The sequence below is a fragment of the Tenebrio molitor genome, chromosome X, assembly GCF_963966145.1.
Source record: "Tenebrio molitor chromosome X, icTenMoli1.1, whole genome shotgun sequence".
NCBI classification, from domain to species: Eukaryota; Metazoa; Arthropoda; class Insecta; order Coleoptera; family Tenebrionidae; genus Tenebrio; species Tenebrio molitor.
The window spans coordinates 3413077-3695022 of NC_091055.1; the positions used below are offsets into that span (position 1 = coordinate 3413077).

The window sequence follows — 281946 nt, forward strand, 5'->3', positions numbered from 1 at the left end:
TACTTTATTTTTATTACCGTCACTACGAAGTACTTGTTCTATGATGTTTTCATTGGTAATAAATGGAAATATTTTTGTGTAATTTTGATTGTGGCTGTAGTACTAATAGGATAAGATAACTGATTTGAATGTACACATGTATATATGCAAAAATAAAAAACGCTGTCATCGTGGCCAAACTTGTCTCAATGTAACGTTTAAAATTCCGATAAATTTCCCGTTAGAGTGACTTTCTGAATTAATGCGGCGAACCTTTTCCAACAAATTACTCCTTTCTTCAGATATTTGGTTACGTATCCGATTTCATAAATCATTGTCCTGAAATAAAAGTATCGTGTTCGTCATTTCAGACGTGAGGCGGCTCATTAAAAATTTTCTGCCTTAATTAAACAGCCAAGTCAACAACTTGTTGTTGTTGATGCGCAAAATTTTTTCATTTTCCCTAAATTCGAAATGTTTGCAGTGCTGAGTACACTTAAGAAGCTTGAATTCTAATTAGATAACATTTTTTATTGTGTGCAATAAACACCCCCAAAATGGCGACTTGTTTGATTTCGAGGAAATTTTTAATATGGAGGACTCGCACCTGTTTACTAGACTTACTAATTGCTCCCGAGATTAAAACTTCTTTTGTCTTATTTCGCCAATTTTAAATATCTTTTCCGATGAGACGATGACGAGGGGCACCTTGACTCGTTAATATGATCTAACCGGAGGTAGCTTCGGCATGATGTCTCAAGGCAAAATACCACAAATTGTACGTACCTCTATTATGAAAAATATTAAAATGACTAAACAACTAATTTACAAAAGGTAATTGTTAACAAAATGCCGACAGAAATTTTCAGGAAATTTCCACCGCCCCCATCTTGTTCACCCAAGTGATTCGCCCTCCATTTTGACAATCACAATTCGCGGGAAATTTTTTCAATAAATACGTCGACATTCAAATGAGAGAATTGCAATAATTATCTTTCTATAATTAGCGATGGCCAGTACTAATTCTACATAAATTGCCAATAAACACGATGAACAAATTGCGATTTACAATAATTGAAAAAAGTCATCTCCGCGAGAAGGAAGTATTTTTAGATTTTATTCTTAACGGTGATAGGACGGAATCACTGGAGTGAAGTAAATTCAGCAAGATAGACTATTTTATAGAATAAGAAAAGGTTGCCTATCTACATGGCCACGATTTTATAAAAACTCAATCGCAAATGCGTTATTTTATCGATCGGGTGATTGAGAGTAGACTCATAATTGGTGTCAGAAAAAACAAATTTAGCTCGCTCCGCGATTGATTTGACTAATTAGTCGATTAGTTCAGTCGTTCGCAACAGATAATTTGAGACGACAAAAATGACTCTTTGTTGTGAATTTTTGCACCTTAAATTTCAATGGCGAAACGAGTCTCTCGAACTGTCGATACAACAAAACAAGAATTCTTTACGATCTTGCTGAGGCGGGTGAGGACGTCGACTCCCCTCGAGTCCTGCACATTTACGCGGCGAGATTTATTAAATAAAATATCACCGAATACGAAAAGGATTTAATATAATAATACTGCGTGATGTAAGAGTGTAGATAATCGGTGAATGATTCGGTCAGACATGTGGCTTCCTTGAACCGGAAGAAAATTTTCAACGAAATGTTGAAGGATCTGTTGGGGGACCTTTAGGAGTCTATTGAAAGTGCAGAGAACTCAGCGTCGACTTAAGTGCTCGGGGACTTTGTGTGTATCCCACGCATATGCAATTTGTTCCCACTGTATTTTGTTCTATCAATTTTGCTGTGAATAAAATATATTAAAAAGAGAACGCCAACTTCCAGCGACGTAGTTCTCGCAAACAACAACCGCTAGGAACCAAAATAGTGATTTTTTGAAGATCCTCCGAACAGGTTTATCTGATTTATTACGATCATTATAATAATTATTTTAAGCACAGTTCCGCGCATTGTTACAACAGTGGAGATGTACAAATCATTGTGCACAAACACACTCACTGTACTGTCAGTGTTGCTCATTTACTCCATCGGTAAGTAATCACGATACGATTATTAAATTTTCATCATCCTTCCAAATACCTCCTGGAATCCGTCATTTTGACGACGTAAACATTTTCCCCGCTATTGAAATTTCTTTTCTCTCGACAAGTACAATCGCATAATGCAAAAATTTAAATTAAATTGTAGGGTAGCATCCCACCGCTTTAAATAAAAAAAATAAAAAAGAAATATCAGCTGCTTGATTTTTTTCAATAATTTTGAAGTCGTGACGGTAGGTTGATCATGACCACCAAACAATACTTATCTTCATGTAAATTTCGGTATTCCCAGTTTTTTATGTTGTTACATAATTAACACAGCCATTAATCCATTTTATAAAATAAATCCACAACATCTTATATTTGTGAATAATTAATTATGCACAAGAATTCTAAACAAGAAGAGTTATGTATTTTCATTGTGAAGGACGAGTGTTTTGTGAAATAAATTACATAGTGACACAATTACGAGGTAATGCGAAGGAAAAAACTGATCTCGAGTTTAACAACAAATTTTCTTGTTTTAATAAATTCGGGAGAACGGAACAGATGTTCTGCTTTCACTTTCTGTGTGGGGAGAAAATTCCTTTCAGAAATTTTAAGGTCACGTGTGCCACAAAAAAAGCGCGTTTGGTGCCCTCCATAATCCACAAAAAACTGTAATCTTGATGGCGATTAATTATTCTTGAGACTTCAAACATCTTCAGATTTTGTTGCGTAATCCCGTTAAAGAAATTCAATTGATTTTTTATTTTCTGCGTATGACAACTGAGGCAAGTTGATCTAAATTTAGCATTATTTAATCAGAAACTTTACGAGTAATTCAATTTTAATTTGTAAAACGTGCTTTACATTTTCTCACCATTTATTAAATTTTATCTTTACGACGACAAGAAAATGCCAGTTTAGGTTACTCTGCTCCACAAAGAAAAACGCGGAAAGTGCGAATTTGATTTGCCCCGATTTGAGGAAAATTAGAGAATTTAAAAATTAATCTCCACCGAGAAAATTGCTCCAGAGTTCAAAGAAAAAATTCAGTGCTCTTAGGTTCTTTATGTTTTAGTTGTGCCGAACAGATCTATAAAACTGTTATTTTAATGAATAAATTATTTGAAAGCGCTATTTTGTTGCACAAACGCGATTTTGACTTTTTTGTGATTATAAAATTAAATTGGAAAATTTGATCGATCAAGAATTTTGTTTGTCACACAGTTTCAAAAAATACTGTTCTTGTGTTTATGTTTTTGTTGTGACGTAATAATGGATAAAAAATTGTTTATGTTCGTGCAATATTCTATTCTAAAAAATTGAATTATTGCGGAAAAATGTGTTGTTTTCGTCGGCAAAGAAATGAAAAAAAAAATGTGTAGAATTTGTTTTGGCCAACAAAGTGGTGATGATTCGAGAGTATTACCAATTTAAAACGGTGTAAAAATATTGCATTAAATAATTTATCAAAAAGTTTAATGCAAAGTTGCTTTGTGCTAATGAGCCCTTTGAGTTTGGTGAAAAAACATTTTCTGTTTTCCCGCAGTATTGATTTTCAGTGTGGTCCTGTTTCTACGCACTCGAAATCATTTGTTCGAAAGTCAGAAGGACTCCTTAAAATTTATAATAGTTAAGGTGAGCGTTAAAACAATTCATCTGTTAGTAAAAATTTTAAATTACAATAGGTCCTTACAATGAAAGATAATGAAATTGTCAATGTAACTCTACTTTATCAGAATTAAGAGCACCAGCGGTGCTCATAAATGAATTCACTCTTAACGAGAAAATATCTACTTTTCTTTTGCTAAATTATTCGGATCATTAAAATTTATTTCTTAAGTGTCACTGCTTTCCTGATGCGTTGTTTTTGCTCATTTCACGCGAAAAATGTATTTACTTTAAGATACTCTCGAATGTGAAAAAGAAACATTCTGTTGTACACCTTCAGAATTTTTTTATTGTTTATGTACGTCGTTGAATCTCAAATAATGTAATTTTTTTAAGTCTCATTCCGGACTTAATTGCCGACATACCTCAGAGACAGAGATAAAGAAACGTGTGGACTTAAATTAAACATGAAAAATACATCTGGAACAAATCGGTACAAAATAGGTTTTTCTTACTTCGGTGGAAACCAGGATGACAGAACCGAATCAGCGAGTTAGTTCTGGTCGCATTCACGACCAAATGAAATTAATTACCGATAAATCTGCATTTGTCGACAAATGTTACACCTCTTAAACAATTTTAATCAATGTAAATCTGAATTCCCTGCCGTTTCAAATAAACAGCTTTGAGATCAGTTAATTAAAATTGTAGTAGATAAAGCGAACTACAGCAAAGGCTGTCATCATAGACATGCAAGCGCACATCAAAGGATGCCTTCTCTTTTCATTAACATAACATTGTCTCATAAAATTAAGGCTCTAACTAAACTAATTGTCACTAATTTTAATCGATCCGCGTACACCGATAGATAAATTATTATCGTGCCAACAACAAACAGATATTTTCAGGAATACTTGTTGCATCAAAAATTGATGACAGATAACGCGCACAAAAATTCGACTGAAACTCAAAAAGTCAACGTGCGTGCAATTTGCTGATGTTAACGCATTTCGTGTGTTCTGCGGAGATTCAGCCGTTTTAACACACCTGAGCTTAAATATATGTAGATCAATACATCAGAGGCGGACTATTGGCGAGCTGCTTCCCGAACATCCTTTGAGTCCTTTAATTAAAAAATCTGGCCTCGAGTGTGTCGTCCGTGGTCAGCAAACGTCCCTCGTCGATCCCGAACCGCTTCCAGAGGAGAAGATTTTTACAGATTTTGACGCTCGACCGTGCGAGCTTTCGTTTATTAATATGTCGCGTTCTGGTGTGAAGAGAGCTTAAGCGCGCCCCTGGATACGTTATAAATTTTGCAGTTGAAATTAAATTTAGATGTTTCAATACAATTAAAATCACCCGAGGAAAAGTTCTTTGGAGCTGTATTTAATAATTAACAGAGTCTAATTAGAGAATTTCACTTACACTAACTCTGTGATGAAATTCGACTTGAAAATAGTGTAATTATTTTGATGCTGGCCTTGGAATTTTTCGGTCCTTTTGAAGTGAGGAGATAAGGGAAAGGGAAAGTGTCGTTTTTAACCGTAAGATTAACTTACCATTTCATTAGCGTGGAGTGTAGTGTACAAACAATTGAACGGGTATAGTGCTTGTATTTTCCTAAGGAATTCTGACTTAAGCCCTAAATAAACCGAACAAAGACCCTACTTATTGTCATATTGTGCCTGTCAATCACTAGGTGGTCTCCGACAAATATTTTGAGTACTACCCCAGGTAATTTTTTTCTCCGAGACCGCCTAGTGATTGACAGGTACAATATCACAATAAATTTCTTTAAGTAGGGTCTTTGTTTGGTTTATTTATGACTTAAGCCAAAATTCCTTAGGAAGATAAAAATACTATACGGTGTCGGTAAACAAAAATTTTGTGTTCGTCTTTTTATTATCTTTATTTTTGCAGTGGGGAGGGTTATTTCGGTGGTTCGGCACCCGTATGTAAATACTCCTGGTTAACAACAGGCGTGCGTTTCATTTAAACACACCTTTGAAGTCTCCCACCGGTTTGATGAAATCTGCTGTTTTAGGACGGCAGGTGGGACGGGGGTAGTGCAAGGGCGCCCTCATTAATAACGAATTTAGGGATGATAAAGCGTTTATTAAGAATTTTTCATTGAAAACATTCAAGTGCTCACTTTATTCGTGGCGATGTCGAACTGGATAAACATAACTAGGTACACCGTGACCGCTCCCACAATCTGAAAGCGAAATGTTAAAAACGTTAATGGTCGACACAAGAGAATCAAATAAACAGTCGAATGAGCTTTCCGTTTATCTTTCAGCTGAAAATGGTTTTTTATTAGCAGAACTCGGTCCACTCATTCGGTTACACACACATATCACGTTATAATTATCAACGTCGAAAACAGTCTTGGCAAATAATTTTCATTTTTTGAACGGAATGAATTATTCGCAAAAATCAAACCAACCGTAATCGACTTACTGTATGCAACAGAGAACCATTTATTGCGAAGAAACCACTCGCGGTGAATTCGATTTTTTTATGCGTGAGTTGCAACGAAAACAAATTCACCTAAAAGCAAAATGAAGTACAGGGAAGTTTACAACTGTTGACGTACTCTTTTTATCAGCAATGCATCACCCTTTGCGACTGGAATCCTGTACAATAATTTTTTCGTGCGTTTGTATTCCAAACTGACATATTCGCAAGCCGCGACGGTTGTCGCGATCTCCACGGAGCTGACCAATACTGACAGGAGGGGAAGCAAAACGTCGTGGAAGTTCTGAGGGTCCACGAATCGGTCGTCACTGATGTAGCCGAAGATGCAAAAGTACAAAGAACAAAAAATCCCGATGAATTGACTTGCGATTTTCATCAGAAGCGGCACCGAAAATATCGATTGAATTTCGCCATAAACGACCAGGATTTTGTTGTGTAAGATCTCCATCTTGTTCAAAGTTTCTTTGTAAAGTACGTGGGTAATTATCGCCGACTGGTTCCCATCTTTAGAAATTTCTTTCAAATTTTCATTAATTACGTAAAGTTTTTGCTTCAAAACAACAACAAAAGCGCAAAACTCTATCAGCATGACCTGCGACATCTTAGTGGACGTGTACAAAATTACCCATCGATAAAAACATCTCCAAGAGGGGCAGTGCCACATGAAATTCACCAAAAATGACAACCACAAACCCACGACAAAGAGGAGTTGGGTCGTGATGAAAATCTGTGTGTTTTTGTACGATTTCCACTTGAAAGATTGTTTCAGCTTGGTGTCGATGTCGTCCAGCCTTTGAACCACTCTAGTGAGAGTCTTTTGGTGAACCAGGCAAAAAAATACTGTCACTACTGCCGAAATGTTGTTACTGACGTTGAAAATCAAGTCAGCTAGTTGAGTTACCACGTTAAATTCGTCGGAAATTTTTAAAGTACTGCTCGCGTATACCATATAGGTTGTGACAAAAATCGCGAACACGTTGTAAACGACGATGTAGATTTTTTGGAAAAGAGACTGTTTGGAAGTCATTTTCTCATCGATCGGTCTAGGACACAAAAAAAACAACCTCGACAAAAACCAAACGTGTTTCAAAACACCCACAATATTGTCGCTCCACATCGCACACTACTATTAACGTGTAGACTGGTGTTGATGAATTTTCCTGGTCACATTTACGGATATAATTGATTTTGAATAATTTATTGCAACGGCGCGGCCAGGTCTAGTTCCAATTCTTACAAGTGTTGTTTTGTTTCAGGTGTTGGAGTTCGAGGGGGACGTTATGAACGCGGCGGAGGTTTGTTGGGGGGGTTTGGTTCGCTCGGGGGATCTATCCGCGTGCCAGGGCTCTCGTCGGGTCTGGAGACCATCGCGGGGGGCGTCAAAGACATCCTATCGACGGCCAAAGACACCGTGGAGAAGCTAACACCGGCGATATCGGTTGAGTTCAACGCGCAAGTAGGCCACGAAGACGTAGCTTCTGGACACAATGGCGACAATCCCAACAACGCGAATTTCCCACAGATCAACGGGGGCGGAAATGTCGATTCTGGATACAATCAGAATCCGAACTTGAACGCAAATTTCCAACATACAACGAACAGTTATCCGCATTACGAAGTACCGAGTCAAAGTGCCACTGATGGATTTAATGAAGCTCAAACTAACAGCGCCAATTCCCAAAAGGAGGCCGACGGGGAGGTTATCACATACGTCGATAATAATTTCCCGGTGATTTTGCTGAAAGAAAACGAAATCAGGCGATGAAGTAATTATGAAAGAATCGCAATAAAAATCTTGCCCACATGTTTTTGTTTTATTTTAAAGTTGTTGTTACCAAAATTGTAAAGCGGCAATTTAGTAATTATTGTATCGACTAAGCTGACTAAATTTAGAACAAAAACCTTAGCCGAGTCTAATTATGATCCCTTAGCAGCGTCTCAGCTTTCAAGACTAAGTAGATAATATAAAAATCTCGTCTCATATTTCACTACCCACCAACGTTGTAACACCATTGATGATACGTTCAATACATCCATATTCAGCAGCAAATGTAATACTTTCCCTTTTCTTGGGATTTCTGTGAAAATGAAAGTCGCAACAGAAATTATTTCGGCGCGTTTAATACTACATTTTTAACGCGCCGTGCAAGATGGAGCGCCTCCCCACACCCCATTTCGACAGATTTGATTTGACTCAATGGGAGCGAGTATATTAGCGATATGAAATTTTCACGAGAATAAATACAATCCCTCACGAATGACTCCAGACTGATCGCGTTACGAGATTATAAAGCAATATTTTTGTTTCGGCATTTTTGGGATAAATTGGATTTAACCTCAAGTGGAGCGAAAACATTACTACTATTGGATATTGCTTTACAAACCCTAATCGTCGATAATTTCCATTCGATTTTATTTTGTTTGCCAAGAAAATGTTTGCGGCGTATGGATTTAATGAGTGGATACATTTTTTATTACCTTACATGAGTGCGTATTTGTTGTGGGCGTTTTAAAATTCGTTGTCGTAATTTAAAATGTGACTTACTGTGTGGAGCAGACTAGCGTTGATTTTGAAAAATCCGCTAGCGTGAAATTCCCAGTTGCCGTGCAGAAGACGCAAACAAAACAAATTAATCTAGAATGCAGATGCGTTAAAGGGTGAATAATATTCAAGTGCGACAGACTTTTGTCATGAGAGGGGTGTCGTGTTTGGTGAGCGATATCCTGTAGATTAATTTCCCCGTGCGTTTGTATTCCAAAATCGTCAACTCGCAAACCAGCACAGTTGCCGCCACCTGGACTGTGCAGATAAAAACTGTGCAAACTGGAATGACGACGTCGTTAAACGAGTGAGGTTTGACCACGTGGCCGTCGTACAAGTACCCAAAAACACAAAAATACAAAGCACTGCAAATTCCCACGAATTGACTCGCAATTTTCATCAACAACGGAGTCGAAAATATTGATTGGACGTCGGTACAAGCAATAGTAATTTCGTCATAGACTCTTGTAATTTCGTCGAGGGATTTTTTGTAAAACAAGCCGCTGTTTTTTGGTGTGGTGATTAACTGGTTGTGCTCTTTGAACAGCGTTTTGATATTTTCGTTAATTAGATTAAGCTGTTCTCATAAAACTACGACGAAAGTACAGAACTCCATCACCAGGACTTGGGATATTTTCGTCGACGTGTAGATCACGAGCCAGTTGTAAAATCGCATCCAGAAGGTGCCGCTGGCTTGCACCAACACGTATGTCACGAAGAACGGTATCCAGATGGACAGGGTGAACAACAATTCGCACACCACGAATATTTTCACGCTCTTGTACGACTTCCATTTGAACGAGCGCTTTAATTTTATCTCAATTTTGTGTAATCGGCTTATCAGCTTAGTAAGTTTGTTCTGGTACAGCAAGCAGAAAAAAGTCGTCGACAACATCGAAATGTTATTACTGGCGTTGAACAATAAATGAGCAAGCTGGGTGACCGTGTTAATATTTGGTAAAATCTTGAAATTACTAGTTGCGTATGTTATGTACACTGTCGACAAAATTGCAACGGTGCTGTAGACAAACTCGTATATTTGCGACGTCCTACGACGTTTCTTCTTTTTGATTTCTTCATGTATCGCCTTGGGACACATCAAGAACAATTGCGACAGAATCCAGATGGGTCTTACTATACTCACTACGTCGTCACTCCACATCACTTATCTCTGTGAAAACAAAAACAATTTATTTTATCACTGACTTATTTTTGTGGCGTATTTATGAATGTAATTGACTCTTGAATTATTTATAGGACGTAGCGTACAGCTTGACGTGCGCATCTAATAACCTCGTAATTTGCTTTTGGTCACTCCCTATAAATTACATTATGTATACCGGGTGTTATGGAAGTCCACGTAATAAATTTAACCACCAATAGGACTCGTTAAAAGAAACATTTTTTTTATTTATCATTTTTACCGCAAATTCTTCCAAACGCAGTTAAAATTAAATATAATTTGAACCCTAAAATTCATACACGCTCATGTGTTTACACATCCATTAATAATGAAGCACGAAAAAAAATTACTCAATTAAAATACTCAAATGAAAAACAATAAAAACTGTTAGTACCTATTGAAACGGCGATCGCTCTTTTTTCAAAAAACTGTATCTAAAGTTTTTACCGCACAAAAACATTTTCACTCACTCTTTCATTTCAATTGAAGCGAAGTGTCAAATTACGGGTTAGAAAATGTAAAAATAAAAAGATCCATATATAAAAAATGTTTATTTTAAAGTGTTCTATTGATGATTAAATTTATTAAGTGGACTTCCATAACACCCTGTATATATATATTTTTTTATTTCGGACGGTCAAAATTCCAACAATGTTTTATTGATTTATTAATAACGATAAGAAAGTGCACATCAAATTCAACACATAAAAAATCTAAATATTTACTTATCTATTGACATTATTATCATATGAATGACTTGAGTCACACTCAAGTATTTAAAAAAAAATTGAAACTTACATAAGTACAAAGGAACTAGCTTGAATGTCAGCGTGTAACAAACATTCTCGTTTCCGTCGTGCTGAAATGATGTTTACCTCCTTTTTAAATAAAAGGTGTCTCGTTATATATTTTTGCACAAATGGAAAGTCGCATTAGTTTAGTTATGATAGTGCAAAATATGTCGCTTGATGCATTGAAATTTTCCCTGGCTTTTTTAATAGAATTTGGTGAAATAAAGAGACGACAAAAAAATAAACCTACAGCGTACAAAGAAAGAAAGCACAAAAGTCAAATTTCTGTTGTTGAAAACTCAAAATTTTATAAATCTGGTGACCACAACTGTGTCCCTGTGGTTAAATTATCTGGTGCAGTATAACAAGTACAAAGTTACATTTAAAGTGTTATCACAATACATACAATTAAAATTTTTGTACCAATTAGCACATTGAGATTTGGATAACGAGGTAAATTTTTGTATGCTAATTTGTCGTCCAATTTACATTCAGTTCTAAATCTTTAAAATTCCATTTAGCAGAACTTTCTCAACACACAATATACCGTACGTTTTAAAAAGCGACTGTGAAAAACGAAACCATCCAAAACATTTTGTTATACATAACCACAAACTAAGCTTCACATAACCTAACATTCCGTTGCTATTGCAGCGCTCTGTCAAATATTGGTCGAGGTGTTTGGTTTTCTCGTGGGTTGTGACCTTGGAAATATTGGCGCGAAGGCGGAGCGAACAAGTGAAAACTCTGTTAACGAAAATTGAAAACGTCCACTATTTTATCGACGTGGTAAAAAAAAGCCGCTTTTGGTAAAACTACAAATGGAACAAAAAGTCGCCGAACACGTGATAAAGAAGCAAACTCGATAACACGTGGAGGAACACAATCTACTCTTAGAGACGTCTCTACATGACGATGTTTTCCGGTCGGTTTGTAGCGCCTGCTTGAGCCGTTTGCGCAGATATGACTCATAACCTATGAGAGAATCAAAGACCTCTAACGATGACTCGTTCGTCTAGGAACCGTTCCCAAACCAAGACAATTTTTGATTTTCACTCGTGACAGTGTTATTTACGGTGGATCGTTGAAGTTAAGCTATATATTTTCAAATCTTTTGTTTCTCAGAGTCGTTCTTGCTCATGAATTTTGAAACATCAGTACTTTACCTGCATATTTTTCTCGGTGTTTTTCGATTACGTGTTTTCAAAATTGCTTGTAAATTATTAGATTTTCCACCATTCCACGTACAACAACGACTAAAATGCGAACAATTGTACAGATTTGAAGAAAGAATTTTGGACAAGGCGGATGTACACAGGTTGTTAAAAAATCACAACACATTCAGTGATGTAAAAAAAAACTGAATAATTATCTCACTATTTGAACTTGTGTTGCGATAAATTAAACTGCATAAGAAAATTGTTCCTTTTTATGTCTTGATTATTAACAAACCAGATTTTTATGGTAATAATTGTTATTGCGATGTGGCGTAACTAATGAGTTGTGAAAACACGATATTCAATATTTGATGATCGAACGAACGCAATTAATATATGTATTTCAGCGAAACTGTCCGGCTTTAAAGAATTTTGTGAGATCATTTCAATATAATTCGTTGTGGTAACTTTACCTCCAGATAATGAATTTTTTATATGAAAACGTGCAAAACTCGGATCAGATGTGTTATTTTCTGTTTGAACAACACTATTTTTAGGATTCGATTTAGGATCTTGTACAGTCGTGTAAAAGATCGGCTTTTAACAAGAGAATCTTTGTGATGCGCAGGTTTAATCTCCATGGGAAATACACTGAGATCATTTCACCTTGACTTTCAAAGTCGCATTGTTAATACAACATTGTACTAATAACGAAGAGAAACAATCAGATCTCTTTGACTAAACACACAAACGTCGAGGAATTATATTTTGCAAGGAAATACAGCACTCAAATAAATCATTTTTGTTTCTCTTGGGGTCAGTCTTCAGGAGGTGGGGTTGTCATTTTGACAAAAAATTTCTTGGCGGCGTTGACACATTTCGATGTATCTGTGGCGTTGTTTTTCGCCAAGCAGTCGATGGCTTTGTACAAGGACTTCAATTTGTCTTCGGTCTTGTCTGGTGAGGAACCGAACCAGTTGACCGGGTTCCAGTTAGACTCCCGAAAACCGCTGAACGTTCGTCCGGTGGCGGCCACATCCACTTCGGCCGCCTCCAAAAAGGGATTTCCTGCAAGGATTAATAACAATGAGTTGCACAACTGATTAAAACACCTGTTACGCTAGAGTTGATTCGTTACAATACCACTAATTATACGTTATGCTACGTGGAAAAATCTCACCAAGTATCCCTTGGGCCAAAACTGCACAAGTTAGCGCTAAGATGAACATGTCGTTTGAAATAACTCCACCGAAAGGTTTCGGGTTTTATACACCTTTAAATGCGATTTTAACGATTCTTTAATGAAATTGATAAAAATGTCGTTGACTTGGAAAATGTTCAAAGATTGTGTAAGTGGTGAATTTTGAAGCCGGAGATTAAACTGTGAAGATAATTAATGTTTGGGTCTAAGACATGACGATAAAGTCTCTTTAGGAGTTTTACTCAAAACACACAAAACTAAACCAGCTACCCTACTTTGGAATGCAGAACCAAGATAATACACCTTTTAGTTGTGGGGACGCCACGCTGCATACGATTAAGATATATTGTCAACAATAAAAATCAGGTGCAACTAAGAGTCTTGACATTTCAACCTTTCAAGGCGACGTTTCGAAAAATATCTATTTTATTTATTGATTCCACACAAAATAACTATTGCAACCTTCAATTAGACTTGACTCGATGATAACCCTTGCATCAATAACCATTATCAATTGCAATATACACATTTTTCTCTTTAAGTACAGTACAGGTTTTGATTTGTTGTACATATTGCAGCTGACGGATGCTGCTTCATTAGCATAATTGCAAAATTGGTCAAATCGTGCAAGTTCGGATTCACTCGTTCTCTGAATTCACCTGTTATAAGGTAAATAAAAACCGCGAACTCTACTGAAGATTTTAAACCTTGTTAAGTTAATCATCTTCTCATGTGTACCATCATGTTTGCGACATTAATACTGATCACGACCCTGGGAACATCTCTAGCAGGATATGCAGGTAAATACTTTGTTTTTAAGTGTTCAATGTTGCTTTACTCGATGACACTGGATAATGATAATTACTGTCTCATCCATGTACGTGTCTAATAACTGCTATTTTCACGAATAAATCCGACAATTTTAGTAAAAAACCGGACGGGAATTAGTCTTTCGTCACCTCTAATAGAAAAGAACAATAAGTACGAAAGCGACGTTTCGTGACTCGTACATTTAATTGTTCGAAACAACACACTCAACCAATGTTGTTTTCTCGGTACATAGTCAATTCCATACAATATTAATATTGACCTGATTGACCTAATTTCACCAAACGACCCAAAATCTGCGAATGTCGAACATTTCCCAATTGTCATAATCGATGTCAACCATGAGTATTGGTGAAAGCAGCAGAGCGCAACAAAATCGCCAAACAAACACCATTTGACACATTTCTGAAAATAGTTTTGGTTCGGAACTGTACTAGTAGGATATATTTTGGGCAAAAAGACAGCGTCACGTTTATTCAGCAGATTTTAATTAATTTTCGATTATCTCTGTGTAACGTGGCGAGTTAGCGGTGTGTGCTTAAGATACAGGTAACTTATTTTTAATTGTATAAATATTTGATTGGCGAGAGAGCAAATATTCTGGAAATTAGCAAATAAAGTGACACGGTGTACCTCACGTACACTCTTGGCCCAGAACGTTTTTGTTCCAAAGCGATTTTTAAATTTCTTGAATAAACAGAAAGAAGGTGAACACAACCTTGTGGAAGTTACATTGTAATTAATAATTCATCATCGGTAAAAATTAATTAAACATATTTAATAAATTTCGAGGCGCTTATTGTCTTCACCTTGGCACCCATTGATGCACACAGGCTTTCACACTTCGGGGAAGTAAACAGTAAAAAATCTCTTCAATATTAATGTAGTTGAGTTGAGATTAACTCCAAGTTATCCACTACTAGTCCCTCCATTACGGCGTAGGATATTAAAAGTTTAATTTTATGCATCCGGAAAACCGTAACTAGTCAGATAATCAGTCAATCTTGGTAAAACTTCTTTTAAAAAATAATCCTATTAGAGTTTTTATTGTGGTAAGTGCGGTAGCGCAAAATTATTTTTCTAATTTGCATTCAAAATCATAACATCCGAAAACTGGAGACTTTTTTCAGTTGGTAACACACATTGCGAGCACCAAATTTACTGTGATATTCTTTGCTATTTGCTGTATTTTTGGATAATTGATTTTTAATTACAATTTCACTTGCGAAAAATGACAATTATGTTTAGTCTAGGTTTAAAATTTTACTTTAAATGTTAACTTTGAAATAAAAGTGTCACCAACTGTCACAAAATTCCCTAAATTACCAAAATTGGTTTTATTTGTAAAAAACATGTATTTAATACGCAAATTAGAAAAATTAGCAGCCTGTGACAGTCGTGACTCGTGTCATAATATTAAGTTTTATAAAACTCATGTTTTAATATACTTTTTTACAACGGTGTTGGAAAATATCAATTTTTCTATGCTTTAATGGTGAGTGGATGGAAGAAAACCTTGGAAGGTCGAGAATTTCTAAAGAAATAAATCATTGAAAATTGTGATTTGTGGAAGTAGACGTTAAAATGTCGGATGGTGGTTGTTTGTAATGTTTGTATAAAATTTGTCTGTAGATGCAAATTAGGTGAAAATCTGTTAAAATGTTGAAAATCACAATTCGGGTATTTCGTCGAACAAAATGATTAAAGGTGAGGTTGAAAAAGGTTTTTATAGAAAATAATCTTTACATAAATGTTCGAATTATAAACTTGTCTTCCTTAAATGTAATAACGTTTACAATTTACATCTAAATATCGTCATTTCCAGCGGAATATCCGCTTCTCGGTCGATTCCTCTTTGGTTTTAAATATTTACATAATTCCTAAACGATCATTTTCTTCGAACCGAGTCGGGCTAAATTAATAAAAATAATATTAAAACGGGTTTGCATTTATATTGGATTGATTTGATTAACGGTCCCGTTTCGGTGGTGAAATTTTCATGAAAACAAGCTTTATCTCGTATTTTGTCGGAATAGGTGTGAATCAGGAGAGTAAGCTGAAATAAGTAGGTTACGGTAAAGAAAGAGCTTCCAAATCCTCCGGAAAGGTCAAAGAAAATGACGCAGAAAGCCTACACCGCATTCGTATTTTACTACGTGTAAAATATTAGCGATTCTTATAAAAAATGTAGTATTAAGGGGTGTTGTCGCGTCGTAGTGTAAATTAAATGGGTGAATATTCGGGGAGGATTGCACGGTGGTGGTGGCGGCGGCAAGATCGCCATTCTTTATCTCGTTAGTGGGATGTAAAATTAAACGCGTGTAGGGACTTACCTTAAATAAAATTTGCTGCGCACCTAGAAAAACCGAAGCAAAATAAACAAAGATCAACTTTACAAATTAAGTTTCCGAGTTTCAACTTTATTTGCAATAAATTCTCTTGCACCGAAATGTCCAGTACTTACCTACTTTATCTTACTTTACTTTTCAGGAAGTTCCTCAAACGACGTTAGTAGTGGATACGGTTATGGATACTCCGGCAGTTACTCTGGAAATGGAGGGAATATCCCACCTCCATCTATCCCCAATATACCAAATTTCGATTTCGGCGGCCTTCTAAACGGGTACTTCGATTCATTCAAGAAATATCACGAACATTTCATTAATACGTACGTAACGCACTAATAGTTTTATGCAATATTTCGCAGCCCAGGTCCATATTCTTACGCTATTACATCTTCTACCTCTAACGCTAAAGTCCAAGCTCAATCATCAATAACATTTGTTGATAACCGTCGGTAGGTGATGGTCTATGTGCTTCAAACGAATTCTCAAAAACTAGCAAACATTTTTACACAGCCTCCAGCAACAAGCGGCGCAGGCCGCTGCCCAAAATCCTGGATACGCCGCAGGGTTCTCCTCGTATGGAGCGCCGCAAGGTGGGTCGTACAGCGGTGGAGCCGGGGACGGCGGTGGCGCCGTAGCGTCCGCCTCTCTGGGACCTCAAGGCGGGTACCAAACCGCCGCGGTCTACCCCGAGAACCCGGTACGTCCCCCCAACTCCTCGTTCCTCCTTTTCATCGAGATTTTTGCAGAACGCGCCCAATATTTTTTCGAGATTTGGCGAAACCTCAGGCGGAGACGGCACCTACGGAGTGTTCACTTCGAGCGTGAGCTCGTCGAGCAACGTGGACGGGAAGCCCCAAAACTTCCACAGGGCCTCCACCACCATCAACGACAACGGGAAGATTTCCACATACACAGTGAAAAACCCGTAATATGTTAATTATTCTCCTTAATATATTTAAATATATCTAATCTCCAGTTAAGAAAAAATTTATTTATCCAAAAATACAGTACAAAATATGTTGCGCGTTCAATTCAAAGGCGCTAATTTATCGTTGATCTGGCTTCCAGCGTCGGTGTAGGTTCGACGAGCTGGGTACCATTGCAACCCTCTAGAAGCTTCATTCTTGCAAGAGCAGGTACTCCCCGAGCCCTGGTGTTTGTGGCTGGGTGTTGTCAAAGCCCCTACCGAGAAAAACGCCGGTTTTGAGACACCTTTGCTCTTGTAGTCGAAACTAGAAAGACCTGACCTCTTCGGGTACCACACCAGTTGCGGTGGTGGATTTTCTCCGAAGTAGTGACTGTGGTAAGACTGCTCGAAACGCGGTACCGACAGTTCTATCCCATTGGTTCTTTGCCAAGCATTCGTGAGACTTCGTCCATCATCTGCTAACGTCACCGGCGTCAACGTCTTGATGTTGACACGTAAGTCACCTGTTGGGAGGTCCGAATTTTCCAAGTAGACATTTTTGGAGTGCAAGGCTTGGGTATCAAAAGCTGGACGCGAATTAATCGAACTGGTGGGAGACGACAAAGACAAACCATCCGACAAAATAGAGTCGTCCAGAGATGTCACTACTAGAGGCCGGGTTTGGGGCACTCTACTGTTATCTGCACCGCTGTCTGTGCCCACAACTATTGGGACATCCGGGGTGTCATCCACAAAATTCGTCTTGTTCCTCTGATTGACGTTAACGTTGGTTTTGACGTGGACCACAACGTCAGTCTGGATCGAATCTTCAGATTTATTTATCTTGGTGGTCGCGTTGCAACCCTCACCGGACACGCAAACAACACCGATGTCTTCAAAATCATCCGATTTCGGTTCTTCTTTCTTCTGTGCTCGATAAGGTACAGAAATAGATCTGTATTGTGTTGATGTTCCTACCAATTTGGGAGATTGTGATTCGCCGAAATCTAATTTTGAAGATATACCCAAACCATCGCCTACAAACGGAAGATTTCTTAGTCACAATCAAGACACTAATCACTTAATGCGACAAACTCAATAGAAAAACAATTTTTTACTCGATTTCCGGTGGCCATGACATTTGCAAAAGTCTCAACGGACAAAGAGAATTCAAAAACACATTTGTTTTTCAGGGCACCCTTAACACAACGAAAACGTCAACAAACCAGTTGAAATAATGGAAAGGTAAACTGCTACGAATTTGGGTTAATTAAAGAAATGTAACTCACATGTAATGATGAGGATGGAAGCGAGCGCGATAAACACTGACACTTTGTAACGCATGATCACGTCTGTAGCACTTTATTTCTTCTCTGAAACTGAAAGTTACAATTTGCGTGAAGACACCTAGCGTGACAATTCCGGAGCAAATAATTAAGAATATTTCATAACGCTTTGAGATGTTGGTCTCCTTCATCCAGTTTCAAGGTGAAAAAAGGTGTTTCTTGTCTTATAATTGCATAATTAAGTTCCCCATTTTGCCTGGGGTGATACATCACATAAAAGCGGTCCAGTAATAATAAAAAAAATTTAATTGCGGGGCTATCATCTCACCACAAGATGAATAGCAGCACACATGAACCTGCACAAAAAGTTTAAGTATTATAAGAATTGTGTGCGTGTGTTTAATTCTTGTTTATCACACAACCGTTCCATTTTGAATTTGTGCTACGGTTGTCGAGACCTAAGCTACGTAACTACATTAAAACAAAGATGTTACAAAATTTCTTTTAATACTCATATATAAAAATACATTTAGATGTGTTCACACAAACACTAAAGTTCCAATATTTCATTCTGTCATATACTCTCTGTAATGAAATATGAAAAGAATATCTACTTTGAGTAACTCATTTCACAATATCTTCTTAAACATTTTACAAAAAAAAAGACGGATTGAAAAATAAAATTTAAAGTACGATTTACTCTGACGCGAACGCTTTTGTTACTGTACAAAAAATCATAAAACATTTAAAGCATAAGTACAATAATTACTGATGTAATTATCAGGAGATCACAAATACTGAATATAGATACTGCCGCCCTAAGCGAAAAGGTAGCACCTGGCTTAATATAATTTCAGGCGTTTGACATTTCAAAAATATCTACTAAAACTAAATCTGCAGAGAAACTAAGTTTCAACCCTTTAAGCGCTCATTTTGGTGATTTTCCACCATGTTTGACAGTTTCATGTGAAAAACATTACGAACAAAAAGTCACTTTCAAATTAAAATGGTCAAAGTGTTTGATTCGCCTGTTCAAACACTCAAAGGGTTTTGCAGTTTTTTAACAACATAATTATGTTCTAATTAGAATACGTTTGAAAATAATTTTAATTCGTTTGCTTTCAAGCTAGTAGTTTTAGTACCAACAATGTTCAGTACATGTCACTATTTTGACAGTAGCGTCAGTTCAAATTAGAACATGACAGATACGACCTTGCTGGTTAGAATGGCAGAATATTCAAAGATAAATTTTCTAAGATAACTTACATACAATTTTAATCACGCCCATTGAAAATAGGTTGTTCTCTAGTCGCGACAAAATGTTCAAGTGACAATTGGAATTTTGTGCGTGAATACTATTTTCAAGTGGCGTCGGTAAATTTATAAAAATTGAAATAAACGATCATTTGGCACCTTCAGCTGTAAGGAACAATATATTGGTGTTCGAGTAAACCTAGACGTATCTAGTCAACTGCGTGTAAAAATCTTGGAGGCATATTTGCAGCTGTGTAAATGTGGGTCTTTCTTCGGCACTCATCGCCCAACAGTACGCCATCACTGCGAACCTGTGGGTCTTGTTAATAAAGATTTTCGTTCGGATCGCAGACTACTTACAATTCGTCGGGACAGTTGATCGGTTGTGCCAATCTGTATCCGTCTTTGAGATACGCAGCCATTTCGAAAGGATCTATTTCGACGTACGGTTGTTGGGCGAGGGTCGTCAACTCCCACAAAAGCACTCCGAACGACCACACGTCCGAACTTACGGAAAATGTCTTGTGGAGCAGACTCTCTATGGCCAACCATTTGATCGGTCGGTTCTCGTTATCCCCCAAACAATGATAGTCCGATGGGAATAGATCTCTCGAAAGAGCATTGTCAGCTACTTGTACTCTTAATTTGTCGTCGACACTACAATCAAGTGTTTACAAGACGACTGGTCTTTGCATATTACTTACACGCAGTTCCTCGCTGCCAAATCTTTGTGAAGAAGATGCTTCTTGTGAAGATACTGCATCGCCTCGATTATTTGTAACGCCATGTCGACGACTTCCTGAGTTGTGAGAGTATGAGAAACTCCTTCGGACGATAGTTTACACTTCTGCAGAAATATCTTCAAGTTATTGTAATTATTGTACGGATAAAGAAGAAAGGGTGCTGTGTGATCTTCGATAGATACCCGCAATATGCTAAGTATATTTTTATGACTTAGAGAATACATCGACATTCCTTCTTGGAGCAGGAGGGATATCTGAATTTGGCTTGCATGATCTGTCACCGTCTTCACGATGATTGCTTCATCGACTCCATCTTCGTTGGTGTACGATCCTTGATACACACGTGCGAATGTTCCTTCCAGAATGACACTGCTCAAACAAACTCTACACCTACAAATATACTATCATGACATTTTCCCCATTTTTTGAACGCTACCTTTGCACTGTAAGTTCTGCTATTCTCTCCTGCAAGTCTTTCGATCGCTCATCTATCAGAGAGTAGCTCGGCATCCTTCGAAAACTCCCGTACGAGGTATTAACCGTACTCCTCGGCATCGCCGTCAGAAAAGTCGTACTGGGCCCACTACTCCCTTCCGTCGTCCGTCTGGTCTTCTTATTCTTGATATAATAAGTCGTAATCACGGACGCAAGAATGACTATTAAAATCAGGGCCAAAAAGACCGCCACGTAGAAGATGTTAACAGAATTAGAATACGGCGGGGCAGTATCTACAACAAACACGTGACTGTTCGATTGATTTTCGAGCTTCGCACATATTTTCTTTCGGCGAAAAGGGAGTGTCGTCACGTTCGTGTGCGATATGGTGATGTTGATGGTGATGGTTACATCCACCTCGCCAGCTAGCACACCCGAACATGGTAGTGTTACGCTAAAAGTTTGCACTGAAGTCGGTACTGAACCAGTTGAGGTAATATTAAGTTTGGGAGGTAGCAACACCGAAGGGGAGTTGGATGCGTCGACGTTTATCGCATACAAGAGCTGCAACAAAATCATTTCAAGTTTGAGGGATACCTAACAGTCGCGAGTCTACTCACTGGTCGATCTGCTACACTTTTCCAAGTAAATTGCAAAGAATCCAGTTTTGATGGGACAGGGACGACGAAATTCAGGGCATAATTATTAATGACACCTTCTCTCACATAATAGAGCTCTGCATCTAAACCTACAAAAGACGTCAACTTCGTTTTATTCGCTGAAACTGACAACAAATAGAAATGCATGATTGGAAACTTGAATCACTAAATTTAAAAGTACTAGATCTAGTGCTAGAATGTAAGTAGAGTGACATAAAAGTTTTGTACTATACCGAGTGTTATGGAAGTCCACGTAATAAATTTAACCACCAATAGGACTCGTTAAAAAAAAAACTATTTATCACTTTTTCCGCAAATTCTTCCCAACAGAGTTAAAATTAAATACAATTTGAACCGTAAAATTCATATCCGCTCATGTCTTTACACATCCATTGATAAAGAAGCACGAAAAAAGAACTAGTCGATTAAAATACTTGAATGAGAAACAGTAAAAACTGTTAGTATTAAAACAGCGATCGTTCTTTCTTCAAAAAACTACCGCACAAAAACATTTTCACTCACTCTTTCGTTTCAATTCATGATTATCCCATGAGCGGAGTGTCAAATTAGGGGTTAGAAAAATGTAAAAAAGATCAATATGTAAAAAATGTGTATTTTAAAGAGTTCTGTTGGTGATTAAATTTATTACGTGGACTTCCGTAACACCCGTGTATGCTAATGTATGGTATAATATAATATGGTGTTCTTAAAGCACGTACATAATTTAGAGGTGGTAGTAGAAATAGTTGTGCAATGTAATAACCTTTGAAGAATGTCTTTTATCGTACCGGCAATGATAAGGCACGGATAAAACTAACCTCAATTTATTGTTAAACAAACAATTCGTTTGTTTACAACATACTAGATTTCGGTGAGATAAAATGGACCAGAAAGTGTTGTTTGAAAATGTGGCTATAAAACACAAACAAAGATTGCATGATTTTCAAGAGGTGTCTTCTGAAAGGACCACAGAGATCTTTTGACAGATAAAATATAATTCAGTTTAGTTATTAGTAGCCAACTGTCAGAGTGAAAATGAAAGAAAATGCATTCCTCTGGTGTAACTGAGATTAGGAAGGTGCATATAATTTGCATATTTTATTAGGTACATCATGAAAACGTACAGTAGAAACGAGTTTGCAGTGCAATTAAAAGGCAATAAGTGAGGAGAGCCTGATGGTTTTAATCTTTTGAGGAGTTTAAAGCTGAATTAAAGAGACAAATAAAAAATGACTGTGTTGACAGATGGTGTCAGATTTAATTGTGTTGCCAAAACAAAGATATTTTCGATTTTTGGCAGGAAAACACTGGGTCGATCAGGACCCGACATGCGCAACACAACAATTCCAACAACATACCGGAGGAAATTTTAAACAAATACTCACCTAACAGTCTTTGTACTTCGAGTAAACTCAGGTATAAATTTAAGTAACCGCAAGTGAACCGAACCCAACATGATAAAAAAAAAATGAAAATTAAATTTTGATTCATGTTGCGACAGATGTCGACTCACATTTTGCGAATATTTAACGGAAAGCGTCTTTAGGTTATGTTTATGACAAAAAATCTTCACATCGCTCACACTATACACTTTTACGTTGTGACCTCTCTGGTTACCACCAATAGCCAACAACACCCAAAACCGTGCAAGAGTCGAGGCGGAAACACGCGAAGGCTTTGTTGCAGAGGCGAACGAGCCCGAACTTTAACAAGAAGAACGAACAGATGAACGGCGCTGAGCGCGATTAGGGGTCCATAAATCAGCAGTGGTGGCGCGGTTTGACGCAAGGTGGCGTACCGGTGTGACAGTGTCAAATTTGAAACACAGATCAATGGGAACACGTTTTAATGAAAACTTTTATCACAAAATGGTTATACGTTCAGAACAACGGTCCGAACTGGACAATTACAATGTAATAAATAAATAAATAAATAAATAAATAAATAAATAGTTGAATAAATAGAATTTGCAGACTTGCTTGATCACATTTAGTAACGCCGGGGGCAATTCTTCTGGTCAGTTCTGATGAAGTAAGCGCGACTTATTGAGAACTTGTCGAGGATGCTGTAGGCCTTTTCCATCGTTTTTAACGAGGGGGTTCTCGATCTTGTCAGTATCCAAGCGTTGCCTAAAAACCAGGACAATAGCGACGAGAAAATGTCAAGATAATTTGTCTTACGTGTGCTAAAAATACCGAAATTAGAGCACGACCACACGACCGAATAATTATCATAATCTGTGTCCAGGACCCAGTAGGGGGCGTCGAAATTGACTGAAATTTGCAAATCAGACAGCAATTGGCTTTCACGGTTTATTACCTGGCAACGAAGGAAAACTGACGGATAATCTGGCCTCGTCGGATCGCCCCACATGATTGCCCAACCCCTCGATTGTCGAACGGATTCCAGTTCTGTAAAATACTAACGAGTACAATTTTATGGCCATCGGGGTTAGCTTACAAGGCGCTGATCTGTTGATTTATGATGTTGACAGCACCGTTGTTGTCGTAGTTGTAGTCCGCCGTCACACATTTACCTCCGAATTCGAAAACGGCGAAGTACCGTTCAGCTTCAAACCATTTACCTAAATACTGAGACAGATTTATCGGGAGCGATGATGATCAAGAAATACCTTGTTCAAGTCGAAATTTTGAACTGTTTTGTACTCCGGGCAGGGGCCTAGGAAGGGCACTTGGCCTGTGATTGTTTTGATCACAGGGAAAAGAAACACTAGCGACTTTAGGAACATGTTGCTCGGTAATCTAAGTAAATAAAGTAAGTGATCTTGTGAGGATGGCCACCACGGAACGTTTGATAAAGCCGTAACAGCTCCAGTAAGTAAGGTCAAGGCGGATGTGGGGAGGGGACCGGAGGGAGTCGCAAAACGTCAATTATTTATTACTATATCCTTTAAAGTACACACAATTACACAATTTTTCGTATGATGCAAGTTGGTGTGCTGAAGAATCAAAATAAGAAAAATCAAGCATCCACTGTGCAATCTACCCTTTGGGGGAAGACAATTTTTACCGGCGACCTCAAAATCAAACCCCCACGAGCTACTGTTGCTCGTACCACTCTTCGCTTGATGACCAGGTTAAATAACGGTCGCCCAAGAAGTGTTCAGCATTATTTAATTTACGACGCATCCAGGCGAGCAATTTCTTATTTACGGAAACAATAAAACACAGCCTTCCTTTAATTATTTATTAAGAACAATAATATACAATTAATAAATAGACTGACATGTTGTTTGTACAAACTAATTTGACACAATTAAAAAAACAAGTTTCTATTGGTTTCTTGTGTTATTTTCGCATCACGCTTCTTTCGCTTCTTCAGGACTTTTCTCTTCTTTGGGAGCACTTGGTGCATTTTTCTGTTCGGTCCCTGAAGCTTCGACGACCGTGGAAGTCGAGGCAATTCCGTTGGCGGCGTTGATATCGGAGGCGGCGATAGCGCACCCTTCTTGGTCTGTTTTGACGAAGAAGGTCCTGCTGATCTTGAACTTGTCTAGGACTCCGTAGGCGCGCTGCAAGACAGTACCTGGTGGAAGTCTCTCGCGAGTCATCACCCAAGCACTCTCTGGAAGACGTTATAGTTCAGATCACGTTTGCGAAGAAAAATGCAAGAATTACGGGCGTGCAGAGGTCCGAAGCCGTTGCAGCTCCAGATGACCGCGTAGGAGTCGTAGTCTGTGTCCAAGACGGTCAAAGCGGTGTCACTCGCGAGCGGCGTCGTTGTGTACTTCACGTTGAGTTTTCCTTCACCGGCTTTTCCGGCTAGTTCCAAGCTTCCATCGATGACGCGTTTCACTCCAGTTCTGCAGAAACGAGTCTAGATTGTGTAGATAATAGTACTTACCACGTACAATCTGTTGGTGACTTCGTTGGACACGTAAATTCTACCACTGGGAGCTTTGGCGTAATCGGTAACGACACAACGGGTGGCGACTTCCGAAAACTGAAAATATCGTTCAGCTTCGTACCATTTTCCCAAGAACTTGTCCATGTCGAAATCTGGCATGGGCAGATACTCGGGACAAAATCCCAGATTAGGGATTTGCGCTTTAGCGGCACAAATAATCGCCAAAATGATGTAGACGCTCTTCATGATTACGGACTTTTGAAACGTGACGTCTTTGCGACCGGTTTATATAGCACGAAACCGCTATGCGATTGCGACATTGCTGTCTTCTTGTTGTCTTTCGTGGATCATTAACCAGATGCTGTATCTAACGCTGGACTCATTAGTGTGTACATTGACGATGCAATATATCTGCTTATAAGTCAATTGTGAATGTTTAATTCAGTTAATATGAACGAATTATTTTAAAACTGAATAAATAAACGGTGCTTTTATTCGCGAGAAGCCAATGGCCTAAGTTGGCCTTCTGAACTTTTATAACCAACGGGTTCGACCATCGCACTTATCTTAACAAACAGCACAAGTATTTCACCTAATCAACCACCTTAAGAGAAATTTTTCTGCCAATTGTATCATTGCGATCGTACAGAAATACATGAAAATGTGTTCTTAACACACGTTACAATCATGTTCTTCCATTCAATAATACTTTTGATTGTAATAAAAAAAATATATATTAAAAAATATCAGGACGTAACAGTTTTTTTAGAGGCCTACTTGTGACTTCTAGGTAGTCGGTAATACCTGTTCGTGACTTCTATAATTAATTAAGTGATTTTAAAACTGTTCACACATCATTTTTAGTATTTACGGTTAAAAATATCGATTTGATTTTTATATTTTGACTAAAAATCTTGGAAAAAAAAAATCTTTCGGATTGTGAGGGTCAGTTTGCTGCATTACTTATGGACCACATAAATATAGTGCGTTGGAGTAATAGTAATACACTGCAGTAGGGCAACACATAATACAAGGTTAAAGATAAAAAGATAAGGCTTCGTTGTTTGAATATTATATAATATTAAAGAAGACAACATTTTGGAGTATGTACTCCCAAGTACATATTTTCTTTTAAATGCAAAAAAATGAAAAATATATTTTTTGCTCATAAATAATAGGGTAATACAGGGTGATTCTGAAATAAGTTTGGAAAAAAAACCCGGTAATTGGTGATGATGAGAAGAAATCATGGACAAAAAATTTTTCCTACAAAAGTTTTTTCGTTTTCGAGATACAAATGATTGAAAATTTGGTCAAAATTGCTAGTACGCTGCTGAGTTAAAGGTGATTACCTGATTATCTTGGTAGTTTAGCAACAATAATAATCAAAGGTGCCCGGCAGTCACAAACGTAACCTTACTCCTCTCGATCATTTCCATAGAAACATTTATAAAGCAGTGTGATTGTACCTACGACTTTATTGTGGAGTTGATGTAATAATGGTTGCTAATGAAGTGAACAAATTCGGACAAATTTTCCCTATTCATAGGTGTTGAAAATACAAGGATATAGGGTAATTTCCATCCTTTAGATTTCACCTCCAAAAGTCATTTACGCAGAATTATTTTGTGTCAAGGATATTTTCTTTCCAAACTTATTTCAGAATCACCTGTATTTAAAATATTTAAATGAATAATTTGAATGAAAAATGTACACAAATTAATTAAAAATCGTAATTCTATGTAAAGTATTTGTCTAGAATTATCAAGTATTTGTGCTTCCAATAAAATACATTTTTCAATTTAACTCTTATAAGAAATTGGAAATTGCCTATTACCTATTTGATTTTGTAACTGCGCAAGTTTATTTTAAAATATATAATTTGTTATTTGTTAGATAGCATATGTATGTATTTAAATCGTAAAAAATAAACTATAAAACTATAACCTGATTGAATAAAAAAGTGGTATATAAATACTTCAGATCGGACAAGGATAAAACAATTTTGAACAGTGAAGCAGTAAGTTTCTTAACAAAACATAAGTTTCAGAGTTTTTGGAATTCACGTATGAATGCAAAAATGTACATTTAAATAAATATTCGACAGTTGTACTATTATTGTATTATTGATTAAAATTACAAATTTGGTGCCCATTACATGTGATTTTAAAAATTTGTTATGAAAATATAGTCTACATAAAAATGTGTTATTTAAAAAAAAATTTAAAAAATATTTTCACTTCATGGCGTATTGTTGGTTACATACTCAAGCTACTTTATCAAACTATAACACTAGTATTATCTTTTATATATTTAAGTAAAAAATAATAATTTTTCCCATTTCTTGTAATCTTACAAACACGTTTTTAAGTCCACATAAACATACGGTTATTTAAAATGTTTCACTCGATATGGTATTGTTGGATTGTTGGTTGCATACCCAAACTGATTCTATTTACTTTTTAATAGTTACCAATGTATTATTTATTCAACGAAAACATTACTATTATGTTTTGGATATTTAAGTTATTAATAATTTCTATTAATATTATTAAAAAAAAAAACGAAAACTTGGAAAATGTGATCACAAATATGTAGTAAATTTTCTGAGGAATTCAAACTGTGATTCAATTACAAATTTCAACTTTCGTACGTGATCATCACATTTTCCTGTCTTGTTGTAACAAGGAGACAAGTTTTGAGTTTGTTTCGAGAAATAGATATAAACAATAAACCAAAAAACCTTGACGATGCGTTTGGTCAAATGGACATTGTTGCCATTTACACGTTTTTTTTAAAGGACTTTGCTTCAAAAATTGAAGTTGATACCTACACTGATATAACCACGAAACTGTTGAAGAATGGCAACGGAAGAACCTGCGAACAGAACAATGTAATCATAAAATCCCGTAGTGTGGCCTCAAGTGGATCGGTACATGCACAAAACGCAAAACCTGATTTTTATTTACGACTGTTGTAACTAGTTTATTAGGTGGATAGCCTGGCCGCCACTATTGTTGCCAGTTATAGCGCACATAAAGCCAAGTTGTAAAATTTAAATAATGTAAATGGTAATGCGAAACAAAATTTTTCGATAATATAAGTTTCAAATCTGAGAATGCAAATCAAAGCGTAATAAACAGTAAACGTGATATTTTTACTAACTGCTTGAAATTGTTGCTAAGCCTTCTGAACGTAAGTTATCTATTGCGATTTTTCATTGACCGTTGACATCCCTTTGGAGATTTTGTTGGAATACAAATGACACTTGGTAAGGTGCCATGGCAACAATTCTTTGACAATTTACAAAAGTATTTAACAAAGATTACATTGGATCAAATCAAATGAAATAAAATGTAGAACAGGTCCAATTGGATTGTATGTAAAATAAAATTGTACAATTTCTGGCACAATAAAGAAATTTTGGGGACTGTACGAAACGGGCAAAAATTTTGTTCAAAAAAACAAACAAAAAACGTATCACTTGTAAAGGAAAAAGTGACCGAGACTGGTCCAATGTCGCTAAATAACAGGAAGATATAGCAAATGTGTCAGAGAGAGAAGCACATTAAAAAAGAGAAAAGATAATGGGTAGGTGGATAAAGTAATGAGGCAGACGGCTGTCTACAAAGTTGTCAAAGAGAACGTAACAAATGCCGGTGACATAGTCAAACAGAGAAACGTTCTATAAAAGTAATTGAAAAGCATGTGGAGAAATATCACACTAAATATAACCCTTAACTGCATAATCGATGTGATCATTTAACAAACTAAAAACAAATAATAATTTTTCCCTGTTATACATGCAGTCAAAGATACTAGACGAGCGTATCAATAAATATGTATAAAATGAGCGCTATCGATTTGTATAGTCACCATGTCATCATTATTAATTTGTCACATCTCATATTACTGGAAAGACCTTCGACATTTAAATTTTAAATGGGCAACTCTGTATATTTTTGCATGAACTCATAAATTTTCGTGTTATACGACGATCGCGTAATACAAAACTATTGATAAAGTTTTAAAAATATATGCAATGTTGTGGTTAAATAAGATGTCAATACGGCAGTTTTCTGTAATTTCAACGAGATCTTGCCGTTCGCAAAATATTGGTCGAACAGGTTTTCCGATATCACTTTGATTCTTAAATATAAATATTAACAGGACTTCTGATATTTAAAAGTCACATTCTGAGACTGTTTAATTTGTTTTCCTTGCGCTTCATTAAGACAATTAGTCATAATTACGTGATCAAGACCATTATTACTTTTTAAATGGCACGACTTTTGGAGCGTGTGTTATACACACATATTGTCAACGCACACTGTTTATTTTGTTCTGTCACATGTTACGCAACCATTTTCTCCCGACCATCCAAAATTGAAAACAAACTTATTTTTGACCATTTTTTGTCGGCAAAAATGACTTTAAAAATCGAAACCGGAAATTGTACAGCGGGGAGCAAATTCGGTGTTCGAAAGACGTGACGTGTCCTGCGTGTTGATGAATGTATCTGTAAAAAAATTATCGACAACCTACCTGTCACTTGTCGGCGAAACTGTGCGATTTTCGCTATCGAGGCCGGTCAGCGTGTAAAAAAATTACATAAAAAAATTGTTTTATTTTCGTAAATACACTATTTACAAACTATATGTACATTTCACAAACCTAACAAAATTACTACTTTACCACATTTGTACCACGTCGTTTTGTATGAAAACAATCATGCCAATATACTTTTTCATTTCTTGTATTGGTTTGGATTTTAAATCTAACGTTGAAATAAAAAATACAACCTGCGAAGCAAGTCTGGAATTTAGTGTTTACCTCTTTTTACTACCGCAACTAAGCTAAGGAAACTACGTATGATGGCCTTTACTCCATTCACGGAAGTATTAAAATGAGAGCGATTTAAAAAAAAAAAAAAGATGAATAAGTTAATTGTAGAGTCATATCCATTTAAAGTGAACCTAATTTTTACTTCTTTGGTGTGTATATAAAAAATATACGTTCGATTTTTCCAGTTTTGTAGTAAAAACTATATAGATCAGCAAAAATATACAAATTTCACGTACAAAAACTAAAAATGCTTTGGGAGAGACGATTTACGACTTAAACGCAAGGTTATTGTGATCGGTATCGAAAATGCGCAGCATTTTTGGTTGATGTACCTACTGTATAGTATATGCATCCACTTGTGATGTATATAACAGTGGGCGATTTGTCCATCGCAATAATTTACATGAACAATGTACAACTCGATTAAAATTGGACCAGCCAAAATGACGACACGGATCACTTGTCATACACACCACGCATAGCATTAGGTACGCAAAGTCATTGAACACAACGTCGGTCGAGATTATGTCTAATAATACAACTATAACACAATAAGGAAGGCGTCGATCGTGTTAGAGGCACAACTGGTCCCGTCGCTTCCGTGCCTAACCGCATCAAGACTAAAACTACAGACTACATCCCTGAGGGTTGCCGACTACTACACCTAGGTCCACGCGAGATGCAGAAAGGCACTGTTGGGATCGATCTATATCACATTGCGACGCTTCAACGTCAAAATCGATGTGGTCGTTCTCTAGAATCGTATACGACCTCACCAAGAACGGAATGTAATGCTACTTGAGCTCGTGCATGTTTTTGCTGAGGAGCAGATTATTGTGTGGTCCTGACAAGTGCCTGATCAGCTCCGGCAAGGACTCGAACGAGAGCGGGCAAAAGCAGCAATTGAATCGTCCCGAGTTGCCGTCGTTCGACGAGATAACGTTCCTGTGCACGGAACACAAGTGCTTCAAGAGGTGAGCCTTCTGCTTGAACATCGCCACGCACAGTCGACACGCGAACGGCTTCTCCCCCGTGTGCACCCTCAGGTGCGTCTTCAGGTTCCACGACATCCCGAATTGTTTGCCACAGTATTCACACCGATACTCCCGAACTTGCACTGTCGGTAGTACTTGTTTCGTGCCGATCTGACCGTGCGACGAACTCTCGGCCGTATCACCACCACCACTACCACCGCCACCACCACCACCACTTGCGGAGAACGACGCCGGCGGCTCCCTCGACTCCTCGTTGCTCGGCGACGGATTCACTTGCGTCTGGCACAGCGACCAGGCGCCCCAGGTGTGCTCGAAGCTCTGGTACGTGTCGGACGACGTCAACCCCTGATCGGCGCTGGGGGGTCGGTATTTCACCACCACGTTGTCCGGGGGTCCCCCGGTGTCGGGGTGCTGCCCCGGGGTAGGAGTATGCGTCCGGTCGACCAGGAACGGCGGGGCGGACAGCGACAAGGGGTGGTGGGCCGCGATCAGCGGCGGCAAGTTCTTGTATCTGTGATGCTGGTGGTGCAATGCGTCGTCAATATACGACGGCGAAAATGGAACGAAGGGAGGGTTCTGAGCCGGGGAGTTGTGGAAACCGGGTCTGCGTTTTCTGTGGGGCGTGACGACGTAATTGTCGGGGCTTTGCACCAAAGATATCAACTTTTGGTCAGCGATCGGCGGCTTCAGCTGCGACAACTCTTCTTGGTGCTTCAAGTCTATCGGTTCTATGTACATGTTTTTGCGTTTCATCCTGTGATGATGAAACTGCGACAGTTCGTGCACCTTCGGGGCGATCTTCACCGTGGTCTGTCCGATCTTGAGCACTTCCGAATTCTTCTTCTCGGGTTGCTGACAAATCAAAAACTGTCACTCGATATGGAATGACGCGATCGACTCACCTCTGAACTGTTGTTGTCGTCGTCGTTGTCCTTGTCTTCGTCCACGTTTTTCGTGTTCAAAGACAGATTGACAGGATTGGGCGAGACACCCTCTTCGTCCGACGTGTTGTTATCTTCCAGCGCGTCGTCTTCGTCGTCTTTGATCTCGCCTTCTTCTTTTTCGTCGTCGTCAGTTTCTCGTTTGACCAGTACCAGATCTGGATTGTCGCTTTCTTGGGGTGGCGCCCAACTGTTGCCATCATCGGACTGACATTTGGCCTCTTCGGTGGTGGAAGACTGCCACATGTCCGATTTGATTTGCAACAGTTCGAACAATTCCTGTATGCTGTCCAATTCGCTAGACTGGAAAATAAGTTTGCAATTACGGTCGAAGAGACGAACGTCGAGGATCGTCGTCTCACCTTAACGCAAGCTTGACCGTTGTAGAGGAAGTCAAGCAGATGTCGGAGGTGGCAACTTTTTATTCCAGGAATGAGCACTACGCTGGGCCCGTGAGCGTGGACGCTCTCCCCGAGAATTCGACGTACAAGAGGACTTGCTGCGGCCATTATCAACTTGTGGGCGCTCAAAGTTGTTTTATCGTCACATATGAATGTCATATCGGCGAAGTTCTCTGATGCAAAGCAAGTTTTAATCTCGTCCACTATAGTTGCATGATGTTTGCCATAATGCAAGGTTAATAAGCCGTGGGAATCCTGTTCCTCCGAGTACATGGCGAATTTAGTAATTTTGTCAAGGACAACCTAGGAGCATTTCCAATTTCAGTAGTTGCGAGGATCGTGCAATTCGAAAAAATAAGATAACAAGAGACTTTGAAAGGTAAACATGATTTGCGGAGACACGCCTCACGGGTACAGGTGTTCGTTCGAATTAGCAAATACATCGCTCTCTCGCGTTTGTGACTTTCATTTTCGTTTGACGATTGTTCGTTGATTCGCGGTAGGCGGGCGATATCGAACGGAGAAATGTGTCGAAGTAGGGTGAAGAAGAAAAGAGTTGATTTTTCGATTTGCGTTAAAAAAGAACGAAGAATGCGGAGTTGCGGGAATGGTGCAACACAAAAGAAAAGAACGGATAGAAATGTCAATTACATAATAACGTGTGAATCGAAAGCGGTTAGCGCACGAGGCGCGCCGAAACAATGCGCGGGTAAATGTTCGCGTTCGGTACCGGAGCCGTCGTCAACAGGTTGCAGGGGTGGCGCTCGGTGGTGGTACTCACCCGGAGATAATAGAGTCCTAGAGGGCACCCGCGACTGTGGTATCCGTGGGGCAGCCGCGAGCACCAGAGGATGCACCACCACACCGAGCCATCATAGCTCTCCACTCAGCACTCCAACGACACTACCATCGACAGTCGCACCGCGTTCTTGGTTGGCAGCCTCGCGTCGAGTGGATTATATTTTTGGGGCACGACTCTCGACACCGTGTTGCGCCACAAATGAAAGTAAAAGTGAGCGAACGCGAGCCTTCACAACACGACGGTGCTCGCCGTTCGAGCAAGTTTCCTCGACTCCTGAAAATAGCTTTCGGTGACTCGATCGCTCGATCACTGCCACCCCCGAAGTGCCACCACGACCGGTGCAAAAATATTCGCATCAGGTTTGCTGCTCACGGGATCAAACATAATACTACTAACTCTTAATTTCTCCCTTTACTTTCCCCTCTTTTCTCTTCGATCCCCACTACACGCAAGTTTTTTTCCTATTGCTGGCTCGCTTGCGACTCCTCTTTCTCTATTTTCAAGGTCGGAAGGAGCGACTGCGCGCGGTGGCGGCTTTTTGCCTCTCGTCGTACTATTTGGCAAAGCGTGGCGGCATTTCGCCACGAATTCTATTTTAGTCGGGTACGCGAGTGGTGTAATTTTGCATTCGTCACTTCGCCGGTTGCAGCAGCAGCCGGTGCTAGCAGCAGCATTCCGACCGTTTCGATTGCTTTCACCGGCTTCGCCAAGGAGACTCGTCGCAAGCGGGGCCCAAACAGGGGCCACCACAACCGGACTTTCACAATACCCACTAGAGGGGGAACGGTTGTATAATACCGATGCAATAGCGGCGCTGGGAATAGAAAGATCTAATAATGGTTTTTTCAGCCTTTCGTTATATTCTAATTCGCAACTCGCTCCTGACTCGGTGGTACCACTTCGAACCCGACAGATTCTTCCTTTTTCTTTTTACCTGCGAACATCTCCTCGATATCTCACCGTGCACAACACACGCACACGCTACTCCACCACCTCGCACCAACTATCATCATCTATATCAACTATCAACTACCAACTACGGAGAAATTAGCGCAGCGTAAGCGCCGTAATAGCTATTGTTATGTTAGTATTACGTTATGCGAGGGAAAGTAGCCATAGCGTAGCACTTTCACTATCGCGTAATGTTTGTCTGGTGGACCCCAAATCTCGACCTCCAAAACAGGACAATTCGGTACAAATTCGGTTCGATTCGTCCATCGAACGATTCTCAAAATCGTCAGCCCTTGATGGCCTCTTTCTTGACAATAAGTGAGGACGGAGTGGCGCAACAAGACCAGCCGTTGCCGTTGTATTAAGTAATGGATCGTTTTGTGTTGGTTCGACTGTCCTCGAGACTGATTTTACCTGTTTAAAACCTTCAAGGTCCCCGCTTTGTAGGGAAGTGAAAGTGGTCTTGGTTGAACTGACACGGCAACAACAACGCGACTCCGCAACACATCTTTAGGGACCGTTCTCCACACCCCGGTTGCCCCCTTTCTCGCTCCATCTCGAATTATTTCGAATTTGGCTTAATGAGTCATGATCGGTGATGCTCAACAAGTGGAAGCCACTCGGCCAACTCGGAGACCTTACATAATCGGATATGGGTCGATAGTCACATGGCAATTATTGTTAACGAGTACAGCGAACACAAGTCGAGACTGCAGGATCGAAGCATCCTTGAAACTTTGAACATCCGCTCTCCCCGCCGCGAATCACTTTGCACTTCTTGATCCTCACAGGTAAAAATTATAATAATATAACCGAGGCGCATTACAATGTCTGAACAACAATTCATTTGCGACCTCGACGCAACGTACCTACTTATCTGACTCATTTTTTTCGACGACTTACAACAACAATGTCGCCTTAATCTTCCAGATGACACTTAATTTGACACACGTCAAATGTTTGACGTTTCCAAAGACACAAGATTATGCAGATTGCCAACCAACTCCAACCACACACACGTACGCTCCATTCAAAACTTTTCAATTTCATTACTTTCCAAAATACTAAAACGTAAATCGAAATAACACATTTCAGCGGTTTCCAATTCGAAAATTGTCCTTCGCCGGTACAGTAGATATCGCAGATTTCTCAGTTGTCGACATTTCGATCAAATTTATTCTCAATCTGGCATCACTATCGTAACCAAAACTGTCCAAATTAACACCCTCTGAAAGTGTGTCAAATATCGAAAACGTCAAATGAGATCATGCGTACGCACGAAATCAGAAGTATTTTTTACATAAACCGCAACTACAACTAATTAAAACGTGTAAACGTGATCGCTGCTAACTCCCAAACATACAAATTTAAATAAAATCTGCCGAGCATATCAAGCAGAAAAGTACTAGGAAGTGACTCTGCCAACCTTACTTGCTATCTGGTGGACGAATATTAACGACCCTGTTGTCGAACTGAAAACCGTCCTGTAGAAACTGTCGAGTTCCCACAGACGGTGCCCTATTTCCTTCTTCTAGTTACGCCACTGTGCCTCAATTCCCTTAAGCCACGAAAACCTATTTGCAATTAGTTATCAAACACTTGTGTGACGAGTTTTTTGTAAGATACGATCGAACACGAATCTCGGAAGCGGCGGAAGCTTATTTTGTACGAAAAAATGCAAGTACTACTGGTGGTGGTTAGTTTTTCTTCCGATGACTACTGTGAGGTAAAAAGGGATGCAAACAAATTCTCTGTTTCTGTTCGACACAAGCGAAACCCTCGAGCCCCGCCCTCGCCACCCTCAGCTAAACACAATTTTATTGCCACTATTACCTACTCTCCATTCCGTCTGAAATTTTCTTTTTCTACTTATTCACAACTTACGATTTCATTTTCAAATGACAAGTATCATTTTTCTGTCTGCCCTGATCGAGTAACAGTAAGGAAACAGTCAGTGGCGTAACTAGGAAATTGACTGGCGGGGGTAAAACTACTTTTACGCGGTCCTCCAACAGTTAACAAGTACACATTTTATAAGTTGTCGCCGATCACTTATTTCGCGATGTTTAAAAATTTTCAGATCAGTTTTTACGTCAAGACCAGAGAAAAATGCAATAAAAAGCATAAGTGTACTTTTTATTGTTTACGTTATAATTTACAAAATACTGTTGTCAGTCGTTCTAATAAATAATGTAACTGTTGACGTCAATAAACTAAACAACAAATAGGTATATTCGGCACTTGGAGGAGAACAATCGAGTTTGGGGAAAAACAAACACGACTGGCTCTTCTTGATTGAAATTTATATTTGATACTGGGACACTTAATTGGCAAGTCACTTCCGACGAATATCCATAGATTGACTTTTAATGAAGAATAAGTAGGAACAAATTATTTATAACAATCTAATTTGGCTAAAATAGGACGACTCCATTGCTTTGCATATGTCAATTTAAATTCATCAGCCGGCTAGTTATTTTTTAGGTCATTGTCAAATGGAGTAATGAAGATAAATATTTGTAATACAAAAGATATTATCTAATTCTTATTAAAAAAACAATAATTGTTTTTTGTAATGTTAATAGTACACCAGATTGCGTTATCAGCTGTGCCAACCCTGGAAAAATAATTAATAGCTGGTGTATAAGTTTTTCGAAATTTTAATTGTCCGTTCGAAGGTATTTGTTGCTAATTTTGCAAATGCAAGTTACACTTGCACTAGTACCCAAACAATGACTAATGAAAATTGTTTCGAGGGTTCTGAGCTGTCACAACTCACAAACAAATTAAGACAACAAAACTAGATGAACAGAAATGAAAGAGAATAGGTAAAAAAAAAACTTTTTGTTTGGAGAGACAGGAAAATAGCCTGGAAGTATCAAAATTGATTATGGTGTTTATATTAATTACAACTGTAACAGTGTCTAATGATTCAGCAGCTGAATATATTTATGCTATTTAGATCACATGTGCAAGACACGTTGACGTTCTCGTGGAAAAGAAATGAAGTAAAATAGTTATCAATGAGTTTTCTTAATCGCTCGCTTAGCATTTCCATTACGATCGTCAGAGCAAACGGTCGTGGAGGTATTGTTATTCAGATTGCTTTCACCTGATGTGTTAATATTATTGTTGACATTTTAGAAGATCAGAGAAATATGTTTCTCTCGCAGACTCACCGTTTCGTTTTAAGCAAATGAGATTAAGTTAATCTCGGTCCATTAATAAAGTTTTTTGCAATTTCGAAATCGCCAAACAGGAAATTGCTTACTTTTGGAAGTTTTTTCCGTGAAGTAATTAAATTAAACACAATATGAACATTTGTGCTTTATTCCGTTGTTAAACCGTTCTATTTTATTGCCGAATATGACATTGAAAGTAAAAGTCACAAGTGTCAAAAGAATTTATTGTGCGGAGGTACACAATAGAGGCGGCACAAACGCTCAAATCTTATTAAAAATGGCGGAACCGATCCAGACGCGATGACAACATGGCGTGCACCCGAAATGGAGCAGAATTACGAATAATGAGACGTCGGCTTCGTGATCAAAACTATTTTCTATGTGTGCACACACCTATTGCATAATACTGGAACGTCTTTGGTTTGGGTGAAAGTATCCGTGAGCAGGTATTATGTATACGTTCATACAGTGTATTTCATTGCGAGGTTATAAAAATTCAGCCAATTCGCAAAATTATGTCATAATTTAATTTCACTATTACCATTACTTTCTTACAATAACCGGCGCTACATCGATAACGCCAAAAATCGCCGACTTTTCAAGTAATTGTTCACTTTCTCGCGAACACTAGGTCTACCTGCGCAATTACGTAATGCGTTACTTTAATTCTTAATTCGATCATACTCGCAATCCTGACAACTTTTCAAAACTGCCAACGAAAGTGCACGCGCGTGGGCTCCAGGACGAAATTTTTTCGACCGCCTCGACGCTCCCCCAAAAAGGAAATTGTCTAATTGTCGATCCTTCTGCACGAGGAATTGCAGATAATGAAATGGTAGCAGGCCGCACATGTGTTATTATTACGTGACTAATAAAATAACTCTGTCATTGAGTTAGTAAATATGTTTACTGAATGTGTAATTAATGTAAGATTTTCATTGAATTACTCTTATCCCGCGTAGTCAAACAACACCTATTTAGCTTAGCACCATAACACAATTTGTAATAAATGTAAATATTTTTTTAACCCACTTCCGCTCGTTATTGAGTCGTTTAATAGTCACAGTTCTGCAACGAGTCAAATTTTTTACATTTTCCAAAAACATAAATCATTGTGACCGTACCCACGTCCATACTTTTAGAAAGATATTGTAACTTGTAACACGTAAAATTCAACTTTCCCTCATGGATGAACGGATAGAAATATGTTACAGATATGGCCAAAACGTTGCGTAAACAACTGTACGACCATTTCTTATATCACACTTGTATTTTAAAATTCTTTTACCGTCCGCTCGCCTCAGGATCTTGTCGTTGTTGTGACAATTCATCAACAACAATAACAAATGACCAAATTTTGTGGTGAGATGTAATAATAGTTAATTCGACGGTTGCGTTAACTCCAGAGCGAGCGCGACAATGTGTCGCGCTCTCTTGCGCCTACAGGATGTTAAAAAAAAACACCAGTTTTGCAAATTTTCGGCAATTACCATAAAGTTTTTTGTCGAACGAGTCGATTTAAGACAAGAATAAATAATAATCAAATTATCTTACGACAATTCGAGAATTATGTTGTGGGATGAACAAGACTGGAATAGGTTGTGAAGAGTAAGAATTGGTTGCTGGTCGATTGTTTTTTTTTTTATTTGAAGATAATTGCTAAGAGTTTTTTGCAACTCTTTAAATACCCCGAGGTTCGGCAAATGTTTTGGAATAGGAGACCTTCTGACCGCGAAATATACATTTTTTTAAATTTGATTTGTTGATCAATAAATAAGCGAAGGAACTCACTACATAAGTCACAAAGTAGTAGGAGCGGCTTATCGCAATATAAAGGTCCACAAAAGTCAAGGATGGAACTTTTTGTACCACTAATTACAATAATTAGCAAATTATTACATTCTTACGGTGGGAATAGTTTTTCAACACTTTGAAATGTCTTGATTGCAAGTTCTTTTAAGATTTTTTAACGATTCAACAGTCAGACAATTTTTTAATAGTTTTTCACCTTGTGGTACTAGCTCGTTTAAATTTCTCTCTGAAAGAATTGACACTCTTCTTAATCTCCAAAACATGACGTGTTAATTACTGCTTAAAATGAAAAAGTCGATGACATTTAGTTATAACAAGTTCGTAATATATTTATGTATTTAATATTCTCAAATCGAGTGTTTTCTTGGCCATTCCAGTAGTCGGTACCATTTAGATTACACTCTTGTGTCCACTTTAATAACTAGTTCAAATAAAACTTAAAATAAATTCTTGTTTTATTTTTTTTGAGTTGCCTTCTGAGCCACTTTATTCAAAAATTATGGATTAGACATGATTACAAAACCAAGAATACAAAAGAATAAAAGTCTTGACTCGATAAACTCCAGTTGAAATGATTAATCTATTATCCGAAGTACAGTCAGTGGTTTCCGGTTAATCGGAATCGAGTAAATTATCAAAACTTTTTGAAAAAAGGCAATCTTGTTTTGATAATTTAAATTTTGTTCAAGTTTCAGTTGACTTGTCTGATTCGCGCATTCACGTGGTGACCGTAACACATAAAAGTGTGAAAAAAATTAACACGGTCCAAGATCAAGTGTTAATTTTTTCCGCCTCCACTGGCGTTAACAACGACGCCAAATTAGGAATTTTGGTTCCTATTGAAGATCTTTTGTCTGTCAGAATAAATTTGTGATGTATTTTTGAGAATTTGGTAGAAATAAACGCTTCTCGTAATTATCCGAAGTCGCGGTTAACCGGACTCGGCCGAATCATGCGGTGGAATTTGTCTTGACAGATACATAATTTCCATCGATTTGGACAGTTCTCGGAAAGCAAAATGATCGTGTAAAAATATTTGTCTGGCTTCTGATGGAAGTTTTTCAAAAAATAGTCAGATTTTGAGGAGTGTTCTCAACCCATGACGAGGCTTCTCGTGTGGAAAAATTGGTCAAAGCGGATTGTTTTGTATGAAGTGATTCGCCGGAAGAATCTTCTGAGAGTTTTTTCCAATTAAAGGAAACCTTCAGCAGCAAGTCGGTGATTAGTGGTAAGTCCATAAAGCTGTGTGGAGATAATGATGGTGACTTCGATCATTAATCGCGTTAGATAATGGACGACATGTAAATAGATTCAAGGAGAAATATTAAATTAAAACTGAAAATTAGGAATCACAGCCCGACCAGAAATTAATTACGACTCGACAATATTATTTCCGGCGACATCATTGAAATTTGTTAAATTTGTCAAACAAGTATGAAAAGCCTCTAATGAGACAGGAAAACATCACGTATTTCTGTCTCTTAGTAATCTGTATTATAATTTCATCAAGGTAGTAAGTGAATGTTTCGTTTACACTTTTGTTTAGAAAGAACCTTGAGCTGTGTTTCGATTCCGTTCCACCAAAAAAAGTTGAAGTTATTTTTACTGAATCTTGTCAGCATTCTCTTTTATTTAAATATTTATTAGTAACAAATTTGAATATTGGAACCTTCTGAGCTTATACCCTTCCACATGAAACAATAACGCGCTTACGTATTGCATTACTAATCTTTTATTCTAAGTGTTATTTAATAACAATCAAGGTTACAGTGAGTTTTGGTGTCATAGTAGTGCAAGTAGTTAATACACATATCTGTATTTCTAAATATGCATGAATAGTACATACTTACATTCTCTTTTAACGATACATAACAACCACTTGTTGATGCAAATTTCCAACCAAACGATAATGTCAAAATCCCTTTAATGTTTTTCAAATTCTAACGCTTTTAATAAATAAACAATGTATCTGATTGAACGTTCATTGATCAACTCACCCAATATGTATGTACATGTTTTATGTTAACACAAAACAGTAGTCCATAAATGCAAATTTCGCCGACAAGCTACTTCGCTGTTTGCAGCCTTGAACCATAGAAAAATTGCCAATTGGTAGAATTTTTCAAAAATAAATACATCACACAGTTTATTCTTAACTCAGAAAAATTACAATTGCACTTTTTGCCTAATTGCCAAAAACTTGAAAAATAGACGAATATTATGTAAAAAATCTACATTTATCTACAGGCTTCTGTAATAGGCAGTGGCGTCTCGTATTGCACTAAAAAAATGTGTGCAATTTCTAACAGAATTTTGAATTAATTTTAAAATCGTGAAGATCTCTATACGCTATTTTATTATAGAGGTAAAGGTCTGAATTAAGAAATATACAGTCTGAAAACTACTTATTGAATAAATTCAGTAATTTCAAAACGAATGATATTTTTGTAAAGCGCTAAAACAGGTCAACTTTTATTTTAAAGTGGTCTTAAATTATTGCACCTATTTGTGACGTCATCTCCTTCAGAATTCTGACGTCATACGCATTTTTTTTAAATGTAAATACATACATACATGTATAAAAAGATATCATGTAGGATTTGTTACAAAGGGCATTAACCCCTTCACCTCCATGTTACCACAGGTGGCAACCTTCTTAGTACGTTCCCATATTCCATGTTGCCACCTGTGGCAACAAAATTCTTTGTTCTCTTACAAACGCGAAGAATATGGTATCTCATTATTTGAGGCTGGATTATGTCCGTTTCGTTTTTACTGTATCTATCGTTTATTTTTTTTAGAAATTTTAGAAAAATTTTCACCTGCTTATAACAAACATGAAGAAAAAATATGAAAGCAAAGAAATAGAAAATAAGAACAAAAGAAAACGTAACATGGAATCGAGGAAATAACTCTACACCGCAGCAGTAAAAAATGACGGCGAATGGAGGAAAAGGAAAACATGCATTATATGTTACAACATTTCAAAGAAACGAGTGTACACAACAAACTTTTGTGCTACTTGGCCCAAAAAACCCGCTTTTGCAGCGAGGAACTTTTCAATGTTTTCCATGAGAAAAATTTGATTTGAAGGAAAATTTATATCACTGTTATCTCGTATTCACATTTTATAAACATAATTTTCTTTTTTTTTTACTTTACCAAACTACCCCCAACAACCCCCCTCCCCACCCCCGTTATTTTTCATAATTTCATTTTTTGCATTTTTAATGTCACTAAATTTGCAATAGATGTAATTGACAAAATTGAATTAACAAAAAAAATATATTTGTCAACATCGACAAAACCCCCTCCCACATGCAACGCCTCTGACTTTTCCTGAGTTTTTTTTTCAAATTTGTATGAGGACTAACATGATTAATAAGAATATGTATAACAAAAAAAATCGATTTGAAAAAGTTGATTTTTAAGCGAAAGCTCGCGATTTTGAAGTGACCTAGCGTAATCGGTCTGGGTACTATCCAAAACTAAAACAAAAATTATTGCATTACATTAAAAAAAAGAGTGTGACGTCATAGCTCAAAAATGGATGACGGCATGAACAAGTGAAGCAACTTAAAATAAGCATTATTAAAAACAAAAATTGACCTGTTTCAGCGTTTTCATTAGTTTTGAAATTACTGAATTTATTCCATAACTAGCTACCACACTGTATATTTCGTGCGATCCATTGAATTTGTTATTAGAGTTGGCGCTGGAACTGTTAACGCATGTCTAATTTTGAACTATCGCGGCAAACGTCACATTTAATGACAATTGTAAAACAGAAAATAGCGAATTAAGGATTCGAGAGATTAAGAGAAAAATTACAAGGTTAATGTTTATTTTATTAAACAATGCTACAACAGATGCTGAAAGTGTTCACCATTTTGTTCTAAGCACAAACGGGCCCTTCGTTTGACTCCACTGATAGCATTTTGTAACATTAATTTATACACAAATAAGTGTATCGATTCAAAAAGACCTACGGCTTCAGTTCCAGCGCCAACTTTAATAACAAATTCATTGGATCGCTCGATAGAAACTGTCTCTAAAAGAACGTATATCAAGAGTCTTGTGGAATTGTGCGGCTCTATAATTTTATTGTGTCGAACTAAGTCGAGCCGTTGAAGCCGTCAAATCAGCCAAATGTCAAATTATTAAATCTTAGCGTCAGCTGTGAGTTCGACGTCTTAGTCGTTTTGCTTGTGATTTTCTTCAGGTTTTCTATATTCTTTTATCTTAGAACAGTCTATTAAAAACCTGTCATTAATGGACTTACATAACCTCTGTTTTTCTATTTGATACTATGCATAATATGCAACAGAACGGCAAAAATCATATATATTGCAGTTCCACAGGACTCCTTGATATACGTTCTTTTAGAGACACTTTGTGCATCGAGAAGTAGAGATCAAGACTTAAATATGTAGATTTAAATGGAGAGTAATTCTGATTGGATGTTTGTTAGTGAAACTGGTTTATGCAGGGTTAGATCGTCTCGATCCTTGACGAGCCGCCACTGGTAAAAAGTAATAAATATGTTCAATTTTGTTGTGATGTATAAACAGAGTGACGTGTTGTTATAAATAACAACCGTTCCTCTCTTAATAATAAATACAAGAAAAAGAATTTTCAATGTCACATTTGAGATTAATTTCTCGAAATTTAAATTTCAACCTTGAATGGAGAATTGTGCCTGTTCTTTTTTGCCTGATAAATAAATTACAGAAACAATACATTTTGAAACTCCAATTAAGCGGTTTACAACAAATAACTTTCGATTCGTTGCATTTTTTATCCGTTGCTCAACGACATGTAGCTCGAGAGGATTTTTTCAATTAGCGCAGAAATCAAGTGACCGAGTTTTTGTCGCAAATTTCCGAAAGTGTCACATCGCCGGCCATAAAGTGTATCTCTGTATGGCCGGTCGTTTTATGGTCGCGGGTCATAAAGTGTCCGGACAAAAACGATTTTATTGGTTCCGAACGCGTAAGTTCAGTTTTTGTGTTGTAAAATTTCGAGACATTTGCTCTGAGAGTCATTGTTACAGTTCTGACGCAACAACCAAACGAAAATTTCAGCTTCCGCTGTTTTCAAATTTATGTAAATATAGAGCAAGGATACGGTTGGGTAATGTGGAGATATATTTTCATGGCGAGATTTAGAACCTTTGGGAAAAAAGACGCTTGTATGTTATCTAAAATATATTGCACATATATGTACATACATGGGTATTATAAAAACATTTGGTTGAAACAAAAACGTACATTGCGGACTTAAGTTAGGTTTCGTTCATGAACACAGCACACGTATCCAGTTAACAGTAAGAACACTTAAAGTAATAACAAGTCATTGTTTCGTTCAATGTCATTTAATTTCACCAATAAAAATTTATTTCAATTTCGACATCACTTAGTAAAACGTTGAAAATTGTCGTAATTGTTAGAAAGAACGTAATAACAATAACGCAACAACTTGTTATTAGGTTACAAATTATTTTGACATATAAACATATTCCCATAGAAACATTTATTTGGATAGATCTATATTGTTCCCGTTTTCGTACCACTACCTCGCCTATTTCGGACATCCATCTAAACCCTGTACACCATTTACGAATTTTATTTCGATGAATAAAGAACAAATGAGGAAATTTCTGTTACCGACCTTCAGAACTGAGTCTAACAGTTGCGCCGAAAATTATGTAAATTACATGCAATTATAATGTAAAGTAGAAAAATATGTTTACTTTTGTTATCTCTTTAATTTACCAAATTTACTTGTGAAAATGATATCATATTTTATTTTAGTACTCTTTCAAACAGAGAAAATCTTTTACACTTACCATGTAAACTCTAATTTTACTACTTTTCTACGCTATTAAATGACACCCGTATTACACATACACCGGCTGTTCCAACAAAATGAGGACACAGGGAAGCCAATTTAATCTGATCGTATTCGAACACTGTACCTATTTATTGGAAAAATTCCTGATTTTTTTTCTACCAAAACTTTTACCTATTACTGTTGGCAATATTATGAAAACCATTTTTATACCGCTTCCCTGCACACTTATTCTAGTAGATTATCCGGTAATTATAATGAATAATTAGAGCAACACATATTTGACACATCGGAGAACACTGAACTCGATTGACAATTTTTTTGTGAACAAGTTGTCAAATTGAAAATAATACTTGTTAAATCCTATTCGATGAATTTGTTTATTTTTTGGACAATTATCTTAACAGTCGATATATAGTTAATTTATAGACAGGTAAGAATACAGGGTGTTCTTGTCAAACCGTTGGGTTCTTACATATTATTTCAACAATTGTTGTACATCGACTACTTCTAGAAACACCGCGTTGTAAACTAAAGAAACTTTTGTTAATTGATTATACATAAAGGAACAATGAATTTGCTTATGCTACTCTTTGTGGTCTGTTCGCAGTACTCAGTAATAGCCAACAGCTGGAAATTCTTAGTTGACGTAATATGAGCCACGCAATTTAAATTAAAATGAACGATTATTGATTCCAAAACGATTAAAAATTAGGCCAAAAGCTGGAATAAACTATGTATGGATATGAAATTATTTTAACAGGATGGCAACTCCTGTTGAAAGAATAGAAATGTTAGAGGTATTGGATCCCTTCATAGGCTGTGACCTTGGAAATATCTGCGCGAAAGCGGAGCGATAAACCAGTGAAAACGATGTTTTCCGATTTGTAGCGCTTACTACTTGATACCGATATTCGTCGTTTGCGCAGATATGACTCATAGCCCATGAGAAAATCCAACACTTCTAAGAGCATCGCATAAATACTGATGCGACCCGCTGTATGTTTTGCACTTTGAAACTTTGAAATAAAAATAGATTAACGACTTAACATTTAGCTTAATGATTTTGCAATAATGAAAAGCTCTAAATTCATATCCTCTAAATTTAAATTTTAACTTGTGGGGGCAAGGAAGAAATGAGTGCTTTAAAATAGAAGAAACGGGTCTAGGTCTATAGATGAAAATACCAACAATTACAAAATTTTAAATTTAGACTGATGGTAAAATCTGGGGCGAATGGCATAATTGTGTAAAAATATACAGATTCATTGTCGCATCCCAATTCTGTGCTAAACTTTCAATATTTACAATTATGAAAGTAAAGTTGCGCTGGGAAATTATGCAGTGAAAGGTCGCATGGGTCCCTTTTACCTACTTTAGCCAGATTAAGTTTACCAGCGATAAGGTGAGTGAAAATTAGTTGATTAATTTTTGAGAAATCGATCGTCGAAAGATGAAGATGGAAATTTGTTTGCAAATGATTTTACGCATCGGTGGTCTATTTTTCTGACGAACTTGTAACGTTCAAATTAATTTGTCTTCAACTGTGAGGTAACGAACCGTACGACTCTAAATTCTACCCAATTATTACGAATCTGACACGTTGACCAGGCATGTGTGCTAGGAGAATAACTGATTATTGATTTCAAAAAACGATTCGAATTTTTTTGATCGAATTTTGCAATCAATCACCTAAAATAAAATCGGGTCCAGCAGGCGATTGATGGTTGTGTGCATACATCAAAAGTAATATTTTTGGAAAATTTTCAAGACCACTAGAGTTTCACTTCTAATAATAGTTTTCTTTAACTTACACACCAGTATTTACGAAACAAAAATACGCAAATATAAACTATTACTAAACATCTGCGTCGAAGGTTCTCAATAACTAGAACAATATTTCTTTCTTACAAAAATTATATTTACATTCATCTGTTTTCCCGTCAGTCGGAAACCGCGCTTCATATAAATCTGCAAAGTGCAGTGTAAAACTCTTGCAGGAACAAAAGAAGCCGAGCCAGTTGCGGTCGTTCGTTGGGATTTGATAACCAACAATGCGCCATGACGGCGAAACTGCAACAACTGAATTTTTCGAAAATGCGAAGGGGTATTTTATGACTTACAGTTCGTCGGGGCAGCCGACAGGTTGAGAAAGGCGGTAGCCGTTCACGAGATACGAACCCATTTCAAAGGGATCAATTTCAGGGTAGGGTTGCTGCGCAAGGGTTGTTAGTTCCCATATAACCACTCCAAAAGACCACTGAAAAGCAAACAATAACGTTTTAATTGGGTTTAGAGTGCCCATAATTGTGATTAGAGGATTTGCAGAATTATGCGCGGCACGGAAGGGAAGATCGACCAGGACATGATAACGAGGGTGTAATCTTCCCTTAGAGTCCTTAGACAAAACTAGGCCAAATCGATCCTTTATCAATCATTTTTTGAACAATAGACAACATAATTCAAAAATCTGAATTCTGTCAACTTTTGGTTTTTTTTTCTTCCAACTACTCCTAAGATATTTGCGAATCAATTCGTTGTCCTCAAGTGCATAATTATTCTACTCCGCTTTGTAACATCATTCTTACGAGTGCAGTTATTTTTGTTCTGATATTGTTTATTGGTTAGTTTTTGCCCGATTATTCGTTAAAAATATTTTTTTTGCAGTTGTAATTATTTGAAAACAAACTTCGAATGTTGTAGATTTGTGTTAGCGAGTTTCCAAATACAATTTTAAAACATCTCGTTTTATTTACTCGAATTATACATTCACATAATTTTCAAACTGACGTAAACAGTGATAAAAATGAAATAAAATTTATTCGAAGATTCTAATTAATCTGTCACCGTGTATTTGCACATTTTTCAAAACAAAGTGAGCAACGAGAAGACATTTTGTAGAAAATACATGGTTAATTCATCCTCTCTTCCTGTAATTAATGCGATAAAAATACACCTCATAATGGTTGTTACAAGGTCAGACTCTTTTTAATGGAGAGATTTACATAAATAGGAAAGTGTATATCTTCGCCAATGTTGATTACAGGTTTCATTTTTATCATTATCGTGTTTCGAACGTAACGTTCTGGTAAAGGTCACACACAACTCTATATTCTGATTTCAATTTGAGAAATAAATGTAACACTAACTCTGCACAATTGTGTAATGATGAGTAATTTTGAGACCAACCAGGAATTTTTTTCTTCGACGAGCTTTCAGGAGCTTTTATTTTAGATCAAAATGTTGCGAAGCAAAGAGGACACCATGTTTCATGTTTCGAGCGGTAGGAATGGCTCCGAAAATTGCCAAAATAATTTATGACCGTTCTGGGAAACTGGTCCACCCCAAGATCATCCTAAACAAATTATTCCACCAATGGGCGGTTACTTTGGGGCGTCGGGACTGACCCGCTTGAGACATTAGTCTCTTTTGAGTCCGGTGAAGGAGCAACAAAGTTTTAAATACGTTCGTCGTTTTTTACTTGATCGGAATAAATCAAAGCTTGTTGTCAAAGGCGCTAATAACACTTTTTAAATTATTATCATTTACATTGTTTTTTATACATTTTAATAACTGAATCTTTTTTTACTATTCTAAATTGTTGTAGCACATGCAATCCTGCCATCACGTAGTGATTAATTTATGTTAGATTGAAGTATAAATTTGTAACAATTTAATTTTTTGGTCTTTTCTGCATCGATACAAAAATACCATTTAGCAACCTAGCGTGATACTAATAATTTACCACCTCCGACTGGCGTCACTTGGTAGCAGTAGGCTCGAAAAATTTTTTGGTATCTATAAATACTTGAATTCTAGTTTAAATTTTGTACTAAAAACATTCCCTAAGTTGCTGTTACGAGGAATTTACGAATCACGCAGACGGACCGAATGATTGAAAAAAAAAGTGATATATTTTACGTTTTATTGGATGTTAATGCATCATTAATGCACCACTTATCCGATAGCAAATGATTGTTATTCAACGTTGGTAACAACAAAAATCCCAGGTAATGATATGAGCAACTTATCTATGTAAAAATACAACATTAAAATAATTATGTCATTTTATAGAACAGTATAGATAAGTACTGTTTCAATTAAAAGTTAAAAGACAAGGTGTAAATTTAATGCACAATATAACGGGTGTTTTTTTAAATTTGGCCTCGAAGTTGGCGTCGAAGAGTCGATTGTGAACGCATCACCGTATTAAATCTCTGAACAGCTGTTTAAATGTAACCTCGCTTTTTGCATGTTTTTAATATGCATTTTTTTAAACTGCAGTTTAAAAAATCAGTCTTTTTTAAGAGGAGTGGTTCATCAACTGTTTAAATCTAACCTCACTTTTTGCGTTGTTTGTGTTTTTAATCTACAGTTTGAAAAATCAGTGTTTTTAAGACGAGTGATTCATTCACAATCGACTCTTCAACGCCAACTTCGAGGCCAAAAAAAAAACACCTTTATATTATGGATACTGGGTGTTCCACCAGAACCAATCTATAGGAAAAATTATTTTCAGTAAAAATTAAATTTGGGTTTATCATTAGTGCATTTTACAAATAAAAGAAAATCATTTGTGTAAGAAAACCACAAAGCACTACGAATTAGCCGATTTTTTTAATTAGCTACTTTTAAAAGGTTTAAAGTTTACAAGAATAAGAAAACTCAAAAAGTTTCATAACCTTTCTAATGGGACATGTGGAGTGGGATTCTAGGGCAGTTTTAATTGATTTAAAAATAGAAGTTTTCGTCTGAGATTAACTGAGAATCTTGGTTGTTTTTAAATTAATTGGTTTTGAAGTGAAATCGATAAAATATTAAAAGTTTGTTCGTTTTCGGTAGCAAATTTGTAAGTCTGATCTCACTTTTGACGAATCAGGGATCCGAAAACTTACAATAGAAGATCTAACCAGAAAGGAATTCGCTCGCAATAATTATCCTTTATTAATTACTGAAGCGCGACTCGAATTCACCTTCAGCGTTATTGACATCATCTTTCTTTCTTTCAAATAAAAAGAAAACATAAATAATAAAATGGTTTTTCAAGGTGTACAACTATCTCTGTATTACAAGAACTTTCAAAAACCAGAATGGGGAAATTTATATTTCGGTTGATGACGATTTTGCATTATCCTTGATTAAATATTTTAAATAAAGGTGAATTTGTAATCAAGGTTGTTAACCTTGACAGTTTTAATGTTTCGTTTCTGTAGGGTTATAGTCGTGTATTTGTATGCCGATCTCAATTATTCACGTTACATAATCAACCGAGTGAATATTTTATTTAATCGCAATTGTTCTAATCGTCAAAGAGACAGGAGAGCCAACGTTATTGAAATACCGCACCTGCATGCAGAACAATTTTATTGTATGAAAAATTCGATCAAATTAATCAGTTCTAGTTGCCGACACATGAATAAAGCAAACCACTACAAACATCTGCATTTCGCGACGCTTTTTTTCTACACAGCTACGACTAAAAATGAAAAATTCGACGTAACTCACTTTGTGCACATCACACCAGTAACATGTAACTTACTACATCGGATGCTCCCGTGTACTGTTTATACAAAAGACTTTCAGGTGGTAACCACTTAACTGGCACATTTTCGTTGTCGCCCAAACAGAAATAATCGTTAGGGAACAAATCTCTGGACAAGCTGTTGTCAGTTATCTTAACTTGAAAGTTGCTATCGAGTCTGTGAAAAAAATCTTGCAAAAATAATCAGCTTCTGGACGAGTGGTCGGTTTCCTTACACGCAGTTTCTGACGGCTAAATCCTTGTAGCAGATGCACTGGCTGTGCAAGTACATCACACCTAGTAGAATTTGTATGGATATGTCGACCAAGCTTTGCGTCGACAGCGAATACTGGTCGTCTTCCTTATGGCGACATTTTATTAAAAACCTGAAAAATTCCAGAGATACGGTTTTATTGGGCAAATAGTCGCAACGCTGTTACCTCTTCAGGTTACCTCTGTTGACATACGGGTACACCAACAGCGGCTGCTTTGGGTTATCTACGTTTACACCCCAAACGGGTAAAATGTTTTTGTGCTCTATTCCGAACATCATCGTCCCTTCGGTCAAGAATAAGGATATTTGCCTTTTCGACGCCGCCTCTGAAACATCGTATTTATGGCACCCAGATTTTGTGGGAACGTGCACAAATTATACTATTCTACGAAGGACTGGCTTTTACGACAGTCGCGCCTTCGCTAAAAGAATTTTTTTCTATCGACTTGTAAAAATAAAAACAGGACGAGAATTCCGCATTTTCTAGTCAAAACCCTTCAGGTGTTATCTTAGCTCGGTCGCTGAAAATGAAGCAACATATTTTAAATTCAGAATACATTATGGCCCTACATCTCAATATTCCTGTTGAACGAAAGTTTTATTGGGTTTGTGGTAAATCCACCCCTATGAACTTTCATGATTTGTGTACTTATTTAAATTTGGTTACATCAGTACCCGTCCCGGTTGAATTAGAATATCCTTGGTCGATGTTGCTACGACAAACTGTTAAAAAATCTAAAAGCTAATTTATAATTTTGCTTTCTAATAATCACATTTTAATCTTGCTCGAAACCTTGACGCGCTGTTTAAATGCAAGATTATTCCTCATTATACCCATTAACTACGTGAAAAAATATATATCGGAAAGTCCAACAGCTCCAACAATATCTGTTTAAGCGATATCAAATTATGTAACACTGTAATAAACATACCTTTCGTGGTTTTTATAAACACAGTTTTTTGAGTTTTGAAGACGCCTCGCAGAATTTGACTGTAAGTGCCCTCTTCCGTGACTTCTTCCAAGGCGATGGTTGACCTTTGCACCGACAGAGCGCGCAAGCGTTCCGACACATCTACTTTTCTCGCATCCTGACGAACCGCCTGTACATTGTCAAAAATGTTACAACTATAAAATTTGCATATGCAACCAGTAATACATCGCTGTATCTCCTAGTCTAACTTGTTCTTTGTTCTGAACGAGACGCAACCGAACCAAATTCGGGCGAGCAATTGATTTTCGATAAGTGGAGCAATGTTGGAGTAATAAATCTTAGCGGATCTCATAGTGACACCTTAAAGGGTGACGACTTACGGAAGCGCCCACAAGGTGCACAAAATTGGTCGTAAAAAATAAAAAAAAACCTCCTAGTTATTTTTATTAGTTGTGTTCACATGTTCAAAATTTCAATTCGAAATTAAACTTTCCGACTCGTTTGTGTGCAACGCCCATTGTGTCGAAATCCCTTTTACATTTGTCACGTCTCATTACACAAGTCCGCAAATTTAAATCAAATTAATTGAGGTTTTGAATGCGCTTGACAGCTGGAAAACTCCGATAAATAAAATACAGTGTCTCCCAAAGAACACAAATACAAGGAACATTTTTATTAGATAATAATTATGTACTTCGAAACTATAACTTTACTGAAAATACTTTATTTTTTAGAATTGCTACAAAGAGAATTGTTTAGGTTTGCAAGAATGACTAAAAAAAACGTCAAAATGGCAGTCAAGGTTGACGTTTGTCGATAACCATGTTTGTACTTTGTAAAAATTTGAATATCCTAATTTCAAGAAGGCGCTATCAGCAAAACTAAGAATTTATGACTTTTGAAAGAAACTCTGTTGGAATTTTATTTCTTATAGGACTTGAGTATATTTTTTTTAAATCAACCTATTGTACTGCATTGGGACACTCTGGGTAATTTTTATATCTACTGTATTGTCTGCTTTACATTACAATAGTACGTATCTGACAAATGTAAATGATTATCTACGCTTCTGCGAGTTGGTTTGTTTAAAAAAAAATAGTTCTTTCATTTTATTAGGCACGACATTCACCGGAATGACAATATATTTTTTTTTAATAGAAAGGGCAAAAAACTTGCCTGAGGTGAGGGTATGACTTTAGAAGACGCATAATAGGAGACCTGACAAGCATCGCTAGTAGCATAGGGTGAAGGAGACGACCCTGACTTCTGAACGCTAGCAATTGTTGCATAGCTTCCACTACCCACACTCGAAGTCCTTCCCAAAGCTGACCCAAGTCGCACAAAAACGTGTTGATTGTTATCGTATATTGCCGTCATGTAGCTAAAAGATACAAACTTTATTACCTCGTGAATATCGAAACACTTGCCGTTGTAAAAACACATTTTCTCTGATTGACTTATTTTGTTCGATGCCCAGCCAATTTGAATGATTTAGTTTCACTTTTTGCTACCCTATGTACCGAGGGTCAATTTAACAGCAAATTGAACAGAATGCGGAAGCGCGGATCCCACTGCTGATGCTTGCCCCTCCAAGTTATCCACTCAATCTCTGCAAAATATGAGTTGCAGCGGGTCTAATCCAAACATAAACTTTATTTAAAAGTAATTTGATTTCATGGTGCACCCTTGCTAATCACCCTCGAGATACTTCCGGTGGCAACAAATTTTAATAAAGTGATAACTTGGAAAGAGTTGCTTCAGTTGAAACCCACCAACTGTACATTTTTTTGTTGTTAATAAAATAGGAATTTTATTTGTCGTTTGGATATCTCCGACCGAAGAGGAATAGAAGAACACGGAATAAATGAAAGCAGGGCGAGTCCCTCTGGAATATCCTGAAACAATCAAACGAGTTTGGAGTACCCAAGGGGATGTTGTCTGCTGTGGCTAGTGGTTTGTAATTGTTAATAGTCGTTGTATTTATATTTAAATAAACTGTTGATTTAAGTTTGAATTCTCAAAGCTCGTCGTATCTGTTGTAATCGAAAACGGATTGCCCTCTTGGTCTAAAAATGTAAATCTGCAGCTGTTGGATCCGCATCGCACTCCACATTCTCATTATTGGGGCAACGTTTTGCCGAGTCAAGAAATAATTACTTAAGGGTTTCGGTTTTAATCTCCGTCAGCGTGAAAAGCAACTTTACGCGATAAATAAATGTATCAGTTCGGCAGGAATGAAATTATGCCGTTAAACTATACCATAAACATTGAACATTCGCTGCTAATATACGGACTAGCTGTTTACGCTTCTTACTTAGATGCAGTGATAAAATAAATTATCCTTCAAACCAGACTGGCCGTTCTCATCGAAAACCCCAGTTTACACTAGTTAGCTTGTGCTACTTTACCGTTCTGGTTTTTTACCGCTCGGGAAAAGCTATACTTTCTCGCAAAATCCATAAAAATACCTCGACTGAAAATCCATAGTTTTGTGTACTTACTGAACATCTTGCGATCGAACTTTCTTGTTCTGGATGCAAACAGCCGACGTGATTATCACGATTAAACTTATCATGGCTACTGCACAGGCCACGGCGACGTACATGGGTCCAGTTGCGTTTTCCAGAGATGTTGGGTCCAGGTGTATGGAATCGTTTTTATATGTTCCCCCAACACCTGGAAATTTTCTGGAACTGTTTACACTGTAGGCTATACTACACTGCGTATGTTATCAAACTCTGATCCCTTATCCCTCATTTAAAACACAAGGAAAATCTCCGATTTAAATTTTCAAATAAAACAAGTTTTGTTATTTCATTTTTTTAATAGACAAACTAGTCTAAGAGTTGGTCATATGTGAGTCAAATTAACGTTTATTATTTTATAAAGCATCCTGTAACATTTTCAAATCGATTTCTTTTCAAAAGAAGTTTTATTCATTTTTTTACGTATTTGGAAAATATGTTTGTCTATTTGTCGCCTTGAAAGTGTAAGATTAATGGAAATCTATTATTTGGTGTTTGGGTTTTAAATATGGAATTAAAACGTGGGTGGAATTAATAATTTGTATTTGTGAAGTAAATTTATGTAGAAGCTTGTGAATTGAGAAGCAAGTAATATTTAGACGCTCGCAAGAAAAGCTTTGTAAGAAAAATGATTTCACAATGGACTTTTTCAGAATGGATTTCCCGAGGTATATTATCGTGTGTTATGACGCATCGAAAGAAAAATACCAATCAAATGTAGCCAATAAACAAACAACAAATGGAAATACAGCGAGTTTCTCTGAAAGGTTTCTGAACAAATAGTCTAGACTATCTAAAAACGTTCGGTCAGAAATCAAGACCATGCCAAAGATCAATAAATTGCAAATATATAACAACGCGTGAGTGTTTCTGTTATTATCAAAAAGGACTATTAAGTTGTCGTTAAGTTGCGCGACGTATGCGGAAAACTTTCCACAAAGCACGCTTTTAAAGCGCTCGAAAATTGAAAAAGCATTATGGGAAATCTACGAGTGAAGAAAGTTGTGACTGCGACCGTGGACATTCCCTTTTAGATTTAAGAGATCGTTTTTCTTCGACGTGTGCTAGTTTGTATTTTCCCCACAAATCCACTGTCACCTCTGTCAAATTTTTCATCAACTTTTTCGTGACATTCTCTTTGTGGAATGTCTGTGTGTCCCTAACAATAGATTCCATTTTAAACGTTGCTACAGCAACCGCGTAATACCTTTCCTCTTGCTTAGCTTCCACCTTTTGTTGCCCCATAAAAGACAAGTTAAATTTATTTATTTCTCACTTTTTCCGTTACGTTGAAGACAATTTGAATTGCCCTCGGTTCCATTACCAGACTGGCTTCGAAGACGCTTTATATAAGCGCCCAAAAATACTACAATTACTTAGGGCTATTGCAGCGTACCTAAACAATTTACCGAGGATTTAGAGAAAGAGGGAAATCAAATATCGCCCCCGAACGCAAACCAACAATAATCCTGAAACGCTTTGTAAATTTCCTGTGTTTGCATAACCGATCCTGCATTTTAGGATTATTCAGAAATGTGATACTTTCCAATCGAGGTGTATTAATGAAAACTGATTGATCAACGAACAAATAGATGAAATATTATTAAATTAAAACGTGATCAAAATCATCCGCATGCACCCATTTTTAATTCATCTGTATAAATGGTTGCCTACCATTTATTGTTAATCGTTGACTTAAAAATCGTAGATTTATTTATTATTTTACATGAATATTTGATTCTTGTATAAATAAAAACATAAAAATGTGTTATGTATTTAGATAATGTATTCTAAAAATGTGTTCGGAGATTTAAAAAATTAGATTACAACTTGTGAAGAACCATAGAATATAAAATGTCATCAAAAATATTTTTCAATGGGAACAAGTTTGAAAAAATAATTATTCTTAATTACTGAAATGGACAAAACCAGATTTATCTAATAAAAAACACACTGAAAACGTCCATTAGGTTGGTTATACAACGTAAAAAATATTGTTAATTATCTTTGCTTTATTTTTTTTTTCCAGTACATTATATTTTCTGCAGCCTCTTTGACCACATCGTTGATAATGAGAAATTTTCTAATATCTGCCATCTAATTTGTAATTTTTGGTGTTATTTATGGCAAAATAAATCAAATTAGTGTAGTTATTTTGTCAGTGAAATGGTGGATGCGCCGGTTTGTTATGTAACAATGTAGATTAAGTTCAGGTGAAAATTGTCCACCAGATGCGAATCCTATTGAACCTACGTGGAATGTGGAACTTATCTGAGTCTACTAAACAGCGAAGAAACCTTATTTTTGTAAAATTATTCGTCGTTTTATAAATGGCGGTCGTTAGTCAGTGTTAAAAGACATGCAACCTTGCAATTTGTGTTAACACGTAATTCCCTAATAATATTAAATTTTTCCCATTATGAGCTACTCTCCAAACAAGAGTTCTTAACAATAACGGAACGGTTTGTTTGTAGTGGAATTATTTTTGTTTACTCGCGTTGTAAAAAGAAATAATTCTAATTGTCTGAAAACAGAAACCGGAGGTAAATGTCTGAGAGGATAATTTCAAAGAGCACAACGGCACAACCGCATCCGAAATGAATCGCCTGAAACGCTTTTTCTTAATATCGGTTTTTCGCCATCGACAATCTTTATCCTAAAACATACCTTTAAGACAGATTTTGTTCCTTCGAAAATTGAGCGAGGTGACATTGTGTTGTTGATCGTAGAGTGTGATATTAAGTTGGACGAATATTTCGGTTTCAGCACTTTTCAGTCCTGTGCACAGCAGTGTAACCCTGAAATATAATCGCAATAAAACGCACCTCCAAGTTTTTGCAAATTGACAAACCTGAACGTTTGTACCGACGTCGGAATCAAACCCGTTGATGAAATATTCATCCGGGGAGGTAACAAAGCACCGTTGTCATCGTACTTCACAGCTAACACATACGGTAGCTGAAATTCGAGTTCTTGTAAATGAGGCGAAATTGCAATCGCGAAGGATTTCACAAGTGATAATTTTCCCCGAAGATCAGGAGTATGTTTCTCAAGTGTTAGAAATCTCTGTAGTTTTAGGTAGAAATGCGGTAACAATGTGTATCGGTGGAGGAAATGCGAGCTTGAGGATCCGACGAAAAGAGGAAAACGACGAGGATGGGAATACAATCCCTGAGATAAAAGTAAATCGTTTTAATTCCACCCTCTAGTGACCGCATCGGTAGATCTTGTTCCGCAAGAAAAACAGAAATTGAAGTCAAATCTCGACACTTACATGACATCGAACAAATTTAATTGAATACCGGACATTCCAGTGGGATTGATTTTCTGTTTTTATTGACTGCACAGGACCCTTTAACCGTTTGCTTCTTATCAAACCCTCTTCACTTCTTTTGATATGTAAACACCGCCCTTGCAAAAATTTTAAATAATTTAAACTCGATCACAGATCGACATTGGGATCCAGATCCCATTAAAAATTTTAATTAAACGGGACAACACCGCTCGACGGAAAAATTATTTTGTGTTCTTGGTTTTACTCAATCAACAAATATACTACATTCAGAGATACAAAAAGCCAATTACTGTGTTAAATACGTATTCGTGAAATTCACAAAAAATAAATCACGACTCCGACGCCTAATTTTAACGAGTTTTACACGTCAAGTGATAATTTTTCAAACTTACAGAAGCTCATTTGCTTTCTCGTATTTACTCATTACACCGCAACTCACTACGTGAACTTTAAAGTAGATTAATTAAACTTCAGGATTTCATTTGTAAAGTTTTATTGTCACATCTTGACACCAAATGCCTGCGACACACACTTTTATACCGAAAAGTAAATTAGATTGGATGGATTTTTTACTCAAAAATTTCAAAAAATACATCAATTAGAGTTCAGACGGGATCAGATTGAAAGTTTTTCCCATCTCATCTTGCGACAGCGATCTCCTTGCAAATAACACGTTTTAAGGAAATGCAGTCTCTCTTGTCATCAAAAAATGCATCGCACACAGTTCTCTAGCGACAACGGACAATAACTGAGTTATAAAGTTTTCGAGTTTAATTGTGAGATGCAAATTCTTCCATTTTTACTCCCGCGGTGTGTGAAGTTGACACAACAGCATCCGTACTGTCAAACACGTTATTTCTGTCAAGTCCCTTGCGATTAAAGACGTTAAAACCTGAAAAATCTAAATCGAAGCTGTCTTCGCTTATTGACATTCGTAAAGCGCCAAACCAGTTTAACGACTTATCCCCCCACTTTTACAACAAACGAGCTTTAGCACTTTTTAAAGTTGATTGCGACTCTGCGCAAATACAATTTGCCTCCCGTTAATTATCTCTTTACGATCGTTAACTACAATGAAACTTTTCATTAGTTTGCACTGTCGGGTGCATTTATAATTGGAAACAGCTGTTTGTGTGGATTATAAAAGTAATCGCAAGAGCTGGGTTTAGGGTCTCAATAAAGGTCTCTGCAGATAGCGCTATCAAGTTGGCAACACCACTGTGCGATTTGGGAAACGCAACTTCAATAACTGGTTACCCCGGGTAACCAATATTATATAATTGGAACTGAATGCGCTCAACCGAATCTAGAAATTTTCATTTTGCATTCCCTGCAAGAGCCATTCATTGTTGCTTACTAAATATTTGATAATCGTCCGCCGCCAGATTAAAATTGAATTTTTTCGTTTTCTTTTTGCTCCGAATTAATTAAAAACCTCAAAGGTGTGCCTTTACGTAAAAACATTTTTTGACGTGAGCGTTATTATTACCGAAAGTTTAAATTGACTCTAGCACAAAGAAAAATACATATAAACGTCAAAAACAGTCGTTTTATTCCCTTCGGGTTTTATATATATTCTATCTATTATTATTGAAAGTTGAAATTGTCGCTAACACAAAGACGAATACGTATTAATATCAAAAACAGTTCATACTTTATAGTTGAAAAATCAAGAAAGATAAACACATTTATGGTTCGCTTATTCGCACAGGTTTTCGTGTTTCGAAGCTTAAAACGTGAAGTGAAGAGGGTCTAGTCTTTTAGGTAATTCAATTATTGTCTAAACTGCTCCCTCAAATAACCGGAAATGAGGCATTTAAATTTTTTCGTTTTTGCTTTTAAAAATGTAAACTCAGTTTCAGGTCAAAGCAACGTTTTACTCAAATTGTGAAAGTTTATAGAAAGCACATTTCGGTAACCGGAAATGAGAAAATTTTCGTTTAGCTCAAATTTTACTTAAAATACATTTATAATTGAAAATCCAATTTAAAGCTTTGCCGTCATCTGCGCTTTCAAAGTGCATTTTATCAAATTATAAATTTTATTCTTTGTTGACACAAGGTCTCTTCAAAGACACTCCGGCGCATATTCATAAAAATCTAAACCATTTCGTTTGAAACTAGTTATTTAAATATTCAAATAAAAACGTTTTTTGACGTCTGCATTGCATTAATATCTAACGGTGAATGTATTTTACTTACAGAATGATTTGTTAAACTTTGCCAAGAAAATTGAATATCGGAAATGTGAGCTGGAATCATAACTACAAAGTTCAGGGCGTAGGTATTTACTACTCCTTTTTGTACGTAAAACAGTTCAGCATTTATACCTGGAACAGAGAGAAATGAATAAAACAGGGAAAAATCAAACATTTAGGTATTATTAAAAATGTACCTACGTCAGTACTCAGGGAGAGCTATGTCCTGTTATTAAATGAAAATTTGTCAAATAAATAATTAATTTGATTAAATATGTAATTAAAAGTGCAAATACGTAGGTCAAACGAAAAAATAAACAAAAACAACTCCCTCGGATTCCCCTTATGTTTGAATATAATTTTAACGTGGAGTGAAGCTTTTTGCTTTGCGACCGTAAAGAAATCCTGCTACCTCGGAAAATTATCTCGTCACAAAAATTCAGTAAAAATTATTTTTTTGTGCAACCGTACGAGAAACGAGCCTAAAACAGGCCGCGAAATCAAATTTCGCGGCCGGTGCTTTTAACGACGGCCATTAAAGTAAACGTCATTTTAATATTTGATAGAAATAAGAGTTTCCATATAAGACTGGCGTTTAGATTTTTCGGTTATGAAATTCGAAACCGCAGAATTTATATTAGGAGGAGTTACTTCCACAAAAAATGTTGCCGCGAAATCCTTTAACATCCTCGAGATTGTCCTGTCTCGGCCGAAAACGGCCTTGGAGACAATTTTCCTCTCGGTACGTTAAAGAACGATTTCGCGGCCTTAATATACAAATAATTATTTTTTAAAAAATATGAAGACATTGATTTCAGAAATAAACGAAGTGTAAATTTGGTCGTGGGAATTAAATAAAGCATCAACAAATATCGTAGATTTTTCGCTCCGATTAACTCTCCTCGATACCTTTAGAATATCGAAGAGCAATTGAAGTTTTTTAGTATTTCGGCAACTGTCAAAGCTGCGATTTTCAGATTTTGCACGTTGAATGAATTTATAAGGGGCTTCCTTTTTAATAGGATTTGGTGGTTTTCTCTAAACAAGAAGGGCGGGAGTAGGAAGGGGGTCGACTTATTCGGATAAAGTATTTCAAAGTGAAAGTTTTTTACTCTTGAGGTTTTTTCATGAAAGAACCCGATCTGAAAAAATGATAATTTCCTTCTCTCGCGATTTGTTTACCTCGTTGAAGCAAAATCAATGCCTTTTACTTAGCACAAATGAATTAGGTTTAAATTATTTAACAACTACGAGGAACTAGTTTATGGTGGAGTCGAGAAATTCCCGAATGGCTCTGCAAAAAGAAACCACATGGAACACGCGAGAGAAAATAAATTGTCTTTAAAAAAGTAATTAACTATTTATTATCATTTTATGGGTATTTGAGATGTTTCAAGAAAACAACGATTAATTCTCATTTGTGGAGGCACTCATTAGCTCTCAAACGATTGATTTTCAAGATAATTTATCACAACGGTTCGATCTATCCAAGCTCAACTTCGTAAAAATCTCTCCACAGGAATTTTAAAACTCTTTTGATAATCAACCTACTATTACAAACGTTTTAGACAAATAAAAGGTGTTTAAGCTATTGTTAGTAAATAAATCAGTAGTACACTTAAGTCAATTTAGATAAGGATTACTGAGTAAGTGTACTGTTGGTTTAAACCAGTTTAGATAGCGACTGCTTAATAAATAGACAGTAGCAGGTAAGGAGTAGTCACAGCTGTAGGGTAGATAAGAAAGTTGTAACTAGTAGGTAATCGTTGAACTAGGTTAGTTTTCTTCAGATCTAATCATCTTCACGAGGACAACTTGGATATCAGTAGGCTTGGTTTTCATTGACGTTTCCTTAACGAGTGTTTTTCTCTCGCTTCATTAATTTCTTCATTAAATAATTTGACTGGATCAGTACGTGAGACATAATGAACTCATGAAATATTTTTTCTGACTTTATACCGTGTGTACAATTTATCTAATAATAGTTACCGGACGTGAATGACAAAAGTGGACTTCACTACAATAGGATCAAATATATGCGGAATTTTCCAAGAATAAACAAGCGTGGATGTAGAAATGTATGATATTCCATTTCGTATAATAAAGTTGGTGTCACGCGTCGGACACCAAATAAACGTAATGGAGAACTACATATTTTGTATCCAAAAAACATCAAAAACATAAAAAGCAAGCACACAGTCATTCTGGACAAATTATTTTTCGGACAAATATTGACAATAATCGAAAATAAAATTGTCAAATTAAAGTTGTTTGTTGACGATGTATATTAAATGTGAATTGTACTGCGTCGTCTTCCTTGCGTCCAAAACAAACTGTTAAAAGTGTTTATAGAGTCATCGAAGTGACAATAATTGACAGCGAATTTTAAATTAACTCGAATAGAAGGAATTTGAGCGATATTGATACCGACAAGGCTTTGAAATGTGCTTTTAACATACTTTTAACTTTTAAATTTCTACTTTGAACAATAAAATATGATAATTGTGCGTCAATAGCGCTTGAAATGTATCTTTTGTGTTTGCATAATTATTGCCTGAGTAAAATATGATTTGCGTCTAATTTTTGTACGAATTGGTGTGTGATGTAAACAGGAAAGATGTAAAGAAATAATCGATTGTTGTCAATTATTACTAGCTTCGGTTTCTAGGAAATGAAAATCAATGGAAAGATATTTAAGGGTTTACGATGTTGTCTATAGGTAATAAAAGAATCGCAATAAATTACGGTAGACACTCATAACGGTCAATAAAAGTATAGTTTTCTTGACAGAATAATGTCTTATCTTTTTGGGTGCCGGCGCGGAGTAATAAATTGATCATTAAAAAACAAAGTATTTGTTTTAGAGACGCAAACAAACGCGGGAAGAGGATAGAAACATGTCATTAAATAGGCGAGTGGCAATCTCCATCAACTGGTCTGTTGGGGGTTAAATCAGTACGAATTGCTTTCCATTAGAATATCTTATAAGCCTTATAAGCTAGAATGCGGACAACACAACAAGTCTAAATAAAAAACAAACACGTTTCGGACAAGCGATTTTGGTCTTACCTAAAAGTTTCATGACTTCTTCTTGTGTTATAAAAAAATTGAGGTGCGTGTAAGCTCTCGCCGTCAAAAACGTTAACAAGAGTAACGTCCACATTATTGACACGTCCTTTTCAGGCGCGGCTTCAGCCGCCACTGAAAAGCTTCCGGCGCCCGTTTACAATTCGTTAGAACATTGCCAAATGACAGCGACGGCGGACGACGTTTACCGTTCGTTACCGATTCACCAAACTGGCGTTACTCAAAAGCAAATTGTTTTACGATATTTCATGTCGATACAAATGGTCGCTAATAAACAATCAAGGCGGTTTAACTCCACTTTCAGCGACCAACTGAAAATATAGCTAAGCGTGATTTATTGACCGCGATATAAAGTTACACTTAGCTGTTATTAAGTTACTCGAAAAGCTTTGACAGCTATGTATCTTACTTAATACTAGCGTGCTCTGGTGACATCTGTTGTTTATCGCTGCCCGTTTCGGTTTTTTCTAACCAACGATGACACTAATTTCAAAATGTATACTTAAATACGATCAAAGTTCGTTTGAGTTAAGTACAGAATTATTTCAAATTAACCAAACACAATTCTATGGGAGTAAGTTGTCCGCGCAATTGTGACCCAGCGCATCCACCATAATTGTATCGCAAATAATTCTCTCTCATAACATTTTGATTTTGTGATAAATATTGTAATAAAATTATTTTTTAAAACAAATGTCAATAAAAGATATATATTATGACCGTCATGGAAATTGTTGACAGCTGCGTTTTATAGAAAAATAACTCCAACTATAATTTTTTAGAACTGTTTCTATAGTTACGTATTTTTAAAATTCAAATAACACAATTGACATTTTAATTTTTGAATTAAATTGGTTGATAGGGTTACCATAAATTTTCTATGATTTTTCAATAAGTCTGGAAATAAATTTATTTCTGTCATAAAATAAAACAAAACAGAATGACACTTGTTTCATTCATTCTGATTATATTGGGTGTTCATTTAAATTTCTCCTCATAGTTTATGTTAAAGAGTCGATCGTGAACGGACCACGGATTACAGATCACGGATCAGCTGTCTAAAATATAACCTCACTGTTTGCGTTGTTTGTTTTTACTCTGCAGAGTGACAAGTGGAGAAACTTAAATGAACACTCGATATGTATTGTGATCGTTATGGATATTGTGAGCAGTGTAGCTAGAAAGAGAAACAATAATCTGGACGATTCTTTTTGAGAAAAGTTGTTTGTACATTGATTTGTTTTAGAAGAAGCGAAAAGAAAACCAAATAAATATAAACAGGGAAACCAAAAAAAATGGGAACCATTTGCATTGCAATTATTATGAACATTATAAGCAAGTATTATTTTACGAAAACTGTTATTTTTCAGAGAGGTAACTTCTGCATTTGTGTTTTTAATAAATTCTAGGTAAGATATTAAATATTACATTTCAAATAAAATATATTAGGATGTATCCTGTCGGGCAACAAAGTTTATAATTATTAACTCCCAGATATAGCAGCATCTGAAAAACACTTCTATTAAATTAATTTAAAATTTCATTCTCCAGTGTATTTTTAAGCTTCCGAATTTTTTCAGGTGCTCCAAAACATATAAATTGGAAATTAGATACTTCCCTTGTTTACCTTATTTATCACAACATTGAATTTTGTGGAGTCGACGTAAACAAGTAGGTCGGCATCACCTCACCTTTTGGTTTCATCAGAATTGACCCCAACTCGCCTTCTATATCCGTCACACATTTTTGTACGTTTAAGCGTAAAACATCAATTATTCACTTGACGTTTGAAACCTTTTAGCTCACCGTGTTCGGTAAATGAGCAAAAATATTTACCTGTCTCTTAAATAATTTTCTCGCAAATCACATCAAAATATTTGTAATGAGACGCATCTCTCTCTGCTCGATTGTGATGGCGTTTTTATGTCTCTCTTGTCTAACGAAGCGACGGGATTAAGTCGTCTTAAAAGTTTATCACTTACGAAATGGTTTTTCTAATTTATATAGACTACGTGAAAGCGTTACGAGATTTTATCATCTCTGAGACAAAATAGTTCTTGAGAATTTTCACCTCAAACGTGGATTAATATTTTACGCACGAAACACTACAAACATTTACATTGTTGCAACCATTTAAAACGTTACAGTTTCGAAGATCTTTAACGAGGAAGCCGTCTAGACTAATGTCAGCCGTAACTTTTACAGTTTTCACTATAATTCAAATGGATCGTAAAGGATAAATTCTTTAAAAATCATATTTTCACCTAGATTTGCACACGATAACTTCCATTACGTGTCCCTGTTTGTAATTTAGTTGTTGCGGAAAATGTAACCCTCTCTTCTTTGTGTTTACGCCAGAACGATTCGGTTAGTAAATGCACTAAATCAAGATATTGTTCCTTGTAAGTCTAGGAAGCTTAAGCAATCTTTGAAACACCTATCTGTAAGCTCATTAAAGCTCCAACATCAACAATATCATATTCTAATGACACGGATCGGCTATTCTGGTGTTACTAGCGACTGTTACCATAGTAACGGCTCGCACAACCGACGCCTCTACCACCATCTATTATGATGCCTCTACAGCCACCACATTTTATCAACAGGTGCATTTTTGTATGGGTGTGTATAACCGTAAGTACGATACTGGAAAATCGAAGGAATGAACTTTTCCGCGGAAAAATTCTAACTCGAAAACGTGATGAGGTCAGAATAGTAGAAAGCTAAGTGTCGTGGTATGTAGTTAACGGCTCAGCGAGCTCTATTAAATTATTAAGAGACCATCACTCAATTTATTACATGTCTGTAATTTCACTCTCTCAAACTACTCGGCTTTAACATACTTTCTGAAGAAATAAAGGCTAATGGTAAAATCCGACCGTATCCGGCTCTGCAGATTATCAGTTAGCCGACACCTTTTATCCAGATTCACGAGAGCTAGAAGATTAATTAATTCAAGCAGCTTCATAGCTAGCATTACGTCAGAGTGGTTTTTCTACACGTTCTATAAAAGCGTAGCATCAATTTCCAATTTCGCCGTCGGATTCTGGTCGACACTCTTCTACACAATATTTTAAACACATTTTATATTTAGTGCAGAGGAATATCACATTTTTATATTTGTCATTCGTCACATATTTGATACGTTCAGAATTATGCACAACGTCACAAATTCTGTAAATATTCATTAACAGAAAATTATAATCGAAACGCTTCATTACTAGTGCCCCCTACGTGTGCTTTCTACAATTACACACAATTCCCAAGATTATCAAAGACTACTCGATACTTTTAACACATAGAGTTGACTCAAGTTGCAAAAAACCAATTTGTTTTTGCAACAGCACTTTTATGGCATTAGTAATTTGAAATTACTTTAAAACTGTACTTATATGAGAAATATTCAATCCAAACTATGACTTTCTGGTCCCTTTGTGCCTTTATTTGGTTCAAAAATATTGAAAAAATGCTGTTGCAAATGACAAGTGGTTTTTTGCAACTTGAGTCAACTATAGAGTCTATTTTTTAATCAAAGAACCACAACATCGCAATTTACACCCAAAATAGAGCTGACAACATTGTACACTTGTGACATAGGGTGAAAAATCTCATGATATGAAAATTGAGGTTATTAGAGATATTAGTAGCGCAGCATGTTTAATAAAGTTAATAGCAACTAATAACAACTAATTTGAGAGTTTAATAAATGTCTTACTTTGCGAGACATTTTTAATAACATGTTTAAATTTTAGCTGCGAGTTTGCGTACTTTCAAGGACATTAAAAATGACAGATGTTGGCTGGTATAGCCAATAGATATCATTAAATTCCCTAAATTTAGTAAAATTTTATATTGACAAACCTAAATCAACAGGTCGTGGTTCTTTGATTAAAAAGTAGACTATACATACATAATGTCTCCCAAAAAATGCCACAAGTCATAAGTCCCTTATTTATTCTTCAATTTCAGTCAAACAAATCTTTTTTAAATTTAATCTTGAATTACACTTGACCGTCATTCTAAAAAAGTTATCTGCGGAAAAATTAGTTTTTTTAGATTTTTGGGATTCTGTCGCAAACTAAAAAAGTCGTCGAGTCTTAAGTTTTTTACACAGAAAAAATATGTTGCAAAGGGGAGTCCAGTGGTGTAGGATGCATCGCCACGTGGGGCTTAATAAGGGAGGACTTCATTTTTTCTTTAAAACAATTGTCAAAAATGTTGCCACTAGTTATTTGATGGTTATTATGTTGGCAACGTAAAATGTCAGCCATTTTGATGTAAAGGCGCTACTGAATATGTTCAGTTGTATTTTTCAGTGTCATTATCGTCTTTATTTCTTGTCTTTTGGTATAAAATTTGCTTAGATATGACACTTTTTTGACCTTTGAAAATTATTAACATAACCTCAAACCTGATCTAGGGAGATGATTTTATGATACAGGTGTTCCGAAACAAAATGTTTAGGGTGATAGAATTTTGACATTATTGACAATTGTTTAAAAAAATTGACTATACAGGGTGTATCCGAATTCGACCGACAAACTTTCAGAGCAGATTCTACGATCAAAAATAAGCATAAAACTCTTAATACATATGGGGTCAAACACGCTTAGTTTGCGAGATAATCAACAAAAACGTAAAAACAATTACGAATTCCTTAGATTTTATGGGGTTATCTGTGCATTGAACAGGGGGGCGAAATTTTGACAATTTTTGTAAATTGTACACGACTCCTTCTTATTTTTGTACGTTTCATCAAAAAATTCCTTTTGTTGCTGGTAGAATTTTTTAGTCGATTATCTCACAAACTAAGCATTTTCGACCCCATATGTATTAAGAGTTTTATGCTTATTTTTGATCATAGAATCCACCCTGAAAGTTTGTCGGTCGAATTCGGATACACCCTGTACATTCAAACATTTCATTGTTTTCCACGGCACAGTTAAAAATTTCATGAGAAACCCAATTTAATGTTGACAAATATTTTTAGAATATTTTCTGTTGAATATTGCTCCAAACCAAACTTCCTGGACATCATACTATTCAGAAAAAATCTCTTCTTTACACTTTTATAGAACAATTTATTTGACTTTCGTGTTTAGTTGTTAGAGCTTGCTGCGTTTTTGAGAAACAAACTGTATTACATTTAGAGAATTACAGTTTTTAAATCTATTTTCGTATATTTAGATTCCACTTCTGAATTTATTAACGACGTGAAAGTTGAGAGCTCATTTATCTAACCGTTATAATTTTCTTAGTGCTTTCTTTGATACGTGTAATATATTTATCAGACGAATAAATATTGACAAGATAATTAATTCACTTTCTAACGGTTATTTAAGGCAATTGTGCGTTTAACGAAAATAGTTGAGAATTACGAACAAGGTCAAACATAATAGTCATTTTAAAAACATAATTAAAATAATAAGATACTTAAAATTTAGATTGTAAGAAAGTATAAAAGTTTAACGGTAAATTTGAAATTAATAAAGTGACCCAAATATGAAATGATACAAGTGGCTGTAGAATAATTTAATTATTTTAGACGTGCGTATACAGACAAAATAATTTTTATTCATAAAACAACGTTAGCTTTTTTCGTGAATAATTTACAATAAAATTTGAGTGAATGTGGTAATAGATATTTTCAGTTTATTTTACAAAATAGACAGACACATAGAAGGTAATACTGCAGGTTAACGAATAAAATAAAATTGCGTAAGAGATTCGCTTAGATTAAACGAAGTGACCTATTTTGCGTATAAGAATGTAAACACTCCGTGTTCGAATGACTTTTGTTTGATTTTATTTTGAGTATTTTCATACAAATTTATTTACATGTAGACTACACCCTAACTACAAGACTAGTTTCTGCTCCTAGAGATGATAAGTTGGGGCAGTGGAAGTTGCTCTAAATAAGAGCAAATAACTTGCACAGTTCTTAATAAATAACCAATAATGTTTTTCAAACAAATATCTTACAATCATACTCTCGAGTAGTACATGTACAGTGTGAAATTACACTTGATCTGATTTATAAATAACAAAAACTAAGTAGTAAAAAATAACTTAATATAAATAGAGTTAGTCATGCTGATAACGGCGTCGGGCGCCGATTACAAGCACAAGTGATCGATGAGATGATGAGTTATTGTTTAAATAAGAATGATTTGCGTGAACGATAGGGATTGGGTGGGTGGAATTGGGGTGAGGGTGAAAACAAAGCGACCGCGTTGACCGGCAGATTCACTCGCACAATCACTTGATTGACCTGAACATCTTTGGAACCTTCGGAATGTACCTATAGTTTTGAAATAGTCAATTAGCCACTTTCACGAACTCTGCGTTGTCGTATCCTCGACCTCCTGATGCGAAGGCCGTTGCGATTCCTTTGCGGTCTATGGCCCGCACTCGAACGAACAAGAACGCAGCTACCAGACTAGCCACGATGAGGACCAAAAGGAGCATCACCAACCCAGCCACGAAGCTCGGAACCGACATGCAGATCGTCTCGGGATCCGACGACGACGCCGACTGGATCACGACAGTCTCATTGCTCTGTGCTGAATTCAGTGCGAAATTGACGTCACCTGGAGCGACCACTTGGATCGTTCGACTGGTGTTGACGTCGGTCATTTCTTGGGCTTCGCGTTTGTAGACGTGGCTGACCACCACGTTCATTACTTCGGGGCTGCGCCTCCTTCTGGCGCCTTGCAACTCCGCAGGGAGGTTCTCGACGGATCGAGGTCTTCCTCCTAGCGTGGCCAAGTTGCCTTCGAACTCTTCGGCGATGTTGCTTTTTCGCTTGACGGTGTTGTACGCTCCGTGGTGTCCCGGTGGTGGTGGAGGCGGCAAGTGGATGTCGTTGCTGGTTTGCGCGGAGATTTGTGGAGCTGGCGAAGACAAGTTGGGCGGGTTCGACGTCGAAGATGAGGACGTTTGGGCTTGCGGGGCCGGTACTATGTCGGGATTGTTGTCGGAATAGGCGCCGGTGGGACCTGAGGGGTGTCTAGGGTCAGGGAACGCCGGAGGGACGCCGTATTCGGCGAGAGATGGCGCACCGTATTCACTGCCGAGACCGTTATGACCGCCACCAAAATCTCCACTACCAAGAGAATTTCCTAGTGGGGGAGGTCCGTATTCACCGGCAAGGCTCAAGCCGTGACCTCCACATTTTGGTTCGGGGCAGTTATATCTACATACTTGAATTACACATTGGAAATGGACGTTCATGGAATCTGGGAATTTGAACGCTTGGAAGTAGGCGAAAGACACGACAGAAGCCGAAGGTCCGAAGTTCTTGATCTTCTGGAACTTGCTCATTATCTTTGGTCTCACTACACATCCATATTGGTCGACCAATTGGATTGGAGCGCGTTTTCCATCGTGAGCCACGCAGTTTCGTACCAACATGTCGAATTTGTTTTCGTCGTCTTTGATCGCCAAAACCATGGTCATGGTCTGTCCGATTTTGACGATTCCCGACACTTCTGATGCCCAAGGACCTTTGCCGACTTGAATCTGCATCCAGCATTGCAAGTTGTCTCCCAAGAAGTTGGCAGTGACGGCGTGCAGCATGTCTACTTGGAAAGGTCTGAAAGTGACCGCTTTCTCGTAGAAGTCGTACCACGTGCAGCGCAATTTCCTGGCTTGATCCCAGACTTCTTGCACGTAAGGGTCGTACTGGATGATGATGGTGTTCTCGACGTAACTACCACTCGGAGTGGGTCCTCCGTAACTGGCGGCGTTGTGATTGGCAGACGAAGACATGCCGCAGCTGTTGAGGAAGATCTCGAAGGTCGCACTCAAATGTCCGGTTCCTGGTTTCAAATGGACGCAGTGGGGGTCGCTGTAGAACCCTTTGGAGAAGATCATGCCGTAGAAGGGTCGGTCGAATTCGATGTTGACACGCATGTGTGTCTTCTCGCACTGCACTTGTAAGTGTTTGATTTGAGGCATGTCAGGGGTGGCGAGAGGCCAAGGATCATCCGAGGATCCGCCTCCACCTCCTTGAAGTATCGTCGGTGGTGCGTACCCCGGACCTGACAAAGGGGGTCCGTAGACGGCTCGATGCTCCAGAGGGAGAGACGCAGAATCGGAAAGTGGGGCGTCACATCGTATTTCCTAAAGTACACAACCGTCCCATCACGTCTTGTAAACAAGTGAAATTGTCACTCACCGTCAAAAACAGCACCGTGAATATTCCGAGGGTGGCAAGCTTCAATGACTTCGTCATCGTTGTGGTTGTGCCAGTGCTTAGCCGTTGTCGATTCTGAAATGAAAATTATATAGAGACATTGACAAGCGAGCAGCTGTGTACGAAGAGGAGCGCGTTTGAACGTCGGTTCTTCAACGGCCTCAACGTGGTACCGCTCCTCTCCGCACCTGACGGACTCTGACCCACTAACACACTCCGCAAGCACAGTTCAGCGTCCTGCATGGCGAATGCATCGTCGATCCATTACCATCATACTGGTACTACCACCAAATACTCCCCGCAATCAAAAACTCGATTTTTCGATCGACTCGTGTATTTCTAGTACCACTTGAGCCACTAACCGCGCGACCTTGTCTTATTAACGTTTGCAGTTGCTCTAATAACAGGAGAAATGCAGATGCCGACCGCTGGAGCGAAGAGTTATCTATTTCTCATCATCACCGACCACCGACCGACATTCTTCCTATACTCTTAGAAAGTGGAACACGCGTTCGGCCTGTTGTGATCTAACATTTATTAATTCTTACGATAATGTAATTTGTTCAACAAACGCTAAATTGTAGTGTTGGTCCGACACGCAACATCACATGTTGCGACGAACCATCACCCAACAGTCTGCGACCATTGCTGGTACCACCACTGTGTCAAGTCTCACATTTTAGATTTTACGCGACACGAAACAAAATCATTTTGATAAATTTGATGCCATTGTTCTCCACAACAAAATTGTTGTTTTCTCTTTTTGATTGTTTTTCTGTAGAGAGTAGAACTGCTCAACAAACCTTAAAATTACACCGTTTACGTAACTTTCAGCTGAGACACAAATATGACTGTCTGAAAATGAATTGCCGTCGACGTAAGAATTCAAAAATCTATCTTAATACTTTTTTTACATAATAATGGTGCAGTTGGATTAGTTTTTAAATCTAAACCGTGACAGAATTTGGTGTAAATATTTGGATGTAAACAAGAAATGGGTTTTTGTATCGAATAACAAGTTTACATTTTAGCTCTAGGTTAATGATTTTAGAATATTCGCAAGAACATCACTAAGCGCGTTGAAAAAAATTTCGTCCCGTTATAATTTATACTGCATATTAATAAAATAAAAACTAAATAATCGTGATTACACGTACGACTCGGCTAGGATGACTTAAGGCAAATAATAAGTGAGGTGTGTGTCGATAATTAGCACCTGTATGATTTTATTTATGTCGACGGCGGTGCGCATGCGCCTCTTAAATCCATTGACACACTGCCTTGCTTTCATTTCCACTGTGTGCCCAATATAGCATCTTTTACACAGAGAGACGGTAGCAATCCATCACTACGATGTGTTTTTAAATTTGTATTCCAAATCGATACGAAGATATTGTGAACATGTTGAGGATTTGTCAACACTTGTTGTAACGTTTGTCGGCGACTCAACCTCGACCTTCTCGATCTATTCAGACAAAAGCGACAACGGTTTTTGGTTTTGCGTGTTTTGACAAATTTTGACATTGGGTTCGTTTAAATGACAGGTTTTGAGTCACTGCACTGTGCGCGGCGTCGTTTTCAGCAGAATGCACCTTGTACTTACTTACTAATCCCAAAAACGTACACAATAACACAAAATTGGATAAATCCCTGCACTGTCACTGAACACTGGCACTGCAATCCTCGAAACTTATACAGTTTTTTCTTAACACATTAACTGGTGCAGTTGAACGAAAAGTAATACACTTTAAAATCTCCCGTTGGTTTTATATTGGCGTGAAAGTTAGTCCCCCTCTCTTGACTGAACCACTAGTGGAACAGTGTTAAAGCTTTCTGAAGAGCTTAGCTGCCCGGATCCTACGCTTATAGGCACCCATTGTAAACGGATTCCGGATTTTTACCTTAATGACGACGCATTCAAATCACTTTCTTTTTGGTTGACGCACCGTTCCGTGTTGCACAATCGATTCATTACTTGTCACCCCAAAAGACACTTTCGATTATTGGGTTTTTCTACATCGTTCGTCATATTTTTCCAGCTTGTGTCATCTTTTCAATTCAATTAAAACTTTCTGTCACAACCGAACAAACACGATTTAAATTTTTTAATTAAATTCACCTTTAAATATTAGCACTAACGCTGCAAAATAACAATCTAACGGGTGAAACAAATACAAATGGAATAATGTAAATTCGTGTCGGTAACATAATGGTCTCCACAATTTTTGCTCTTCGCTAATAAAATGCATTTACATGTTTTGAAGCTGACAAACGTGTCCCATCGACGTTTCGATTTTAAATCATTTTGTAAAGATGTAAATAAAAATTTTTAACAATTCCCGGTTCGGCCAAAAAAAATATTATTTGGCAACTTACACTGAAAGACGAACATCTTCGACATTTTTGAAAATTCGAGAACATTTAAAATCGAATACCTACATACAGGGTGCGTCCTAAAAAACGTCGCAAACCATATCTCCGTTATTTATGGCTCGATTTAAATAAAACAAAAACTGGAATAAATCACTTTAAAAACACTATAGATTTATTTTGTTTTCAAAAAGTCATTCAAGGTCAAATGATAGTCAACTTTGTTTTTTCAAATACTTAATAGCTTGGTTATTTTTTTATTCCGATTTTGAAAGAAATTATTTTTCTGAATCCAACGATATGCCACATGTTAGAAATTAGAAGTGACCGCGAAAGTAAATAAATAAAATAGCATTATTGGAAATTTTTTCTTAGAAAAAAATTAGGTACATATACAATGGAAAACAATCCTAAACGCAATATTTATTACACGTTCTGTCATATTATTTTTTTTTAATCTTCAAAAAGTATTGTTATTGCGTTTAGGATTGTTTTCCATAGTATACCTGATTTTTTTCGAAGAAAAAATTTCCAATAATGCTATTTTATTTATTTATTTTCGCGATTACTGTTAAATGCATTCTAACATGTGGCACATCGTTGGATTCAGAAAAATAATTTCTTTCGAAATCGGTATAAAAAATATACCAAGCTATTTGAAAAAACAAATTTGAATATCATCTGACCTTGAATGACTTTTTGAAAAAAAATCTATGTTGTGCTTATAGTGTCTTTAAAGATAACATTTTTGTTTTATAATACAAAAATTTCCGATAATATTGCGGAATCTGGAAAAGTGCCCCGAATGCTTGCAGCGTTTCCACGTTGAATGGCAAGGGAAATCCTCTCGAAGTGGAATTTCTTTGATTTTGAATCGCCTCATTCCGCGATAAGTCGGTTTCCGATGACATTAATGAAGTCGATGGCTTCTTTGCACCAAGGGCCTAAGGTTTCAAATGCTAAAGTGATTTATTCTAGCTTTTGTTTTATTTAAATCGAACCATAAATAACGGAGATATAGCTTGCGGCGTTTTTTAGGTCGCACCCTGTATTTGATATGGGATGGCATAAATACGACACATCTACAGTGTGTATCTGAAATACGTGTGTTAATTTTAACCAGTGAAAAAACTCGCCAACTTACGAAAATTCTCTCTATAACATTTTACAAAATTCGCAAAAGTTTGTCAAATTTTTTACCCCCCAATTTTTACCAAACGAGTTGTTTTGTGTGATTAACTAGTCTTTATTTTTTTGTAACCATGAGAATTTTAATTTTGATTACTATTTTTTATAACAATGTACCTGTACCTTTTTTGACAAGGCTCCGTTTCTATTACAATATAAAATGTTCGCCGTTAGCCATAGGCGGGTACATATTTTAATGGAAAATTTATTCCAAATTTTAAATCAATTTGTGGCGCTTTTACGTAAAAAATGTTTCATTTAACAAGTTCTGCTATATGTTAATATTAACACACCCATTTTAGATACACCCTGTATATTATTATTATTAATTGTTTTGTCAAAAAAAAAAAAATTATTAATAGTATTGGGAGTATTCGATTTTTAAAGTTGCTCCTTACTTTGATATCAATTAAATTCACGTTTATATTCAACGAAAACAAATTATTTTTTAAATCACAAGAAAATGTGATGTCGAATTGTCTAATTTTCAAAAACCTTTAAATTATAGCGACTTGTATTTAAAAAAAACACATGATAAAAAATATACATAAAATTAATTTTTCTGTGGGACGTGCTCTGATAAAATCTCATTGATTTATGTTCACCAATAAAAATTCCTGTAACATTTTAGTCGATGTTTACAATTAAAAAGGAAACGCGTTCAACATAACAATAACAACATTTTTTGCCCTTCCAAGAGATCAATATTTTTTTTTAAACATTTAAACAACAACGGTGAAAGTTAGAATTTACATATTGCAAATACGGAAAATGAGACTTGCAGGACGCAGAGGTGGTGTATTTTCCGCCGCCCACCGTATAACTTTTTATTGCAGAAAACTAGATTTCCAGCAGATAAATAATAAGCTGAGCTAAAATCCCTAACTCTGAGAGCTCACATTTCAGTAGATATGTAAAACTTTCATTTTTATCGAGTTTTGCCAAATACGTAATGGCGTAGGAGCTTGTTGTTAATTTTAAATATGTCAAAGGATGGCATTGAAATGTTAAAAAAAAGATAGATATGTACCTCATTTTCCGTAAATACAATATTTGTTTTTGTAATAACAAAAATGTTAACCCAACTCTTGCAACTTGTTTATTATTTCCTCCATGCAAAAATATAATTTATAATTACACTTAGGACACGTGTTTTAATCCACAAAGCTCGAGCTTCGAGAAAACCGATATTCCCACAAATTAATTATTTATGAGGATGTAAATTGTGTTCTGTTTTGTGGTCCACTGTGCATATTACCCAATTAAATATTTCATGTATTCAATCTGTTCTTTAACGCGGATTTAGAAAATTTAAAAAGTTCTGCTGGAATATAACATCCTAAACTTGTAATCAGATTTGAGACGGAAATTGGCAACTCCGGGGTAGTTTTTACTGGGAGGGTTGTATCACTCGACTAAATCAGACGTTGAAGACAAGAATGAATGTTTGGATGATCTAAGAACAGCTTGTATACTCATCTAAATAATATCATTACCCAGCCGTGGCAAATTCCTTCGTGTTCTGAAAACGTGATTGAGAAGCGCGGTGTGATCGTGGCTTAACCACCCAAGAATATGAAGCACATTCATTAAAATGAAATCCATTACGAAAATTCCAGATTTTGTTTGCTCCTTCGGCGTATTTGCCGGACTGGCTGTTAAGCTCAACAACCCTTGGGTCAACTTGTGCTTATTATCACCACCAAACACATGTTTTATTTAGAGCTTTGGTGCATTACATACAATGTGTTCACCCATAATCCAGCCTAGTCTCTTACACTGCTGATACGAAGTGTTACACCCCAAAAAGCACGAATTTATTACAATAACCAATGAATACGGGAGCAATATAAGCAATTAATGCAGTAACGGCTCTTCACAGATGTTACTCGAATGGAACAACCTTTACTTAAATATTAACTAAAAAGTGACCGATATAATTACCTTTTCGTAAAATATATGAGCAATTACGTCCCAGCGCGAACATTTACTGTTAGTGTTATTTAACAACAGTATTTCTGTATCATTATACCATACTCTTGTTACCAATTCGTACACGAATCTATCTGCAGTAGAAAAAATACCATACATTGATTAATTTCGTACAATTTTGTTCGTCGATACTTTCACTACCTATTTTAAATTTTTGTGCAGTAATTTCAGCGTAAATCACGGGAGTTTTGAAGTTTCACAGGTGCACACGTTTTAAATAATTTACAAAACTTGAAGTATCCAGTCATTATAATTAATCTGTGCAGGTGCATAAATCTTGTTATTTATAACCATGATTACGTTTATTAGCTGGTGGCACCAGCAAATTCACAAAAGTATAAATGTTGCATTACCGAGAGATAAAAAATTGAATTAAAATTAGAGAGTGCATTGCAGACAAACAAATTGTTACGTAAAAATTTGTTTTTTGAATGTACAAGTTATTGCTTACTGAGTAATATTTAGTAAGTATTGTTGCTTGTTTGACGTATGCTCATTGAAGTTTATTTTATGCGAGGTTGTAATGGGAAAGACTAAAGAATCATAAAGTCAGGTGCCCAAGTAGAGCAGGTTATAAAAGAGGTAATAATTTCAGAAGGAGAGCTAGAGCTGCAGTTGTAAGTGTGCTTAATCAGATTTGCTGTGAGCCGTGATGTATTCGTGTAAAGGTCGTTCGTTGTAAATTTGGGGATAAATGACATGTTGCGCATGAGAGATTTTTTTTAGGTTTCTGAGCGAAGAACATGTGTCAGCGAGTACTGCATACCTGTAAAAGGCGGGTTCAGATTTATTTGGACAAAAAACTCATTACAATATAGAGTAGGCTATAAAACTGAGAAGAGTTGTTTAAATAGATATTGAATGGCGACCATAATGATAGGTTCAGATGCCGGAAAAATTGGTTTGAAACGTTGGGTGTCGGCGAAAGTAAAGTAATAGGATGATATACGGTTAAGATTTTGGAATCCTTTTTCGAGAAAAGTAGTACATACTTGGTTACTTTCCACTTAAGCATCTCGCAAATGTGCGTTACACATCGAACAATGCACAGTAAAATGTTTACATTGTGTCCGATGTGTGTAACGCATCGTGCCATGAATATCAAGAGGCCACGTGACACAAATTAAAATCCTTTTGGGACAAGTTGTGTCTTTTTGGGCGTGATCTCGTACAACTCCAACGACAAATCTGACCCAATGGTACAGTTAATCGGTGTTAGAAAACGTATCAGCCGGTATGGCACAAATTTTGCACGAGCGATATCATCCTGTTGCGATAAAGTGGGTTTTTTGGATCATTGTACTCGCAGAGAAAGTTATTAAATTATTAATGCGACCACCTACTAAAGCCGTGTCAGACTTGACGGTTTCCATTTTATGACTAACCACCCCGATTTGGTTCGCTCGACTCGTTATTTTCCGGATGCGCTTCAACAGTTGATACTGATGGTGTTATTCAACGTGATCGGTATTCATCCCGATAAAGCATGGTGGTATTACATATTCCCGGGAATTACAATCTGCATGTGTAAAATTTTGTGACGCAAACTGAGGTGTGCTCACAGCTTTCACTTGCTCAAATCGGGTACCCATATCGTTGCACCCGGATGCGAGAAAGTGGTGGTATCGTGCTACGAAACAATACAATTAAGCACATTAAAAAATGTGGCATTTGTTCCGCATGCTATTACTCTATTGACACTTTTTGCCACGTTCTGGCATCGTTTTCGACAAGTGTAAAAACTATTGTTTTATGTAATTGACAGACATGCACATGTCGGGGATTAAACCGAAAATTAGACAATCACGTGTCTAGACAGATCAAAAAATTCGAGATGGACAGCAAAAAACTTCTAGGTGTAAAACTTGAAATGATAGTGTCGTTAGCACCGCCGTCAGGCGATGAATGCAAATTTATGTAAGAGCTTTCGAGACAAATGCTGACTCTGGTAACGGAAAGATAGTTGGAGAATGATTTAGAAATCACAATTCTTCATTCCTCGGGTCTAACCTACGCACTTTTTAAAATAATAATTTAAGATGTATCCAGATCGTATCCTGGATCGTTTCTTATTAAAAAATTGATTCTTATTGTTCAAAAGAGACGTGTTTAGGCACCCTCAACGAAAAAGGTAATTTTACGTATTCCCAAGCGGACGAAAAGTAACTCTTTTTCGGCCGCACTTTTTCGGGCGCACTTTTCTGACCCTGGACGGTGGCGCTATCTGTTGGTCTGCTTAGTAAGTTAACAACAAAACCAACAAAACCGAGTAAACCGACTGAAAACAAATGAATATTTGACAATTAAATTTAACCAAAGTATTTTATTTGCCAGAAAAAGTGTGGTATCGTTTATTTCTGGTGCTTATTTAGTGCATAATAAGAAAATAAACGTTCATCTAATAATCGATAGCAACAGCGTGATGAAGAAATGTGTAATACAACAGCGAAAGTGATGAATAAATGTTTAATACGCTGCCGGACACCATAAATTATATAAATAAATAATTGTATTGCAAATAGTAAATTTCTCGTTTTGTTGACAAGCTGATAAAAAATACTATACAAAATTATGTATTAATAAAAGTATGTATTTATTTGAAAAAGTAGATACAAAATAAATTTGTAATTTTTCCAATGATGTCTTTTGCTTTGTATCTAGTTCGTGCGGTCGCCTAAATAATGTAATGTGCACCTCGGCCAAAAAGTGCCTTTTGTCCTCGCCTCGACTCGAACGATAAAGATGCATTTTTTGGCCTTGATACACAAATAACTAATATTGAACTATAGGATTTTATCTATGAACACACTTTTTCTTAACTAAGAAATTTTTATTTTTAAACCAATTTTTTTCTATAAGCTCAATTAATAGTAAATTTTCGTAGAAAATTCTTCATCCCACCCAAAAATTTTACTATATACATATTGTGGCTTTATGCTTTATTTCATTAAAAAGAAATTACATATTGACCAAATCTAAATTCTCAGGACAAAAACGCAAAGTTCACCTCAATTATTAAAAATAAATCGCAATATATCAATATATCGGGCGACGTTGGAAACCGTCAATTGTCTTGCTTTATTAAAGTGTAAATTGACAGTTGTAACTACAGCATGTTAACATCTAACCTAAAATTTATAAACAAAAAATCTTTCCGTTTTTTGCTTTATTTGCAGTGTTTTACGTTCAAAATAGAATAACTAATGATTCCTATTCTCGAAGCAAATATCTAAGGGCACCCTTTACTGAAAACATGTTCAATCATGTGCCGATTAAATATTTAAACAAATGTCGTGTCAAACGGCGAGAAATTCAAACTTTACACTGTTCCAAATGGTTTACTTTTTTCAATGCCTGCTCAGCCCAGGTTTTCATTTGAACGCATGATAGCTTAGAGATCTGTCGACAAATTCTCACTATATTTTTAACAACCCAGTATTTTAATTTTTGTCAAGTTTTTTACACCAAGCATACCAAAAAGCTTTTTTAATTCGTGGATTTTTAGTAACAATGTTACTAAGACGATCGTCGCAGCTTGTTTAAAGATTAAGAATACGATTGACAAAAGTTATCACGTGATTTCTGAAGTTGAATTTGAACTTGGGCAAAAAAGAAATGAATGAGCGCGAAAATATGAGCTTTGAACATCTCGCAATAACTTTTTTCTGGGGACTATTTTCAACCAATTTTCGAAATGTTCTAAGCAAAGTGAGAAGTTTGGTGAATTTTCTTTTTTCAATTTCGAAAACTGTCATACTTGATGTGTACCAGAAGTCACGTGATAACACTTGTCAGTCATATTTTCAGTTTTTAGACAAGCGGAGACGATTGCCGTAATAAAATGTTGGGCAAATCAATGAATAAGAAAGTTCCATATTGTGCGAACTTCTTGGTAAACACTGTATCTTATTTCCGGCATATAACTTCCAGAAGAAAATTAACGGAAAATCTATTTCGAACTCCAAAGTGATTACACCCTATTTTTGTATTTAACATATCACATGATCCAAAAAAAGGCTTCAAAGTTACCTGTGAAAAACAAAAGTTAGTGTCTTGCTAAATTATTATTTGAAATGTCATTTTGACATTTGTGAACTTTTTTATTCATAATTTAATGTTATATGTTTTACAAGCTTCACTTTAGAGCATTAAAACTCGTCCTTGAATCGTACTTTGTAAGTAACACTTTAACTTTGTGACAGTCTCTAATAACAGGTGTTTACACAAAAGTACCATGAATTAAGCTAGGAGTTTTGCTTTTCATAATAACTTTGCTAGCGTTTTATTGATCACATAGTATAACAATATTAACTGACTGTTTCATAATATTTGATGAAAATATTGTTTTACTTCTTTTGCATTTTCTCTAAACACCAAAAAAAGTATAATTATCGATATAAAATTAAATCACCTCATCCACTCTTTTACAAATGAGATTCTTAAACAAATTGCATTTTAACATTGAAATATGTTGTCGTTGTTTCATAAATTCATCAATTCATTCACTTTGGTACTTTGGAGATTTTCAAAAATTAAAAAAGTCAAAAACTTATCACCACAATACATATAGCGTTTTCAGATGACTTTGAAATGTCGAGTTGTAAAACTATTTCATTCACGAAATCTACAAAGTGACATTTTGCATTTTTGTACGCCACTATAGTACCCCTAAACTTCAACGCTATTTATGTAAAAGAGTTGTCCCTCGACCCACCACTCCCACCAGAGTCAAATGAAAACACTATACCTCTATTTACGTGTGGTCATTATATATTTTTATTTCCACAATCCACAAACCAAGAAGAAAATTCACAGTGACCTCGTGTGCACAACTTTTTACAAATATGAAAACTCAGACAAACGAAAATATCGTCGTAACACCTAAAAATAGGTAAAAGCGTCAAAACTGTGTTTCGTTGCTTATCGTCGCTCAACGTTTTAAAAGAATACGCCTCACATAATACTTCTTTTCTTTACAGCCTGTTGTAAAAATTAATTTCTCTTGAGTCCAAGTTGACACGTATAAATTGAGTTACTGCAGACGACATAAAGACGTAAACATATTTTCCAAGTTTTTCATCCTAAAACGCAAAAGCAAACATTTGGAGTCTCACAAAAAAAAATAAAAAAAAATTTCATTCGGGCATTTGATTGTGGTCTTTGATTAGACCAAGAACATTTCCTCATGAGGTTTCCAAGGGGCTCAAGGCCAACATTTGATATTATACTGTATTCCTGTGCCAAATTTAATGACATTTAACGAATTCTTTGGATCGTTCTAGCAATACCTTTCTTTTATTTTCTGTATTGTTCAATGAGTAAAATTCTTGATTGCGTTGTGTACTTTTGGACTCGTTATTTAAAAATAAAAAATATCTTTCCTGAACCCAGGTTAATCAAAATTTTTTGTCACTCGTTAGAAAACCCAATTTTCTTAGTTAAAATGAAAGTTGTAGATCCAGATAAGGGTGACACAATTAACGTTATGGTATTTCGGTGTCGGTCGTACTTTTGTATGTTTTGGAGCGTCAAATTATGAAGAGAAAAAATTGCGACGTGAGCAGAAATAAACCACAATCCGCTATAATAGCGTGTCATAAATAATGGAATAAAGCAAGAGAATTCCTGCTGTCTTAAATAATGCACTTTAAATTACTAACTGTGCAACAACCCTACAGGAAATTTGGGGTATCAAAGACCATGTCACAAACACCTGTCTCGTGTTTCGGACGAGTTTTCAAGCATTCACCAGTGTGTTGAATTATTTGGACCATAACGGTTTGGAAATTACTTCCATAATAAGTACTGAGAAGTTCTCAAAGACAAAGCCACCACAATTTTAATTAAGAAAACTGAGTCTAATTTGTTTTTCAACAATAACAATGTTTATCTCGCAAACGTTACCTACTTTTTATTTCGACGGGTATTTTTTTCTCGATACAATTACACAGTATCTTCCATTTCCTGCTCTAGTTAATAATAAAGCACTAATTAGTCGGAATTAAAATGTTATAGTTATTGGCCATTTAATATTGCTTTCGTTGTGCATCGCACTTACCGACTAAATTGCGTGCAAATTTTCTCTAATGGGGAATTTTTACACGACATGCGTGCCACTGTTAAGACTCATTTTTAGAATACAGATCAAATTTACCGATTTACAAACTATTTACAACAATTTTTTCTCTTAATGCAACATTTGACGTTTATTATGCTGCACGAATCATCATCCAAAGCATTTATTTCCTGATAAATGTCAATATTAATAATGTTCAAAGCGTAGCAAAAAATCTTACATTTTAAAATTTTGAGATTTATTTGAACCTGGAGCAAACAAAAATTGAACATAGCTGAATTTTTTAAAAGTTGTATTAAAATTTTTCAGAAATTTGGACAGTTCGGTGGCGCAAATAGTTCCGATGAAATAATAATTTGCCACATAGCTGTAAACAAATAGACTATGAAGAATGATTCATTTAATTCGTTAATATATAGTACAATAAGCACAGTTTTGTATTACTTTATCCAATTATGAGAACCATCAATCCATAAAATTGTGAATAAACACAAGCCATCAGACAATTTGTGTTGTTTGTTTGTGCGACTCGATCGAAAATATGAATGGAATGAAGGACAATTTCGTGCGAATCGCTACGACGCAGAGGGCGCCACTCGCGGTACCGCCAACTCAAATTGCTACTCGCGTTCTGTTTAAAAGGCGGTAGAAAGTTGATAAAAATCCGTCAAAAATCGATCTAGCAAGTGATGTCAAGGTCGGTGGACAGTGCATAGAATCCGGATGCGGACATGACCCAGATTTCTCTAAGACTGTGTATTAGTTGTTCCAGTGCCGTGACTTGACACTATAGAAAAAAGAAGGCTAATACTAACAAGTCCATCAAGAGTCTGTTAGATAGCTTCTTCGGTTTGGTCGCGCCAATTGCACCACACAAATTTCAAATTACATCTATGGATTACACAAAGACATGCTTCGGAGGGAACTGTGGGTCAACGTCTGTAGCTCCGAGCGTCGCGTTTTCGTCTCTCAGAGCTGCTAATTCCTTCGTTTTTCACATTTCTTTTGTGTTTTTATTATGTTACGTTGATGACGCTTAATACCTTGCTTGTGCTTATACAATCGTGTCACAAACAGTGAATTTAGTGTTTTTTCTTGATGAAAGTAGAAGATAAAATTGTCAACTCTTACTACCTTAAATATTTTCATATCTTTAACAATTAACAACTATAATAGTCACGATTCTTATCATTACTATCACTATTATTATTATTCGAGAAGAAATTTAATTTATCTCATTACAAAAGAATCAGTTGAGTTGAGCCAACCATCAAAAAATTGTACACAGTATTGACACGCTTTCGTTAAAAAATTTTCCTTATTGGGACGCTCCGTAGATATGTTGAAGGTCCCCCATATGTCACCATATTATGTGCAAAATTTTCTCAGTGCAGAACTAGTGGTTTTGTGTCACTAGTTCTCACTGTCGATTGTCAATCATATCCGAACCAAATTTCACGGTCGATGCAGAAGTTGTACTCTGTTAATTAGAGCTTTTGGGCATTAAATATTCTTCGAAACATAATTCAAACCGGATGGAAAACCGGATGAATGGAAGGTGCATCACACACCACTGACTCCACTGAAATTCAAGAAGAGTTCAAGCGATTTACTTCAATGTCACAGTGAGGGTTTTAAAACTTTCTCCTCCCACGTTTAAGTCAAACAATAAAGTTTCCCATACACGCTCCTGATAAATTAGGCATGATTCATATGTACACTCCTCGAAAAATGTAAATTATCCCGGATCGAATTTACATGAGGTGGTAGTGAAAAGACGAGCTTGTGAAATCTGTTTTGTTCCGGAGATTTTTGGAGCAAATGTCTGATTGGTGTTTGAGCCAACAATATTGATAACTGGGTGGCGCAACATGTTAGGAAAAAATTGGATGCGACTCATTTCCTAATTGGAGAGACAGAAATGTAAACGTCAGGTTGTTAACGTCGGTTGGTGTAACAATGTTGGAATAAATTTGCGGATATGGCAGATGTTTACGTGAAAATAACATACCCCGAGACACGATAATTGTGCCACATTAATTCAGTTATTCGAGTCGATTTTGAGCAAAGCGTCCGCACCGATGCTGTCACAATTGTTTATTTGTTGTTACGTAAATGGTAAATATTGTGAAGTGTGTCGATATTTTTTAGTGGACGTTCAGTTTCAGTCTGCAGAAAAATAGATAAATAAGTTATTTCCTGTTTTTTTGGAGCAGGTTCGCGATGGGCAGAGATGAAAGAGTAACCGCCAAAAACAAGAGGTAGGTTCGTGTTTGTGGACCACATTTTGACAACCGCTATTGGTGTTTCTGGTGCGTTGGCTACGTTCAGTGTCAAGGTATGACCCACATCTAGCTTCCTCTTAGGAGAAAGTTTCACCAGTCGTACGAGCATAATGGGGCATTCTTTTTCCCTTTTATCGTATATAAATTCACTTATGCGCACATTGTGGTTGCACATTGTCCATTTTTTGGGACGCGTTCTGTACAAGTCGCTTCCGACTCGAATTGTTTTTATTTATGCTAGTCGCTTTTTTAATCGAGCGTCCCAGTTGCAATTTAGCACATTTATAAATGCTGTAAAAGGAGTCGTAAATTATCAAATGCAAATATCAATTTAACGAGTGGAGTGCTCGTCAAACCTAAATAGCATAGGGCGGGGCTTCATCGGCTCTGCTCCGGTAGGGGGGTCACTCTGTAATTAGAAAAACGGACACAAATAATAACAAACAACCGACAAACTTCCTGTTTTCTTTAACGTGTAAACAAAAACAAACGGCTCAGTGATTTCATCGATCCTGTAAGACATAGTTTTGTCCTTCCCAACGTCAACTCCCGACACAACTTATTTATTATTACAATTCGTAAGGATCACTCGGCTAATTCGAATATCATAAAATTTCTAATTTTCGGTTTTGCCCTGAAAATTTGTCCGACAGTTCTGGTCCGCTATGCACTCAAGTGTTCTACTCTTTTCGTAGAGCGATTCGTTAATTAAAGGTAATTATACCGTTTATAAGATTTCATTTGCAATTAAATCCAAATCTCCAGTTTTAGACAAATTCTTTGGAAAATTGTTGGTAAGTAGACTGCAAGAGAAAGTGATACATGATCGAAGGAAACAGGAAATCATCCGATTGCTTTCATCACTTTGTACCTTTTAAAACAGGTGACTGCTCCATTTTCTGTTGCTTATTAAAATGCACGAGTTCTAAATCTTTGTCATTGGTGCTACACAAATAAGTCTTTGTACAATGTCAAGTGCACCAAGGTCGTCTCTGTAATAACCCAAATACACAACGAACATCAATTTTGGGCGTAAATTTTGAAATATCTACTGAATTTTTATATTTACGGTTAGAAAATAAGGTAACAAAGACTTGCCGTAACATTTTTGCTTAACACGACTGGTTTGTAGCAATTTGTGCTTATTAGACACTACAATCAAAATTTGCAAAATACATACACATTCAGAGTTATACTTTTGGGAGTAGCTTTTAATACAGACCGACATTTGGGTTACATTTTCATATTTCCACGTACAATTTATTTTTTGGCTGGTAGCAACATAATAAAAATTCTTTCTTTATGGACACATTCTCGAGACTCAGGAGACGCCTCTGCCGTACAAAAGCGAACAGAAAATAAGAGACAGCATATTTAGATGGACGTAAAACAAGACTTCGTCCATGAAGCTCAATAAGCTTCAATAAAACGTTTATTAGGTACATAAGCATTTATCAGTCGTAAACTACTGCTGTGTAGTTTATTTTTGTAACGAATGTATTTTAACGGATCAATAAAAGTTTGCAAAAAATGAAATGTTTGTTAAATGTATCGTATGAAGTCAAAGCAATACGTAATCTACGTAGAATTTTGTCATGTAATTGTGACAATGCTCTCTGTATTATGAGGTTGACGGTGGCGCCATCTCGTAGAGAGGCGAAGTATAAAAATAATAACAACACGATAAGCATAAATTGTACGAAATTGAAGAATAAACCAAATAAACTTCTTTATTTGAGAACAGATCGGTGTTGCTCTTCAATTAGCCGAAGCTTGTGAATCTTATGTGAAAATTTATATTGTTTCGTACACCTAATTCCAGTTACTGTTAGGCGCGAATTAAATTTATTTCGGAGCGAGATAGAATAAATTGTTGCATCCGTTGGCACCAAGTTGTGAAATGCTAAATCCCCTTCCCCTAAGTTGTAGTTCTATTTTTACTTCCTTTAACAATATAGAAACATCGGACGCGGTGCATATATTATTAAAAATAACGGATAATTTATTTATGACACATGTAGCTACATTTATTTTTGGTTATCAGAATTGTTTGGTAATTATTTTATTATCAGGAATCAGTCTCGATTCAGTTTATTAATTTATGCACGTGGTCACGTACATATTTAATGTAAACACGAAATCGACACTATTTTTTTTGTGGTTTACTTCAATTAAAAACTTTGTTACTGAGCGTACAGAGAAATTCCAATAAATTTCTGTTGAACGCGGTGCCGCTTTCAAAAGTACATCCGTAACTGCAAAAGGTAAAAAAGTGCTTTCACTGTGAGAATCCAGGTTCCAGTAATTACTTGTTACGCCAACTGGACCGTTTTCAGATACGTACGACTGTGAACAACATTTTTACTCTAAAAAACTAACACGACAGGTGTAGCTTACGCTCCTAGAATTTACAAATTAAAAGAAAAATAGTCGCCGTACAATGTTTCTTCTTTCACGTAATATTTGTCACGAAAATTGAGTTATTAATTTTTTCGAGATTTACATTTTTCTCAAGCTTTACATCACGTACTTATTTAAAACGCAAACGATCTTTTTAGGCGGGTTTTTACAATTCATGATGTATTCATTAGACGTATTGACGTGTGCTGGTCACGGGACAAGATCTATTACGTTATAAAATTGCAAGTGTGTAGTTACCTTAATGCAAGAACATTTGTGACAACTTAGACATATGTCAAATGTCATTTAAATTGAAATAATTATTTACAAATATTTTGTATTTCCAGATAAACGGGGCTACTTTTAACGGTTCTGTGCAATAAATAATTGACTTCGTACGGATGCCTTGTAAAAACTACCAATTCTGCCCACAAATTTGAAACTCGAGTGCCCCCCAGTTTCCTTTATCCTCAGTCCTTGGTAAAGACACCAGATTGTTAGATTTTGCGACTTACTATTAACACAATTTCTGACTAATTACGACAGTCTGCCGGCTTTCTCCGGCGTTAGCTATCTCGTAATTGCTGTCAGCAGTTGGTACACAACTCGAAAGAATCAAAGAAAAAATTGGTCTTAATTATCCCGTGTTGTTAATTTTTGACGAAATTGGCACGAAACAGGATCCGACGATGATTCCGGATGAGACTGGTCGTTTCTTGGCGGCTTTGACTTTGATCGCACCTTGATGTATATCGTCAAACCTGAAATAGATCAACCGAAATGATAAAAATGGGACGCGGTGCGCAAACCCCAAGTTTATCCAGCCCCGGTTGCAACCGTCACGTGCTTCACATGCGTGTGTGTGGCCAACAGCGCGAGGAACATCGTTATGTTACTATGCAAAATTATTAACAATTATACAAGTTTACAAACGAGCTGTCGATTTTTTGCCAAACAAAAATGGATCAAGTCGAAAAAAAACAGAAGATTTCATTCAACACAACGTTTGGAAGAGGCGTACAAGAAAATTAAAGCGAAATGTCAATGTAAGTAGGTAATCACCTTGTTGACTAACAACTCGTTTAATTATAACACGGAGGGACATTTTCGATAAATTACCGTCGCGTTTTTAGCGAAGAAGCTGCCAAAGGATGTTAATCCAAAAGCTGTGTTTGCCTGCAATGAATTGGATCTGAAAGAGGTTAAAGTGTATGGTTTCGACTATGACTACACTCTGGCATGTTACAAACCTTCAATGGACTATATATTGTACAACCTAGGTAGACAAACTCTCATAGAACAATACAAGGTAAATCTATTGAGTGATTGAGCCAAGTTGCATATTGTGTTTTCAGTATCCAGCTGAAATAGCTCAGTTAGAGTACAAACCAGGATTTGCAGTGAGAGGATTGCATTATGACATAGAAAAAGGAGTATTACTAAAACTGGACTCTTTTTTGCAAATACAATTTGGCTCGGTATACAAGGGACTGACACCACTCTCAACTGAAGAAGTTTTGAAACACTACAAAAACAGAATAATCCCAATAGCTTATGTAGAAGGACACACAAAAAATGCCTCGGTAAGATGGTTACTTTTCAGTTCAAGCAAATACAATAACCTCTTGTAGTCTCTAATCATTAGTGACTTGACTTGACAGGTGTCTGTTAAACCTAAATCCCCCTTTTTTTACTCGAAGTAGGTATTGTTAACACTGTTAATAACATTGGGTCCCCAAATGCACTACTTCATGATGTTAATTCATTTGTTTGCTTTTTATAGTTGATATTACAGGACAGTCACTCAAAAATGGTACAATTAGCAGATCTGTTCTCTGTACCAGAGATGGGTTTACTCTGTAACGTGGCTGACTATTTTGAAAGAAATCATATAGATTACCACCCTGAGATTTTGTTTAGAGATGTGAAGGTAAAAATGATTGGAGTGTCCGAAGCAGTTGTGATATTTTCTTCTAATTGTAGAGTTCAGTCAAGAGTTCGCATCCGTTGATGCACAAAATTGTCTCAGAAAATGTACCAGAATATATTGAGTCAAACGATAAGCTTAGGCCGTTTTTCGATCGGTTAAAGAACGCTAACAAAAAATTATTTTTAGTTACTAATAGCCCCTACAAATTTGTGTCAGTTGTTCGTACAATTTTTACTGTTCGTTATTAACGTTCACCTCCTTTTAGCAACAAGGGTATGGAGATGTTGGTGGGAAGCGATTGGAAAGAGTATTTTGATCTTCTCATTGTTCAAGCGAGAAAACCCAGATTTTTCACAGACGTGTCAAGACCAATCCGAGTGTTCGACGAACAGAGCGGCAGTCACATCTGGGATCGCGTCACAAAACTCGAAAAAGGAGTTATTTACTATGAAGTAAAATCCAAAAGCGACTTCTTCACGTTTAAACATTTTTTTATCGTTTTAGGGAACTGTAAAACAGTTGCAAGATCTAACCGGATGGCGTGGACATCAAGTCTTATACTTTGGGGATCATCCTTATAGCGATTTAGCCGACGTCACTTTAGAACACGGATGGAGAACCGGTGCCATAATAAACGAGTTGACCGTAAGTGTACTGTCCGGGCCGAGTAAAAACTAATTTTCGTAAATTTAGCACGAGATCGCCACTTTGAATAACGTAGATTTCAAGAAAAATGCGAACTGGCTGCAGATGTTGACTCAACTGATTGAAGATCATCAAGATTGTGAAGATCCAGAAGAACAGAAAGTTTTGCACAAGTGGATGACAGAGCGAGACAAGTTGAGAAATGATATTAAAATTGTATTCAATCCGCAATTCGGCAGCGTTTTTCGAACGTACCACAATCCGACGTATTTTTCAAGAAGGTTGTTCAGGTTTGCCGACATTTACACTTCAAACATAACAAATCTATTAAACTACTCAGTGAAACATACTTTTTATCCTCGCAGGGGTGTGATGCCTCACGAATATATCTCCTATTTTGTATAATAATTAATAACTGTACTGAGTCTGATACGTATTAGGTAGAAAATCTCGTAGTGTTAAGTAAATCAATTATACAAATGTGTTTTTGAACAAATTTATTATTTATTTGTATTATTTTACGATTCACCAATTTACACAACGGTATTATTATTGTTGAATGTATTTATTTGTAACATCGCTCAAGTTTATTTTAAAAGCAATTTTTTTCAAATTATGTCATGCAAATACTATTTTTGTCAAGTATACAGATGTTGATTAAACGTAATTATTGTTACAGTCGGTTTTATTGTACCCTCATTAAAGAATAAAATATCGGGTGTTTTTTTTAAATTCACCTCAAAGTTGGCGTTGAAGAGTCGATTGTGAACGCACCACTGGTGTAAAAACAGCTAATCCGTAATCTGCAGTGCGTTCACAAACGACTCTTCAACGCCAACTTTGAAATTGAAAAAAACACCCGAATAATGAAATGAAATAATTTCCCTTCCCTGCTAATAATTTTTATTATTTTATTACATCCAAACCAGTCAAGTAAAATATGTAAAAAATATTAGATATTAACGTAGGCAACCCGTTTAGCACCTCAGTGTTCCTGTTTTTTATTAATTTATATTATATAAATATATTTTTTCTACTTATTAATTTAGTTTTCAAGCAAACGTGGTCTTGAGATAATTATTATGTATTATTCATAGAGAGACTGAAATATAAATCTCGTTCACATTTATCTGTGATAACTTTTTGAAGTAAAAATATGAATTAGATTGTTATTTATTTATGTTAACGATAACGTCAAGATGCATTTTTAGCGAAAAAAATGTTTTCGTATTTAGATGGTTTTCGGTTGGCAATAGGTCGTGAAAGCGCAGCTGTGTTTTGTGTTGGTACAACCCGAAGACATAAACAATGGCGTCGACATATTTTTTAATAATGGTGGCCTGTCTGTTAATATTGTAGGCCACCAGGTTTTGTTATGGTTATATATTAATTTTGTAGTTCAATAACAGAATGAAGAAAGAGAACTGTGACAATATTAATCTATCAAAATGATGCTTTACATATCATACAACTAGTGTTGAATTATGTTAAAAAATGGCTTCTAATTCTTACAGGTATTCAATCAATATATAATCGACACGCCCCAAACAGATGAAATTTTAATTTTAGGGTGGAATGGGTGGAAATAATAGAACCAAAAACTGGAGAGCACATGTATGCCAATTTGGCAACTGGAGAATGCGTGTGGGACCCTCCCGAAGGTGTTCCAGTAAAGAGGACTGATTCAAACCAGTGGTGGGAGCTATTCGATCAAAACACGGCTCGATTTTATTATTATAACGCTACATCTCAACGCACGGTGTGGCACAAACCAACGAATTGCGATATAATTCCGCTGGCCAAATTGCAAACTTTGAAACACAACACAGACTGCAGTCCTGCAGCAACCAGCAATCAGTCGACTCAGACGGGCGAGCTGACGGGCCGTGGCCAAGTCCTCAGCCTGTCGGCGAGCACTCCACAATTGCGGCGAAAATCGAGCGATCTCTGTCGAAGCAGCAGTTTCAGCCAAAGAGGCGCTGAAGCCCCTCTCTACTCCAACTGGCACGACTCGCACCTGCTGCCGTTGGAGCACTTCCTCCTGACGAACAGCCGCGACTCCGACAGCGACCATTCGGACAGCGGAAGCGAATCTCTAACCGGTCATGAGCCCGACAACGAGGACTCGGACCAGTCGGAAGGCAGTTATTTACCTCACCGCTTGACTCACAGGCCCGTCGAGTACCTCAACCTACCCACCGCAGCTATCGAGCCACGAGAACTGAAGGATCGCCCCCCGGCGCCGATGCTCAAGCCGCTCGCGGAGCCCCCGTTCCAGCCGGAACGCGAGGCCGACATGGAGAAATTCGCGGCGGATAATTTGAATCTGGGGGGCAGAGGTCTGTTCAGGAGGAAGGCGAGCGTGCGCGACTTGCTCAGCTGGTCGGCTCGGAGTTTGCAGCGACCTCTGTTGGCGTCAAGCAAACCCGTGGCTCGCCAGGCTTTGGACATGTTCAGACAAGTACAAATGTATATGGGGGACAGGAAAGCAAGGCCGGGGGTCTCGCTGAATTCGCTTCTGATGGAAATACTCGGGACCGCACACGCTCAGCCTCTTCTCAGGGATGAGCTCTTCGTGCAGCTGTGCAGACAAACCACCGAGAATCCGAGACGCGACTCACTCCTGCGTGGGTGGGAGTTGCTCACTATTGCTTTGGCTTTCGTTCCTCCTAGTCCTGTTTTTCAACCTGCTCTCTTAGGATATCTTAATCGTCACAGAGACCCCGGGTTCTCAAAAGTCTTCCCAGACGTCAGTCGATGGCCGATACATGTTCAAGTAAGTCCTTTTGCTTCTCCAGATTATCAATAACAATCACATATTTTTGAAAATTTTCTCGTTCGGTCCAGAATAAAAAAAGAAATGTTTGTTTAGGTGAACCATTACGCGACCGTAGCTTGCCAGCGTTTGGAACGGATCGGGGCCGGCGGTAAAAGGTCAGCTCGGAGACCGCAAATGGACGACATAGATTCCGCACGAAAACAAATCTTTCAAGCTAGTCTTTTCGGCAACACCTTGCGCGAGGTGATGCAACTCCAAGCGAGTCGCTGGCCCAACAGGCGACTCCCTTGGCCTCAAGTAGAGCTATCCGAACAAGTATTGCGTTTGCAAGGGCTGAGCACCGAAGGCATCTTCCGAGTGTCGGCGGACGTGGACGAAGTGAACAGATTGAAGGGCCAGATGGACCGATGGGAGTTCAGCGAGCCTAGTGACGCGCATGTACCAGCAAACCTGCTTAAGTTATGGCTGCGCGAACTGTACGAACCTCTAATACCTGACTCTCTATACCCTGAATGTGTGGCTGAACCTATGACTCCACGCCGTGCATGTGATCTAGTTCTTCGTTTACCTACCCTGCATAGACTCGTTTTATGTTATTTAATTCGATTTCTACAAATATTTAATAAACCAGACGTTATACAACACACTAAAATGGATGCTTCCAATTTGGCAATGGTCTTTGCGCCTAATTGTTTACGTTGCATGGCTAGTGATCCCCGTACCATGTTTGACAATGCCCGTAAGGAAATGGCCTTCATGCGATGCCTCATTCAAGAACTTGATACTGAATGTGTTCGGGATATGATCTGACCTCAATCTGAATTGTATATAACATATTTATACAAACGTACCAGTTATTGTACCATTTTATATTACAACCATAGATATTCATTGTGACTTCATTTCTATTATCTTTGCATTGAAAATTGTGATTTAAATTATATTATAGAAATAAATCTGTTTTCTTAACAAGACTCTTCTTATTTTCTCAACCACAAACTAAAACTAAACCCACAAATTGATCGATTAACTTCATTTTTACGTAACCTCTGCATACTTACAAAACGTAAACGTCACCTTAAATTTGAAAATATTTTGAAAAAAAAAATCATGACATGGTAAATCTTATTATTCCTGACAACACGAAGACTAGGAAGACTGAATAATTTACTTTTTTATGTTCACAAAAGACATTAATCACTACTTGCTGAAATGCTTCCATATTCCATCAAAAAATGACAAATGACAACTCAAATTATAACGAATAAATGTCACTAAAATGAAAATGTTTCTAAAATACGTTAAATTATTCTGTGTCCGCTCATAGAAACCGTAGGAAAATCAATTCTAATTCAACAAAATATCTAAAAACTTATTACGAGTGTTCTAAAGAAAAAGACACTTTTTTAAAACAGCAAAATCATTTGTCGTCATCAGTATTATTTACATGACTTTTTTTAAATTTCCTTTAATAAACGATAGTTTATTTTGAACGGACAAATAGATTGCCCTGAAGTGAAAAATACAAATAACAATAATACCAAATATTTACCAAAAATACAATTGATATTGAAAAACTCCATAAATTATGACTAGGTACAATGTTTGCGCTTAGATACCCTACAAAGATAAAACAATCAAGAACACTCTATAGGAGATATTCTTTTCAGATCGAAGTGAAATTTACTTTTACTCTCAAATAAATCGATACGACTATTAATTCTACGTAATGGAGAAAATTTATGTTTGTTTGTTTTAGAAGGGTGATATGCGAAAGTCAAATTGTTTTTAAGTTCTGACCTTGGAAGATAAATTTGTATTTGTTCTAATAACATTCTAAGTAGTAAACATTATACGTTAAATAATTAGAAATAATTTCTCATTTGCATTGGATCAAAAAATGTCCATAAATCACTTCCAGTCGTTTTCGAGTAATCAAACAATTTATTTTAGAATTGTTTAAATATCTTGGAAACTGTTGAATTCACGATTATCAAATTTCATACTTTCTATCTCCTCAAACCACTTTAATAAAACGACTCTAAAAAATTGATTCTTTTTGGTTTTAATTTTTTTACTAGTTTATGTAATCCTTCCTCTTCTCTGAATTTGTTCATGTTTGCTGTCATTTTTATTTAAAGAAAGTGATAAGATGCACTTGACTTTGAAAAGGTTAGACACTTTAATATTTTTTTCAATCTGTCGTAAATTCATTCAAGGGACAAAATCTTGGAAAAGTTCAGCCAGCTTTTGACAGCCTGAAGATGATTGGTTGATTAGTTTCCAAAATCGTTAGTAGACTTTTTAAAGCTTGGGTGTGTTAATTAAGGAACGCCTGGATATAACTGCACCACCTGTGCCTACAAGTATCCAAAGATATGTATATCTTCCTGAACAAATATAATAGATATGACTATCTCTTATTTATTTATCTTATCGCTACAGTTTCATACAAAAATTACAATCCAAGTTTCTCCACCCAACTAGCAGCAACGAGTGACAATGCGTGAAATAGTACACCTTCAAGTGGGCCAATGTGGCAACCAAATTGGCTCTAGGGTGCGTAATAGTCCATAGTCCATATCCTGCCCGAATAGCAGTAAAAAAGTTTCCTTCTAGTTTTGGCAAACAATATCCCAGGAACATGGTGTGGATTCCACCGGCAGATACATCGGCAACAACCCCCTCCAATTGGAAAGGATCGAGGTGTATTTTACCGAATCCGACAGCAACAACTACGTCCCGAGAGCCGTGTTGGTAGACCTAGAGCCCGGCACCATGGACACCATCCGCGGCGGACCCCTCGGCACTCTCTTCAAACCCGACAATTTCGTGTTCGCCCAAAATGGCGCCGGCAACAACTGGGCAAAAGGTCACTACACGGAAGGTGCCGAAATCTGCGAGAACGTCCTCGACGTGATCCGACAGGAGGTCGAGCGGTGCGATTGCTTCCAAGGGTTCCAGTTCACTCACTCCCTTGGAGGCGGCACCGGTTCAGGTTTCGGCACTTTGCTGACGTCCAAGGTTCGCGAGGAGTACCCGGATCGCATGGTGACGAGTTTCAGCGTAGTGCCGTCGCCTAAAGTATCCGAAGTTGTTTTGGAGCCGTACAATGCCACGCTGTCAGTCCAACAATTGATCGAGAACACCGATCAGACCCAATGCATCGATAATGAGGCGTTGTACGAGATTTGCTTCCAAACCTTGAAGAAGCCTACGCCGACTTACGATGACTTAAACCATCTGATCTCGCTGACGATGTCGGGGGTTACGACTTGTTTCCGCTTTCCCGGACAGTTGAACGCCGACTTGAGGAAGCTGTCGGTGAATATGGTACCGTTCCCGCGACTGCACTTCTTCGTTCCCGGGTTTGCACCTTTGACAGCTTCCGGGAGCGTCGCCTACAGAAAACTGAGCGTCAAGGATTTGACAGAACAAATGTTCAACCCTCGCAACATGATGGCGGCTTGCAACCCTACAACTGGTCGGTATTTGACAGTTGCCACTATATTCAGAGGACCAGTCTCGATGAAAGAAGTAGACTATGTTATGTATGACACCCAGACCAAGAACTCGTCGTATTTCGTCGAGTGGATCCCCCATAACGTACAAACTGCAGTATGTGACATCCCTTCACCGCACGCCCCCATTTCTTCGACTTTCATTGCCAACACTACATCTATTCAAGAACTGTTCAAGCGCATACAAGAACAGTTTTCTGTCATGTTTAAACGCAAGGCTTTCCTCCACTGGTACCTAGGGGAAGGCATGGACGAGCAGGAATTTACCGAAGCCGAGAGCAATCTGATCGATCTAATTTCGGAGTATCAGCAATATCAGGTGGGTTTAACGCTTTCAAATTCATTTAAAAAAGACTTTTGGACTTTTTCAAAACAGAGATTATTGATTATTTCGAAACCTTGATTTATTAGATAATTTACCGAGAATTTAACGATAATGATATTAAATCAACACTCAGTAAAGATATTAATACTTCGAAATAATAAACGAATTACGTAACAACAATTGATTAAATATTTTCTCATATTTAGGAAGCTGAAGTTGATGACTATGCACCAGACACCGACGAAGAAGAGGAAATAATAGAAGAAGAGTAAAAAATTATAACGCTTCACTTACAAAATATGTTTCACGTCATTCACATGCTTTTTCTGTTTAATAAATAATATCGCAATTTTTTGACTTGAAACAAAGATGACTGAAAAGAAACTTAGTTTTATTAAATCCATTTCAGTGGCTGTAAAATATCTATTAAAAATACTGAGATGTAAAGTAGGTAGAAAATCTACACTCGGATAAATTGAAAGATCAAAATGTGAAAGAGGGATGACCAAAAGATATACATATCATAAAATAAAACAAATAAATAAAATCTGGAGCGCTAAAATGAGGCGTCGAGGTGAGAATTTTATAAAATCCACTTTTATCACCATTCTACGACATAAATTGTAAGGACATCTACGTTTCAGCGTAAAGCAGGGGTGACCAAAATTAGACTCTATAAAAATCTGCAGATCTGTATATACAGAGTGTCTCAGCTTAGACTTTCGAGCCTAATAACTCGGTTATTTTCCAAAGGATTTTTGTGAAATTTAAAATGCAGATATTTTAGACGGTGAAGAATAAAATCCCATTAATGCAATTACCCAAGTCTTAAAAACGTAATTTTTACATGCCTTTTTAAAATGTTGAATCATTTAAGATTTACATCAAAAAATTGATCGTCAATAAAAAATGCTCTAGTGAGAAACTCGTTCTCGAAAGACGTCTGGTTTGCAAGAAAAAAGCAAAAAACTGTGTTAAACGTGGCTGCAGAAGCAAAAACGTAGACGCCTTATGAAACAAACGCGCACCCTCGTCGAATTTTGGTCATCCCTTTTCGCACAAACGCAGGTGACATATTTGACGTTTATTTTGCTAACCTTAAAAACAATTACAAAGTTAAAGACAAAATTTGGACGTAATTTATTATACTGGATGCTTTAATTCTTCCATAAAGGACTAAAACACGATCGGGATATTTTAGCAAGGTAATTTAGTTCACGTACGCTTCCTGTGTCTTCAGATAAATTGACGACTCTCTTAACCTTACATTTTGTAAAGCCTACATTTGGATAGTGTTCCACGAGAAAACGAACTGTGTCATTGAAGTTCTTAGGACACTCTCCATAGGCAAAAATTGTTTCCTTTTTCAACAATATTGAAATTTCTGCCATTGTAGTCTATTTTTAGAGTATTTTCAATACATTTACACAATTTGACGTTTCTAATAACGCGCGCCCAATTTTGACAGATTTTAAAGAGTGTACAAAATGTTGCTTGACAATCTTTCATCAATTGTTTCAAAAGATAACTGCTCAAATACCTTCAAATTTTACATTAAATTTTTAACAACAAAATCTAATTTTTTCGTTGAATCAGACGAGTGATTTAGTTAATTGTTTGTGTAGACCCCTATTTTTTAATGTTTAACAATCTAATAATAATCGCGCCTAATTTTCAATAAAGGAAGCATGTGTTAAAATTACATTTTTTAACTTGAGGTTATTTTATTATTACTAATTGAATCTTCGCCGTCTAAAATATTTGTATTTTAAATTTCATAAAAATCCGTTGGCAAATAACCGAGATATTAGGCTCGAAAGTCTTAGCTGAGACACCCTGTATATACATATTTCACTATAAACCAATGTTTTACAATTTTGTATATAATACATATATGTATAACTAGATGGTTTTGCAAAATGTCTCTTCTTCTTCTTTTCATAAGTTGTGAAAATTTCAAAACTGTATTTTGTATGCTTACAAAATTGATTTTGTGTTTATTTTATCGTTTTATCATCAAAGAGATAATAATGTTTAACCAATTGTTCACGATGTTAAAAATAAGTCAGTTTCTCTTATATTACCTACATTGAATGAACGTTTTGATACTTTTTGTAAACGATTTTAATTTTTTATTTAAATCATAACCACCTTAGTACCTACCTGGTAATGGTAAAGATTTATTAAGTGTGATCTAATAGCATTCTCGAGAACACATCGAAAACAATCTCAAAATGACTCAGAAAATCTTTACAACTCGTGTCACACATTTGTTTAGGATTTATTTATGATTAATGACACATTTCGTCTGAAATTACAAATAAAATCAAGATAAGGTGATCATAATAGCTTCTACATGTTTAATTATTTGCGTCTTGAGTCAATTTTTACTCTGAGGTATACGATTTAAAACCGAAAATTCCTAATTTATTAATTACCCAATCAAATAGGCCAAGGGCCAAGTTGCAGGATTGGGAAAACAAAAATTACGATGTTCACCAGCTATAAACGTTATTGTTTGCTTTTTAAAAACACAACAGGTTAATGTACAGGGTGTATCTGAAATACGTGTTAATTTTAACCAGTGGAAGAATTCGCCAATTAATGAAAATTCGCAAAAATTTTCCAAGACTTTTTGACCTCAATTTTTACCAAACGAGTCGTTTTGTGTGATTAACTAGTTAACAATGTAACATTTTCGACAAAACCGTTTCTATCACAACAGAAAATTTTCGCCCTTACATACAGGCATGTACAGTCGCGGAATCAAAATTTCGGGCAGCATTTTTCTGTCACTTCAACAAAATCTCTGTAAACCACCTTTTACTGTCATCATGACTGACATTCAAAAATTAAACTTTTCTGTGTCGGTCGCCCAGTCAGTTTTTGAGTCTTGAGTTAATTGCACTGACCGTAAATAATCGCTTTTACCTGCTGCCTACCCGTTATTATGCCACAAATGACTATTTTTTAATGTAAATAAATAAAAACGACAAAAACATGACAAGAGTAAAAACTGAGATTATATTAACGTAAAGGTTGTTTTAGAGTTCACAGTATGAAAATGACAATACTGCCCGAAATTTTAATTCCGCAACTGTACCTATACATTTTGAAGGCAAATTTATTCCAAATTTTAAATCAATTTCTAACGCTTTTTGCAAAAAGTTCAAATTGAAAAAACGTTTCATTTAACAAGCTCTACTACGTATTAAAATTAACACACGCATTTTAGACACAGCCTGTATAGTCCGACCAATTGAATGTGGGAGGCTTAGTTAGGAACTTCGAAGTTGAAAACGAACTAAACTTGGAACTTGGAGGATGAGATGTTCTACAATGCGAGCGTAAAGCAAGGAATAAAATTCCTTAAATTTATGACCTTGATTTCTGGCAAAGATCCGCGGACAGCTCACTTCGTATTTTGAAATCGTCATCCTTTGACACAAGTTGCTTATACCTTTTTTGTTTCACCGAGTAGAGGTCCAAAGGGCAACCCAAACATTTTAAATACCAACAGGGGCCAAATATACCCCGTGACCAAGAATGACTGAATCTGTTGGTAACAATGATATTTGGCAAATTTGAAATTTACCATCAAACGTTCATTTTTGTAATTTCGTAAACATAACCTATTTTTTTTTCAATGTCAGTGCCAACTACGAGACAAAAAACACTAATGTTTTTCAATTGTTTCATTGCCAACAGACTCAGTCATTGTTGATCACGCTGTATTTCTTGGAAGGTCTTATGATTTTTTATCCAACAATGAAAGCGTTTTTAAAGGGTCGATTAAAACAAAAATGGATAACAATGACAACACTGACAGTGATCGTCACTACTGTAGAAATGAAGAGAAATGATGTTTAAAGAGTTTATGGGGACTTAAAGGGAATCCAAAAGAACTTGTCAGATTGGTCGGAACCCTTTCTTCCTCCAAAGTTTCAAAAAGGAGTTGCGAGTTGCTCGCATTAGCTATGGGGGAGCGTTTCTTGGGTCTTGTCAAGCGCTCGCAACTAGATATGAAATAACTCGTCCTAAATTGCAAATAAAAATCCATGGGTTTCACGAAAAAAAAAACATTTATTTTTTTTTGGTTTACGTACTTATCCATACAGATTATTATCAATCCTCTTAAATTAATTTAAAATAATGAGTATACAATAATGACAGGGAATATTTTTTTAAACAGTACTTACTATTCTTTGGACACGTCTAAAATAATAAGTAAAATATACAAAAAAGTATAAAATATCAATCACCAACAAAAATATATCGCTTTGCCTTAATATTGCGAATTGGGTGAATGTTGGGGTAAGTTGTGATGATAGGAACTTGAACTGGAGCTCCCCGTCGTACCTAACAACTGACTCGACTGTGACGGTTGTCTTCCTTCCGACCCTCCCCCATTTCGGTTGTACCCAACTCCGGCAGTCGCACTTTTCGATGTAAAATTCGCAGTACTGGAGTGGTACCCCACATTGGTGGCGTTGTTTCTGGGCGAAGGTCCATGATAAGAACCGTAACTCGAATCGTCAGACTGCGCAGACTGTCCTCGGCGCGAACCCAGCATCCCGTACATGGACTCAGGTCTGCTGCTCTTGCTCGATTTGGCACTTTCCTCGTACTTAGTGTCGCTGCTCAAGGGATTGTTCTTAGTGGTGTAGTGAGTTCGCTCCGTCGTATTACTATAAGTGTCTGATCTGGACGCAATCCCTGGCGTGACCCCTCTCACCCCGTAAATACTCTCCGAGCGCTGTTGGAGCTGGTTCTGCAAGTTCTGGTTCTGCACGTGGGTCTGTTGGTTCAGCTTGATGGGGTAGAGCGATTGTGCAGGGACGAGCGGTCCAGGCTTCGGGAGAATGTCTCTGTTGACGCCACTGTTGGACTTGGTGTAGACCGACTGGGACCTGTTCAGATTGGCTCTGGTCAGAGGCGGCGATTTGCAATAGAGCGACTTGGTTCCTGCGTACAACGACTCCACACGTTCTAGTTTCGTCGCAGGAGCCGAATACAAACTTGCAGATGTTAAACTGGGACAATATCCAGGTGGACCACTGGTCGTACCAGCAGGTCTGTAGGTATTGTAAGTAGACCCGTGATATTTTGGAGCCGCTGGTTTGTCCAAATCATCGTAAGTATCTTCGTCTGAGTGGATACTCGAAGTTTCTCCGTCAGCTGAACCACTCTTTCTTTTGTGACGCTTCGCGTTGAAAACGTACTCGTAGATCAGACCTGCAGCGGTACCACCAACTACAGGACCCACCCAATACACCCAATGATTCTCCCATTTGCTGAGCACAAATGAGGGACCTAGAGAACGTGCAGGGTTCAGGCAAGGCATCTGCAAAACAATTGTTAGAAAGAGTTGTTGGTAGAAGGGAGGGACAGTACCGAGACGAAGGAGCAAGCCGAGTAAGTACTCCCAACTGTCAATGCTGACATTCCTATCAATCTTCTATGGGTGTTCATAGAAATAAAATAGGAGAAGACCACCACGAATGTTAGGATGAATTCGATGCCGAAATTTTCCCATGGTGTGTCGGTCAAGATGACGGTGAAGGTCGGTGGGTCACCAGGGCTTCTGGGCATGGTCACCCTAGAAATGGAGAAGGTTTGTTGAACGATGTCGTTGTGGTAAGTTGGTGAAAAAGTGCATCACAAAGAAGTGAACTTCGAGCTTCAATTAATAGTAATAGATAGGAACAATTGGTTTTAATTCGATAGTAGCGTGTGACCCCTCGCGTCATCCTTCTCAGATACACAACAATCTTAATTGAGTCAGAGCAAATTGGGAATGTCAACGTATCGGGAGAGAATCGTGGAGTGTCACACCTGACAGCTTTATAAGCAAACAAGTAAATATCGCGGTCGGTGAATATTGAAAAATATCCAATATCTCCGCTCATTTCGCAGGATTTGCGGCGATTTTTCCAATTTTCCGGGGTGGAGAAACATCGATCGAAGGATAAACAAAGTTATTGACGTCCCGACACGAAATTATACAAAGTCTCGTCGAAATAAAGCGAAATAAAAAGCCCAGACGAAAAAACGAAACCACCAAGAAGCCTCATCTGTTGAACACATGAGGAAGAAGTTGCCTCACGATGAACTCTCCGTTTTTGCTCTGCGCAAGTAGTGCGTGTGAAATCAGTAATTGATCGAAAGTGGTCCGGTCTTATTTGTTAAAGCGCCGAAATTTGGAACAGCTGCAAGTAGCAATTTCGACAATAAATTCGAGACTAGCGGAGCGCACCGTATGGTTCTCATAAAAGGAAAAGAGATAGAGCGGGGCGGCATAGAACACTGCCATCCCTAACTTAGGTAGCCGAGGCGCACAGAAAGGAAATGCAGAGTTGTAGTGGTGAAAAAAACGCCAGGTGGTTGGGACAGGGACACACGTGCTGCTGCAAACTTACAGAAACCTTGATTTTCGATGAATACGAAGGGCGAAAGGAATGTGGGTCTTGTTGAATTAAAAGTGTTCACAATCGTGGGTTTCGTCCAAACGGAGCTTTACATTTCGCCGACTCTCCGAAATTAATTAGATGTATTACTAAAATATTTAGGAATATTTAGCGGATTCCGCGATTTTAATTAAAATACCTGCATTTTGTGAGACAGTCAAGTTTTCACAAGACAAAGCACAAAAACTAATGGTTTGCATAAAAAGAAGATACCAAACGTGTCTTATTTCTGCACACAAAGTACGATACGTTGTCGTAAGCTCGGTGGAAGTTGTGTCTCAAATTCGTCTACTTTTGACTGACACAATTAGAATTACAAATTTAGTTAAACAGTAAATGAATTAGTACCGTTACACAGGTGGCAATGCTAATTTCAGAATAAGTGAGATATAACGAACTAGTTCAAATTACAACTTGACTTTGATAACGTCAAATTTGATTCGCGCTTTCGCGTTTTTAACAAAGAGGGGTCGTGGGATGTTCTAATCAATGTTTTACATCCGAACGACGCCGAAATTAGAGAAGGAAAGACATTTTAGAAAAAAGTATTTGAGGATTGTTCGCAGACTTGAATTTTTACGACTTTTGGATAAAAAAATCTGGTTCCAGTGGACAAACTGGAACAAAAACTTGTTCATTGTAATAATATACGTGATCAAAATTGAATCGGAGCGAAAACACTCAGAAGCGACCAAAACAAGAACAAAAGTTAATTAATAGTTGGAAGGGTTTATAAATCTAATTTGCAATGTTGCAAATTGTTGAAAAATAATGAAAAAATGTTTGTTGTTTTTGTTTGAAATAGTTTGGTACAACTGAGTATTTATAGCGTCATAAAAGAGAACACCGAGAAACCACAAAAATACACAGTTTTCGGTACTCAAATACTAACACCAAACAAACACCGATCCATCTTAATAGACTTGTGTTGAATGTTTCACTACGTTCAGAAAATTTTTCTTTCCCATGCTGACCCCTACATACTCCCTTCAACGAGACTCTAGAGATGTTGAATTACGAACAAATACATTTTAATGAAGACCACATTTCTCTTTAAACTTCCCCCAAGCTATATTAGTAAATTGTTGAAATATTATATGGTCAACGTGCACACTAGTATATCATCGTTGGTTTTTCCCACCCCGGATTGGGAATAGACACGTGTCCCACGGCTCTACTCTCAGGAGATCATTTCAGTTAAATGTGATCAAAGCTCCGTGCGAAAATCTTTCGTCTCTCTTCACCCATCCTACATAATCCACAAATTATCCATTTAGCCAACAAATCCTGGATTTGAAGCTATCGGAAAACTTATTTGACTCCAAGTTTCAAAAACATTACCGACAAAAGAAAAACCGACTGTTTGAACAGGTCTAGCGTCTAGCATTTGCTTTTTTACACTTAACAGACATATCTGTGCAGAATTCTTCGAAAAGAAAATCTTTAGTAAATCGAACTTTTTGATTTTAATTAACGACAGACATGCTGAGATATTGAATTATAAAAATAAAACAATTCAAAAACTATTGGCTCAAAAACAAGAATTCGTCGTTTAGTTAAAAAAATAAAAATACATAAACGGAACTTACAGCATCGTTTTTAGTGATTATTGAATATGGGGTTGGTACTGATGTCAGTGTTAAATGTGATGTCATCTGAATCTGAATCCATGTTGTAGAATTAAAACAAACTATTAAGGGGGTAGATTATTATTGTAACAAAATTTGGGAGACAATTTGAAATTTAATTTTTAATCAAATGACATTGCTTCATCAATACCAACCCAATGCCATTAAAATAAAAGTCACTAGATTAAAATGATTAAAAATATTAAATTAATGAAGCCGTAATAAAATAGCATGTACACTCGTTTCACAAGACATGTTGTCGGACACGTTCATTTAGACCCTCTTGTTGGACAATAGACTGTCTTGTGCAACTCGTATAACAATACATCATTATTTAATCATTTTTTAATGATCGGCATGTGATAATAAAAATAGCAAGCTATTTGATAGTTTTAATATTATTTTCGTGTGTACGTTGTACGTTCTGCGTAAAGCGCCATCAGAAACCGTGTAAGACATTTCAAAAATGAAACAAAGGACTGCGGGTTGATATGTAGAGATTGAAAAAGTGCGTGTGTGCGTCACTGGTGTGTGTAGTTTTTTGTGATATCGATTGAAATAGGCACGAGTCATTGAGCGTGGTCTACCCCCGAAAAAAATAGATACAACAATGACCGAACCCCCTGAGACTTAGGAACAAGTGCGGACTTATTTATAATATACGATTGGGGTTAACGAACAATAATCACGCCGTTGTATGCGAATTAAAGTATATTGTCACACTTCACCTAACCGAATGCGGTTTTAGAAAGGGTCACATTGAGCCTCCTCTGTAATTGTTACCGCATGTTAGCCTATGATCCCTGATCAATAAAAAACGCTTTTCGAGTTGGTCCGACGAGAAGGTTTATTCCGCCCCGAGGATTAGATTTGACGAAGATGCGTTACAATCAGTCTAAAATAACTGACTTATTTTTGGCCGGCGTTTAACACGAGACAAAGTATTTTCACTCGGCGATTATATTTTATTTGGACTTTTGGATGTGTCGGTTCAATTATCGAGGTATCTGGAGCGAGGGGGCACAAAGAAAGACGATTTTACCTGAAGATAATAATTTACCTGAGTATTAGGTAGGATGTGGGGGAACAACAGCTGCAGGCTTACAAATTACGCCCCGACATACGAGTTACAAGATGAAAGTAAGGAGATCTAAGTTGAATTCGTTAATTAAGTGGTTAATTAAGAGACTTTGTTACAATATCTGATTTTGCCTTATTCTGGGAGTGAAAAGGTCGACGTTGTGTGTCTACATCATCTGAGGCATCGGTTGTCTGCGGCATAATTGGGAGTCGGCGTAGAAAGGAATGCTTTAAGGCAACAGCTGAAAAAGGCAGGTGATACCCGACTGTCTTGACAGATGGTTATATTCAGCTATAAACCTCAAAGCGACATCATCCGCTAGATCGTCGCTTCAATAAACATTAAAACTGCAACCACTGGACCCACCACAATGGAAACGGAAGGAACTTGTCCCCGCATAAAGGAACACGTGCATTCAATTTGAGCAAAATCTTGCCACGTTATTTGATACGATTTAGCTCGTGACCCTTATGCACACCTCTCTTAAGACCGACTCACCCGTAGAGAAAAGCAGCCCCCGCGATCGCACCCCCGCATTGGGCCACGACGAACATGTTCGTCCTCAAGAAAGAGATATTCTTGGTGAGACCCATCGCTATGGTCACTGCTGGATTGACGTGAGCCCCTGAAACAAAAATTTCATTCGTTGTTTCTTGTTGCGAGATGAAAGATCCCGTGTCAAGAAAAAACATGACGGTTCGAGTCGTCTTTTTTAAATTGAGACTTTATTGAACGCACATGGCGCTGCTGGATGTCGCTAATTACCAGATATGTGTCCGAAGCATTGTGTCAGCGATGTCATCGCGAAGCCAGCTGCTAAAGCAGTCGAGAGAAGAACTAGAGGAGTGGAAGGAACTGAAAGTCCAGCAGTAGCACCTGCCGTTGCACCGCACACAACAAATACATAAATGAAAGACGCTAAACACTCGGAGATCACCGCTCTCCAGAACTCCAGAGTGCGTATTTCTACTTTAATTGAAAGTTTTGAAGTACACTGCGAACTTTGCTTTTCACTCCTTAAAGCTTCCAATTTTTCGAACAATGTCACTAAATGATAGTCGATGTTTTGGTCACTGGGTAGATTAATAGGTTCTTCGGCCATTTTACGCCGATCAAAAGAAGTATTTATTGCACTAAACTTGCATTGCTGATTGTAAAAAGTCGACGACCACTTGCAAAACGATCTGCTTGTGCGGCACTTCTGAAGATACTTCCAACATTACTGCGAACCACATGGTCGCTTCCCCCTCCTGGGTGCATTACCAATGGCAAACAGGACAGCCCTTCCTACCTCGCGCATGTTTAAATAAATACCCAGACATCACACATAATTTAAATAAATTAATAGTAAACAGACATCACATGTAGTAAACAAATAAATGATCGCTCTTTTAACGCACACAACTTCGCACTGCTAATTTGTAAAAATTTCGTTTTCCTTCGTTTGGCAAATAAACGAAAACAAAACGGACCAATCTACGTTTATTGTTATTGTTTTCACAGCAGTTTTCGTGCGTACTCGATGGATTTTAATTTTGTTTTGTCCCTAACAATCAAAATTAAATACAGCAAGTTCAAGGATGGTTTTGATTATTACTGACTGCTATTATTATCGGTTACAGCGACTGCAGCGAAGATGTTTGAAATATTGTTTTGGGTGTGTTTAGCTTCCTCAAAATTTAAATTTCAGACAAATTTGGTAAACGTGCGAATTATAAAATTCGCTTTAAATATTTGAATAATGTTTTCTGGATTTGGCGTAATGAGGACGGAACAACTTCTACTTATCTGGCTTTCATCTCTCAGTGTTATGCAGCTAAACCATTTAGGTTGTCGTTAAAAAATATATTTGTTTGTTCATCTGCCGTTATTCAACGATAATAAACACATTAAATAATACACTGGGTGTCTCAATACAATCACTGGGAGAATCAGTATGAGAAGATCGTTTTACAGTAGTCATACAAAAAATAAACAATGAAAAGCATTAATTTTGATTAAAGAAATCCACCCCGTTATAATCAGATAAATAATTGAACCAAAATGAATTAATGAAATGGAATGACAATAGTCCGGCAATTCGGTTTGTTTTTGAAAAGACTTGCGGTATTAAACAAACAATTTTTGTTTTGTTTTTGTTCATTGTGTTTCAGAGTATTCGCATTAAAAAAAATGTCAGTTAAAAAGTATGCCAACCAGAGTTAAAATATTTTTTTATTACTTCCATTGTGTGTACAGGGTGTTTCTGAAATTAATTAATTTTAACTGGTAATAGAACTCGTCAAAAGGAACAACTTCTCTATCTACCATTTTGTCGAAAAACGATGTTTAATTCCAAAAAAAAATTGGAGAGATTTTTCACTAAAATAGCCCTACGCCATTAAATACTGCAATGGCTAATTGAGATCAGCGCTAATATGAAAAAAACATCCATTTTCATCCAGAAAACGTGTTTTAACGCAGAAATCGAAATTCAAATAAATCTACCCGTATAGCAAAAAATCCACTTCGTAAGAATCTGGTTGTTTCATGTTTTTAGGTAGCTTGGTTTTGGAGATATGAACGGTTTTAGGAAAATCTTTCCTATTTTTTCAAGCCATTACGCAACGTTTTTCACCAAAATGGCAGAGAGAAAAGTTGTTCCTTTTGATGAGTTCTATTACCAGTTAAAATTAATGCACTTATTTCAGAAACACCCTGTATATCTAATTTTTACTCTTAAAAATGTGTTTCTTTCAAATATTTATACAATAGCTCTACTTTCATTTACGAACACATACATCAAGATTTTAAAAATAGCAAAACACAGGTCTTTTAGACTACTTTCATGAACCACTCGGTATAACTACGTAATATTTAATTAACGGTAAACTTGCTTATAATGCGTAACGCATAACATTTAAAAAAATAAAATCTCTGTTTCACCACTCTCAAATGTTAATAATTCAGATAAACCAGTTTTAATTAACGTTTTTAGTTTATGTTAATCTAAAAATACTTCGTCACTGGATCGGCCCACATCTAGAATAACAAACGTCTCCGATTGTTTTGTGGTTACTACTGAAGATTTTAGCAACGTTATTATCTCTTGCAAGTCAAATTTATCACAAAGAACTCATTCAAACATCGTAACAAATAGGAGCTGAATTAACATAATAGTAATAGATTAATTTCTGTTTGATTCTCTTTCGGAATATTCGAGAATTTGGAGCAATTTGTAAGTAAATATACATTTTTCGAACTGTTTGTTTACTTTAACCCTAACAACATGAAATTTAGTAATTATGCGGCATTCAACGATAAAATTAGATGACGCACCTAATAGCAGGCAACCAACAATACACCGTAAATTATAATACTTGTACGAAGGGACGGTGAATCACCGTTTGTGTGATTCAATTAATTATAATGAACCTTCATTGATTCAAGCATGGAGTTGGTATAGTATATTTACTGTCTGGCCCAGGAAAATATAAATATGGTTCGCAATTTCCGTAATGGACAGAGGGTGACTAGCGTGGGCGATAAGATTTAAATGATATCTTTCTTAATCTCGTTTATCTGCATTGATAACGTTATATCAGGTGTTGTTTACTCGACCCACAATGTGTTTTGAATTTTATCGGATTTAGAAGCAAGGATGACACAGAGCTCGAGTAAAGTAGTTCAATGGTTTAAGATGAAATAATTATAATAATTAAGAGTGCGGCTTCTGTACGTTTAATTAATAACACACCCACACCGTCTCGAGTTAAACTTTAAGCAGGCTTAAGTTTCCGTTGACTTGAGCAACAGTTCCGACAATGGATTTGGTACAGTGAGATAAGAGTTTATTTGTCGAAATGATTATCGAGATAACACAGTGATGAATAATTGGTAAAAAGGATAAAGGATAAAGTTCTTGTAATCGGGCGTGTCTGACGTTTCGCCATTAGAATAAGTCACTTCGCGTGAATCGCTCTAAAGTTGAGTCAGTTGGACTGTTGTGCGGTTCCCATTCCACACCGCAGTGACGTCACGCAGGTATTCCGCGTCCACTTACACCTGTGTTATTGTTGGGCGGTAATATGGCGGTTGTAAACGAGCTTAAGTTCAAATTAATCGTACTGTTGTGTAGTGAATTTGTTTGTTACGTGTTGGGACAATATCAACCGTACGGGAACGTCCCGTACGACCAACAAAATCCGTACGATCAATACAACAATCCGTACAACATACCAAACCCTGGTGACAGAGACTACAGGACTTATGTTTACAAGGGTAGGCGGTACGGACAACAGAGTAATTACTACAACAACAGGTGGCGTCCCGGAGATCCCCGAATCCAAGGGCAGGATGAGCACTTCTTCTATGATCCAGTATGGGAACAACGAAAAAGAGGTCATTCACTCTATGTTTACTTTTAGCTAGGTAACGAGGAGCCGATACTTCCCGGCATATTGGGGTCTTGGAGACCCGACTTGCAAGGGAAGTTGCGGTCGCAGACGAAAGACAGAAAACGGGATATTTTCGTGACAACCAGTCACGGCCAAGTCCAGGGATTTTTGGTGTACTTGTTTGACAACCCTGATCCCGAGTCTCTGTACAGGCCGGGGAGCGAATTCATTGAGAGGGAGTATGGAACGACTGAAGTATATCTGGGGATCCCGTACGCCGAACCCCCCATCCTGGAGGGCAGATTTAAGGTATGTTTGCACTAGTTGACACAGATGCGCCCATAACTCGCCAAAAGCCCCCTAGATGGCACAAAGGTTGGCAGCTCTTGCAAGCGGTAGATTTCGGACCTGCTTGTCCCCAACCCGCGAGGTACACCGGGGCCACCAAAGGCATAAGAGACATGGATGAAGACTGCCTCTACCTCAACATATACAAACCACCGGTAAGTCAACCGAAACAAGTGAAACTCTTTTGACGCGACCTTTCAGACGAAAGAAGCGGAAGTTGGGCAGCGCTTTCCCATCATGATTTACATCCACGGGGGAGATTTTATCAGAGGGACCTCCAACACTTTCCCAGGGCACATAATGGCGACTTTTTACAATGTTATAGTCGTGACGATCAACTACCGCCTGGGTGCTCTAGGTTTCATAAGCACTGGCGACGTCAACTCGCCTGGGAACTACGGGATTCTGGATCAGGCCATGGCCTTGAAATGGGTCTACGAAAACGCGGAGTATTTCAACGGCGACAAAGACAGCATCACTTTGTTCGGCCCCGGAGCTGGAGCAGCTTCCGCGGGTCTCCTGATGGTGGCGCCACAAACGAAACACATGGTCTCCAAAGTGATTGCGCAGAGTGGGTCAGCTCTAGCCGACTGGACCTTCATCGGGGACAAATACCGCGCCCAGAACACCAGTAGAGTGTTCGGTAAATTAATCGGATGCAGTATAGAGTCGTCGTGGAAGCTGATGAATTGTCTGAAGCAAGGACGCAGCTTTTACGAAATCGGAAACTCCGAGTTTTCTCCGGAGGTGGGGTTGTTTCCTTGGGCCCCAGTGATGGAGATGAACATCACGATGCCGCACTACGAAGGGTGGTACGAGCAAAACTGGCACTTTTTGCCAGAAACTCCGGAAGAGCTGATCAAAAAGGGACATTTCAACAGAGGACTGAAGTATATGTCCAGCGTGACTCTACAAGAAGCGGCCGCTTTTATCAGTGAGTACTAGAGAACTCGTGGACGCGCGGTAACGAGTATTTTTCAGCTTCAAACAAATCGCTCGAGCCTAACTTCATCATAACCCAGGAGTTTTTCGATCAAAAAGTCAAAGAACTGGTCCTGCGCTACAACTACACTCTCAACCCCAACGGGACTTACGACGCTATAAAATACATGTACACGTATTGGCCTGATCCCACCAACAGAACGCACATCCGCGAGAAATACATTCAAGTAATTTTCTCCTCTCCAATCGGTCTGTCATATTTCACGATTGTTTTGTAGTTGCTCTCTGACTTCTTGTACACGGCACCCAATGACAAAATCGTAAAACTACTAGTAGAACAAGGCGTCGAAGCTTACATGTACGTTTTGAACACTACCGTCGAGTCCTTCAAACTGGAGGAGTGGAGGAAAGTGCCCCACGACATCGAACACTATTTGCTCTGTGGGGCGCCTTTTATGGACGTCGAGTTCTTCCCGGAAGGTTTCACCCGCACGCAGTGGACTCCCAGCGACAGAAACATGAGTCACTTCTTCATGAAGGCGTACACGAACTTCGCCAGATACGGCAATCCCACCTACACGCGAATCTTGGGGATGCATTTCGACATGGCCAAACATGGCGAACTGAAGTATCTCAATCTGAACACAACTTATAATTCGACCACCATGTGGAACTTTAGACAGACCGAGTCTGCCTTTTGGTCGATGTATATACCGACGGTTGTTGGCCGCTTGGTCCCCACTTATCCTCCAACCACCGAGGTAAGAAAAACTAAAAGGGGTGACGTTTTGTAAGTGGCAGTTTTAGTACTGGTGGGAGCCGCGAGCGCCGTTGCAAATTGCCTTCTGGAGCATGTCCGCGGCGTGTCTTCTGCTCGTCGTGCTTTTGGTTGTTTGCTGCATACTGTGGAGAAATGCAAAGAGGTAAGAAAGGTAAAGGAAACAGTTTTTACAAATGTGGGATTTGTAGATGGTTTCCTTAACAACAAATAGCATTAACAAAAACTAGACGAGTATTTTTGAAATAAAGACAAAGCGAAATGTATTAACAAGAGAAATTATTTCAAAAATACTTGAAGGGTGTGGTCTAAACTAATACCTAATAACTAATGGGTGTCCAGAATTCAAGAAAATTTATATAAAACGTTTAAACCTAATTAATTTTACATAAAAGTTGTTAATTTTATAAAACACGTGAGTACATACCACGACCTGGTGTATTATAACCGGCCTGTCCTTTTCATTAATGCGTTATGAAGATGTTTCACACTAAACAACACTAAACACAAAAACAACGAATAATAAGCAAAACATTCACGAATATCATTTCAAAGCAGCAAAAAACAAGGAGTTTTTTGACTTCAAATTCAAAATGTCATTTGAACAAGAAAAATTCTCGGTGACAAAAACTTAAGATGAATAAAATCCCCAAAAAGCGCGCGTTTATTAGCGCTCTGCGGGGATCACTCAAACTACACTTTTGAACAAGCCGGTTGTTTTACATCACGGCTTCCTAGATTAATAAGAGTCGAAGCCTCTAATACGGCTGGTCGAGTTCCTTGAACTGTCTGTTCCTTCAAAAGCCAAAAGTATAGTAGCGCCCTCTACCAAAAAACGAATATTTTTTTAATTAAATGAATGAAAAATCGTATTAATGTTTTTTTTTTCTATCAATAATCTACTTTTTGAAGTAGTGTATGTAACATACAAATTACGATTCTTTTTAAAATGAGATTTGTACGCGGTTAAGCAGCCAAATACACAAATGTATAGTGGCGCCCTCTCAGGAACAGAAAAAATGCCTGCAACTGATGAACTCGACCAGCCGTATTAGAGGCTTCGACTCTTATTAATCTAGGAAGCCGTGTTTTACATGTACCGGCTGATCAAGAAGGACTGTTTAAGTTGTTGTTTTGTGGGTTTATTTGACAGGTATCTGACGTAACATTAATAACGACAAAATGGTAGGTTATTAGAGTAAAAATTTACGGCAAAAAGAAGTCAAAGTTGGAATTCGGAATAATAATCTAAAAATTAACTAAAGAAAATTCTTGAAGTGCTCCCCATTTTGCTCTAAACATAAATTAACTCTTCTCTCGAACGATTCATCGGAATGTTTAATTTAATTTGAAATGTCAAATTTGACTTGTCACTGATGCGGCTGTCAGTGTGAAGCCGTCAACAACCGGAAGTTAAGCTTGTTTGACACGATGCTAAATTTTGTAGAAAATTTGTTAGAAAATGAGAGAGACCCTCGATCAGGACCAATGAACGATCAGGATCATAGTCTGTCTTTGTCAGATCCTGATCGTTCATTGGTCCTCTCTCATTTTCTAACAAATTTTCTACAAAAGTTAGCATCGTGTCATACAGCCTTTACTCAGTTGTACCATTTAAACATAAAATTCAGCATTACCAACTTAAACAGTCCTTCTTGATCATCCCGTATAATACAGCAGGTTGTGGTACATACTTAATATATTTATAGAGCACACCTTTCCAAACATGCAACTACGAAAAACATTTTTCTCTACCTTCCTAATTACATCATTCATTCCGATGTCTCATTATTCGTTAAAAAGCTTACGATTACGCAAATTAATTTGCATCAGTTTATTAAAAAAATGCCATGATCGATAAAGCATCAAAGTGCGTGTTCACACCACTTGGTGGCGCTGTCTCTTAGCTTGTCACCAATAATTTGTAAACTGGCTTAACTAAATGATTTTATTCATGCAGAAAAGCAGATATACGGAAGATGTACTTGTGAGTACATTGTTTTTACTCATAACTGAAAAAACTTTCGACTGAATTGTTTTATTTGTTAGGCAATCTGACCGCTACTACAACGACGGAATCATGGTTCCCGACACTGACACCGAAGAAGGTATTGATAACGCTCGCGTTACCAACGCTTACGAATACACTGAAAAAATAAGAACACCAGTAAGTATGCCTGCAAGGACAAACAGTGCTTCTTCGTTCCGGACTGAAAGTGGCGTTTCTTTAAAGGAAATGCAAGGTTTCATGAGTAGTAGTCCTAGTGAGGACTACCCAAGGAAGGGCACGCCTGTTTTTTCGCACAGACAAAAGAAAGAAACACAGTTCATGCACGGTGTACCACAGACTGATGTTTGATTTGATGGGGTGAATGTTACACCGTGTAGCCACTCGCTCTGTTTTTGCCATATTGTTTCAATTTATGAACATTTAAAGCGGCGTTCTTGATCACGTGAAGTATTTTTATATGTTATAGATTTAGACATTTTTAATAAGTTTAAGTATGACGCTCTAAGTGCTATAACACCAGCTGTGTTCGTTGAGAGATTAAAGCGAAACATTCCAAGTTGTCCGTCCACGACGTTAACATGTTAATAACTAAAGTATTATGTTAAACGTGAACTATTTTATAATGTACCTATACAGTTTTACATGTTGCTAATGTTAAACCTACTTACTTAAGATGTTAGAATTATATTAAATGAACAAACATGCAATTTTTCATATCATCTAATGGCTTTACCAAAGAAAATTCAACAATTTTACACCATGACTACACAAAAAGAGTTTTCAAATTATATCATATCCATTAAAATATAACTGTACAGATCTCATAGACTTTTTAATAAAATTTTTGTACTTGTGTTAAATTTTTTTTTTTGTTTGATTCATTAATTTTCCGACAATCCTTTCCCTCTTAATATTACTTCCACTTGGCTTTAATTTAATTTCCAAATATAGAAATTATCGATTTGTTTTATAGTAGATAAACTTTCAGCTAAATTATGATTTTATGAAAATGAAAAAGACACGACGCTGCCTTGAGCAGTGAGCCTCAAGGGTTATGAAACTTGACTTGTTTTATCAGTGGCGCCCTTTTAGTAACGGAGCTCTTGCCTCCAATCCCAAAACATTCCTTCGCTACTTAGCACATTTCAGTTTTGTTCTGAAGTGTCACGTAGAACTCTAGCAAAAGGTTAAAAAAACGTTTGTCTTATTAATTACTACTCAAAAATATACCTCTGCTTTGACTCATGCTGATATACAAGAATGTTTACGTTATTTTGGTTAAATGTTACTCATCTTTGGGTAAAACAGGTCTGTTGTAAGATGACATCACTCGACTTCTATATTAGCATTAGAAGATTGCGAGATAAACAGAGATGGGAAGATACAATAAATAAGAAAAGTGAATGTGAGCGGATTTGTACCGTCGAAGAGAACAAATAAATAAATAAATTTTATTTTTAGCAAATATAACCTGTATCATAACAGGACAAATAATATCGGGGGAAATAACCTGAGAATTTGTTTTTATCTTTATGGTCGTCAAAAAGCTATTTGTGTTGTTACAAACTGATTGTCATCAAATATTAACAGGCTGTGTTTACACTCATGAGATAAATCACTAATTAAAAAATATTTCTTAAACACTTGAGGGCGTCAAAAGTTCGAATGGAGATGCGATTTCAGATTATTTTCTGAAAACACATTCAGTACATACTCACCAAGTAATCCAGTAAAAATATTTTTTATAGTGTCGAATATGTATTTTCCTTCTGCATTTTTTGACATCCATAAGAAAATAAAATTTTAGTTTATATAATTACATATTTCTTATAATTACTTACATTTTTCTCAGCACATTCTCTTCTCTTTAAATAAAACAATAAAAAAAAAACAATTGGACACCGCCATTTACAATACATACCTACTTAAATTCTTCTCTTTTTTGATTTGTTTACAAAAATCAAAATATTCAGTTTATATACGGCTTATAAAGTAAAGTAAAAAGCTAGAAACACCCACGTAATTTTTCTAATACATAATAGGGCGTATTCTGTACCTAAGCAATACGTTAATTTTTAGCGGGTGTTAAATTTTGGCGGCACGTTAAAGCCACTGGCGAATTACACTTTAACGTGCCGTCAAAATTTAACACCCGCTAAAAATTAACATATCGCTTACAGAATACGCCCTAATAACTGTTATTTATAACGTTAAGTCTCTTAGGTCAGGTCAGGTCAAAATTTAACACCCGCTAAAAATTAACATATCGCTTACAGAATACGCCCTAATAACTGTTATTTATAACGTTAAGTGTCTTAGGTCGTTTTGAATGATATTGAAAACAAGTTAGGTACATATTAAGTATAGTGAAAAAATTTTAATAAACAATTTTCAATGTCAAAATTAAGTAAAAAACCACTCTGTACCACCCTAGAATGTGCACATATGGACCAGCTGTATAACAATTTGACACCCAATCATAGTTAAGGTTATGTTTACTTCACTTCCCGTACCTTTCTTCCGCGAATTCATTTTCAAAACAAATTGAATGAGAAATTAGCAGAAATCTTTTTCGAATTTGAAATAAATTCTCGCTCATCAGGGCGCAGGCTCAGTTACATAAAAAAAATGTTGACACTCAGTGTAACTAACCGTATTCTCATGAAAATCACTGTTTGGCTCATACCAACATGACAACGTTTTGACAATTGTTTATTAAAAAATTTCAATTATAGATAAGAACTTCTTTTAAAAATACTCAAAAACAAATTTGATTTATTATTCATTTTTATAGTTGCATTTCTTGCTTCCTGGTATCGTTTTTGTGGTCAAACATACTAATCAAACAAACTGTTAAAAGGAATTATTAAAATGTTAGCGGTATTCTCAAAATACACATTATATGGGGTGATTTTTCATAAGTATGTACATATTTCAAATCTAGCCGGATAGAGTATAATGTAGTAATTCATATCCGGCGAGACGTCAAATATATATAAAAAATCACCCGGTACAATATGATCAGCAAAAATAAAGAGATAAAGACGGTTAGGGAAAACAAAACTTCTGAAAACGTACGACGTAGCTTCACTGATACTAACGTTCTTGACGAAAGAGGTTTGCGTAAAGTCCAACGAACAAAGTTGCGTATGGCAAATCCAGTCACAATTTTCTTCGTATCTATTTCGAAAATAGGGTTTTATTATGATTAATTCCCATATACATCAAACGTGCGTGTTCAGCCAATCACAGCACTTGCTTTCATCCAATCAAAAATGTTTATCGCGGTTAAAACGTCCTGCTACTCTGTCATTTGTCGAAAGTGATTAAAATTGCATGCTACTCCTGTCAGATTTTCAAATTGTTTTTAATAATTGTGTTTTTAATTACTATAAGTTTTATAAATAAATAATTAACGTTAAAGTTTGTATTGTGGAATTAATCTTGCCAAAAATAACACGACCTGATTTTTTATATAGTCTGATAAATTTCCCAATTTTCACTTAAACATTTTTGCTTTAGACAATTTTACTCGTTGAATTTGGGCATTTTTTTTAAACCCTCGAGCTAAAGCTCTCGGGTCCAACTAGAATAAAAATGTCCAAATTCAACTCGTAAAATTGTCAAAGCAAAAAGTTTTCGTAAAAAATTAGGTCTTGTTATTTTACCTTCGAATAATTTGTGTTCTCCAGTGAAAATTAATTTTTAAATAAAATTCTCATAAATGTCAAAATTGACAAGTGACAGTTTATTAAGTTACGCCGCACGTTTTCAGAAATTTTGTTTTCCATAGCCGCTCTCTTGTTCGTCGATCACGTGTTTTTAAAATGTTTTAATCTGCCAAACAAAAATGAAACAAGAATTGTACCTTATAAATCTAAAAATCTTATAATATTTACTACGCTGAATGCCTTTCTTCTAATTACGTTTCTTAAAGCTTTTGATACATGTAATTAACACTTTAATAGAAAATCAAAAATTCTAATTTATAAACAACTTAGATAATAATTCGCCTAACACCATAGTGATTAACTTTTATAATAAACATTACCTATGTGAATTCAATACATAAATTTAAAAGTATCACTCTTCGTTAATTTTCGTAATTTTCAACAATTAAACCAATATTGATAAAAAATGAAGTTTCGGTGAGCGTCTATCACAAGTTCTAACTTTATTGATTTACTACTTGGAAACTAGATTTCAGATAAACGCCATTTGTTTAAGGTATTGAATATTACTGTGTAACATATTCAAAATTCAGATTTCAATCTTAATCGATCCGTCTAAAGTTATAATACCATGCCTTAAAATAAATTCGGAATTAGAGTAGGCTATGATTTTACATATTATGAAGTTGGCAACACGCAGTTTTTAAAAACAGCACAGCAGTGACATTTGACAGCATAGTACATGTGTTTATTCTGATTGTGACATAAAACTATTGATAACTGTCAGTGCTAAAAAGTCTACCAACCGTTAATAGATAAAATATATAAATCACAGCCTACTCTAACTCCGAATTTATTTGAAGGTACGGTATTATTTCTGTCATATCATTAAGACATAGATAAAAGTAAATTTGTTACTGTTCCTGGGTGTACATATTATACTACATATACTCTTTCTGGTCGAGTACTCGATATGTCCTCATTAATCAAGAAATTTATTACAAATTAAAAAAAAATCTGGTGATTTATGAAATAGAAATTTTTCAACTCAAAAAATGCGTCTTTTGTTCTTTGTGAGCATCTAATGTCCACCAAAAAAGCGTTCAATCACAAAAATAATGTTCAACCTATCACACAGCCCTTATCTCACCAGTTTCTAATGTTTTCGTTTTCGTATTGATTCTCGACGTGCCCGCAAAGATTGAATATTGTAATTTCGCCCGGTCAACTAGCTGATGAAAGGGTTCCGCATGAACACGTTATCAAATACTTCCCATTCTTCGGAGTTGGAGCTGGCACAATTGTACAGGGCGGGGCGTTGAAATTGTGAGTAGACATAAAGGTAGTATCGCTTGCGAATTTACGAGATGAACGCTGCTATTTTGACACGTTACGATAATATATTACACATCAACCGCAGTCCGAGTATAAAGAAAATTTACTTGGAAACTATTCACGGGTTTATTTCCACTACACGGGTGTAAAGTTTAATAATGTTCGCGTGGGCGCGGGATGAATGCAAATACATATATTTAATATCATAGTTGTAGGACATCCACCGGCGATTGCACCCAGCGCGGTTGCCCCTTTCTTAGCTATTATGAAACGCATCGCAAATCGCAACATACCCATTAGGTTGTTCAGTGTAAAACTACTCGCGCAAGCATGCGGTGGTACTCTTTGATGGTCAGTACCACACGCGTCTCTCGACATTTCCAAACCGCGACCTTCGCTCGCTGATCACCAAAACGCGATCGACCACGAAAAAATCATTTGGAACTGTGACCGAAGTGATCGTGATAGTGCCCCAAGATGATTACTCTGTACAAGACCATCAAGGGTACCGCCAAACACAAGAGGAAACGCGAGACCAAAGGGTAACGCACACCAATTTTTTTTCACTTGTCGAACCACCAATCGTTAATTTAATCTAACGTTATCTGTTTTCGATAGATGTGACGCAAACGTTGTGCAATTATTCAAAAATGTAATAAAAAATGAAAGTGTGAAACGTGGAGTGAAGCAATCGATTAATTCAACAAAACAAAAATTTTTATTCGCCCTAATTCACATTTGTATGTGATTAGCTGAGCGTGGCTGTTCACATGTTTGTGCAGGTACTGCCATTTAGAACCGTACCTCAGCTATTATTAAAATTCCATATCCGCGACATTTAAATGTGAAGGTAGACCCATCAAGTCGAGTTGCAGGAGAATTGCAAATAGAATAATCGTTGCCGGCGGAATCACAAAATTTTCGTACTAATAATTGCGGATAACAGTAAGAACGCAGTTAGAAATTACAGGAGATTCGCGACCTAGAAATGGATATTAGCAACAATTAAAAATTCTGGCGAACTGTATAAAAGTGCTAATTATTACCATTATCATTTCAATAACCCACATGCGAGCCAACTCAATGGTACGGTATAAAAATTATGTAAAATTACAACACCGAATCGTCTTAATCATAAATTCATTTTCAGAATTCTGTAATACGGGAATAAATAAATAAATACATTTTTGTACTTATTCGTTCTGGGCAGGTTTTTTTTTTATTTCACGCAGATTCTGATTGATCGTTGCCGACAGAGAAAAATAGAAATTCATATTAATTACGGTGAAACACGGCACAACTGGTAATAAATAAATTTGAAAGCTATTTGTCATAGACTGTTGCTCAAGTAGTATGAAGCCGCACACTAACAATTTCTAGGTGGTTTAGATAATTTATTGGACCAACATAATAAGCGGAGGTATAATTATCTGTTTTCGTTTATATGGGTCGAGTTTATGATAATGGAGGTTTTTAGTTGAATACGATTTCAATCGAGCGAGACTTTTTGTTCAGAGTTGCAAATAAAGATCTAAAATGTGTTCAGTTCTTTTCATGTGAAAAGGTGTTAATTGTGCCGACATAGTTTCCTCAATCGTTTTAGATGAAATTAGATTTTACACTCTGCCGAGGAGAAAAATTTCTTCGTTGTACATATTTGCTTAATCACAAAGTCGTCCAACATCGCATCTGTGAGATAGTAATACAACAATCGATCTAATTATTTCCACGTGTTCTAGCATTAATTTTCGTGTGAATAAACAAAAACGACTTTAAATATTCAAATTGTAGAAAGAAATGACCAAATTTAAATATATACACATATTTTTAAAAAATTAAAAACTGTCTCGTCTCAATAATGTCAAAAAACAGACGATAATAAAAAAAATTAAGAACTTAAATTAAATTTTAAGAACCAAATACATAATTAATGTCATCGGAAACCGACTTATCGCGGAATCAGGCGATTCAAAATCAAAGAAATATCTTTTCGAGAGGATTTCCCTTGCCATTCAACGTGGAAACGCTGCAAGCATTCGGGGCATTTTTCCAGATTCCGCAATATTATCGGAAATTTTTGTATTATAAAACAAAAATGTTTATGTAATTATGTTATTAATATAGATATTTCATATTTTAAATACATACTTTGTATTTGTTATAATAAGATTTTGTTTTACTCTTTGTATCCAGAAACACACTGGAAATACCTCAGAATAATTAAAACGAAAATGACCTGCAGATATTTTAGAAATAATATAAATATTTTGAATTTTTGGACATTGCTTAATAATAATTAACAAACCAAAATAATATTATTTTAAAATTACAATACCGGGTGTCTGCGTTAAAAGTTTGAAGGAGTTTATCTTTGGTGTCTAGAACACGATAGATTATGATCAAACTTCTTAAGTACCTTTCTGCAAAAAAACGACAGATTACAAAGGAAAGTGAGATATTTGATTTTAAAATTTAAAAAATGGAATATGTAGGTACATATTTTTATCGAAGGTAAAATAACAAGACCTAATTTTTGATCGGATAAATGTTTCAATTTTACGAAAACTTTTTGTTTTGACAATTTTACGACTTCAATTTGGGCATTTTTATTCTGGTTAGGCCCGAGAGCTTTAGCTCGAGGGTTTAACCTTTGAATAAAAATGTCCAAATATCAACGAGTAAAATTGTATAAATCAAAAGCGTTTAAGTGAAAATTGGAAAATTTGTTTTACAAAAAAATGTTTTAATGTGTTGAACTAATTGGATTAAAATTATGAAAAACCCTAAGAATAAATCTTATACATATTTAAATTTATAATAGGAGTATGTAATATTTTTGATAAACCCATATTTTTATATTCATTTCTCCAATAATAAATAATAAATTGATGCTTTTTTGGTTAGATGTTTGTGCCATTAACTCTATTAGACGACCTTGAAGAAAAATAAAAATATATTTTTTTACCTTTCTGCAAAAAAACGACAGATTACAAAGGAAAGTGAGATATTTGATTTTAAAATTTAAAAAATGGATTACGTATTTTAATCAAAGGTAAAATAACAAGACATAATTTTTTATCGGATACATTTTTCAATTTTACGAAAACTTTTTGTTTTGACAATTTTACGACTTGAATTTGGGCATTTTTATTCTGGTTAGGCCCGAGAGTTTTAGCTCGAGGGATTAACCTTTGAATAAAAATGCCCAAATATCAACGAGTAAAATTGTCTAAAGCAAAAATGTTGAAGTGAAAATTGGGAAATTTATTAGATACAAAAAATTAGGTCGTGTTATTTTGACAGGATTAATTTCAGAATACAAACTTTAACGTTAATTATTTATTTATAATACAGTTATTAAAAACACAATTATTAACTGTACACTTATTAAAAACAATTTGAGAATCTGACAGGAGTAGCATGCAATTTTAATCACTTTTGACAGATGACAGAGTAGCAGGACATTTTAACCGCGATAAACATTTTTGATTGTATGAAAGCAAGCGCTCTGATTGGCTGAACACGCATGTTTGATGTATGTGGGAATTAATCGATTAGAAAAATCGATTTGATTAATTTAATACCAGCAAAATTTCAAAATGTCAAAATGGGTTTGAGAATCGGCTGTAATAGTGTTTTAATGTGTTAATAAATGGTGACCGTATTGAACATTTAATTTTATTAAAATTAGGGCATTTAATACCCAATTATTTTGAAATTGCAATAAAATTCTTGTTTTTTTTTTTGTTACTTGTTATTGTTAATCTCATAATTAAACATATTTCTGCTTTATTTAGACTTTGAGTGCTCTATTTGTTTGTTTTCATTATCTAATTAAACAAACATGATTTTTTTAAATCGATATTTGATTAAAATTTCCAATTTTTAAACATCAAAGTCAGATACATATCTCAAAAACTTTTTTTATACAGACAGTAAAAAAGATATTCTCCATAACAATTTGGCATTAAAAAACAATCCTTTCATGTTATCTTATTTTAAAAATGTACGTTATATTAGTTATTTTGTTATTTACAACACAAGTCCTATTTCGTAAAAAAAATATTATTTTTTTGTAACAGTCCAGTTTACTCCTTTGAAATAGTTAAAAACATCAGCACAGCAATATAAAGGGTGTATTAAAAATGGCGCATAATATTTATGTCACGAGAATCTACGTTGAATACCAAACAAAAAATTCTAATTCGAATTTGGTCTTAGATGGATACTTTTTAAATTATTATGAGTATCAAAAATGATATTAATGACAATCCTATTATTTTCTGACTTTAATCAAGTTCGAAAAATAACTCTAGCTTAGTAAAATTTATAAACATTTAAAAAAATTAAATTACAACTACACCAATAATAAAAATGGTGAAATTAGTGCTGGAATTTATATTTTACTTGTTGAGTTATGTGTTATTGATGCTATTTAACTGTATTTCTTCATTAGAATCGAAGCAAATTTCCAAGATTGGTAATAACTCCATGAGCAGAGGGTTAATAGTAAATTGGTACTAAAGTTTTTTGATTCTATTTCATCATAGAATCATGTGATGTAAATGTATCCGCCATTTTAAATACACCCTGTAGAAGTTATTATTTAATTTTTTCTATTTTTGTTCAATATTCATACAAAACATGTGTTATTTGTGTAACCATAAAATAAATAATACATTTATAGAATATTTTTATTACATATTAACAACACTACTATGCTTTATTAGAATATTTTGCAAAAAAGTCTTTTACGTAAAATTATGAAAAACCCTAACAATGAATCTTATACATATTTTTTAATTTTTGATGAACCCATAATTTTTAAATTCATTTAGCACATTTAGCACACGAATGACTGATATTATTGAATTTGTTTCATGGCTATTAGATTATTTTCAAATTTAAATACAAATCGTCAATGTCTATTACCAACCCACGCAAAAGTCCCTAGTCTAATATGAAAACTGGAGTAGCCAAAATTTCAGGAATTAGTAAAGCAAGTAGATAAAATACTATATTACACTCGTTTAATAAGACGTATTATCACACTCATTCCATTAAAGCTCCTCGCTACGCTCGTCGTGCTTTAAACACATTAGTGTGATAATAAAGCGTCTTATTAAACTCGTATATGTACTACTATTAAATTTTCTTTTTCATACACCTGTGAGAAGAAAAAATTCTAGTAGTACATATATTTTTTATTAGGTACTCAAATAGAAAAACATTTTGAATTCAGCGTTTGATAAGTAAATTGCGAAAATGATGATCCGTTGATAGATTAAAATCAATAAAATAATTCACTTTCTAGACCGTAGGAATGCGTACATTTGCATATCTAATTACCAGTTAAAGCAATAATTTTTGGACTGATGGTTTCCAATTTTATTGCAACTTAAGTACAACATACACATTTTACACCATTACAGTTTTGAAAGTTTTTGGCGAGTACTTGTTAAAGATTCAGAAACATTTCAGCTATGGCCATAAATTTAATATTATTTTTTAACTGTAGAAAGCTTCCGGAAAATATAAATTAAAGTTTTCACCTTAATAAATTGTATAACCTATAAACATTTCAACCGCGAAATAATTGCAAAACTCAAATGAAGAAAAATTACTGTCTTCTGGCTCTTTATTTTAGATCATCCAAACAGATAAACAATCTTGTAGAATTCTATTAGACGAAAACCCGCCAGCCAAAAATACATCTACATAAACTACCTAGTTATACTCTCATGTTTATTCATATTCTTGTTCCGTAACGTGGGGACAATAATTTATTTTGATATCTCACCCATGGGAACGTGCTACCTCATATTTCGTAAACAATTTCGTCCTATTCCCTTGTTCCCGTCTAATTTATGAATTTGTTGTAAGCTTTTACACGTCGTAAATTTCATCTGCATCCTGTACCATCTCGAGATTTTTTCTTAATTTGGAGGCGTCCAATTCCCCCAAACCGCGAACTATTTCGACAAACTCGTTTTTTGTTTACAAAATGATTCAGAAACGATTTGAATAATCCGACCGGTGGGAATTATTTTTAAACAAAACCAGAATGTCTTTGTGAAACACGAGCCCCAAGCTCTTGTATACACAACTTGGAACTTAACTTTTTTCAACCAAAAAAAAAAAAAACCCAATCACGAAATAAATTCGTTGTATCAATTCACCACGAAGTGCTCCCGCAAACACATTATTTTTTCAGTGACCGTTATTAATCGGAGGCGGTGGTTGAAATATAGAGGCCCAGTAAGAACTCAATTTAGAGAGGCCACCAGGTTTTTTTGCAACTGGAATCATTCTCGCTGTATTAAGAACGGTGAATTTGAAAATTTATTGTGCGGGACGCGAAGGGCGTACAAGCATCAGTTATGACTTGTTCTTTCGAACACAATTTTAGACCCGGAGGTGAGAATATACCTGACGTATGCACATATCGAACCCTCTCAAGAATTCGATGGTCAACAGCCGCAATCATGCCCCAAGAATTTAATTGCATCTCTGTCTCGATAATGACGAAAGTGATTGAATCATTGACAATGTTGCAATTTAAGCAGAGTACCGGGATACATGATGTTATAAAAATAAATAGAATCCTTTCTGTCGTCTCCACTTTTATTTTTGTAACCTCTAAAACCTGTCCAATTTCTATAATGGTGACCATTAAGTCGACGTTATTTTGTGCAAGAAAAACAAGTAAAGTCGTGTTTAAAAAATGCCGAATCTCATTCCAAGCAAAAGTCTTGCAGAGCGCTAATTTATAATATTTGCGCGTTCATTTTATACTTATGTAAATCTGGAAGGCGACATACCAGATGAATTCCTGCACCGCAGTATTTTTCACCGGTGCCAAAAAAATATTTTGTGGTAGGTGGAGTATACAAAATCTATAATGCAGCACAGTGAAGCAATGTACGGCGCATACAATACACATGAATAAATAAAAAGGGCATTGACGTGTCACATACCTTCAAAAAATTTGAACGTGTGCCATTAGAATGCTTATCTATCCATCCCGATTCTGTTAGTATTCCGTCGGTCAAGCTGATGCAAATCGCGCAAATTTGGAAGATTAAAGAACTTATTGTTTGCACACGGACAACATAAACTCCAAATGTAAACGATCTGCAGTAGATGTCGCATATTTTCGAGATGAAATCACCAGAGTGCAATGCACGTTTTCCGATACATTTTCGAACAAATCTGTGATTTACTCGTGGATGATTTTGTCGTGGGCGTCGAGCGTCATCGTTCAACTTCCATCATCCAGAAATTCTAAAAATACCGGATTCGAGGATTCTTCTACGTCTTAATCATCGGTGGTAATGTAAAGGTCGCGGGCAGAACTGTTCATTGTGGAAGGACGGTCAACGGTTTCCCACTCTAATAATAACAATGTTCACACCGGCATTTTTCACAACGTGAATAATATTTTCAACCGACTGACCTTTCGATGCGAACACAATACTGATAACGATGATCCGCAGAAATATTTTCGATCATCACTCCAGCAGCGACCAACAAATAAAGCTTTAAGGACCTCGAGAAATTTTACAATAAAAAATATTGGTGTGTCCATCAGGATATGTAATTCCTTTCGATGCGACTGCGCTTAACGCTTTGATCATAATGTTTAATACATAATTATAAAGCTCTTTGCACATGTTTTATGTGCGGCAGTTAATTCGCCCCGCCAAGAGCTTTCAACGTCCCTATTCAGTCCGCACTCACCTCCGTAATTAGGAATCTCTTCGTATCTGGAGTTACACGCATTAGTCCTTGAGAAATGGTTGTTTATTAGAAATGATTGCCACTATTTACATGTAATACAAACAGGCTTCTATTGTAGAACGGCAATATCAAAATTAGTTCCACTACATATCCTTCGTAACTAGCCTTGTTCAGAAAGCGAATCACTTCTCCAGATTGCATTCTTTATACGCCGCAATTATAGCAGAATTAACGCAACTGAAGGATCCCCAAGAAGTGTCACTCACTGGTTTAAGATGCTCCACGAATCTGTCACGCCACCGATCAAATACACTGTCCGCAATTAAAACTTTTACATTTGTTGTACAATTTAGCACAATATTTTTTGCGAGGGATTAAAAAGATACAGCGCTTTTGATACCGGTCACGTAATGCCAAATCAGGTGAGTATGGGAGTCACATGATTTGACAGAGCGACAGCATCTCTTGTCTTGTTTTCTACAATTGTGGAAACTGGCAGAGTGCGAGTTGCCAAAAAGTTTGTAAAAATGAAACGAGTTGACAGTAGTAAATGTATGGACATTCCTTTGCAGCAGCAGACACGGTGTGCAGTCCACATAAATCATTGGCTGTTCCCACTAAATTTAAAATCCCATAATTGCATAACGACAAATAATTCTGAATCTGTTATGAAGTGATAAAAATAAATTTTGGTTTGGGTTTGGTGCAGCGTTTCAAAATCAACGTTGCACAAGTAGAGGATGACACACTTTGGAATTTTTGTTGCGAGTGTAATTGTTGATAATTGCATTTCAGTGTGTAAATAAAATGTTGATTGGTGGGAGACGATGAAGCGTAAAGGCCCTAGAGCACAAGATAATGATTCTCCTCGTTTTTGGTCGCGTCGGCTCTAAAACCACTTTCACTTAGTCCAGTGACCAACTTGGGCAAAATCCTACCAGTTTTATGTTCATTACCACATACCCTAGAGGGTCCGATTTCTTCAAACGTAGCCCAAAGAAAAATGCACTCGTCGATTGTTTTGATTTTTTTCCAAACGCGCATTCTTGCCTTATAAGCGAAACAATAAATTTAAATTGATACTTTTGATCTGTTTATCTCTGCAAAAACATTTCGCCTTGCTCTCCAATAATATATACCAAAGAATATGTGTCCTAATCGAAAACTCGTTTTGAAGATGTATCATGCAAAAAAGACAAGTACTCGAGTTCTTTATGTAGGTTTGTGCGTTGCGTTGACCCCAGATATTTTTAAGCACGAGCACTTGCACTTTTCAAAAGCGAAGAAAAAAGTCCTTTTTGCAAATTTATTGGATTTAGTCGCGCGTTTCGCACCGTACGATATCAAGTTCTTCGCGACGTGTTGATTTGTGATTCGATCATTTATTTTAACGAAGTGCTAATGTAAGCTTGAAACAATTCCGTTTACCAAATTTATATGCGTTAAGCCCTAAATCAACCAACAGACTGATTTACATAATTCGACCAAAAAGGAAAACTCCGCAAATGCTTGATTTATAAATTGCTTCATTAGTTAAAAGTGGCTACCAGCAGGGCAGAATGTAATTCGGAGATCGTAAATTATAAATTATAACGAAATGTAAGTACCTACCCACTAAATATAAAATACGGGTCCAGTTCAGTCTTCAGTTCTTCCAGGAACATCACGTGAAAATTGCGCTTTCGAAGCTCGCTCATAAAATCAGGTAACAGATTTTAAGAGTACAGAATGTCCAAGATATAGTGCAATTACGGCTTGATTATGTCACAACGCTCTATAAAATATTTCTCAACTGTTGTATAATTCCTAACTCAGTTAGATTAGTCTCTATTGTATATCCTCACTAAAAAAAAAATACGTTTAAAATCCATGTCTGGAACTACACATAAAAATATTTTTTTGTGTTCGTTGTGAAAAGTGGTGTACCTATTACTAAATATATAAATTTTTCAGTTTATATTCCTAACTTGACATTTGTCGTAGATAACCTCAAAATTTACAATTAATTCATGTTTTCAAAAAAAAAACGAACACGAAAAACGTTGTGTGCACCTCCGCCAAAAAGTGCCTTTTGTCCTCGCTCGTTTTCAAGTCTCGGCTCCACCTCGACTAGAAAACCCAGACTTGGACCCACCCGGAGCCGACCCGGAAACCACCCGGAGCCGATCCGGAACCTACACGGAGCCCACCCGGAAATCACCCGGAACTCACCCGGAGCCGACCCGGGCCCTACACGGAGCTTACCCGGAGCCGACCCGGAGCTCACCAAACAGTAACGCTAGTAACGGGAAATACATACATATATACAAAAAAACACAATGTAATTTTATGTTGTAAACAATATACTGATGATAAATTGAAGACACCTAAGGTCTATTTTTTAATCAAAGAACCACAATACCGCAATTTACACCCAAAATAGAGTTGACAACATTGTACACTTTTGACATAGGGTAAAAAATCTCATCATATAAAAATTGAGGTTATCTCTATATTAGTAGCGCAGCAGTTAATAACAACTAATAACAACTAATTTGAGAGTTTAATAAATGTCTTACTTTGCGAGGCATTTTTATTAACACGTTCAAATTTTAGCTGCGAGTTTGCGTACTTTCAAGGACATTAAAAATGACAGACGTTGGCTGGTATAGCCGATAGATATCATTAAAGTCCCTTAATTTAGTAAAATTTTATATTTACAAACCTAAATCAACAGGTCGTGGCAACAAAAATTAATAAAATCGTTTGACGAATTTTTTCCATTATTTAAAACATATGATTAGATCCAGTGATGATTTATTTTTTAATCTATAAAAAAGATTTTTTAGGCATCCTTAATGAAACCGGTAGTTTTACGTACTAACAAGCGGACGAAAAGTAACTCTTTTTCGGACGCTGACCGTGGCGCCATCTGTTGGTCTGTTTAGTAGGTAGTTAGCAACGAAACCGACAAAACCGATCATTGTCCTGTCATCATAAATTATGTAAATAAATAATGCTATTGCAAATTGTAAATTTCTAGTTTTGTTGGCAGGCTGATAACAAATATTATAAACAAAATTGTTAATACATACAATGTATGTATGTATTAATAAAATTATCTATTTGAAAAAGGTAGATACAAAATAAACTTGTAATTTTTCCAATGATGTCTTTTGCTTTGTAGTTCGCGCGGTCGCCTAAGAAATTTAATATGCACCTCTGCCAAAAAGTGCCTTTTGTCCTCGCCTGTTTACAAACCTCGGCTGCGCCTCGGCCAGAAAACTCAGACTTGGAAAAAAAAGATGCACTTTTTGGCCTTGATACACAAATAACTATTTGAGACTAATCAATCATCACAAAATCAATTTGGAATTTTGAGATTATAAAATGTCCAATGATACGAATAGGTATACATAGTGCAATAATTATGGCTTGTATGGTAAGTTTTTGGTAAAATATTTTGTTAATTTACAGAACCTTGTTGAATGCTTCTCGATTTAGTAACACTTGTCCTGAAGTATGTAGTTCAAAAATGTTGTAAAGCACTGAAGACAAGCAAATAATCATGCTGTATCTCTGTGAGTAGTGTAGGTACCAGTGCGCGAGGAGCAGAAATGCGTAAAAAAAGAAAAGGAACAAAAATCCACCGCACAGAAAAACGTGAGTCCTTATCTCGGCCATAATTTCGTGGCGATGTTGAAATTTTTCAGAAATGAAAAACCGCCATGTTCGACGGCAAAACGCCAAAGATCTCATCGACGTGGATATAAGTTTGTGAAATTTTTATTGACTCGCCTTGCGCGAAGAGTACAGCCGAGAAGAGTTGTTTATGACGAGAAACACGAAGGAACAGTACAGTGTTAACAAGGCACGTAATGTTTATAAGTTGTAGTCTGATATCGAAGTGTCGCGACAAGTTCAAAGATTATTCGCGAACTCAAAAAAGACCAAACCAAAACTCTTCACCGTAGAAAAATCATCGCCCTGTAGGAGAAAATGGACATCAGATTAAGCGCAAGAAATACCAAGGAAGATTTGCCAACTGTCAGGACTCCCACACGTACGGTGTGCGTATCACATTCAATTTGGAATTTATTAAGGATTTACTTATAGGTCAAACCACCATCTTAATTATGCACATCACGTCGTAAATGCTGTAAAGAGCGAGTTAATAAGAATTCTTCGCTGAAACTTAATCTGATATGTTTTTTGTGTTAAAAGCCATGCTTAATTTTGCAGTCGCGGTTTGGTAACGTTTTTGTCAGTTAATTTGGTTGGAATTTACATTTTAATGAAATTCGTTTCAGAAAATTACCTATACAGGGTGACACAAAAAACAACGTATTTCATCCTCACAATTAAAAGATTTCAAACGAAATTTGCCAATAATCTAAAATTCAATTGGTGATTTTTTAGTTACACTAGAAATGACCGCAACTAAATTTCAAATGACACACCCGATTTTCTTTCATTCCTTTAAATATATTTTTTCTCACAAAACAAGCTTTTCTTTGATTTTTTCAAGTGGATTGGAAAATCTTGGAAGTATAATTTTTTGTGAGAAATTTGTCTTGTGGCCAGGCTTATATCAGAAATCTGAAAAAAAGTATTGCAGCATTAGCGTCAATTAAAATCTTGTCCGTGACAGTCAATAAATTAGAAATTAATAATTGATCATTATGAATAAATAATTACATAATTACTTGTGCCGAAAAGCGTACCTCTATAAATTAATAAAAAAGGAAGTGAACCAGTTTTGGCTGTCGTGAAACGTATGAAAAATATTACGCCACTTTCGGCCACACCGTCGGAATGATAAAAATTCTTTTTTGCAAAATTGCCATAAAAGAACCACCGAAAAATGGCGCGGCATTGTAAATTGCATTTTGACGCTCTGTAAAAGCTCGCCTTAAAAGGATATGGTGTTTGACCGTTGTATTCTTTAAGCAACTTTTGTTTTTGTTTCTCACTTGTTCACATTTAAAATACAAGTTTCAGCTTCCCATCAGTTACTTTACTTACAAGATTTTTTTCAGCGACCTTTACAAACACTCGTGTAAACACGTCTCTTAAAAATCAGTTGTTTTTCATTCATAAGTGATCCCTCTTTGTTGGCACGTCTATAATTTTTTGCAACTAGGAAATTGTAAAACACAAGTTTGTAATGACGGTGTCTGGTATTTCTTCTCAGTCGAATAAATTTTTTGATCTATCGCGCGAGCTAAAAATATTTGTGAATAGTTTAGCAGTTTTTGTCAAAGTTTCGGTTCCTTTGTGTTAATAAAATGTTTAGCCTTCCCAGAAAGCCACAGTATCTCACTTCTTTATTTCAAACCTTTCTCTGCGAAGGAATTCAAATCGTGCAACACCTTGAACTAATAAATTGAATATTAAGATACAAATCGTGGCGGCAACAGTTCCTGCAGCGCAGCAGCACAATTGAAAACGTACAAATTCGAAGTGGCAGCTTTTTACAGATTTGCGCTTCCCGAGAATCGACCACTTTCGATTTCGCACCGCGTAAATCGAATTTTTGTCGAAGTGGCGTGAAATAGCAACAAACAACAAAATTTCGATTGTTGTCAAATTTGAGCGTGTTCTGGTCAGTCGTGCGCCAGTTTGCGTGAGTCCAACCGTTCCGAGCAGGACCTAGGTGCGACAATTAGTGCTGGCCGTCGGCCGCGAGATGTCGAGACAATTTCGATATAAAGCGGCGAAAAGAAAGTAGCTTGATTGCCACTTACCTTGGGAACAGTTAGAGCAGGGAGAGATAGGGGACTAACCCACTTACTTGCGACGTCATAATGAGCCTGACGTCAGGGAGTTTGCGCGCGCCGCCATCGAAAGTGCGCTCCAAACCGAATGTTTTCTTCGTTCTGTTCTGTGGTAGATGTGTTCCGCAGCGCCGCGACGGTCTGTCGTTCGTTCGTCGCGTGTGATAGAATTTGTGCACGGTATGGATTTTGTTCGGTGTGGCTAGTGCAGTGGTTTCGACCGCCAAAATTGGATTACACCGCGTTTTCAACTCCGGTGAGTTGCGACTCCGACACCGACCCACAGAAAGTACAAAGTATTGTGGCACTTTCTTACACAGATACATATTGTATAAATATTTATTCGTTCGCTCTGTCCACTTCTCGGTACTCGTTTTAAATGCGAAGTGTTACACCGAAGAAATGTTATACTGATGCGCCCGTTGAATTTTAATTATACCCGTGCACGACGACTTTCGAAAGTTCCAACCTGTCACCCGATCGAACCCAAATTAGGCACAAATCAAAATTATTTTTCGCATGTTTGCTCGCCTCACCGCTCGTTGAAGTCTCCGACGAACTCGCCTTTCCTGGCCGTGCGACATGTGCTACACCAAATTTTTTATCAAATCTTGTTCACTCTCGATCGGCGAAATGTCAAACAAAACTTCTCGTTGTGCTTGAAAGGCTGTCCAAGGTCCGGTACTGCATAACTTCCAGTCTGGTACTTCTGGGTGTCACAGCTGGTAATAAAAACGAAAAAGAAATCTAGATAATCCTGCAAACGTATTGTACGGAGATGGTGGTGTATTTATCTGACGGATGTTTCAAAATGATGTTTTGTGTGAATCAGGGACGTAGCGGCATCCTTAATGCTGTGTAATATCCTAGCAATGCAAAAGTGTCAAAATGTATACAGCATTTCGTCAAGTCTGCGTCATGTTACGGAGCATCTCACACAATCGATGTGAGAATCATTTGGTACCCATGCTGTTACCAAATAAGAACTGCAATTCGCCGTTAAATTAACATGACGAAAGAAGTTGTACGAAGCTCTTCTTGGGACAACTGCAGTGTTGACCGCCCACCTTTCGTCGGTCAATTTTTGAGAACAATTTTGACTCGAGGGTAAATGGCGGATGCGCCTCTAGCAACTCTTGAGCCACCAAATTTTTACGTACAGTTGTGCGACCACGCACTATTTTTGTATACAGGGTGTTTAAAAATAATTTCATTAAGGGGGTGTTGTGGTCGATCAGAATTGGAGTCTGAATGAAAATTAGAATCGTGAATCTGTGTCTGTCCCAGAAATGTGTTTGTCTCGAGCGCGACTTGTCTGTGCCACTGTGTATCTAACAAGGCTAGCTTAGGTTTCACTCGTTTCACCAACTCTCTCGTCTAGAAATATACAATATATGATGTCTATCGCACTTTCAAACTTAAATACTTCCAATGTGTTCGAACATGTGGCAGTTCAATCGATAAAACAAATTTTACTTAGCACCAATTATATCGGTGTCGGTGAACTACATATAACTATTTCGGCATCGATCTCAAATGCTCTCCGCAGATGGACTTCGACGTAAAGTGTTAATGCTCCACCACTTTCACTGAAATATAGAGCCGGTCAATTAAAAATTTGACCCAAAGTGTTAATTTCTAATCGCGGAAAAAATGTAATGCTTTCCACTCGATTAAAATATTGAAACAAAGGTTTTTTGTGAACTGTTCAAGCAAGGTCATAGAAACCGATCGAAACGGTCGACATTGATTTCGATCAGGAAATAACACAAACAGTACCGACAAATTCAGTTTATTCAAATCCAACACAATTAACATCTTTGTTGGCAGGTTGCGTCATTTTTCGATGCAGTAGACATGTTCGTAGAGGAAAAATATCTGTTTGAGGTAGTCAATTCGTTTTTTCAAATCTGACAATTTGCGGATGCTGTCGACGAAAATATAATGTTCGTTTTTGAACTGTCTCAGGTTTCCAACAATCGCGACCTAAAACCTCGCCAATTAATCTGGTTCGATTTTTCCAGTTCACTTTGTACATTGTCACCAGGTTTCAGACCATCGGGACACGTTTCCTGAACCAGTCGTTTGCTACTCTGGACTGTTATCAGCGCCATCTGCAAATACTCACAATTCAAATAATTCCAGTAGACTGAAAATTACGCTGCCAACCTGAACTAACATGTCTTCAGGAGCAGCCGCGGCTTCTGCTCGCATCATCTTCAAGTCGTCGTCTATTTGCCGCTGGTCATCACCCGGTTCGTCTATTTCTAGGATGCAATTTATACACCCCGTGCCGTCATCCACTGCAAATTCATTTTTAACGCGGTCAACTCCTACCGGTCAACTCACCTGTATAAGTGACTCTTTTTCGGTGGCTCGATTGTGAGATATGCGAAATGGTCCCGCACAAATACAAACTAGAGAAGTTAACGTCTTTGACGACGAACTTGTTGTCGACTTTTTCAGATTTTAGCAAATCTTTAATCAAAAACGATTTTATACTTGCCATAACAACGTTTCGACCAATTAGGAAGAGGTGTCATCTGTTTTCTCTCCTGATATCCTGCTACCTTGTGAGCCAGTTTCCAACTGCGATTAGAGGTTATACGTATCAGAGAAATTATCAAACCTGCGCCATCTGCTATCACGAAATTACAATGGAGTTGGGTAATGCAGACAATGACTGGACGTTTGAAAGGGTCGATCAATAAAATTGTGGAAATATTGATTTACGAAGCATCGTTGTCACAAATAAAAACAGAATGAACGCCTAATGACCATAAAATCGCAATAGTGTTTGGAGAAGCACAATCATAAAAGATTTTTATACCATAAAGGGTCTGTTATTAGTCACGAGTAAAGGGTACCACAAAGGACAACAATAGACTCATTATTTATCATAATGGAGTGCAATTTTTCCCTACCAGTAAATACACCCTGATTCCAAAAAAGACAAAAAAAGAAAAAAAAATGATATAATAAAATTATTTACAGTTACAGAATTATAGTACAGTTTTATTGTTATATAACACACAATTAAATAGTTTTACAAGTACGCTATCATATTACATAAAATATGTGTGCGCTTTATTTTGTCACGTGTAAAATAAACTTATACCCACACATTTGTATCTATCTACAGAGGAAACAAAAAGTTACAGCGATCAAGTTTATACCGAAGGTAATAAAATATTATAAGCATCAAATACTTTTGCACAATTGAAAGCCATACAAATATTCCCTATTATTTTCTTTAATCGGGCAACAAATCAAATGTAACTAAAACCACGTGTTTATGCATTGTGTCTTCCGAACTCGCCCGATTTGAACCCAGTCGACATTTCTCACTGCAAAAAAGACCTACAGGTCTTAAAAAATTAATACATATTTACAACAGTCGAATAAATTCAGATTAAGCAAACAATAGCGTCTCATGCACTTTTATTATTTTTAAGGCAAGAGACTTGTACACTCGGCTCTGTTAATGCGACGCTGATGATATTCGATGATCACAATAAATTCTTTAAGCTTCTTAGATTTGTCAACGCTGCGGTGCAGCCCAATTGTATTGTAATGAGAAGAACTTTTGAACAGAGCTAGAAAATGTTTGCAATAAACGTTGGGAGTAGGTTATAATTAGCTGTTTTCATGCAGAACATCTTTAAGAGTTGCACAATATAATTATCTGATCCCTGCGTGTATCGCGACCTTCGGTTGAATAAAATTAAGCCACCCACATTTTTGTGTATACGGTAAAAATCCCATGTGTAGACCGTGATGAGTCAGGAAAGTGGGAAATTTGAAAAGTCACGTCAATTAACAGTTATCGACATTCAATAACCCGATTGCATTGTGCGAACAAGTGAATAAACGTCATATGCCAAACCAATCTTTTTGTTGTTAATACCGAAATGTGCTGCTGGCGTAAAATTGTATAAAATTATTTCGTCCTTCTGGTAGGTTGTTATTATTCCGTGGTCACACCCGTTCTCTTGACAGCCAAGGAATTAAGGCATGTTTGTACTTGATGGAAGCGGAATGAAGAATTTATGTACGGTTATCAGTGTAACGATTAAATATAACGAGAATTGAAGCTTCAAGTCATGACACAACACACTCGCCGATGCTTTACATCTCCCGATCGATCGAGGAAGTCATCTGGACGATTTTAGACAAAGTATATTATTACGTAAACCGCTTTCTCTTTTCCATACTCCGAACACGGGATGAGGCTAATCGAACTGATAAAAACGATATTTTTTAACGCGATTCTCGGAGAACAATCCGTTAATAATATTTTTCGACGCGTCACTATCGAAAAAATGTCAACGCGTTTTAAAAAAGATTCACGATTTTTATGGTGGATTACTTCATTATTTTCATACAATACTCCGCTCCAGTGTTTTTATTCGGTTCATGTTGGGAACATTGCGGCGTGCAAAATTACGTTTTTCTAATAATAATTAAATGGATGTTTTTAAATAAGCGATCAGTAGCTAAAAATAATTGTACTTACATCATCGGCGCGTTATTATTTAATATTTTTCTTTTTGCAGAATAGCTCCTCTAGCTTTGCCGTTGCCAGATACACCGTCAGAAATGGTTTCTCGTCGCAGAATTCTGTCAAGATCACGTGACGACCTCCACATGGACTCCACGTTTCAACCACCGGAAGACGAAGAAGACGTTTGGTACCAAAAAGACAAACTGTACAAGGTGAGCAATTGACGTGCGTCACGTCGCGCCAAATTGTGAGAAAAATTCCAAAAAAGTAGGTGCCACCGTTAAGGCTCTCCTCCGAATGCTAATAAATCTGTGGGCACTCGATTGCATAATTTCCAGCGGTCCCCAATTACGCAACGGTTATGTACTGTGAGCATTAGGAACTGAGTGCGCTAGGAGGTACTGATGGTGTGAATGACATTTAAAAGTCAAATTGCGCCACGGCGACTCGATGAAAATCATGATTCCTCGTTCTGGAAAGCTTCAAAGCTCACAAAGCTTTGGTCCAGTTTGTCTCTGAATGGGCACTAATTATCACGCGCAAGTTGGTAGCTTTAAAGGTCGATTTTCACCGCGCTGCGAGTCGTCGAGTCAAAGGCCAGCGTAGAAAGTGTTCAAAACGCGATTGTCTTTCAATTGTCTTTCATAAATGTCAAATAAAATATTTTTGCGATTGTGCTGCACATTAGACAAACAAATAAAGACTGGAATCTAAAAAAGTGAAGATTTTTATGTTTCGGCGGAGTGAAATATTGCCAACTTATCAATTCTGATGTCCCGACTTGTTAAAATTTTATTATCATCGCAGGTTTGTAATGCAAAATCGAAGTTGTTGTTGCTACAAATTTGAATAACAACAACAAAGCGTCCATAAGTTAACTGTAAAATTGAGCAAGTAGGCGATAATTATTTGAAACTTGTCTGTCCAAATTTGATCCTATCGTCGGGCTGTTAACGGGTCTCGATGTGTCAAGTCATCACGTGAATTATTGCAGATTTCAGGGAGTTTGTTTATTTGTGGGTGGTACGACGCGACTATTGTGACGTTTCGCACCAGTCTGGTCGGCAAAATGTCCGAAAGAGAACCGCCGTAAGTAATGCTTCCGTCACATAGTGTACAGTTCCGGTGACCCGGTGTGAATAAAATAATAATTAATTGTTGGAAGAAAACGTTGCCAAAGTACGAGTCGTTAATGCTTTGACCTTTATTTATTCCACTCCTAAACGTATTTTAATTGGCTGGGTGTATAATTTTAAAATAATTACAATATAAACAAATACGAATTTTGATTGTCACTGGTTTTGTGGCAAACCAGCAGAAAATGCGTTAAATCGCTTCTAATACGGCCGCAATTAAATTTTCATTTCGAACAGACCCTCGGAGTTTATTGAACTATTACACACAATAAAGGCGATTTTTTATCAGACAAATTAATAAAATTACTTGCTATAATGTCGACGAAATTAATCGAATTTTTTCGAAGCGGCCCGCTCTTTTTTTGGCGAATATTATTATTCGAAACCACTTAGTGCAATTATAAACGCTCATGAAATCTCGTTATGAGGCAAAATTTGAAAATTTTTTTCACGATCGCTCGTCCCATTTACATGCGGGTCTGTGTAACAAATTTCTCTCGCAACAAATTATCTAGTTTAATTCCTCGTTGGGGAAAAAATGGTCGACGTTAATAGCTCACAGTGTAACGAACCGAGATTGCAGGCCTACAGTTAATTTTTTAGCCATCTCAGTTTACTTATGTGGAGTTCTACAAGCTACCAAATTGAGAACTTACGGAGGATGTCTTAATGACTTTACCTCGAGTCGTGAGTGTAAACTCGAGGGTGATGTAAGAAGAAACCGTTTTACGAGAGAAGAGACGAATGTTTTGTCAAACGGTGACGAATCGAAGACAATCGATTATGATTTGAATATTATTCTGCAGGTTCCATCGGTGGATATTTTATTTGGCCCACCTGGTGGACTGCTTTCTCTCTGCGATAATTAAAAATTAACAAGACGAGAACCTGGATGCTAATTGTCCGCTAATTATCCAGACGTACCTATTGTAACAATTCAGAATATTTTCTCTCAATCAGAATTTCACATATTACATTATTATATAAATTCCAGGTATTCCACACTTATTTATGAGAAACAATTATTATTCTTTGGGCGTACAAGGTTGTGCTAAAAGTGGAAATTCCTTTTGGTGCCCCGATGAAATCAATGCACCCGATCAAATCTTACTTCGACGTGCAGTACAAAAACGCAAAATTAATTCATCCACTTTTTGTTCGTATCTATTTTTATCGACTTTTACAATAATAGACCATAAAAAGGAACACGATTAAAAGGAATAATTAACTACCAAATTGCTTAATCTATCGCGTGTCATGTACCAGTTTCATTTTAGATATCGACTCGTCAGGTCCATTGTCTAGTCTTGTCGTCATCTTGAACTTAAAGCATTTAATTATGTGACAAAAATGCGGTGCATCAGATTGCGAGAGTAGTGCATTAAACATGCATTTTTCCGTGCGATTTCTTATCACGAGGATGATCCACGAGTTGAATGTAAAGACTAACCTGACCTTTAACCTCTTCTTCTGTTTTACCGCCTAAGACTACCGATGGCACCGATAAACCGGAATGTACTCCGGTCTTAACACTACACTCTCTGACATATTATAACAATTGCGTGAAATCGCCTCACACGTGCTCATTTATTGCACAAGTATTTCACTTTTTATGGACACGTGTTCCACCGAGACCACGAAAAATCAAATTCAATTTGGAAAATCTTCACTTGAGTTCAAATCTAGGCTAAACAATTACTAGTGGAAGAGTCAGTTCTTGTACCTGCTACTCCATCTGTTAATTGTTTTGCTGCACCGAATGGTACTCCTTTCTTTTCCCGCGTTCCCGCAATTTAACAGATCTGTTAAGGTAATTTTTATTTGCACGCGAACTGGCAAATGATGCTAATTGTGAAATTTTGGGAACGTCATGGGCAAAGAAATTCATCCAACAAAGCCAAAAGTGGCATCAATGAAATCGTCCAGAGAAAGTCACGTTTTGGTTGCACCAGGTGAGCCCTCTTGTACTCGCTCTCGTTACGAATTTAGTATGTCCATTATTGAGTGGCCGGACAGCGGTCTTGACATTTGCGGAGACCCTGACGACCGGCCAAACAACTTTCACAAGACGTCGTATAATTTAAAACAAATATTTTGATTCCCAATAAGATATTCACCGCTATTGTTTGAGACGTCCCGCTTAATTTCTCTGCGAGTGGTGCTTAAATGTAGCGTCCCAAGACGACCGATCAAAATTAACATAAATTTGAATCTACACCAAAAGCGAATCTGCAAATCTCCATCGGGCGAACTGTGATCGGTTTCTTAATTAAGCAAGGGAAAATTTGCAAATGTCAAAGACAAGTCTTGAGCTTTTGACATTTTAAATGTTGCAAAGGTTTATCTATCTGTTCATCGTCTGTACAAATTACGGTAAATATCATTTATTAAGTTTGAGTTAATTGTGTTCATGCTCTACCTACCAAAGATCGATCAGTCCGAACGGATTTATATAATTCTAGTCGACTTTCTGTTTACTCTGCAATTGGCGTGACCCACATCAGAACCACTCTGTACATTTTATTACCGAAAAACTGACAATGGACCTGAAAGACGTGAAGTCCTATCTGGTGTAGGTAGACTATAAATTTGATGTTAATTAGAATTGCATAATAGACTTCTGTTTTGTCATCGAAGGCAAACAGTGAAGATGGCACAACTTTCTTTTCAAAATGTGAGGGTTATGATGTAATTAAGTATCGGTGTGCAGCTATAGATAAAGAAGTAGAGTGGGAGCCAATATCCGTAATAAGAATGTCAAGGTTGGTATAATGCCATAGTGTAGATTTAACTAAGATTATTAAGCGTTCCAAATTGAATCATCTTCGCTAATAGTTTTTACGCCAGATACAGTTAAGGTAATTGCAGAAGGTCCTTAATGTGCACAGATCACTTAGTGTTGCTATGCTACGTAAGCAACACGATTACGCCTTACGGCATTTTAGCCGTTACAGTAACGTCCTTGTAACAAGCGCTATGCATTCACGTTCGAATATTTTCCAACATACCTTTCTTACTAGGGCAAATCCGCTTGACGATTTCAAATTACTAAATATTCTCCTGAGCATGAGTAGTGCACAAATTGACTGTCCCACGTGAATTTACCCAATTTTCCTAAGTTTCGTAACGATCTGTGAATACACCTTGCAGTGATGCAAGTTTCTGCAACTCCCAGACGTGTTTCGATGAGTCGATGTCTAAATTTTTGACCACCACCCACTGTACATTTTTTAACGCAGCAGGAGTTAAGCTGTTTGCATCTCTGATACTGTTACAAGGTCGAGGTAACGACTAGAACATGTTCGCCGTAGTCACCGAATTGTCTTCCTCTTGATGAGGCAAAAAATCGACAGGTGCTCGAAAGAACTATGTAGTACGTTTGGGTGCTCTTCGTGTATCCGGAGAAATTTTCTTTGCTGATGACGCTTTTTATTGACGATTGAATTTGAATAATTCGGCTCAAGCGCTCCACTTCCAAGCAAAAAGTCGATTCAATGCCGTGAAAGTAAAATTGAGTGTATGGTTCTCTAACGAGTAATTTGTACGCCGATGAAGTTTACGGTTGTCTGATCGGTGGTGGGAACAGAATCGAAACTCATTTTAACATGCGAAACGCACTACTAATTTTCGACATGACAAAAAGTTATTTTAAAGAGGTCGTTCTTGATCTCCTTGCATGTCGCATTTTGACACAGGTTTTTATTATACTTAACGATCATAATTTTTGTAAGATGCGAGACCATATAAAGAACACCGGCTCGAAAGTATTTCGTATGATCTCGTGTACTTTGTCATGAAAATGTAAATTTGATTTATTTATACACGCAGAGTCTATAAGAGTTAATTCTTGCCGAGAGGCTGACTGGTTGCTCTTGTTCGGACCGCTTCAAAAGTACAAAGAGTACCAAGAGTACCGGACCAAAACTGTTGCACACCGACTCTCTCAGTACACTCGATCTAGTACTAGTCGCTAAATTGGAAACTGGAAATATAAAATGTATCACAGTTGTTTCACAAGAACTGTTCCCATGTCTACGAAGGCCGCTTGTCCTTTTAACGTGTGCGTCAAATATTTACTTTCAATTTATAGTGGAACACAATCGGATCATCAAACCACACTGACTAGTCCACGCTGCGTACTAATCACTTTCCATTCATCTCGACTAGTACGTCGTACTAGTCAGTCTGGTGTCAATATCGCAACTTTTGAAAATTTGTTTTTCTACAATTGCGCAACACAAAGGAAATGTCACCTGTTTCACATGAAAATCAAGTGTATTTCGTCAACATTAATTTAATTACTCCTTTCACCAAGCTCCCAAGTCTAATCAAAATTTCAAATGAACGTAATGTTTTTAGTTTCTCTTATTAAAAAGGCGTTTCAATCTGTTTTGTGTCGTTTTTTTCGTTTTATGGTTTGGATATATTTAGTTTCTCTACTTTCGCTAACCTTATTGTTTTGCTGCATTCCTGCGTTAGCAGCACTGTTACTGCAACTGTCCGACAGGTTGCAAATCGCTAAATATCAAATCCCGCGAGATATGTCGAAGGATGTCGTGAAAGTTTCTCGTGACCACGTTACTCATCAATAGACGACTAAAATCTTTCATGAAAAAATATAATAAGAAGCGAGTCCCTATTACGAGCATGGGAGTTTTCTACGTAAGATTTTACATTGTTCGGGAATTGTGCAATAATCATTAAGACGTAGACACACTCTTGTCGTGAAAGTTGCCCAAGTTAACAGAATTTGACGTGAGATTGAACCAATTCAAAGTATTCTTCGTAGGCGATTCAAGAACCGAGAGTCGACGAGACAACCGCAAACCACCTCGGTTATTAAATTACTTCGACCAATTAAGAAATTGGGAAAAAATGGCACGCTTAACAGAGCAAATTGTAGATTTGAAAGAAAGTTGACGGTTTTGAGTTATCACCAGCGTTTAGCATATAATAAAAATTTTTCGTCGCCGTAACAAAACTATTTCGTAACACCTTTCGACATAGCATCTAAAGAAAAGTGTTGCTGCACTCGGTTATGTTATGGGTGGTATTTTATTTTATTTTGGAACAATGCGTCCATAAAATTTTGTAAATAATAATTTATCGCTCACAACCTCAAACTGGAACAAGTGTTGTATAATGCCATTTAAATTGTGCAACGATTTATTGAACTGTATCCCTTTCTATATCGCCCCTGGTCAACACCTATCACTCTACATCTAGTTCAATTCGGAACATGCGTTACTCGAGAGCAAACGCAAAAACGAGGTGTTTTGCTTGACCTCACATGCATTATACACTCGTCTATGACAGACTTGCAACTGCAAGCCGGTTTGGTAATGGTATTAGTAGGTAATGATGGTTAACTGTTAACACGAAGTAGTCTAATATGTGTGATGTTCTAACTCAGATTATTATGCCTAGTTTTCTTAGTCATTTTCATATGTTCTATGCATTTTTTTTCAACAAAAACCCGTATTTCTACCAAAACATCAAAAACAACGTTGAATTTGACTTTTTACCCTTATTTTTAACCCCTAACTTCTAACTCAGATTTTCCAAAGAACATCATTTTTTTAGGAAAATGAATCTATTTTCAAGTGTTAATCGTTGAAGTTTGTTGAGTTTGAAAAACAGCTCATTGAAGTCTGCTCAAAAACACAAAAATTAAAAAAATTACCTGTTTTTAGACCCATTTTATCTATTGAAACATCAAAAAGAATAGATTGTAATATAAGATTCGATTTAACAGAAAGACCTAATAAAACTATTAAATTAAGAGAAAAACAGATTGATGAAATTAAAAAATATAAAAAAGAGAAGAAAAAATATTGTGATATCAAATTTTCTCCAACACAGATAAGTGGATTTTTATCTGCTTTAATTCCTGCAGCATTAGCTGTAACCAAAGCATTGGGATTACGTGCAGCTGGTTATTCAGGTACTAAATTAGCTCAAAAAGCCTTTGGAGATGGTATAAAAAAGAATAAAAAAAAGACAAAGAAGCCAAAGACATATGGACAAGGAATAAAATTGATAGGAAAAAGTCTGGCAACGCCAGCGTAGAGGCAAAGCCGAAGTCAGGCTTAAGTAATATAGAAATATCTGATATTATGAAAAATGAGAAGAATTTTCGAGGTGTTTTTGCAATTAACATGTTACCAAAAAAAATTGGAAAAGATGAATCAGGTATAATTAAGCTTCAACATCTAATTGTTTTTCGTATCCCACCTCCACCCGGCGGCACGGCAATTTTGCCGGAGTACATACACTATTACGGATATTACTATCAAGTAATAGTGCAGTGCTTATCAACATAATTATTATTGTTATTATTATTATTATTATTGAATAAGTCAACTAACAGACTACTGTCCAAATAAAAGTTGACTAAAACAAGAAAAACATGAACAGAATTCAGTAACAGTCAGCTACAATTATTACTACTGTCCCATGTCTAGAGATAATACTGAATGAAGTGTTCATCAAGCAAGCCGATGCAATCGATCTAAATTACACATTATAACAACCAATATACTCGGAAGTGGCATAGTATGAAGATCACAAATGTCGTTAAAACAGTTAAAGATGGAACACATCCTGAACGAAGGACAATTATTAAGAATATTTGTATTAGCTCTAGGAACATAGAAATATCTATGTGATCTTGATGAAATCTGAGGGACACTGATGAACACACCATTCAAAAGAGTGGAGCAGTCTACTTTATTATGGAATAATTTAAAGAGGAAGGTCACCGTATCAAGTACCCGTCTAACTTTGAGGGGGGTAAAATTAAACCTGGAACACAAGAAATCATAATCAACACCAACGGGCGGATAAGTTCCGTCTTCCTTAAAGGAGAGATAAAGGAGAGATTTGTGTTTTATAGAAGGCAACTAGACATAAAAATAAGATTTTGATAAAAGGTATATAAAAAAAATAATTATTAGTAAACTAGTGTTGGCTGTTTGGACGAGCACGACCTTAATGAAGTCAAACAAGGTTTTCAACGCGTATGTATGTATGTCCGAATCATTGAACTGGAAGGTTTGAGAAGTAATGGTCTTCCAGGGTGTATTTGGCGCCTATACTACGAATTAAACCACAATGACACCGAATTACAGCAGAGGAAAGATATTCCGGCGCCTACCCTTCCGAACAATGAGAAAGCATTGAAAAAAATATTTGAGGATATTACGATGATGGCTGGTGTTTTGGGAATGAAAGTTGTACGAAAATTTACAGGAAAAAACGAATGTACTGCCGCTGTGGAATATTCCTCGATAGGTTGTCAATGTGCTAGAAAGGATTTTAAAATGGCCACTGAGGCCCCTCGTAAGTGGCCGAATATTACAGAGGAGATACAGGAAGTACAAGTCACATTATTGCAAATGAGAATGTAAAGGATTTATTATAAATTGTTCATTTATAGTTGTTTATTTATTTTTTATTTAAGCAATAAATTAAAAAAATTTATTAAATAACATTTTTAATTTACAATGCGAAAATTTCCGATAATAATGCGGAATCTGGAAAAGTGCCCCGAATGCTTGCAGCGTTTCCACGTTGAATGGCAAGGGAAATCCTCTCAAAAAGGACTTTTCTTAGATTTTGAATCCCCTGATTCCGCGATAAGTCGGTCTCCGATGACATTAATGAAATCTATTGTTTCTTTGCACCAAGGGCCTAAGGTTTCAAAGGCTAAACCTTTAAATATGTAGTTTGACGAAATAATTGAACTATATTTGTTATGTTTGCAATTGTTTACTTTTATTTGGGTTTGATTAAAGTATTATCTACATATTTGCGTTTTTTTTTGTTTACTTGGAAAACTTTATAACCCTAAATTTAAAGGAGAATGATATCTATAATTCAATTTCAAATAAATAATCAAGTCTTTTAAATTATTCTTGGTAAAGAAGAATTTGAGTTGTTAAAAAAATTATCTCGTGAAGAACAAACAATATCACAAAAACAAGATGTTCCAGATAATTTTTAAAACAACACTGATTTAAGTTATTTCAAATCAAAAGAAATTAGTAGCATTTTGAATTATGTATCTTTCTTTTTCCTCTGACATTGATGGTTTTCTTAACAACTTTAGTAGTCTAATAGTGTAACTTTTTAACTCAGATTATTACGCCTAGTTTTCTAAGTCATTTTCCTATGTTTTATGCATTTTTTTTTTCAACAAAAACCACAGATTCAGTTGTTACGTCTGGCTCACATTTTTAAGAAATCATAAAAAAAACTGGGTAGTTTTCCTTAGTTTTGGCAAAAAAATCTGACTCACATTTTAAAAAAAGGCCATAAAAAATGGTAGTGTGTATAAAAAATTGATGTTTCAATAGATAAAATGGGTCTAAAAACAGGTAATTTTCTTAATTTTTGTGTTTTTGAACAGACTTCTGTTTTTCAAACTCAACAAACTTCAACGATGAAAACTTGAAAATAGACTCATTTTCCTAAAAAAATGATGTTCTTTGGAAAATCTGAGTTAGAAGTTAGGGGTTAAAAATAAGGGTAAAAAGTCAAATTCAACGTTGTTTTTGATGTTTTGGTAGAAATACGGGTTTTTGTTGAAAAAAAAATGCATCGAACATAGGAAAATGACTAAGAAAACTAGGCATAATAATCTGAGTTAGAACATTACACATATTAAACTACTACACGAAGTGTGTTAAGGATGTTTCTATTTTTTCCTTCTGCATCTCGTACACGCTTTGCACGACCACTTATCGCGGATATTTCTGCCGATCCGAGTGAAATTTTGTCTTGGACCGCACCCGAAGGCGTTGGTAATTCCCCGACCCCGCGAATTCTATTAAGATTTTGCCACTCATTCAAGCGACAATTGACTTTTGATCCAATGTGTTAGTCGAGTGGACAACTTGGACGAAATGATGCGGAACAGGTGTTCCTTTCAATGTCAATTCCGTTGAAAGCTGTGACAATATTTTTATTCCAGGACCACATCCAGGAGGTTTTGGACAAGTGGACGCAGATTGACGACGAAATCTGGGCAAAAGTGATCGTTTTAGAACGAAATCGGAGGGTTGCCAAAGCGTACGCGAGAGCTCCAGTTTTGACAGTAAACGGTTCCGACGACGGATTCGACGGTTTCCGGTAAGTCTTCTAGAGATAAGAAACAATGGTCTTAGATTTCGAAGGATCACATCAAACGTCGGACAAGAGAAGATTTCACGCAACTTTTGCTGCAATCCACTATCTGTCCGACAATGCCTTCGAAAAGCCATAACAATAGTTATATTTATATCACGTATGCAGTAGGTTACATTTTACAGCGCGAGGTTTTTAGTTTGAAACACGAACGCGAAGCGGGTTGTATTAATTTTTTTGGCCGACGACCCCCAATAATTTTGCAAAACGTGTCAACAGACTGATATTTGATAAATGAAATGGCAGAAAGTTTTCTACTATACCGATGACCGTCACCTGTGTTGATTATTTTTATTTATTAATTTTTCTTAATAGGACTTGAAAGGATTTGATCATTTATTGGATGGAGTATTTGATCAAAACCCAAAGTAACATGTTTCCTAATTTTGGGAACTGCGGTTTTTTTTAATCTGCACCGTCCCATTGAATCAAAAAAATAATCTTCTCGATCAAAATGCAAAATACATACTTTTGACCTTTCCGATGCAGGTGTAAAATCTTGTTAGGTACATAAAATGGGTATAAATATATTTAATACAATATTATATTAATTAAATCACAATTTATAGTAGATAAATATAAATACCTTTCAAATTTTCGCCTGTAGTAATGCTACTTATCCACAAAAAAAACGCTTATGTTTGTCGCCCGGAAATTCGTGATATGTGACTTTTGGATTGGAATTTAAACAAGAGGGGATACAACGAAACATCTTTCAAATTATTGCTACGCTATTGCTATCAAAAAACAAGAATAAATAACGCACTTCAATTTAAACTGCACGCTATTTAGCTGTCAGTGAAGTGATAACTAGCGCCACGACAAAAATTGGAATTACTCGATATTTTGAAAACTTGCTTATTTGGCAGGCTTTTATAATCAACGCAGGCGACGCCGATGACTGACATACTTACGATTTACACCACAAGATGGCGCTATCAAACTTCGGATAAAGACAATTAAATTATGTCCATTTTTGGAAACTGAACGGATCAATAGTAACGATATCTTGTCTTAGAATAAATGGACTTCATTTATGATAAGCTAGGTTTTTTTGAAGGTCCCTAAAAGCTTAAAATTTTCGGATTAGTGTACACACTCCGATAGTATGGTTATGGTGTAAAAATCAAGATAGCTGTTCAAAATATGTCAATTAGAGTTTAGGAGGCCAAAAATATGTCTTCGAAAATACGGTCAGGGTGTATTAAAATTCCAGGTGTTGTTGGTCGTGACAAAATGCACAGTTGCGTTGTTATTTATGTTGGTCAACACTTTTTAGTCATTCTATTGCCCCGATCTTGTCGCCGGTTTTAACGCCGTAAATTGATGGTAGCTCCGTGTTAAAACATCGGAAAATAAATCAAGAATTATGGTAAGGTCAGTTTCCATTCCTTTGTGGCTGTTGACAATAACGTATGCTTGATATTACCTCTTGAATAAACGAGAGCGCAATGTGGGTGCGAACCTATTGCAAAACACTCGTTCCACCAGCGCTTGCCACCAGATATATAAATAAGCCTTTCTAATCGCTGCAAACTCGTGACAATTTACAAAGATCACAAACGTACACAGAAAAATAATATTTTAGACGAAAACAGCGTTGCCAACAGCCAGGAGTCTTGTTCTTGATTTGGGAGCTCGTTCGATTCAAATCTCGTCTGCAGGTTATTGACAACTGAAGATAATTCTCGCTCCAATTTTACCACAAAATGATGAATGAAACGGATACAGCGATGTTGAAAGCTAAATGGGAACACGACAACGATATTAAGTGGTACTACTGTCCGAAGATGATGAACTCTCATTAGGTGCCTGAAGATATAGAATTCACATAAATATGCACCTCCTGCGAATTTTGCAACACGCAATGCTAATTTAGAACATCTGCTAATACCCTTTTTAAACACCGCCTAAAAAAGACCACACGTTCTTGGAAAAAACTACTTTTCGGCGTTAACAAATCGATTGCAGGAAAACGCTCGTGGACCAACATTAACAATGACAGTGGCTATTCGATTATTGATGCAGCACGAATGTGTGCAGCGATTTATAAAACATTTTTAGCCTGACCCCTCATGTAGAAGTTCTGTTAAAATGACATGCTCATTATTAACAGTAACCATTTAGATGTTCGCTCAACTTTTCATTAATCATATCAAACCAAGCACGGAGAGAAGAATTTGAGTGACAAAAGGCGAAGATGTGAAGTTTTTCGAGTGGTGTCCCAATTAGGCAAGCAAAACAGCGTAAAGATCGCTAATTAAATTTGCAGAATTAATGCGGCGATAGTTATCTTAATTCAGGCGTGTAATATTTGATCAGCCATTAACTTATTACCACCCACCCACAAGATCAGTTTAATAAACCGGCTCCGAGAAATGCGTTATTACTTTTTTATCCTCACCAATCAAACGAATGCCCCATCTTAAATAAAAGGTTTTCGATGTTGTGTCAACGCAAATAACTAATGAATTTGATCCGGCCTTGACACTTTTGTCGGCAAAATCAGTTTTCCCGTGATACTTCGCAACAAATTGTGGTTCAGAGCAGTCTCCTAAAAATTCGAGTGATTCCCGATCATGCGTTATTACGTTATTATTTTTCTATCACGGCATGCAAATCAAATTGCACGATCAATTTAAATTGGGACTGATTTCGTTTAATCACCAATTACGACCTTGCCTCGCGTTCACCTTGCAAAATTGGGAAATTACTTTTCCACCGAGTTACGGAAAACATGAGCGACTCGACTACTTCACACCACAATTTTGAATTTATTCAAAGTGGATTTTTTTATTTTTCGGCGGAACGTCTCGAAAAAAATCCGACGTTGCTCAAGCGTTACCGACAAATGCCAGTTTCACAGATTGATGATCAGCAATATGTGGCAACGATGATTCACCGAACATGCTCCATTTCTAACGAAATTATTTCAACCGATCGAAAACGTCTCAGTCTAATTTCAATTTCTCCATAAATGACTCGCTTCCGACCTTCGTTAGTTTCCATCCACTAAAAAATATATCAGGTAGTGATTGCCGATATTTATGGCAGCACTTCTAATTGCCATCGGTCCGATGGATCGACAAACAAGTTTTTTGTTTTTCTCTTTGGTCCGACACTCGACTGTCTTCGTTAAACAAACTCCTCGCAAAAATTTAATTACGTTTGATTGGTCACTCTTTTTATCGAGATTTGCAATGGTAGAAACCTTCAAGTGGTCGATTTTTTGGCAGTCGGTTTGAAAGTGGCGAGAAAGAATTCAATCAAATTTCCCCGCAATCAACAAAATCTAAAATGAATGTTAAGGAGCGGTTTAATAACATTCAGACATTCCGATGAACGTTTAAATTTCAGGTGTAACGTGATGAAATGATTGGAATTTGAGGTAAATGATATTTTGCTATCTTAACTACGAACTGGGTGACCTTCATTTAATGCAGTTATAATTAGATATTGAAAGTATTGTTTGTCTTCGTACTTTATGTATATTAAATGGATAACGGGACTTGATAGCGGAAAATTCTTTCGTGATTAATGTAGTTGGCAAGCTCGTTTCGCCACCCCCGCTTTCATATTACAGCATCGCCTTAACGGCCGAACCTAAATCAAAATTTCCAATTGCGGCACCGAGTCGCTCATTTTTCATCGCAACCGTAATATTAATCAAAATGTGATTTTCAAAATTCTAGACTCGCACCAACTAGGCCAGTTCTGCAGACTTGTTAGAAGTGAAATACGAGACCTGCCTTATGCGAATTTATTAATGAAAATGAGAGGGGGGCGTGCTTGATTTTTTGAGAAGCTGTTTTGGCTCAGTTTTATTTATGGCCTCACCAGACTCAATATAAGTTTGTTCTCCATTAGGTCGTGATTGTTTTTCTCACAATATGTCAATAGTGACAGTTTAGGACCACAATACGACCAATAAAAATCGTAAGATGTCAGGGCTTGTTATTTAGGATATATACCGAGTTCGCTGGCCAAAGACGCCTTTGCAATTACACAAGGTCGTCTAGTCTGGGCAGATATTTTTACCAAATCCCGTTCCAATAGGAAAGTGTTAAACGGCCTTAATCCATCACGCTATTCACATGCCAGGCAATAACGCGAAGACTTCCGAAATTCCCCATCAAATACGAGACAATCAAAGCGTGCGAGGAGAGTCCTTTTCGGTGTCCCGGTGATCGGGTGCGTGCGAGACATTACTTAGGTGATGTCGCCAACTCGGCAAGGACGCCTAGATTCGCCCGACAAATTTATTCCTGCTCGATATAAAACAGCAAAAAAGGACAGATGCGTGCTAAGAAAGTGTTTAAACGGCTGAATTCACTTTGTCCCAACTGAAACAACAATCCTGGCGTCTCAGGATCATCTCCTACCGTCATAAATCATCCATTCGGTTTTTATTCTGTTCATGAATATGCCACGCAAAAAATTGATATGATCTTGCCACACATCAGATGTGTTCTTCAATCTCGCCAACCATTCGGATCGTGACACCTGCAAACTGGATTGTTGCTGAGGATCGCGAATATTTTTGCAAGCTGATGTGACACCAAGCAAAGATTTTCACCGGGAAATCCGTCACGGTGCTCGCCCAGAAACTCACCACTGTGAGACTCGGTACCTAGGTAAAGCAATTTATATAATCGAACTCTGTAGATCGGCATCCGTTCTAATCACCTCAAGGTTGTCTCTTACTTTGACGCCTACCACGTTGACTTTCTGATGCTGTAATTGAAACACAATGAACTGTAGGGAACGCCAACAAAGGAAAAACTGCAACTGTACTGTTGACACAATTTGTAAAAGGCTCTTTGATCCAAACTTGAATAGCTTAGCTGCGCCGCTTAATATGAGAAACAAGCTACCTCGCTTGAAAAAACGAATTTACGATACCACCATTGCTCAACTGGTCTTACATTACGTCAGTCTGGTGGACTAGATCAACACTATTAAACTTAACGTCCTTTCCTGATTTTGCCACATAATTTATCAACGTGGGCAGACGGCGGCAGATACCAGCACGGGCACACCCAAAACGGTGATCCATTTATAGTTTCGTTGTTCTATTATGTAACAAACACGAGACTTAATTCTACTGTTCTAAGGTTCTTTTGCTGGCGAAGACGCAACGTCATTGCAGGCGCCAATGACTCCGAAGGAGACAATAAAACACACATGGAAAGACACCGCGTGTACACACCAAGATAATGATATGTGAGAATTTACGCGAAATCCTAGAACAATAAAGAAAGTTTTTATCTTGGGGTAATTACATTAGAAAACGAATTTGAGTCAGCTTTTTGATTTATTTTCTAACGCGACGAAAAAAATGTGCGAACGATAAAATAAGTTCACAGATTTGTGCTAGCAACATAATTTATAGGCTACTCGATATTGGAATGACTTTTGAAACAATTGTAATTTATCTTGTACACCTTCACTGTCGATCTACGGTCAGGTACTTGTCTTTTTAGTTCTTTTTCAAAGTGTTGTGCATGTCATCTTCTCCATATGTAGCTCATATAAAATAATTTATAAGAGCGAAGCATTGTTTGATAATGCTGGCTCATCGTAATATGAGACAAATTTATCAATTACCGTAAAACAATGATACAACTTTACAACAATAAGTGTAACAAGAGCGACATCTGTGTAAGTCGCAAAATATCATAAAAACAAGACGAGAGCAAGAACAATGCGATGTCCTGCTGCAGCAGAAGATGCGGATTAATGATTATAATGTTTTGTTTTAGAATTGGTTTGTGTGGCTTCGACAATCCAATGCGAGACCAAAAAACTGAAGAATTCAAAAGGCACATCGGACATGTAAGTATATTGGTTGTTGGAAGTTGTGATGGGAGTTTGTCAGTTGTTGGAGTGGCGTTAACTGTGATGTTTTGCAGGGTGTGAAAATAAAAATGGACGACGCTGGAAACATTCTCATAAAACGAGTATCAAAATGCAACGTTTATATCAAAAACACGGGTCAAGATGACGAAAATGCGATAGGCAATGAAATTTTAAAACTTGCAAATTGCGCGTTAGAACCAGAAAAACCTGTAAAGGTAAACGCTCACGGTAGTTGGTGGAGCGGTCTTAATTTTATCTGATTTGCAGCTCTTTGACATGAAGAAATTTCAATCAAATGTGAATCGTGAATTACGCCGAGCTTATCCCGACCGACGAAGATTAGAATGTCAATGTTTGAGTGCAATAGCTTTCGTCAAATCCGAACCAGAACTGCTGGAATGCCCTATTTGGGTCCTCATTATAAACGTCGTCGCCATGGACATGCTAAAATCGAAACTTCCTCCAGGTACGCCCACGTCCCTCTAAATAATCCGTTCGGTTAGTTGTCATTGCCAAAAAAAACCACCATCTCGTGCGTTCATCCCAACGTATTAAAAGGCCAACGATCTAGCGCTCTCTCGAATTCCGTCATTTTGCAAACAGCATTTTTTCAAAATTTACACTTTCGCTCGTTCGCGACGAGAGCGAAGATTTTGGAGTGGGCTGACGTGCTTTTGGTTCCAGTGCAACGCGTGATGGACATCAAGAACAGACCACGCATCCCGATTCCAGATGAGGATCCCTACAGCGTCGCTGGCAACGGTAGCGGATCATCGGGCAGTTCAGGTTTCGCGGGGGCGGGTAGTGTCGCCGCCACTAGAGAACAGCTCCTTTTGCAGAGCCAACAACACGCACAACGTCGCAGCGAGAAACCACCTAAACTACCACCCCGCGAGAATATGTATCCCCATGACATACCTAAGGTTTGTTTTTGTTGTTTATTTTCTTGCCAGCATAGCAGCCTTTGTACGCCTACAATCATAATAAACACATAAATTTCTAAGCCGTAATAGAATCTACATGACCGTTACTGAATAGATGCTATCAATTTTAATTATTGCCGGCTAACTGTGTACAACCACATACTCCTATTCTATAAACATATCTGGAGAGACGTAGAACGCCAAAAAAATCAACCGGGATTAATTATTTAGCCGTTTACGACAGGACGAATCTAATTAGCCAAAGCACAATCCCAGATAAGACCAAGGGAATTCGTTTCAGTCTTCACTCGAATTGATAGGAACGTCACAGTTGGTGGACGACTGTATCCAAAGACTTTCCACATTGTCTTTTTGTTCAGAAGCAAGCAAATGTGAGGCAATCACCGAAAACATTGACTAAAATGAAGATGTTCTCTGTAACAATGGTTTGTGTTCTAGTCGATCCGATTCTGATTGCGCTCTGCTTCCTCGTTGTAATTATGTAATTCGCTAAATTTTGGAGCGTGGCTCGCTTCCAAAAATATGTGTTCCTCGAATATTTGCACGGTGAACCGTGACTACAAATCGAACTGCAAATTCCCGTATAATTATGCACACTCTAGTAACCCGTTTAATTGCTCTATTATTTATCGAAACGCATTGAGGCACTAAACGGCAACGAAATTTTTACCGGAGAAAGTACCACCTCGTTACAATTTTCCCTTTTACTTTTTTTACAGCCCGATTACGACGACCACGATCACGACAACAGCAGACTCAAACCGTTCCCGTCTTCGCGAGGCAAAGAAAAATCAAAAGACAGCAAAAAATACGGTGAGTAACTTTTTGCCCAGAATTTACATAATAGAGTTCGCAGGATTCGCCGACAATATGCATTACGTTTAATTTGTTACGTCTATACGCCACTTTCTGGTGAGACAAGTCGAACAAAAAAAGTAAACATTCTTCATTCAGAGTCTGGATTAGCAGTGCTGAACGGTCTTTGAGTCGGTGTTTTGATGTTTGCTTGCAGATGACCCCTATTACTGCGGATTGAGGGCTCGCGTTCCGAATTTCGTGGCCAAATCCAAAACGAAAGACCCGGTGGTACCGTCCAAGAGATTTTCCATCAGCCAGCAACAAGCGCCGCCGCCCCTCCCCATGATGCACCAACACCACGTGAACCCGCACCACATGCACCAACACCCGATGTGGCACACCAGAAGCTTCGAGAGCGGGATCGGTAAGTGAATTTTGGTTTTTGGCGCATGTAAACAAACGGAGACGTTTAGATTCCGACGCTGTGGAGTCGCCCTACAACCAAATCTACGGAAGACTACCGATTCCGACGAGGGCGTACATACCCAACCAGACGCGCACCATGTACATCGGAGAGTGGGACTAAAGTGTGTAAATAGATGAACTGATTGACGAATTGTTGTTGGATTCGATGTCCTTGGCATGTGACTGATTTGCCATAATTTGTGTGGGGTCGCAATAACGAGCAAATTGGTCAACATGCCGTCCCAAGACTTTGTATATCTCTATATTTACTGGCACTTTATTCTACTTTGATACTGCCACTACTTTGTTTATAGACTTTTTATAACGAATTATTCTACTATGTAATATTTTATACCTTACACCTTGTAAATAGTTACAAGATACTTAATTTAAGTAAGTAAACTTAGTAATCTATTTAAAATACTCAGCTATATATAGTTAGTCTGTTAAGTGTATAGTATTATAGTAACAGATTTTTGAACGAAAATGTGATTACATTACGTTACAGTCATACATGTTTATACGCAGTACTACATATTTTTGTAAAGTAATTTTACAAGTGTATATGATATTTTTGTAATTTATGCAATAAATGGTGACGGATGTGAATAGTCGAGTCTTTCATTCTTCCAAGTTATTCCTGGAGGGTCAACGACACAAATAACGAAGAATTTTCGCTTGGCGCCCTATCAAATTCATCAGATTGCCTCTAGTTTGAGTCGGTTATTGTGTTGGAGAAAATAAAAAGCAGAAGAAAATAAATACGTCAGAATCGTAAGATATTGATAGTTGTGGTTGTTAGGATGAGGATGTGCATTCAATTCAGCGATCTTTACAAGGACGAACCGGCCGAACCGAAACTCATTTATTCAGCGGCTACACCCTTTGTTAAAAAAACATACGTGATGAAACACGAAATAGTGATGAGAAATTGAAAACTTTATTACAGAACCACAAATTCAATTACTAACCCCAACCCTCGGATGGTTATTCGATAAATTGGACAATTATTAGTCGTCATTAGCGTTGATTTTTACTAGTTACGATTCGATTCCAAACAATATTGCGTCGAACGTGACGTAAGTAAATTTGAAAACTTGCAACAAAGAAACAAGTGTACCGTACCATTGAAAATTTAAAAAAAAAAATAAAAAATTTAATTTACCCGATGGAGAATGGTGAAATGTTTTCTGACACTGCAATGAAAAAGAATTTATTTTGAAAAAAAAGAAAAACAGTTTTTGTGTTTACGGGGACAGCGCATAGTATTTTTTAAATGATAAGAAATGTCGCGTCTAACAGACGGATGGACTATGTTAATGCAAAAAAAATTGCTGTGTTTTGTTTCAAAATGTGTACAGGTACTACGTTACAAAGAAAGGTAAACACCCTTTTATTGATCTTGTTTCTCTTGTTGTCCCGTGTTCACGGCCTTCTGGAGTCCATGCCTGACAGCCTGACAACATCTTAAAATGGTGCCTACAGATCTGCAAATTCTTCTGGCAATTTCTAAAATCCGCCCTCTTTCAAAGTCACTAAGCTGAGGAATCTGACCAAGTGTACGCACTCGCGGCATTGCTCGCCTTACAAAAACACTTTTCCAACAAGTTTTATAAAATTCAAAGGTCAAAATTTTCAATATAAACAAAATTTCCGTACACTTGCAATAACCGAACCAGCAGCACAAAAGGCAGAATAGGTACTGCATAGATAGGGCTGCAAATTTAATCATTTCTTATCTGACCCAAAACACATTTGCCCGCAAAAACTTATTGAAATAAAACTATAAATACTGGGTGTTTACCTTTCTTTGTCACGTAGTACATATATTATATTTTAGAATTTCAAAGTTATCAATTATCATACAATAAATGTGCAGGGAGAAAGTTCGAACACAGAAATAATATTACGGGAAAATGTTGATAAAAAAGAAAATGAGTACATTTACATTTGTACAGATAACGCATAATTATTCAAAAAAAGTGCGTTAAACTAGTGTGACACGATACTAAATTTCACAGAAAATTCTGTAAAAATGACAAAGACAAACTATGATCCTGATCGTTCATTGGTCCTGATCGAGGGTCTCTCTCATTTTGTAACAAATTTTCTACAACATCTAGCATCGTGTCAAACAGCCTTTAGGAGTAAAATTTAAAAAGTGGTAATAAATTAAGGTTAAAGAGAGAGAAAAGTAATGAAAAAGTACAAATGCATTACACGATTGAACAATAAATGGTGAAAGTACTGATGTTAAATTATAGAGAGTAAAGAATAAGAAGTAAAAAAAGTTTTACTGCACAAAAAAGAATAGAACCAACTAAAAAATAATAAAAAAGCAAAATTTAAATTGGAGAAAAAATTTGAAGACAGAAAATTGAGATAATTATTTTTAAAAATGCCTATTTAAGGAAAAAAGAACAGCATTTTGAAAGGAACAAGGAACAAACGTCCAAAATAATAGATAACAGAATGGGAGAATTGACCAAAAGAACATCCAAAGAAGGAATACTATACTCGATAATAAAGTGTCAGATATTTGAAAAAAAAAAAACCTAATGGGTAAAATATAATTTATAGATTTCGGTTGATCAAGATGCTGAGTATAGACAACTTACTTTACACTTAAGACTTCTGTTGCCTACTAATCTTCTAATTGGGCATTGATAGTTCTCAAATATTTAAAAAAAAACGTAAATATCTGGATACTAATGTTACATAACACTTGCAGTTGTATAAACACTTTGGGCACTTAGTTTTAATATTTTACTACTTCTTAAATTTCTAAAAACTCATTTAACTTGGCATTCTTATCGTCCACGTGACATCTAACGAACGCTTCGCGAAACTTGCCAAACAGTTTGACGAAGAGGTTAAGTTAGAAAAATTTTTTTTGGTAACACTAAATCAATTCTAAATTAACGATTAATAAAAAAAATTCAAAATACAATCGTTGTAAATAGAATTTTAGGTATAATTTCAGTCTGTTGGGGTGAAAGTGAGGTTAGGATTTTTGCCGCGATGTTGGTTGGTTTGTCTACTGTGAAATAACGTTGCGTTATTAATTGAAATGTGTTTAGGAACTTCAAGATTTAAAAGATTTCTCAATTCACAAATGGTATGAGAAGTTTAAAGATGTTTCACTTGAAGCCATATTAATTGAGATCCCGTTGGTCCTACTAGAGAAATTTCAATCTGACGCCTCTGATGTGGACATAGAAGAGGTGAAATTCTTCTTGTACAAATCGTTTTTCAATCACGACACTTATAGGTTTGTTCAGGAGAGTATGTAGCTGAATTGAAGAATGCAATCAATAGTTTAAATAATAGCGCCTTTGTTAAAAACAACTGGCATGCTCCAATGGTACATGGTTTGTGAATTTTTGTAAAGAAATTATAGTGTGGAGTTTTCAGGATGCCAAAATGTTTAGTTTTGGAAATCAGTTGAAAGTAACAAATATAAATGAACTGTCTTTGTACTTATCTACTTCCAATATTATTTCTGAAGATTTTTCCTCCCAGCAAAGTAGCATTCCATTTTATATAGTTCTGAAACCTTGGAAAAGTATTCATCCAGCCTCAGAGTTTAGATGTATCATCATTAATAATATTTTAAGAGGTGTAGGTGATTATGATTATGCTGCCAGTCATTACTTTTGGCATTTTTTAGGTATAACACCTCGAGACTGGCCAACATATTATGCACACTTCAAGGAAGAGGGCCCTCTAATTATTGATAAAATTACAAATTTCTATAAAGAGAACATCGCCGGTAAATTCCTAAGAAACCATTGTAAATTAACGATTCACGTAGATGTGTGTTTTTTAGTAAGATTTTTTTAATTCCAGATACTTTTGATGTGATAATGTCATTTCCTGATCAGCCCTACATTATTGATTTTGGACCTCTTAACAGCAAATCAAATTTATATGCCTTCTCTTGGAAAGAAATTTTACCACTTCTCAACAAAGTCCGTATTTTAGTAATTAAGTAATATAATTTAACCTTCTAAATTTATGTGTAACTCAGCGTGGTTCTACTTTTTCTAATTGCGTTTTTATTTTGCAGGAGGTGCCAGAAGAGGTCGCTCCCATATTCCGGTATTTAGACACAGACATCGGTATTACGACACGAACTGACGCAATATATAAAATCGCAAACGCATTTACATAATTAACTGTCACACGTAAAATATTTTAAAATTTGATGTGAATGTTGCTGCGCCTTTTTGAATAGACACGTTGTTATTAGTTTACCCAATGCCAAGGTCATAGACCTTTACAGGAATCTGTATTTGTAACATTTTCAAATATAACACCTGTTGATTTTGTTGAAATTCCTTTATTATGTAAAACAGCTTTGTGTGATCAACATGAAATGTTCCTTTTTTTATTATTTGTAAAATTAACACTATGTCTTAGAATTCTCAGTTCAAGTATTCTTAAATTTTAACTATTACAAGAATATGTGGCTTAAGGTGTTGTCTTAGAAAAACAAATGTAATTTTCTTTATATGTACTTACATTAGTAAATTGATTAAGCACAATTGAAAGAATACTCGTCTATAATCTATGCCAACATAGAGTCCTAGAAGATCTAAATGTGTACTGGTAATTCCATTTTTTAGAAAATGTATTATAAATGAATATAACTATTTTGGATTCGACTTTATAATAAATGTTCAATTTCTTCAATATCTTTTACAGACTGACTTTTCTATACCAGGTATAAATTTATTAGATGTCATTCTTGTTCTTTGTTTCTCTCTTTTTTTTTATGTCTCCAATTACTATTTTATTGTTCATCTACGAAAAATGTTATTTAACAATTATCTCTATGCACAACGTTACAGGGTTTTTTTTTACAAATACTGTTGTAATACTCTACTGAACCCATCAACAGTTTGTACATATATTTTTCCTACCTTTCTTAACAAATATTCGTTCTTGTCACAAATTTATGCAGAATGTAGAGAATAGGACAATAAGGTAAATACTTTGTATTATTCTCATAGCTGGAAATTATATTGACAAAGGAATTGGACTTATTGTAGTACCTCATTTTTTGGAAAATTACAGCACAATAGACATCTTTCATCTTAACTCAAGAATCTAGAGTGGTCGAGATTTTTTCGTCGTTGGGTTGTTCGCTTAGATGTCTATTATTAAACTTGGAATCTTTTACATTAGTTTTTGAAAATTTCATATCAGATATCTGCTTCTTCAATGAAGGAAATTACTGTCGAACTCAGAATCAACAAGAAAGAATGAACGAGTTCCTGCATTTCCCGAATCATCCTTGGTCCCATTAAACATACAACAAAATTTTTAACTTTTATATTGATAATTACACGACTGTGGCATTGTTTATATTTTCTTTTACATAATTGTCTTGTATTCACTGTAATGCAAAACTGAAATGTAAGTCCTTTTATTATTAGTCCTGACCTCGTTCAGGGATTATGTGATGTTATTAAGTTAATTAATCTCCCCTAGTCTGTAATTATACACATTAAAGTCGGAAATTGTACGTCCTTTTTGAATATTTATTTTAATTTGTTATAGAATACCACCAGAAACAGTTCACAAAATGAATAAACACACCGATTCTCTAGGGAAATGTTCCTGTACACGTCGTCGCCCCTTATTCAGGATACAAAAAAAGTACAAAGGAACACTCGGTTATTAAATAATTCCCACAAAAAGAATAAACGTTCAAAGAAAGTCATTTAAAATTTTTTTAAACGTGTACCTATTACATAATTTTGACTTTTTCATGTTTAATTTCAACAAAGGTCGAGTTGCATATATGTAATAACGTTTTCTATTTTTAATCCATATATTCTAATAATTGTTAACAAAATAAACATTATTGAAAAAGATCCCGAAAGTAAAAGTTGGAAATTATATTTGTTGTTATTAAATATATAATTATTACACCAGTTTTATTCAGAAAAGTTGAATTAGTGTATTTTTATTGGTAGAATTTCTCATTATCAAAAATTTACAAGACATGAAAATCAAGAATCGAGTCTTAGATTGGTCCATGTGGTTTTTAACTGTCATCAGTTGTCAAAAGTAGGTCACATCTATCAACGTTCGCATTATTCCAATTATCTTTAATTATCGTAGGTTTTGTTGACTTGGTGATCGTGTAGATGATATACCAAAATCAATTAGATTGATTAACAAGTAAAAACAAAATCAAATGCAAGCGATGAACTTACGTAAGGATGATAATTTTAAAAGTGACGTGTGTAAAAAAGAGCATAAGAGAAATCGTGTATGTATTGGATAATGGATACAATCCAAGGACCAATATAAAATATATTTACGTTACCACTACACTTTTAAGATCAAAAATGATTGCTGAAAAACATAATTACAGTTTCAGTTATGATGGTAGTGGTGTAAGATTAAGAATCTACCAGGGAATATTTTTAATCTCGCTGTTTCCATTCGGGAAACAAGAAGCAATCTACAAAAGGCCAGAAGATTTTTTAAATGACAACAAATGCAATAAAAAATAGTGGCAAATAATCGTTTCGATGTGTTTGAAAAACTATTAATTTGAGTTTGACGTACCCGTGGCCAACCCACCATTAACGAAAACACCAATATCGTGCGAAGTAACAATTCCAAATTTTAAAAAAATTGAAGTTGTAAAAATACAAATATTGTCGACTGATGGGACCTATTTTTATTCTGATAATTAAAACTTGTAAAAGTCAAAGTCTAACAAGTTATTGACAGATTTGACCCACTTTTATTTGACAATTATGACAATGTTCGTACGAGTCAATCTACGACTGGATTTTGGTTTGTCACGCCCAACTGATGGACCTGCAATTTTTTGACGATACTGTTAAAAAAATTTAGAGTTTATTGCGACTCATTATTTTTTTGATAGTTTAACGTTTATAGAAAACAGTTAATTTCGACGAGAAATGGAAAAATAATGGTTTCTGATTATGTTTGTGGGCTATTTTATTTTGGGGTGCAGAATAGGGGACGAGTTTGTTACAAACATATTTTTAATATACGATCTATTTAAATTATCAGCACGATTTGCGTTATATACATATGTGTATCGGCGAGATTAAATATTTATTTAAGCCGAAAAAGGCCCGATAAAGCGTTCAGCACGAATTCTAGCCATGAAATTTTAAATCGAACATCGCTTGATTTAAGCTTAGCGTGACAGTCACCACCGGAGAGGGTAGAAATATATAAATAGGTGTCGTGAATAAATTATGAAAAAGTGTAGGGTGATTTAAAAATTCGAATTTCCCCCCCAGATCCGACGTCGTCCATGCGTAGGGGAGAGAGCGTATGCGTGCAGATAACTGGTGTAAATATGGCGTCACAGGAGGACGATAACAAACTTGAGAGTAAATCAAATGTAAACAAAGATCAAGAAAGAAACTTTATAAATGTGTATAAGGTGAACAATTAAATTTTTGTGCTTTTTGCACATTAGTTTATTTAATTTTCGCATGATTATTGTGAAAGACAGTGTGTAGTTACATTTTCGCATGGCCGCCATGTTCCATTAAGAAATTTTACGAAAATTGAAGAGTTTGGCCAGTTTGAGATGTCGAAAACAAAATTGTTGAGTGCAATATGATCATGTTTCGTGTAGACTGTGTTTTTGTTGGAGTGCCTCGAATAAAATGCCACCTAGTTCCCGACAGTTCTGTTGCTAGAGCTGGAGATTTGTTTGTTTAATTGCTTGTTCCTGTGTTACCATCCAAGATGAGTTCTAAAAGCCAGGGAGTTAACGACTTCACACCGTTTAAAGCACGCATCTTTTTTATACTATTTTATTTTTTAAGGGTGATTTCATAAATCAAACACCTCAACCTGTTCACCCCCCCAACAACATCAACAACATCGCACGGTCCCCAAGCCTCCACCTTCCCCCGCTCATTCAAGTCTCACAATTTTACAACCCCACATGAAATCACTCTTCTTAATTAGTTAGTTCAGTCAATAAATGTAATTTTTTTGACAGTTTACTCAAATTTGCTTTGGTAGAATTGCAATACACGCACTTAGAATTCCCGTCTTAACTAGAATTTTATTTCCAGAAATTTGAATATATTTTGAAGAACAAGCTCGAACCCTTTACCAAGAAAATTGAATCGCTCATAGAAATATGGAAAAGTTTAGGCCAGTGCAATCAACAGAACTCCGATATTGGGTACATCATTCAGATCATGGACTGGGCCAAATTGCACACGCTAAACATCGTTTTGACTGGAAAGTGGAAGATGTTCAAAGGTATGGCATACTTTTTTCTAATTTCAGTCATGACCTTGCATTTCAGCTGATTTCGAGACAAAACTTCTGAGTGAGGTGGAAAAAACCCAAAATGAACTGATGAAAATCAGCGATGTGTTCTCCAAAAAGTTTCAAAAGTTGGCTGACGTTATTAAAAATCCGTGGGACGACCCAGTTTTAGCGAATTTATTACACGATAACAATGCGACTATTGGCCAAGAAGGTAACACTCTCATCTTGACAAATCCCTTTTGTAACAATTTTTTTTCTAGAAATTGAGTTTTTTTGTATCGAGACTGCCTATTTGGTTTCTGTTCGTCTGAAGAAGCTGTGTGAGTCCCAATGTGAAGACTTGGCTTTAAATTTAGTTACGGCGTTTATGAATTGTTATAATTTATCACAGACGCAAAATTTCAGCCTTAATGCAACAAAAACTCACATTCTTTTTTGTTTTGACATTCACGTAGCGTTACTGTATAGATACAACAGGAAATCGGAAATAGTGGCATTGGTATGACGGCACTGGCAACGAGTTGCAAATTTTTAAAAATAATTTTTCAGTTTAAGAAACTCAGTTTGGAAGAAGGTTTACATTTGATTCGACGTTTCGCTAAGAAAAGGGTGAAAATTTCGAAAGTGTGGCGCAACTACCCTGAAATAACGTTTCTTGCGTCTCAAGTTTTCGTTACTGCCGCTGTTACGAAACCGATAGAAGACAGTGGGGAGCTTTTGAAGGAGTTGTTGGAAGCGTGGATTGCCTTCAGTGTAGAACACTCAATGGTTGACAAAGTGGAGATTTCTGTTCGACGGATCATCCAAGCGGCTACCGCGGCACAGCACATCTACATCTGCTGCGAGATCATTCACGAGAAGGTATTAGATCGAGTTTGCGACGATCGATCACTCACGATTTATTTCTAGTTTGGTTTGAAGTTGAGGACGTTCACGGTGGAGTTGTACATACGAGCTTTAACGACCGACATGAACAATCTGGAGTCGCAGAAAACCGAGAATGAGGTGGAGAAAGTCGACGAGACGACGAAACGCTTAGCGAACGGATTTTACAACCTGGCTGATATTCTCAAAGACAACATCCAAGTCAGTCGGGAGTGTGCTTTGACAGCTTTCAGCCTTGAACCGACTCTCGAGCGGCTACAGAAGATCGAAGATTTGGCCAGACTGTCAGGTTTTAACGTGTTAGACACAGGTCAGATTTGGGAATGTAAGCTGCATCCTCCAATTTCTTCAACAGACGAGGTCTGTTGGATATGTAACACTTGCGGGAAGTGGATGTGCAAACCAAATCTAGATCTACGCTTGACAACCAATTTTGCTCTTAACGAGGCCTTGAATTTTGAAACACTGGGAATCTCCTCCCAGTTATGTGATGATCTAGCTGTTGTATTGAATGGTCCGCGATATCATTTGTTAAGTTGGTTATTGAGATGGGAAGATTTACATAGGTTGTGTGAGATGTACTTAAATGATATGGAACGCACTAAGAATCTTGTTACTGAGCTTAAATTCGTGGATATAGATTATTCTATGTTCGCAACCGTTAAACGCGAACCTGTTGACGAACTGGCTGGTATCGAAAGAGGCTACGAGAGTTTTCTGTATGCAGATGAAAAGTTCGTCGACATGATCGAAAACTGTAATCCCGAACCGCCAGAATTACCGCAAGCCAAGTCTGATCCCAACACGTTGAAGACGTTAAGAATGTTCAGGCACAATATTAATAAGAGAAATAAGCCTCAGGTGTCGCAGGCCGTTTTAGAAAGCAATAATCTAGCTAATAGTTCTCAAAATCACAATTGGTTTTCGGATCATAATTTAGATGCCGGCTTGTCTTTCAATCAACCAAGACTTCCCGATTATCCACGTCAGCAGACTGTGAACGGTGTGTTTAACGCGAACGCTTCGAGATCTGTGTTTTTCAATAGTCAAAATTCTCCCAATTCGCAATTGAAGAGGACGTCTGACGGGGCTGTTGATTTCTCAAGTAGTTCAACTCGCAACAAACAATCGAGAGAAGGGAAGAGTTCGGAGGGTCGAGATTTTCGAGTCAATCTCAACAAGAGGAAGCCATCCGACAACGTAGAAAGGTCCATGTTCGATTACGAGAGTTTTCAGAATTTTTCGAATAATTACGTAAGTTCGTCGAACGACAATTTTCTGCATAATATCATCACGTACGAATTTGCGCGGGTCAGTTCGGAGATGAAGAGGAACAAACCGGATTTTTTAATACCAACTCACAACCAGAATCCAACAAAAACATCACACCAAAGATCGAATTTTGCGAGGCCGGGTCAAAGTTCCACGTTAATTAAAGAGGAAAATTCGGGAAGCGAAACTCTCAACTTGGTGAAACACGACAAAGCAATAGTGCAGCAGCGTTTCGTGAAACCAGTCAAATCGGCGTCTTTGATGCAGTGTCTGGAAAGAAAAGTGCCATCACAGAGTGAATCACTCAATTTAGTCACACACGAAAAAGTATTAAGTCAAGTATTCTCCCAAGGAGCGCGAAACGATAATACGAGCTTTACCAGAAGTGATAAGTTGCTACCTCACAGTATCAGTTTGATTAGGAAGGACGCGACGAGCTCGGTGAAGTACGAGAAAGTCCCGTCCCAGTCGAAAAATCTAGTGCGAAGTGATAAAATTCAGAGTATAAATCTGATCCAAGACTTTAAGAGTAAAGAAGACGAAATTATTTCCCCCAGTAAGGGTTTTCCGAGTTTCGATAAAATTCCGCCTCCCCCGCAGAGCCAAAACGAGCAAGCGAGTTCGAGTTCGACGAAAGATAACAAGGTTCATTGTTTTAGTTTAACGAAAAACAGTGACGGGGTACAAATGAAGAACTCGAACGCATCTTTCAGCAGTAGCAATAATGACTTTGTCCTCGAGACAAGGCAAGGTGAATTTTCGACTGTCCCCAGAGCTGTAAATAGTGATACCACCGTTAAATCTGTCACAAAAAACGATAATTTTTTTAAGTGCGCCAGCGAAGACGCGAGTCTTAAGCGAACTAAAGGTCAAGATCAGGAAGTCGTCCCTGAAAAACGAGCAAAAGTCGAGAGCGAAACGTGTCCAAAAAACGGAAACGGAATACCGCCGTCTGTCGAGAAAGAGTTGAGCAAAAATAAAATAATCAAAGCACTGTTGACCAAGAGCGAATCTGTACAGAACGAGAATTCGTCAAAAAACGCCAATTGTTGTCTGCCTACCAGTAACAACAGCGAAAATGCTAGAAGTGATTCTTGCAAAAAGGCAAACGTGATCAATTGTAAAACACCAATTGTACAAAATACACAAACTACTCTTAGTGCAAATAACAATAATCACAAGAATGTTCCTTTAGTAAAATCACCTTGTTGCAAGAGTCAACAGGATTCAGTGCATGCAAGAGATAGCATAGGTAAGGCAGACATTAAAGAGAAGGAGGAGTGCGTGAGGAGCGAGTATGGCAAAGAAATAAACCAAAGCAGAAGTCTGTTGCTCAAAACTCTCTCGGAACAGCATATTCCCATCATCGTCGAGAAGTCGGAGAAGAACGAATCAAAGGCTGACAGAGGTGAGGAGACGGTCGTAAAAATCGACGATTGTGCGGGAGCGAAGATGCTCGATCGGGAGACCGTGAAGTCAGAGAACAAGACTTCGGCGAACGGGGATATCTTCAAGCCGAAGCGGAACAACCACAAAGAGTTGAAGATAATCCTCCACAGATTGTCGGACGAGGTGATCAAGAGTTTCATTCCGAGCTACACCGAACCGGGACCGCAGAATTGCAACTGCGGTTACAACAAGAAGAGGCCGATCGGGAGACCTCGCAAAGTGATGTGTTGTAAATACAGGATGAAGAATTCGAATTGTTCGTTTGACAGAATCGACTACGATAAGTATTCGTTGAGGACGCTTAGGAAACACGATAGTGATAGACTTAAGAAAATTAGTTCTAAAAATCCGAGACGGGATAATAGTGATATACAAAAGAAGACTGGTCCGAATAAAAATTTGAAAAAGTATAACAATAATAATAAACAAAAAAAGATTTTAGCTGTAGCAAAATCGGACGATAGTGATAAGTTGAAAAAACCAAAAAAAGATTTTAGTGATAAAGACAAGAAGATCGTTTCGACAAAAAGGGGCGACATCGATAAGCGCAAGAACATGAACCCTCGCGTGGTACTCGAACGACTGCCTCTAGATTCGAATTATGTTAGGTCGGTGTTGTCGAACGTGCCCGGTCTGAACGACTACGAGATGATGCGACCGACCAACGTCAATCACATCGTAAACGTGGTGCAGATCTCCGGCGGGAGGTCGACTTCGAGCGTTCCGGTGCAGAACACCCAGACTAGCACGCAGATCACACCTCACATACAGAGAATCGGACAGCCGCGGTCGGACAAACCCGAACACAATTCAAATTCGGAGATGGCGACGTCAACCGCGTCGACACCGGCGTCGACATCGTCGGCCATCAAACCCGCTACTTCGCAACCCTCCACTCTGATCAACATACTTTCCCAACAGATCATCAGACCTAGTCAGAGCAACTGCGTCAGGAATCGATCTTCACCTCTCATCAACATATTGTCGCAGCAGATCATAAGACCGGCATCTACGACGATGAACAAGACCGCGATGAATTCGATGCAGACGTCGGAAGCACAGGTACGTCACGTTTTGTTATTTTGCAAAATTTAATGCGTCAAATTTCAGACCAACAACCCCAAAGTTATATCGACAATTGAACAGTCGAGTCAGGACGAAGTCAAGTCCACACCGACAACTGCCAAGACCGCGACAAATGCTCCCTCTAGCGGTCAAGGCACAATACTGCAGTTTATTTGTAAATCGACGTTGCCAAAATTTCAACAGGCGTTTGGTAAATCGGTTTATCAGAACAACACGGAAACCACCGAACCGGCAACCACGTCCACAGAAACCGTAACCAATACCGATGCGAACAAGAAGTCGCAAACTAAAAATTCTTCCGTGAACATTCAACCGATCCAAGGTGGCGTCATCTACACGCGACAAATGCCAGTCGGTCAAACCATCAATTTGATCCCTCCGGGAAGAGGTCAAGTGTTCCGGATCGCGACGTCCAACTCCGATCAAATATCGCTCGTTAAGGATACGGTTATTCACAGCAAAATGAGCGCGTTGTTGGCGGCAGCTCTGCAGGGGAAACAGAAGACATCGGAGACGCAGTCGGATGGTGAGAGTACTAACGAAGACTCGGTCGGTACCAGAGTGACAGTGACTCGACCGACTCTCGTCCAGAACGCTCGCATAGTCAAGCCAGTTTTGCAAATTCCCTCGAACGTGATACGCACAAGTCCCCAATCAAATCTGAGCTCGACCACTCTGGAGCAACTGCGCGAGTTCGACATGGTCTACAAGCAGATCAAAGAGAGGAGCAGCACCAACACCCCGTCGGATCCGAACACGTCCGAATCGAACGAAACTTCGCAGAGAATAAGCGTCACATATCTAAACCAAGGCCAGAAGTACACGCAGCTGTCTCCGGTGGTGGTCGTCAGCAGTTACTGCAACTTGCAACCGGCGGCGTCGCCCGCGTTGAGCGTCACGTCGCAGGGGAGTTCCAGTCCTTGCGTGACGCCGGCGCCGACCCCGTCAGTCCCGAAAGTGTCGTCGAAAAGTTCCAAAGGTAAGACCGTCAAGAATACTACCACGCAAGCGTCAAAAGCGTCGCCCATACCAAAACCGCAACAAAAACCGCAAGAAGACGAACACACCACCCAGAGGATCTTCGACATCCTGGCGGAGTACGCGGAACAGTTGAGGAACTCGCCCGATCTGAACAACAAACCGGCGCCGAGACGCCGATCCAATCCTCCCACGAACCCGAACCAGAATTCCAAACGGAAAAAAAACTCGAGTTCGAAAAAGAGCGGCCAGTGCAGTAGTATGGTTTCGGAGGTGGACATAGAAGATCACAGGACGGCGGGTAGCGAGGACAGTTCTTGCGGTGTTGTTCAGATTTCCGTGCAAGAAGAAGAACAACCTCACATACAGTCGGTCACGACCGAATCGAACGACAGTACCTCCGGATCTAGACAACAGTTGATATTAACAGACGCCAGTAATAATCAAACGCGAAATTTGATAATTGCAGATTCGAGTGTGGGTGAGGCGCTTAAAATGCCGAACACGGCGGTGCTGGTCCCTGGTAATTACATAATGCCGGTCTCGATGGTGAAAGGAGGACAACAGATCGCTGTGGTGTCGGGAGGAAGCAAGATCCTCGCCACCGTACCTGCCAGATCCGGACCGAACATGTTGTTATTTCAGAGTTTTTTAAACCAAAATCGGAACAAATCGGGAGTGCCGACGGTAAAATACTCGACAATTCAGCCAATATCGGGTATATCGTCGCAAAGTCTGGCGGGCGTCAGCGGACAACCTCCGGTCATACTGCCGCCGAACTCGCACAACCTGACCGCCGTCACGCTCGGGCAGCCGCTCACGCTGAAGAAGATCGACGAAAGCGAGAGGGTCAACACCGAATTGCTCCTGACGATCTCGCAACCGAGAGATAACGGGACCGCGTCGACGGAACCGCCGACGACAACGCATCCGGACAGCACCAACACGATCATCACCAGCAGTACCGGCAACGTCGACATGGAAGAGACGATAATACACGCGGACAACTCGTCGGAGAAGGTTTATCACGCGTACCAGAATTCTATGGGGACCGCGCCCATCGCCACGCCTGTCATAGCACAGACTTCGTGCGTCAAAGAGGACATACAGGATGGACAGAGTGCTACCACCACTCAGAACTCGATGACTTTGAACGTGGCGCCGGAAAATAATAAAAGTAAGTAGAAAAGCTTGTGTGACGTTGTAATGTCAAGAGGAGATTGTGAGGTGGTGATTGCAGATGAACAAGGGAAGCCTTTGGAGAGGGTTCAGTCTGTGCTAGTAACAGCGTGCACGTCAAATGGACCTATGCTGTCGCACACACCTCCAAGATACCGCAAACCATCAGAATCAGCAGGTACAAATAATGAACCTTCTAACAAGGAGGAATTTTTACATAATGGGGAGAAGGTAATCAGCATTTTTTCAACGTATTATTGTTGATCATTAGTTGATACAAATTGTAACTAATATAGAGTTATTATCGATTATAAAACCATATATTTCTTTTCGCTTTCAGTCTGGTAGTCATAGCTCTGTGTGATACAACACGACATCCGATAAAATTGTTATTTTGCTTAATTTCTGTAGTTGATGATGGTCGAGCTGTGGTATTGCTTTTTGCCTTGCTTCATAATTTCTTTTTTTCAAGCAACGTACGGGATGCAAGAAGTGTGATAGTGGCAGTATTATTTAAATTTTTTTATGATTACGAAACAAGTAGTAAATCGAATAGGAGCCAGAGTCGTTGATGTTTTGACGTCGATTTGTGCGTTTCAGCAAAACAATAACGAGCAGAAACAGTTCCAAGGAAACGCGACGTACTTCCAGAACAAGAACAAGAAGAATAGCAATCCCCCGAGGTTGGACAGGGAGATGCACCAGTTGTGTTTGCAGCGGAAACAAGCGGCTCTCGAGCGAGAACTGCGCCTGCAGAAGTCCCTATCGGAAGAATGCGAAGACCTGGGCGTGGACGAGCCGAGTACAAGTGATTTATTTCCAGAAGCTGATATTCTTTTCGACTCGAATCACTCGCCGTCGTTCGATCAGTCTTCGCAAGACATGGAAAAGGCCAGGGCGCAAGAGATGAAGGAAGAGAACAAGTCCGGCATGACGTTGTTCAGCGACGACGACAATTCGAGTTCGTTGCGGACGGATTTTTTATTTGAGTCGGTCGAGTACCAACCGGCGGGCGCCACCGAGCTGGAGTACGACCAAAACCAACAGTTGACTAACGGCCAGAGCAGCGCCAGCAACGAGTCCGGTTCTTCGTGCGAGGACCACACGCTCCTCCAGAATTGCGCTTCGATGTCGGACGTGACTTTGAACTCGCCGGTGTCGCCGGACCCGTACCACGAGAACACGCCGCCGTCGTTGAACAAGTACAAATTTAAATACAGCAATCGCCGAAAGGGGGAGCGGCACAAGCAGACGTCCGAGACGTGGACCGTGGAAGTGTCGAGTTCGGAGGACACGACCGGCAGCACGGAGTTGGCGAAGAGCGCGAGCCACAGTCCCGAATCGTGCACCAACAAGCACAGCCACAGTGTCGCCTACGACGACGAACTCAGTGACGGGAGCTACAAAGTGGTGAGGGTGGCGATATCCAAAAGTGATTTGTTAAAAGATGACGAAAGCTGTGAAGAATTACATTGCGAGGACGATCTAGACTGTTCGCCGAGTGGTAGAGGTGCTAGACGCAGTGTTAAAAAAATGTGTTCTTGTTGTAATGGTTCCCAAGATGGCGGCGCTTCGCGTAAGAGGCCAGCATCGAGACCGCACACTCCGGCTCCGCACAAGAAGGCCTTCCTAAACAAGAAAAGATAGTGCACACGTGTATAACATGGTAATTAAGTTAAAATTGTTAGTTGTTTTTGTTGACTAGTCGAGCTATCGAGTGGTTGCACTTTAGTACAAATTATCTGACAGCCGGTGGTGTAGCGTCTAACGAACTACTATAATTACTTGTATAGTAATTGCTACGTTTGCAATCTTTTAGTACCTCTAACTGTAAATTTTCCTTGTATATGTAAAATATTTAAATTACATGTGCAGTTTGTCGTTGTATATAATTAATCTGATAGGTCTATCAATGCAGATGAAATTACTACATCTGTGCAAATAAGGATTACTGCTCTTTTTATTAAATCTGCAATAAGTTCACACGTGTTTGTGTAAACTTTTAACGCAATTAGTGTATATTCTTTTCTACTGATGCAAATTGTTAATTTATGTGTTTCTCTTGGATTTTTGATTATTAGGTAATGTTAGTTCGTTTAGATCAATTGTCACTTTTTTTGCTTTTAGCAATTAGATTTTAGTCTCCAGAAAGTATTGTTTCTCGTTCTATTTTTTTTTTGTTTTGTTAAAAATTTTCTATACTCAGTTAAAATATATGTATATCTTATTCAGAATTCAGTTCATATGTTTATGTAAGGAAAGATTTGTATGTTTTTCATTACCGTATTTTTTTTTTTTTTTCAATAAATGTTCTTATAAAATATTTTTTTATTTTGTTTTTACACATTTTTCAATTGTATTAATGTTGCAGGTGCCAAATTTTTAGCTTGGTATTCCAGTTTTATACCTTTGTAATATTTATAAAACGGTCACTTGGTATACCATGATGTATAATATTATTGACGATCGCAGTTTTCACCGAGCGTGTCAATAATATTTCAGAAAATATTTTATGTATAGAACAATTATAAAATCAAACATTTTTTTAATAGTACATTGCTTTTCATTCAGTGTTAAATTCCCCATATTAATTATTAAATGATTAACGATATTATATTTTTATTCTGCTGTGTTAACGTGTCGAGTGATTCTTTCATGAATCGCCCGCATTTATTTTTTATAATTCAATATTTCTTGTAAAAAAACTAACGACTTGACTATTTTGTTCAGAGTGCACTGTAACGACTTGTAATTGTTATTGTAGAAAAGAACGATTCTTAAAGACGAAAATAAAATCATTAAATTTTAGGAGAATATCATTACAATCTACGTAGGCTCAAGAAAAGCGTGACAATAAACATTTATTTTTTCTTATTTTGCAGGTTTCGGACGGCAGGAACGCAGGTACGTACTCACGTGTAGTGTTTTTATAATTATAAGAAATGTTACATTATAAATTTACTATTATTAATCCGTAACTAAAGAAACTAAGCGTTCTATCGAATTTTCAGATCCATCTTAAAAAAAGTGAATGTAGTTTTATTTGCTAATTTATAAACGTAGTCAACGCCTTATCGAATTTTGAAAACACTATGCCTTGTCGTTCGTAATGGAAATAAATGTGATAGTAAATGATCTGTCTTGTTTAAAATAATAAACCGAAATATTTTCAAATTGTATTTTCTTATAATTCAGTAATACTATCTCTAAAAAATATTGTCTCCTACTGTTTTTGCACTTTTTGGGAAATTTAAACCCTACGTTGGTGACACTGCTTTTTCAAACTCTAACTTCTTGTGAAATGTTGCTTACTACGTTTGATCTGGTAAGTTTTAAATTCTTATTAACTCCTCGCCCATTAGACATTTTAATTACGTAAATAATGAAACGAATTAATTCCGGTTTTTATAAAATTAGAGAAAGTTCGAATGTCGATATAAAATTTAAGACTTTTTTTTTATTGAAATAATATGTATGTACATTGAAATACAGATGAACAATGATAATAGAAGCAGCCTGTCGCTTTAGCAAATTTGTAAAATCGTGATTTATTGTTTTTTTTTAAATTTTTAATCAAATTCATTTGGCTGCCGATGCGCAGTGACACTGACAGATGACATGACAGATAATCAGATAGCGTGGGTTGGTGCAGTGGCGTTCGTCTGTAATTATGTTCTACAGGCAATAATAATTGTAACAACCAGATAAAATAATTAGTAATTAAATAGCATTATTGTCGAAAAACATGATGCAAACTTGTTTTATGAATTATGGGCGTTCTGCATAACTCATCTGTCATACTATGCCTTATGCCATAACCTAACCAACAAATCGTCTGTTGTCAAATGATCGCTTATTAAAATCATTTAAAATTATTTATTTTTATAATCTCGTGCCTGTGATAGTTTATAATACAGTTTATGATTGAAAATGTCTTGCAAGCAACGCAAAATTGCAGTGATGGGATACAGATCTGTAGGTAAGTAAGATGACAAATACTCAAAGAGGCACTGAGGTGAGTGGTGTTTTAGGTAAGTCTTCCCTTAGCATTCAGTTTGTTGACGGACAATTTGTGGATTCGTACGACCCCACAATTGAAAACAGTGAGTAGCGTGTGAAAGTCGGTTCAGGATAAAAAATGAATATTTCGTAGCGTTTACCAAAACAGTTAGAATAAATTCACAAGATTATGAACTCACGTTAGTGGACACTGCCGGTCAGGATGAATTGACGCTGTTCCCGTCGCAATATAGTATAGATGTACACGGATATGTTCTCGTATACAGCATAACTGACATACGATCATTTGAAGTAGTGGGAACAATATTTCATAAACTGCAAGATCTTAACGGGAAAATACAGTGAGTATTCGATGTTTGTTATGATAACAAATCTATTATTATGTAATCGTATTTTTTTTCTATTAAAAATTTAACAATGAGCTTTGTGTTTTGTAATTTAGAGTACCGGTAGTTTTAGTAGGCAATAAAACAGATTTGCACATGGAAAGGATGATTTCTTACGAAGAAGGAAAAAAATTAGCTGAAGATTGGAACGCAATTTTTCTTGAAACGTCAGCAAAACAAACCGCTGTGAGTACTGATGCACCAGCGCAATGTTGTGTGTATTTGTGGAATTGTGTTTTCAGTCTGCTTCTGAAATTTTTCACGCGTTGTTGATGGAAATGGAGAAAATAGACGGTATTTTGGGCGACAGACCGAACTGTATTATATCTTAAGTGACAAATGGGGCGGCTGTTAAGTGCAGTAAATGTATTCATTATTGTTTCAACCTTGTGTATATTTTCGGGCCTCTATTGTGAAAAAGCGGTTTATTTGCTTTTCTCAACTTCACTCATAATTTGTGGCTTTACTGCCCCTCTCTTAGTGATGGTAGCAAGTGATAATGTTGTTAGCAAACATACTTTTTAAATTGTTACTTCTGTGATGATTTCTTAAATTGTTTGTTTCAAAGATTATTTATGATATTAAAAGTACAAATTTTTGTCAGCTTAAATTTGAAATTAGTACTCTTCGAACCACCTTGATTGTGAGTTTCCACCTTATATTTATATAATTCCATTTAATGTTTATGCAATTTTTAAAGAATTTATGTCGTAATATTCGTCATCTTGTTCTTGTAAATTACGTTGACCATTTGAAATTTTAACTATTGTTAAATGCGTCATACAGTTAATAAATTTTTATATTTTACAATCAAGGAATCGTTTTACTGACAATTTCTGTATTAGCGGTTATTCTTGAATGACATATGTATATTTATTATTTCTATTTTTTGTTATTGTGAAAATGTAAATTATCATAATTTGAAGTATTAAATACAATATATTTTGTTAATTTTTTCATTGTTTTCACCAAACCAGCACTATATTACGCATTTTTAGTCGCTAGATGGCTCTAGTAATGGTTGTAAAGTAAAGTCCCTAGATAAAAGGGATTTTATTGTTAACAGTTGTCAACCTAACGGAATACATGGCGCCATTAAAATTTAAATAATGACGAGAAGCCAATAAATCACTTTTGAGATCTTACATCGTGCATCGTCCAAAAGAGAATAAATATTGTATTCTTAAGGTGAATTTATGTTTTTATGCAATATGTACATTTTGTAGTTAATTTCAAACATATTTCATGTTCTCAATGGAAATCTCTACGATTAAGGCCCGGTTTCTGGAACGGTCCGATAATTTAACGGCCGGTTAAATCAAGCGTTGCTATAGAAACGCTAGAAAGTGACCAATCACATTACATGATTTTTGTATTTATCGGCGAGTTAACTAACGGGCCAAATAAAATGTTTCCAGAAACCGGACCTAAATGATTTACTTATTTAATCGAAATATTTTCCGGCGAATCCACCATTTACATTTACAATTGAAACATTTTGAAGTGTACATATTTTTTGCCGAGTTTACTTTTACAAAATCAGTAAATGTTTTATTATTTTTTTTGCAATTCGTAAAAACAAACAAAATTATTTAATCGTATTTGCCCGGCGCATCCACCATTTTGCTGTTGGTTCAGGGGTGGGAACATTTTTTTTTCTTGTAAAGAAATTTGGGATTTATTTTCAGGACAAATCTAGATAAATAAAAGCTAGAGATTTTTCTTCTTGGATTAATGACAACGAGATTTTGTAAAACGTAGAATAAGATTTTAGATTTTATTTGATTGTAACAAAGCTGTTTAAACATTTAATCCAAGCAATTTAGTTTGAATGAAAATGAATTTAATCATCCTAAATTGAACACCAGCACGCATAGTGTCGTTTCATAAAAGAAACAAAACCAAGTAAAATTAAAAATCGACGCCACTGAGCGAAATATTCGTGAAGATTGTACAATGTTAGGCAACCAACTTTACAAGTACAAATGGTAAATTAAATAAATACATATGTCACCAAAAATTCTTTTATACAACTTGTTTCAAAAATAAGTACGTTAACTGGAACTAGAATTAGTAATATATTTTTTTTCCTAAACCTTGAAGTTATCCAATTAAAATTATTGAAAGATTTGGCAAAAATTTCGTTACCTGCCTGTGGGGATTATTTGTTTCGCCGATGCTGACAAGCGAAGAAGAAAAAACAAGTGCAAGAAATCTTTCACTTGTTTTTTTGCTAACTTTTATGCACATCGGCAATTGCTGCGCCCGTTACTGTGACTTATAATGATAAGAGTGGAAGAGAAAAAAGAGAGTCATATGGTAAATATTAAATGAAAACAATTTTAATAATAAATATTTTAAACAGACCCTAATGAATCATCCATATGTAAGATAATGACAAAATGTCTCGTAAAATTAGTGTATTAATCCGGAAAAATTCTCATGAAGTAATCAGAGTAATCACTAATCATTATTCACTACTTAGTAAGGCCCCTTTAGAACACTTTGTTTCTTTAAGCATTTTACCTTCTTTTTAAGGTATATTTAAAGATTAACATTTTTTAAAGATTTTGTCCTAATTTTTAAGGTAGGTATACAGGATGTCTCAGCTAAGACTTTCGAGCCTAATAATAACTCAGTTATTTTCCAACGGATTTTTGTGAAATTTAAAATACAGATATTTTAGACGGTGAAGAATAAAATCCCATTAATGCAATCACCCAAGTCTTAGAAACGTAATTTTTACATGCCTTTTTAAAATGTTGAATCAATTAAGATTTACATAAAAAATTGATCGTCAATAAAAAATGCTGTAGGGAAAAACTCGTCCTTGAAAGACGTCTGGTTTGCAAGAAAAAAGCAAAAAACTGTGTTAAACGTGGCTGCAGATGCCAAAACGTAGACGCGTATGAAACAAACGCGCGCCATCGCCGAATTTTGGTCACCCCTTTTCGCACAAATCCAGGTGACAGATTTGACGTTTATCTCTCTAACCTTACAAACACTTACAACATTTGGACGTAATTTATTATACTGGATGCTTTAACTTCCATAAAGGACTAAAACACGATCGGGATATTTTAGCAAGGTAATTTAGTTCACGTACGCTTCCTGTGTCTTCAAATAAATTGACGATTCTCTTAACCGTACATTTTGTAAAGCCTGCATTTGGATAGTGTTCCACGAGAAAACGAACTGTGTCGTTGAAGTTCTTACGACACTCTCCATAGGCAATTTTTTGTACCTTTTTCAACAATATTGAAATTTCTGCCGCTGTAGTCTATTTTTAAAGTATTTTGAATAAATTTTCACAATTTGACGTTTCTAATAAAGGGCGCCCAATTTTAATAGACTTTAAAGGGTGTACAAAATGTTGCTTGGCAATTAATCATAATTGTTTCGAAAGGTAACTGCTCAAATACCTTCAAATTTTACATTAAATTTTTAACGACAAAGTCTAATCTTTTCGTTGAATCCGACCCGTGATTTACTTAATTGTTTTTGTAGACTCCTATTTTTTAATGTTTAACAATCTAATAATAATCGCGCATAATTTTCGATAAAGGAAACATGTGTTAAAATTACATTTTTTAATTTGAGGTAATTTTATTATTACTAATTGAACCTTCACGGTCTAAAATATTTACATTCTAAATTTCATAAAAATCCGTTGGTTAATAACCGAGATATTAGGCTCGAAAGTCTTAGCTGAGACACCCTGTATTTAAAAAGTAGATATTTCAATGATTCTGTCCTGTTTTTTAAGGTAGAAGGCATGCTATACAAACTTATGTGGATAACGATTTTAAAAGAAAATTGGTAGATTTTTCCGACAGGTAAAACACCCTGTCTGTAAAATTGATGTAAAACTGTATTTATTCTCTTTTGAAGTTTGTACTACTACTATAAATGATTCTCTCATCGCAGTAGGCGTTGGTGACGTAGTTGAATGTGCCGCAAGCTTTATAACATGAGTGAGACTAGCATCGCAGATAGGTAGCGCTGCTGGCGATAGTGTAAATTTGTCTACTAGTTTCTCTAACGTTGCGAAGCTAGCGGCACATCCCAAATCTGTGTGGGTTTTCAACGCCAACTGCGATGGGACAATAATTTATAATGACCCTGTATATGGGCCTGTTTAGCACAACAGTTCAAATTTAATTTTTAAATATACCTTAAAAACAAGGCAAAATGCTTAAAGAAACAAAGTGTTTTGATGGGGCCTTACTAGTAGTTTATTCAAAGTGACCGCCGTTATTGTCAATACAATAATGAAGCCGCCGACGAAATGATTCTTCCACTCTTTCCAGTATACCTCTGTTATTGCGAATTGTGTGGCAGCATTTTCCACCCGTTCTCGTAAAACTTTAATTGTATCAATTGGGATCGAATACACCTACCTTCCTTTATGTACCCCCACAAGAAGAAGCCGCACGGAAATTCTCTGAGCTCGAGGAGCACTCCCGCACGCTCACCATACACCAACAACATCTATGTATCACTATTTGAAAATAAACGCGACATTTTCACAAAATTTTAGCTTAAATCACAGAATCGACACGGAAACACCAGCCTTCTGCAGTCGAATAAAACTAACTAAATAATATGTAATCCTCTTGTCTCTACCTCGGCCGCGGAGCGAAAAAAATTTAATCCAAAAACACAATGTTTTGCGCCGATTTTATAATAGTTTATTAAAAAACGAGTTTCATAAGTGTTTATTTCATGATCATGAGTCCAAGTTTATAAAACGAGTCGCGAAGCGTGAGCTATATAAAGGACGAATCGAATAAACGCCTTATGAAACTGCTTTTTTATACTGTTTTTTCTATTTTGCACCTTTTGAGCCGATTTTATGATGGTTGGCAAAAAACAATTGATTGAAACAGTTGTCGACTTTTTTATAATGTGAAAACGTGAAAAATAAATCAGTTTTGCCCTTCCCATTTAAATAATTTTTTAAAAATTGTGGAAATGCAGCGACTTTTATTTAGACGACAAAAGTTGTGTAACCGTAAAAAGGTGCAGTAAAAAAAATCTATACTTTTTCACTTTATTATGGAGCATATATACAAAAATATAAATAAAGCAAGACAGTTTTTAATAAATTAAATAATAACTTTTATAAATAAATAAATAACGTGTTAGAAACCTACCACCAAAGTTGAGGAGTTGTGCCACAGATATCTGTGTAATACCCCATCTAGCCACGCTTAAAAATATATTAATCCTCGTCAAATTGCGAAACGGACCATACTTCGAAAGTTCGATCAGTTTCAAAATATGGTTCTGAATAAAGAGTAGTGATCAATTTTAACATTGTCCAATTAAAATCGACACTACGTGTGTTTTAAACATGGCTATATTAAAAGTAAACTTACTTTGCTTAATCTAAATTGGCTAAAGAATGTTTCACCTGTCTGCCGAATCGACGCAAACACTTCAAGCTAATAAAAATAATACACTTACGTCTACAATAAATGTTTAAAATTTATCAAAAGCTAATTAGAAAAGTCGCTAGATTACAATTATCCTATCTCGTTTGTTAATCCCAAGTGGTAGTTTTAACCAACTCTTCCGCCTTGTCCCACGGGAACGGAGGGTTTTCAATCGACCGCGATGTCCTCAACGGCCGTCCACGACGTTTACCGTCCACACACATCATACCGTACACTCGGATTCCTGGTACGCTGGCGTACGTGGGTTGGTCGTGGGACATAGGTCCTTCTGCAGCAAACCATCAACGTGGGAAACATAATCTAGCCAGGCGCAAAACTCACCTAAAATACTGGAATCGGGACATCTGCAAATCACAAGATAGTGGGATTTTCCCGTGCGGATGTTCTGGAGAGCCAAGAGAGACCAGTCTCGAGGAGAACGGCAAATCCGCATTTCGGACGTCGGTTCGCAGGTTTTCACCAAAGTGAGAGCACGCTGGAAAATTAAACGATTGCAAATAGCGACTGAAATTTTGGTTCGAATCAAATCTGTTATAATTATTTACTTCTTGTATTATACAGGGTGTGTCAGAATTCCACAGACAAACTGTCAGGACTGATTCTATGATCAAAAATAGGCATAAAACTCTTAATACATATGGGGTAAAAAACGTAAAAACAATTGCGGTCTGAGTACCTTGGATTTTTTAATTTATCTGTGCGTTGAACAGGGGCTTTTTTGACCCCATACGTATTAGTTATTATTAGAATTTTATGCTTATTTATGATTATAAAATCAGCCCCGAAAGTTTGTCGGTAGAATTCTGACACTGTATTTGCAAAAAAAAAAAAATTTGATTGACACATTTTGAATTTTATGCGTGAAGTTTTTTTGCCTCAAACTTATTGTATCACTAATTTAAATTACATTTACGTATTTAGAGACTATAATTGAAAAAAATTAAAACCTAAAATAAAAAAATCTGCTTGACCTAAAAAAAAAATATTTTTTAAATACTTTAAATGAAGAACTGAAACAGTATTGATTGTTCTAGTCAGACTATTTAATTTTGAAGAAAAATGACAAAAATGACATTTTGTCATAACCATTGACAGCTTTCATTCCGATGAAGGACAAAATATGTAACAACCAGAATTATTGGTAAAGATTTTATTAACTCTATTAACACTTGTCTGTAAATATCCCAATTGATATCACAAATTCAGACGTTTTAAAAAATGTTTCATTAAACAATTTTGTAAAAATATCGTCTAAATTCTTCCAGTATGACTGAATGCTGCCTAGACCGTTGGCACCATAAAACCGCTTCAACAATACCAATTTGAGAAAGTAAAACCTTCAACACAATGAACCGTATACCGAGATTTTTGAAATTAATTTTTCCTCGTAGTATTTACGTGAAAGCGATCTCGAACAAGTGCTTTGCACCATCATCGTTATTAATTAAGTGTCTACAATTATGCGATCAATTATGCATTTTTTATCGATTCATCTATGTGTAAAACTTCCTGGTAATAGAACCTCCGCGACCGAGTCCGTTAGCTGCACTATAGGTGCACCGGATGACATGCAGTGGGTGGCGTCTTGACCGATCACCGGATCTCCAATCGATTTCAATTGACTGTGACGTGTCCATTGTTACACGTGTGAAGTGTCGATGCAGTTATATCAATCGCCCTTTCGGAAAAATGGCGGGGAGCGATGGAATTTGTTCCGGTAGTCGTTTTGTTTGAAAATGTCACTTCGCGAGCGTGCCTTACAGCGCTGCTTTCGCTACAACGCTGCATTCCTCTCAAGAAATCGTGCAGGTTTATTTTTACAAATATGATCTATTGTGCTGGTACGTACTTGATGGTCCTGGTTTTTTTATCTTTCGGCTACGCTCACGATGGTGCAGTTCAAAGTTCCGTTCAGGACCACTCTTATCAACGAGATTCTTTGTTCGATCAGATCAAAGTGAACGGAAGTAATCCGCGATTTGCCTTGTTAAAATCAACCGATATAGTTTGTCTTCAGATTACATCTCCGATCTCACAGTTAAGAAGGAGCTGTAATTTTACACAGTTCATTGAATATAATTGCAACTAGAGATTTCACGACTATATCAAGGTGTAGTCTTCGTGAATAGTAAACATCTAGCACCTCCATAGTTCAAAGTAATTAACCCCAAGTCCAATTAACGTTTTATTTATGCCTTAATCCCAACATTAAGTCGACAATAAATTAGTTCCACTTCGAAACACGACCTGACCACTGAAGATCTACTCTGCTAATGATAAATCACTCAATCAATACCACCATTACGCGCGTAATTTCCTAGTAATGAAATTAAAATTCTCAACCAGGAACCTTAACTCCATTGGTTCCAGACAAGCTTCACATCTCCTCAACTCACCTTCGACTTCCTATCAATCATCAACTCAGTCGTGTGCTGATCATCAGAGTTGAGGGATGCCGAGCAAGGATCTCGATACCTCGAAGGACAAGCACAAAGGGGTTGTGTCCAGTTCAGTCTGACATAAACTGCGTTACAAACCTGCAAGTTCACGTTTGATATATTTTCCAGTTTCTTGTTTCGCACTTACTTGTTGAATAGCACACTCCGGGAGCAGGTATATGTGTTGATTGTGGGGATAGTAGTGGTACTTGGTCGGTTTGACAAGAGCTGCACTCGCTCCAGCTGGCAGAGGCAACAAATTCTGCAAAAAAAAATGGAATGGTTCAAGCTAGTTTAATTAAACGACGCAGGAAGCAATAACACGAAGAGAATTATAAACGATTATTGTTACAATTTAATTAAAATCATTTGCATATAGATAATGTAAATTTGAAGAGCACTCCAGAAAAGTTCAATTACTCGGTTGATGTTTAAGATGATTAGTGATAGTGGAGATTCGCGTGTAATTGCGCTTCTTCGCTAAACGCCTGTTCTTGTCCTTTAAATTAATTACACAGAGATAATCTGTTTAATATTGAGTGTTTGCGGCTCGGCGAGTCCTTGTGAGATAATTGTAAACGTGGAGGAGAGGATTTTTTGTACCGGGAGTGAAGTGTCAATTACTACTGTTGCGAATAGTAATTGCGGCATTCGTGCGACTGACAGAACTACATAGCAGTCTTCTGCGAAATTGTTGAGGATTTGTGTAAAATTATCTGGATGGTTTTGTAATGAAAGTACTATTGATACTGCAAACCTGAAGAAAAACTATCAAACCGGATGGGATAGTGCCTCGACTAGAATTTTCGTCGAGTCATCCGAGCGTGGAAGAAGTTCTGATGACAAAAAATTCGCCACTTTTAATAAACCATTTATACAACATTGTGGCGAATATTCCACGAAACATTATAGAATAAATAATTGCAAAATAACGCATCGTAACGATAGCTCAAAGAATCAATTTTCAGCGAGTGCGTCTACTTAATTGGTCAGACTTCAACGGCAGAAATTGTTTCGTTTCCGATGTATCTGCATTAATATGATTGCTTTTCCGTTTGTAATTTCTCGCGTATTGAAAATCTGAAAAATTCCGAATCTACGAGACGTATCCGCTAGGAAACGCTTTTTCTTGACAGGTTTGATGTTGAATATCTACATTTCCCTTTTCACAATTTCCGACTCGCTCCGAGCAGTCTTGTGCTAACAGTAATCTCTCAGTTTTAAAACCGATTGGTATAAATTTCAGATTAGGATATGAATCATTAAGGAAATCGTCAACATCCAGGTACAATGTAAAAAGATAATTTTATTGAAGTCTCTTGTGGCAATCGCTGCAGGTTCCGACAGCATCGAGCGCAACTTATTTTTTTCTCGAGGAAATTGAAACTATCTTCCTTTTCAACAGTTGCATCATTAGGATATTTATTATCTTATGAATTGGCGTCAGTTTCCTAAAGCTTTGAACCTAAACATCATTAGAATACTTGAGAGTATTTATTTTTCCAGATTTTTCAAAATAATCAAAATTTTGTAAATAATTCAGGCGGGTTTTTGAGGAATACTTTTTAGTTTTATTAAAATCCAAATGGAAAATTTATGATAATTTTTTGAACTTTCCAAAATTTACTACAAAATTCGTCAGATCGCTGAACAAATCGTACGTCGTGTTTTTTAAATATAGAGGTAATGGGTGTGAGCAGGTTTTCGCTGATATCGAGTATAAATAAATGTTGTAAATATTTAAAGAAAAATAGTATTTCCTCTTATTAATCTATTGATGCGGTAGGCGGGTAGGGTAAACAGAGAATCCATTATACATTTGTCCTAGTAGGTTATGTGTACCTATTCAGAAATGGCAAAATACAAATGGATGCTGCATAAGCGTAAAGGATGTTATTGCGAGTTTCTTACATTTCCACAGCGTGAATAATAACAGGATAATCACAACAACTTTTTTGACTGGTTATTAATTGACGTTTATTTTGCAAGTAAAACAGGAATTTAGTAGATATGTTAATACCAGTTCTGGCTCAAGGCTAAATCGTGGAGGATTTAAAAAAAAAATCAATATTTGAACAAACTTTACTTGATTTTTCGGCGCGCTTTAAAAAGTCAATGTTTTAGCTCCATTTTAATAAATTGTACTTGATTTTCAATCCCTTGAAAAATACTAAGTTTTAACATTACATATTTCAACTATTTTTTTTATCATTTTTGCTTGATTTTCAAGACCACTCAAAGCCACCATTTCATTAATATTTTATAAGAAACAAAGAGGCCCAATTTTTAAAACTTGTCTATAATTAGCTGTTTTTACCTAAATCAAAAATTTTTATGGAGGAAGATGTTTCACTCCCTGGACTGGAAGTCTTAACGAACCATCACAATTCAGCATGCTTTACCAAAACTAGCAAATACCAAAATTCGGTAGATATTTTAGCTTACTTTTAAACAAAATACCCCCCATTTTAAGCGTCATAAAATATAAAATATTCGACAAACTATTCTATTCTGGCCTACTTTTAAAACAAAATATTCTCGTTTTCCATCGTAATCGTAAAGATCGAAGACAAAAATTTAGGACAATAAAAACTAAAAATCTAATATATTTAGTTTGTTCCTTTGAGGACAAGATAACAGTCCAAGTAAATTCCACTTTTTAAACCAAAAAAAGCAGCTATTATTAGACTATTTCAAAACATGTATGCAAATATGCTAAAAAATCATTAAAAATATGAACTTATAGTTTAAAAATCTGTATGTACGAGTATATTATGAAATAAGCATAAATCATAATTCATTTAGTAACAACATAATGTAACAAATCTTCGAATACAGCAGCTAGAATGCTGTTATATTGTGAAGAAATTCTTTCAATTGCTATACACATATACAGGGTGTTATTGAAAGTTGTACAGATATTTTAACCACGAGCTACTGGCTTCGTGTAGAACTCGGAAAAAATATTTTAAAAATTTCTTTGTCAAAAAATAAAATGACATTTATTTTTTGAGCTACAATTTTTTTAAATTGCTTATAGTTTTCTACGTTGTCCTACAACCTCGTAGGTAAAATTTCGGCACATTTTAAAAATACACCTGTATATCATGTTTTATAAAATGTACGCCAATGCGAAGTAACCTATAGGAAATATGCTTTAAAACAAGGAAACCGCATTGGTGTTCATTTTATAAAATATGATATACAAGGATGTATTTTTAAAATGTGCCGAAATTTTACCTACGCGGTTGTAGGACAACGTAGAAAACTAAAAGCAATTTAAAAATAAATGTCATTTTATTTTTTGACAGAATTTTTTAAATATTTTTTCCGAGTTCTACATGAAGCCAGTAGCTCGTGGTTAAAATATCTGTACAACTTTCAATAACACCCTGTATTTTACTCAAAATCTTACTATCTTTATTAATACAAGAAATCATGGAGATCTCCAGATATTAAATATGCGATATTTTCTTAAAATTTTGAGATAAAAACGAAAGACATTCAGTAATTAATTTTGCTTCTGTAAAGATATTTCCATTTAAATCAATCATCCAAGTCCATTTTCAATGAAAATATCTCGGAGTATTTATTAATTTTATAGTTCTTGCATTAACGTACCATCTATTGTTGATTCATAATATTTCTGTGTCTTCATTGCTTTACTGTTAGGTCTCGTATTGATAATTTATTAAACATTATTCAACGTATTTTAACTTCAAATGAAGAATGAGATACATTGTACCTATATTCTCTTGTATATTTTCTTTTGAAGTAGTTATCATGCCTAGTGGTGGTGAATTTTAAATATTGCAGAAGAACCAAGAACCAAGAGAAGTACATATAATACAAATAAAAGATAACGACAAGATTATGTGGTCCAAGAGCAATTATTATTGGATTAACTTATGGTAAAAATATAATACTTGGTAAGAAATATAATTATAATAAAATAAAATATATAAAAAGAGCAAAACATTTGCGAACCACTTTAGCTAAAGGGCTATGTAATTACTAATAATAAGTAATCGGGTTAGAACATATATCGTGAAGAGTGCACCTGGTATTGTTACAATGAAGAATGTTTAGAAAAACATTGAAAAGTGTGTGAAAGAGCTTATAAATATTTAAGTCGTAATAAAATAGTTACACGAGGCGGTAAACTGATTGAAGAAGGTAATAAAATGTAATGAAAAAGGAAATAAAATGGTTTAAGAAGGAAATAGAATGGTAGAAGAAGGTAATAAAATGGTTAAAAAAGGTACTAAAGAACACATATGTAGATAGAATACGTGTAGAAATTGTAACGAGGAAGTTGAAGTAACTAACCACAAATGTTATATATGTAAAGGCTTCGAAAAAAAGGTGGAATATCTATTCAAAAAGATCAAAAATCAAGTGAAAAAATTGTTGGTTGTAAAACCTCTAAGCCTGACGAATAAGAAAGCATAAATGATGGGTGCACTTTTACAGAAAAATATTTACGAAGGTATGCACGAAACCGGTGTGCTTAAATTGTAAATCACAAATTTAAAGGTAAAATTGATTCTTTCGAGAATAAGGAAGATTTCTTTACACAGTTAGTATCTAGACGGGATAAATATAGTAGAGTAGTAAATTTCTAATTTACGACATGGTTGTGAAACAAAGTGCGAATTATTTGTCATCGGTGCTTGACAAATGACCACCTTCCACGGAATCGATTTGTGAAGAGCTCTATTTCTTCAGATCGACTAATACAACAACCAGATCAATAATTCTTTGTGATTTGCTTTCACCTGTTCTTCGGTATACCACAACAAGTCACGATATAACTTCATACACTATTCATGCCTTTTGTTTTTTATCATGAACAGTGAAGCTCTTCACACTAGTGTTAATATTTAATTATGACCATCAGCAGAAGCTTAGTATGTCAACATCTTTTTGTTCGGTGCATACATGCATACAATTAACACGTTTCAACGATTTTTTCGTTCTGAGAAAACCGTTGGAACTATTTAAGATGTTGTTATTATTCCAGTAGCAACTTTTAACGAGCGTGACCAATGTAATGATTGGAATTTTGAAAAAAGCGTAATCCAATTATGGACACACAAATTTACAAAAAAATAATTGAGTGAATTGTGGCAATTTACCGACATGTAGAAGATTGCCTAAACACCTAAATGTGAAAAGCTATTTATGCGGTTAACTGTATTTTGTAAGTAGAGTAGGATATGAAGGTAAATTCATTAAAAGCATGTGCCGTTGAATTTAATCGAGTTGCGGCGACATTTTCCATTGTGGCATATTTTACGTGAAGCTCGACCAGTCGACTGTCGAAAATCAATAATCAAAAACTGATCGATTTTCGAAACAGAATGGTTAGCTCCGTTCGGGGCAAAGGGACATTTTTGGAAGAACTAACTGTAGAAGATTGTATCACTACGTGCCTCTGTTAATTTTGTTTTCTTTTTGGACACAACAAAAAATTGACATATATGTTAAATTCGTTTCTGCACTAGTTAGCACAGGTACAATGGGTACGGTAATTTGTAGCACGAGACAAGCTCAAAAACGGCGACTTTTTTCTTTCATTCAGACAAATATAGAAGCAATGATCTGTACAATTACTGTAGTGTCATTCCATGGCATATAAGGAATATGAATATATTGTTGCACGAAGAAAATCACGATTCGTCTCTTTAATTGTGCACCAGGGCAACTTTCTAACAATTGAAAAAATTGCCCTAATTCCCAGGAAAATTGATTGCATTTGGTCGTAATGAATCCGCCTACACCGCACCACACAATGTTCTTTGACCAGAATGTCATCTTAATAACTCGACTGTGCGTGTAACAGTAAAATACAGTTAATTTCCATTCTTTCAAAACTCAATGAGAGCCGCATGCGTTCAATACCCGGACCCTCCGAGTTGAAAATTCACCATTTCTACCCAAATAACCCTCTTCTGCTATTGCAGAGACGTGTTCTACTAACCGAATTGTGCAGCACGCCATTAAGTTATTTATCCCGAAAACAAAAGAACAAATAAAACGAACACATGACCAGATTTACTGTATCTGTCCGGGTTCATTTTAAATTCACTTTTTCTGTACAAAAACACGAAAAATCCAGGTTTTTAACCACCATTTTGAGCCCGGGCAGGGAAGTTAAATATGGCGATGGACGTCAAATATTAACTCTTCCATCAATATGTTTACCATTTTTCTATATACATATGTCAATAATTTCTTAGACACCCTTAATGAAAAAGGTAATTTTACGTACTCCCAAGCGGACGAAAAGTAACTCTTTTTCGTACGAATTTTTTCGGACGCACTTTTCTGACCCTGGACCATCTGTTTAATAAGTTAAAAACGAAACAGACAAAATCGAGTAAACCGACTGAAAACAAATGAATATTTGACAGTTAAATTTAACCAACGTATTTTTTTTTGCCCGAAAAAGTGTTGTATCGTTTATTTCTGGTGCTTATTTGATGCATAATAAGAAAATGAACGATCATATAATCGATAGCAACAGCGTGATGAAGAAATGTCTAATACGCCGCCGGAGATTGTAAATGATAATCGCAAAATTGTCCTGTCACCATAAATTATGTAAATAAGTAATAGAATGCAAATATGTAGTAAATTTCTCATTTTGTTGGCAAGCTGATAAAAATACTATAAAAAATTTTTTACAATGATGTTTTTTGCTTTGTAGCTCGTGCGGATGCCTAAAAAATTTAATGTGCACCTCTGGCAAAAAGTGCCTTTTGGTCCTCGCCTGTTTTCAAGCCTCGGCTGCGCCTCGGTTAGAAAACCCAGACTCGGACAAAAAAGATGCACTTTTTGGCCTTGATACACAAATAACTATTTTGAGCGTTAACTCTTTAAATACTACCATTTTTAATATACCATGGCTATTATAAGCGTCAAGAGCACTTTTAGTCTTAAAACCAAATCAAAGTAGGTACTTTCCTTTTGAATTCCATAATCAATAACAGCTTTCCAGAAAAAAAATTGCCTTTGTTGATCCGGAGAAGTTCCCTTTTTGTCTTTTATTTTTAACATTTTTAACAATATTTGAGTGTTCTGCTTCTAATGTTGTTGTTTTTCGAAAAAGCGTTTTTACAAATGCATATGTACATATTTTTGTATTTGCATTTTGTTTTGTCCCACCTAAGACTTTCAGGTCATATACATATCTCTATTATTTATGGACTGATTTTTGTGAAATTTAGAAGATAGGTATTCTAGCGAATGAAGTATAAATTACTGGTAATTTAAATTTAAATTCGACGTCCGTCACGTACAAAAATATGTTGCCAAACGTTAGCAATAATTTTAACAAGAACCATGTCTTTTTTCCCGAGCCCTCGGCCTCGTTTTATCAGATCTGTTATGGTCTTGTTAACATAGATGCATCGTTTGCTCAACCCGAGGCGCTCAAAACTGCATCCTGCAAAAAACCTAATCGGCTAAAATTGCAGGTGTAGGAGCTGCGCGCCTAGAAACTTCCGATTTTTGAAAAGATCTCCTCTGAACTTTGATCGCGAGCTCGCCTCGGAAGCTCCAATGATATATCGCCTGCGTAAAATAGTTTATCCCACTTCTGAAGCTGTTTGATTTATCGTCCACGAAGCAGGATGTATCGAAATCGGAACCTTTGTGGGTTCAGGATGTTCTTGACCTACGGCAAAGTGGCGCATGCGCCTTACCTCAACGTCAAGGACAATGCGGTCACGATTTCATATGTACACAGGCGATTTGAGCAAAGGTGTAATTACATTTTAAGGTGCAGTCTCCAGGATAGCAATTGCACCGCGAACTAATTCCATGCCCTCCTAATTGTGTCCAGTTTTTTAACAAACTGAATCCTGTTAAATGCGAGAAGTCCGATCAGGTACAGGAAGTGTACAAGCCTAGCGGATCTCAATTTCTTGACAAGGAAATCATTCGAAATGGCTCTATTCCGTTTCATTTCAATAATTAGACTCGCAGCGAGAAGTGTCGATGCGACTCTTTATCGAAACGATTTTACAATTGTTTTTACAGTTTTAACGCAACACAGTTATTACTAATTTCGAGTAAAAATCCATCGTCACGAATTCCATTGTTGTAAATAATTTTATGTAATCGCTAAAACACGACAGCATTTATCACAATTATTGACTTCTGCATGGACTTGAATTGAAACGCTAAAATTGCACAATAACAGAAACGCCACTCTGGGTATTGTACGTGGAATACATTTAATAACACCAACACTGCTTTCCGACTCATTTTTATAGTCCTTCTGGTGCAGCGATTGTGTCGACATCTGTTAGTCAACGTCGCAACGCACATGTCCTTTAACAAATAATTTCATTAAGCTACTGTCTAATTAGTTTTCACATAATCGTTTCCTTTTATCACTTTCTTACAAACCGCCATATGTCGACTCGACTTAATATCTCTATTGTTATCAATGCCGTATCAATACTACTATAAATAATTAATAATGTGAGTCTTAATCTCTCCGTACCCCTCACCTGACACACAAATTACCCATATGTTCTCTGTACAGTTCCGCTGAAATATGCAAAAGTATTATTATTATTGAGCTGTTCAGGTAGTGCACTTAGGTTAAGTAAACAAATTAACGGACTCACCACATCGCATATGAACGTTCTTCAGATCTCATTTTCTTCGACATTACAGTAATTCCAATAAACAGTTATGGAAGGCTTACTGAATTCGGAAATACTGTTCATGCAGGATTATCTAGGCCAGGATTAAGATAAGGATCGTTAAATGTCAACATTTCAGTGTTAACAATAATTCATTCTTCATATTTGAATAGCTGAGTACCGCGAGTTCATGAATTTTACCAATTTTGCTCTTAAACGGTCGACGAGTCTATGGAGATGAAGCACCTAATTGATTAATTGCCTCCAGTCTCCGATGAGAGAAAAATCGACATCTCAAGCGTAAACTAGTTTCAAATCACTGCAATTTTACTAATAATGACACAGCCACTTTCTTTCTTAATTCTCCACTTACAAACCAGTGCGGCTGTAACCAGTTTTTTATTTTGTCGGACTTGCGCTGCATTTATTAACTTAATGATCTCGAAAGTGAAGTAAATTTGATATTTTTAGCACCATACCGAATCGAGATGCTCTATTGTGGTCGTCTAACTACCCGTTCATTACTATAATTCAGGTTTTTTGCCTTTTAGAACACATCTTCACATCCGTTCGTTTTTTAGATCGTGGCGAACCTCTTCGGGGGTAAGACCTGGGCCGTTCTTCAGACGCGGCTTCAGAAAGCACAAAATAAATAATAAATTTACTGAGTTTTCATTCGCCCAAATCGTCTGGAAACAGTGAATTCCATGCCTAGGCAAGAAAATCGAAACAGGAATTTTTAATGAAAGATTTTAGGTTGGTGGCACTGAGTGTCATTGACATGTGGAATTTTTGTACAATTTCCTAAGTGTGAAATATTGATGTTGGGCAAATTTGTACCAGTAGAGAGTTAGAGACCGAGGGGGTTATCAGGCTTACGGGCGGGCGGTCTCCGCTTACGACAGCGAATGGGGTAACGGTGAACAGTTCGACTGGAGCAACAGCGAGGACGGTTTTGAATATTTGAAGAATTGATTGACGTTTGTGGTGTTACAGTCGCTTCTTGGATACTGTATGTTGCCAAGGGAAGAAAAATAAATTCCCTATCGGGTAATATTTTAACAACAATTATTTCTTTTGCTTTAAAAAAATTGTTGGCCGAAAAAACTTTGTGTATTACACGGCCAGAAATTGTTTTGTAAGTGCTCGGCTATCGCCTCGGCCCACAAACCATGCTCGCACTTCTAAATGACAAAGGTGGTCAAGTTTTGGTTAAGAGATCTGGTTTTTGAAATTCCTTCGGTAAATGCAGTGCCGTAAGAACAAAGTGCTTAATAGCGGATTTAATGCAACATGACGAGCACAGATGATAAAATCGCAAAACAAATAAATCTTAAGAAGGTTCACATAAGGAGATTCATTCAGCGTGGAACTATTTTATGGCAATGTAGCAACTGAATACGAGATTGAAAAATTCCAACCTACAGCTTTTTGTAAGTGGTGGAAGGTTCATATAAAATATGTGTTTATGGTGTACCAGGTGTTTCACTGAAATAGAAATGATACATCAATGTGATTCCTTCTTTCCACATCCAATGTAAATTTGTTTGATGACCATTTTGGGTTCTGATCACTATCTGCCAAAGTCGTAATTGGTTTATTTATTTTTTTTATAACAATCGTAATAAGGAAACGACATCATTTCAGTTTCGATAGCGAATCAAAAAAATTGAAATACTATTTTTTAAAGAAGTCTTAAAGAGAACTGTCGAGTTTTAATCTGTATCAAACTTGAGGAGCAGAAAAAGTGAAAACAATTTCCATAAAATGATTGCCTCTCGCGTCGATAGTATTGTTTACCAATTAAATAAATATTTGTAGATGATGGTATTGAAAAAGAGATTCCACGAGATAGCAATGGAGTCCGGTAAATCCGGTAAAGCGATGATGTGGAATTGAATCATCTAAAAGCCATCGTGAGAAAGGAAAATGAAAAAAAGTAAAAGTCTGAACACGTTTCCTCGCTATTAGAAGCGTAAAACTAACGGATCTGTTAAGAGTTCCGAACACAATAACAATTGAAGTAAAGAGTATTATATCTTATCCGTGAGTTGGATGTAACATGCCACCAGGATTGAAAGAGATTGATGTTGAAGTCTAATGCACTCCTCCGCTTTTAAGATGGGAATTTTTGAAAAATGCAAAATTGAAATTGCCGCATCCGAGGATAACATATCGCTTTTGAAGGTCGTATATTTCTAAATATTGAATACATCTAATTAAGGCCGTCCAGGCGTGGTGCACAATTTGATACGTTGTGATTGATTCAAACGAAATAATTAGATCGTTATTAATCAGAGCGTTGGCGCAGTAATGTTCCGATCCTGTTACTATTTAACTTGCACATCAATTAGTTTATTATTGCTTTTAAATTGACTTATTAAATAACAAATAGGGAAACCGATTCACGCCAAATTAAAACGATTTCTACCAAACCAGACTCATTACAAAAATTCTACGAGTGTTATTAAATAAGGCATCATCCAACCACAACTGCAGATGACTCTAACTCGATCTGGACTACTAGGTATACTTCCCACAAAAAACAAGTAAAAAGTGATTAGAACCGAAAAGTGCAGAAATTAATACATTTCTTGTGGTCTTGTGGATTGGTCTTAAAAACGCCCACCTGAACCGTTCTCCCACCTTGCAAATTAATTTTACTGGTTTACTAACTTGGTGTTGTAAATCTTTATTCGCAGATGCAATAAAAAATGAAATTACTGTTTGATGTGTACTTTAGTGGTTGCACTTTACAACATGCTTCGCAGATGCCGAACATGAAACTTTCCATTTTTCCAAAAACTGTACACACCGCCGTCGGTCTTTATCCTCTACTGGTAATTACAGAGCTCTAAGGGTCTCTAGGGCATCATAAAAACATTTCTAATTATACACTCTGAATAGATCATAACTCATCCACCGAAAAACTCACAAATTATTTCGTAACCTTAAACACAACTATGTACTTGCGCTATACAGGGTGTAACAGAAATAAGTGCATTAATTTTAACTGGTAATAGAACTCATCAAAAGGAACAACTTTTTTCTCTGCCATTTTGGCGAAAAACGTTGCGTAATGGATTAAAAAAGTAGGAAAGATTTTCCTAAAACCGTTCATATCTCCAAAACTAAGCTACCTAAAAACGTGAAACAACCAGATTCTTACGAAGTGGATTTTTTGCTATTCGGGTAGATTGTTTGAATTTCGATTTCGGCGTTAAAACACGTTTTCTTGATGAAAATTTCCGTTTTTTTCATATTAGCGCTGATCTCAATTAGCCATTGCAGTATTTAGTGGCGTAGGGCTATTTTAGTGAAAAATCTCTCCAAATTTTTTTTGGAATTAAACATCGTTTTTCGACAAATTGTACATAGAAAGGTTGTTCCTTTTGACGAGTTCTATTACCAGTTAAAATTGATGCACCTATTTCTGTTACACCCTGTATACAGCATCGGGTATCGTATACCTAACTAATTATTGATAAGGTAAATTTGAGAATGTTTTAAATTTTTTTGTTAATAAATAAGGCCGTAACAGTTTTATTGGTTTTCTGAAATTAACTGTTAATTTACCTGTAAAGTTTTTACACTAAATGCATCTGTATCTGCTAACGCATTAAACCCTGGTGGCACAAATTTTGATTTGGTTTGCTAAATAATTCGCTTTTTTATTTAAACGCAAACCAGACGCGTGATTTATGGCCCAAATGGTATAATTTGCCAACAAAAGGATCATTCCCTACTAGCCGACCGTTTTGAACCTCTTATTTACAGCTTTGCCATAGAATTGACAATTCCCATTCTCACCTAAATTAACAACAGCACAAGTAGCAGGTCATAAATAAAAATGATTTTCAAAGTTAAAATGTAAAATTGGTGTTTTTTTTGCTGATTTCGTAAATAATAATTATAGGAAGTGAATCTGGGTAGACTAGTATAAAAATCAGAATTTGATTTTTGGTAAAATTTCCTTTTTTTTGGCTTTGTTTGTAAGTGAAAAATTATCAAAAAACTATTAAATGTACCTTACTAATACCCAGGTAAGTGTGAAAAATTTCGACAATTGTATTTAATTAATCGCGATTTCTGGCGATGCCCGACCCTGTACACTGCACGACCCAACAAAATGAGCAGAGCAATTTTCATTTTTTAGTGTTAAGTAGACCTCCAAAATTACTCACACAACAAAAAAAATATTATAATCAAACACTGTGTATACTCAGATGGCGACAATAACTCTCACACCTTTTGTCAGTTATCGTAAAGTCTTCACAGGTAAACGATTGTTTCATTTATGTATTATTCATGTATAACATAAAAAATAAAGCACAGTTTGTTGTGTCAGCAGTCGGATGACTTTCTTTCTTGATGAGGAAGCACGAAATTTCCTCAAATGTTAATAAACACGACTAGGAAGTATTCTTATAAGTAAAGTTTATGCGACAGTTTCCAACAAATATAATTTATTGTATGAAAGGTTAGAATACGCTGCTTCAGCAATTAATTTCAACAGAATTCTTTTCCGTAGAACACGTTTCACCTGAATAAACTCGAGTCGTCAGTATCCCACATTAGATCATCATAAATTGACTTGTCTTCGCTGCATACATGTTCATACAGCTCGCATTTCGTCTGAAGTAAATTTAGACGATAAAGCACATTACTGTAATTATCCGTCAAGAATTCAGTTGCAATTGCATCCCCTGTAATTATTCGTTTTTTAACGGTGGGACTTGATGATGATGGACAATTTCCAACATCACGTACGTGTTTTTGTTTGAAGGGCTTCACCGGAAGGACAGTATGCTAGAAGCTGAGACATAATCACATGTAACATCACCTCCGGCGCGACAGGTGATCTGCTAGGACTGCTGGGTGAATTTAAACGATCTCGTCGACGACTAATTTCAATGGGAATTTGTCGTCGGAAACAGTCAGCAGATTCCCTTTTAAAAGTAATATAAATATTTAAGACACAATGGAGAGGTATTGTTGGGATGAGAAAAATCAAATTGCAAATTCCTTTTCAATTGGATTAAAGTTCGGTGACCCAGCTTGTTTAAGAAATGATTTGGAATTCGTTCTTCCTGACATATTCAACGTCTAAATTAAGCTCGGACAATGCCCACGGCTTGTTGCCGCTTTGGTGGTGAGATTATAATAATAACAAACAAATTGTCTTGCAACTAAATGTGTTTACCCATAAAGAGGAAATTACAAGAGATGACGATAATTTTCTAGTTGTAGCGTTGAAAGCGCTCTTCTGACAACAAAAAATTCCAACAACTGCTACTATGAACGGACGTGTTGAGGGATGTGCTTGGAAATGAATTTGAGTTGGTGAGGACCATCAACATTCGCATACCGGTCGCAACTCGGTAAACATCAATTGCTGGAGTGGTTCGTATGAATTATATTTATGTGGTGCCATTACAGCCATAATAAAATCCACAACTCGTTTTGAAAGGAGATAAGTCAGGTGAGGAGTAGAGTTTCACTTTACGAGGACAGTAAAACTGAGATTGCTACCAGGATTAGCATACGAAGTGTCCCAAAAAGCGCGCGAGATGGTGGGTTTGTGGGTTAATCAGATGTAGAACTAATTTCTGGGCAAAAAGAGTCAACTGGGAAAAAGTTGCTTCGACCATGACGCCTGTCGACTCCGCACAAAACTTTGATGTAATTTACTGTGTACAGTTATCAAATTTGAAGGCGCAATGGTATTTTGATGACTCACTTCATCGATCGGTTAATTTCGTCACGTTTGGCACATATCGATTTAACTGTTTTTGGGCGTTGTGTCATGATTTTTCGACTCTAGAGGAAAGTGTTGATAAATTTGCAACCATCACTTTTGCAAGTCTAACTCGCTGCGCTGTTATTTATGTAAAATGACAGTAATTGGCTGTGTCAGCAGACATCTCGGATTCTTCGCACCAACAACACAAAATTCACGTAATCTTACTTTCGACTCTAACTGTCATACACGAACTCGTTCCTGTGACAGATCAAGTCCAGATTTTGGTCACGCTCGGAGTTGTGAAACGGCTTCATCTTGTTACGTGCATCAGACGAGTCTTTGTGGCATCGCGAGATTATTAAAGCAGATGCTGCAATTAATTTTTCACCTGGTTCGTTTGCCGTAAAATCGTAAAGACCTAAGTGCTATCGTAAAGGCATGTTTATTGAGGCGCTGTTAATAAACATACTTACAGGCATCGGAGGGCATTGTGGTCTCCAGACGAACATGCATTGTTTGGGTGAAACAAATCTACAATTATGTGAAAAAACGAATGAATTCACACTCGATTCAGACGAGAGATAAAAATGTACCATTCTCTGGTGAACCCGCTCTTTCGACTGGCTGAACCCAGATGGCGATCTCGTCCCATATTTTCACAGTTTTATTGCGACTTTATGGTTTTTGTCGAATTATGTCCATTAGAGTTCCGATTTCTTGCGGAGTTCTACTTTTCGACGGCTCAGACCCGTCGCAATTTATTCTCAAATTAACATAATTGCACAAGAAATGCCCATAAAAGATTCGAATCTATGCTCACGACAAAATTGGACACGACGGCAAAAATTCTGACAATGTGTAGGCGAAGAGAGACTCATTGATTATTATCAAAAATTTAATATGATTCTGATTGGGTAGAATTGAGCGAATCCTTTCAAAACATGTGACGATCAGTCAACGTGCACTAACTATCGGGTGTTCATTTAAATCTCCGGTCATAGTTGGCGTTGAAGAGTCGATTGTGAACGCATCAGCTGTCTAAATCTTACCTCAGAACTTTTTATTTTCCGTTATCAAAAATCAATATGCCCTCTATATTTTTTATTGCCAGTACCATATGGTACTAACTATTATTCGACACAATTTTATAATGTGTTATTGTTGAAATATAGAAAATAAAATACATATATTTATTTAGATATTTAATATTTGACTCGTATGTTTTTGTATCTGGTGTTCATTTAAATTTCCGGTTAAAGTTGACGTTGAAGAGTCGATTGTGAACGCACCACGCTGTTTAAGTCTAACCTCACTTTTTCCGTTGTTTGGTTTTTACACTAGTGGAGCGTTCACAATCGACTCTTCAACGCCAACTTTAACCGGAAATTTAAATGAACACCCGATACATATATGTACAAACTATCGAGTACTACTCTCAGTGGAATAAGATTACGAGTCCCAATAATAGTCGTTTATAATGAGTACTTTTACAACGAGTAAAGTCTTACATTATATCGTAAATTATATTTGTAATTAAAATTTACCAATTAGACTGTCGTAAATTTTTTAATTTTATGTTAGACAAACAAAAGAATATATTTTGCCGTCGGTGAATTACCGTTAATTTATTTTTTATGACTTTCTACGAGAGTGTAAATCATCAACCGGCTTATGTGTTCTTTGATTTCAATCTGTGTCAATTTTTCATTGATTTTATTAAAAGGATATAACTGGTCATAATTTTAATTATCACTTTTATGCATATCTACATCATCGGAAATTCTCTTGCAAAGTAATTAAATTTGTATTTACAACCGGAAATACGAAAACAAATATTACCACATAAAATTTAACAGCGCAGGATAGAATATGTTATACTTTCTAAGCGATTAGCATTTCCGATTTATCATTTATTTGAGAAACAAAGGAAAAAATTTTTTTGTGACCGACAACCATAAGCTGACACATTTTTCCCAATTTTAACAACAAATTCAAATACGAGAAACAAAACTGGAAGAAACATGACTTATTTATTCACAAATTGACATACATATTTTAATCGCTTCTATATTTTCTCCACGTTCGTTTTAAATTTTAATATTTACATGAATCACTCTGTATATACTTTTATACATATCACACGAAAATACTGCATTTCAAAAGAAATTCATATTGCCACAGGTTTTTCTAATACAAATTCCAATTGTAAATATAAGGTCACTGTGATTAAAAAAAAATGCAAAATTTTGATAATGTCCTCGCGTATATTTTTGGGTTAGCGTTTTTATTTCCTTAATCATGAACACCAATTCAGTGCGAGAGACCAAACTCTCTAGGACTAAACTTACACACCCCGTATATAAAATAACTGATCACAGATAATTACATTCTTTCATTTGTCTCTATTTGTCTAGAGATGTCATTTAAAAAAATCTAGTACTTAGGTATTGCATGTCCGTGTTAATTTTCTTTTGTTTGAGTGTTAATAAGTAGTCAGCAGTTGGTAAACTGCTCGTTAAATGGTACCTCGAGGCCAATTGGACCCGATTGAGCAGGGTCGGACTGGTGCGTTCCGCCCCCAACAGTACCGTACTGGTAAAATTCTTGTTGTCTTTTAGGGAATTTGTTGTGGTCACGTGAGTAGGTCTGGAGACTGCATTTTAATTGTGACGGATGCGCCAGGATGGCGTGATTACAGTGCGACGAACCATAGACTAATTTATGTTTGTCATAACATTTAATATGCCAATGAGGGAAATGAGCTGTTAAATGACCACAACAGAATGCGGATGCTCGTGATGAATTATTTTCACCTTCATTATAAGTTTTTTGAATTTTCATTAATATCGTCGTTTTTATTGTCGACGAAAAAAATGTGTGTTCATGCACCTTAATTGTACCGAACCTGAAATAATATCATGCTTCTATACCCGTTTTAAAGCGTGACACATGACTATCGATACGCCATACTAATTGAATTACTAATTTAATACATGTACACAGTGTAAACGGCGCTGACAAAAAAATCACTCACTCACTCACTCGCTCGCTCGCTCATTCAGATCCGCCCGTCCCATCTCAAATTTGATTTTAATATGAACATAATCAATTAATCGAATTGATTACTTCCTACTGACAGGACTCGGTTTTCTACTCGACTATATTTTACGAGAACATCTACGCAATCTTTAAATATGCAGAGATACGTCGCTTGTTAGTCTAACATGTGAACTAAAAATGTACAGAAGTGGTCTTGTAGTTTGCAATTAACCTTGCGAGTTGACTGCAGAAGAACTGTGTTAAAACAATTAACCACACACACTAAAAACTCTTGTAATCGAGCAAACATTCGTTGCGCTCACTTAGTAAATTGCTCAGATTGTAAAACGTATGTAAACTGCTCCAGAAATTTGGGAATTCGTCAGCAGTGAAAGTCGTACAGTTTCTAAAATTGACTCTTGTCGGTATTGTCAGTACAGCTTTCAGTGTGTCATTATCTCCAAAATATTCAATTATGATTTTATTGAGGACAAGTCTAATGCATTTACTGTGGTCCGTAATGAACGTCACTTGCGTGAGTTCTGTGTGAAAGAAGCGTCTAAAAGTCCAGTTTCTGGTGACACAGAAGAGATGTACCTTCACTTTTGCCCACAACCGTAAAATGCGCAAATGTGGAATTGGGGCGAACAGGAGAGGACCGCCGGGAGAGCCTTGCGGAGTTGCGTTCCCAATCTGGTCGCGTCGAAAAAGTTAATGTGGAGTTGCGTTGTTCTGAAAAAGTTTCATTTGCATAGGCTGTCCACACTGTCGGAAAAAATTAATTGAAAATATTGCAATTTGTCCGTATTCACCGGAACAAATCGCCGGTTTATTAATTGTACGTCGGAAAAAGTGTAATAAAATTGACGACACTTTACAAAGAGCCATAAATTTTAGAGCGATCGTAAAAATTCTGCGAACCTGCGACAGAACGAATTGAAAAAACGTTTCTTCTAGATTCGCACAATAAATTCCCGCGGTGAATGAAATTTCATTACGACATCTATTAATCACTCTGTTGTGGTCGAACGTCTTAAGGTGCCACTTTTGCTTTGACATGGTTCATATAGATGCAACACGTCAATACTTCCTGGTGTTAATATGCACTCGTGTAGCTATCTGTGCCATTCTTCCTTTAAAAAAAACAAACGGTTGGTTTTCCATGCGGTTTGTTATGTAGATCTGGGAAACAAGCTGGATTGATTGCGCTCAACTTCTTATTACCTCTCGTTTATTTAACAGTACCGTCCGAAATCTTCACTTGATGACCTTACAATTACACAGTAGGAAAAGGTTTTTGAACTTACTAGTGGTGCACAAATGTAATGGCGCGGAAAGCTCTACTCCAGCCATATCATTTATTATCGTTACACATTATGTATCGTCTTGATCCGGTACTACCAACGTTTTCCACCTTTTTGGACCATCAACTCTAACTAGTTTATAAACGTTTGGTTGTTTCGTCACGACTTGTAATTTTAAGCGATCAACCCTAATCGATCCCCACCGGAAATTATTCCTCGCCCAAACAAAAATCGATACTTTTCATCAAAAACTTCCACCACATCCCTCCTTCGACTCCGCGATAATCATGTCAATTAAAATTATCGATAAATTAAAACGAAATCAGTAATTTCAAGCTAGTTACGCCTCACAATTTTTGAAACACTGTAATTACAGCCTCCGAGGGGTTGATGTACTCAAATCGTCCGTTTTTCTTCAACATAATTGTTCTGAGTTATTTCTCGTAAATGCAATTAAATCTTTATAATTTCACAGTTGTTCACAATTTATTTACGATCACAATGCGATATCTACTAATGAAGCTGAGTGGTAACGCGTACTTTTGTTCTTGTTTCTGTTTTCACTGCTCTGGGCTACTAGTTTGTTGTATGCATTTATGCATAGATAATTCTAGTTAGCACGAACTTTAATTTCAAATTAGTGACAACTAAATCAAAGAAATGTCTTCCAAACATGTTTATCGTTAGTCACTGACTTTAATTTCCACAGTAACAGCGGTCTACCTGACAATTATGTGTCTTGCGATGTAAATGATTGGCTGCGGACAAAAATATATCTGTTGGATAATTTTTAAACCATTCTCGATCCTCGCCATCCCTCATTTATCACATAACTGGGCACATAATAATCACCTTAAACTTATTTTCAGATATAAAAAATATATATTTTTTAAATATAAAAAAACATTTTTAATTACGCTATAACTTGAAAACAAATGAAAATCGGATAAGAACATATGAGTTTTTTTACATTATTTTCACGTGTAAACACTCCATGGAGTTTCGGCCGTTCCTCCCGATTCACCCTGTATAATATGAATATGAAGAGATTTTTTTTTAAATATGTATTAACACAGGAAATCTCATTGAATAACCAAAAAATCTTAAACTTTAAATTGTTGATAAAAATACATCAGAAATAAACAAAACGAAGACTTTTTAAATATTTGAGAATTGTGAAAAAAAATACATATACTGTAGCAGACACAATATTCGGACACCCAATAAACCCAAACCAAGTGCCCATAATTAGACCCACAATAGAAAGGGTCGGTTGGTGGTAAATCAATGGGAGATTGCAAACACGCTTAAGAATTTCTTACGATGGACCGTATTATGAAATTCCAGGGGCAGTACAGTTTCTTTAAAAAAACGTTTTACGACTGATGAAATTGCAAAAAAATATGGTCACACAATTTTACGCCTTCCTCCGTATCATTGCATCTTCAATGATATTTAATTTTCCAAAATTTGGGCATGAAACATTACAATTTTTAAGAAAAGGTATCGACCAAATAACCCCACAAAATTGAAAAAATTACTGTGGGCCATCTGCGTTGTGTTGAATAGAAACTACATCCGCTGGGTTTTCCCTAATTAGGATTTTTTCAAGTACGGTCCGTGCCGCAAACTTTCAAGCGAACCCTCACAGTTTGGTGATTTATGGCTGTGGTTACTGCTTATTGTTAACATAATTGTGGGTACTTTGCTTAGGTTTATTGGGTGTCCGAATATTGTGTCTGCTACAGTAGGTACAGCCTGTCCCAGAACTGCCTCCCCAGAGAAAAAAGGGAGTATTTGAGTAAATGTGATAATCTGAATTTTAAAGAAAAAAAGTCCTATCTCAAGCAATAGTCAAGAAAAGACATCTTAAACTTGATTAGAGTTGAGCACTGTCAAGGTAGGACGACCGCAGGGTTTCAAAATTCCAAGTAAACTTTTCGCGATATCAATATGTAATTATTTTTGCTGTCTCGCAACCTGTCCGATTTTTTAGTAATACCTTAGGACGGCTTCAGGGATTGGTGAAATTGAAAACTTTATAACTCGGTTATGTGAGCTACAGGAAATTTTATTTTAGTCATCTTGGAGTCTATTTTGGTCTCCGCACATGCCTGTTTTCTATAGGGAGACAGTTCTGGGACATGCTGTATACAGGATGTTACTGAAATGCGTGACCAAATTTTAACCAGGAGCTACTGGCTTCATGTAGAACTCGGAAAAAATATTTAAAAAATTCTATGTCAAAAAATAAAATTACATTTCTTTTTTGAGCTACATTTTTTTTAAATTGCTTTTAGTTTTCTACGTTGTCCTACAACCTCGTAGGTAAAATTTCGGCACATTTTAAAAATACACCCTGTATATCATGTTTTATAAAATGTACGCCAATGCGAAGTAACCTCTAGGAAATATGCTTTAAAACAAGGAAAGTGCATATCTTTTCCGAGTTCTACATGAAGCCAGTAGCTCGTGGTTAAAATTTGGGCACGCATTTCAACAACACCCTGTTTACAGAAATAATGTTCTAAAATATTACAGTATAATCACTCAATTTGGGAAGTAGATTTTTGTGATTTTTTTCTTGCCAAATAAATATAATGTCACTGTGAAGAATGCTCTAGAGATGAATAAAAAACCAAACATTTCTTGGTAGTATTTGACGTGATTTATAATTTGTTCAGTAATCACGGCAGTAGCTGGGAGAAGTAATATTTTCTACTGTTACTTTTGGGAAGACCATTGAGTCTGGCACTTTAATAACAAATGTAGACTAATTAAGGCACGTTTTTTCTCATTAATTATGATTGACAAGTTGCGATGATTGGTCGCAGGATATAAGGAATTACATTTTATTATTTTTTGAGGCAAGCACAATGAATGCTAATTATCATAAAAAATATTTCTTCGTGGTAAAAAACGAATGAGCATACAAACGGAAGTGCCAGCTGGGGAGATAAATGATTTGAGATGGCGATGGAATCTATAAAAATTGCTTATTTAAGAGCGGTTTTATCTGCAACAGGTTCACTTTCATCCGTTGCAACCGATCCAGATAAGAATTAAGACGGCGAACAAAACAAAATTAAAAACGAAACCAGAAACGGCAACGTTTCCACGCGACATAAATTGTAACACGAACTGTACTACATGTCCAGTCGTGCGTCGAACAAAATAAAATTATTTCATCGAAATTTTGGCCCAAAACAAATCGAGGATGCGGCAAATTCGACCTGCTTATCGACAACTTGACAGTAATGGACGGTCACAAGACTGAACAACACTTCTTCACGACGATGCTCTTAAATTGACATTTTTCGTTCACTGTCACTTTTTAGAAACTCTTATTCCCTTAAAACCGAAAGCTATCCATTACTGGAATGTGGTGCTCACACTGTGCAGCCAAATAAAAGAGAATAGAATTTTCAAAAATATACAATGTACTATAACAATTTCCAAAAACTACACCAATTTCCAACTTTCAACAAAATTTTTGCTCATTTTTAGAAACAAAAATAGTATTGGAATTTACTACGTTCGGTGAGCGTATTTCGATGAAATTTCCAAATTTTATTGGGACACCTGTATACATATTACAAAAGATGTACACATCGAATAATTTTGTATATTTTTGTTTCCAAAGAAGCATTATGAAGCAGGGATGTAAGTAAAAATTTTCGAAAATTGTTCCCAACATTTTTCAAAATGTGTCAGTGGTGCTCCAGTTTGTTGGGTCAACTTATGGGAGATATAACGATATGTCAAAGTGGAGATTAAATAGATAAGGGAAAGCAGAGTGCGTCTGGTAAGACTTCCGGACTTGCTAATTGAAGTGTGTAATTAGAATTTGCATAGCCTACCATGATGCATATCAAAGGATAATGGCAACGGCATCCAACGTCCGTCGTGGTTGATCTGACTTGGGTCATTGAGCTGCATCATACTAATCTTCTCGGTGGACGAGCAAATTTATCGCATGTAAGCTTGATCATTTTTCCGAAAGACGAATCTCGTTAGACGTTTATTTCGCATTTTCGTCAGGTTGTGCTAAAAACGAGGCGAGCATGTGTCCTGCGGGTTTCCTTATCCCCGTTTCCTATTTAATATCACAACCGTAGCCGTCCGCCTCGATTTTACGCAGAAATTTGCTCGGCAATTTTTGCACCAACTAATTGATTCTCGCTAAATAAGGAAGACGTAAGCTTACCGGTGTTAATTTACGCCCACCGGGCCACGGTCGTGTCTAATCACCCTTTATAACCGCCGCATCCCGCCTCTTTCGCCTCATAATTAGTTTTTGATTTTGGAAATTTTTGGCAACGTTCGTTTGACCATGCCGTAACAATGGCCGCTGCCGAACGGTACTTTTTTGTGAAAAACCGTTGCTAATTCAAGCTTATCAAATTTCTCGGCTACTGTCCTGTATTTTTCGCGGGTTTATTGTGATACACGTCATAAGAATTGGACAAGCATTGAAAGTGAATTCGGCTTTTCATCTTCAAATCTGCAACATCATTTTGCGTTTGCCAGTCCCGTACTTCCACAGCCGTAATAAAAATAATCGTAACCACATAATCGATATTTCTACTAGACTTCCTGCAAAAAATTACAGTTGCGCAAAACTGTACTTTCAGACTTGTTCATCTGAAATAGCCCCGATCGGTCGTACCCTAAAAAAGGACATTTTTCTAATCATTTGCACCACTCCTATTTTTACCCCATCTTCAAATATTTTTAGTTTCGGTAGTACCAAAACCGTCCACATTCTACATTCAAAATTTTATTTTAAACGACCAAACAAAAACGTGGAGTGGACTCACGAGTACATTTAGAGCGGCATGTCGACCATAATTACCCTTAAAAAATGAACCATCACGTGACTACCAAATTGAGCCTAATAAATTTCACTCATATTCGAGCCGTTACTTATATTTCCTCGTTTTTCATGTCAAGAATATCTAATGATACTTGATTGGTACTTTTTCAGTACCACTTCGGCGAAGCATATTTGCGTGCTTGATAATTTTTTTCTGCAATCGATCACTCACCTGGCTGATATTGGATGCGATTTTGATTTGCGGTTTTTCCCTTTTGCTGAGGTAAAACTCGTGTGTTCGTTGATTCTCCCTGGGCTCTTCGGTGGTGGCGGTCGGTTCGTGGGTGGTGGTCTCGTCGAAGGGCGTCGCTTCGGTGGCGGCGCTCGACGTAGTGACGATTCTCCTGGTGGTGGCGTTGAGTCTCTTGGTGGTGGAGATCGGCACCATGGTGGTCTTGACCGTGGTGACTTGCGTGGTCTTGATCTTGAGCGGGCGCTTCGTCTCGCTCTTGGCCGGGAGGGTGGTCTTTTGGAGGCCTTTGGTGGTTGGCGAGGTTTTGGTGGTGAGGTTGGCCGGTGGAGTCGGCGGGAGCGCGGTCACTTTGTCACTCCCGGTTTTTCCCTGCCTGAGCCAGGTGGAGATCAGCTGCTGGGGGTACGTCCAGAATTGCGAGTCGACGTGCACCGCGCACAGGATAACGACGAGGATGACGACGCGCATCGTTGAAGTTTGTCGGAACTGCAGACCAAATTTGTTTGTTCTATTTCCGCGGCTCCGTCAACTTTGTTGAGGTTGTTCGCGGCCGCGTCCTTGGGTGGTACTAAGCCGGTGGTACTTGCGGAGGCTTGCGAAGGTCTGTGCCGCGGAAGAAGCTTCATGCACTATGTACGCGATGCAAGCGGTTTACCAACAGCTAACCCACTTCCTAACCAATGATACCGTATTTAAAGCGTCCAATTCACTCCCTCCGGTACCATTCTCAACCGAATTCTGCCAGAAGCGCCGGCTTGGGCCGAGCTTTCCAGTTAAAGAGCTCTTATCTTTCGCAAACACGACGAACGTAAATTTCGCTACTTGAATTTTAATTTTTCATACACTCTTCTTTTTCTCTCTAGAACCACTGGAAACGCTCACAGACGACAATCCGCTATTTGTGGTCGAGTACTTCCTAGTAATTTCATCAATTCTCTTTTGATATTTTCTCATTTTTGCAATCCGTTATTTTCTAACCTTAACGAATACGACACAGGAATTTGTCACACCGTACTTTACAGTTACGCTCAAAACATCTTTATTTCTTCAAAGTACTCGGAAATAAATCTCCTCTAATTAAAATATTTTTCAACTCTACAACAGACGATTGTCTTCTCAGTCACAGACATTATCAAATTTAATTTAAGCTTTTTATACGAAAAAGAATGTAAGTTAAGCATCATGGGAAATTCTTTATGTAGACTGTCATTACTAAGCATCATTTTTGTAACCTAAATTTTATCACAAATGTTATTGTTAACCGCACAGGAGTGATCATTATTCTCTTCATTATTAAACGTTATAATAACGCAAACAGCATGGTGTTTGCAAATGTAAAAAAAAATCTTATTATGTACTACAATAACTGCGGCCACTTTGACCATTCAAATCGTGTGAATAAATAAATAAAACTAATTAACACGATTTCCTTATTATAAATATTAATTGTTGCAGATAACCAAGAAAGACACATAACAGAACTTTCCAAAATATTATTCAAGAATCACTTCTGCTTTTCCACTTTTTGTCCGCAAACATTCCAATTTTCAGCTTTCATTTCATCATATACAGGGTGAGTCGGGAGGAATGGTCGAAACTCCACCAGTGTGTTTACACGTGAAAATAATGTTAAAAAAACTCATATGTTCTTATCCGGTTTTCATTTGTTTTCAAGTTATAGCGTAATTAAAAATTTTATCTATCGTTTTACTTGTATCCAATATTTCGCTAGTTTTTACATTGAAACATTTTGTAATCAGAATATGCCATGTTTGAGGCTAAAAACATTTGGCTGATTGAAAAATGAAATGTACAAAGTACAAGTGAACACTCGGGAAACACTAATTCGACGTATTAGAAATACTGCAGCCAAGAAAGGCATGAAGCAACTAGGAGAGCAACAAGCGCCCTTCGTAGACGAAGCAGAAAATGTTGAGAGGTCAATGGCAGTATTTTTGAACACTTAATAAAATAACGCACTTATTAAGACAATGTTTTAATGTTTACATTTTTGTTTATTTGTTATTACGCTATAACTTGAAAACAAATGATAATCGGATAAGAACATATGAGTTATTTTAACATTATTTTCACATATAAATACACTCATGGAGTTTCGGCCGTTCCTCCCGACTCACCCTGTATGTTGTCACATCTTCATTTTTGAAACATGTATATCAATCAGAAAGGCATTGTTGTGTTTCAAACTATGTACATACTTGTAATCGTATAGAGTAGAGTGAAAGGAACGTGAAAAAAATCATACAAATGTTCTGCTGCTTTTTTGTTTTTTTTTTTAATTTTTCCAAATTTTGATTTTTTTTTAAACAAATTCAAACACATGATTAATTGACTAAGATTTATTCAAAAATTGTGCAACAAAAATTTTAAATTTCGGTTTTTAAAAAATCAAATGGACTGAAAGAAAAGTAATTTAATTAGTAAATGTTATTGCAATTGAATGAATAAGTACTCTATCTAATATAATTGGAACAAAAAAAATTTTTTTTCAAGAACATTTTTGGTTAAAATTCTCAAACTTTAACATGCTTGTAACTTTTAATTGAAGCTGGGAAAAAAATCATTTTTTTTATGTTCTGACTGTATTCGTTTTGAATCACCCTGTATAAATGAAAAAATTAATAAAATGGAAATTATAATAAAAAATTAGTTCTATTTATTTAAATAAATTTCACACTAAACTAATAGTGCCTCCAGTCATATTGTCCGCTGTCTTGCTTATCTTTAGTGATTTCGTTATGGCATTTCGTTATAAAAATTGTTCAGATATGAAGAAAAGAAGACTCTTGAGGTTTTGTGTAGGTATAGTTGTCCCAGAACTGCAGCAATTTTATGGCAAGGCAATAGTAATTATTACCTCTATTTAGATGCCGATAAGCAACCTAAACAGATCCCTGTCAATCATCACTTTCGTTTTGTACCTGTCAGTTTACAGGTAGTATTTGAATGAATTTACGATTAGGTATTGCACCTGCGGTTTAAACCTATTGTTGGTGCCGTTAACGTTTATACAATGGTATCCTGCCATAAAATCGCTGCAGTTCTGGGAGCACTATATTGTATCACATTCCCTTGGCTCATTATGATGCTGTGGTAAGGTATTGGATTCTCTCATGGGCTGTGACCCTGGAAATATCTCTGCGAAGGTGGAGCGATAAACCAGTGAAAAATCTGTAAATGAAAACTGAAAACGTCGACTACTGTACGTAGAGAGAGACGACACCAACGTAACGAATGACAATGTTTTCCGGTCGGTTTGTACGCCTGCTTGAGACCGATATCCGTCCTTTGCGCAGATATGACTCATAGCCCATGAGAAAATTCAACACTTATAACCTGAAGAAATTCTAGTCCCGTTTTAAGTAACGTTTCGGGATTTTCAATGTTTTTATTGTCTATAAATTGCAATAAAATTACGACGTAATTGTTGTTGTTGTTATTATTACTAGTACTACATACTACTATTACTCGTGCTAGCACTATCATTATTACTAGTGATACTACACTGACCGGCACAAAAAACGACTCATTATGATAAGTGATCTTGAAATTATATGTGTGCTTATTTTTCTTTATTATAATTAAATTGGGATATTTTCAATGATCGGGAGTGCTATGGTCACCATGGCAACCGAATTGTTTTGTTTAAATAAATTATTAGAAAATTTGGGCTACTTCCGTGTTGTGTTTTTGTCGGTTGATTTACGTGTTAAAAGATTTAATTTGACAATACGAGATACTAATTTAAAATGCTGTTCAAATTTTGGCAATTTTTCATAACAAAATAATAAAAAAATTACCTTTTTTTTCATTAAAATTTTATTTTCTGTGTTTAATATTTTGTTTGTGGAAAATTCTTTGGCAAAGAATAACTTAAATAACACATCAATACAACATGATATCAAAAAATTTTTCTAAGACAATGAATTACTTAATTATATTAATAAAATTCAAAGTGTGTCGTTTTTTGTGCCGGTCAGTGTACTAGTACTAAATATAGTAATATTACTAGTGCTAGTACTATTACTATTATGTATTATTATTATGTACTACTTTAACATGATATACATATTTATCACCTCAACAGTTGCATTTTAAAATTATGGAAATTATTGGAACCAAACGAAATAGATATACGACCCGTCGAGACCATGTGAAATATTCGGCTCAAGAACGTACCGTGGTAACTCTGATTGGATTTTCGCCGATTGTACCCGAACATTTGTCTCTCAATTTTTTCACTTTCCTATGGAATTAATTTCAGCGGGGGTTACTGTATGGTCGGTTTTCGTTTGTTAATGAGTCATGTCGTGCGTTGAGTGGTCATTACCAGGTGATGGATTTTTGTCTATTTGAGCGACACACAACGTAATTAGTTGCGATTTTTTTCCATATTTGAGAATTGTACAAAGAAATTTTATATGAGGAAGGTACAGTTAAGGTCAAGTTTATATTTACTAGGCGTGCAGGTCTCTGTGGTGATAAGTGAACAATGCCACGACCAAGCAATTAGGAAGAGCGCGGACGTCGAGCCCAATCACATTCTGCCTCACTTTACATTGGCGACACGAAAGCGAGTGAATTAATTATTATTGGATAAAAGAATGAATCTATCGGCGAGTCGTCATTGTGGGATGGAATAAATCGAAGTTACACGTTTAATTATTTTAAATAGGCAGGTTTGAGTAATGAATGTGGATCGGAGGTAAAGCGGTGTGCATTCCGTTTTGTGATAAAAGTGGCGCTTAATTTATGCATAGTTATTAATCTAAGTAAACTGCATAAATTCAGTGACCAATTTATCACGGTCGAGTGCGTCTGTTTACGCCACGCAAACCAAATGTCGAATCTTTGATTACCATTGACCCACTCTCGAACAAAGCGCCTTTGTCGACGTCCAGCGACAGTCGATTTTCACTTTTCCCATTTCGGAAAATCGCCAAGAACAAAGACCTCGAAACGCGAAATTAATCAATGGTCCACGCTTGTCACGACTAAAATTGCATCCGATCATGATCAGATCCTATCTAGGCCGAATTCGACGGTCGATCGTGATTTTTCTCGAATCCAACCGCAGCCATAAATCTTAATCTATCATCGCATTTTTTGTACAGTTACGACAGAATTAACAATTAACGCCTCGGCTGCGTTTCAACAATCAAATCCTCTGATTACATCTTTTATGATCCGACGTGCAGTATAATTTTTAATTTTTTCTGCCACGAGTGCTTTACGCTGCACGCAAATACAGATTTCCTAGCTTCGGGTGGCAATTTTATCATTCACACTGGAAACACATTATCTTCTTTTTTTTTGAAGTAAATTAAATGGTAACTTGTTTCCTGGCTACATCATTGAATTTTAAACACAATCATCGTAATTTAATTCAACCTGTTGGTCGCGGATATAACGATTTTAATGCGGAAGCTCCGATAAAGAAGTCTCGACAGGTGAGATCGTCCAAATCTCTCAAAACGACGCTCAGATTTGCATCTTCGCACGTTCCCGCTTTAATTAATTGCTCGTAATGATTGGCTAGAGAGGTACTGCCGCCTCGCAGCTGCACATTAATAACAAATATAGGTGCATTCATGATTTTATTTTCAGTTTCAAGAGCATATTAGCGTTCCACTTTGCAACATTTACACTTGCCGGGGACAAAAGGAGGATTTGCAATACAAATGGAGGTAACCCAGTTTTACCTGGACCAATAAAACAAAGCTCACAATCACAACAACATCGTTACTTCTAACTGTATGTAAATTCGGTAATAGACGCAAATAGCACCAATCTACATAATAACAGGTTGTAGCTTTCAAAGATTCAAACGAAAAAGAAATTTATTTTTACAGGATAAAAAAATAAAAGCCAACTAAAGTTTTTACCTGATACCGGACGCGATTAAACCTCAAATCTACTAAACTACAGACAAACGAACATAAGATAATTATTTTGAAAATATGAAAGCTTAGAATGCAGTCTAGAAATGACCTCACTTTTAACTTTTACATAAAAAATATACATATTCCAACAACGTTTCGATTTACGTAGCCTAGTTGTTTTCAAAACTGAATATGTATCGATTTTTAAGGAAATTTAAATTCGATGTCACTACCACTTCATACTGTTTTGTATTGCCAGTTGGTCAGTCAAACAATCAATAAAGAACTTTTTATTTTCCGTTGTCAAAAATCAATATGCCCTCTATATTCTTTATTGCCAGTATATACCATATGGTACTAACTATTATTCCATACAATTTTATAACGTGTTACTGTTGAAATGTAGAAAATAATTACATATATTTATTTAGATATTTAATATTTGACTCCTATGCCTTTGTATCGGGTGTTCATTTAAATTTCCGGTCAAAGTTGACGTTGAAGAGTCGATTGTGAACGCACCACGCTGTTTAAGTCTAACCTCACTTGTTGCGTTGTTTGTGTTTTTACACGAGTGGTGCGTTCACAATCGACTTTTCAACGCCAACTTTGACCGGAAATTTAAATGAACACCCGATATTTGTAGCACAAATAGAAGTTATTATTATTATTTTCAGTTTTATTTTCCGTTTCCACCGTACGAGAAATGGAATTACGGCAGAAATGTCATTAAAACGTCATTACCTGATGTCAGTCCGGCTCTCTCGCCTCAAATTGGGTTAATAAACATTTCGTTTGGTCTTGTTTGAACGACAAGTTCTCTTAAATTTTATTAACGAGTGCATTAACGACTTGTGTGCCACTTGCACACCATGTGGGCGGTGGAGAATATGACAAACAAGATTTTTCCAAAGAAATTTTGCACATTTGCTCGTAACGGTACCATCGCGACATCGGTGCGTACCGTGTGCGTGGTAGATGTGCCACTTTGGAAAATTCGGTGTGCACCAGACACTTGGGAATCATGTTAATGGATGTTTTACGAGCTGCAATGAGAATGGGGTACTAATCGTCCCGACGTCTGTTAAATTGCATCAAACCTTCTATGTAACCGATAACTGGACATTTATTGCTAGGTTTGTCACAAACATAATAAAATAACGGATTCGAAAATGTCTCTATAATGCAGCATTTTATATGGCGGCGATTTAAATACGACATCTGTTCGGTCTGCATTTTATTCAATTATCTCCTGGGAACTGGTCGAGGTACAGGACCGCGTAAAATAAATCTCGACGCGTACAGACTTTCGGAACAGCTGTACACAATAGAGCAAATCAGTTAGCAATTTTTCACTTGTAGAAAGGTAAAATGCACGAAGGTGAAGGTTAAATCGTAAATACAAATTGAAACTGGCTTTGTTCTGAATAACTGACTTTTTGTGTGCGTTCGATACAGTTCTGCACTACTTGCACAAATGTAAAAATTGAATCCATTGATGAAATCTGTGCGCAAAAAAAATCACAACAAAATCGCGATTTTCTGCGCAAAGTGTCTTATTGAATTGTGGCGGTTTCGTAAAAAGTAATTTCAACTGGCCCTACATAATTGGGTGTTTAGCATTCGCGAGCAGGATAACTGTATTTATGGAAAAAACTAACTCAATTTCTGGACGTTTTGCTGAATGCTGCAGGTAATTTACCAGGACAATACTTAAATACGAATTCTCTTCCTACAAATTTAAATACCGTTCACGGTGATTTACGAAGATCGTGGGAAATAAATTTCGATCCATACTCCTTCTACCTTTTAGAGATTGCTTTGATCTCTTACTTAGAACCATGCATTTTCAATTGTTTTAATGATTAATGCTTTGTAGTTACGCAAGTCAGAACGGTACTCTCGATTGCAGGAATTTATAGCCTACCATTTACCATTTGTGATGTATCCATCTGGGTTTCTAGATCGAAGATCTGACGCCATCTTGACCAAAACCAACCCCAATCACCTCGACAAGCAATACTTGCACCTTATCGAAAACCGTCACGTCATTTGCTCACTTTTTCATGAAAAATCATTACGTTGCCGATCTAGTCATTTTTATGTTGTTCAGATTGGCATTTCTTTGGAGGTTCTTCGACTCTTAACAATTTTTAAATCGTCGCATTTTTTATTCACACCTTCGATGCACAAACCCGTAAATTGTGTGGTTTCAAATAACCGCAGCAATGTTTTATTTAAAAAACTAGTGAACTGGAAAACCCAACGTCGATAGGAAACGGTGCTGCAATTAAAAAAGCTCAAAGCTCTGCAACGCGTGCTTCCTCGAGTAAAAGTGAGATTTCGCACAGAATTATTATGATAGTTTCCACATAACTGACCCGAGTCCTGTTAATTTGTAATTATAATTCCACAATTCAGTTTTAGTGTAATAGGTTTGTGTTTGTGCATTGTTCGCAGAACATTTTTCCTTAATGGTTGTTTTTCAACGCTCAAAAAACAAATAATAACTGAGAATATTCGAAGATTCGACGCTAATTGGACCAAATTTTCTTTCAATCAACTGGCCAAATTACACCAAGTTAGTTTGCGTGATTAAATTTAATGACAATTTAGCTTTCAAAAAATTGAATTGATTCAGACATTCTTACTTTTCCACGGTCTGTAAACCTTCAGAAGCATATGCGTACGGCTGTGGTAAAAGTAAATACCTTTAAACTGTCTTAAATTGTTTAGTACGGAGGTTTTTGCCCTCGAAGCGCTTTGGTTAGCGTTTAACGTTTTTCTAGTGTTAATATAAACGCTAGAATTTTTTGTCAGAATTTGTAATTTATCGTTTTTGTAAAGTAATACTCCAAGTTTACATTTCTTATCAAGTCTACTTAGAACTAACAGATTCAGAGATACTCCATCTACACTTCTAGTCCTACATTGCAATCGTTAAATATTTGAAATAAATCTCGGAAGTGTGACGAATTTCTTTCTGAATCAGAACTGGTTGCAATAAATTTGGACTAATGATGTTTGTGTTCTAAATTATTTCTAACTAGATCTGTTATCGCAAATTACTTAAAATCGTATTTCTTCTTGTAAAAAAATCTTATTTGGAGCAGGAAGCAATTTAAATCTAATAAAAGAAATTGACATTAACAATGTGTTAATGAGATACAAATTCATCGTGCGTACGCTATTTCCTGGTAAATTACTTTTTATACATGTACACATAGGCAACCCAAAATACACGAAGCATAAAATTTTATTTAAAAGATCTTCAATAAAACGGATTGCAGGAGACACGTTTCATTCGTCGCTTCGTTTGTTTTATTGATTAATGGTAAGGAAAATTGTTTTTGGGCAATGTACGGGATGGGTATGTGAAGTAAATGAAAGCAAATGTGGAAATATAACATGTTTATAATATACGTTTGTACAGTAATACATATTAAAATAACATAATTGTACAAATCTATTAAATATCAAAAGAGACACTCGTCTCAACTATTTATAAAATAATTTATCATTCACGTTTCAAACGTCGCTTAATAACATTACATATGGTACAATGTCTTTACAAATGGCGGTTCTTGTCAACCGGGATCGTTTATTTCACGTCATATGTATAAAACGGTTCCATTAAAATAATTATGTACATAATGATCTGTTCTGAAAAAGGTCGCCAAAAGATTCTTCAACGGAGTTAAACGGTAAACGTATTTTGTCAGTAGCAGCAGCGACATCTCTCGACGATGTACTAAGACGGTAAGCAGTAACCACTATACGTTTTGATAGCTTCTTCTGTGTAACTTTTCCCCGCTATGACACCATAATCCATGTGGTGGCGCGGACATCTGTGCGCGTGAGGACATTGGCACAAACTGTTTACATTCACTTCGTCCAAAAACTCTTGACGTTTACGCACTGTGAACAATCGGCAGGGCTCCTTCCTTTGACACCGCAGTCTCTGAAATGTTACAATCACGGTCGTGTTTTACCACACATTGGAGGACTTACGGCTTGTGGAGAACACGAGAAGTGGTACTGGAACGCGATCTGACCGCTTGGCAAATGCAGAGCTTGGCGTTTTGTCAAATACGTCATCGAGTTTTTGGGACAATGACAATGGACTATCTGTTCTGTCACGTTGTTAGTGTACAGAGTGATCGTCCAGGTAGTGTCCCTGAAGAACCTAAAACAGCGCGATTGGGTTAGACAGGTGTAGGTTGTTGCTTTTGGGAGCTCGAGTGCTACTAAAATTCAAAATAGAGAGTTTCGTTTCGAATGAATTATTTATTACAGGCTGTGCTCTGTGTGCTAATGACACAGAGAGTCAGATGTTCTAATCACTCGGTCATAGTCAAGGCCAATTTTTCATTTAATCGTGCTCGTTCATTCCGAAGCTTTTTGATCAGTCCCGGTACATTCATCACACATCACAAAAAAATTTCTTTTTTTACATTTTCAATCGAGCTTGTCGGGCCACGTTTGGAAATAATAATGTCTTGAATTTAATCGAAATTTTATGATAATCCTCATATTATGATATAAGCGAGTGATGAAACAAAACAAGGTCGAAATCGGTCAATGGTTATCGCTCCATTAATTCGATGTTTCGTAGATCTACAGGGCCACGTATTTTAAGAGGTATTCTTGAGCTTTGTCATAAAAATTCTTTCGTTGTCTCCTTCCAAGAATCGCACTGTTTTTGCATTGTGAACAAAAAGAAACAAAAGTGACTTTCACTCTTCGGCTACATTCGTGACGGTGACTGTCAATTGAAACAAAATGGCATTATTTAGAAATCCCATTTTTTCAAAAATTATTTGTACGATTATATTTTTCGGGGCGAAACGGTGTCAACACACGTAACTGCTTCTGTGTATCTACTATTACAATAACATTAGTCCGTAGTGTCTAAAGCGGATGCCTTTAGGCTTAGGAAATCGAAAAAGTTCCGTTATAAGAACTGCGCGCTTGTGGGAAGGATGTTTTCTGTACGTTATTGTTTCTTGTATGTCATGACAACCGAGAGAGAGACACTCTCTGTCTAACCTATTTTAGCCCTTTTTCTATTAGCTCCACACCAGAATTAGATAATTTACCAATTAACATTCCTCATTGCTGACCGACATTTTCCCGTTGAAATCAGAAATTATGTTTTTGTATTATCATTAACAACCAACACGTTAGGAGCTTGATTGGGCTACTGAAAAACACCAATTTTTTTCTTCTGTTGTCCGGAAATAGTAATGTCCTCAGACCACATTTCTTTCCAGAACTGACATCGTTTTGTTACGGTCTAACACAATTTTTTTTTACAAAACCGTACAGTTCCACAACAAAACTAATGCAGTGTGTTAATTGGTGTCATAAATAGATGTGTCGTGTAAGCAGAACAAGGACACGCGATTTTTCTTTGGCTCGATTTAAACGAAATCTATCCGTGGACGTAACAGTGTCTATTAGAATCGTGACTGAGTTTAATGAAAATAATTAATTTTGCCGCGCCTCACTTGTAAAGGAAATGGATAATATGAATGGATGACGCTTTCACAAGTTTTTTGTAAGAGTACTTAACATAACTAATTTTCTTGAAAACCAGTTCAGTGCTGGTCTAATTATCTGAAAAATTGGGCAATCGGGCGGTTATGCAACCAACTATACGCAACAACACAAAACCACTATTATGGTCAATATTGAGAGCCGTGACGTATAGATTGGGTAATAATTACGACATAACGGGTAACAGCTGATCGATTACCGATATTGGTTAATGTACCTGCACTTTGGTATTTTCTTGACTGATTCGCACAGTTTGTACTGTCTGGTCTTGTCGGCCATGGTGAATCCGTCGTCGGTTTGGAGTTCAAGGGGGCACGTCCTCCCTTCAGAGCATCTGCATTGCTTCTCGATCCAGGGGATGTCGTACATGTCAATTTTATTGCAGATCGCTCTGGGTCCACATTCGGGTAGATCGGAATCCGACGTCTGCGAACAAGAAAGCGGGGGTCATCAATCAAGGGTGATTAAATTAGTGGAAGGTGTCAGTTTTGAAGAATGATGAAAACAACGAACTGTTGATGATAGCGGTCGGGGAGAGGAGGGGCGCCGAAGACCGTACAGGTGTTCTTAGGGGTTGCCCCACAAAAGTACACCTTGCGTCTGGTCTTTACGGTCGTGGGAAAATCGACCAGTTGCCAGCTAGTCGTGGGCCAGGCGAGCGACCAGCATTGTGCTGGCACCCTCCACCTGCCCGCCCCCTCCCCAGAGGCTCGGATTTACGCATGCAGATACCCCTGGGTGTCGGTACCACCGGAAGCCTTCCTTCTCCGTTTCGCATGGGAACGGATACGTCGATAAATAATGACGATTAAAATTCTCGAGCGATTAGCATCTAAATAAGGCGATAAAACCGAGACACGGTTCAATTTGTTCGATTCTGGGCCATTTGCATGACCGAAGATGCGACGGTACTGCTATTCCGGGAATCGTTCGCAATTAGTACTCGGCTACCTGGCTCAAGATTCGAAGATCAGATTCGACGGTATAAACATAAATTAACTACCGGGCTTTAAAATTTGGCCCCGAGCGTCGATACGGAGATACCAGATGAAATTAATGACGTCCCGTATTTGGAGGCGGGGCAGTACCATCAAATACTTTTTTAAAAAACACGACTTTTGTTCTTATTATTTTAGGAGTTTCGTAAAACCCGTTTAATACCGGATCTCGTGCGATCTCTCGACCCATCATCGTTACATCGTTACACGTTCTGGTAAAAATGGACGTTTTTGTCCCACAAAAGCAGTTCCGGTGAGTGACACTTGTGATTTTTCTTATATCCGATTCTTGGAAGCACGCAACTATCGCCATTGTAAATATTGGTAGTTAAATGCGGATACGTAGGTTGAATTCACTTCCTCCCCATTGAACCGTTCACAATGGCCACAATGATTTAGGACCTCGCTAAGAATCAGCGTCTTGCCCGTTCTGGGTTCCGGTACTTCCGCTCTTTTAGAATCATCTGTGCTGCCTTTTGTCGGGCCTCGTATAGGTGTAATGCCCACATAAGCACCCCTTCTACGAGGAAGTCCTTTCAATTTCTACACCCGATTCCGTCATTCATGCAAAACGCCAGGAAGGTCGTACCAGCTCGCCGTTCAACTGAGTCTTGCCTAATTGCCGTAAAAACGCCGACCAAATTCGATCTGAAATTGATCGTCATGTGAAAGTATTGAAAGCGTGGGTGTTCATTGGTTTAATTGAGGACAACTGCGTGCTACCCAGTCCCGTACTCTACAAATTCCGACCGAACTGTCAAAAATCACAGTTTCCGTCTCGTTAATCAAGCAAGCCATCTCACGTAGAGTTGTTTTTGTGTCACGTGGTCGGATCGAGTGGTACTTTTTAATGTTTGAACACCTGTGCCGCGGGTACGCCCCACTGCAGATTATAAAAATATAAAACAACATCGTCCATGACTTGCAGTCTATTTTCAAAATTCCAATTTTGACGCGATTTTCGGACGAGAAAAAACAACCGATGCCGCACCGCCATCATCATCATCATCAGGTGATCCTGTAATTTTATTGATGTCCATACTCGAGTATGGCAAAGAAACAAAGAACATTCCGATACACTGACACAAGCTATAATGCAGTAATTTGGTGTAACTTGTTAGTACTTCGGGAGGTTCGTCAAATCTTCCTCATCCGTAAAATGTTGTCATAGAAAATTGCCGCCGAAGAAACAAAAACTTCACAGACTCGATCGAGAAAATTGCCACAACAATTAATCAATCTTCATTTTTCCGATAGAAATTCCATTTTAAACACATAATGACAATCCTCGTTAAATTCTAGTGCCTAACAAATTGCTCCGCGTAGTGTTTTTAATTTCCGGTTGAACTATCGGGACCTGGATTTTCTTTCCGTCGAGAGTTTTTCGTCGATCCTCGAAGCTCGCCCTGACAATCATCCAGACGCAATTTTCGCCACACAAGAAAGGAAACGGTCAATTTGTTTCATAAATTCAAATTACTTTGCTATAAACTACACATTGTGTATTTATTATTGGGATTGTCAAGTTGAATGCATTAATCTCGGTATTTTTAGAGCCATTAGGATATCCTTCGATATTCTTTACGACCTGTTCTGTTACTGCAGGCTTTGTTTCGTTCTTTCCGCAGTAAATTAGAGAGAAAAGTCCAATTGTCCGATTTTTATCGAGGAAACGTTCGTTTACAGTCTTTCAAAGCAGATAGGATCTGGAGTTACCGCAATGTAAACAATTATTCCGTGATCTACATATCGCGATCGACCGGACCGTTTGGACCTTTTCCACTTGATTGCTTCGGCTTTACTACGGAAACGTTACAATAGAGTTGTTTTAAAGTTTAAATCGCGAATCGCATTCGGAGGGATTCATTTTGGACACTCACCCCGATCTGGTAAAGGACCTTGATATTGGTGAGGTTGATATTTTTCTTGCGATGTAAACCGGCGATGTTGTGATTGAGTCTGTGATGATGTACGTAGTGTTCGGTCGGATGATGTTGAAAAACTTCCAAAGGTAGTCTCGAGCACAGACAGTGGATCGAAAAAAACACTAAAATGACGATACTTTCGAAATTCATTATACAAAAATTCCATCCGATCAATCGAGTATTGGTAAAAACGCAACTATTTCAACGCACTATTCCACAATTCAACCACAAACAGCTATCACCCGCGTACCGACTCCGATACGATATGAATGAATTGCGTAACGCTAAGACTATGCCTTAGTGCTACTTTGATCATTTCACAGAGCGTACTACTAGCTCGCTCGTTCGAAGGCATGAATGGAGACAGATCAGGGACCAGGCATGCCCCCTAGACGCAAACGCACTCACAAAACACGCCAATTCGCAGTACCACTAACGGGATTTTTTCGCCATCGGAAGGGTCGCACTCGCAGAGTACCCTTTCGCTGATTTCGACAAAACCTAAGGACCTTGACGGTTGCGTAAGTTTTTTTTTGGTTTTTGCAGATCAGCGCACACCTGTCGCCGGGGTAAGAGCCGTCTGCGCAGAGAGGCCGGATTTATGAATGGTACCACGGCGGTACTCGTGTAATTGTAAAATTTTCATTCATATGCACAGACCGCGGGGCTTTACTATGGCTTCGGCGCAAGATCGACATATTTTACTGATCGTCGTATTTATCAACTCGCTTTGTCAAGCCGTGAACTTATTTCTTTCTTTGTTTACCGGCCGAGAGAAAAAGTGAAAGGCGAGTACTTCACTTTATTCGATATCAGCTGGATTAATAGTTTGTTTTTAATTGTTTGACGTGCAATGGTTAGCTTTTTTCAAACGTAATTCATTTCGTAATTGTTTTAATTACGCTAATTACACACCATTTATTATCAATTTAATGCATTCCGTCACTATCGTCCGCTATAAATAGTCCCTTCCAACGATTCGAGATTTTTCTACATCGCCAGAATTTCGTCGAGTAAGCTTTCACGATTAGTTAACAAGTTTTGCGAATCGTAATTAATTCTTTATTAAGAGGCTGATTCACAGAATGATTCCTCAAATGTCGGAAAATGCCGATGATTAGCAAAAATTTTCAAAAATATTTTAACAAGAACGATTATCATAATTACGATTCTACTTAATTCGCTTTGTAATCGCTCGCCAATTTATAAACCTCCTGTTTTACCAAAGCAATTTCAAGCATTCACAGACAAGTTCACCATTTCCAAATAAAATTAAAAAATTGACCTCAAGATTCATCAGTGCCTCAATATTACTGATGCCACCGTTCCATTTTAGTAACCTGATACATATTTACCTACACTTGTTCTAAAAAATTTTATTTTTGATACCACATTGTAACTTCTTCAATTAAAATTAATAAAAAATTTAAACGGTAATTCTTCTAGCCATTCTAGAATGTTTTCCATCATAATTTTGTAAATTGTAGTTACTTATTTATTTAACTGGACTGAGTACTGTTCAAATATTATTTGATAATTATTAGAAACTTAAAAAAATATATTTGAACCAGAAATTTTTATTTTAAAGACCCACTTAAGTCCAAGTAAGTAAAGTCAACAAACTTTACAGTTACTTCTTTTCTTCTTTAAAAAATTAAACATATTATTCCATAAGCATTGACGGTAGTACTTGTAGATTCCATTTTATCATTGTCATTTATTTTCTATTTATTACTCTGTCTTTCTGAGATTACTTTTAGTCTTAAAACTGTCAAAAAACAGCCAAATTATTATTGTAGTGGAATAAATAAGCACATTTTGTAAACTGCAGTCAACTTATTAACCATACATTTTTTTTTTAAATTGTTAGTGTAATTTTAAAGAAACAGATAAATACATACATACAAATAATTTTCTTTCTGAGTGGTAATATTTCCCCAATTTCTATAATTACATATCTCCTATTTCAAACACGTTGTCGATACTCTATTTATATAAAATATATACCTACGTGATTAATTAAAGTAGGCTATGACTTTTAAATTAGATTGGTAACACTGTTGACAACTTGATTTGAATTGTCAAAGTGACGCTTCAAAATTCAATACAAAATATGAAACGGGGGGAACACTTTGAACAATGAACAATTGAACATTTTGTATGATTGTCAATAAAACTGTAGGTATTATTTTCTAGTGCTTCATTTCTTTCAAATTAAAACGATTGAACATGAGAACCCTAAACGTCAACAGTGTTACCAATCTAATTTAAAAGTCATAACCTACTTTAACTATAAATTTAAATGATCTCACGGTATATTTAAAAAAATATAGAATACAGGGTGTCTCAAAATTCGCGAATTCCGAATTCAGAGCGTGGTAGGGAAGGACCCACTGGAGCTGGAAAAATACTTACAAGAAAAAAATCGCTCTTCCTGAAGAAGATATAAGCACTTTAATTTTGTTCAATGCATAGCAGCCTTCATATCCACAGTGACAAAATACTATTCTAGCTACGTTGCTGTTCCACTTTTAAGAAAAATTACAAAAATTTAAGATTTTTTTACTCCAAAGTAAAACTATTTTTCAAAAAATTGTTTTACGTTATTATTTTCCACAATCATCTACACCATAAATAACAATAAACACTGAACTTTGCAGCCTGTATTTGAAGAAAACGCCCCTCAAAGAGTGCACCTTTAGGCCAATGTATATTTGTGGGGGGAGTCCCGTTTTTTTTTTTTCTATATTTGGATTACTGAAGTGATCCTCTACAACGCTCTGAATTCGGAATTCGCGAATTTTGAGACATCCTGTAGTTTGTAGCCTTGTACATATTACCCTTGCAACGTTGATGGTACCATTTCTACCTAGAAAATACTTTAATAGCTTTTGCAGGATTAGCTGAATTAAGCAAGTGGTACAAAATACAGGGTTTTGAAAAAATAACGCACAGTATTAATTTAAAAAAAGCAAAACCACGTCAAATAGTTTTTTAAATTCTGCGTCTTTTAACGTACAGGGTAATTTTGAAAGTTGTGCAGATATTTTAATCATGAGCTACTGGCTTTATGTAGAACTCGGAAAAAATATTTAAAAAATTCAAGGTCAAAAAATAAAATGACATTTAAAAATACACCCTTGTATATCATGTTTTATAAAATGTAGGCCAATGCGAAGTAACCAATAGGAAATATGCTTTAAAACAAGGAAACCGCATTGGTGTACGTTTTATAAAATATGATATACAGGGAGTATTTTTAAAATGTGCCGAAATTTTACCTACGAGGTTGTAGGACAACGTAAAAACTAAAAGCAATTAAAAAAAATTGTAGCTCAAAAAATAAATGTCATTTTATTTTTTGACATAGAATTTTTTAAACATTCTACATGAAGCCAGTAGCTCGTGATTAAAATATCTGCACAACTTTCAAAATCACCCTGTACATATATAGAAAAAAATGGGTCAAATTTGTCAAAGTTATGACGTCATTAATATTTTTTCCAAATGGGAAGCTACGATTCCGATCAGATTACTTCATAGAGCTTATTTTTCTGGATTATAAAAATCTAGTTTAAGTAGGGATTACGTAAAAGAAAATAAGCAAATTATTAACGAACGAAATAAGCTTGATTTTAATAGTAACTAATAAATAAATTAAACAGCAAGAATTTACTCTATAAACTGTTTTTGCATTTTTTTCAAAAATTACTACTGTACGTTTTTTGAATTTTGTGCGTTATTTTGTCATAACCCTGTATAATGAAGTCGTTCATTCTTTAAAAAATGGTACTAAATGAATTACGATTATGTATATGTTTTTAATATGATTATTTTAAATGAACAAAAATTAGTCATATTTTTTTCTGAATATGAACGTATGTATTTGTAAATCTTATCTTATAACTGTTTCTCGGAAATGTTTTCGATATTGGAATTAAAATACAAATGAAACAGTATGATCAGTCTCAACGTCAGAAATTTTGATGGTACTCCTTCTAGGAAAAAAAGTTATTTGACGGCTCTCAAGGATTAGTAAATGAGTAATCGAAATATCGATTTAAAAAATATATAAATAATTTTAATGGAATTGTTTTAAATGTGCAAGACAATTTCTTGGAATACGAATATGTATGTTTTGAAATATGTAATGTCTTTGCAGATTACCTAGCTAGATAAAGTGTTCAAATACAATTTCTTACTAATTACTAAATTGATTGGCAAAAGTGTGTTATTGTTCGATATTATTTCAGAAGTTTTATTGATACTCGAAACTGTGTCTTTTAAACATTTGTCTAAAGTGTCACTTTCGGTACCATTTGGACACTTGGAGTGCCACGTGTCAGCGGTCCAAATGTAGAACCGAAGCTTATCCAATTAAAACCAGCTAGGGATTTATTCAGGCTCTTTGCCTGTGTTCGCGGCCATTTTACGTCCGCACGAGAACTGGCAGTACCAGCCAGCGAGGCCCCTTTTCGCGATTTAAAGATCCCACTCGTCGCCCACGCGTTCTCGTCTCACGAAGAACCAAGAACAAGACTTGAAAAATCTAACAGCAATCTGATTTCCGGCGACCGCTTTTAGAGCCGGAGCTGGTCGTGAAAGAAGTCCTACAGACGAGGAGAGCTCACAGTAGGATGGTACTGATTGTGCTCGACCAGTACCGGATTTAGGCAATGGGAGTTAGGCCTGTACGAGCTGCGGTTTCGCATTCTTCGAGATCACGTCATCTGGACTCTTTGAACGGTCAAATACCGGTTTTTTCGGCTCTTTCCTTGCCGAATTTCGTCACCCGTTGGGATTCGATCGGATTCGATCGGGCTGATTTTTCCGACACCTGACCTGCGTATGGGACTACGCATTCCGCACCTGTTGCGTCCGGAAGTTCATATAACAGAAAATGTCTGCCATAAACAAGCTAAAAACGTCAAATTCTTCAACGGGATGGGACGGTACTTGCGCCTCGTATTGCCACTAATTTAGCACTTCTCGAAATCGCTGATCAAGAAAGTTTACGTTGTTTTCCGGAACGAGAAAATCATCACGTCAATTTATTATGACCATTGCCGAGAATTAGACGAATTAAGACCTATTTATTAAATTCCTGAATAAATATTATCTACTACTGACGCGTCTAATTACCACAACGCATTTCACTCAGATATAATAAATAAAGGAAATAAAGTTAAAAAACAATAACAATTACTCGATACTTTTTATTTTTCTCCAGAGATTACACTACATGTTTCATTAGGATTTTTTTCTTCTATTTTTCACTTTCGTCGCTTAAAAAATTGCTCCAAAGTATTAATCCGAGTCGACAAAATTTTGAGTACGGTTCTGATTCTAATTATTGTAGGTGAATGAGTTACTAACAAAGTAGTACGGATTTATTTGTACTCTTTTCGTTCATTTAATGAGCGAGTGCATGTTGTCAGTAGAATAAATGGTGGTGTAATTCTGCAATGTTTACTTAATGAATGGTAAGAAACTTTTCAATTATTCTTCTATAAATTGATTAAGACGAGAGTTAAATTCAGTAACATGTTTAATTGAATGCGTTTAATATAAAAATAAAATAAATCTAATTTATACATTCACCGCTCTCGTTGAGTGCCCACTATAGTACATGGTAGTACTAGAATTTATTCATATTTTAAAACTGTATTATTTACCCGGATTATTTGTTTGTATTAATTTGTCCCAAGACAACAACGACTTGGTGCTTTTATTAAAGGAAAAAATTAATCTCTAATAACATAATTAAATTAAACCAAATACATACAGGTGCTTAAAAAATGACGAAACAACGCTATACCAGACGATTCAGGGACACCCCCAGAGTACTAGAAAAATGTTTTAAAAAAATTGTCAACTGACATTAAACAATAAGTCAAAGTAAATTCATAGGTAGGAAACTAAATGCAATTATTTACCTAATTAATAGCTCGGTTGGCAGATCAATTTTATGATTTTTGTGCAAAAGATGAAAAATAAAACTTGATTTTAAATGTCTTTCACTACAAAAGTTGTTGAAATATTAAGAATTGGTTAATAATAATAATTTTAGATACCGATTTTATAGTCTCCATATCTTTAAAGAATCACGAGATAGAATTTTTTAAACATTTTTACCATGCTCAGAGGTGTCTCTGAATAGTGCAAAATGGCATTGTTTCACCATTTTTTAAGCACCCTGTATAATACTTTCAAATAATACAGTGAGCGGCAAAAGTATGGAATAAATTCCTTAAAAATTTAAAAAAAAAAAATTAAAAAAAATCTTTGGACAGGTCAATTTTAGTTTATAAAAAGACATGTTTTAGTACCTACCAAAGAAAATTCCAAGCAGTCATTTGTTTTCGAGTGATGACGTCATCGATACTTTTTTTAAAAGGAAACCCCCTATTTTTTTCTTGATTCTAATAGCCCTTTTAATTGTCTAAATGACAATTTATTTTTTCCAACTTTATTATTTTTTTTCTCAAAAATTTCCTGATGTAAGGTAACAAAATTTTTATACTGGCGTTTAGACAATTAAAAGGGCTATCAGAATCAAGAAAAAAAATAGGGGGTTTCCATTTAAAAAAAGTATCGATGACGTCATAAGTCGAAAACAAATGACTGCTTGGAATTTTATTTTGTACTAAAATATGTATTTTTATAAACTAAAATTGACCTGCCCAAAGATTTTTTTGAAAAAAATTTTGTTTAATTTTTAAAAAATTTATTCCATACTTTTGCCGCTCACTCATTCATTTTCTGGATATTATAAGAAGCGAACTCGGCTAGAAGTTAGTGTTGAACAAGAAACAGAGAGCTGAAGAAAAAGGTATCTTTTTTTAACACTTTTTTAAATAACTAGTTGTTAAAATAAATCATAGTAATTAATTTTGATTTTTCGAACACTGTCTAGACATTTGACCAAGAAGTTCACACCATTTTTTATTCACTGATTCGTGAAAAATTTTATTACGGTGATCATGGATGCTTGATTAAACACTATAAATATGACTATCAAAAATTGTCACATGGCTTCCGGTGTACTTCAAATTTATTCCGAAATGGGGTTCGTGTTATCAAAAAAAAGGTGATCCTGATGAGATTTTATAGTCATGTGAAATTTTTCAAAACGAAATTCTGAAAAATGTATCAAGATTATTTGTATTTGTTGTATTTCCAAAACTGCTTAAACATTAATGCTAGAATAAAAATTACTACGAGCTTTGAAGCTTAGATTTCTTCCTTCAACATTTTGTCAATTTGAAATTCAGTTAAGGAATGTTGATTTTCTTGTTCAAATGGGTAAATTATTTTCTTTATCGAATTTTGTTTTGAACAGTTTAACATGGGCATAAAATTTCATTACAACAAAAATTATCCCATCATTTTGTTGAACATATTATATAAATCCTATTCTCGGATTTTTTTAAAGGTCAAGTTTGACGTAAGTATACCGAAAATCACGTGATAAATCATATCATATCATATTTTTAGTGATTGTAGCAGTAAAGTTTTTACTAAAAAATTTTCCCGATATGATGCAAACTTTTTGATAAACACTGAATTTAATTGTTTTTTTTTGACAAGATGTCGCTTAATTTGGACAAAACTTAACATAACCTAATTTACTCGCCAGGGGGTTTTAAAAATTACGTATTTATTGTTACGAAATGTTCAGCTCATTTGAATAATTTTAGATATTATGTTGGCAATCCTTCTATCCATCAAATAAACCAACTATAGTCCATTATTTTTTTAAACAACTGTCAGTGTCAAAATTCCCTCAAAGACCAGGCTGTACCACTCTAAAACGAAAACCTTTCGTTTCGGAACATCTGTATCGTAAAATCTTCCTAGATCAGGTTTGAGGTTATATCAATAATTTTCAAAAGTCAGAAAAGTTTCAGGTGCAACCAAATTTATACCAAAAGACAAGAAATGAAGACAATAATGACACTGAAAAGTACAATTGAACATATTCAGTAGCGCAAGCGCCTTTACATCAAAATGGCTGACATACAATTGACATTTTACGTTGTCAACCTAATAACCAATAACCATCAAATAATTAGTGGCTCATACGCTCATACCAATATGACAACACTTTGATAAATTGTTTTAAAGAAAAAATTAACTATACAATGTTAGGAAAACCTAATTTTTTCAAATACAATTTGCTTGTAATTTTTTTTGTTTCCACCATTTCATATGAAAGCAAACATTTATTTTTGTGTATAATACGTGAAAAATTCGTGTTGGGTTTGAGAAATTTTTCTTAGATTCTTATATGCAAATTCGCATAATTGTGTCGACCGGTTAAGTGGAACAAATCAGTTCCATCTTGATTTGTTCCAGTTAACCGGATCCACTGTCTTCATATCTAAATTCGACATTTTTAGAAACACCAAACATTATTTTATTAAATATTTTAAGTCTACCTGTAAATATTTTTCTAACACGGTCGAAAACAACAAAACTGCTTTAATTTTTTTTCAGTAGTAGAAGGGGTTCACCAGACAAATATTTTTCACTTTAAATTTCGCAACGTGTTTGTTAATCGACAAACAACAAGATTATTTGGCTCGCTGTCTCCATCATTGCAAAACATTGTTATAAATGTTTAATGAAGCGAATCTCCTACTTATGTTAACATAGATTCAACAACAGCGACAAGAATTTGAGCAAAATAAAAAATATTTTTCTCGAGAGAGGGACGTTGTCATGTTTTGTGCCGCCTTTGTGGGCCTAATTGTCCGGGCAATAAAATTCCGGAGGAATAAAGATAAAAAAATACTCGCCAGCAATAAACAGAAATTATTAATGGAGGAAACAGAATTACAACAGGAATTTTTTTTTTTCGAAATCCTCGAACCGGAAACAGTTTATTATGCCGATTATGATATTTGCATAAATATTTGTGAATTGAGAAAAGTTGTTTTTGTGTTCGGACGGCGCCAGACGGTTCGAAAACGCGCCCCCCGTCGAGACGAAGTGGTCTCACTATTTTACTTATTTTTAATTGACGCATTTGAAAGTCCGCCGCTTCCGGTTTTTGGGCGGATGTCGAGGACTCTCTAAAATTCAAGAAAACGGAAACTGGCGCCTGTGCGACAGGCGTGCGGCGAAATCGGCTCAGGCCTGCCCTGGAGCTCTTTATAATGACTTATTCTAATGACCGTCGATGTTTTACCTGATTTTTAACGCATGCGTTTATTTCCGTCTTTTTCAACATCCTGCGGCTTTTATATACTCGTAGTTGTAAATGGTTATTAAGCCGTCTTCTTCGGCGCTGTCATGCTGGCGCCAGACCTTTCCTATCTTCGCGATATTGTGCCAATAAAATGGCGTGCGGTTGAACCGCATGAGCCGACTTGACGCTATTAATAGGCAATTAAGGCCGCACTCGGTTCAAAATTGCAACCGTGTTTATATGACACCGATGTTAATTTAATTCCATCAACCTGTTGAACCAGTCGTGGGGGCTCTCCGTGCTTCTTAAATGGAAATTTAAATACAGACGCACCAACATTTTTTCCTAATCTTTCTACATCAGGTATCCCAACATACTTTTTTCACCCAACACAAGATCTAATTCGAAAGTACAAAAAACAATACAAGTAGGAAAGTCATTTGCTAGATACAAAGCGCGGGTAAATTTCATGTTGTATGACTTCCGTTACCTGAGGCACTCCAAGAAAAACTTGCTCGAACCTCAGCTACCTCCCGTCAGTTCATCGGATAACATCACTCGCATCGCCACTAATCGTTCATCGAGTACACTCACACATCCGCAAACGTCAAAATCGTGTCATTTCGCCGTTAGTCCAGTTTTGAACTGATTTATTCTTTGGGTGAGCGATCACAATAAATCACAAAATCTCCGTGCATGTCGGAATTTATTCACAAGTGGTACAGCTTTATATATCGAGAAAGAGGTAACAATTTTGGGGAATTATCGTCGTCCGGGGTTGTTTCCACCGTGCAACCAGTCATCGTCAGCTCCAGCTCCGTTGATGCCACCGTTGCTGCAGCTTTCGTCGTACAAGTTGGCACAACGCTTTCCAGGAGTGTCGCCGCCGTTCAAGAAATCTTCGTCATTGCCGGCATCGTTGCCGCCCCCGTTGATGCAGCTTTCATCTACTGTGTTGACGCAACGCTTGCTTGCGAGGTGCAGTCTGTGGAACAGATCGCCCAGCGACTTGTAGACGGGGGCATTTCTTGTGCCCAGTCTTGCAGGGACGTGGTAATTCGGTTGCAAGTAGAAGCAATAAGCTGCCGGTAATGCAATCGCGAGCAACACAAAAGCGGCTTTCATTTTTCTGGAAATTGTCGAAATGTGAAATTGTTCTGTTCGAGGTTTTATTTTTATTTTACTTACGATGCTTGGTTGGGACGAAGGATCAAGTGAACTGAGGATCACTCTTCCCTCGTCCCTTTTTATACTAATCCTATCTAGATATTAATTAAGTTATTATTTACCGGAAATTTATTATTAATGAAGCATATGCTGAGATTATCTGAAAGCGCTTTATTGTATTTTTAATTTTGTCAGTATTCACTTCTGCTCGATGCTCTGATTTCTTTATCGATACAGAAGTGTTCATCAATTACCTTATCTGCCATCACTTCATATCCTGCATTTTTAATAACTCACACAACTCTTCAATTAAGTGGTATTCAACGAAATTATTTTATTAATCACAATTTACATTTATCCATTGTATTTTCAATTCGCCACAATTGTAACCATGATTCGCGTATTAAGGTATCTATATATAGAATATTTGGTCTCTCAGCGAAAGTAAACACAATATTTGGTGTTAGCATAGCATCGGTTTTTATGTCAAACACACTACATATATATATAAATTACATTTTTGAATTAAATGGATGACGTCATGGACAAGTGAATCAAACTTAAAATAAACATTATGAAAAATAAAAATTGACCTGTTTCAGCGTTTTCAACAAATGTCATTAGTTTTGAAATTACTGATTTTATTCCATAAGTAATTTCCACACTGTATATACAGCTTGTAATCAAAATACATACACGAAAATATTTAAACACGTAAGTACTGAATACTCTCGCATCACTAGCAAAATATGCGTTTTTTGAAAAATGTAAGGATACGTGAACAAATGGCATGGCAATTTAAACAATAAATTGTGGACGCTCCACTGTCGATAGTCGAAATTATGAAAGCAATAGAAAAGAAAAAGCGAACTTTCGCTTTTTACAAGCTTCATACACTTTTTGTATGACAAAAAAGGATCTTTTTATCCGAGGTTGAGTTGGTGTAGGTCAGTTATTAGTTGCAGCTCGACAAACAGTGCAGTGTAGCAGTGTATTAATAATCGTGTAATTGTTATTAAATTAAATCGTTTAAACTGCCAAATTTTACAAACGTGGAATAAACGGATACGGTGCTCACGTTTGGTGTGGCAGGTGGCAACGTGATCCAAGCGCAAATACTGTACCGGGAACAGTTTCCAGACAGGGTTGTGCCTAATTTTAAAACGTTTACTTCCCCGGTGCAACGATTGAGAGACATACAAAAGTTCCATCCAAGAACGCCAAGATCTCCGGATTTCAATCCTTGTGATTTTTTTATGGGGGCATTTAAAACAGCTGGTCTGTAGCCAGCCGATAAATTCGGTACAAGAATTAACTGGACGAGTCGGGGCAGTAGTGCCCAAATTTGGGAAGATCGTGAAGTTTTTTCAAAGGTGCTTGGATCAATGGCTCGGAGGGCACAGGCGTGTATCACCATCAAGAACAACATTTTCAGCATTTACTGTGAATAAGATACGCTAAAAGTAAAAGTGCTTTGTACTCGTAAGTTTTTCCGACCAATTCAGTGTCAGTGTCAAATTTCTTGCGTGGTAATCGTTTTCGTTGTAGCTTTTTTACCATTTCATTTTCATTTGCTCTTCATTAGCGTCGATCGCGGCCCGGAATGAGATGCATTTTGAATTTTTAAATTCGCAATTTCAGCCAGTGCAAATCGTCTTCAAATGCCTTGGTGGTTTACGGCTTAAAATATTTCCGCCTATTTTGATTACACTCTGTAGATATAGATGTATAAAAAACGACGGCACTTGCATAACATTTATTTATAGATAAATGCCGACGTTTTTTACCACTTGCATGTTGTTGTTGAAGAAAGAATTTCAAATTTGGAAATAATAGTTTATGACTATCTTCTACATTAAATAGGAGTAAAAAATAAACACAGATACATATATTATATAATACTTTAATTGCATTGTATTTTTAAAATTTTCAAATGAATTTCCATCTCTTTCATTGACCATGTATGAGACTCCTCCATTCCATTAAAATCCCAAATGTGGCATTCACATTCATGAGGAAAGTATTCTACTACTGCAGTATTCAATGTCTTATATTTTCTGGCAATTCCTAAATCCAACATCCCAGCCTTTTTGGTTCATTTATCAAAAAAATCCAAAAGAGGCCCTTCATCATTTGGTAGATCTGGTGGGGGTTGATTACTCTTGCTGTGATCATCATCTTTGTGATACTCTTCATTTTTCATTTCATAGTAGACTCCATATACATGGTGATGCACAATTAGCGTCTAAACCCTCTACTGTGACTATTATGGCGTTTTTCGGACAATTGAAACGTTTTTTTGGCTTCCTCTTTTTCTTGCCATTTTGGACAATTAACAAAATGAAGTAAAAACTATAAAATATAAATATGCATTAAATAATATCAACTAAAATGCATTGAAACTTACGATCGAACAAGTTTGGATAACTCTCCTTTACTTTATCTCGTAACATTTTGCTTCCACTTTTTTTTTGTTTATACAAACAAATTTTAATGAACGGCTGTCACGGTCAGCTGATGGCCGATTTGGCATCTGCGCAGAGTTCGTGCGGTCCATGCAGATCGCTATACAAGAAAGAGTCCCTGAACGTAAGATGGCGCACAAAATAGTAATCCAATAACCATGTATACCGGGTGCTGTGGAAGTCCACGTATTAAGTTTAATCACCAATAGGACTCGTTAAAATAAACATTTTCTTTATTTATGATTTTTTCCTCAAATTCCTCCAAACAGAGTTAAAATAAATATAATTTGAACCCTAAAATTCACACCCGCTCATGTGTTTACACATCCATTGATAACGAAGCAAGGAAAAAAATACTCGATGAAAATACATACTCGAATGGAAAACAGTGAAAACTGAAAACTGTTAGTTTTAGAACAGCGGTTGTTCTTTCTTCAAAAAACTGTAAAGTTCTTATCGCACAAAAACATTTTTACTCGTTTCAATTGATTATTATCCCATGAGCAAAGTGTCAATTTAGAAATTAAAAAAAAAACGATTAAAAAAAGATCAATATGTAAAAAATGTTTATTTTAAAGAGTGATTAACTGATTAAATTTATTACGTCGTCATAACACCATGTATACTACCATAAGAAAATGTATTTTAATATTATACATACATTATTACATTACCTACATAATATTTGTATTGTATTTTATTTTTATTTTGTTACTTTTATGAAATAAATTTTAAATAAAAACCTTATGTTTAATTGATTATACCCTAAATTCTATTGACATTTGTTGATCTTGCAAACGCCGTGTTAGTACATATTATATTCTGCATCACCACGGATGATTATTAACGAAAATGAACTTCAGAACATTTACTTTGGCATATAATTCCAGATACTTTGCAACACACAGTGAGATCCAGATCAAGAAAAATAAAAAGAGAGCAGGGAAAGCCCCTGCCCTAGATATAGTGATAATCATGTAGTGGTCATGAGTCATGACTCAGGGGCTAGACACTGGCTTATCACCCATACCGCCCGGGTTCGATTCCCGGTTAAATCATCAGGTTTTTTCAGTGGTTTTTTCAAATCATTACCATCTTTCGGAGGAGATGTATACTAGTTTCAATTTGGTTGTAGGTCGTAAAATTTTATTGGATATTATGAGCGATTAACGGGCACAATGGTTGGGTTTGAAAAGGTTGGGGAGCGGCGCGTGCCGTTTGCCGTACAATGCAAATATACCAAATGTACAATACAACCCTGCTTAAAATATTACCTGCTAGTGGTAAACTAGGATTTATAAGCCCCGCAAGATCTTTAACTTAAAGTACCATAAAATTTTACGACCTACAACCAAATTGAAACTACAGTAAAGCTATCCGTCCCGGCTACTTACTTAGTAGTGGTCGTTAGGTCATGTTAGAGGCGCTTGCGCGACCTGAAAACTTCTAGCACTCTGCCTGTTCAGGACAATTTGATCTTTAAATCTAAAATGCGTCATAATTAAATGAACTCTTAACAAAAAAAATGTCATAATAAAAATTATGACACATTGCAATTTTCGAGAAGTAGACCTGTTCAGGACAATTTGATTTTTAGGCACACAAAATCAATAAATTTTATAATTATTAATTTTTCTAGTAATTAAAAGTTAATATTTCAATGGGTTTTGGCCCGTTTTCCAAGGTTCTGTTACGTTATTATTTTGTACAATTCTAACAACTCTTTTACAACAAAGTTTTTATTGACGATGACCCCCGTCCTGCGACTGAGAGCGCTACCAAAAATAAGGAGGGTAGTGTTGACTTGCCCGGAGCCCGGAGCCCAGGAGAAATAACACAAGTTGCTTTGAACAAATCGTTTAATCCTCTCTTTCTCACGTCTTACAAACCTACTACCCCTAAGCTTAACTTACTCTCCACCTTTCTTACTAATTAACCCAACCTAAACCCGTACAAGAAGGGCCGAGGTCGACCTCGACGCCGTCCGCGTCGGCCGCTACCTGCGGGAGGCGTTCGTACCCTTGGCCGCGCCCTTGCGAATGAACCAAAAACTTGTGAGCCGTCAAAAAAGGTTCACAAAAAAAACCCGACTACTTGATAAGCCGGCCGCTCGTTGGCAAGGCCAACAGCCGACTTGATACGCATCTACTAGTAAAAAAAAACGTGGAGGCGGAACTTGATCGGACCCGCGAATACGCTCAAGAACAAAAAAAAAAACACCTAAAAACTAATTCAACAAAAGGAAGCGACACAAACTTAAGGCTAAACGATTATGGAAAGGCTGGTCTGTAGAGTCGGAGACCCTGGTCGAATCTTGGATGTCCTTTCCTGGGGAGGTCTGGTCTCTCCTTGGAGTCGCTGTTCCAGTCTGCCCCTCCGGCGGAGGGTCGGTTCTTCGTCAAAATGGCTTCAAGAATGGATGTATCGATTAACCTCTAGCAATTTGGGAAAAATCTGAGATATACAAGGCTTGGGGAGCAGATTGCTCAGCATGGGCCTCCACGAGGAAGTGGAGGATCTGAGGCGCCCGCGCTACAGAGAGCAGGCTCTTAAAGCGTACTCCGTGATCTCCATAGATTAATATACAACTGGGGTTACAGCTATCACGTTGCGTTGACTGTTATAAAAAAATTACCGTGGAAAAATTCTGATTAATTTTTTTTTTCACCGACAAATATTTTATTCAGTTATTTTCTTTACTAATTACAATGTTATTTCCATTGTGTTACTTAATGAAATTTCGCGATATTTAGCATAGGTATGTAGAAAAAAGATTTCAATTTAAATAAAGATTGGTTGTTTTACGGTTCCAGAGATTACTGAGTTGTGTATGGAGCAATATAATTTAATTTTGTGAAATTAGAAAGCTTTTATATAACAATTTGATATAAACTTAACTGGTTGATTGTTAAAGCAACGTTTAAGGTGAGAAGTAACCGCAATTTGTTGCAAACATCATCCACAGTTGTTCGTGATCTCACCTCGTACAAGATTAAAGGAGAACTTTTTAAATTTCGCGCGCTGTCCTTGACATGTGTCAAGTTTGACAATAATGAAAGAGTCATAACCTAAATTCTGGCGTATCGATTAAACCCTCAGTTTAAGAAAATTTGTCGTTTAAAATGGCAAACGTAAAAGCGGAGGTTCAGGCCGAAGTGGAAAACGTTCGAGTGTTTGTTCGAGTGCGGCCGTTAACAAAAAAAGAAGAAGCGGAAGGTCACCAGAATGTCCTTCTGGTCGATCCAAAAGAGAACTTGATTGCCCTTAACAGAGATGGAACCAATCCGAAACCCTTCAAGTTCGACCAAGTATTTGTAGAAGACTCCACACAGGTTGCTATTAGTATATTTGTGACGCGTCCTGTTCAGTTTTGAATTCTAGTTGACTTTGTATCGAGTCATAGCGGTACCTATAGTCGAGAAAGCTTTGCAAGGATACAATGGCACAATATTTGCTTACGGCCAGACAGGTACTGGAAAAACATACACTATGGCTGGCAATTATACAAAACCAGACATGAAAGGCATCATTCCCAACACATTTTCGCACATTTTTAGTCAGATATCTAGAGCCAGTGGTGAAACGTCGTTTGTAGTCACCGTCACATACTTAGAGATTTACAATGAGGAAGTCAGAGATTTATTGTCTACTGACCCCAATAAGAAACTAGCCATCCGTGAAAGACCTGATGTGGGTGTATATGTCAAGGATCTAATGGGATTCACTGTTGACTCAATCGAGTCAATTACAGAGTTACTCAACAGAGGAAATAAAAATCGAGTCACCAGGTCTACTTTAATGAATGACGTCAGTTCCAGATCACACGCCATTTTTACCATCACAATTGAGTCTAAAGACAGAAGCAACAACAAAACCACCGTGGGCAAACTCAATTTGGTTGACTTAGCTGTTGGTTGTTATCAATCGCGATGTTGTCGTCTTTTTAATGGTAGTTTTTAGGGGTCTGAACGCGCCAGTAGAACACAAGCTACAGGTGAAAGGTTGAGAGAGGCGAGCAACATCAATTTGTCGCTTTCTGTACTGGGCAACGTGATTTCGGCTCTCGTCGACGGCAAGAGTAGCCACATCCCATACAGGAATTCCAAATTGACGCGGTTACTGCAAGACTCGTTGGGCGGAAATTCTAAGACAGCCATGGTAAAAAAATATTTTTTTCTACTTTGGTATCATAAGCGAGTCTTTGTGAAACTAAAATAGTGTCACAAAGACACTTTTTGAAACTGTTTTAGTTTTTTTTTTATACGTATTACGTTGGTATTACTGTAATAACACGCTGGCCGACGTTCGGCATCGCTAGCGAGCTCCTGTTAACAATTAAAACACAGGACATTTGACATAAGTTTCACATAAATGCCACCATAACTCATGCCACACAAAAGTCCCTAGATTATTTCATAATTATATTTTTGGTTTTTATCAAATTAATGCGACCAAAGTAGAAAAAATAGTTCGTTTTTCTACTTTAGTATCATAAATGAGTCTTTGTGAAACTAAAAGTAGTGTCACAAAGGAACTTTTTGTGAAACAGTTTTTTTTTTATACGTATTACGTTGGTATTGCTGTAATAGCACGCTAGCCGGCGTCCGACACCTTTAGCGAGCTCGTGTTAACAATTAAAACATTTTATATCGATTTTACAGAAATCTCACCATAACTCATGTCACACAAAAGTCCCTAGATTATTTCATAATTAGATTTTTGACTTTTTATCAAATTAATACGACCAAAGTAGAAAAATTGTATATTATAAGACGCACACGCACACGCACACTCGTTCTGTTGGAACACTCCTGCGTCTTATAAAACTCGTATAATAATATACTATTGTAGTCTCTGATCTGCACGTGAGAATTCTGGAAAATATGTTTGAACTCGTTCATTATTTTCGCTAAATTGCAGAGATGTGTCGTTCGAAATGTAGAAATGTATCAGTTATGTAACATCGATGTAGTTAGTTCTGAAATAATTTTAGATCGCAATGGTTAGTCCCGCGGACGTCGATTACGAAGAAAGCATGTGTACTTTGAGATATGCCGCACGTGTCAAACACATTCAGAATCACGCGAGGATTAATGTGGAACATCGGGGACTTATCGAAGGATTCGAACACGAAATCGCCGAGCTGCAAGAAAAGATTCACTTGTTATCTATGCAAGACCAAAAACAACCGATTATTAAGAAAAAGAAAGACAGAGCGTCGTCTCAGGCGAGAGCCGAAGAGTTGAGAAAATGCGAAGAAGAGCTACAAAAAACAGAGTATACAGTGCGGCACTTGTAAAACGATTGAAATTAAGTTGTGTTTTGCAGGAAAGAGAAGAGCGACCTGATGCAGAAGATTTCCATGATACAGAAGAAAATACTGGTGGGAGGTGAAAACCTGTTTGAGAAGGCTCAGCACCAGGCTTTTTTGATAGAGTCAACTGGGGCAGAAATCGAGAATCTCGATAAAAACCACCAACAACTCGAAGAAACCTTGAACAAGAAAGGCCAAGAGAGGATAGACGTGGAAGAGAAGTATTCCAGTTTGCAAGAGGAGGACGCCGGAGTGTCCAAGAAAATCAAAAAAGTGCAGTCGTACTTGAACGAGGTCAAGGAGGAGTACGCCGATAAAGAGCACGAGTACCAGAGGGAGATGGAGGTGCTGCTCGACAACAACCGGCTTCTAGTCCGAGAGACGCAACTGGCGTGTCTGATGATCGACAGCTACATACCCAAGGAGTATTTGGTAGTATTTGAGTAGTCCCCAATTCAAAGTATTTTCGATTGACTTTTTAGAAAAAGATCGAAGCTAATTTGATCTGGAATTCAGAGACGCAAGAGTACCAGATGCGAGGGGTGGCTTACACCGGCAACAACATGCGAAAGCGCCAGTCGACCCACTCGGAGTTCTTCACCCCGATCAAATTCGAAATGAAACCGGTTTACCACAAGTACCCTGAGAAGAAGCGCGAAAGGAAGATGATGTATGACAAGCGCTCGTTCTCAGCGGTACCCAAAGCACGCTAATGTAACCTACAGTATTATTTGTGTTGTGTTGATTTGTGATATTAATTAGGCAGCAAGCTTACAAACTATTTAATTTATTGTAACAATTCTATTACAAAATGTACTTAAATAAAGCATCTATTTATTGCCGACAGGTGGCTTGAGTCGTTTGAGTGGGGATAAGATTTAAATTTACGCGGGAGCAAGATCGATTCGGTTGTTGTCGCCATCTAGTGGTGCCAAGTCGATTGAGTGGTGGGGGGGTTCGAATTAACGCGGGAAAGGGATCAATTTGATTGGTTGCAGACGCGTAGGCTTCTCATTTCGACAGTGTTGTTGATGGATGGTGGTTGTTTCTAAATAAATAAATCGTTCACGATGTAAATTACAATGTTACACCGTGTTTATTGATCAGAAGTGGTTAATGACGGAGTGTTGATCGGTTATCAAGATATTGATCGCTATCGTTGAGACAATGAACACACAGGTGGTATCGAGAGAGAGATCAATTTTTTTGTCGAAACTTAACTTCCCATCGAGTTCTTCGGACCATCGGTTGCAAGATGAGGGTAATTCGGACGTCGAGGGGAAAGTCAAGAATAGGCTCTTGTCCATGTGGAATAACGTAAAATATGGTGAGAATTTTATAACCTTAAATATTGACTTAATCACTCAAAGTGCGTCCAAACAAGGGCGAATTCGTTTGTTTAGTGGGGTTAATGACTCATCGACGAATTCTTAAATTGGAGCCCCAAAAATGGGGCGTTACATAAGCGTCTTCCGGTCTAGCGAAAATCGGTCGAAAAATTCCGCACCATCAGTTGCTTACAAAATTCCGAGATAAATGTTGCGAATCAATCAACAGAAACCAAACCGCAAACCTTGATGAGTCGTTACCTTCAAACTTAAAAAAATCGGGATTAAGATCATTTCCGTGAAACATAATTCACTAAGATTGCTCGAATTGGGTCGGCGCTATTTTTGCCGTTAAATCCCTTCTGTATTTGCTCGTTACATTGTATCTTATCAAGGATTATAAAGGTGAGCGTGTCGTAAATTTGCAACCTGAACCTTCAACAATTGTGACATTCAAAATTCGATTAGGATGTGTTAGCAATTTTATTGTTTAGCGTTTACGTTTAAATTGTGTCGGCAAATATGACCCTGAAGTGGTTGCGATTTGTCCTGAGCGCTTTAAAATCCGCCGTAGGGATGAAGCTGAAGACAAACTTTTCGAAAGAATCTCCGGTGTGGCTGTTGGGCAAGTGCTACCGACGAATAGAGAGCCCTTCGTCCGACAGCACCGAGCTAGGGACCGACGTCGCGGCCTTCCAGAGCCAGAGCGAGGTAATTAGAGGCGAAACATTGACTCGATAAAATTAGCGAGCGTCGACGCCTCTTGTTTGAACAGAATAATTTTAGATCGTGACCAGCGACGACGAAGGCTTCGACGGTTTCAAAAAAGACTTCATCAGCCGACTCTGGCTGACCTACAGACGCGAATTTCCAATTTTGAACGGCTCGAATTACAGCAGCGACTGCGGATGGGGCTGCATGTTGCGCAGCGGTCAGATGTTGATAGCCCAGGCGTTGGTCTGTCACATTTTGGGCAGAGGTAATGTCGCAAATCGAGTGGCGCCTTTTCGACACTCTTCTCGTAGATTGGCGGTGGCACCCGGACCAGCAGCCCAAGACGCGGGAGAGCTTCGTCGAAGCCGTCAACCATCGAAAAATCATCAAATGGTTCGGCGACAAACCGTCTAGAAACAGCCCCTTCTCGATACACACCCTAGTCACGTTGGGGGAGGCGTCGGGTAAGAAGGCTGGGGACTGGTACGGGCCCGGATTCGTGGCGCACCTCTTCCGGTAACTAGACCGACTGGGGCGCTCCAGTTTTCTAAAATTCTCGCTTCAGACAAGCTTTCAAAAGGGCCTCGGAAGACAACTACGAATTTGACTCTCTCACGGTGTGCGTCGCTCAAGACTGCGCGGTCTACATCAAAGACGTACTGGAAGAGTGCACTGATAAAAACGGCAAATGGAGGTCTCTCATTCTGTTGATACCGGTTCGATTGGGGGCCGAGAAGTTCAACTCGATCTACGCCCCTTGTCTCACGACTCTGTTCAGTTTGAAACAGTGCATAGGCATAATAGGGGGGCGCCCCAAGCATTCCTTGTATTTTGTAGGCTATCAAGGTACTAATCCCGTTCGGTACAATACACCAACTACTACATTTTGAATTTTACAGACGATAAATTGATCCATCTAGATCCGCACTACTGTCAAGAAGTGGTGGACGTGTGGGCATTAGATTTTCCTTTAGCGAGTTTCCACTGTAGATCTCCTAGAAAAATACACTTAAGTAAAATGGATCCTTCGTGTTGTATAGGGTTTTATTGCGCCACCAGAGAGGATTTTTTTAATTTGATAGAAATCGTCCAGCCTGTAAGTGTTCACGGTCGAGTCGAATCCACGTAATTATTTTTTTTACAGTTGGTAATACCGCCAGGACGATCCGAGAGTCCCGGTAGTGAATATCCCATGTTTATTTTCTGTGATGGGTACAGTCGTGACGCCCAATTATCTCCTAAGAAAATGCCTCCCTCCGAGCTGGAGTACTCTCTGGACAGCAACAGCGACGCCGACGACATGGGGACCGAAGCTTTTGAAATATTGTAAACTCCCTAACTGTTGATTTTGTTAATTTAAGATTTGTTGATTCTAAAAGAAATCTCTTTTATCACACAGGGGGTATAAATGACTGATTGTTACTAGAATATGAATATTTTACAAAGAACTGTTATCTTTAAGAGATTTTCTATCGCAACTGAACAGACTCTATGCAAACTATGTGTGCTACGCCTCTCAACAATCTATGACATTTTCTAATTATGTATTTTTTTGTATATAACTTTTTTATTTCTGTATTTATTTTAACTTATTTTTGTATTACACCTAGTAAACTTGTTATGTGAATAAACCTATTGTTTCATTTTTTAAAACCAATTGTCTTTTTTTTTATTGCTTCCAGTACAGATAATTCAGTATTTTTGTTGCCGATATCATGATTATCTTAAATACGGGTCGTAAAACCGTCATGTTTTGTTAGTCCTAGCTTGACTAGGGTCTGCTCCACCAGATGTTTCAAAATCGGTTGTTTTCCCATCGCTAAAAATAAATCTGACGTCACTGAGCACGTGTGAATTAACCATGAAGTTATATAAATGCAAGTAACGCAGATTTTTTGCAAAAAATTCGCTCGAGCAGAATGTTCCGTTGCACAATCTGTAGTTTGAATTTAAAAAAAATTGTATTGTTTTTTATTTGGTAACGTTCATGAGAAACCATTTTACATGAAAACATTCTGATCATTTTTTGCAAAAATTCTACATCGAAATAATGTAGGTACCAAACCAAGATCAACATAGACTCGGATCGTACTATCAATCGTGTTTTATCACAGTTTTTCTTTGAATTATCAGGCAAACATAGCTGATGCTGACTCTGCAACCAACTTGACAAGCCTCAAGAGATAAAAAAAAAATCAACGAACAAATATTACTTTCCCAAAAATTCTTTGAAGACTTGAAAAACTCATCAAATCGTCATTACGTTTTCACTTTACGAACATAATGTAACTGTCCTTTCGCAATTAAAAATTTACCATTTCGACACAGATCTGGTGTCAAAAACAATTTGATTATTTACCACAAAGATGTACCTATTTATTTTATTTTTTATTCGTATCGTACTATCGTTATGCTGGAAACGTGCCGATATGGCAACCGTTTTTTAAAAATACCCTGTATATCATATAAACCATTCGTCGGAACAATACGAGCTTTATCTCCTATTATTATTAATGGGATGCGATGGTTTGTTTAAATAATATCTGCGATATCAACGCATGTCTGAATCTTAACCTCAAATTTTGCGTATCAACTGGTTGACCTTTAAAAAAAGTTTGTTAACCTTCAGTAGAAAAGTTTAATGAAGGAATAATATAATTTTATTTAAAAAAATACATTTTTGCTTGTCATTTTGTACGAATTCATGTCGGTCGATCCGCGGGAAATTTAAAATTTTTCAAAACTAATTGTGTAAGTAATTACTGATGAAGTAACAAATGTCTTAATTATTTAAACGACTGGACATTCCGTTACTCAATACGACAGTAGCCTTCGGAGATAAGAGTTCATAAGTTATATGTCCTTATCAGTGGAGATTTAAAACAATAAGAACATGTTGCCGTCAAGGGACATTTACACATTTTTTAAACATATTGGAAACAGTGCTAAAATAATTGTAAGTGGTTATTATTCTTATTCGTCGTTAGTTAATTAATTCCCCAATGACTGGCACATTTTTATTCATTATTGCTTTCAGTTTTCAAATAAAAACCATGTAGTTAGAAATTTCTACGTAAGTGCCAACTATGCGGGACAGGTGTCTTTCAAACTCTCAGATATTGGTGAAGGAATCAGAGAAGTGACTATAAAAGAATGGTTCGTGAAAGTTGGCGATAAAGTTGCTCAATTTGACGAAATCTGCGAAGTACAGAGTGATAAAGCTTCTGTCACCATCACCAGCAGGTATGACGGAATTATTAAGAAGTTACACTACAAAATCGACGAGATGGCGTCAGTCGGAAGACCTCTCGTCGACATCGAGACAGATGCTGAGGGCCAAGAACAAGAAAAAGTACAAGTAACAAATGAAGAACCGGTGGAAGAAAAACCCATTGAAACTAGTAAAAATGAGCCAGGTATGGAAGTTTTGTGCATCCCTTCGGTAAGGCGACTCGCCAAGGAATATAAGGTTGGTTACGTAAATCCAATGTATAGATGTCCTATAAAAATACCGTAATGTTTGACAGATTGATTTAAGTAGCGTTAAAGGAACTGGTAAAGCTGGAAGAATTCTGAAAGAAGACATTTTGAAATATTTGGAGAAAGGTGCAGTCCACGAGGTTTCACGTGAGGTGTTGCATGACAAAACGGAACCGATAAAAGGCTTCCAAAAGGCGATGTTCAAAACAATGACCGACGCTTTGGTAAGCACCTTACTCAACCAATCGCCTTTTCTGATGTCGCGATTTCCAGAAAATCCCCCATTTTGTTTACAGCGACGAAATAACTGTATCAAAATTGTCCGAGTTGAGGCGCACCATTAAAACACTTCCAGAAGGTCAAGATTTGAAACTGTCATTTATGCCTTTCTTTATCAAAGCTGCTTCCAACGCCTTGCAGCGATATCCGGTCCTAAACGCAACTTTAGATACGAGTGGTGAAAATATTGTGTACAAAGGTCAACATAATATTGGAATAGCGATGGATACTAAAGCGGGACTGGCCGTGCCGGTTATTAAAAACGTCCAAAAACTAACTATCATCGAAATCAATAACGAATTGAACAGATTGATCGCGTCCGGGAGGAACGGAACATTTTCACCTCAAGACTTGTCAGATGGAACATTCACAATATCGAACATTGGAGCTGTAACGGTTTTGCAACTGTGACAAATTGTGTAACTGCTTTTGATTTTTAGATCGGCGGGACTTATATGAAGCCTATCATAATGACACCTCAAGTGGCAATAATCGCTTTGGGTACTTCACAGGTACAAAAAAAACCTGTCAGTTGTTCATTTTTTGACAGTATTTTGTAGGTGGTTCCCCGATTTGACGACGCAAACAATGTCATTCCAGTTGAGGTGCTCAACTTGAGCGGAGCAGCAGATCACAGGATAATAGATGGCGCCACCATGGCCCGATTTGTACAAACGTTGAAAAAACAAATCCAAGAGCCTTACTTGCTCTTCCTGAATCAATAATAAAACAATAAAGTGACGATTTTTGTCAACTGTATTTATTCTTCCCTTCAGTATATAAAATATAGATTACACAAACCACAACAACTTCAGTAATACAACTCCAATAAAATAAATTTAAGTTAGTTCTAAATAAATTAATTACGTCAAAGGAAGACAGTGGGGTAAACACATCGATTATAAAACGTCAAACTAGGATTAATACAAAATAAAAAAATTCATTTGTCCTCTAGTGACCTAGATAATAAAACCGTTGGACGGATTTAGTCATATTTGTTAGAAGTGTTGTCCAAAGAGTCGTCGACATACTAGTTTAAATGGCCAAAATAAATAACAATCACAGTGTTTCATGAAAATGGATTTTCGCTTTTAGATCAAGTAAATTAGCACCGCGTTACTTGAAATTTTAGGCACTGGTATTCACTGCTTAACCACTGGAAACAAAATAAAACAGATAACGCACGACCAAACAGAACACTCTTCCTTACCTCAATTTTTTATGTGACAACTTACAGGTGACGTACGGATTTTGTAAAATTCTGGGCGTGGTCTCCATAACTCTCAACAACAAGTCGTCGAGGTAGTCCTCCAAGTCTTTCAGTTTCTTCTTCTGCGATTCGAGATCGCTTTGCAAACCGCACACCAACAGGATCAACTCCTGTAAACGAGAATTAGTACAAACGCGAGCATCAACGGGTTTACGTACTTCGCGCGATTTGCCTTCGAATTTTTGCAAAAGCTCGTTGGAAATGTGATTATTGCACGAATAACTGACATCCTTTTCTCCTCCTATAATAATACGTTCACTTGAATTACTGATTGGTTTATCACGTTTCGTGTCTATTTCATTCTTATCTAAAACGACAAGACAGCATGCACTACACTATACTCTAATTCATCTCAGTACCTTTTCTGAAATGCTTCAGTTTTGAAAGCATCCCGTCTTTCTCCTCTTTTTTCTTCGGGGTCTCAGGAGTTTTATTGTTTATGCTAATATCATCTTTGGTAATCGCCACCGTCTCGGCGGGTTCTTCTTCGATCTGCGACTCTAGCTTGGAAGAATCCCAAGATCTCCTGTTCAGCGATTCGCTGCTGTTTGGTTTAAGTAAATCTAAAAAATCTCGTTGCTCAAGTGTTATCTTTTATTCCTTTTAGGTCTTACTTTTATTTGTTTGTTTGCCAAAAAGTTTCGACTCCCATTCGTCTTGAGCTTTGGGTTCGTTCCTTGGCGGCTTGACAGGTGGCGCTATACTAGCTTTATTCGAAACATCACCTGACAAATTCTCCACGGACGAGATGGAATTACTTAAACCGTGATTAGTCGGTTGATTTAACGAACTTACTGAACTCTTGTGCGATAAATCGTCGAACTAAAACATATCGATTAAATTTAGCCGTGCCACGAACCAAACTTACTGTAAAATCATCTTCATCGCTGACGACTCCGGGATCGGCATCTTCTTTAGTCTGTCGACTCTTAAATTTGTCGAAATTACGTTTTAAACTGCCTACGCTGCCGATCGACGAGTTATCATCCGGATCCCCGTCTTTCTTCTTCCCCCTGAGGTGCATCTTTGAGCCGATAGATTTCGCAAATTTCTTGATTCCTTTACGCTTTTCCGCACTACCCAGACTCAAGAGGCTGCCCCCAACTGAGTGGGCCACATGAGACAACTGGCCGATCGACGATTTGTGTTTTTCTTTTTTACTCAAGTCAGTTAAACTTCCCGATTTTACTGTGAATCCTATCTTCACTTCCAAGTGCCCTCGCTCTTTCGCTTTGCCGACTTTGCCTAACAATTCATTAATCGTGGGTTAGGTTTCGCTATTATGCAATGCGATACTCATTTGTTTACGTTGGTTCAGGTGGTGCAATACGATATGTTTACAATAACGAAGGTCGCGATCGGTATTTCGCACACAAATAAACATTTTAAAGCCAACGTAAATATTATCGTTACTGCCTTTCCCAATAATTTCGGAAAATATGACAGGAAGTGGTCGAGTTACGTCAGATTCGGTGACTCAAGTCACTGTTTAATAAAGATGAATTAGGAACGTCGCGATCAAGTAGGTGTGCACTATGATGTTAAATTAATGTCAAATGTCAAAGTTTACATACCTGGTTTAGCTTCGAGGCCATACCATTTATTTTTGGGCCTCTCATAGATGTCCAAAGTGTTTAAGGGTATGGCGACTCTGCCAAGAAACTCATCAACTCCGAAACCATTGTGATGTAACACTGTTAGAATAATTTCAGCGGTATTTCCTTGGTCAGGGATAGGTCTAAGGATGTGAAATAATAAATATTAATTGAGTTGATGGGAAGCTGCTTACAATTCGCATTCTTCATGCCATTCAACATCAGGGTCAGCTTTTTCTTTGATGGACGTCTGGTATTTAGTCTTACCCAGCGCGATCGTGACGAAACAGTCATTTTTGTTGTGCTTGCCCTTAGTCAATAATCCGGAAGCTCTCTGAACTGTGAATAATCTCCATAAAAAATTATTAAAATATGACCGTCTCCTTACCTGTTACTTGTACATGTGTGGGCATCCACATTATCGTAATTGTGACTAATAAAAATTAGATGCTAACGTGACGGAATGTCTAAGGAGAAACTGAGTCATTAATAAATTGATAAGACCGTGTGATTTCACTACTCATTTGGTAAAACTGTTAAGTTTAATTTAGGTCTCGTAATATTCCGTTATTTCGTGAGAATTTGCAAGACCTTTAAATTGCTTTCAACTAGATCACACTCACAACCACCACAATTAAATAAGTTCACAACCGAGACACAACACAATTTATTTTGTAGGTTACCTTTGTTTTTAACTCTTCATTATGTGCATTAATAGATGACGTTTACACGAATTTATGTCGGTGACGAAAACGAAAATTATGACTAAACCACACTCACAATAACAAATACTACACAACACTCTTACAACGTGTGAATCCGACTCCCCTCTCCCACTTCCCTGCCACTTATCAAAAATAAACCTCAGAGGGCGCCACATCCTTCCTTTCCCGACACAATTTCTCAAATTATCTTATCCTAGCTTTGTTTTCTCAACGTTTTGATAAATTATTTGTCAAGAGTTGATATATTACTATATTTTGTAGATGTTATCGCTTGTTATTAAACGACTTAAAAATATATCTTTTTTACAATACGTTATCCCACTAATTCTGACATCGGTGGCGTAATGTTGACCTAAGAATTTTGAGATAAACAGATTTTCGTTTGCACACCTCACCGATATCTGATCGATCGTTTGGTGATTTCGTGCATGTTCCTCGTTAACTCTCCTCGAGAAAATTAGTAAGTAAATATGCCCAAATTAACGAACGTAAATTAAAGGAAATGGAAAGGTACACATACACTAATGGCACAAACCAATTAACGAAGATTCCGTTCAGGCGTTCAGTGCAGTTCCACTATCGGTGATATAAAGTAGGTCTTCGGTCTTTTCAATTGCAGCAACTGGAGTATCGGTAATTAATTTTACGAGTGACATTCTTGATCTCAATTTATAATAAAATTGGTATCAAGCGTAAATATTTGCAAACTAATTTCAAATCAAGAAGCAAAAAAGATTGCGTAGAAACGGAGATATTCCACAAATTTAAATATCTTATCTGAAACTTTCTCAAAAACTGTCTTTTTATATGTGTAGAGTTATGATCAAGAAATAAATGCTATTGATTTGCTATTTAATAACGAATTGTTTCCGTTTGTTATCGCGATGTTTTCTAAATGAAAATTTGGTGCAAAACACTTTATGAAAAATACCCCCACATTTTGACATGATATATTTTAAAGTTGGCGCCAAAATTCTGTCAAATCTAACCTCAACAAACAAGTTTTGTTTTGGTGCGCGTCCGGTATTAGTGGCGAGCAAATAATTTTCAAGACCCCCCCGTACTTTGAATTGTCGTTTTATTATTGAGACTCCCACTCGGAGCTTCAAATAGTAGAGTTCGTCGTCGCTGCATGTTTTCAGGTTTAATGAATTTTTAATTACACTTTACACGCTCAAACTTTATATTTTTGTCCGCGTTTATTTTCTCGTTCACCATTTTTATCATTAGAGGTTTGTTGGTAGATTAGGCTCCACGAAACCGACGAGAGTGTCCGTAATTTAATTGGTACGTTGTAGGTCTGGCCAGGATGTCTGTTTTGCAGAATCCTAGGCCTCTAGTGCTTTGCGGCCCCTCGGGCTCCGGGAAGAGCACTCTGTTGAAAAAAATGATGGAGGACTTTCCGGACAGATTCGGTTTCAGTATCAGTCACACCACTAGGAAACCGCGTCCGGGCGAAGTGCATGGACAGCACTATCATTTCACCACGATGGACGAGATGAGGCAAGCCGTCGCTGACGGGAAGTTTATCGAGAGTGCCACTTTTTGTGGCAACATGTACGGGACTAGCAAAGCTGCGGTTGACGCGGTCGCCCAACAAGGTAAAGTCTGTGTTCTTGATATAGATGTGCAGGGAGTGAAACAGATCAAAAACACCGAATTGAATCCTCTGTATGTCTTCATAAAACCACCATCTTTGGAAGAGCTGAAGAGTAGACTGACTGGGAGGAAAACCGAGTCAGAGGAAAGTCTCACCCATAGACTTAAAGTTGCCAGTGAGGAATTAGAATATGGTAAAAAATTGCTTTTTTATTTATCACAATAAAATAATAATTTAACGTCGCAGGAACCGAGGATAACTTTGATTTCATTGTGATTAATGATAATCTAGAGGGTGCTTACAATCAGTTGAAGACATTTTTAGAGAACGAAGTCTTAAAGAGTGGGAAGTAAGTCATTTGGGAGTGTCTCATAGTGATACTCATGTCTTGTACATTCCACATGGAGCATTGTGGTTCATTCTTAACCTGGTTACAGTTGTTCAGTTGAAATGTTAATGTTAGGGTTGTACTTAACGTGTAGATAGATTAGATGAGCAGCAATAAATTGCTAAACTAGCCAATATGAATAGGGAAACGAACTAGTGTCAACGATAAGTAACGCGCATGTTATGCTTAACCTCGTGTCGTGTCGGTAAAAATGATTTCTTCAAGGGTTGGGTCGATTTTGACCCATCATATTAGATACAATATACATCTATTTTAGAGCTCTGTACATATGTGACGCTAGTTACTGTCTTAACTGCATTTATCTTGACTCGAAATAACGATTCCTCTGTGATTTTTTAAATACTTTTGAAAATATTTGCATGGTATTTATGTATATAATAAGACAAGTTATTATCGCTTACGCTTTATTTGTAAAATGTTAAGAAGCCAATACGATCCAGATTGTATAAAATGGAATAAATTAATGCTCCTATATTGTGTGATTTTAATTCAATTTAGACTTCTTGAAGCGGGTTGAGAAGTGTCGAATTTGAGTAGGTTCTGAACTCTTTTTTCGATGGTGAACAAGTGTTCGTCGTTGACTTCAGGCGCTATATCTCTCATTGCTTTAGCTAAGTTGAAAATGTATTCCACGTTGGTACCACTGGGTCCTACAGATTTGACTATTTGATTGGCTATACTGTCTACATCCGCCGGTCCTGCATATTGAGGATTGTTGTTATTTGCTACATAAATAATTATTTCAAAAGGTGTTTTGTTTTTGTCTTTGGGATAGAATAAAATGGGAGTCCTCTCATAGCCGCCCTTTTCTCTATAATCTAAATGATTTATTACAGAAGCTTGTTCGTGTTCGTTGATTTTGTACGCTATTCCGTACACTTGATCCTGCAATTTAAAAATGTAAGACAATCTAACGACAATCGTGTGCTCACCGTCTCGTCTCCGGGAATCAAAGTTACAACTCTCCCTGGCTATTGGAAAACACATTAGCGTGATTTTTACAATATGCTGCTGCGTTTACCTTGCCCGGAATGCCTCTATGGTCGACGCTGTGTTGATAGAAGCGCCTTTGGAAGCCCTTAATAAAACCTACGACTCTTTCGTCGTATGGAAAATCAACTTTCCAGACTAAAGAACCGTAACCAAACACCCACATTTTAATACTCAATAAATACTTGAATCACTAATTTCTATCACAGATAATTGTTCTCATTTTAATTTTGTGATCAGCTGATTTAACCTCAAACTGTCTAATTTTGAGAAGTGAAATATTTACGACGTGTATCGTGTAACCAACAAGCTAGATGGCGCCACGTACTAATTAAGTCACTTTGACTACGTATACTTAGCAAAACAACAAATTTCGCCAGTAATCATTATATTAAGCACATAATATATATGATTATAAAAATAAAAATAAGTTAAGTTCAACAAAATCCCTAGAAAAATAAAGTACAATATATTTCATGTATTAAGTACAGTGGACTCAATTTTTATCTCTTTGGCGAACGCCTAGACGTTGAGCTCTCTTCCTTTCTTTTTGACGCTTTTCTCGATCTACTTCTACTCTCAGGTGACTTGTATTTCGACTTTGAACAATGTTTCGATTTTCTGGAACGCCGTCTCGGACTTGACTCGCGACTAGATCTTGACGATTTTTCGCAACTTGAAGATTCTTTTGAATCTGACTCTTCTTCCTTTGAGGAAATGTGTAAATCACGCTCGTAGCTTTCCGCTTTTCTTGGTTTTCGCATTCGATCTTCGTTCAGTTTGACAACGTTGGAGAGCGTCCTCTTCAGGAAAATAACGTTGGGTTTGGAACGAGTTGGCTCATTTGAGTGCAGTTCCCACTTGCTTTTGAATCTTCGGGCGTCTTTCAACAGAGCCTCGATGACTACTTCGCTGCAAAACAGATTTGATAACGAAACTCTAGATTTACTTTCAAAAAGACGTTAACTCACTCAGGGACGATCATTTGTGTGGTACAGTTGTAACCAATAATGTATTAAATACACTTATCGAACTGTGAACAGACTTTTATGAATAAGTTAATCGTTTTAGGTTATGTGTTAGGTTTCGTCCACAAAATAACACGAACGCAGCCTGTCATCTTTCTTAGTGACGTAAGGGTGACGTAACACAAACCTAGGAACCTAGGACCTAGGATACAAACCGCCCGGTGTTGTCAATAGATGGTCAATGTTGAAGCCAGAGAGTATTGAAGCCAGTTTTGTAAATGTAGAAATACAGTTTCATTACTTTCATTACCTATTCTTTATTTTTATTTATTTATTACCTATTATTATTTTATTCCAAAAAACTGCAAGAATTTTGTATAAATACAAAAAAATATACCTACATATTTAGATGAAAAACAGAAATAAAGAAAAACACGCTATTGACGCGCTATTGTTACTTCGTTGTCTAATTCTGCATTCTGCTGCATAGATGAGAGTGCCTAAGACAATTTCTTATATACTTTTATATAATATATCTATACATATTTATTTTGTGGTTTTGTAAATCCGTTAAATACAAAGCATTCAGATAGAAAGGTAAATGCACTGTATGATGTTTATTTCTTTCTGTTAATTTATCAATCATCCGCCCTCGGCGCTGCGATGCAGAGTTTGTTTGGAGTTTGTTAAGATTCTCGATAATAAATTTTAAAATATTTATCATCGAGAACCTTAGAGTTTGTCTCTTATTGTTATTTTTATTTACTATTTTTGTTTCATTTCAGTTCGCCGAAACAGTGAAATTCGTTTGATTTGTGCATCAAGCATTTGAATATTTTTACTTAGATAATGCATATCGATATCAGCGCCAGATCAAAACATCAAAATGATTGTTATCTCGTTTTCAATCCGGAACTCTTCCATCTACACAGAATGAAACTGAAATGCATCACAATATGTAAAGCAATCTTCAATAAGTGAATAAACTAAAAATGTGGTTAAATATCTTGAATTCGTAAAGTCCAATTTAACTTAATTCCATTCCGAACGAAATGTTTCTGAAGCTCTAATTAGTAATTAATCGAAACATGAATATCCGCAAAAACGCTTTAAAAACAGAGTGACAAAACCTTTCTATGAATGAAATAGCCGAAAAACATTTTAAATACACAGAGCTGCAAAAACGTGTAAGATTAATAGTAAAAATCAAGCGAAAGGAAAAGTCAAAGCAAAAACCATAAGTAAACAGTAACGTAGGTATTTATAATTACAAAACAAAACACGCGAAACTTTTTACACCCTTTTTGCGTTGCATTCGATAACTTTTTAATCTTACTATTCGTCCTAACGTGATATCAGTGGCGTACATGCGCAAAACCGAATCCACGTTGTTTTCACAATTGGTCTGAAGATTCTAGGGTTTTAATATTGTGATGCATTTCAATTTCACCCTGCATTTGACATCTATCGTCATAATGAAAATTGAAAACACATAGAACTCAAAATGGTTTTTAGTTGTTTATTGGTCTATTAGATAACTACGATTTAAATTATACAACGTGTCTCAGAAATAAGTACATTAATTTTAACCAGTGACAGTTCTCGTCAAGAACAACAAAAATTGTATGTATCATTTTTTCGAAATATAATTTTCCTTTCAGTATTTTTCCCCCCTTAAATTAACGAGCTGTCTATTTACTTGCATTTTCTTATTGACTAAATGACAGTGACCGTGAAATAATACTTTTTGCGTTCATATTTGCGTTGTATTTTTACAGTTTTTCCGATCTGCGGCCGAGGTGTAGTTTTTACTTAGTTTCGTCTGACTCCATAAGGCAGGTGTTTACCTGTTGATTCAATGATTTATTCATTAGGATTCATTAGGATCAGTTTAAAATACATATTTATAATTAAAATTGTTTTAATTTAATAATATCTACCATATGATTCTCTCTTTTCTCTTCCATCCTTATCATTATAGGTTACAGCAACGGGCACAGCAATTAGCCGCTGTAGTTAAATTCGGAAGAAACAAGTGAAAGTTTTCTTGCATTTGTTTTTTGTTCTTCGCCTATCGGGATCGCCGAAGCAAGTAATCCCCATAGGCAGGTAACGAAATTTGTGCCAAATCTTTCAATAATTTTAATTGGATAACTAATTAACTATAAGGTTTAGGAAAAAAATATATTTAAATATATCGTTGCTATTAACGAGTTCTATTACCAGTTAAAATTTATGTACTTATTTCTGAGTCACGTTGTATAAGAATTTTTGAATAAAGCTGTAACTTGAACAAACCCAGAGCTTCTACATTCAAAATTGTCATCATAATGTAATGAATGTAGTCATTTCTACTCCCCTTGATTTATATTAAGAACAGATATTCAAAAAATTTAGTTTGAAAGTACTGGATTATACATTTGTGCATCGTAAATAGTCGTAATTTAAATTGCTTACAACTTAATGGAGCACTGATTTCATCAAATCAGTCGTTAAAAGTCTAATCAAATTTATAAACGTCCAAAAATCCAATATTGCTTCTACCTAATTTTAAACATCGCGGTTTCTTCGTGTGTTTTATTGAACAGCCACGAGAGGCGTTAGAGCAGCCTGCTGTTTCAACAATCAACATCGTAGTTGTCTCTCTATCTCATTTTATGTGCTTTGTTCCGTCAAACGGCATCTGACGTTGTATTAGATCCGGCAAGTATTTAAGAAAATTTTCTTTTTTCATAATTTTAGTCTACATAACTTAACTAACTCTGTAAGGTAAGCAGACAAAGTAGATTTGAATTGTTTGTAGTTGTAGAAAATCGATCACTTTTATACTATTTTGTTATTGATTTTTTCAATCCACTAACCTAACAATTCCTCCACGTGGATTTGCAAAAGCATAAGTTTACCGGAAAAATGAATTATTGAAAGACTGTTGAAAGAACACTTGTAACCATTACACATCACATTTAAAATTAAGCCCAAATTTCAATAAAACCGCGTAGTTTTTGTAACTGTTTTTTGAGAATTTTCCAAAATTAAACCGTTAATTTAAGGGAAAACGTCCGGAAAGATGAAATAGAATCCAGTTTTATGAAATTATTACCGTCTAAATGCACAAGCTTAGATTGTTAGGTTTCTAAAATCTAATAAACAGGGTGAGCAAGATATGTTGTATTTTTTTACGTTTTTATCGTCATTTAACGCAGATTGGTGTAACGTGTGGCGTACTAAAAACTATAATTTTGAAAGTTTTTCACATTTTAATAAAAACATCGATATTTGACTATTTAAAAAAATATTAGCAAACGATTTGATCGTACTTACTGCTCCTCGTCTCAGTTTTCTGCTGCAAAATAACAAGAATATTTTAACGATTATCAAAGCATTTGAATGATGAAACTTGATAGGTGTGTTTTTGTAAAGTAATACCACAGCAGACGCAACAGAGACAATACTTACCTTTACTAGTAGAGAACCTCACAAAAAATTTAAGAAAATTATACTCTCCCTTACAAATCATTTTTCAGTCGCATATTTTGTTTAATTCTAGAGTCAACAATTTCCGGAAGGAGAGCTTTGAGATGGAACACTTTCCATTTTGTACCAAAGCGAATAATCATCTTTGTTAATAAAACAAATTTCACTCAACATTGTATACATAACCAAGTAACAAATATGTATCGTGATTTGTATTATGGAGCTGCCCTTGAATTTAGTACGTACAGTTACGCGGCGTCGGTTTTCATCAAAGAATTCCATCATTATCTAATGTGCAACAGGTTATAATTTTATTTTTAATTGCATTTTCCATTGTGCAGCTGAGTAAGGACATTTTACCTCAACAATAGTTTCATTATTTATCAATCCATCCGGCGAAACTCCTAAAAACTGCTTCTCTGCATAATGCATCAATAGACGCATTATTTTACACTAATCAAATAAATATTTTCATTCTTCTCGTTTTATTTTCATTTTCAGTACCGTACGCTAAACTGTAACGTACTTAAAGATGTTTAATACATTGTAGATACCTGTACGCGTATTTAACCGCATTTTGTTTATCTTTCCAAAGTTATTTTCCATTAATTCGCAACTTCGTTCTTCGTGTCGCTCCGGATTACTGTTATTTTACCCCAAATCAATTTCATTTCAAACACAAAAGTTGCAACAACCACCGTCAGATGGTGCCAGATCGCATTTCCTTACAAAGCTTCCTTTCATTTTAAATACTTCGCATTTTTATGTTAAAAAAATATTTTTGTTTTTATCAAGTAACGTATTTTTTGTGCGCAGATGGCTGACACAAATAATATTTTGGAAGATGGTCTATCGGCCGCGGACATGATGGATAAAGGCCACGGACTTACGTACAAGTAAGTTTTGATCAATTTTTTTTTTCACCCATTGCATTATTCCCTTTTTAGCGATTTTATAATACTGCCGGGATTCATAAACTTTGCTGCCGATACAGTCGTACGTATTTATATTTTACTATTACAACTGGCGTAACACTTTTTTTAAAGGACCTATCCAGTCAGCTGACAAAAAAGATTGTTTTGAAAACTCCATTGATTTCATCACCAATGGACACGGTTACGGAAGCTCCCATGGCTATATCAATGGCAGTACGTTTTGTCTTACCTTTAATAAATTCATCTCGTGATTTATTCATCGATTTTAGCTTTGTGGAGGCATCGGCATTATACATCACAATTGTTTGCCTGAATATCAGGCAAACGAAGTATTAAAAGTAAAGAAATATAAACACGGTTTCATTCATGACCCTGTGGTGTTATGTCCAACCAACACGGTAATGTACATTATTTTGTTTGAAAATTGTATTTGAGTGTGTCAAGATGTGCAGGTGGCGGACGTGCTTAAAGTAAAAAAGGAACACGGTTTCTGTGGTATACCAATTACAGAGGACGGAAATCTTGGTGGCAGGCTAGTTGGTATTGTAACTTCAAGAGACATAGACTTCTTAGAAGATGGAAATATGAATGCAAAACTCGAAAGTGTGAGTCGCCGACAAAAGTCGTTCCGCGCCATTATAATTGATTGTTTGACAGATAATGACAAAATTCGAGAATTTGGTGACGGCTCAGTCCGGTGTGACTCTCGCAGAAGCCAACTACATACTGGAGAAGAGCAAGAAAGGAAAGCTTCCGATAATCAACGCTCAGGGTAACTTGATCGCCTTGATGGCGCGAACTGACCTGAAAAAAGCCAAAAGTTACCCGACCGCGTCGAAAGACGACAACAAACAGTTGATAGTGGGGGCGGCGATGGGGACCCGCGAGGAGGACAAAGACCGTTTGAGGCACCTAGTGAACGCGGGAGTCGACGTGATCGTCCTGGATTCCTCCCAAGGAAATTCGGTGTACCAGATCGAGATGATCAAACACATCAAAAAGTCGTATCCAAACCTGCAAGTGATAGCGGGGAACGTCGTCACCGTGAAGCAGGCGAAGAACCTGATCGACGCCGGAGCGGACGGCTTGCGCGTAGGAATGGGAAGCGGCAGCATCTGCATAACGCAAGAAGTGATGGCGGTGGGCAGGCCCCAAGCCACCGCGGTCTACAGAGTGTCCCACTACGCGAAAAAATTCAACGTGCCGGTGATAGCGGACGGGGGAATACAATCCATCGGGCACATTATCAAAGCGTTGTCTTTGGGGGCGTCGACTGGTCAGTATTGTAGTTTGCAATCAGTCTCGGGGATTTCACGTATTTTTGGTTACAGTGATGATGGGGTCGTTGCTGGCGGGAACCTCCGAAGCTCCAGGTGAATACTACTTCTCTGACGGGGTCAGGCTCAAGAAGTACAGAGGAATGGGGAGCATAGAGGCGATGGACAGGAAGGATGCCATGGGCTCCGCCATGAACAGGTACTTCCACAGCGAAGCGGATAAGTTGAAGGTGGCTCAAGGAGTGAGCGGGAGCATCGTCGACAAAGGATCGGTCTTGCGTTTTGTTCCTTATTTGCAATGCGGAATTAGACACGGCTGTCAAGATATCGGTGCGACGTCGCTCGCAATTCTCAGGTAATGTATGTTCAAATGTGACAGCGCATCAAATAATTTGTTGTTCGGCAGGAATATGATGTACGACGGAGAACTAAGATTCGAACTGAGATCTCATTCGGCACAGCTGGAAGGAAATGTTCATAGTTTATTTTCGTACGAGAAAAGATTATTTTAAGTAGATTTTTACTTTTCTAATGAAACAAGATGGAGGTCTAAAAAATATTTTTTCAAGTATTACAGTAGACAAAAGTTTTTCGTTGTGAACTATGTAGTTATTTGTTTTCTATTTTATTAATGATTTGTAAATATACTTTCTACATAGATATTTATGTGTAAAGTCAAAATGTCTTGTATATGAGTACATAATACATATAAGATGCAGATGTATAGGCTGAAATATATTCATCAGTGTTCAGTGTGTAGATCGATGTACTATACAATGTGTCTTTGAAATATTTTTCTGAAATATATGAAAATGTTATTCCAGTTATCATTACCAACAAATTTTAATACTTTGCCTAAGTAATTTTTATTTTAATTGACCAAGTAATGTAAATTTAAATTGTATATTTTAGTATTAAACATCCAGTAAATATATGTATTTATAGATCTATTTTCAATACATTTTATATTATATTATACTGTAATCGATTACATCATTAAATGAATCTGAAGTAAAATATGTTTTTAACTGCGAAATAAAAAGAATGCGTTATCAAAGACGGATCAATTCAATGCTGCTTCTTCGGCTTCAAATTTAGTTTGTTAATAATTTAATGATTACAAAAGATTCATGTTTTATTTGGTAATGTTATTTCTGTGTATTTGACGCCAAATAATTCTAAAACAACAGGTCAAAAAGCAACACGCATACATGATTTACGATTTTTTGGAATTTTTGACAGATTTGCGATTACGTACTAATTTTAACAAATTATAGAAATCCCGAAATTCCTCTATTTTTTTTTGAAAAATCAGTCCTGACATTTAAATAATTGTAATTCACTTGTGGAGCACAATGAAGGCCCAGTTCTTATTTTTTTTTATTTTTAGTGTTTTGGAAGAAAATTTTTCAAAATACGGCGTGATCAAGAATGACTGAGTCTGTTGGTAACAATGAAGTTTAGCAAATTTGAAATTTACCATGAAAGATTCATTCTGTCATAAAACAAACGTCATTGATTGTGGTGACATTACATTTTTCATTAGTTTTCGTTATCATTTCTTTACCGAAGTGTAAATTACGACAGATTGTTTTAATACTTCTTTTACATAACAGAACGTTTGTATTTTTTCGTAGTTTTATAACAAACATGGTTGCCGCGCGATATTTTGTTTACTGCGTTTCAGGCAATTTCCTCGTTACCTCTGAAAGTGACAACTGAGGGTTGGAATAAGTGTCAAAACTGTCCAAGTAGTAAACTGTTTAATCTCGGATATTATTTTATTTTTTTAAATACAACAAAATATACATGAAGCGTTCATAACTGTTATTGGCAATAATCACTAAAATAGATTCTTGTCGTTTTCTCTGCCTAGGCGAGGAGAAAAGGGAGACAGATGTCTTCCTAATCTTGGTGCAAATGGAGGCGATCTCTGAGACAACATTTCCCCAGACATTTCAGGATCTTGCAACCATCGATCTTCTGCAGCACTGCTCACGAATTCTTCACCAGACTCTCGGCCCAGTCTCGGTGTGAAGTTGACTACATGGCGTTTTCCTAAAAATATACAAATCATTCTTCACCAGATTTGAAAAATTGCTAACTTACCGTTTACAGCCACTATAGCCCAAGGCGAGTCCTGTATTACATCTAATAAGGTGGCTAACTGTTCTCTTTCTCTGTTTCGGTAAGGGTCGATATTAGAATTTCTTTTTTTTCTACCAAGGCGTGGACCAAACCACATATATGATTGTTTCTTGTCATCGTTCCTTTCGCGTCTAACACTTACTTGGTGGCTACCATACTGCATAATTATGTATTAATTATCATGTAAAAAATTATAACAAATAGTAAACATGCACTAGTTTGACAACACTTCCATTTATTATAATATAATGGGAACAAGCTTTAGTATCACGCTAACGTGGTAATAATTTATAAATGAAGAACTAACTGTAATGTTATAGTCAAATTGATTTTTAATTAATTTTATATAAACATAAATGAAAGAACAAAAAAAATGATACAAAGTTGTTTGTATTTTGCAATTTTTGGGAGAAAATTACAATTTTGTAAAACATGTACCGTAACTAAACTAATAATCACCAAAAAATTATACTGATTTGTTTTGGTTCTTTTTTGAAAACACAAAAAATATTTTTTTAAACATATACCAAAAATCCAAAAGACGAGAACCAAAAGATCGTATGACCTTGTATTCCTTGTGAACCACTGAAGATTTGTTTGTATTTGTTTTGTTTACATATTTTTAATTTATCACAATCAATAACTTAGCACTTACATGGGGAACTGATAAAACAACCTCAGAGAGGAGAATGGCGACACAAAGCACAGCCAAGTTCACAAGAATGATTCGTTCCATAGTTCTGAACGATTTCCAGAAGTCCTAAGGGTTTTATACAATCCGGTCTGCGTCATTATCACTAGGAGGTCTTCACGATAACAACCCCTGCAGTCTTGCAAATCCTTTAAACTAATCTACTCACGTATAAACATTCTTCATGCTTTACTCAATACAAACAGTAGACACAATGTGACTCATCGTACTCTGATAAATCGTTTCCCTAAGATGTTTTCCATCCGACAATTCGAATATCAACTTGTCACGCTGTTTGATGCCGAAGGAGCTTACAGTTTACAATTTATCACTGCAAGAGAAGGTTATAACGCTTCAACCGTATTTTTAACTATTTTGAATATATAGGTACATTTTTATAATTAACGAAACAGTTAGGACCTTACGGATGTGTCTAAGGTGCATTTATTCCCACCATCTAAGAAGAATTAATTTTAAAATATCTAAGTTGCTGCTATTAAAGAATTTCTAAATGTTACAACATTTTTAAAGTCACTACAACTTCCTCTCTTGAAGGTCCTCCTTTTGATCCACAGCCCTTTTAGTTTTCGAGAAAAATGAAGAAAACTTTTTAAAAATTTCTTACTTTGAGTTTAAATTTGCCGATTCGATTGACCATTGCTACCTTACTAATTATTGTATTCTATTGGACTTGGCACTGTTGGATTCCTCTCTTCAAGATGATTCTCTTTAATTTATGGCAGCCGGAGCCGTAGCCCTCTTAGTTTAAAAAATGATTACTTTGTATTCAAATTTGTGGATTCAATTGGCCATGCCTTCCTTATTAAATATCACATTACATTAAATTTTACACTATTGGATTCCTCTCTTGAAGGTGCTTCTTTTGATTTATAACAGCCGGAACCGTATCCCTCTTAGTTTTCGAGAAAAATGAAGAAAACTTGAAAAAAATTCTCTTGGAGTTTAAATTTTCCAATTCGATTGACCATCGCCCCCTTACTAATTATTATATTTCATTGGACTTGGCACTGTTGGATTCTTCTCTTCAAGATGCTTCTTTTAATCCATAACAGTCGGAGTCGTAGCCCACTTAGTTTTCGAGAAAAATAAAGAAAACTTAAAATAGCAGTTTATGTAACGAGTTCATGTGTAAATTGGGCTCTTTATGGCATGGGTGGGCCAGTTTAAAACGCGATATAAGAAAAATGACTTAATTTTGAAAAACTTCCAAGCTATTAAATGATAAAAATATTTGTTAAGCGAGATTTAAGATAAATAGTTCGGGCGTTAATTATTTGGAATTTTGTTAAAAATGTTTTACAATACACTCCATATCGTCAGGAATATTTCGATTTAAAACCCATCTAAACCATTGTTATTCCAACAGAAAATTGTTTATCTACGAAGAAACAACTTAACTATTCTGAAAAATCTTTAATATCTAAACAAAAAAAGTAGATATTTTTGAAATGACACTCCACTTCTTAAGAAATATTTTTGTTGAAAAATTTGACTGCGCCACTGTATTTTCAATTACAATATTATCTAAAAATAAATGAATTAAGAACTTTTAAGGTCGTACATAAGTGGATTATAAAAATGATGGCTCAAATGTCGTTCGAACAGCACTCGGGTCTTTAAGAAAAAAATTACTCCAGTTTCATTCCGATTTGTTTTATTTTATTTTTTATTATTTCATAAATTCATATTTCATAAAAATATGAAAGGAAATGATACAACAAAAACATTATTTTGTGACAAACAATAACCAATACGAACAGACATCTGGTAGAGATAAATTGCGTGGCCAGAAAATATCGACTTTAATAAAGTTTTCTGAAGGTTTTATTAGTGATCGTTGTTAAATTTAATTCGTTTCAGTTTACGAATTCTCGTACGTAAATTACACGAGGTTAACATGATTTAATATTTTTTCTAGGAGGTAATTTAGATAGAAGAAAGACGCCGCCGAGAATGATGTATACGGAGCTGTCACATGTCATGTTACCTAGTAGCTTAAAGTGGCCCTTGGCGTCTGTCTGTATGTATAGGTTGCACTTCTGTAATAGATATATCTACAAATGTTTTGAATGACACCTATAAACAATACCTCCCTTGTCACATGTCACAGCCCTTGGTGAATTGTGACCAGAAGTCGATTGCAGAATTTCGCATATTAACAATGAATTCTCTTGGACCACTTCTTGATCATATTTCGAAGTGGAGAGAGATATTGAGAATTTAGAGAGGCGAGTCGGGTTTTGTAAAAGCTTTAGGTGCATTAGGTAGTGACTACTGAAAGTAAAGTTCATTTAGTTGATTACATGGTTCTGTTTTCTGTCTAGATACGAAGCGTGACGTGAGTTCAGAAGAAGGGGAAATTCTCGCTATAATCAGCTTCCGATTCAAATGCTCCGAGCTTATATTAGAATCATGAAATTACCTTTGTATATACTACTTTTTCAAAGTTTATAGCACGGAGTCTATAAATTAAACATACAAACAAACACGGAGACTTGACAGTTCTAAAGTTAGAGTTTCGCCAAAAAAAAATAGGTGTAACTTCCACCTTTCTGTTATCGAACCTGGATCCGACGAAGTACCAGTCGGAGGGCACTCATGATAAAAGTTGCCTAATTTATGAAAACAGACGGCACAAATCGCGAAAATTTTCTCGTCGTTTTGATCGCACGTCGCCGGCTGAGAGCTTTGATGACGCTTTCTAAGAACAAGATAAGAAATTGAACGTAAGGTTAGTTGTTTTAAAATAGCTTTTATCAAGCTTTTTCAAGTGGAGCTGTAGTAATGTGGGAACGGTTGAAGACATGTGTGTATTTGGCGCCAGTCGGGTCTGTCAGTGGACACTGCTGAAAACATCTTATTTCAAATTTATGTTTATTTTTTGTTCGGTAATTGTCCAGTCTATCTAGTCCTTCCAGAAGTAACCACCCATGTGCCGTAATGAGGGCAATAATTCAAAAAACTAACAAAATCAACAGATAGGTCGAAGCTCGACTGGTTTAGACAGCGAGAATTAAGTGATGTGCTTTAAGCCAGAGACGACGATGTTCTCAGTTAAAATTGTTTTTATATGTTCTACACGATCACAATTTTTTCATATTATTTACGTTTTATCTTGTCTACATTAAATCAAATTAAATTTACATTTTTATTTATTCATGTAATTCTTCGCTGGCAAAGCACACGCTTGAACGTAAAATCAACAAAAACCGTAATTATAAAAATTAATTTTTTATTTAAGAATTCGTAAACATAATATTAAATATACTCGAGCTCTTTATATCTAGTGTGTCTGGCTTGTAAATTTTACAGTGTCGATTGTTAAATAAAAAAAAATGTTTTAACGCAATATCTTCCTTGATTGCTAATGTGAAGTATGTGAATCTATTTTCTACCAATTTTTTGCAACTATATATTGAATAAGATGAACAATAATAAACATAATATAAAGATGTAAGATAAATCTTTTTCCCAAGATATTTCTCCTTTCAACGAAAAATTCAAATAATTATGTATTTGTAAAAAGATTTAGGGCCAGTTCATAGAAAGAGAATTAAATATTTAATTCGAATTTAATTTTAATGCGGGATTAACCCATGAATACGAAACTTGGATTGGTTCAATCTGATCACGTGGGCAGTTAATCTCGTAATCTCGTATTCATTACGATTAACTTAATTTCGCTTCAGTAAATAGGCCCTAAAAGTTTTCGTGTTTTTTTTTTGGACCCAGTCAAGGTTATCATTTTATTTTCAAATTTTTAAAGAATCGGTAGTGATCTTGACAATTAGAGAAAATTTTGAACCTTTGAGACAAAAAAACTAATGTTGTCAAGGTCTTTGACATAACAATGACTGCGAATTGACAGTTTATTCGAGTTTAGAGAAAACTGCAATTATATTTTTATCTAATAAAATAAAAATTGTTTATTTTTATAAAATTTTGACAGAAACGTAAAAATTTTAATTTTTAGGCTTAGGTTTATGGCCATTAAAGGTTATTTTTAATATTTATAACGCGACAGTGAGCTAGAGTTTGTTTATTTTTATAACATTTTGACAGTTAAGATAAAAACCAGAATCTAGCAGAAAGATATTTCACACAGAAACTTTGACTCTAAAATTACGTTACAGGGTGGAACAATGAAATAAAATTGTCAAGTTTTTTGACGTGAAAAGGGCGTAGCGTCTACAGTTCGTTAGATTCTGTTGAAAGTTTTAATTTAATTTTTTGTTTCTCAGTAAGTGGTAGTGAGCAAAAGAATTTTCACCTTTTGACAATTAAAAAAAAATAATTTTGCAGATACAGATATGACTCGTCATTTAAATATTTTTTCCTAATCTGAGAATTATTTTGCTAAGTTTTTGGTCTAGTGTCCAAGACTTTAGAACTGATTGTAAGTTCAGAGAATTTTGCAATTTGGTTTTTAATTTTTAAAGTGTAATTTTTGTAATATTTTTTGTAGTTCATTAAATCGCACACATTCAGATGTTTCCACTCCACCATTGATGAAAAAATTACTTATGTTACGCAGCTTTTTGATGTAAAAGTCAAAAGTCTTCAACTCATTAAGCTCTAGACAACATTATAATTTTAATTTCAACTTTCTCAAAGCTGTAGCGCGCAAAAGGTTAATTTTTTTAAGTAGGTATATATTATTTTTGAAATTTGACTGAAATTAGATCAATTAAAAATTAGGGGTAACCCGATAAAAGGGTAGTTCTGATTTTCAAGATTTAATTTTTATAAAATACCAGAAAGCATTTTGCATCTCTTCTCTTCATAAAATTTTTATCATGAAAAGATCTATTGATATCGACGATTTGATTTCGAAATACCTACCAAAAACGGATACTTTATATTAGTAAAATTGAAATAAGTCTCTGATGCTGATTGTCCTTGTTTGCTAAATGCAGAAAATAAGAGGAAGCAGATCGAAAATAATCTACATAATTAAATTGTCTGTAATTAAGTTTCAAACAAAATGTCAGTGGTTAAAACACATATTTCATATGTATTATCTTATTGTTAACTTTGCCCAAATTTTTACAGTTAGAGGCTCTTCGGGTAAATTGAAAATAAAATGAAATTTTTTTTTTTTATTGGATTTGAACAGGTAACCGGAGAAAACAGTACTGAACACGCCCACAACATGTTAAGCTTTATGTTTGTCTTCTTAAGGAGTGGAGACAAGAATTGACACTTGTCCCTAACATGTCACATATGTTCTCAATAGGATTCAAATCTGCCTTATTGTGACGACGCTCCAGTTCCACTATTTTTTGCCGCTAAATAATTTCCAGCATGATGTTTATTTGTTTTTCTCATCTAAAATCCGTCAGTTAAGACTTTTCCATGAAACTATTGAAAAGCCGTAATGATTATTAAAATCAATTTAATCTACTTCCATTCTTCTTAATTTTTAACTTTTGAGGATAGAAACTGTTGAACTGCACCACATTTTTTGTCATTTTATGTCCACTCAAATTATTCTCCGGTTTGTTGTCAAGTTAAGCACACAATCCAATCCTTTTGTTGTTATGTTTCTGTTTAATAAATTATTCGAGGGGGAATTTATTTGTTGAAATTTAGTCGGAAACAGTGCATGAATTATGTGATCCCGAATTGGAGGCGCAGCCGAGTGAAAACCATTGAAATTAAATTAAGAGAAATAATCTAATAACCATAGATTTTCCGTATTTTGATAATATCGTGGGGAGGATCTACTCTAAGATCCTCCCTGACCTCAAGGGCTGAGCAATACGATCACTGAGGATGCTACGCTCCGCCCTCGCGATTAAATTAGTTACAATATCAGAGCAAAGCTTTCAGTATATGATCGCCCGAGGCTACAAGTGACAAGTTGTTAATTGAGTGTTTTTCGTGAAAATTTTGACACTGTGAAAGTGATTGTTAAAATAATGTCATACAACAATTCGGGGCATCACTCGGAACTTTTTCACTATGGGTACCCCTCACAAACAACATATCATTATATGTCAGGTACAGGTACAATTCTACTCCAACACAAGAACAAAAAAGTAAAAAGTTACTAATCGATATTGGTACAAGCACTTTTTTATTTTGATCTTGTGTGAATTTGAAAAATACGCAAATTTCTAAATACCTAAGCAAATTCACAGTTTGTGCTTCTTTTTGAAAAATTATATTTTGAGGCGTAGCCTAGACAGTGGGCATTTGGCGTATTGAACACATTTTGATAACGAAAGTGAATCTACATGTAGATATTTTTGGTCGAGTGTGTGAAGTGGTGTCGATACATCAAAAACTTCAAGTGTACAGAATCACTATTTTCGCATTTAAAATCTGCTCATGTTTATTTTTGTTGGGCGCGAATTCCGAATTGACAAATTTTGGAAATGATTCTGATGGTCCAAAATTGGCACGTGACTGATTAAAAATCGACGACTGGTACACATGCACCTATAAAATTCCTTGTAGTATACTTACAAATTGTTTTTTGGAAACTTGTTTACAATAAAACTATGAATACTTTTGATTTTACGTAGTAGTTCCCCTTGAATGTAATTTGAATTTTATAAAGTCGAAACATTTGTCGCGCAAATGTAGCGTATCTTATAAAAATCCAACAAAAATAAACAAAATGTATTTATTTCTTATAATGTCACCCAAGTATTTTCAGCTTTTGTCTACTTTTACTCGTTACACAATTTTTCAACCGCAACTGAAGACATTTTCTTACGATAGCAATGACGAATTTTTACTCTGAACAATAACAAAAGGTCAAATTCACATTAAATGTGGACACGTGAATTGTTGATTTTTTTTTTATTTAAAAAAAGTTGATTTAGTTTAGTTGCAGTAACAAAAGAGCTAGAAATATTTACTACAAAAACTGATATTTATTTTTGTTTGATTTGTTATTCTAAAATTGTTATTCTAAATTACTAATATGAGTAATATGTATATGCATAATAAAATTTTGTCAATTTTACTTCCGGCAAGTCGATATTAAGTAGCAATGTATTGTTACAAAATACACCAACTTATGATAAACAAAATAAAAAATTCAACTTTGTTCTTGCAAAATGTAATTCTATAAAAAATGCAATGACGTAGGATACTTCAAAGGCAAGTACCTTGAAGTCATAATCCGAGAAATTACCACTTCGGAATGTAAAGAATTTTTGTTAATATTGTTGTAATCATAAAATTATTTTTATTTTTAATTGTAAAATAAAAGCAGTAGTTTTGAAAAATAAAGTGTCCATGGTGGATTGTTTGGAAAACAGTGACAAGCATATTTTAAATCGAGTAAAAATGAAGAAAGCAATTTATTTAAGTCTTGTCTAAGTTGTAAGAATTAATTTAAATAACTGTGCGTAGGTTTAAGTTAAGTTACATTTAAAATGGAACCAAATTTTGGATAAAAAATTAGATTGAGGTAATTTCTCTTCAAAAGAACATATTTTTTGATGAGGAAAATGCTTAATGGCGTTCATAATTTTTGTTTCGTGCGACTCGTAAAATATTTAAAAAGATGAATTACATAACGAACACGACATGAATAATCACATTCTTAGGTGATCGCTCATTATGTTTGTTGATACCTAAAAGGTATCAAGTGAATATTATTATGACAAAAAAACGATAAAGCGCAAGGTGATTGCAACTAAGAAAAATAAATTACCTAAGATAAGAAGTTTAAATAATTTTTTGTGACATATTCAGTAAAATATGAGGCGAAAATATTAGATGAAAGTTATCACAAACAATAACATTTGTTAAAATTTGTTAAGATAAAATGCGGCCCATCGTCATTATTGGATTGTTTTAAACGATTTATTTTTTCGTCTTTTATAATGTCAAGAGAAGAATAAATATTCTGATGAAATTGGATAAAATTGTCATTCCATTTAAATAACAGATTTTGTCAAAGAACGAAACAATTTCTAAATATTTTAATTGTTCAAATTCTCTTATTTTATCTTTAGCGTTTGTATTTGTGACATTTATAATCGTGTCAAAAATAAATTACTCCCTAGAATTCGAACTTTTAGGGAAATAACGTTTTTCATGTTGTGTTTAACTAGAATTTTCAAAAGTAATTTTGAATGCTTAAGGTTGGAAAAAGCATCACTTAACGAGAAATAGAACCATATGCAACTGTTACAAGGAATTCGCTGCCTTACGGTTACGATATCTTTTGTTTGTCACCAGAAACCACATAGCCTCCAACCTAACCAAATTTATGGCAACCTAGTAATGAATATCCCTGAATCCTAGGGAGTAATTCATTTTTGACACGATTATGCAAACTACTAATGTTTCAAAAATCCAGTATTACTAGATAACAAGTAGAAGTTAAATGAAATGTGAAAAGACAAAAACAACTCCCAAAAAAAATATTTTCATTGAAACAAATACAGCCTGGAACAAAATTATTATTATCATCTTGTTAGCTTTGGAATTTTTTCACTTGTAAATTTTCCTGCACCGCTCTAGTCTTGTAGTTCTGTCAATAAATGTCATCAATCAAATTGACAATTACACATTACAATTTATTGAACTGAATTAACAATCGATTAAATTGTATACGATGCAACAAAACACTTTAATTATTGAGGCGTATTTCCGATCTCATCCCTTCGCAATAAATGAGATTTGGAATTTTAATATAAGTATCTATACATATTTTGAGGTTAAGGTACTGCCTTCTTTTTTATTCGTAGAACGGTACATCGTATTTTTACAAAAGTAATGCAAAGGTAACTAGATGAAGATCATTTTGTTCCATACTGTATAAGAGCTTTTTGTTTGAAAATTAAATCAATTCACTTGTAAGTTGCTAAATTATTCAATAATAAATTAAATCAGCATGTCAATTATTTAAATTTACAATTATTAAGTTTACAGGCCTTTCGATGTTCACTGTTAGTTTTTTGTGCCTGTCGTAAAGGTTTCCACGCAAGGCATAATTTATTTTTTTTGAATTAATCGAAATTTTATGGTCGGTAAACATAAATTTTGTATTATGGGGTCATTGTTCAACACAAGGTGTCAACTACTGTTACAACTTTTGCTCAGTTTGAAAGATTGATCATCTTAAATGGAAATACCACTTTCAAAGTTGTACAGTTAGTCGATTTGTTAGTAAAATACTTTTTTTATGTTTTTCTTACGGTTGTGACTTTTAAACAAATTTCAAAACACACATAACTGCTCACTGGCTATTATTTATTGACGCCAAAATCTCGAAAAACTTACCTGCAATGTCTAAAATATTAAGGTTTGATTAAAAAAAAAAACAATAAAAACTGTTCACTGCAATCTCCTTAATTAAAAAATTCTGTTTTATTCCAATTAAAAAAATAATCGATTTTATTTATAATATATAATATGTACATATTTGCATTATTTTCAAAATTTCAAAACCACATCCAAGTCAAGATAATCACAAAATGTTCACGATTTAAGAACCACGAGATTTTGCTTTTTGAATAATTTTTCTCGTTTTTTGACAGATGGAAGTCCGTTAAATGGAGACGATTCAAATTTTTGGTCAAGCAGTCCACGGTCCGATTCACCTTCCCCAACCAGCAACATACCAAACGCTTTAGTCGGGTCTTATTCCTATTTTGCAGCAGCCTCGAGAGCACCCCCTCAAGAACAAAGACATTCTCATTTCAGAAACAGTAAGTAATCATCATTATCAAATTTCAATAGTTGGCTAGCAGTGACTGTATAAAAATACAGGGTGTCCTCGAAAAGCATGTCAAAAAAAAATCGGTAATTGGTGACGATGAATAGAAGTTAAATACAAAAATGTTTCTAGTAAAAGTCTTTTTGTTTTTGAGATACAGGCGTTGAAAATTTGCTCGAAATTTCCAGTACGCTACTGAGTTGAAGTAATCGGGAAAAAAGAAACAAGACACTGGAAATTTCGAAATTTTCAATGCTTTATATCTTAAAAACGAAGACTTTTACTACAAAAAAATTTTTTTTGAGGACACCTGTATAGTTACTGCTAGACAACAACAACATAAAAATGTTGTTTGTCTTCATAAATACAAATTCCAGACAATTTTGAAAAAATATTTTTTACTATATTTCGTACGAATATTTATCGGCAACAGTCTGAGAAATAGTTTGAGACAATGATTTTCATTTTTCCTCTATCAACTAGGTCGCTAAGCAGCACTACTTAAATAATTAAGTTGATTAAATTAAGACTACTTATCATAGACACTTTACTTGTGATCATAAATCCTCCCTACGAGTTATTTATAAATATATGTATTATAATTTTTAGCAGTGACTGTAAAAACATTAATGAACAGTAGCTGTTTACGACGTTATATTATTAGATAAATTTCCGTCAAAAATTTTCTTTGTTGTGCCAATAGTTTCCCCGTGCTTTTTTATGTTTACTCCGAAGAGACGTCGATGGATTACAAAATGACTAAATAATTTTGAAAAAAATCCCTCAGTTTGTCAGATTTTGTTTATTGTGAAAAATAGTCTTTTGATTGAAAAATGTTTGCAGCATGTTCTAATCGAAAAGATGAAGTAAATTTCCGATGTTACACTTTTAGCTTATCCCGCTAACGCTTCCGTAGCGGACAACTCGACGCAACACGTCCAAGTTCCTTTCGTTCGTGTGGTAAAAAGAAGAACCACGGCGAACAAAAAAGAGCGTCGTCGAACGCAATCCATCAATAACGCGTACGCCGATTTGCGCGACTGCATTCCAAACGTCCCACCCGACACAAAATTATCCAAAGTAAAAAAGTCCTGAGCTTTGGTCCAAAATCTCAAATGAGTTGTTCCAGATCAAGACGCTGAGACTGGCGACTTCGTACATAAATTATCTAGTGAAAGCTTTGGAGTCGGACGATCCAGCGGGAGGTTTCACAGCAGAATTAGGGTCGGTCAGTAGGAAATCGACAAACAACCCCGTGCAAGTGAACGACTGTTCGACGGGGCAAGTCTCGCCGAAGAGCGACGCCTCGGTAAGCCACCAGAACAATCAAACGCAACCCCCAAATTGCCGACACTAAATAAACCGTAATCACGTTAAAAGCGGCGTCGGGGCTGCGCATCCCTTTATCCGTCGAAAATCATCCGTTCCTATTATACTAATTTTATCACCGGCGACAGCGCATCTCACTTAAATTTATTGGAAGGGCGGCCGTCGCAGATCATTATGTCGGCATCGAGATAATAAACTAGTGGCTTTCCTCCTCCACAAATATATTTACAATTTACAATGTTTCGATCGGAATTGTTTATTCGTGTCGACCGGGGGTGCGTTCGCGATTTCGAGATAAAGCTGTCAATGACGGCATTTGGTCGGAGGAAATGTTTATGTATTTACTGTAAACAGGAAGATATGAACAAGACGAGGAAGGCGAAAGGGCGTACAGGTTGGCCCCAGCACGTGTGGGCCCTCGAGCTGGAGCAAGATCAAGCGCTCTAACGGGATGTAAATGCGCTTTATAACCTGGAAGTGTATCTTAAAGTCATTTCATTTGTAGAAATTTCCTCAAATTGTATATAATATATCTATTTTAGTCTGATGAGGCGGCCACATGGCCCCTACTGTATACATTCACCTACACCTTAAGAATTTTATATATTATAATTACAGACAGTTTATTATTAGCTATTTACGTTCAATAATGTTTGTCTCTTTGTTTATTTTTTAATGTTATTGGTAGTCATGCCGTGTGCACTTCAATAAAATTTTGCAATAACACATGACTCTTCTACTCTTACTACACCTGCAACCGAACCGCCTCCTCCCACCGCACTAATTAGACAAAATCCCGATCACAATATATGGTGGTTATATATTCTAGTCGTCGTTTGGGACCCCGTGAAACGCAATACTCCTCCAAAAGCGTGTGATCAATGTATATCTTTGTTTGAGATAGCTGTGAATTGTCAGTAGGCGTAACTTGTCGAATTACCAACGGGGATCACAGTATCGCATGTCAAATTAACTCCAACTAAATAAACACGACCTATCGAGTGTGTAATTTCGGTTTTCGTGTTTTATCCCGGTTACGACCAACAAAAATCGACATAAAACTTGATGTCGATGCTGTTTACAAAAAGATTCACCCAACAAACGTAAACTAACCGAATAGATGTCGCTAATAGCAGTGTTCTACCGTGAGATCATTTAAATATATAATTAAAGGAGGCTATGACTTTAAAATTATATTGGCAATGCAAAGTCAACGTATTCGAATTTTTTTTGTTTTAAGAGCTTAACCCCCAATGTGAAGATGTCGCTTGTAATGTTTCTTTGACACGTATCATTTTTCCACGGCCTTCTAGGCCTTCATAAGAGACTCGTCTCTTATCCAGCCAGTCGCCTTCGCAAAATGTCTGTTTTTGATAATTCCCCATTGATAACATAGAACATACATAATTATAGAACGCAAAGTTCCTTATAGATTTTGGGAAATCATAATGGTAATACCGTGAGATCATTTAAATTTATAATTAAAGTAGGTTATGACTTTAAAATTATATGTATTGGCAACACCACTGACGTCTTAATTTGGTTTGTCAAAGTGACGTTTCAAAATTCAATACAAAAAAAAATGAAACTGTGAGTTAACAGTTATATTATATCGAACATCCGGCTTGGATACAACTGTTAAGTCGCTGTATCATATTTTGTATTGGATTTTGACAATTCAAATCAAGGTGTCAACGGTGTTGCCAATATAATTTTAAAGTCATAGCCTCCTTTAATTATAAATTTAAATGTTCTCACGGTATATTTCAAAACGAATCTTTACTCTCTAGGAGGCCGTGGTTTTGTTTTAAAATGGTGACAGTAAAAAAATGTCAAAATATAATTGTACACTTTTTAAATGTTTTAATAAAAACTTCTCTCGGCACCGCTTTCCGAACCCTTTAAGAGATCGAATCAGATTTTGTAGATAGAAATCCTTTTGCCGAAATCCATATAGGTATGTATAGAAAAGTTAAGCGCTGAAAGACAAAGAATTTATAATAAGTTATCGAATTTATGGAATTCATTTTGCTCCAGAAGATTTTACCAGTAGTGGAAGTCATAGTGCCTATCCCAAAGAACCTGTTTTTGAAGGTAAATAACAGTCAAAGTCAGTGGTTTGTTTTTTTTTTTAATGTATTTTTTTCGTAAAAATAAATCAGTTTAAATGATTAAATGATGTTGTTCTTATTAGAAAAAGTATCTATTAAGTAACGTCACTGGAAAAGCCTCAAAAATACCTTCAATACAATTTAGTAAAATAAAATAATAAAAACCATTTTTATTTCTTTTAACTTAGCCCCAAAAATGCAGAGGGCGCCCTTGTTTTATTTCAAACAAATTCCCTGCAGTTTGCATTCTATATACGGTAGTATATTATTATATTATCTATGTGTTTTACGGAGTCAAATTGCAACTCTTTACTCGTTTTCCAAAAAAATTTCAATCAAGTTTACACCACGTGGCGTCGATTATTCGAACGAGAGGGTTGAAATGTCAACTGGTCTGCTGACCGCGTGGGTCGTGACTCAGATTTAAAGAGGAACCTGCCAGCTTCGAGATGAAAAAAATAAAAGTAAGTTTTGTGCAAGGTTTGAGACAACACTGGTAAGGTTTTGTGGGTTGCGTTTCCTCGTTTGGTCACGAACAACAAAGATTTGTGTACAAAGTACTACTACTTTATTATGTATTATAGAGGTGATATCTAGTTGAGATTTGTTTCATCAAAAGATTTTGTACACATTGTTACAGAGAATTTTTGTGGCGAGGTTTTGTGGGTTGCGTCATGCTGCCACTTGTCTTGAATCGTTCTGCAAGAAAATAATGCGCACTCCCACATGACAGAGATTTTTTAACCAGACGACAAGTGGACATGCATAATAATCTTTTAAACATTTCCGACATCGTAATTGTTTTTGATTGGCATAACGACATGGATAACATTTTACAATGAAGGTTATTTCAAGTTTTTATATATTTTTATGTGGTGCCGGATTTCGAATTAGTGGACCAGTTGGGTCACTCTTAAGACTTTCGTAAATTCCAACGGACACATCGTAAAAATATAATTGATTTTGTGGTGAAATCAGAAGCGGGAGAATTTTCGAAATAAGGTGGTCCATAGAAAAAATAATTTATTTAATTAATGTAGCAAAAAATAAATAACTATTACCAAAACGTTATGGCATAGTCTAATTGGATAACTCTTTGAACAAAGAAAATTTAGACTACATAATTGTTTAAGAGTATTTAGTGGGGTTTATTTTAAATTTTTCTTTATCCAAGGCAAAAACTTCTCCACTCTCGTGTAGACTCCGGGGTACTGTCCTTTACCGCAGCCTATTCCCCAGGAGACGATCCCGACTTGCGTCCACTTGCCCGAATTTACCATGAGAGGACCTCCGCTGTCGCCCTTCAAAATCAAACAAAGAATTTCATGGCCTTGTAACATTTCTTGAAATTCTCTTTGATACTTACGCTGCAAGAGTCTCTCGCCGCTTGCCCCGCACACAACATGTGCTCGACGATACCACCTGGAGCCGCCGGACCATACTTCAACTTACAATCCCTGTTGCTCCAGATCGGAATGTTCACTTCCTGCAGGATCGACGGCTGGGGGCCGCTCTCCCGGAGGCTGCCCCAGCCGATGACGGTGCCGGTTTGTCCGGAGAAATCGTTGCCAACAGTCGGTAAACAGATCGGTCTGATTTGCTGTGTGAACTGCACCGGACTGTCAAGAGTCAAAATCGCTATGTCGTGGTACTGAAATAGACTTTCTCAATCTAGGCGAGTCTAGCTGCATCGCTCTCATTACCAAAGTTCTGGGATCGAAGCCTCTGTGACGCACTATTCTCTTGACCCTCTTCTCGACGTGTCTGATTTCGGTGTTGGTCTTTATGTTGTGGTCTCCCAGCCTGACCGTGAGTCGAGCCACGTCCCAAGAGCTCATACTGGAATTTGAAAATGTAGCGAGAATAAGCGCGAGTCGCGGTCCTTACTGTGCCACGCAGTGAGCCGCCGACAGGATGTGGATGTTGTCGATCAGGGACCCTCCGCAGAACTGTCTACCCCCGTTGAAGAGCGCGGCGATCCAGGGCCACTCTCCCACGTCGGCGTTGTGTCCACCCACGATCCTCTCTTGGTCTTGGTACCCGTTCTTGGCCCCGCAAGAGGCGGTCGCGATGGGCGGGTGGGTCGGTGCCGTCGGGGGCTGGGTCGGGGGCTTATAGGGGGGCTTGCTCGTCGGCGGCTGCCAGGTCGGGGGTTTGGCGGTCGGTGGCTGCCAGGTCGGGGGTTTGGCGGTCGGTGGCTGCCAGGTTGGGGGTTTGGCGGTCGGTGGCCAAGACGTCGGATGGGTGGGGATCGGGGGCAGAGTGGGGTATCCGGGAGATGGGGGGTGGGTCGGTAGAGGCGGTATTGTGTGGTCTGGGGGGTGGGTCGGGATCGGGGGCGGCCAGTTGGCCAATTGGGGGTAGTAAGGCAGCGCCTCGCTGCTGGTCGAGTTGGAGTCGGAGTTTTCGGTGCTGCTGCTCGCCTCCTCGCCGGTATCCGACGGTCTAACAGGATTCGTGCAACACACCCCGAACATCTACAAACAAATCGAATTACTCGTTATCGGTCCGACAGTCTCTAACCTGTTTAAAAAATAAACAATTCTTTCAAAATAAAACGCAGGTATTTGTGTTTTCGGCCAGGTAACCAACTTTTTATTTTAACTTTATAGACTTGATCTTGTTACAAAAACAATAAATAAATTTACTCTAATAAAAATAACCGTCTTACCTGTCTACCTTGTGCGGTGTAGTAACTACAGGTATCGTACATTCCCAAGATCCAACTCTCGAAGTTATTTAATTCGGGGACTTTGAAATACGGATAGCACTGTCTGAACGAAGTGCATTTACCCAAAACACCCTTTCCTGTGAAGCAAGGACCTGCCGTCGCCAAAGGGATCGTGTTTACGTTGTTGGACACCAAGAAAGGATTGTACTGTTGATATCCTGACTGGCGCAGGACGATTTGTCTGCCGTTCCTTGTTGTTTGCACATCTTCTGACGGTTGGGCTGGAACAAAACAAAACTTTAATCGTAGGGTCGAGATTTTATTAGAAACTGGTTCCAAACAAAACACAATTAAGGTGCAGACGCCAAATCTGGCAATCCTAATCTTCATTTTAAACCGATCTGGTGTGCGGGTCTCGTCCTGATTGGCGGTGCATTATTTGATACAGTTATTATGACGAATTCCGCAGGAGTCGATCCATTAATTTTTTTTATTGCAAATTTTTAAGTACCCGCTCCATCATTACTGAACTGTTATATGCAAAACAGTTTAATTATTGTGATTCATTATTGTTAAAAAAATTACTCGTGCATTCATCACCGACAATCAAAACACATAAAGCAGTTCCTGAACTCGTTGAATAACAAATCGTTATTATCAAATTTTTATGTCTCATTTTTTTCTCCTTTTTTACTTGCTGACAGTTTACTAGTTAATCCAGTTTTCAGACACAACAAAATTCCGATATTTATCATAAACTATAGTTGACCTGTTAAAAAAACTATAAAACATCAAAATACGGACTGGCGGTTGAGGTGGTAACCGCAAGATATTATCATCGGAAAATATTTAGATGACCATTAATCACTTTTTTATGGACAAGTGAATCATAATTAGCGAATGTCGACGACGATCGACTTATCTGGTCAAACCGCAAATTTTGATTGTCCACCAGGTGTACACGAAAATGAAATCAATTCGCGTCGAGATAATCTTCAAATGGAAAAACAAATCCGTGCGTTAATTAGAATCCCATTATAATGTTTAAAGCTTGAAGAAATGAAGCATATCAATACTGTGGTCCTAAGGTGAACGTTCTTCGCGACCTTGGCAGTGGCTGATTGCGGGTGCCACGCTAGCAGGTGGTGTTAAAATGATCTTCGCTAGACAATGTATTTTGAGAAAATTAGCGACTCCGGTGGCCCCCACGGACAAAATAATTAGCGCAAAAACTAGTACCCGAGCAAAACACCGTCGACTTGGTGCGTCCAGTTGAATTTTGAAAAAGTTGACTTGCAAATGTTCGGTGGGCAAAAGTGAAAAAAATCGAATGTGGGCACATGTCCATACCGTTATGATGTCTTATTAAGAATCGCAGCATGTCAAGACAAATGTAACAGGAATCGAGTAAACGATTAGCACATGGAATGTTTACTAGTTTATTGACTTTTTGCGCCATTATCGTGTTTGCACAATTTTGAAATTTCGTGTGGCAGAGCGAGCTTACCTTCAATGACAACTGTGTCGATATCTTCGTATTGTTGGGCGAATGAGAGAACAGCAAGCACAGAAAGCAGCAAACACGAAAAACAAATTTTACACATCAACCCCATTGCGCGTGTTAGGGAGGTGTAAACACGGCGATGTTAGGATACGACGTCGGTCGCGCAATGTTTCTATTTTATAATAAGTTGCTCTTATAAAACGCGTCCCATGCATCTTCCCCCTCTACGTCTACGATAATGCGAGGCCTTTGCAGAATCTACGAAAAGTCACTTAAAAAAGACGACTTATCGGGGACGGCTCGCTTAGCGGACGCATTAAGAATTTTTTCGCCGTTTTCTGCGGTACAAAGGCGATTTGTAAAATTTTTTTGGCGACTGGGTACAACGCGTATGACCGTAGTAGAGATTTGTGGGTGTTACGGGTCAAATTTGACTGACACAAAAGACACATTGTAAAAATTGTTTTGCATAAATTGATAGGATTATTGAACTTTTAAGCGGTGGTCTTTCGGTTAATCAAAAAACTTGATCTAGATTGAATTAAATATCTGAATAATTCGTCACTAGATTAGCATCAAAATACGTGTGGGTTGGCGGCGGCTCGCCAAACTGAAAAAATGCACATCGAGGAAAATACAATTAATTCCTAGAGTATCATGGTTGACAACCGCGCCGACGGCTTTGGGCATACCCTTTGAATATTATATGCAAATTAGCTTAATTTAAATCGTAAATCTTTCTCGACAGTATTAATTGACTTCATATTGATGGGAAAAAAATTAGATTTTCTTGTTATACCTGGTCCGACTTGATGGGTTTCTCGTAATACACCTCTTCAATTCCGAGAAACTTTTAAGTGATATATAATTTGATTATTAACTTAGTATTTAATAATAACGTTCGATCACTCAAAACGCTCAGATTTTTGATTAACAGTACTCGTCCCACCAATTTGTGAATAAAAAGGCAAAATACAATCAAAATTCCAATTATGACCACACTGATAAATTCGAAAACATCATTTTGCTACGTCTGATATCGATTGTGCTTCCATAATATGCATTAGGTGTTGAGAGAAATGTTACATTTTTGTATTATTTATGGGTGGATGACCAAGTTTGGGTAACGCCAGGCCTCAACGCCGACGCTTAGATGCTACGAGTTCAAATGAACAAAACATCGATTCTTTAAATTCGCTCAGAAATGCTGCAACTGTGGTCCCCCTGGCAGTTTTTTTAGTTTTATTTATTTTATAGAACTGATCTAAATTTGTTCTACCAAGAAATATGGAAACATTGCCATTTTTTTTTTTTGGCAACAACACAATATTGGATATTTAAAATACAAGTAAACATGATTTGTTAATAAAAAAAGGAGTTTGTTTTAATAATTTATAAAATTAATGTATTCCGCGTATAGGCAACCCAACTTACACGACAGTGTATATCAAGTTGTTTCTAAATATTCAATATTCTTTAAACAAATTTATTACCGATTCCTCATCACCTCCTTTGCATTAATTAGTGTTTGTGCAGCTGTAAATTTTAATTATTTCTTATAGATATAAGCTTTTACAAGAAAACTTATATTAAATATATAACCTCCAAATTACAACATACACTCACATAAATATTGAATATTTAAGGACAAGTTTTTCCTTGTTTTTTTTATGACAGTCTTGCAGTTCTTCCTCCTAGACATAAATATACATATTTTATTATTACACTTTCACCTACTTTTGTGAAGTTATAACTTAATTCTTTTTGAATTCCTCAATAAAATATTTGTACATTTTTCTTTTTTGCTTAAAAAGAAAAATTCATCTGATATTGTAATATTTGATATTTTTAGACGTATCTTGCTATGTTGCTGAAATCAGAGCAAGTATTAAAAATTTGTCAGCACAAATGTTGGATTAAAGAGACACCTCCCCATGCCACTGTGTAAATGTTAACTGAAATGATGATTTGTTTATTACAATACAGGCAGAACTTCTAGAAAAACAAGAAATAACAAATTAAAGTTAGAAAACACGATGACAACTATTGACACTTCTTTTCAAATTGCCACCACATCACAGTACACTAGTTTAGTAAAAAAAGAAAAAGGCGCCAGATTTAAATTAATTAAAATAAATATCCAAAAATTCATTTCATTACATATAATAATTTATTTGATCATAAATATGATAAGTAAACAATTGAGAAAAACAAGAAACAAGGAACAAGCAGAAGATGGCAAGTGTGTTAGTCACAATTTCAATTTCACCAGAACACAAAACTGAGATATTTAATTAAAAAAATGTTTTATCAAAACAACACAGAACCTGTATGAAAAATATAATTAAACTGATTTTACTTCACAATTATTAAGAAATTTAAAAAAATGTATCCACAGAATAAAAATTCTGTAAATGAGCATTTTTAGATGTAATCACAAAATACAGCGTTTGATTGTTATTCTAAGCGTTTCGTTATCACGAATTTTTAAATAATGTTACAATTTCTGCACATTGTGATTTCTGGATTAGTGTGTATTCTATTAATTTGGACCCGTTGGTGTTTTTTGTTTCTGGTGTCTAAGACGTCAACTATAGTGGGGGTATATGGTGGTGCTACCAATCATCTATCAATTACTAAATTAACACTGTTTTGTGATTTTTGCAAACAAAGTGCAAAAGTAGTTAGTTTTTGTGTTTTAGTTTGTGTGGTAATTCCTCATTAGATCGAAAATGACACAAATGGCGTGTAATTACAGTCGAGCACTGAAACGTGCTTTACACATTCCAGTGTGCCATGGTACGTTTGACAATAGATTTTTTTTAAATTTAATTATTGCGTCTTCCATAACCTTACATTTTAAATAAGATTTGCTGTATATCCAGATCATTAAAACCTACTTAAGGAAATCACAAGACCGCCGCTGATAACTCCCTGAAAAATAAAAAATATTAAAAAAACAAATTAAGAGTCAGATTAAAAGAGCGACCACGTGATCCGGTCGAACCCCTATCAAAATGAGACAAGTTTACGATTAGTTAAAGTGACTCTTATTACTGTTATCGCTATTAATTTGCATTCGGAAATAAGTTTTCCTTTGGTGTGTGTGTATGTGAGTGGGTTTGGGTTGTTTGGTGGTGGTATATAAAAATGTGACTAGTTATACCTTACCGTTGCTCGTCTTATGTGAAAAACTCAAAACTGCAACTTGAACTATTTTTGTTAAATTAATTAGTGTCTTGTGCTGTCATTTTTCAAGAAAAATAATCTTCAAAAAGTGATCTTCTTGC

The 281946-nt window shown here is 36.4% G+C and overlaps 34 protein-coding genes and 1 long non-coding RNA gene across 63 annotated transcripts in view; 17 read left to right on the forward strand and 18 right to left on the reverse strand.

Annotated features, from left to right (window-relative positions):
* Nucleotides 1-1573: 1573 nt before the first annotated feature.
* Nucleotides 1574-7926, forward strand: LOC138140177 (uncharacterized). The gene is made up of 2 exons (XM_069060978.1): nt 1574-2039; nt 7379-7926. The coding sequence occupies exons 1-2, from the start codon at nt 1976-1978 to the stop codon at nt 7885-7887; spliced, it is 573 nt and encodes a 190-aa protein (XP_068917079.1). The 5' UTR covers nt 1574-1975; the 3' UTR covers nt 7888-7926.
* LOC138140172 (putative gustatory receptor 28a) lies at nt 5739-13465 on the reverse strand. Of its 2 annotated transcripts, XR_011162447.1 has the most exons (5): nt 12976-13465; nt 11805-12863; nt 8807-9835; nt 8668-8757; nt 5739-5859 (listed from the first exon to the last, which is right to left on the reverse strand). XR_011162447.1 is itself a non-coding variant. In XM_069060971.1 (3 exons), exons 1-3 carry the CDS (start codon nt 7237-7239, stop codon nt 5785-5787), a joined length of 1164 nt encoding a protein of 387 aa, XP_068917072.1. In that variant the 5' UTR covers nt 7240-7383; the 3' UTR covers nt 5739-5784. The 2 variants fall into 2 exon arrangements, 1 of the variants encoding a protein (XP_068917072.1); XM_069060971.1 differs by lacking the exons at nt 8668-8757; nt 8807-9835; nt 11805-12863; nt 12976-13465 and adding exons at nt 6105-6194; nt 6241-7383.
* Nucleotides 13466-13609: 144 nt separating this feature from the next.
* LOC138140174 (RNA-binding protein FUS-like) lies at nt 13610-18513 on the forward strand. 3 transcript variants are annotated; one of them, XM_069060973.1, is made up of 5 exons: nt 13610-13796; nt 16315-16447; nt 16532-16621; nt 16683-16869; nt 16919-18513. In XM_069060973.1, the coding sequence occupies exons 1-5, from the start codon at nt 13727-13729 to the stop codon at nt 17099-17101; spliced, it is 663 nt and encodes a 220-aa protein (XP_068917074.1). In that variant the 5' UTR covers nt 13610-13726; the 3' UTR covers nt 17102-18513. The 3 variants fall into 3 exon arrangements, with proteins under 3 accessions (XP_068917074.1, XP_068917075.1, XP_068917076.1); XM_069060974.1 differs by lacking the exon at nt 16532-16621 and having other exon boundaries at nt 13636-13796; nt 16315-16492; XM_069060975.1 differs by lacking the exon at nt 16532-16621 and having other exon boundaries at nt 13636-13796.
* A 342-nt stretch (nt 18514-18855) lies between these two features.
* Nucleotides 18856-23186, reverse strand: LOC138140169 (tyrosine-protein kinase Dnt-like). Of its 2 annotated transcripts, none has more exons than XM_069060968.1 (6): nt 22842-23186; nt 21418-21545; nt 20799-21361; nt 20324-20746; nt 19980-20276; nt 18856-19930 (listed from the first exon to the last, which is right to left on the reverse strand). In XM_069060968.1, the coding sequence occupies exons 1-6, from the start codon at nt 22945-22947 to the stop codon at nt 19819-19821; spliced, it is 1629 nt and encodes a 542-aa protein (XP_068917069.1). In that variant the 5' UTR covers nt 22948-23186; the 3' UTR covers nt 18856-19818. The 2 variants fall into 2 exon arrangements, with proteins under 2 accessions (XP_068917069.1, XP_068917068.1); XM_069060967.1 differs by having other exon boundaries at nt 20324-20752.
* Nucleotides 23187-23285: 99 nt separating this feature from the next.
* Nucleotides 23286-24521, reverse strand: LOC138140176 (apolipoprotein D-like). The gene is made up of 5 exons (XM_069060977.1): nt 24089-24521; nt 23917-24047; nt 23776-23867; nt 23637-23729; nt 23286-23585 (listed from the first exon to the last, which is right to left on the reverse strand). The coding sequence occupies exons 1-5, from the start codon at nt 24203-24205 to the stop codon at nt 23446-23448; spliced, it is 573 nt and encodes a 190-aa protein (XP_068917078.1). The 5' UTR covers nt 24206-24521; the 3' UTR covers nt 23286-23445.
* A 128-nt stretch (nt 24522-24649) lies between these two features.
* LOC138140173 (apolipoprotein D-like) lies at nt 24650-25618 on the reverse strand. The gene is made up of 3 exons (XM_069060972.1): nt 25328-25618; nt 25095-25279; nt 24650-25041 (listed from the first exon to the last, which is right to left on the reverse strand). The coding sequence occupies exons 1-3, from the start codon at nt 25567-25569 to the stop codon at nt 24776-24778; spliced, it is 693 nt and encodes a 230-aa protein (XP_068917073.1). The 5' UTR covers nt 25570-25618; the 3' UTR covers nt 24650-24775.
* A 4312-nt stretch (nt 25619-29930) lies between these two features.
* On the reverse strand, nt 29931-35077 carry ken (ken and barbie). Of its 3 annotated transcripts, none has more exons than XM_069060966.1 (4): nt 34673-35077; nt 32467-32808; nt 32066-32407; nt 29931-32015 (listed from the first exon to the last, which is right to left on the reverse strand). In XM_069060966.1, exons 2-4 carry the CDS (start codon nt 32776-32778, stop codon nt 30963-30965), a joined length of 1707 nt encoding a protein of 568 aa, XP_068917067.1. In that variant the 5' UTR covers nt 32779-32808; nt 34673-35077; the 3' UTR covers nt 29931-30962. The 3 variants fall into 3 exon arrangements, with proteins under 3 accessions (XP_068917067.1, XP_068917066.1, XP_068917065.1); XM_069060965.1 differs by lacking the exon at nt 34673-35077 and adding an exon at nt 34242-34645; XM_069060964.1 differs by lacking the exon at nt 34673-35077 and adding an exon at nt 33287-34230.
* A 9364-nt stretch (nt 35078-44441) lies between these two features.
* Nucleotides 44442-63104, reverse strand: LOC138140179 (tyrosine-protein kinase Dnt-like). Of its 2 annotated transcripts, XM_069060980.1 has the most exons (12): nt 62916-63097; nt 59851-59978; nt 57206-57312; nt 57022-57152; nt 54331-54505; nt 53006-53210; nt 51830-51998; nt 51064-51223; nt 50860-51009; nt 50642-50801; nt 47226-47362; nt 44442-47175 (listed from the first exon to the last, which is right to left on the reverse strand). In XM_069060980.1, exons 1-12 carry the CDS (start codon nt 63007-63009, stop codon nt 47064-47066), a joined length of 1728 nt encoding a protein of 575 aa, XP_068917081.1. In that variant the 5' UTR covers nt 63010-63097; the 3' UTR covers nt 44442-47063. The 2 variants fall into 2 exon arrangements, with proteins under 2 accessions (XP_068917081.1, XP_068917082.1); XM_069060981.1 differs by lacking the exon at nt 44442-47175 and having other exon boundaries at nt 50608-50801; nt 62916-63104.
* A 5612-nt stretch (nt 63105-68716) lies between these two features.
* Nucleotides 68717-72947, reverse strand: dyl (dusky-like). Of its 2 annotated transcripts, none has more exons than XM_069060645.1 (3): nt 72734-72947; nt 71113-71205; nt 68717-71057 (listed from the first exon to the last, which is right to left on the reverse strand). In XM_069060645.1, exons 2-3 carry the CDS (start codon nt 71167-71169, stop codon nt 69252-69254), a joined length of 1863 nt encoding a protein of 620 aa, XP_068916746.1. In that variant the 5' UTR covers nt 71170-71205; nt 72734-72947; the 3' UTR covers nt 68717-69251. The 2 variants fall into 2 exon arrangements, with proteins under 2 accessions (XP_068916746.1, XP_068916747.1); XM_069060646.1 differs by lacking the exon at nt 72734-72947 and adding an exon at nt 71334-72034.
* Nucleotides 72948-87707: 14760 nt separating this feature from the next.
* Nucleotides 87708-90692, forward strand: Nt5c (5' nucleotidase C). Of its 2 annotated transcripts, none has more exons than XM_069060982.1 (8): nt 87708-88487; nt 88575-88750; nt 88797-89024; nt 89225-89371; nt 89425-89582; nt 89637-89823; nt 89876-90016; nt 90065-90692. In XM_069060982.1, the coding sequence occupies exons 1-8, from the start codon at nt 88331-88333 to the stop codon at nt 90419-90421; spliced, it is 1551 nt and encodes a 516-aa protein (XP_068917083.1). In that variant the 5' UTR covers nt 87708-88330; the 3' UTR covers nt 90422-90692. The 2 variants fall into 2 exon arrangements, with proteins under 2 accessions (XP_068917083.1, XP_068917084.1); XM_069060983.1 differs by having other exon boundaries at nt 87713-88487; nt 89237-89371.
* A 567-nt stretch (nt 90693-91259) lies between these two features.
* RhoGAP93B (MyTH4 and RhoGAP_KIAA1688 domain-containing protein RhoGAP93B) lies at nt 91260-93767 on the forward strand. The gene is made up of 3 exons (XM_069060510.1): nt 91260-91530; nt 91586-92792; nt 92889-93767. Exons 1-3 carry the CDS (start codon nt 91511-91513, stop codon nt 93603-93605), a joined length of 1944 nt encoding a protein of 647 aa, XP_068916611.1. The 5' UTR covers nt 91260-91510; the 3' UTR covers nt 93606-93767.
* A 1427-nt stretch (nt 93768-95194) lies between these two features.
* LOC138140383 (tubulin beta-1 chain-like) lies at nt 95195-97025 on the forward strand. The gene is made up of 3 exons (XM_069061390.1): nt 95195-95354; nt 95415-96635; nt 96848-97025. Exons 1-3 carry the CDS (start codon nt 95298-95300, stop codon nt 96911-96913), a joined length of 1344 nt encoding a protein of 447 aa, XP_068917491.1. The 5' UTR covers nt 95195-95297; the 3' UTR covers nt 96914-97025.
* Nucleotides 97026-100704: 3679 nt separating this feature from the next.
* On the reverse strand, nt 100705-107069 carry LOC138140385 (neurogenic protein big brain-like). Its single transcript, XM_069061394.1, has 4 exons — nt 106583-107069; nt 106316-106442; nt 102036-102240; nt 100705-101985 (listed from the first exon to the last, which is right to left on the reverse strand). The coding sequence occupies exons 1-4, from the start codon at nt 106917-106919 to the stop codon at nt 100927-100929; spliced, it is 1728 nt and encodes a 575-aa protein (XP_068917495.1). The 5' UTR covers nt 106920-107069; the 3' UTR covers nt 100705-100926.
* A 2350-nt stretch (nt 107070-109419) lies between these two features.
* On the forward strand, nt 109420-115132 carry Gli (carboxyl ester lipase-like protein Gli). 3 transcript variants are annotated; one of them, XM_069061392.1, is made up of 9 exons: nt 109420-110175; nt 110224-110502; nt 110550-110696; nt 110743-111475; nt 111523-111710; nt 111762-112244; nt 112291-112406; nt 114311-114428; nt 114495-115132. In XM_069061392.1, the coding sequence occupies exons 1-9, from the start codon at nt 109885-109887 to the stop codon at nt 114618-114620; spliced, it is 2481 nt and encodes an 826-aa protein (XP_068917493.1). In that variant the 5' UTR covers nt 109420-109884; the 3' UTR covers nt 114621-115132. The 3 variants fall into 3 exon arrangements, with proteins under 3 accessions (XP_068917493.1, XP_068917494.1, XP_068917492.1); XM_069061393.1 differs by lacking the exon at nt 114495-115132 and having other exon boundaries at nt 112291-112415; nt 114311-114451; XM_069061391.1 differs by having other exon boundaries at nt 109421-110175; nt 114311-115132.
* A 4454-nt stretch (nt 115133-119586) lies between these two features.
* exp (expansion) lies at nt 119587-156277 on the forward strand. 2 transcript variants are annotated; one of them, XM_069061395.1, is made up of 10 exons: nt 119587-119820; nt 137331-137490; nt 147389-147546; nt 153363-153435; nt 153513-153674; nt 153727-153925; nt 154144-154382; nt 155123-155216; nt 155416-155625; nt 155675-156277. In XM_069061395.1, the coding sequence occupies exons 1-10, from the start codon at nt 119756-119758 to the stop codon at nt 155785-155787; spliced, it is 1473 nt and encodes a 490-aa protein (XP_068917496.1). In that variant the 5' UTR covers nt 119587-119755; the 3' UTR covers nt 155788-156277. The 2 variants fall into 2 exon arrangements, with proteins under 2 accessions (XP_068917496.1, XP_068917497.1); XM_069061396.1 differs by lacking the exon at nt 119587-119820 and adding an exon at nt 132849-133030.
* LOC138140389 (uncharacterized) lies at nt 134551-158507 on the reverse strand. Its single transcript, XM_069061398.1, has 5 exons — nt 158285-158507; nt 135124-135363; nt 134944-135077; nt 134811-134888; nt 134551-134760 (listed from the first exon to the last, which is right to left on the reverse strand). Exons 2-5 carry the CDS (start codon nt 135281-135283, stop codon nt 134611-134613), a joined length of 522 nt encoding a protein of 173 aa, XP_068917499.1. The 5' UTR covers nt 135284-135363; nt 158285-158507; the 3' UTR covers nt 134551-134610.
* A 22-nt stretch (nt 158508-158529) lies between these two features.
* LOC138140388 (translation initiation factor eIF2 assembly protein-like) lies at nt 158530-160361 on the forward strand. The gene is made up of 7 exons (XM_069061397.1): nt 158530-158693; nt 158747-158890; nt 158938-159030; nt 159081-159285; nt 159337-159459; nt 159516-159637; nt 159736-160361. The coding sequence occupies exons 1-7, from the start codon at nt 158688-158690 to the stop codon at nt 159838-159840; spliced, it is 798 nt and encodes a 265-aa protein (XP_068917498.1). The 5' UTR covers nt 158530-158687; the 3' UTR covers nt 159841-160361.
* A 2495-nt stretch (nt 160362-162856) lies between these two features.
* On the forward strand, nt 162857-173134 carry LOC138139581 (serine-rich adhesin for platelets-like). Of its 6 annotated transcripts, none has more exons than XM_069059881.1 (9): nt 162857-163110; nt 163757-163949; nt 163996-164172; nt 164222-164460; nt 164511-164822; nt 164871-168629; nt 168678-170808; nt 170851-170988; nt 171411-171533. In XM_069059881.1, the coding sequence occupies exons 1-9, from the start codon at nt 162979-162981 to the stop codon at nt 171419-171421; spliced, it is 7092 nt and encodes a 2363-aa protein (XP_068915982.1). In that variant the 5' UTR covers nt 162857-162978; the 3' UTR covers nt 171422-171533. The 6 variants fall into 6 exon arrangements, with proteins under 6 accessions (XP_068915982.1, XP_068915985.1, XP_068915984.1 ...); XM_069059883.1 differs by having other exon boundaries at nt 162860-163110; nt 170872-170988; XM_069059878.1 differs by having other exon boundaries at nt 162869-163110; nt 170851-171041; nt 171411-173134.
* Nucleotides 173135-174418: 1284 nt separating this feature from the next.
* Rheb (Ras homolog enriched in brain) lies at nt 174419-176167 on the forward strand. Its single transcript, XM_069060767.1, has 5 exons — nt 174419-174789; nt 174842-174913; nt 174964-175171; nt 175273-175402; nt 175459-176167. The coding sequence occupies exons 1-5, from the start codon at nt 174741-174743 to the stop codon at nt 175546-175548; spliced, it is 549 nt and encodes a 182-aa protein (XP_068916868.1). The 5' UTR covers nt 174419-174740; the 3' UTR covers nt 175549-176167.
* A 4088-nt stretch (nt 176168-180255) lies between these two features.
* dsx-c73A (doublesex cognate 73A) lies at nt 180256-207595 on the reverse strand. Its single transcript, XM_069061101.1, has 5 exons — nt 206908-207595; nt 183262-183375; nt 183072-183212; nt 180997-181150; nt 180256-180943 (listed from the first exon to the last, which is right to left on the reverse strand). Exons 1-5 carry the CDS (start codon nt 207394-207396, stop codon nt 180762-180764), a joined length of 1080 nt encoding a protein of 359 aa, XP_068917202.1. The 5' UTR covers nt 207397-207595; the 3' UTR covers nt 180256-180761.
* An 8632-nt stretch (nt 207596-216227) lies between these two features.
* aos (protein argos) lies at nt 216228-222080 on the reverse strand. Its single transcript, XM_069060911.1, has 4 exons — nt 221269-222080; nt 218608-218816; nt 216843-217017; nt 216228-216792 (listed from the first exon to the last, which is right to left on the reverse strand). Exons 1-4 carry the CDS (start codon nt 221461-221463, stop codon nt 216583-216585), a joined length of 789 nt encoding a protein of 262 aa, XP_068917012.1. The 5' UTR covers nt 221464-222080; the 3' UTR covers nt 216228-216582.
* Nucleotides 222081-231193: 9113 nt separating this feature from the next.
* On the reverse strand, nt 231194-231835 carry LOC138140290 (uncharacterized). Its single transcript, XM_069061224.1, has 2 exons — nt 231695-231835; nt 231194-231635 (listed from the first exon to the last, which is right to left on the reverse strand). The coding sequence occupies exon 2, from the start codon at nt 231629-231631 to the stop codon at nt 231269-231271; it is 363 nt and encodes a 120-aa protein (XP_068917325.1). The 5' UTR covers nt 231632-231635; nt 231695-231835; the 3' UTR covers nt 231194-231268.
* Nucleotides 231836-233560: 1725 nt separating this feature from the next.
* On the reverse strand, nt 233561-234233 carry LOC138140291 (uncharacterized). Its single transcript, XR_011162469.1, has 2 exons — nt 234081-234233; nt 233561-234025 (listed from the first exon to the last, which is right to left on the reverse strand). It is a non-coding gene; the product is annotated as an uncharacterized lncRNA (long non-coding RNA).
* A 2913-nt stretch (nt 234234-237146) lies between these two features.
* Nucleotides 237147-240296, forward strand: Klp64D (kinesin-like protein 64D). The gene is made up of 6 exons (XM_069061206.1): nt 237147-237470; nt 237520-238047; nt 238099-238296; nt 239132-239415; nt 239467-239884; nt 239935-240296. Exons 1-6 carry the CDS (start codon nt 237261-237263, stop codon nt 240163-240165), a joined length of 1869 nt encoding a protein of 622 aa, XP_068917307.1. The 5' UTR covers nt 237147-237260; the 3' UTR covers nt 240166-240296.
* Nucleotides 240297-240445: 149 nt separating this feature from the next.
* On the forward strand, nt 240446-243147 carry Atg4b (Autophagy-related 4b). The gene is made up of 7 exons (XM_069061214.1): nt 240446-240779; nt 241355-241491; nt 241567-241759; nt 241806-242010; nt 242060-242340; nt 242394-242590; nt 242639-243147. The coding sequence occupies exons 1-7, from the start codon at nt 240620-240622 to the stop codon at nt 242822-242824; spliced, it is 1359 nt and encodes a 452-aa protein (XP_068917315.1). The 5' UTR covers nt 240446-240619; the 3' UTR covers nt 242825-243147.
* A 904-nt stretch (nt 243148-244051) lies between these two features.
* On the forward strand, nt 244052-246007 carry Dbct (Dihydrolipoamide branched chain transacylase E2). The gene is made up of 6 exons (XM_069061215.1): nt 244052-244450; nt 244532-244963; nt 245022-245198; nt 245248-245643; nt 245694-245765; nt 245814-246007. Exons 1-6 carry the CDS (start codon nt 244388-244390, stop codon nt 245976-245978), a joined length of 1305 nt encoding a protein of 434 aa, XP_068917316.1. The 5' UTR covers nt 244052-244387; the 3' UTR covers nt 245979-246007.
* On the reverse strand, nt 245992-248937 carry Rip11 (Rab11 interacting protein). Of its 4 annotated transcripts, none has more exons than XM_069061212.1 (10): nt 248802-248937; nt 248507-248585; nt 248313-248457; nt 248098-248261; nt 247392-247768; nt 247138-247345; nt 246883-247086; nt 246682-246830; nt 246464-246633; nt 245992-246409 (listed from the first exon to the last, which is right to left on the reverse strand). In XM_069061212.1, the coding sequence occupies exons 2-10, from the start codon at nt 248535-248537 to the stop codon at nt 246403-246405; spliced, it is 1455 nt and encodes a 484-aa protein (XP_068917313.1). In that variant the 5' UTR covers nt 248538-248585; nt 248802-248937; the 3' UTR covers nt 245992-246402. The 4 variants fall into 4 exon arrangements, with proteins under 4 accessions (XP_068917313.1, XP_068917311.1, XP_068917314.1 ...); XM_069061210.1 differs by having other exon boundaries at nt 248639-248918; XM_069061213.1 differs by having other exon boundaries at nt 246682-246764; nt 248507-248918.
* A 230-nt stretch (nt 248938-249167) lies between these two features.
* LOC138140288 (guanylate kinase) lies at nt 249168-251326 on the forward strand. 6 transcript variants are annotated; one of them, XM_069061217.1, is made up of 4 exons: nt 249168-249303; nt 249354-249985; nt 250142-250636; nt 250690-251326. In XM_069061217.1, the coding sequence occupies exons 2-4, from the start codon at nt 249976-249978 to the stop codon at nt 250794-250796; spliced, it is 612 nt and encodes a 203-aa protein (XP_068917318.1). In that variant the 5' UTR covers nt 249168-249303; nt 249354-249975; the 3' UTR covers nt 250797-251326. The 6 variants fall into 6 exon arrangements, with proteins under 6 accessions (XP_068917318.1, XP_068917321.1, XP_068917323.1 ...); XM_069061220.1 differs by having other exon boundaries at nt 249354-249476; XM_069061222.1 differs by lacking the exon at nt 249354-249985.
* On the reverse strand, nt 251240-252148 carry LOC138140289 (putative glutathione-specific gamma-glutamylcyclotransferase 2). Its single transcript, XM_069061223.1, has 3 exons — nt 251874-252148; nt 251785-251823; nt 251240-251737 (listed from the first exon to the last, which is right to left on the reverse strand). Exons 1-3 carry the CDS (start codon nt 252006-252008, stop codon nt 251342-251344), a joined length of 570 nt encoding a protein of 189 aa, XP_068917324.1. The 5' UTR covers nt 252009-252148; the 3' UTR covers nt 251240-251341.
* Nucleotides 252149-252345: 197 nt separating this feature from the next.
* LOC138140089 (uncharacterized protein DDB_G0280579-like) lies at nt 252346-252827 on the reverse strand. Its single transcript, XM_069060796.1, has 2 exons — nt 252814-252827; nt 252346-252754 (listed from the first exon to the last, which is right to left on the reverse strand). The coding sequence occupies exons 1-2, from the start codon at nt 252825-252827 to the stop codon at nt 252346-252348; spliced, it is 423 nt and encodes a 140-aa protein (XP_068916897.1).
* A 2578-nt stretch (nt 252828-255405) lies between these two features.
* On the forward strand, nt 255406-259513 carry ras (Inosine-5'-monophosphate dehydrogenase ras). Of its 2 annotated transcripts, none has more exons than XM_069061208.1 (9): nt 255406-255513; nt 257101-257180; nt 257232-257280; nt 257331-257432; nt 257489-257617; nt 257672-257824; nt 257877-258495; nt 258551-258851; nt 258903-259513. In XM_069061208.1, exons 2-9 carry the CDS (start codon nt 257101-257103, stop codon nt 259006-259008), a joined length of 1539 nt encoding a protein of 512 aa, XP_068917309.1. In that variant the 5' UTR covers nt 255406-255513; the 3' UTR covers nt 259009-259513. The 2 variants fall into 2 exon arrangements, with proteins under 2 accessions (XP_068917309.1, XP_068917308.1); XM_069061207.1 differs by having other exon boundaries at nt 255457-255579.
* A 727-nt stretch (nt 259514-260240) lies between these two features.
* LOC138140292 (PBAN-type neuropeptides-like) lies at nt 260241-261558 on the reverse strand. Its single transcript, XM_069061225.1, has 3 exons — nt 261300-261558; nt 260606-260801; nt 260241-260554 (listed from the first exon to the last, which is right to left on the reverse strand). Exons 1-3 carry the CDS (start codon nt 261378-261380, stop codon nt 260340-260342), a joined length of 492 nt encoding a protein of 163 aa, XP_068917326.1. The 5' UTR covers nt 261381-261558; the 3' UTR covers nt 260241-260339.
* Nucleotides 261559-267177: 5619 nt separating this feature from the next.
* LOC138140293 (heart- and neural crest derivatives-expressed protein 2-like) lies at nt 267178-273101 on the forward strand. Of its 3 annotated transcripts, none has more exons than XM_069061228.1 (5): nt 267178-267365; nt 270863-271033; nt 271934-272121; nt 272171-272350; nt 272729-273101. In XM_069061228.1, exons 1-5 carry the CDS (start codon nt 267278-267280, stop codon nt 272732-272734), a joined length of 633 nt encoding a protein of 210 aa, XP_068917329.1. In that variant the 5' UTR covers nt 267178-267277; the 3' UTR covers nt 272735-273101. The 3 variants fall into 3 exon arrangements, with proteins under 3 accessions (XP_068917329.1, XP_068917327.1, XP_068917328.1); XM_069061226.1 differs by having other exon boundaries at nt 267181-267365; nt 272725-273101; XM_069061227.1 differs by having other exon boundaries at nt 267182-267359; nt 272725-273101.
* A 2386-nt stretch (nt 273102-275487) lies between these two features.
* Nucleotides 275488-278895, reverse strand: l(2)k05911 (lethal (2) k05911). The gene is made up of 6 exons (XM_069061230.1): nt 278660-278895; nt 277153-277433; nt 276369-276958; nt 276185-276320; nt 275848-276132; nt 275488-275782 (listed from the first exon to the last, which is right to left on the reverse strand). The coding sequence occupies exons 1-6, from the start codon at nt 278763-278765 to the stop codon at nt 275630-275632; spliced, it is 1551 nt and encodes a 516-aa protein (XP_068917331.1). The 5' UTR covers nt 278766-278895; the 3' UTR covers nt 275488-275629.
* A 2209-nt stretch (nt 278896-281104) lies between these two features.
* The window catches only part of LOC138140250 (glycine, alanine and asparagine-rich protein-like), a 10506-nt gene continuing 9664 nt past the window's right edge, over nt 281105-281946 (forward strand). The window contains exon 1 of the mRNA XM_069061108.1: nt 281105-281455. Coding sequence (XP_068917209.1) covers nt 281453-281455 — 3 coding nt within the window. The 5' untranslated portion in view covers nt 281105-281452. The remainder of the gene's footprint in view (nt 281456-281946) is intronic.

Coding starts and splice junctions, on each gene's coding strand:
- aos (XM_069060911.1), bottom strand. CDS start 221,463: ATGAATTTCGAAAGTATCGTCATTTTAGTGTTTTTTTCGATCCACTGT. Junction 218,817..221,268: donor AGGTCCTTTACCAGATCGGG/GTGAGTGTCCAA, acceptor TCTTGTTCGCAG/ACGTCGGATTCCGATCTACC. Junction 217,018..218,607: donor AAGAAAATACCAAAGTGCAG/GTACATTAACCA, acceptor GCGCTGTTTTAG/GTTCTTCAGGGACACTACCT.
- LOC138140177 (XM_069060978.1), top strand. CDS start 1,976: ATGTACAAATCATTGTGCACAAACACACTCACTGTACTGTCAGTGTTG. Junction 2,040..7,378: donor GTTGCTCATTTACTCCATCG/GTAAGTAATCAC, acceptor GTTTTGTTTCAG/GTGTTGGAGTTCGAGGGGGA.
- LOC138140385 (XM_069061394.1), bottom strand. CDS start 106,919: ATGGCCGAAGAACCTATTAATCTACCCAGTGACCAAAACATCGACTAT. Junction 106,443..106,582: donor ATGCTTCGGACACATATCTG/GTAATTAGCGAC, acceptor TTTTTGTTTCAG/GGGCTCACGTCAATCCAGCA. Junction 102,241..106,315: donor GGGGCTGCTTTTCTCTACGG/GTGAGTCGGTCT, acceptor CTCCATTTCTAG/GGTGACCATGCCCAGAAGCC.
- LOC138140290 (XM_069061224.1), bottom strand. CDS start 231,631: ATGAAAGCCGCTTTTGTGTTGCTCGCGATTGCATTACCGGCAGCTTAT.
- LOC138139581 (XM_069059878.1), top strand. CDS start 162,979: ATGCGTAGGGGAGAGAGCGTATGCGTGCAGATAACTGGTGTAAATATG. Junction 168,630..168,677: donor TGCAGACGTCGGAAGCACAG/GTACGTCACGTT, acceptor GTCAAATTTCAG/ACCAACAACCCCAAAGTTAT. Junction 170,809..170,850: donor GGCGCCGGAAAATAATAAAA/GTAAGTAGAAAA, acceptor TGTCAAGAGGAG/ATTGTGAGGTGGTGATTGCA.
- RhoGAP93B (XM_069060510.1), top strand. CDS start 91,511: ATGGCTTCTAATTCTTACAG. Junction 91,531..91,585: donor ATGGCTTCTAATTCTTACAG/GTATTCAATCAA, acceptor TTTTAATTTTAG/GGTGGAATGGGTGGAAATAA. Junction 92,793..92,888: donor GATGGCCGATACATGTTCAA/GTAAGTCCTTTT, acceptor ATGTTTGTTTAG/GTGAACCATTACGCGACCGT.
- Nt5c (XM_069060982.1), top strand. CDS start 88,331: ATGTTACTATGCAAAATTATTAACAATTATACAAGTTTACAAACGAGC. Junction 89,583..89,636: donor AATAGCCCCTACAAATTTGT/GTCAGTTGTTCG, acceptor ACCTCCTTTTAG/CAACAAGGGTATGGAGATGT. Junction 90,017..90,064: donor CCATAATAAACGAGTTGACC/GTAAGTGTACTG, acceptor TCGTAAATTTAG/CACGAGATCGCCACTTTGAA.
- ken (XM_069060966.1), bottom strand. CDS start 32,778: ATGTACTCGGAGGAACAGGATTCCCACGGCTTATTAACCTTGCATTAT. Junction 32,408..32,466: donor ACGGTCAAGCTTGCGTTAAG/GTGAGACGACGA, acceptor CTTATTTTCCAG/TCTAGCGAATTGGACAGCAT. Junction 32,016..32,065: donor ACGACAACAACAGTTCAGAG/GTGAGTCGATCG, acceptor TTGATTTGTCAG/CAACCCGAGAAGAAGAATTC.
- LOC138140383 (XM_069061390.1), top strand. CDS start 95,298: ATGCGTGAAATAGTACACCTTCAAGTGGGCCAATGTGGCAACCAAATT. Junction 95,355..95,414: donor GCAACCAAATTGGCTCTAGG/GTGCGTAATAGT, acceptor GTTTCCTTCTAG/TTTTGGCAAACAATATCCCA. Junction 96,636..96,847: donor CGGAGTATCAGCAATATCAG/GTGGGTTTAACG, acceptor TCTCATATTTAG/GAAGCTGAAGTTGATGACTA.
- LOC138140389 (XM_069061398.1), bottom strand. CDS start 135,283: ATGGCAAGTATAAAATCGTTTTTGATTAAAGATTTGCTAAAATCTGAA. Junction 135,078..135,123: donor AAAAAGAGTCACTTATACAG/GTGAGTTGACCG, acceptor ATGAATTTGCAG/TGGATGACGGCACGGGGTGT. Junction 134,889..134,943: donor CTGAAGACATGTTAGTTCAG/GTTGGCAGCGTA, acceptor GAGTATTTGCAG/ATGGCGCTGATAACAGTCCA.
- LOC138140388 (XM_069061397.1), top strand. Junction 159,031..159,080: donor ACAACTGGCATGCTCCAATG/GTACATGGTTTG, acceptor TGGAGTTTTCAG/GATGCCAAAATGTTTAGTTT. Junction 159,460..159,515: donor TAAATTCCTAAGAAACCATT/GTAAATTAACGA, acceptor TTTTAATTCCAG/ATACTTTTGATGTGATAATG.
- LOC138140293 (XM_069061226.1), top strand. CDS start 267,278: ATGTCATACAACAATTCGGGGCATCACTCGGAACTTTTTCACTATGGG. Junction 267,366..270,862: donor TCATTATATGTCAGGTACAG/GTACAATTCTAC, acceptor GTTTTTTGACAG/ATGGAAGTCCGTTAAATGGA. Junction 272,122..272,170: donor CCGACACAAAATTATCCAAA/GTAAAAAAGTCC, acceptor GAGTTGTTCCAG/ATCAAGACGCTGAGACTGGC.
- LOC138140172 (XM_069060971.1), bottom strand. CDS start 7,239: ATGTGGAGCGACAATATTGTGGGTGTTTTGAAACACGTTTGGTTTTTG. Junction 6,195..6,240: donor ATGCATTGCTGATAAAAAGA/GTACGTCAACAG, acceptor TTTTGCTTTTAG/GTGAATTTGTTTTCGTTGCA. Junction 5,860..6,104: donor ATGGTTCTCTGTTGCATACA/GTAAGTCGATTA, acceptor TTTCGCTTTCAG/ATTGTGGGAGCGGTCACGGT.
- Gli (XM_069061391.1), top strand. CDS start 109,885: ATGGCGGTTGTAAACGAGCTTAAGTTCAAATTAATCGTACTGTTGTGT. Junction 110,503..110,549: donor TCCTGGAGGGCAGATTTAAG/GTATGTTTGCAC, acceptor ACTCGCCAAAAG/CCCCCTAGATGGCACAAAGG. Junction 112,245..112,290: donor CTTATCCTCCAACCACCGAG/GTAAGAAAAACT, acceptor TGGCAGTTTTAG/TACTGGTGGGAGCCGCGAGC.
- LOC138140173 (XM_069060972.1), bottom strand. CDS start 25,569: ATGAAGAGCGTCTACATCATTTTGGCGATTATTTGTGCCGCTAAAGCG. Junction 25,280..25,327: donor AACGAAGTCACCAACAGATT/GTACGTGGTAAG, acceptor TCGTTTCTGCAG/AACTGGAGTGAAACGCGTCA. Junction 25,042..25,094: donor CTTCGGACCTCTGCACGCCC/GTAATTCTTGCA, acceptor AACGTCTTCCAG/AGAGTGCTTGGGTGATGACT.
- ras (XM_069061208.1), top strand. CDS start 257,101: ATGGCTGACACAAATAATATTTTGGAAGATGGTCTATCGGCCGCGGAC. Junction 257,825..257,876: donor TGAATGCAAAACTCGAAAGT/GTGAGTCGCCGA, acceptor ATTGTTTGACAG/ATAATGACAAAATTCGAGAA. Junction 258,852..258,902: donor ACGTCGCTCGCAATTCTCAG/GTAATGTATGTT, acceptor GTTGTTCGGCAG/GAATATGATGTACGACGGAG.
- LOC138140174 (XM_069060973.1), top strand. CDS start 13,727: ATGTGTACCATCATGTTTGCGACATTAATACTGATCACGACCCTGGGA. Junction 16,448..16,531: donor TTCGGCGGCCTTCTAAACGG/GTACTTCGATTC, acceptor AATATTTCGCAG/CCCAGGTCCATATTCTTACG. Junction 16,622..16,682: donor ACATTTGTTGATAACCGTCG/GTAGGTGATGGT, acceptor ATTTTTACACAG/CCTCCAGCAACAAGCGGCGC.
- LOC138140176 (XM_069060977.1), bottom strand. CDS start 24,205: ATGTTCCTAAAGTCGCTAGTGTTTCTTTTCCCTGTGATCAAAACAATC. Junction 23,730..23,775: donor CAGTTTTCCTTCGTTGCCAG/GTAATAAACCGT, acceptor TGCAAATTTCAG/TCAATTTCGACGCCCCCTAC. Junction 23,586..23,636: donor TTTCGGTATTTTTAGCACAC/GTAAGACAAATT, acceptor CCTGGTTTTTAG/GCAACGCTTGGATACTGACA.
- Rip11 (XM_069061212.1), bottom strand. CDS start 248,537: ATGTGGATGCCCACACATGTACAAGTAACAG. Junction 247,769..248,097: donor TGGCCTCGAAGCTAAACCAG/GTATGTAAACTT, acceptor ATGAATTGTTAG/GCAAAGTCGGCAAAGCGAAA. Junction 247,346..247,391: donor GCGATGAAGATGATTTTACA/GTAAGTTTGGTT, acceptor GATATGTTTTAG/TTCGACGATTTATCGCACAA.
- dyl (XM_069060645.1), bottom strand. CDS start 71,169: ATGACGAAGTCATTGAAGCTTGCCACCCTCGGAATATTCACGGTGCTG. Junction 71,058..71,112: donor TCACGGTGCTGTTTTTGACG/GTGAGTGACAAT, acceptor TGTGTACTTTAG/GAAATACGATGTGACGCCCC.
- LOC138140288 (XM_069061217.1), top strand. Junction 250,637..250,689: donor CAGTGAGGAATTAGAATATG/GTAAAAAATTGC, acceptor TTAACGTCGCAG/GAACCGAGGATAACTTTGAT.
- LOC138140289 (XM_069061223.1), bottom strand. CDS start 252,008: ATGTGGGTGTTTGGTTACGGTTCTTTAGTCTGGAAAGTTGATTTTCCA. Junction 251,824..251,873: donor ATAGAGGCATTCCGGGCAAG/GTAAACGCAGCA, acceptor GTTTTCCAATAG/CCAGGGAGAGTTGTAACTTT. Junction 251,738..251,784: donor TGATTCCCGGAGACGAGACG/GTGAGCACACGA, acceptor TTTAAATTGCAG/GATCAAGTGTACGGAATAGC.
- Klp64D (XM_069061206.1), top strand. CDS start 237,261: ATGGCAAACGTAAAAGCGGAGGTTCAGGCCGAAGTGGAAAACGTTCGA. Junction 237,471..237,519: donor TTGTAGAAGACTCCACACAG/GTTGCTATTAGT, acceptor TTTGAATTCTAG/TTGACTTTGTATCGAGTCAT. Junction 238,048..238,098: donor TCAATTTGGTTGACTTAGCT/GTTGGTTGTTAT, acceptor GGTAGTTTTTAG/GGGTCTGAACGCGCCAGTAG.
- exp (XM_069061395.1), top strand. CDS start 119,756: ATGATTACTCTGTACAAGACCATCAAGGGTACCGCCAAACACAAGAGG. Junction 147,547..153,362: donor GACGGATTCGACGGTTTCCG/GTAAGTCTTCTA, acceptor GTTTTGTTTTAG/AATTGGTTTGTGTGGCTTCG. Junction 153,675..153,726: donor AACCAGAAAAACCTGTAAAG/GTAAACGCTCAC, acceptor TCTGATTTGCAG/CTCTTTGACATGAAGAAATT.
- LOC138140179 (XM_069060980.1), bottom strand. CDS start 63,009: ATGTGGACGTTACTCTTGTTAACGTTTTTGACGGCGAGAGCTTACACG. Junction 51,010..51,063: donor AACAGAGGTAACCTGAAGAG/GTAACAGCGTTG, acceptor GGAATTTTTCAG/GTTTTTAATAAAATGTCGCC. Junction 47,363..50,641: donor ACACGGGAGCATCCGATGTA/GTAAGTTACATG, acceptor TTTGCTTTTCAG/TGGTCTTTTGGAGTGGTTAT.
- LOC138140292 (XM_069061225.1), bottom strand. CDS start 261,380: ATGGAACGAATCATTCTTGTGAACTTGGCTGTGCTTTGTGTCGCCATT. Junction 260,802..261,299: donor TTGTTTTATCAGTTCCCCAT/GTAAGTGCTAAG, acceptor ATAATTATGCAG/TATGGTAGCCACCAAGTAAG. Junction 260,555..260,605: donor GGCTATAGTGGCTGTAAACG/GTAAGTTAGCAA, acceptor GTATATTTTTAG/GAAAACGCCATGTAGTCAAC.
- Dbct (XM_069061215.1), top strand. CDS start 244,388: ATGTTGCCGTCAAGGGACATTTACACATTTTTTAAACATATTGGAAAC. Junction 245,644..245,693: donor CAATATCGAACATTGGAGCT/GTAACGGTTTTG, acceptor TTTGATTTTTAG/ATCGGCGGGACTTATATGAA. Junction 245,766..245,813: donor TCGCTTTGGGTACTTCACAG/GTACAAAAAAAA, acceptor AGTATTTTGTAG/GTGGTTCCCCGATTTGACGA.
- dsx-c73A (XM_069061101.1), bottom strand. CDS start 207,396: ATGCGCGTCGTCATCCTCGTCGTTATCCTGTGCGCGGTGCACGTCGAC. Junction 183,376..206,907: donor TCGCATCCAATATCAGCCAG/GTGAGTGATCGA, acceptor TTTTTTTTGCAG/AATTTGTTGCCTCTGCCAGC. Junction 181,151..183,071: donor TGATTGATAGGAAGTCGAAG/GTGAGTTGAGGA, acceptor TTAATTTTCCAG/CGTGCTCTCACTTTGGTGAA.
- Rheb (XM_069060767.1), top strand. CDS start 174,741: ATGTCTTGCAAGCAACGCAAAATTGCAGTGATGGGATACAGATCTGTA. Junction 174,790..174,841: donor GATGGGATACAGATCTGTAG/GTAAGTAAGATG, acceptor GTGGTGTTTTAG/GTAAGTCTTCCCTTAGCATT. Junction 175,403..175,458: donor CGTCAGCAAAACAAACCGCT/GTGAGTACTGAT, acceptor TTGTGTTTTCAG/TCTGCTTCTGAAATTTTTCA.
- Atg4b (XM_069061214.1), top strand. CDS start 240,620: ATGAACACACAGGTGGTATCGAGAGAGAGATCAATTTTTTTGTCGAAA. Junction 240,780..241,354: donor GTGGAATAACGTAAAATATG/GTGAGAATTTTA, acceptor AATCCGCCGTAG/GGATGAAGCTGAAGACAAAC. Junction 242,011..242,059: donor TTCGTGGCGCACCTCTTCCG/GTAACTAGACCG, acceptor TTCTCGCTTCAG/ACAAGCTTTCAAAAGGGCCT.
- LOC138140169 (XM_069060967.1), bottom strand. CDS start 22,947: ATGAATCAAAATTTAATTTTCATTTTTTTTTTATCATGTTGGGTTCGG. Junction 20,277..20,323: donor TTGGCAGCGAGGAACTGCGT/GTAAGTAATATG, acceptor ACTTGATTGTAG/TGTCGACGACAAATTAAGAG. Junction 19,931..19,979: donor ATCAACTGTCCCGACGAATT/GTAAGTAGTCTG, acceptor CAAGACCCACAG/GTTCGCAGTGATGGCGTACT.